Source organism: Pinus tabuliformis, chromosome 5_2 (assembly GCF_031772625.1).
Source record: "Pinus tabuliformis cultivar Carrire ecotype Pingquan chromosome 5_2, CPIR1, whole genome shotgun sequence".
Lineage (NCBI taxonomy): Eukaryota > Viridiplantae > Streptophyta > Pinopsida > Pinales > Pinaceae > Pinus > Pinus tabuliformis.
Window position 1 is genome coordinate 207,381,620 of NC_142306.1, and position 288,358 is coordinate 207,669,977.

General features: G+C 37.8%; 1 protein-coding gene across 6 annotated transcripts; it reads left to right on the forward strand.

The window, feature by feature from the left end:
- The first annotated feature begins 11,198 nt into the window (after positions 1–11,198).
- LOC149158287 (plant cysteine oxidase 4-like) lies at positions 11,199–171,614 on the forward strand. Of its 6 annotated transcripts, none has more exons than XM_089436175.1 (7): positions 11,199–11,340; positions 54,854–54,984; positions 55,243–55,360; positions 139,577–139,740; positions 140,075–140,222; positions 170,901–171,104; positions 171,216–171,614. In XM_089436175.1, the coding sequence occupies exons 2-7, from the start codon at positions 54,970–54,972 to the stop codon at positions 171,335–171,337; spliced, it is 771 nt and encodes a 256-aa protein (XP_089292301.1). In that variant the 5' UTR covers positions 11,199–11,340; positions 54,854–54,969; the 3' UTR covers positions 171,338–171,614. The 6 variants fall into 6 exon arrangements, with proteins under 6 accessions (XP_089292301.1, XP_089292305.1, XP_089292300.1 ...); XM_089436179.1 differs by having other exon boundaries at positions 11,318–11,340; positions 54,854–55,087; XM_089436174.1 differs by lacking the exon at positions 11,199–11,340 and adding an exon at positions 11,346–11,482.
- Positions 171,615–288,358: the final 116,744 nt, after the last annotated feature.

Consider the following 288,358-nt stretch of genomic DNA (forward strand, 5'->3'; position numbering starts at 1 on the left):
ACTTCTTTCGTTGATTTGGTTAATATTTTCTTGAACCATTTTCGGTTGCCTCTCCTCTATGAAGCCGGAACTGAACTTCTGGCCAGCTTTCAGCAAAACACGACAACTCACATTTCATATCACATCCAGGAACAGAGAAGGAGAAAAAGGCTTATCAAAGCCGAAATTCCACCAGAGTTTCTTCTTGAATGGTTTCTCAAATCATTACAACCTGAGATCTCAAAGGATGTTTCTCTTTCTGGTGTTTATTCAGAAGAGCATGTTATTTCCGAGCCCAGCAATTATAACTGATATATTCTCAGTTTGGGACTCTTCAGAAAATCCTACCTCATGCTCCTAGATCTAAGGTTGATTTAGCCAAACCGAAGCTAGGCCCTCACGTCGATGGTATAGTTGGATCAATTGACACAAATACGGTGAACCTTTTGAACCAATTGCAACAGTTGTCTCTACAAACTGCTTCTTCTAACCAAGTAGCACCGTCTACACCTTCACCTTCCCAACCTACCTCTATAAATGTCGTCCAGGCCTCTAACCCTAAAGGAAATCAATAATCCAATGGGAAGAGGAAGGGACAAGGTAAGAAGAAGAACCAGGAGGGGAAAGGCAATGCGAACAAACCCAACAATGGTGCCGGTGAGGGTAGAAAAGAGTCCAAGAAAAAGGTTAAGTTTCCATGCAAGTTATGCAATGGAGATCATTTGACTCACCTCTGCCCTAAGATACAAGATGCTCAACGCTTGTTAGTGCAGCAAGGGTCCTCTAGCTCCCAAGATGTTTTGACCAACCCTTTCCCCAAGGGCAACAATTACTTGTTGGCACAAACTCGAACGCTGGTACATCCGCAGGGGGCAACCAGGAAGGGGAAAATTCCTCAAATTTTTATATGATGAACTCTCATGTCGACATTGCTACACGAGCACGTGATTATGGTGAAATGAAAACATCTAAGGCTAAATCTGTTCCCAAAACCACAGACCCACTTCCTATTGAGCGACCCTCTGTTGAGTCTATACCTTGGATATCGAAAGGTTCCACAAAGTGCATGAATATTAACCCTAATGCTAGGGCAACCCAGAACTACTCGATTGTAGAAGATCTGGCTCAAAGTCCTTGTGCTATGTCGGCTTTGGAGGTACTCCAGTCGTGTCCTGCTCTGAGAAGTGCTTTTCTTACAACAATCAGTGCAATAGATCCAAATAATTCTTTAGTGCTCACTTTTGATATGCTGAATGTCAAAAAGAGACTTCCTCACCATATGGCTTTCTAGATGAAGTCCACTTATCGAAAAACCAATATTTTTCGGAGAGTTATAGATGAGGGAGCTTCCACATGCGTAATGTTTATGTCATGTTGGAAGGCCATTGGATCACCTTCAGTTGTTCCTTCACCAACTCTCTTGACAGCATTTGATGGACATTCTCATAGGCCACACAGAATTATCCCGACCTTTCCTATATGTGTTGGGGGAAAGGTCGTAAATATTGAGGTGGAAATAATTGATGCCAACCTGGATTATAACCTCCTCTTAGGAAGGAATTGGATTTACGAGATTGATGCGATGGTTTCATCTTTATTCCGCATCCTCTGTTTTCCTCGTGAGGGGAGAATTGTTAAAATTGATCAGTTAGATTATTCTCCAGGTGACTTCCACGCAACTTCGGATTCTACTATTCCATTGGTGGATAATCCCCATCAACCTATTGAGAATTTAGGAGTTGGGACGTACTCTTCGTTAATGGGTATATTTGATCTTCCTCCTCCTACAGTTAGAATCAATGCAATTTCATCCTCTACGGGGACTTCATGGAATGAGTTCTTCCGTCCTCATTATTTTTGAGACCCTTGGACCTTACCTTCATCCACCACCACATTAGATGGAGGGCAGGTTGGTGGAATGGCATTTCCCATGTTTGCAGCAGAGCTTAGCTATCAATCCATTGTCAACTCTACAGACAACCATTCCACTCCTTTTTCACAAGAGGAGTTAAATGGTGATGTGGCTCTAGCTTGGACCCTCGACTCTACTTCAGCTCTGGATTGCTTAGATACAGTTTTACCATCTCAAGAAGCAATTTTGGATGCAATGATGGGTGTGGATCGACCATGGGAAGATTTACATCATCGTTCATATTTTCTTCCTCCATTGCATGAAGTTGAATCTAGGTTCTCCAATATACTCACTAGCGATGTTTGTACAGTTTCAAAGCCTTTGGCACCAACACAATTATCTACCAAAGGTAATGTATCAGTGATCTCAAGAATTGTACCTATAAACATCTTTAGGAATCCTAACATTATAAAAAATGTCTTCATCGGAGCCGATTGTTCCCCTGATTTACACCGACCTCTTTAAAGAGTTTCGAGATGTGTTCGCTTGGTCTTATGAGGAAATGCCTGGAATTGATCCATCTATAGTCCAGCATGAGATCAAGATGTACAAAAACGCCAAACCTATTCGTCAGAAGCTTCGACCAGTCAATCCTTGAAAATCAACAACTATTAAAGCTGAAGTTGAAAAGCTGCTTAAGGCGGGTTTCATATACCCCGTTCCTCTAATGGAGTGGGTTTCCAATCTAGTCCCGGTAGATAAAAAGCAAGGAATGATCCGAGTATGTATCGACTTTAGGGATTTGAAGAAATCTTGTCCAATAGACAATTACCCGACACCTTTTATTGATAAAATTGTTGATAAATGTGCCGGTAATGAAATATTTTCGTTCATGGACAGATTCTCTTGTTACGATCAAATTACTATCTGTCCAAAGGACCAGCACAAGACAACCTTTATTTGTCCCTGGGGCACGTTTGCATACAAGAAGATGCCTTTTGGTCTTAAAAATGCTGGAGCTACTTTTCAGCGGGCCATATCTTATGCTTTCCATGACATCAAAAATGTTATCGAAGCATACTTGGATGACTTAGCTGCTCGTTCTCGAAAGAGAATCAATCATCCCAGCCACCTTCGGTTATTTTTTGAGAGATGTCAGTTTTATAAAATCTGGTTGAATCTGAATAAGTGTGTTTTTGCGGTCACATCTAGTCGGTTGTTAGGATTCATCGTATTGAATGAAGGGATTCGAGTTGATCCTTTCAAGGTTGAGGCAATAATTCAGTTGCCTCCCCCGTCTTCCATTCATCAACTTCAAAGTCTCCAAGGAAAGGCAAATTTCTTGAGAAGATTTATAGCAAATTACGCCGAGATTACCAAAGGATTTATGCATTTTCTTAAGAAAGGAGTTCCATTTTTTTGGGATGAATTTGCGCAACGATCTTTTGATGCCTTGAAACAGGCATTAATCTCTACTCCATTGTTGAGTCCACTAGATTATGGCAGAGATTTCCTTTTGTATCTTGCTGCGGCAGAATCAACCATAGGTATGGTTCTGGTTCAGGAGGATGATGCTCTCAGTGAGAATGTAATTTACTACTTGAGTCGAGGCTTAGTAGGACCTAAGCTACACTATTCTCCTATCGAGAAATTGGCCTTGGTAGCTTTCCACGCTGTCCAGCGGCTTCGTCATTATATTCTGCTATGCAAAACGTTCCTCTTAACGGCTATCAATACTTTTCAGTTTGTCCTCAATAGGCGAGTGATTGGGGCAAATATAATCGATGGATGGTTGTTTTGCAAGAATTTGATCTCGAGTTCTTGTCAGCCAAATCTAGGAAGTCATTAGTTTTTGTGGAATTAATTTCTGAGTTGCCTTGTGAGGAAGCCATTGTTTATGAGGAAAATTTCCCCGACGAACATTTATTCCTCATTTCTTCACAAGATCCATGGTACGGAGATATCATTATATATCTCTAGACTTCGAAGTTCCCACCTGCTTCCTCCAAAGATGAGCGTCAAAAGTTATGTCACCTTGCCAAAAACTATGTTATCATTGGTGATACATTATATCGCAAAGGGGTTGATTCAATCCTTAGGCGTTGCTTAACTTTGGAAGAAGCAGAGTCTGTACTTAATGATTGCCACAGTGGAGCTTGTGGCAGTCATCTATCAGGGCTTGCAACAACCCAGAAAATTTTGTGTGCTGGCTACTTTTGGCCTTCAATTTTCAAATATTGTATTGAAGCGATCAAACATTGCCACCCTTGTCAAATTTATACTCGAAAAATGCGCACGCATCCAGCTCCACTTTTTCCTGTTATCACTGTCGGTCCATTTATGAAGTGTGGCATTGAATTTATTACTTTTAATCCGTCTTCAGCGGCGAATCACAAGTGCATCATTGTGGTCGTAAACTACTTTACGAAGTGGGTTGAGGCCATGCTTACTTACAAAAACGATAGTGAAACAATAACCTTGTTTTCTTCAATCAAGTTATTTCATGATTTGGAATCCCAAGAGAGATTGTCACTGACCATGGCAGTCACTTCCATAATCAACTGATGACCGAATTGGCTCTCAAGTTGGGCTTTCGGCAGGAGAATTCGTCTCCATATTATCCTCAGGCCAATGGGAAAGTCGAAACCGTGAATAAGCCCCTTAAGACTATCCTGCAAACGACAATCGACAAAAATTGCTCCAATTGGCACATCATGTTGTACTCAACACTCTGGGCATACCGAACCTTGGTGAAGACTACCACCGGTTTTACTCCTTTTCAATTAGTTTACGGGCTAGAATCTATTTTTCCTTTCGAATGTGAAATTCCGTCCCTTAAGCTCACTGTAGAACTTCTTTCAGAGACATCTAGTCTCGAAGAACGCCTCGTTCATTTGGAACATCTCGATGAGCAACGTCGAGATGCTGCCATAATAAACGAGGCCCGTAAGAAGAGTGTTAAAACTTAGTATGATAAAGATGTCCGTCCTCGAGTTTTTTCTAAAGGCGACCTTGTCTTAGTCTATGACCAAGACAAAGATGCCCTGGGGCAAACAAATTCAAGTCTATGTGGTATGGTCCCTTTGTAGTCAAGTGAGTTTTGGGGAAAGGGGCCTACGAATTAATTAATTTTGAAAGGAACAAGTTGGTGGAGCCCCGAAATGGGCTCTACCTTAGAAAGTATTTTGCTTAAGTTCCGACCAAGCAATTGCTTGTTTGTATATATTGTATTTTTGTACATATTTGTTTGGCATTTTGTGATATCGACATTTTTTTATCTGCTTTGGTAGCTGTTGGTGGATGATTTGATATATTTTGGATTCGCCAATGGTGCTAGTCAGCACACTCGGAATCTTGCTTCCGTAGCTTGAGTGATTTATTATCCATTTGGCCAGTTGATGGTGTCGAGGGGAGTATGTATTGGTCTTGCTTCGAATACGATTGATGAATATACTGAAGTTATTAATTTACTATATGAAGCAATTTCTTATGGGATTGATTCATTGGTAGTTTATCTATACTCATAGCTCGTAGTGTCACAATTAAATAACATTCATCGAGTTCGTGATCCTTATTTATATCATCAATTTTTTAGAGTGAGAATGTTGCAACGATCATTTATTTATATTACATATATTCGCATTCCATGATCTGAGAATTCATTAACAGACTCTATTGCTAATCAAACATTAGATTGGCATATTAATCATTCATCAAATTAAACAAACATCAAAAAAATTGAATCTGTATACATATCATAAAATCGCTTGTGTATAGATAAAGTGTTCAAAAAATAATATACAAAATTGGGACAAAACACCCATAATCATGTCCAGTCTATTTATCGACCCGACTCACGATGAACGGCTAAAAAGTTAACTACTACATTGGCTACACGCCAAAGTATGCGAACCCAGTCCCATGGTACTCCTACCATGCGGCGCTACATCTCCTCAGGTAGATCTTCTATGGCTATCAAAGGTACCTGGTGAGTCAGTCTCACCAAGTTTCTCTGAACTGCATATAAGACTCTCTCTGTCTCTATTGCTGCCTCTTCGACACCTCTTTCGCAACGCCTGTGCGTCGGAAATCCATCTGGTTTCACTGGACCCACATCCGGAACATGGTCATTTTGTCAGTGTTTTGTCTCATCAAAAATATTTCTAAGTTCATTTCATATTTAAAAAAGAAAAATAAAATCTAAAATTTTTACAAAAACTTAAAAAATTGTTACCTATGTCTCCCCATGCTGTGTTTGGTGGCAACGCTAAGTCTGGATCTCCTCGGAAATCCATACCAGCATATGGGTAGTCGTCAACTGCGATGATTTGTTGGTCCCACTAAGTGAAAAACCCATCATCGAAAGTCGTCCTAGGCACTTTGGGACGTATCCCAGGTACCTTCTCGAAGAAGAATGAGCATAAGATAGTCCCATATCCAAAGTTCTTTGTCTGACCCTTCTGAATAGAGGTCAATTGGCTCTTCATGTTGGTCAAAAGAGGCGTGCACTAGTCAAAAACCGTGGTAAGGCATTCCACTGCCAGGCTCATGGACACTCGTGAAGCCTGATGCAGTGAAGCTGATCCATTTACCCTCGCAATGGTAAATAGCAGAATCCTCAAAGATAAACTTTCCACGTGTTTGATTGGAATTTGACTTCCAATCTTCTCCGGGTGTCCAGGACAGTATATATGTACATAGTCTTCTACTAAAAGACTACTTCTTGTCCTGTCAGTCGAATGCACGACCTCCCCTCTTCGGGAGAGACCTGTAATAAAGTAGATGTCTTCAACCTCAATCTATAAAGGCATCTGATCTATCATGAAGGCATCATCCTCTGCACTCCAGTAGTGGATCAGTAGTTCGAGCAAGCGTGTGTTGGCTTTCATGTTTGGCATTTGAAGAATTTCAATAAGACACACCCTCTCAATGCGTCTAGTGAATTTTGGTCATTCATTACCTCTTTATAAATTGTGTTATGCTCTCTTTCTCTCCATGTGATGGTCATCCTAAAAAAATTTGAATTTCAATCATTAGTTTTTGTGTTTAAACTTTAACTCGTGTACACGCAGGTTCCCTTTACACATAGTTGCGTGTAGGGCCGTCGTATATGCAGGTTGATCACATCCAACCCACGTGTACACAGAGTTGGATTTTTGGGCATAAATTCCCATGGTCAAAACTTTATGAAAACTTATAAAAACTACCAAAAAACATTGTAAGCATGATTTGAGGGTTACCTGATAACTTTGGTGCAATTTGAACGGTCTGATTGTTCAGAGGCAAGCTTATTCCTTTTTGATCCACAACTCTTTGCTCCAAACAGAAATAAAAAATACTGAGTCCAAAAGTCATTATATAACTTTGAAATTGCAAAATATTTTTTCAAAAATTGATTTTTGTCTCATGTATTTTTTGACCTGTGGGCTTCGATTGTCGAGAATGGGTTATTTTTCAAGATATTTTGAAGACTTCTTCGAGATGTTATTTCGGTCTCACGACCACTGACCTGTCATGGCAGGTATCGTTCACTCACTGGCATATAGGTTAGGGAAAACCATTTTTTCCATTGCATCTTGCATACTAGCCTCCGTTCAGCAATACATTAGCCATAGGGTCGACCCCATTGTGTCTTGGTTAGCAAACCATGTTCACTAGCCCATTTTTAAATCTTTATGCGATGGTAGAGCTATCCTTTACATGGGCATCTTAGTTAGAACCTCATTGACATTGGTTGCCCATGCTGCTATACCGAGTAGGCTCGAGAGTCCTCTTTAGTCCCGCCATGACTTATGCGTTGAAGACACATTCTCCTTTTTTCTGCGCTGATTTTTGGCCTTATACCCTAGAGGCTCCTTGTGTTGAGTTGTACTGCTGCATTGCATTTTGACTATTTGCACCTTTTGGTCTTGAGATGGCTTCACTTGGACTCGTGTTTAAGCCACTTATTTGACCATGTCTTCTGCAAAATCAACCATGCAATCACTTAGTTTTTGCAACTTGACGCACCCCTTTGACCCATGGAAAGAACATCCCTTTGAGTGTCCTTGACCAGTTTTGCCTCCCTGCATTGAGCATAAGAATGTTCCCATCCCAGGAACTAGATCATCTGTTTCTCTAACACTCGTTCTTTCTATTGTACTATAGCATTCTTTTATTCTTTTTCCATCTTAAATAAAAAGACAAAAAAATTATATATTCCAAAAAGAGCAGGAACGGGACAACATTTCCATATTTTGTTGGCAGCTAGAGTCAGTCGTGTCGCCCTTGAACAAAGCACTCAAAAGAAAGTCTCTCCTCCATTTTTGGAGGGATTTAGTTTGACTTAGGTACGCCTTAACCTTGTTATTGAGTCAATACTCCTCTGATTGGTTACCTCTTCCAATCATATGGAGAGTTTGCTTGTGCCTCTTGCATGACAAACTTATACAGAGTTATCATATGCTGCCATATAGTCATCACTGAGTTGTGCTTTTGTTCAAGGGAAGTAAGCCTGAGTCAACCTCTCAGCGATGTCTCTTGACCTATTTTTTAGTCGGCCATCCCTGGTTGTAAGTGTCATGTTTGTCATCACATCAGTTATATTAGTCCTTTGCTCATGCGGGTTTGAGAAGGTCTCCATTGACTTCTTGCTGGCGGGTCTTGTCCTTATCGGCGATGACATATTGCTTTGAGGGCAGGGCTAAAGCCCCACCCTGGCCCTATTTTCATTATTGATAGGTCACCTTGTGCTCAACATTGATCAGTATCATGGGTCTTTGATTGAGTGGTTTCTCTTGTGTTCAACATCAACTTTCATTATCACACATTTGGATTCGTGCAATGCCTTGGTTTCCATTTGAACCTCTTGGTGTATTCCTCACCTCTGTGTCAGCTTTCATTATTGGTTGGTTCAGAGAGTTTCTATCGTGCACTAGCTACATCTTGTGTACGCCGAAAAAATGCTTCGGTTGGGTTACTACATCTTTTTCGTCCGATTTCTTCAAGATTATTGGCCTACGGGTTACACTCGTGCTAGATTGATGAAGGATGCCTTAATACCTTCCTTCTAACGGATTTTTTCCTATCGACTACAACTCATTTGCTCTGGGACAAAGATGTAGAGTCCATTTGGCAGTACCTTGGGGTTTGCAGTCATTAGTGGTAGATTCCTTCACTATCGATAGTGGGAAACCATCATTGTCCCTTGATTGATAGATTCTTCCAAGTGTTCGACTTCAGCTCATTTATTCGCACTTGTTAGATTGTACTGGGTACCTTGACTCTCATTTTCATTATCAGTGAGTAGTCTCGCGTTTGTTAACGGTATACATCAATGACTGGTAATCAAACGATTTCTCACATGGTCGACCTCAGATCATTTATTCCCATTGTGTAGAAATGTACCACGGTGGTCGGTGAAGACCTCGGGTTGCTTCAACATGTCTTGGTTCACTTGTCAGTTGCTCCTGTTGCTGCTAGTTGACACCATCCACCGTATATGTTGCAGTTCTTCACAACGACATCTTATATGCTAGCATCCGAGTTGCGATGTAGTACCATTTTATTCCATCATGTTCATTTGGTACTTTTGGATCAGTTTTTGACATCAGTGATCGATTTCATCTTTCAGCTTCATTGATCGTCTTCTTATATGTGATATTCAAACATGTACTTTTTTGATCACCATCAGATGATCCATTATGTACTTTCAGTTCTTTGTACTTGTATACATATTGGATCCGCTTGTACTTGATATGCAGACATGCTTTACTTTCTCTGAGCATGGGTATGCTTGCCTCAGACAACATTTTCTTTCTGACCTCTTTTGATGGCTTGGCAGGCTAAATTCTGGTGAATTCCTTCTTAGTTTCGATAAGATTCTTTCCATACACTTAATACATTTTGACCATCATGTACCCCTTCTGACCTCATATATTAGGGGGCATCTGTTATAGCACCATTTATCACCCTTGGTATTTGTGATGCTTGGTTTATAGCCTAGGGCAACCCCTCCTTCCAGACTTGGTCCAAATATTTTAAAAACAATGTTTTATTCCTTGTACGCTACTTTGCCTTGAGATAAAAGCGTGTACACGCGGGTTAGTCAATACCCAACCCGCGTATATGTGTTAAAACACTTGGATTTTTTCCTTAAATATGGGCGGAGTTCACGGTTTTTACCTGTTGATTACCTCCTATTGCCCATGGCCCAACTGTTTCCCAACTAAAAAACTAATTGGGAGAAGTATAAATAGATTTCTATGGGAAGGCCTTAAGGAGGAGAAGAGATAGAGTTATTATACTGAGATTATCCCTGACTGAGTCTGATGTATCCTTGTGCCTCATGCACTTCCCCAAGCTTCAGGAAACACTTGTTTCCTTGATTATAGATATTCTCCCTCTTTCTTGAGATATCATGGTGTTGGTTATGGAAGAAGATTGTTGAAGGCTGGGATAGGACGAATCCGAAGGACGGTTCTGCTTGGAGCCGGAAGAAGAAGACTCAGGTGAATTCTCTCCATGTTATTTATAGCTTACTGCAATAAAAGAAATGTTGTCTTGTTTCTGAAAATAACTTTGTTTATGCATCAAATCGTGTTGTAATTCATGTATGAATGTTATTTTGATGTATAACTGATCATTAGCTTATATGATATAAAGTTAAATTTCGTGAATATGCTTTACCTCTATACTACTATGTATGTTCAAATTGAATGATTTTTAGGTCTGAAGAACATCAGGAGTTGCAGAGGGTTTGAACCTTGCGGGACCTACTCGAACGAAGGAAATCCAGGTATGGTCGCTCTTGCATAGTTTGTTTATATAAGCATTTTGCCTGAGTTGTATGAGTGTTTCTTGTTGTAGTCTTCTTCTGCTCTATTGGGGTTCTAACCCAAAGCCCTAGGGTACTTATTCCTGTAACAAAATGGTTTAATGTTTTTGAGCTACAAACATTAAAAAGACTCTGTGAACCATTATGCTCATCATTTTGTAATTCACGACTCTCTTGGAAAGAAACTGACTTTCTAGTTGCATCCATTATAAAGAAAAAAGATTTGTTTGTGTTACGAGGGAACCAAACGTTACTAATTTTGATACCAATTTGACGGAGTTGTTTCCTCAGATAGAGAATAAAACTTGCAATGAACCAACCGACTTTCTCTTTCAAACCTTCAAAAAGTCTCAATACCCATCTAAAAACCAAAATTACTCTAATAAATTTTAAAATTATGACAATAATCGCCATTCATAATCTTGGGTAAAACTTATTGTTAAAACCAAAATTAACTTTAACAATAATTTCCCTTCAAGGTGTTGAATTAAACATATTTTAATAAACGCAATATATTAAAAACGCAATATTTTAACCTTGGTTTTCATTTTTGGGGAAAAAATATTTAACTCCAACACACACCACACGATATATTTATTTTTTTCGTTGGTTTAAAATGACATCGCAGATATTAGTACATACCTGAAGCATGGAATGAATCGATACAAGTACGGGCAGAGATTCCGATCTCATGGTGCGTGCCTATATAACTGATTACGATAGATATATTTGTTGTTTGTATATGTAAGTCCTCCATTTGAAAATATGATGATTTCTTGTTCCGGAGCAGAGTAGGATTTCAGGGTTTAATTTTTGCAGGTGCCATTGTTATTGAGGTATGCAAGATGCAGGCTCTTTGTATTTGTATATATTTATTGAATTTTTGCCCTCTTAACGTGTATGTCAATCGAGTATTAGCTATCATGGTTTGAAATTTGAACTATATCGTTTTGTTTGAAAAACGGATCCTGGCAGTGGAAGACTTGTGCTAGGGTTTGTTTTAAAATGGATCGGGTGAAAGTCTTGAATCCAAAGAATCAAACCGAGTTAATTTTGGTAAATAGGGCATTCTGTGACAGAAATTAATTTTGAAACCCTTTTGTCTTGCGTGCTCCTATGGGAGCTGGCATCACTTAGCACATGAGTTTATTTATGGCTTAATAAGAATTGAATTCTTGATTGCTTGAAAAGCCTGTTCAAGCATGCTCCTCTATTGAGGGAAAGAATGCTGCAATAGATTTGTGTTCGAATTTTTTCCTCAACATAAGGCCTTTGGATGATTCTCTTTATAGATTTTTTAATTTAATGAGCTGAAGAAATAGAACTTGAATTGAGTTGTGTAGTATGAATGAGTACAGAGAACTGTCCTGGCTGTTAAAATAATGGAATGCGTAAGACTTGACGAACAGAAGGCTATTGACTGTAAGGCACTGCCATGGGTAGGTTATTGAAAATTATGATACTTAGGATAGTGGAAGTAGAACGGGCATAAACTATTTGAAGGTGAGGGCATCAAATGGAGTTTTCGGTAAATGCAATATATACTTTTCATTATAAAACTATATTCATCTACATCAAGGCCCCCCCTACTTGCGTAAGCAAGGGGGTAGAAAATTTGCTTTGGCTTCAACTTGTAGAGTAGCTATATCTTTTCTAATAATTGTCTTCCTGACTAAACTCTGAATAGGCAGATATGATCTAAATATAGAAATTATATTTACGTTGAATGTAGTGGCCTCATGTAAAGTTGTTCAATAACGCCATTTCTACAAGACGGAAATGTTGGTCACTGGGATAGGATCGTACATACTCCTGCCCATTTGATGAATCATCCAATTGTCCACAAACACAACTACTTTCCAATGGAGTGGAGACACAAAGAGAACACTGAACTCAATAACAGCCCAAGCTCAAAACTTCTTGAAAACCTTCCAATTCTACCTTACATGCTGAACCATTTTAGGTTTGTGAAGGAAAGCATCATTAATTTATAAACTCAGTGATATGAAATTGATCCTTTAAAGCTAAACCATTGTGAAGAACCAATCACCCAAGTATTGGTGTCTTAAAGGATGCGCAGTGCTTCCAAATGAGTTTGCGCCACAAGGAGAGCGAGCTGCCCCTCCCACACTTTTGGCATTGAGCCTAGTTTTGGTCGAGTATGGGTTGTGTTTGCTTTTGCGTGTGTGTGTGAGAGAATTTTAGCATGTACCAATTGCAAGGGTGAGGTTGTGTTCCCAGCACTACAATTAGGTGAAGCGATATTAGATCAACGCACGCCATCTTTGGACTCATTATTAGATCTTGAGATAAGGAAAAGCTGTTTTATGATTTCTTGATGGGTTTTTTTATGCTACAGTACTTGTCAGACCCTTTGCATGCTTGAATCATAATTACCATATATGAATATGGATACAGATACAAATATTATTCGATACAGCAAAAATCCATATCTGAAAAACCAAATATGGTCAAATATTGGAGTAAACATCTCACATATACAAAAAGCATGTAATTTTTCAAAATTGAAGAAAATTTTAAAATATAGATAGACAAGATTTGCATGGACTGATAAAGTTAAATATATAATGCATACATCAATAAATTAATAAATTCTGTACATTAATATAGGTAATCCATATCACATACATATATAAGTTAACACATTAGTAAATATATATTGCACACACATATACATTTACATTATTAAATGAGCAAATAAATATTTGACACCTATTCACAAATGTGAACTTCCAAAAGAAATATTTCTTGGTAGTTGTGTATAGAAAAATGATAGATTGCACATAGACTTCTAGTCCAAAATCCTATTGAGGAAATCAGGGGTAGGCTACAATGCGAAATCATGGGTGTATATACTTTGTAGCAAGTTTTCGTTTATCCTATTAATGTATTAAGTTTTAACTTGTATCAAAGTAAATCTAATATGAAATCACAATTGCACAAAGAAAAAGGTTAAAAACACAAATACCTCTGCCTTCCCATCTGACATCATGGTTTTTGTATTTTGCTATATCGTGATTATATGGTCATAATAGGATTTTTGAGGTGTGTGAAGGAAAATAAATGATAAATCCAAAGTAGAGTGTGTGAAGGTAGGAGGCATGAAATCAAGAGGCAGAAAGAATCCAAATTGGTAGGAAAAATTACGAAATTGGGAGGATATTTTTCATCATGGTTCTCTTGATCTACCATACTTCATGATCTTGAACATTCCACTTCTCATCAAGACAATGTACCATTGAACATGTTGGTCGAAGCTTATCATAAAGTTCCATGTTTTGGTAGTCCAAAAATGGTTTTCCGTAAGACCACTCTAATCCTTCCAAACTGGTCATTTGATGCATTTCAATAAAAGTGTGTTGATCAATGGCCTGAAGCTATTGAGATTGATTAGGAGCTTTCTAGGATAACCGCTTGCCTACATCCTAGTCCCACAAATCAAACCACTTACCTACACCTTGGTCGCACAAATCGCCCCACTTATGAAATCCTTTCTTCACCAATTGCTTTTTGAAATTAACACAAGTTGCCCTTTGTCCATCAAGAAAGTTCAAATGGATCATGTAGCTATTAGGTTTTTTGTCTAAGAAGAGATAATATCACACAAAGATAAGAAGGTTTAATAAAAATGCTTTCATTGAAATGTAGAATAAGTGGTCATTACATAACAAAAATAGGAATATTTTGTAAATCTCATATTCAATTTTATGTCCAAAAAATATCAAGACTCAAGAGTGTTGGTGTCATTTCTCAAGTTTAGAGTCCTTTTAGCTATTATATATGTAGTATTATTAGATTGGGTTTTAATACAAAAGAGTCTAGCTAAGTCTAGATATAGATAAAATTTGAATAGATATTGATCCAACCTTGTTGAATTTAGACTAATAAAATCTAGACACAAAATGTGACAATAAGCATAACCCATAGTAGATACCAAGATATTGCATATAGTATCTAGTGGTTCTTCATTCCATCTGAAGATGTCCACTAAGCTTTTCTTTGAGTGGACTGTTGCCATGCATTAGTGAGAGGTATCTCTTGGATTAATGTCAACATCATTCAAGATAATGACTTTAGAGAGGCAAGTCCCCATGGATTTCTTTGATGTTTGCTCCTTCAAGCCCTGATCAAAGAAGATACACTACAACTCGTCATTGAAAAGCTAGGTCTTTCTTGTTCTTCACTTTGGCATTCAACACCTGAATGTTATTGCTAGATGTTTTGGAATTTTCCTTTCCCATCAATCCCAGGAGGTTGAATTTAAGTCTATATTCTTCACAACTAACAAAAATTGAAGAAACTTATCTTTCACAACCTCCAAACCATCATTCATGGCTTTGTTGATTTCCACAATAGTTTGTCCAATTCTTCAAACTTGGGATCAATGCTTCTCCACATAATACAATTATCCTTTTGCAATTGTTCTAGTGTTATCCACTGTAGACTCTGCCTTTTCCCCTACTTATGAAACCAAGATCTCGACTCCGTAGCTCTTCAAAGAGATGGATTTTTATTTCTACAAGGTAATTTGAGAACAATAATCATCAAGGAGTAGTTTCAAGGTAATTTCATAAAGATAATCCCAATTTGAGCTTGTTGCATCTACAAAATTCCTTCACTTTTACCCTTTTTGTGCATGCATGACATTGAGCTTGACTACTACCACTTTGTTTCATTTGCATTTTTAGATCTCTTACCTACTTACAAACTTCTATTTATGAGCTCGGTGTGTTTGTAGAATCCCTTTGTGTTTCTTTGCCCTTACCAACATGTATGCATCTGGGATTTAGTCCGCCTTCCCCCCTAACCCTATCTACATTTTTGTTGTTAAGTGTAACTAGGTTCGGTCTTCATAATGACATGTGTAATTGTGTTTTTTATGTAATTGATGTAAAAAAAGAAAAGAAAAGAAAAATAAAATGATTGTATGCTTGCTTCATGGGTTTCATGAGCAAGAGATTTTATTTTTAGATGGCTCCCATTGAGAGCCTTTAGGATTTGTCATAAAAGTCAAATAGAGTCAATGTCATGTATGAACAACCCTTCTTGGGCATGCTACAAATGTATATGAGTCAATAGACAGGTCTAGGAACCCTCCAAGACAAGCTCAAAGTTCTCCTCTTCAAGTCGATCTCAAGATGAAGCAAAAGTCTCATGCGGCTCACCTATTTAGAGACACATCCCTTCGATGAGGTCATGTCGGCTTTATATTCATGGGCAGACCACTATATATATGTGTGAAGGGTCTTCACATTATCACAGTCAAGGAATTCAGATCCCTCTGAAATTTGGGTGACAAGGTACAGGAAACAAGTTTGGATCTCTTTGAATTCAGAGGTTTAGTGCAGAGACAGGTTCGGTGAGGAGACTACAACTCGGTGTTGAAAGGAGACTACAGTTTGGTGAGAAGACAAGGAGGTCGGTTTACATCTGTAATTCGGATCACAATTGTAGTGACAAGTAAAGAATCAAGTGTGAATATCAATTACAGTGACAAGTATTTCAGGAAAAGGAACTCGGATTACAATAACAAGTATTTTGGTATTGTAGTGACAAGTTTTCCGTATATACACAGTGATGAAGTCTCACCACAGTGCCACAATTTTGGTGGAATCTCAGCAAAGGTCTCGGTGGAATTTCAATAAGGGTCTCGGTGCTATATTTGGGCCACCACAAAAGTGTTGATTTCTGTAACATCGAATGTGCTCTAGCCTCAAGATTTTGCAGAGAGGCTAAGACACATGCATTCTCCAATACCCAGAAATCGTTTGGGAAAATTCCACCTAGAGATGATTTAATTAAAATAATTAACTTTTTTAAAATGTTCCCTAAGTCTAAACTTAGGAAATCTGGTTAATTGAAGGGTATTAATTAAATTTGGTGTGAATCTTTTAGAAGAAGACGCGGATCAACTCCCAATTAATCTTAGCCTTCGATTGTGATTTAATCTTGGTCTTTGGAGCTTTAACTTGAGATTATAAGAAGGAGCTTGATGGGCACTTGGAGAATACATCGAGTGAGAGAGATCAAGAGATTGAATTTCTCAAGAGTAGCAATGCTGAGTTGCCAGAGTGAGATCGAGTGATCTCCTTGCAGTGAGGGGCATGGATAGTAGTTTGGAGGAGAGTTTTCCTGATTGAAGAGTACAAGGTGGAGAAGGCATAAAGAGATTTAGAGAGGCAGTACAGAGCTTCAGAGGAAGTTCGAAATTCAACTGGGAGAGTCGGGATCTAGTGCCAGTAGCTGGGGTGTGAGATGAGAAGGCCATAGGGTCGAATTTCCAGACAACAGGAGATCAGAGGGGGAGGTGACGTAAAGCCTAGAGGCTGTGACACACATCTGTGTAGGTTAACGCAGAGGCCGCACAAAGGCAGTGTGGGGCTAGCCATCTAGAGCATGGATTAGATCCGGATCGCCAGTAATAGTGTGAGATTTTTCTCACTGACTCTTTGCCAGTTTATTCTTTGTATCAGATTGCCAATTTGGGCATCTAACGATTTGTACTCAGAAACTACTGCATAATAATAAAACCCTCAACTGCTACATCGGTTTTCCCAAATAGGATTTTTTTGGGGACATTGTCCAAAAACAATTCTGTTTGTGTGTGTGTTTATTTCTCTCCTGTGCAATATTTAGTTTCCATAGTACTTATTTTGTGTAGGTTGCAGTGTATGTATTTCGATATTTGTTGTAGAAAGCTGCAAGTAATTTAGGAATTTAACAAATAGGAGAAATATCATCAGTTTGCTGTAGTAGCAATCGAGTCACTGATTTTTCACAAAAAGTAAGGTCTTCGTAATATGATAGCGTGGAGGTCTCACAACAAAGGAAATCTCAGTGTCAAGATAGTGATAAGATCTCGATGGTAACAATGTCTCGATGCTAAGAAGGTCGAAGTGGAAGAGTTAGGAAGAAGGTTGACTGTCAAGAGAACTTGTGTCTTGGTCTTGGAGTGGCAAGTAGGTCAAGGGTCTTGTTCTTGGTATTCGTCAATTGGAATCTCTATAAGAAGAATTTGTGCGGGTTTTCCTCTCAAAGAGTGAGAGTTTTTGGCCTTGGCAGATAACCTACATCCTGTGTCTCTTGTCTATTCATGTTCATGCATTGGTAGCTGTTTGATGAAGAAGAATACTAATAACTTAAGCAAAAAGAAGATCCTAATCTAATGAAATAAAAGTCACTCACAAGTAGTTACTAATTAAGAGAAATCGCCTAATTCATGATGCCCTAAATTTCTCAACATGGTATCAGAGCTAAGGTGACAAAATCAAGGAAGGGCTTCTAATCAAGAGACACTCAAGGATCGAGTTTCAAGGAAGGCATCAAAGCAAAGATCATCGTGAAGTCAAGTTCTATAAAGAAAGCATCATAACCCTAGATCGAAGAAGAAGTCTCTACCAAGAAAGTCGAAACCCTAGAAGCATTTCTGATCTGCACTCATTCACCACTGAAGAAGTCGAAGTATCTTGAAGGTTAGTTATCCAAAGAAGGCTAAAGGCATTGTCATCATCTTAAAAGGGGTTCCAAGGCAGTCTCCCCCTCATTGAAGCAAGGACCTTCTTATCCTTAAAGAAGATCATCCAAGGAGCATCGAGACATCTTCATTGATCATCATCAACAAAGAGACCAAGTTGAAGATTTTATCTACTCTCGTAAGTACCTTTTTCTTCTATAATCTAATCTAGTAAAATGACTTCGGTCTGTAAGGAGATCTATAAGTTGGTTGGGTCATCAAACTTCTTGCATGGAAAATAAGGATAGAAGTAATCCTCGAAGAAAATGAAGTCATTGATCTTATCAATGGAAAAATCTCCAAACCATCCGAATGTCAAGCATTATCTGAATACATGGAAAAGGGATCAAAGGGCTCAAGGGATTCTTATGAAATCAGTGAGAGCCCCCCTCACTCCCTATATAGTAGGATTGGAGACTTCAAAAGAGATATATGATAAGCTGGTAGAACTCTTCTCCGAAGATGCGATAAGAAAGGTCATATCACTTAGATTTGATCTACACAGATTGAAGGTATCAAAGGATGAAGGGATATCTTCAAAAGATCTCAACTATAAGATCTGGGAGAGATGATTTCGATAAAGAAATGATCTCCTTTGTTCTAAATGCACTAACTGATGAGCAAGGTAACAAATGCCTATGAGGATAAGAAAGCTATTCCATTCAACAACTTGTGGTTTCTATGCAAGATAGAAGAAGACAGGTTGAGGGCAAAAAGTACTCAAACATTTGTCGAAAGGAAAGAAGAACATAGCAAAGATTCAATGCTATGAGCATTACAAGAAAGATTGTCCTAAGCTGAAGAAGGGCAATAACAAGGAAGATAGAAGTCCACTTCACTGAAGAAGTGGAGGAAGCTGAAAGAAGGAAATCCAAGGAAGAAGAAGGGCATTTGAAGTAAGAGCTCGTGACATCACCATAGGAAACATGAAAGATGTTTATGACAATAAACTATGAAGGATATAACTCTTGGGAACCTCATTGAAAGCTTTAGTGCCAGGACAAGTCTCATCATACATCAGGAAACATCTGTTGGGTAGGGATATGCAAGATCCTCAAGATTCTCCGATGGAATCCTCATCGAAAGGTTCACAGATCTAGAGAGGAAGCAAGTATTTCATTAAGAACTCCAACTTGTGGAATTCATGGGATGATGTTATGGTGACATAAGAGATGAAGCAGATCAAGGGGTTGAAACTCTTTTCGATCAAGGAAGCTGTTGAAAGAAGCCTAGATGACCTAAAGGTAAATGAGGTATGTATGCTTGTATTTAATACTATAAAGTCATTTCCTATGGTTGCAGGTAACATGGATCACTGCTCTATCTTGAGAAGCACGGTCAAAGGAAAATGATCTCCTCCTCTGAAAGGACGTCGGAAGGCATAGGTCACACTAGATGAAATCAACATAATATGTTGTCATATGGAATATGAGGTGGTTGAGTGTAATTGGATGAACTCTGATTGGGAGTTCTTGGGAATGTCTTGTGTGAAGAAAGAAAGGAAGTGATCGTAGACTATGCAACCATGGAAGAAGGTAATCAACATCCGAAAACTATAAGATTTGACTAGGAAATCTCCCGGAAAGATATGAAGACTCTAATGGAAGTCTGAAAAAGATGGAGACCCTTGACAATGGATATCTTTGGGAGATATGTCAACATGAATGTAGGATGCTGATGCAAACTGGAAGATGTCATGATGAAAGACCATCACAAAGGTAATTTTGATTTAAGTGTTCATTTCTTATTTTGAACAAATATCTGGATGGGCTTGTGCAGGATTGCCAAGGGAAGAACTGTGGATGTACTCCAAGACGACCATGTAGAACGATGTAAGATCCTTCTGAAGACAATAGCATGGAGAAGGCAGCATGACATCAATCAAGGCCATATGTAGACTGATGGACCGCTTTCTGATGAAAGGAATGATGACATGACTGACTCATGGATGAAAGTGAGGGATGGTCTATGCCCTATGAGGAAGTCCCAAAAGATGAAGTCTATGTGACAAAGAAATTCATGGCATCGAAGAAAGGAGCTCTTCAAGCGGTTGGTTGTCTTTTCATCTCCACTTGAGGAGCTACTATAGGTCCCTAATTAAGAGGGAGCTTGGAAACACGTTTCTTACTTGGAAGAAATTTGGAAATTCCTAAGCCAAGAGGGAGCTTAGGTACATTCCTTTCGTAGGAATGAGTACATTCCTTTATTGGAATAGATATCTCATCCCCAATTGAGAGGGGGAGATAGACATATCATTTTGGTCTTCACCTGGGAAGACAAAATGGAGGATTGGGTAAACATCTGACATTCGATGCTCTTTGAGGATGAGATAGGGCATCCAAGATAAGAGTAGTCGTAGAGGACCGATATTCTTTGAAGATTGAGAATCCAAGATAAGAATAGTCCTGGTGGAACACACCCTGAGAACCTGTGTGGGGTATGTTCCAGGAGAGACAATGATTAGGGTGTGTCTATAAATCATTGGTCTCGCCAGCATTGAGCTCAGATCTTGTGGAGAGATAGAGTTGTCAGTCAAGGCCTTGCTATGTGACCATGCTAGTGGATATGATGCTATACAGATGGGTTACCAATCCGATTCTTCTTATGAGAAATTCTTTAGATTGAGAATGACCAAGTACCATTATGAATACCTCCCTAGTTAAGAGGGAGTGTTGAAAAGTGTAACTAGGTTCAGTCTTCATAATGACATGTGTAATTGTGATTTTTATGTAATTGATGTAAAGAAGAAAAATAAAATGATTGTATGCTTGCTTCATGGGTTTCATGAGCAAGAGATTTTATTTTTAGATGGCTCCCATTGAGAGCCTTTAGGATTTGTCATAAAAGTCAAATAGAGTCAATGTCATGTATGAAGAACCCTTCTTGGGCATGTTACAAATGTATATGAGTCAATAGACTGGTCTAGTAGCCCTCCAAGACAAGCACAAAGTTCTCCTCTTCAAATCAGCCTCAAAGTAGAAGTCTCATATCGGCTCACCTATTTAGAGACACATCCCTTCGATGAGGTCATGTCAGCTTATATTCATGGGCATACCACTATATATATGTGTGAATGGTCTTCACATTATCACAGTCAAGGAATTTGGATCCCTTTGAAATTCGGGTGATGGGGTATAGGAAACAAGTTCGGATCTCTTTGAATTTGGATGCGCTAGTGCAGAGACAGGTTCGGTGAGGAGACTACAACTCGGTGTTGAAAGGAGACTACAGTTCAGTGAGAAGACAAAAAGTTCGGTTTACATTTGTAATTCGGATCACAATTGTAGTGACAAGTAAAGAATCAAGTGCGGATATCAGTTATAGTGATACGTCTTTCAGGAAAAAGGAACTCAAATTATAGTAACAAGTATTCTGGTATTGTAGTGACAAGTTTTCTGTATATACACAGTGATGAAGTCTCAGCACAATGCCACAATTTCGGTGGAATCTCAGTAAAGGTCTCGGTGGAATTTCAGTAAGGGTCTCGGGTTATATATGTGCCACCACAGAAGTAGGGTCTCGGTAATATGATAACGTGGAGGTCTTACAGTAAAGGAGATCTTGGTGTCAAGACAGTGATAAGATCTCGATGGTAACAATGTTTTGATGCTAAGAAGGTCGAAGTGGAAGAGGAGTTAAGAAGAAGGTTGACTGTCAAGAGAACGTATGTCTTGGTCTTGGAGTGGAAAATAGGTGAAGGGTCTTGGTCTTGGTATTCGTCAATTGGAATCTCTATAAGAAGAATTTGTGTGGGTTTTCCTCTCAAAGAGTGAGAGGTTTTGGCCCTGGTAGATAGCCTACATGCTGTGCCTCTTGTCTATTTATGTTCATGCATTGGTAGCTGTTTGATGTAGAAGAATACTAATAACTTAAGCAAAATGAAGATCCTAATCTAATGAAATAAAAGGCACTCACAAGCAGTTACTAATTAAGAGAAATCACCTAATTCATGATGCCTTAGATTTCTCAATAGTTTATAGGGCCTTCCCTTGCTTGCATGCATTTGGTTTTGAACCCTTTGTGTCTACAAAACTCTTGTACATTTACCTTACGCTTCCCTACTCATGCACATCTACCTTTCAACTTTTTTCCCTCTTGTTATCTCCTGAACTCACTTATATATTTAGAAGTCCCAAGCACAAAGTAAAGACCCAAGGGCAACTTAGAGTGGCTATCTACTATCACCACAATAGCTCCCATCCACACTTTAAAGTTTAAACATACAATCCTCTAATGTAAGGGAGGATTTCCCAAAATGGGATTACTCAAGCTATTTACAAGAAAGCTCAAGGTGATTAGGAAGAAAAGGCTTTATTGAAACAAAGTAAAATATGGTGATGGATGATCAGGACTAGTGCCTATCCATTGTTGGGCAAAGTGGAGTCAAGAGCATAATTCTAAGCGAGGTGTTTTATGAATGGTTAAGGTAAAGAGAGCTAATATACATACTGTTGCCCACCAAAAGTGGGTACCCCTTGGAGAGCTTTTCTCCTACTCATCTTCTTCCAGCCCCTGATAGCCACCTTGTAGCCAATGTGATGTGCCACTTTATCTCTGCTCCTTGCATTAGTTGTATGTTTCCTCGCCCATTTGTTGAGAGCATATGTTAGAAGGTGGGCAATCTGACCCAAAAGGTATGTTTTTCATTGTGCAATTGGGTGCTTATGCTTGTTTTTCATTTGGGCATCTTGGGCATGGATTATTAGGTGACTTGGAAGAAGGAAGGGTTTTGACCATGGTTTTGTTCCCTCACCTTAAATGGGGGGTTAATATTTAATCCTAGTCTCGTGGGATCTCCCCTATCGGCTTATGGCTTTAGGAAGGGCACTACTTGAGAAACCTCGACTTTGGTAGCGTGCTTTCGTTCCATATTTTTCACTCCCCTCCACACATTACAAGCCCTATTTCACCATTTTCCTTCTCTGGGTCCACATGACCACTGGGTCCACAAGGCACTGGTAGACCCCCTTCCCTTGTCCACATGTTTGGGTTGGGCATGGAAACCTTGCCTTAACATGACCACTGGGTCCACAAGGCACTGGTAGACCCCCTTCCCTTGTCCACATGTTTGGGTCGGGCATGGAAACCTTGCCTTAGAGGTTGATGTAGCTAAAAGAAAGTTAAAAGCATATCATGTCCGCAAGCAAGAAACAAAGGAAAAAGAAAATCACAAAATGCAAAAGATGCTCAGGACATTTAATTAGCACGTGCGCAAAAGGAAAACATGAGCTTTACCCCTTATCATTATGGCCATCGCTCTGGTTCCTAAGGCCCATCAGTGCCCCTCACATCATTAAAGGAACTTATGCATGCCCCAACCCCTAGTGGGAAATGAGCTGCCCCACCTTAAGGGGGTAATAACTGCTTTGCATCATTCATAGCATGCTCTCATTTCTTGGAGCTTTGAGTAGTAATACAAAGAAACAATCAAGAAAAAGTAAAAGTTAAATAAAGAGGGGTGGAAAAACAAAGGTTGGGGTAACTCATGCAACCACGATTGCTCCCTCCTCACATCTGTACACTCGATATCTGGTCTTCCTCATAAAGGTATCCTTGTACCCATGGCATTTGGCCTTGAGACCCCTGTGTCCCCATCCATTTCATCATCAATTGCATGCCACCTATTAATTGAAGGATGTACTAGACACATGTCTTTACCCTTAGGGGCTGGGAACACCTAATATGATTTCTTATTCACTCCTACCTAGGGAGGTAACACTACTTCGAGATCAAAACCCCAAATTTGGAAGAGAATCCCCATAGGAAGTCTCAATCTGCCCTTGACTAACAATCTTGGTCCACTTAGATGCACTAATGATTAATTGTACCTGATGGTGAAGATGCAACACTGGACATTATATTTGATTGGCAGGTGGTTTCCATCGTTGGTTGGGCAACTTAACTGGGGCCCAAGTCCACTAGAGGAATAGGGGCCCAAGTCCACTAAAGGAATATATGACACCCTACATGTGAAGCGTTGAGAGCCATGGGACTCTTATTACTTGCAGAGGCATCTCTCCATTCCATGGGCACCTTCAACACCACAACAGTCTATGCTTTGCCCCACATTATTCATGAGATGATGCATTTGGACCAGTTCATTCAAGTTGGCTCAACAATGATCACATGGTTTGACAGCTGATCTAAGACCTAGATGAGGTTTGTCTCACTTTTGAGAAATGGGAGGGCTAGAGCCATTCTCTGAGCCCTCAACGTTGGAGCAGAACCTACTTATTCTATCACTAGGAGACCCATGAGACTCATTTTGTGCCCCAAACACAAAACTGGGTCCATGTAATGATTTGCATGAGATTTAGGGGCCAATCCCTAGAGCATGATTTTTGGAACCCTCTTCACTCAACTAGGTACCAAGAGAGCTCAATGCACGCCTCTAGGAGGCTAACACATGGATGATGTCATCATTTCGACCCTCTTGTGGGTGTTTTCTTATGTTATAACATTGGACGTCTCGGCTCTTGTTGAGGCATAAGTTAATTGCTATTGTGTGCAGCTTGCAGGCTGTTGCACCTAGCCTAGGTTTATAGTGGCAGCCAATTGGATTTGATCTTGGGCCTATTCAGGATAACTCTCACTAGTTACCGATTATCCTAGATTAAAAAGAAAAGAAAAGAAAAGAACATTGGCTATGAGGTTGGCTTGTAAACCCATTTAGTTCTTTCCCATCATTTGACAACTAAGGGGCTTTAGGCTATATTTAGACTTGATAGAACATGTATAAATGTGAGAGGCCTTATTTGAGTCTCTCATCATCATCACACTTTGGAATTGGACTTCTTAAGAAGAACTCACACTTGGAATTGGACTTCTTAAGAAAAACTCACACTTGTTTCTTTTGGCTATCGGAGATTTGTTTGATGCATTTGATATTTGGAAGCTATTTTTGATTGTCTTTGGAGCTACCTCTTTGGATAATGGATGTATATATTACATGTTGTCTTGTAAGTGCTTATTATGAAAGATTTTCTACCTTGAAATTGCCATAATTGTTGAAAATTATTTTTTAAAGGCTATCTAGTTGAGTATTGCATATGTTATTCATTGTACAATATGTAATGAATGTTTCTAGTGGAGGAAATCTTTAATCTCTTCATTGAACTCCATTTTCTTTTGAAGTGGGTAAATGCTAAAGAGCATAGTTTTAAAACTCGGACTCGGATTCGGAAACCGCCGAGGGTCAACTCTGACTTGGTATCGACTTGGCCTAGTTGGTTTCAATGACTCTGTCTTCATAAAAAATACATTAAATATTTTATTATTATTATTATTATTTTTATTTTTATTTTATGAAAAAACATATTTTTAAAGATTTTCGTTCATGTTTCCAAACTGAAAGCATTAAAATATAGAGAGACGACAACATATGATCAAAGTATGCTCATGAATATATCTATTATATCAAAATGGCACCCAGTGCACTGTCCAGTACATGGAATATATAGGGATCATAACAAAAACACATAACCAAGGAGGCTCTAAATGGTCTCCACAACAAAACATCACTAGTCACTACTGCTAGAGAAGCCAACATCATCCGGCTCAAAGGAAACCCATGGCGGCTCCTCTTCATCAAGATCTCCAACTGCGACTGTAGAAGTAGTAGCACTCGTAGTAGTGAGAAAACCAACTCCAACTCTTTACAAACACCTCACAAATGCTCACACAAAAGCAATGAGATAACTGTGAGGGGGTTGGGTCACTTTTATAGGCTTGGGGAAGGGGTAAAGGCACTTAAAAAAACCAAGAGAAAACTCACTTTGAAGTCCACTTTGTTGCCCCTTTTCCCCAAGGTCCAGGCCGACTGGTTGAAGACAAGCTCGGCCAAGACGGCCGGTTCGTTGCCAGTCACCGACTCGGCTGATTCGGTAATGGACCGGGTCTAATGGACCGACCGCCTGACCGCTTTTTCTATTGAGCCTGCCCAGGCAGAGGTATGGCTTGGTCAACCAAGCCAAATCCGATGCAGACTGACCTGGTTTTAAAACTATGGCTAAAAGTTTATACATAGGGCATCAATTTTTAGCCTCCTTAGAAAGGATATAGGTTATCTATCTCTTCCTTGACTCGGTATGCTAAAGGACAAGGCAATATTCCAAGTCATTGATGACCAATCCTAAATTTTCTCCATAATTTTCTCTCCCAAAATTGGTCCTTTTAAGGCTAGGGCGAAAATATAGGGCTTGTAACAAAATTTTAAGGAGGAGGCTTTATGTTGATTTAAGAGCCTAAACATCAAGCTTAGGGTTTAGGCTACATATTCTCTAAGTTTGGTAGGCATCCGCTCAAATTTCATCCATAAGATCTCTTGCCCTAGGTGTTGCTCTAAGAGGGAAACCGTAGTTCTTTTCCCCTACACTTGAGGACTGCCTTGAAGGTTGTATGAGCTTACTACTTGAAGTATATCATAAGAAGCCTCTTCTCCCTGGCCTTGACCTTGTGAATACCTATCACCATTGAAAATCTCAAAACCTTAGGTCTTGAGCCTCCTTTTCTAGGGTTTTTCTTTGAGAGCGTTTTGCTTGTTTGAATTCTTGAACCATTATCAAGTCTCTCTCTTGAGTGAGTATTAGCTTGATCACTTTGTGCCTTATACCTGGCATATCTATTTTAAGTGATCTTTTTCCTATTGGTATTCCTCCCATTTGTGAAAATCCGTAAAGAGTAGAGGGTTTTCGCTGAGGTGACATTGGGTTTCGGCCCTATTGTTAGAACTTAGTCTAGGTCTTGTCTTGCAGGGTTTCCCTCTCTAAGGCCTATTAGATTTTGTGGTAACATTTTGGTGCCATTGCTGGGGACATGATACATGTGTCTTATTCCCATACGACAATATAGATTCTCATTTGGCGACTGCATTGGAAGAACAAAGCCCTTGTTCTTCATTGAACCTCAAAGTCAATGCTTATAGGGTGAAGCAAACAACTCTCAAGTCATTTTGAATTCACTTGGTGACTCCCCTTTTGGTTGTTTGGCTACTTGGGATCGACGTGATGTTGACATTTCTGAATTTCTACATATAGAAGAAGGAAAATTGGATAGTGGTCATTGTTTTGATGATGATCCAATATAGGGCACTGATGATGACATTATCCTTTTCTCATCTTCTTCATCATATCACTCCCCGAATGTTTCTAAGGACAATGATGAGAATGATATGCTCGAGGAGGCTCTTGAAAGGGAGTTCATGAGCTTGATTGTTGGATCCTCGATTCTTTGTTTACAAGAAAGAATTCGATGTGGCAAGTTGGATTTGTTCCCTTCATCCACGACCCACTTCCATGATGAATGGATTTCTTATTTTCCCACCTCTCACCCTTGTGATCTTGCATATGATTATTGTTATGCTTGCTCTTGAATTTATCTCATGATTGACCATAAAGGAAAGTGCTTTTATATTGATCTAATGATATGCTAGTTACATTGGTTGCTTGGTTATACCTAGCTCTTGCATAATATGTTAGCATGCATGGTATTGTAGATGCATTGCATATTATGTTTGCATAGCTAACATCATCATATCATGTTCCCATGTTAGAGTAATTGCACTTAGAGTAGACTTGCACTTAAAATAGGTTTACTTTTTTGTATGGATTTATTATTTAATGAAAAACATGGGCGATAAAGTACGCCCAATGCACATGCTTCCAATAGTTGTTTTGTGGCGTGTAGGATATAGGTCTACGTCCCAGGAGATTACTGGAGTTCTCATGACCTCCCCACTCAAGTACATGGATCATGCACTCCATGGTGAGCTCATATTCCAAAAGGAGCTAGATGTTGCCACCAAAAGTGGGTACCCCTAAGAGAGCTTTTCTCCTGTTCATCTTGTTCCAGCCGGCAACCAACAACCCCTGACAACCACCTTGTAGTCAATGTGAGGTGCTAGTGTATCTCCTCTCCTTGCATGAGTTGTATGTTTCCTCACCCATCTGTCGAGAGCATATGTTAGAAGGTGGGCAATCTGACCCAAACGTATGTTTTTCATTGTGCAATCGAGCACGTATGCTTATTTTTCATTTGGGCATCTTGCATATGTTAGAAGGTGGGCAATCTGACACAAAGGTATGTTTTTCATTGTGTAATCGAGCACATATGCTTATTTTTCATTTGGGAATCTTGGGCATGGATTATTGGGTGACTTGGAAGAAGGAAGGGTTTTGACTATGGTTTTGTTCCCTCACTTTAAATGGGGGGTTAATCTTCAATCTTAGTCCTGTGGGGTCTCCCTTATTGGTCTACGGCTTTAGGAAGGGTACTACTTGAGAAACCTCAATTTTGGTAGGGTGGTCTCGTTTTCTTATTCCACTTTTTTCACTCACCTCTGCACATTACTAGCCCTATTTCACCATTTTCCTTCTCTGGGTCCACAAGGCACTGACACAACCCCTCCCCTTGTCCACATATCTAGGTTAGGCCTAGAAACGTTGCCCTAGAGGTTGATGCAGTTAAAAGAAAGTTAAAAGCCTATCATGGCCACAAGCAAGAAACAAAAGAAAAAGAAAATCACAAAATGCAAAAGATGTATGGGACATTTAATATAGCACATGGGCGAAAGCCAAACATGAGCTCTACCCCTTATCATTTTGGCCATCACCTTGGTTCCTAATGTCCATGAGTGCCCCTCACATCATTAAAGGAACCCATGCATGTCCTAACCCCTGGTGGGCGATGAAGTGCCCCACCTTAAGGGCGTAATAAATGCTTTGCATCATTCACAACATGCTCTCATTTCCTGGAGCTTTGAGCAGTAATACCACTGTTTTAAAAAACGGCCTGGTCGAAATCAAAACGGTCAAGTGAGATTGAGCCAGGGCTTAGACGGGTCGGCTCGGTGGCCAAATCAGTTCGGCCAGCCGGGTTGTTACTGAGCCGGCCGAGTCAGTGACCGACTCGGCTGGCTCGGTAACAACCCGGTCGGCTCGATTGAGCCTGAGCTAACTCAGACGGCTTAGTGGGTACGACTGAAAAGCGTTGTTTTTTTTGTGGATTTGAGGACCCCAAAGCCTATTCTTTTCTGCCTTTGGATTTTTTGGGGTCCATTTCCCTCTTCGAAACCCTATAAAAGCTACCTAACCCCTCTCATTTCCTCACAACTATCTCATTGCATTTGAGTGAGAATTTGTGAGGAGTTTGTGAAGAGTTGTGGAGTTTGTTTTGAGAGCAGAAGTGAGGAGTCTTGGGCAAGCATTGGAGCAGGAGTGAGGAGCTTCTTGGGCAACCATTGGAGCAGCATTGAGGAGTTGGTTTGTTGGAGCAACTTTGAGGAGACAGTTTGTGCCTAGAGGTATTTTTTTCACTTCTAAAATTTGTTTTTGCTTATTTATCTTTTTGTGCAAATCTGGAAATTGAAAAGAGTTTTTTTTTGTAAAAGAAATGAACATTGAAGCAATGCTATTTTTTTGTTTTCATTTTCAGAATTTTTCCTTTCATTTCCAAGTCAAAAAATGGCTCCTAGAGTGAAAGATGCTGCTTGGGCATATGCTGAAATGGTTGATAATCAAATGCATTGCAAATTTTGCCATAGAAAAATTAAGGAGGGTCCTGGGGGCATTAATAGGCTAAAACAACACTTGGCAGGGATTAGAGGCCAAATTACTCCATGTGAATCACCACAAATTGGGGAGATTAGGAAGGAGTTGTTAAATAGCTTTGAGAAGTTTCAGGAAGAAAAAGTTAGGCAAAAAGAAATAGAGGCTGAAATTGGGAGGAAGAGGAGTATACAAAAAATGATGGCTACCAACCCCCATTTTGATTTTGAGGGTTCTTCTTCTACCTATTGTACTGATGCATTCAACCCCTTTTGCTATGTTCCTCCCTCTCTGAAGTCTATTCAAGAAAAGGGTAAGGGAAAAATGAAAAATAAGGGTGATATGAATATCAAAAGTTATTTCATTGTCACACCCTCGTCTCCATCAGATGCACATGGTCATGAAGGTAGTAGAACTTTGCAACCCACTTTAGATGACCATTGGAAGAAATAATTGAGGGACACTGCTTGTGATTACATATTTAGATGGTGGTATGATGCTAATATCCCCTTCAATGCTTCCCATTCACCATATTATGAGCCTATGTTTGATGCCATATTTGCTGCTGGAAAGGGCTTCAAAGGCCCTACTATGCGTGAGTTAAGGGGGTATCGTTTGCAGAAAGAAATTTCATCCATTAATGAGTATTTGAAAGATTTCAAAAACTCATGGGCAAAAATAGGATGCACCATCATGTCAGATGGATGGATTGATCAAAGGAATCGTATCATCATAAACTTTCTTATCTTTTGCCCCCAGGGAACCATGTTTCTAGAATCAGTTGATGCATCTGATAGGGTAAAAGATGGACAATTGTTGTTTTAGCTATTGGATGAGGTTGTTGAGGAGGTGGGGGTGGCTAATGTTGTTCAAGTCATCACAGATAATGCCTCTAACTATGTTCTTGCTGGTAAACTGTTAGAGGAAAAACACAAAACCATCTTTTGGACCCCATGTGCTGCACATTGCATAGACCTCATGCTTGAGGATATTGGCAAATTAGATTGGGTCAAGAACACTGTAGATCATGCCAAAAGCATAACAAAATTTATCTACAATCATTCATGGATTTTGAGCATGATGAGGAGACACACAGGGGGCAGAGATATTATTAGGCCTGCCATCACTAGATTTGCAACTCATTTTTTGACATTGCAATCTATGCTTTCACAACATAGAAACTTGCAAAAGATGTTTTCCAGTGATGATTGGAATCAAAGCCAGTGGTCTCTCAAACAGGAAGGCAAAGAATTGAAAAAGAAAGTTAATGAAGAAATATTTTGGAGAAAGGCAGCAGAGATTGTGAAGGTTGTTGAGCCACTGGTTAAGGTGTTGCAGTTGGTGGATGGGGAAAGACTGGCTATGGGCTTCATTATGAGGCTATGGATCAAGCAAAGGAGCAAATAAAGAGGGCGTACAAGGATAGAGTGGCTAAGTATGGGCCCATTTGGGCAATCATTGATGAAAGATGGAACAATCAACTCCATCGCCTTATACATGCAGCTGGGTATTGTTTGAACCAACGATATCATTATAAAGCTTTGGCGGCAGGAGCTTTGAGTGGGGAGGTTAAAGATGGATTGATTGACTTCATTGATTACATGATCCCTTTGGAGTGTAATCAACTGGAGATACACTGACAGGTCACAACCTTTAGCAAAGCCACAGGTACCTTTGGGAAGTACCTAACAAAGATTGCAAAGGAAGTAGATGAGCCAGGTAAATAAAAATTTCAATTTTCAAATTCTTAATACTTATTTTGTTAAATTGTTTATAATTTGAAAGTTGGATATAATTTGTTGAAACTTGAGCTAACTCATTACACTACTATGTGTTTTGCAGCACAATGGTGGGAGGCTTTTGGTATTCATTGTCCGCAATTGTAGAAGTTTGCAATTCATATTTTGAGTCAAACTTGCAGTGCTACTGGGTGTGAGTGCAATTGCTCTGTCTTTGAGAGCATTCACACGAAGAAGAGAAACCATTTGGATAAAAAACGATTAAATGATCAAGTCTATGTCCAATATAACCTCTGGCTTAGATGCAACCAGTTCACACCTGATCCGAAGGCGGTTGGGTAAACTGGAACGTGAACAGTCATCAAGAAGATGAACTGTTCCGTCCACTTTATGTATATATAAACAATTGTTCTCTTATGAAATAATATCTCAGTTTTCCTTTGTTCAATGTGGAGTTACCCTGGCCTGACATGGTATCAGAGCACAGGTCCCAGAAATAGTCGTAACTCCTGCTGTCCTGAGAGCTGCTCAGTCCTGAGCACTGCCTTTGTCATGCGTTTCATTCTCTGCCCTGAAATACCTGAGCGCTGCCTCTGTCATGCGTTTCATTCTCTACCCTGAAATACCTGAGCGTTTCTACCTCTGTCCTGCGTGTCAGTAGGTCTCTGCGCATCCGTTTTACTCTCTGTCGCTGGCGTTGTGAAAGAGCATAGAAGGTACCTTATGTTGTAGCTCGGTGCTTCGGTTGTGACCCTATCATCACGAAATTATTGTGCGTTTTCTCTGATTTCTTGCCTGCTTGACAACACTCAGCACCCCATATTCCAGTTTTCTGATATCCTCACCAATACTCTTACCACCGATACATGCATGAGCTTGAACGTTTGTTAAGACACGAGTTGTGCCAGCACGAAATTCAGCCATAATTGCATCACGTTTTTTGTGGAATATCTCCATGCATAGAGGACACAGTGAAATTGTTACTACGCATCTTCTCTGTCAACCTTTCTTTTGGTATTGCAAAATATGACAGCTTGAGTGATGCACCCGTCGAAGGTCCGGCGATTGTTTGCTATCCCGACGACGAATGTTTGCAATTCTGCCTTGTGTTCTCTGAGGCAAGTCCACTCTCGGCCTTTCCGCTTTCAGTTCGGTGGGTTTTTCCGGGGGTTTAACCCTTTTTTGTCCAGTTCAGAGGGGCTGTTACAAGTGGTTCGGCCCTTGTGTTTCTTGATAGGGTTTTGCTAAGAAACGCTGCTTCGTCTTCCTTTTATTGGCGTAACTAATCATCTACACCTATCGAAGCTCTGCGGTAAACTTCCTGTGGTTACCCTGGAAAAGATCTTTTTCTGTAGAGTTCGAGAGTTTTTAATATGGTCAATGATGGATACTTGCACTTTCTAGATGCAAGAATAGTGGAATAATCTTTTTATCTGCAATGACAATCAAAGACTCGCAAAACGCAAGAGCCTCAACAGTCGCCAACAACACTGGGTATTACGAAGACTGCTAGGACTTTAGTATTATGCAGTTGATTTTTTAACTTCGTATGGCATTTTTTGTATAGGGTGGAGATGCATTTTTTTGTATAGTGGTTGAGCAGTTTGATATACGCAGTTTATATGATTCAAAGCATTGTTGTGTTGCCAAAATGTTTTGTAGTATTGCTTGATATATATTGAAGTAATATATCCTTTATGCGTTTTGAAGTGAATACATTCAAAACATAGTAATATTGCAGTGATATAAGAAATGCTGATGCAAACGTTAGAAGAAAATAAAGTGCATAAGGCTGTGGCATAAGGATTTTTTTTTTTTTTCTTTCAGCAGAAGTCTTTTATCAACAAAAGTTTTTTTTTAGCAGAGATATTTTTTTACAGAATGCATTCAATCATTTCTATGGTAGGAATAGTTCTCACTGGCAAGGAGAACTATTCAGAATGGTCTCGGATGGTAAAACACACCCTCATCTACAATGAGCTGTGGAAAGGAGTGTGTGTTGGAGAAGAAGACAAAGACCCTGTGCAGCCTACATCAGATAAAGAACTTGTCATTTGGGAAAACAAGAACAGCAAAGCCTATGCATTGATCGCAGCATCTGTAAATGAAGAAGTAAGTCGTCATATTTCATCCTATTCCACTGCCTTTGAAGCTTTACAAAAGCTGAAAGAACTCTATGATACACATTCTGCACTTGAAGTTGTTCAGCTCATGATTAAACTCTTCACTCTTGAACTGAAAAATAATGATCCTCTTACTCTTGCATCTGAAATAAAGTCCATAATGCATGATATTAAATCCACTAAGGTTGAGCTGGATATCTCTCTTATTGCCTTTCTCAAAGCACTCTATCCTACCTACTCCAATTATCTTGAGTCATTACAAGCAAATGGAAATCTTAAAGATATAACCTTTGACTCTCTTGTGAAAAAGTTTGCTGAAAGAGAGAAAGCCTTTGGAAAGAAAACAGTCCCTGAATTTTCTGAAGAGACTGTTTGCCTTGCTCATAAAGAAAAGCATCCTGCTCAAGATTCTACAAGAGGAAGAGGTGGACGAAGAGGAAGAGGAAGATACTTCAGAGGCAGGGGGGGCAGACATTTTCAAGCAGAAAAGGCAGATCTGCATTGCATTCGCTGCAAACGAAATGGATCACATGATGCTTCTACATGCAAGCTACCATGGGACAAAATTGAGCAGATAAGAAATCAGCAGAAAGGTAAAACTGATGACACAGACAAAGGTAAAGCACCTGAATCCGCTCACTATATTGAGGCACAATGTAACATTGGAGTAAATGAAGATTTGTTTCATGCTTCACTTGCTTCTTCGAAAAATGACTGGTTGCTTGATTAAGGAGCAACCTGTCATATGACTCATAGGAAAGATTTTTTTGAAGATTTCACTGACAATGTTGATGGAGCAGTATACTTTGCAGATCAGTCAAAAATGAAGCCATCAGGGCTTGGCACAATCAGGCTTAAACTGCCTGGTCTTCCAGACTTTCTTCTGGATCATGTTCTATATCTCCCACAGCTCAAGAGAAACTTGCTGTCCCTGGTCCACATCCGACAGCAAGGTCACTCCATTCACATGTTTGATGGAAAGCTTGAGGTAAGAAAGGCATCTGACCACTCACTTGTCATGAGGGGTATAGAAGAAGAAAGACTTCTTAAACTGCAAGGAACTTCTGCTCATGCACAACATTTCTCATATATTTCTCATCATGAAGAAGGTACACTTCCATCAAGTTTATTATGGCATGCTAGATTTGGACATTTAAACTATGATAGTCTTCGCTTGTTGAAGAAAAATGGTGTTGCTGGTTTGCCTACCATTCCTAGAAAACATAAGCAATGTGATGCATGCATTCTAGGAAAGCATAGCAAACAGTCTTTTCATGATTCACATTCAAGAGCACATAGGAAGCTTGAACTCATTCATTCAGATTTATGTGGTCCAATGCCTGTTCCTTCTGCAAATGGAAATAAATATATCATGACATTTATTGATGATTACACCAGAATGTGTTGGGTTTATTTATTGAAGAACAAATCTGATGCTTTTCAAACATTCAAGAATTTTCATAAATGGATTGAAAATGATGCACAATCTCATATTGGGTCTATTCGCACTGATAATGGAAAAGAATATACATCAAATGAATTTGAACAGTATCTTCGCCAACATGGGATTAAACATCAAACAACTGTGCCTTATAATCCTCAACAGAATGGTGTAGCAGAAAGAATGAATAGAACAATCTTGAATATGGTACGATCCATGCTTTTCTTCAAAAAATGCTGTTCTATGTGCTGCATATATAAAGAATAGATGTCCATCTAGTGCTATAAGAAACAAGACTCCTTATGAATTGTGGTATGGACATGTTCCTTCGGTAAAACATCTCAGGATCTTTGGTTCCACCTGTTATGCTTTAATACCAAAGGTACATAGAAACAAACTTGATGCTAGAAGTCCTAAGTGTATCTTCCTGGGGTATTCAAACACATCTAAAGCATACCGCCTCTATGATGAAGTAAATAAAAAGTTTGTTTTATCTAGAGATGTCATTTTTCTTGAATCATCCAAATCTGACAGTGTTGTTGAGCGGCAACTTGATCGCTTGGATAGATTCACACAACCAAAATCATTTCAAGAGTTTGATAATCAGATTCCACATCTTGAAGGGGGGATTCCTATACTAGATCAACATGTGGAATCTTCTTCTGAAGAACAATCTCCCCTGCATGACACTCCAACAACGGATGATGCTTTAAGTGATGTAATTGATAGAATTGGGAGACTCAATCTTGATTCAGACCCAACTCAATCAACAGAGCAGCTTGGACCATCTCAGAAAGGTCCCCCAAAGTGGCTGACAAAGACACTTGAAAGTGTTCATCCTGATGAAATTGGAAAAACAGGAACCAGAAATACAAACCGACAAGATGGAGGTGATGTAGATAACTCTAATTCACCTGTTGATATGGATGTTACTTATGATTGTGAATTGAACCTGTCTACAGATTTTGAACCAACTTCCTTCAAAGAAGCTGCTTCTCATGATGAATGGAAAGAAGCGATGCAAAAGGAGTATGATGCCCTCATAAAGAATGGCACTTGGAAGCTGGTTGATCCTCCATTTGGAACCAAACCAATTGGCTGCAAGTGGGTCTACAAGAACAAGTACAAAGCTGATGGCTCACTTGACAAGCACAAAGCTAGGCTTGTGGCAAAAGGTTTTGCACAGAAGGAAGGGGTCGATTATGAGGAAACTTTTGCCCCCACAGCAAAATGGGCAACCATCTGGACACTCTTTGCACTAGCTGCTCAGAACGGTTGGAAAGTCCATCAAATGGATGTAAAAACTGCATTCTTGAATGGAGATCTAAAAGAGAATTTTTTTATGTCCCAGCCTGAAGGATTTGCTGTGAAAGGACATGAACACAAAGTATGCAAACTTGTGAAGTCCTTGTATGGCCTCAAACAAGCACCACGAGCCTGGTATGAAAAACTAACTGAGCATCTTCTGAAACTCAACTTCAAACATTTTGATCTTGATGATGCAACTTTATTTGTCAAGAAAGTTGGCAAAACAATTGTATATCTTGTGGTATATGTAGATGATCTTTTAATGACAGGGAACAATGAAAGCTATATTGCATCCATAAAGAAAGAATTAGGAAAAAGTTTTGAAATGACTGATTTGGGCTATGTTCATTACTATCTTGCCATTGAAGTAACCCAACATCCAAAATCCATATTTCTTTCTCAAAAGAAATACATTGGAGATTTGTTAAACAGATTTGGCATGACAGAGTGCAATCCTCTTTCTACTCCAATGGAACAAAACTTGAAGCTCACATCTATTGAAGGAAAGGAATTTGAGGATGCAACAAAGTATAGACAGCTTATAGGAAGTCTCATCTACCTCACTACTACCAGACCAGACATTTCATTTGCTGTTGGAATCCTCTCCAGGTTTATGCAAAAGCCTTGTGAGGGACATTGGTCTGCTGCAAAAAGAATTCTAAGGTACTTAAAGGGAACTCAAGACCTTGGAATCAAGTATACACAGGTGGACGACTTCAACTTGATTGGATACTCTGATTCAGACTTCGATGGAGACAAAGAAATTGGGGTATCTACTTCAGGATATGCTATGAGTCTTGGATCAGGAGCTGTCTCCTGGAGATCACGCAAACAATCAGTACCAGCAGATTCCACAACAGAAGCAGAATACGTGGCAGCAGCTGAAGCAACGAAAGAAATTGTGTGGCTCAGGAAAATTCTTGAAGATTTGCAGGTAAAACAAGTACAATCAACTCCACTCATGATTGATAACACCTCTGCAATAAAGTTGGCCAAGAACCCAAAGTTTCATGATCGTACTAAGCACATCAATACTAAATATCATCTGATTCGACATCATGTTGAGGCCAAAACAATCCATCTCCGTCATTGTTCCACAAATGAGCAAATTGCAAACATCTTCACCAAAGCGCTTGGAAGAGAAAAGCTTGAAAGATTCAGAACGATGCTTGGACTCACCAACATCCCTTCAGATTAAAGGGGGGAATGTTCACACCTAATCCGAAGGCGGTTGGGTAAACTGGAACGTGAACAGTCATCAAGAAGATGAACTGTTCCGTCCACTTTATGTATATAAACAATTGTTCTCTTATGAAATAATATCTCAGTTTTCCTTTGTTCAATGTGGAGTTACCCTGGCCTGACACAACCAATTGCTGAAGAAAAGACCTGATTCAGACCCCTTTGTGTTGGAAGATATTGATCCAACATCAGATCGGGTAGTGGGGAGTCATCCAACAGAGTTTGATTCTGATGAGGATCTTGATTTGGATTTACAGGTGGAGGCATCAGTCGAACATAATGTTCAGTTGAACGCAGATCCACTTGTACCAGGCTCAGCCCCAAGTCCTCCAGTTGCATGCGCTTCCTCTGCTCAGCCACGACGAAAGCACATATCTCATCTATCTCAACGTGTAGTTGTTGCATAGCCTGCTAGTGCTACCACTACTACAGTTGCAGTTGGAGATGATGTTGAGGAGGAGCCATGGGTTTCCCCGTTTGACTCTGATTTAGAGGTTGAGCCAGATGATGTTGGCTTTTCTAGCAGTAGCCAGTAGTACTGGTCAGTGGTGACTAGTGATGTTTCATAGTTTACTTTTGTTGTAGAGGCCATTTAAAGCCTACTTGGTTATGTGTTTTTGTTTTGATCTCTATATCATCATCATGTATGTATTGGATAGTGCACTGGTTGCCATTGGATATATTCATGAGCCTACTTTGATCATATGTTGTCTTTTCTCTATATTCTAAAGATTTGTGTTTGGAAACATGAATGAAAATCCTTAAAATTATGTTTTTTGTTTTTTGTTTTGTTTGTTTGTTTTTTTTTGGTTGTTTCTATAAAAAAAATATTTATTGTAATTTTTACAACAACTGAGTCATTGAAATCAAGCCAGCTGAGTCGATACCGAGTCGGAGCCGACCCTCCGCTATTTCCAAACCATAGTCGGAGTTTTAAAACATTGAGTAGTACAAAGAAAAAATCAAGAAAAAGCAAAAGTTAAATAAAGAGGGGTGGAAAAACAAAGGTTGGGGTAACTCATGTAACCACAATTGCCCCCTCTTCACATCTATACACCCAATATGTGGACTTCCTCATTATTGGTATCCTTGTATCCATGGCATTTGGCCTTAAGACCCCTGTGTCCCCATCTATTTCCTCTTCATTCACGTGCCACCTATTATTTGAAGGATGTATTAGGGACATGTATTTCCCCTTAGGGGTTGGGAACACCTAATAGGATTGCTTATCAACCTCTCCTACCTAGGGAGGTAACACTACTTCGAGATCAAAACCCCAAATTTGGAAGAGAAGCCCAATAAGAAGTCCCAATTTTCCCTTGACTAACAAGCGTGGTCCACTTAGATGCACTAATGATTAATTGTACTTGATGGTGAAGATGCAACACTGGACATTATGTTTGATTGGCAGGTGGTTTCCATCATGGGCTGGGAAACTTAGCTGGGTCCCAAGTCCACTAGAGGAACATATTACACCCTACAGGTGAAGTATTGAGAGCCATGGGACTCCTATTACTTGCAGAGAGCATCACTCCATTCCATGGGCATCTTCACCACCATAACAGTCTATGCTTTGTCCCACATTATTTATGAGATGATGCACTTGGACCAGTTTGCCCCAATTGACTTAGCAGTGATCGCATGGTTTGGCAGCTGATCTGAGGGCCCAAATGAGGTTTATCTCACCTTTGAGATATGGGAGGACTAGCAGCCTAACACTGTTCTCTAGGCCCTCAACGTTGGAGTAGAACCAACTTATTTTGTCACCAGGAGACCCATGAGACTCATTTTGTGCCCCAAACACAAAATTGAGTCCACATGATGATTTGCATGAGATCTAGCGACCAACCCCTAGAAGATGATTTTTGGAGCCCTCTTCACTCAACTTGGTACCAAGAGAGCTCAACGCATGCCTCCAAGAGGCTAACACATGGATGATGTCATCATTTCGACCCTCTTGTGGGTGTTTTCTTATGTTATAACATTGGCTATGAGGTTGGCTTGTAACCTCAATTAGTTCTTGCCCATCATTTGACAACTAAGAGGGGCTTTAGGCTAAAATTAGACTTGATAGAATGTGTATAAATATGAGAGACCTCATTTGAGTCTCTCATCCTCATCACACTTGGAATTGGACTTCTAGAGAACTCACACTTGTTTCTTTTAGCTATTGGAGATCTTTTAGATGCGTTTCGATAATTGGAAGCTATTTTTGATTGTCTTTGGAGCTACTTCTTTGGATAATAGATGGATATACTACATGTTGTCTTGTAAGTGCTTATCATTGAAGATTTTCTATCTTGAAATTGTTTAATCTATGGAATTGTTGCGTCTCGGTTATGCTATTTTGTGCCCTAGTTGAAAATTAATTTTAAAAGGCCATCTAGTTGAATATTGCATATGTTATTCATTGTACAACATGTAATGAATGTTCCTAGTGGAGGAAATCTTTAATCTCTCCATCAAACTCCATTTTCTTTTGAAGTGGGTAAATGCTAAAATTTGATACCTAGGGCATCAATTTTTAGCCTCCTTAGAAAGGATTTAGCTTATCTATCACATCCTTGACTCCATATGCCTAAAGGACAAGGCACTAGTCCAAGTCATTGGTGATCAATCTTAAATTTTCTCTCCTAAAAGGTCCTTTTAAGGCTAGGGCGAAAATCTAGGGCTTGCAACAAAATTTTAGGGAGGAGGCTTTTTGGTGATTTGAGAGCCTAAACATCAAGCTTAGGGTCTAGGCTACCTATTCTCCAAGTTTGGTGGGCATCCACTCAAATTTCATCCATAAAATCTCTTGCCCTAGGTGTTGCTCCAAGAGGGAAACCCTAGTTCTTTTCCCCTCAACTTGAGGACTTCCTTGAAGGTTGTATGAGCTTAGTACTTGTTGAAGTATATCATAAGAAGCCTTTTCTCCTGGGCCTTGACCTTGTGAATACCTATCACCATCGAAAAACTCAAAACCCTAGGTCTTGAGCCTTCTTTTCTAGGGCTTTTCTTTGAGAGCGTTTTGCTTCTTTGAAGCCTTGAACCATTATTGAGTCTCTCTCTTGAATGAGTTCTAGCTTGATCACTTTGTGCCTTATACCTAGCATATCTATTTTAAGTGATCTCCTTCCTACCGAGACTCCTCCCATCGGTGAAAGTCTGTAAAGAGCAGGGGGTTTTGGCTGAGGTGACATTGGGCCTCTACCCCATTGTTAGCACTTAGTCTAGCTCTTGTCTTGTAGGGTTTCCCTCTCCAAGGCTTGCTAGATTTTGTGGTAACACTGACCACAAATTTGCTTTAAATTGATGTAAAACAATGCAAAAATAAACTTGGAGTGGCCCCAAGGTGCCAGAGTCAAACTATGCTATAAGGGGGTGCTCTACAAGGAAGCATGATACCAGTAAAAGCAAGCTAATACATTTATAAGCAAACATCAAAGGGAAGAAGAGGGAAAATTTCTCACATAAATCCTTTCCAATGTGGTAAATGTGTCCTTCTTCTTGGCCTTTCAAGCATGTTCTTTACAAGTTACTTCTAACATACATCAACAACAATTAGAAACATAAAAATTAGCTTCACATATGAATAGAGAGAACCCTTAAAAGCTCCATTATGTCTTCCAAAAGATATAAAACAAGGCTCCAATAGGAGAACTCCTTACAACTCCAACCATAAATCACAAATGCAGAGAGCAACCCTTTAAATACAGTTGAGCTCCATGTCCTTACAATAAAATATTGATTGTTTTTTGTAACATACCCAACCCCATAAGTGACATTAAGGAGGTGAGAGAATTTGAAAATTGTTTTCATAGGCACAAATCTAAGGATACTTCTAAGCTCACCAAAGCATTATGCTCATCCAAAGCTTTCCAACGATTGTACTCTTTCTTAATTTTGAGCTTTGAGCACAAAGTTATAGCCCTTTGAAGGTTTATTAAGAGATACCTCTCCCTCCTGCCACATCATCATCCACATCAGTGATGTGGCATCTTACTGGCATGGCGCTCATATGGTGCCATGTCATACTTCACACACGTTTCCCTTGTGTTTCATGTTTACCGATGCAAAGGTCATCTTCTTTGGCTTATTGCATCATAGAAATGCTTCACAATGCATTGTGTCATGCTTCTATGAACTTCATATCGGACCTGGTATATTTAACCATGCAACATGTTGCATTAAAGAAAACTTTCTCCTTTGTGACAAAGGACTTAGTCCCTCTCTATGTCACATAGAAAAAATTATTTGTATGTGATATGTTTATTGCTCCTCGAAACATTAGGTCTCTTCCATGTGTTGCATGCCAACTTATTATTTGTGCGATACTAATTGTCCATTGCATTTATGCATTTTGCGTTTTGCATTTCTAACAAAGTTAATGTTGCAATATGCATTATCAGATCATCGAAGTTTTGTGTGTCATGCCCATGACTTTATACATATTCAACCTATTCTATTAATGCAATGTTCTAATACATATTGCATAAAAGTTATTTCATGTGATGCGTATGTTTTACTAAGTTTTTCCTTGAAACTCCTCCAAACACTTCCAAATTTTTCTAAGTGTTCTCCATTGTGGAAAAGCACTTCTTTAATGCTCTTCTTGACTCCTTACAAGGCACAAAGAGGAATCTAAATTCTTAATTTTGAATTGGATCAGATGTAAATGTAGGAAGCTCGATTCCTATGAATGGTTTCTCAAGAAGGGTGGTTATGCAACGAAGGATTTTGAGCCTCATTAAAATAAATGCATCCTTCCATGACTGCTCTAGGATGCCAGTGGTCCCAAGATTCTAAGAACTTCATCTCACACATTAAATTTCATTAGTAAGTTACTTTAAAGTTTATGCTCTCACACTGAAACATATCCTATTGTGGTAATTTTGGATGCTCCTGTAGCCTAACAAACCATCATCTCGAACTCAAAGGTCAATTCCCTTTGAAGCTAAAACAAGGCTTTCTAATTGCTCCCTCTATTACAAAAGCAATTCTTTCTGCCATAGCTGCTCCCTTTGACACATGAGTCCTTCGACTTCTGTCAAAGACAAATCAAATAGGATCAACCTTGATCCATCAATCCAAAAATTCCAAGCCCAACATGTTTGCTTGTGATCGTATAAAGTCGTCTTCAATCATGAGACTTCTCATGTATCTCAAAGCCTTGAGGTAGCTCTATGTACACTTCCTCCTCCTCAATTACTTCCTTGAGAAAAGTGATCTCTGCATCCACCTGATGCAATTTTCAAAGCAATGATAATTGTTATAATATAAGTGTACTTGCCAATTGGAGCAAACGTTTTGTCACGATCCTCTCCCTCTTTCTGGGAGAACCTTCTATTCTCAACTCTCACTTTGTACTTGTCTATGCTGCACACTATATCTTGTAGATCCATTTGGAAGTCACCATTGACTTCTCTTTGGCACAATCAAGGTATACTTGATGATTTGCTTGCTTCCTTTGGACTTGGATCTCATCTAGTACAATATCTCTCAATACACTTCATTGATTCTGGGAAAGTCCTCTTGTTACGGGCTTTGCTTCGTTCTTCCACTACTTCCATCTCCTGCCTGAGCCTTGATAGCCTTCACTGTGTACCTGCAATCCTCACTAGGAGGTCACAAAAGAACAATTATAACCAAGCAAAAGAAAAAAAGACAAGAGGCTAACTAACAATAAAATAGCAACAATAATAATAAAGAAAGAGCAATATAAGGTGCTTATCTTTTGAGGATTACATATAAATGTCAGCTCCCTCTTGATCTTAGCCTTCTTGCATCCATCTTGCAACTTTATCATCCTTGTTTTCCTCATTAGCATGATACCATTCATTTCATGAGTTAGGGTTTCTTCTTTTTAGCGGAAAATTTAGTCTATGTCCAGATCTAGGGTTTTATCTACAAACCCTTGGATTTTTCAGCAAACATCTTTAGTCTTCCAGGATAAACCCTAGTTTCATTTTACACCTCTTACAAGTCCAACAAACTTCGTAATGTGCTAGTTCTCCTGTCCATATCTCAAGAAACAATCAAGGATATATTAGTCATAGGCAGGATTTCCCTTTCTCAAGAGACCATACTTGGTCACTGCTTCAGCATTACTTGCAATGATACTCTTACAAATATGTATAGTCAGCTTAAACATTGATTTCGACCTTTGAAACGAAGAGCTTATCCTTCAGCAAGTTCTACACGTCACTAATCTTTCTTGAGAGGGCTTGTTCTTCATTGTAAGCATGTCATATTCAATGAACTCCCTTCATCAATTCAAAAACATATTAGTGACACTGATCTTTTACTTACTGCCTTGATGTGTATAGAGTACTGAGTATCCATATAAAATATTTACAACATAGGTCATACCTTAGCATCAGCAAATGCAATGCATCTTCCAGGATTTTAGTGCAAAGTCCATGACACAAATTTAAGAGCTCGTAGTTTCAACATTCTGCTTCTGATACAATGCAACCTCTTCAAGGAGGAACACAGGCTTGTTCAATGTTCAGTGCTGGACCTTACCTTGACCAGAATACGAGGTTGTAATTTGAAATATCAGAAATCTTTTCGTATTCTTGAAGATAATAAGTGTATCTCATATGGGTGAAGAGACTCCTTTAATCATCATAGCTATCCTTAAAGGTTTCTTCAAGAATTCCTTACAGTCCCATGACTAATTCACAAAGAGTTTTCAATCTTCAAGGTACACTGGGATTTATCCTTACTTTATTGAATTAGAGATCAATACTTCCAAAGAAAACTTTAATACAAGACTTTTCAACCAAGCATTTAAGTGGTCAATTCCTCTAGTCGAGGTCAATAAGAATGTTGCCAAAGATAACTTATGATCCGACATGAAATTGTAAGTAAATTGATAAAAGATACCTTATATTCCAAGCGTAAAACATACCTTATATTCCAAGCGTCAAACTTCAGAGTTTGGCAGCCTTTTGCTGGTCTCTTTATATGATTGTATTTCCAGATTTCGTACTCCTCTTAGAACAACTCATCGCTGTAATATGCTCTCCATGGAATCAATATGCTTTGCATGGAAACAAGGCATGGAACCAAAGTCCTTCAGATTAAATGATATGTATTGTATCCATAACAGATCTTCAAGAAGAATTAGGTCCATGAAACACTTTAAACGAAGACATCAGTCCAATCCCTTCTTTCATGTATAGTCTCTTCCACAACTCAAGGATCAAAAGTAGAGCTTCTGCACAAGAGATGACTTTGCTGGCTTCTCTTCAGACAGAGATATTTTCAGACTTCTTTTGGGTGGTTCCTCCAAAGTGACACCAGCTCGGCTCCTCAAGAAATTAAGTGGTTCAGCTTCTTCAATTCAGTCTTTCAACAATCACTGTACCAACAATTTGTCCTTTTTCAAGAGCTCGCACAACAGAAGTGTAGCCCTTTTGTTATCTGAGGCTTCTCGGTTACTGCGTATGCTATACTGAGGCCTTTCGGCCTTCCTGAGGTTCTTCTGCCTTAGCCACTGAGGCGTAGATCTTTGTCATGACACCTTAGCTTTTGAATTTATATCAAAGGAAGTATTGCTTTCAAGACAGTTTATTTTGCATAGATATCCATCATGATGACCTTGAGAATGTATGCCTACTATATCTTTATGCTTGCACCATATGTTGCTTTTGTGCTTGTAATAATTCTCGACTTTCTTGCTTGAGATGGTTCTTATCTTTACACAACCAAACCTTTGTCTGATGGTCCTTTCTAACATTAGTCTGATGAAACAAACAACTCATTTAGTGATCCATAATATCACGGTCCATTGCAATAGTCTATTCTACCTCTGAGATTCTTCGGTCTATTGCAACAGACTCTGAGGTTTTCTTGGCCCTCGATAACAGAGTATGAGGCTTGAACTGAGTTTCATTTCAGCCTCTTTAAGGCCTGAGGCCTTCGGTCCTCTAACATATGGACTCAAACTCAGAATTAGGGCTTTGGCCCTCTTCCTGTGAACATTAAAAACTTTGCCTCCACAACCAAAAATGACTTTGCTTAGGTCCTCTTCTTATAGACATCAGGTATCTCCTGTTGTGAGCAGCTCCTTCTAGATATTAGTCAAGCTGATAAATACTTCCACAAGACAAACTTTCCAAGGACTTTTCTCCTCTTTAATGGTTTGTTTCTTCAACCTTAGCTCAGATGCCAGGTTGATTTTTCGTAGGTCTTCTATCTGATAATTACTTCTAATGACATTCACTTTAGATTTTCTCATATTCATGTTAATCGTTAAGAAATTACATAGAAGATCTTCAACAATATACATTAAGGTCATAAAGAGACAACCAAAGCAAGAGCACAAGCATTTACTATGGGAAAACCCACATGGGGGAAAAGTTAGAAACCTTTTCTTAGAGAAATCATTAAGTTCAACAGAGATACATCAAGTCAAACACAACCCTGGTCACACCTGGTCAACTGCCCTTTAGATAACTCTCAGATCTCTCTGTTCTGCGTCAGATCTTTGCCTCAGATCCACCGTTTTGCCATGCTTCAGACCCGTCCATTATTCTGCGTCAGATCTTTGCCTCAGATCGACCGTTTTGCCATGCTTCGGACCTGTCCATTATTCTGCGTCAGGTCCATCCAATATACTGCCTTAGATGGTCAGAATTCTCTCTTTGTTGAAGATGATCGAGTTTCCTTTTGGAGGAGGTTGAATCCTTTACTTATACTTGTCTAGAAGGCCGAGTGGGTGTGACCATAGGGGCAAGCTGAACTGACTTCTTGGAGGGCCGACTTTATGTTTTGGAGCCAAAAATTTAATATTTGAAATTCAAAATTTTGAAGCCGACATGAAGAACATGTCTTACATTATATATTTTCAAGGGCTAAAATAAATGACATGAATAACATGTCTTACATTATATATTTTCAAGGGCTAAAATAAATGACATGAAGAACATGTCTTACATTATATATTTTCAAGGGCTAAAATAAAATGACATGAAGAACATGTCTTATATAATTCAAAGGCCAAAAATATTAATCATGAAGACTGACCATAGCAACAAAATTCAACATGTGAAATAGGCCATAATAAAGACAAATAATTCTAAGGTCTCGAATCTAGATTCTGAATTGAAAAGGACAAATAGTTATACTATCTACTAAGCCTTCTTAAACCTCCTACTAGAAATTTCTTATTGTCTCTCCCATGGTCTAGTGGAATAGGAATTATTTCGGGAGTGGGGAATTATTTTAGAATCATCTCGTCTTTGAAGTGAAGTTTGGGAATGGGAGCATTGGGGGAGGGGAGAGAGGGGAGGAGGGAGGGAAGGAGGGTTCCCCACTAGCAAAAGATAAGATAATAGTTTGCTTCTAGTTGGTTCTTTGCTGATCTAAAGACGAGACACTCTAAGGTCCAAATCACACTTGCCTAGCTTCCTGTTTTGGACACTAACAAAGGATCTCCTTTTTTGAATGCTTATGAATCCCGATTCCCAGCACCTTTGAAACATTTTTTGAGCTTTTGTATTTTCTTTGTAGAAAATATGAATGACACAAGAGATGTGGAATATAATAGTGTATTCAAATGGATGATAGATCGCTCTATATTTCATATGTTAGGTAGTTGTGCTACCTACTTGAGTTAAATTCCATCACTTAAGTATTAATGGCACCTTCTTAATCTATAGTTGGTCATTTAACATATTGTGACCTTTATTACATATTAAAGTTGCTTTATTATATTTTGACTTCTAGTATCAAATTGTTAATTCTCCAAAATTCCCCATAACATGAAACTACTATTTTTCAACTATCAACCCCACCTTAATCCAAACACTCAAAATTCCCTGCAAAAATGGCTACAAAATTCTAGAAAATTACATATTACATTTTTTCCTTTGATTTATCTCCATAACCTAAGACTTCATTGATGCTCCATTAGACCATTGTATCCTTCATTTTTGAAGGTAGAATTCCACTAAATACACCTAATCAATCAACTCAATAGATTGGGATCTCCTTTTTTTTGAAAGTGGGGTTTTACTAAATCTATCTAAGCAGTCAATTGATTTTCTGTGAAGACAACATTTTAGTTAGATTCACTTTGACAAGTGGAACATTTCCAACTAATGTACCTTTTTTTTCTCAGACATGACTGCACTGATGATTAAAAGGGAGTTTTTATTTTAAGTTTCAAAACAATCATCGTCTTCCTCATCCAATTCGTCTTTATTTGAATTCCAAGCAAAATTGCTACTCACTCTTCCTTGTACTTTATTTTGCTAGTTGTTGTATTAGTACCTTTAATTTATCAACATGACTCAGCGTAGTTTCTCCTTTGCTCATGTTAAGTAAAAAAATTTGCTTCTTTAAAATGAACTTTGCATTGTGAGCTTTCAATCCAAATCATTTATTTCAGTTCCCAGATTTCATTAGTTGTTACATAGATGTTAGAGGTGAATTGAGTAGTTGGCATTTGTAAACCAATAATGACTTTTGTTGTCTCATCTTTTAATGTTCATTGAACTAATTTAAAAAGTTTTGTAGGTTTGCTTCCTGTCCCGCTTACAACAAAAATACTTTTTTTCTGCTAGAGTGGACTTTGTTGCTGTTAGTGCAAACTCTATGTTTTTTAAGGTACACATTTGTTTGAAAAAATTACACTTAAAATTTGTTTTTGTGTATTTTCTTTTGGTCATGAATATGTCTAGCTCTTTTTGCTTGAACAGTGGCTTGTGTGTTTGATCTTTGTGCTTTGTTAATTTTGTGTGTTTGTTCTTTGTGCTTCATAGGTTGAATATGGAGATATTTGTGCGGAGTCTATGATCTATGCTTTGTATACCCTTTGGAATTGTTCATGTTTCATGAGTATGACATCCTTGGTTTGTTTGCACTCTCTATGGATTCTTTATTCACTATCTTATGTCTGTGTCCTCTATAATCAGGCTAGTTAGGAGTGGCTCTATAGCGGGGTTTGTGTATGAGAAATTCTTATTGCACGTCTATGGTCATGTGGTTGGGCATATGATTTCTGAAAGTCATGATTTCTTTTGCTTATCCTTTGGCATATGACTAACAAGAGTCCTAGTTTCTATTGCTTTCCCTTGATCTTGTTCTTTTTGTTTGAACCAATGTTCCACTATGTTTTCCAGATGGGGGGATGCAAGAATGGGGAGATGAAAAGGGGGACATGTGTGAGCACCCCCAAATTTTTGGGAAATTCGGGGGGGACGTGGGTACATTGGGGTATATATATATATTTTAAAATTCAATAATGAACTACATTGATACATGCATCATAAATTATTCAATGAAATAGAAATAGTAAAATATCAATGTAAATTCATCATTCATCATTTTAGAATACACATTGATTTAAATTCATGATTCATTATTCTAGAACTTGATTAGTACTAAGCAAAATAGTAGGCACTAAAGTTTGAAGACTGGAATAGTAAATTGAGATTACTCAAACTCAAAAATAGTAAAGAGGGACAAGTGAAAGACTCTATTTGAGGTCGTTTGTATCTAGAATCAATACTCAAAAGCCAAAACTGAAAATGTTCAATGGACAATGAAGCAATTTTATTAGAATCAAACCAGTCTACCCAAAAACTAGGTACTAGAAAAAAAACTGGACCAAAAAACTAGTTGACCAAAAAATGCATAAATATTCAAATTTTGAAATAAAATACATAAATATTCATGTGCATCCATATGAATCCAAACCATTACACACAAATATGCCAAACTTCTAATATAGCAAGGGTGCTTATAACCAAAATAACATTGAGTTCAATTTATCTTTGAACCAAAAATTCATCAACAAAGAGCTTCTATATGGTCGCTATAATCCAAAATAATCATGCTACAAGTACCTATATATCATTAATATCATTGTCTATATTGGGATCTCATCTCAATATCACCCTCTAAGCATTAAAATAAGAATGAAAAAACTTAACATGTCAAATCAAGTTTTGTTTGAGTGATGGGTGCATTTTTACTACAGTCATGACTGAGGAGTTCAACAATCAATGCCACCAACATTGAGGGACATAGAGGGCTTGGTGCTCTTGATTAAATGGCAGTTCCATACCCTCATACTGTTGAAAATAGTGTAACTAGGTTTGGTCTTCATCATGTCAAATATTGTAACGATGTATTTTTTGTATCAAGAATTTTTTTTATTGTTGCTTGAGACATGGGTTTCATGCTTAGGAAATGTTGGCTCCAATTGAGAGCCTTAGTTGAGTTATGTAAAATGAAGACAGTCATGTATTAATACTCGTGTAAATGTAATTGATGCAAGTCAAGAACCCTTCTAGATCATCAATGAATACTCCAACATGTACTCACGGATTTCATGCAAAACTTAAAAGAACCGCTTGAATAAATCTGGAAATCGCTTATTATCATGTTGGCTAAATGAAGGATCATGTCGGCTAAAAGGATCATGTCAAAGTATCATGACGGCCTAATGATAAGGAAGCAAGCCTATATATAGGCTGCATTGATACCTCTACAAGAGACAATATAATCCTCACTCATTACATGAAGGATAGCGAAGTGAAAGGGTCGAAGAAGAAGGGTAGCCGCAGTCAATGAGGATGTCTGTTCCCTCATCCGAGTTCATCACCAAACATGCTCTCAAGTGCGGCTGTCTAATCTGATCTGGGGCATCATGTCATATGGGTATATTGCTGGGTTATAGATCCAATCTAGCCACAGTTTGCATAAGGAAGCCAGCGCAAGAGAGATCGAAGTCATCAAAGGGCTAGAAGAGCCCTATCTCTCCCATCACGTGGATCTACATCCTGAAGCGGAAGATTTTGTCTTCGCAGCCCTATAACTGTCATTCCGTTGACATCACCAAATCTCAGATCAAGAGGCTGTTGTGTGTGTGATGGATCTACACGAAGAGCGAAGATAAAAAGAGGCTAGAAGAGCCTATCCGAGACCATCATTACTGTCTGTCATACTCTTGCTACAGATCTGATATACTGTTCAGAATTGCAGAAAGATACATAATGCTTGGGTACATGGTTGGAGGCAGTGTTGATAATATCGGTATCGGGAAAATATCGGCGAGGGTCCAGAAAATATCTTATCGGCAATATCGGCGAAAATATCGGCAAATATCGGCAAGCATAAAAAATGCATAATATATTCATTTTTTTCAGATTTTTAAACATATAAAGCAATAACAACATGAAATAAACACATTGGCACATAAATATGAAGAAAACACTAATATATCTGATGTCAAATAGAAATGATACATCAAAGGCGATACCAAATCCTGCTGATCCCTGATAATTGTCCATTCAAGGACTTAAATGTGGAGAACCAATACAAAATAACATCACATATATAAAAGTATCTCATCATCATGAGTTATATGTAGCACAACAAATAAAACTAGCAGCTATCTATCTGAAATCACTGCCCTCTCCCCCTTTTACGGGAAAACATGATGGGCTGTTTGCCAGGCCTGCCCCTAGTAGTAGGAGGCCCTGACCCTGCCTCTGCACTTAATGTCAAATAATGAGTGCTAGGTATGGGGCTATGCTCTCCTATATCTATAGCAGATGGTGTTGATGCTGATGCTCCCGCAGTGTCGTCCTCCTCCTCTTCCTGCTCCTCCTCTGAGCGTTGCTGCTCCTCTGACTCCGAGTCCTCCTCTTGTTGCCCCTTCTCTAATGGATCATCTGCCACTGGCTCTAACCATGAAGGTGACTCCTCCAAGAGGGGCTCTTCAAAAAGTTCAGAGTCCACCCTCCGCGGAGAATACATCAATATTGTCTAAGCTAAGTCACATGACACGAGGACACCAGACACGGAGGACACGTAAATACAAGTATTCAATATGAAACACAACGACTTGGAAACAAGACACGTGGGACACGTTTTATATATATATATATATATCTATATATATATATAGTTTTTTATCCATATTAAATTGCAGGTTGCAGCTTATCTAATCAAATTAAAATATAATTACTTCTCAAAGTTCATAGTTCACTTTAAAAAAATAAATAGAATCAAAATTTACTATTTAGAAATTAGAATGTAATATGCTTGGTCTTGATACTTAAATATTCAATGTTCATTGTTCATGTACAACTTACAAGCACATAAGAAAATAACTAAAGTCTAATCCTATTGATTTCCTCTGCCCCTCTTGCGAGAAAATGCCACAGCTTTCCCTTTCTCTCTAGATGTAGATGTTGGTGCTAGTGGAGTTGGCAGTGGAGTTTGCTATGCTCTAGAAGTTGAAGAACTAGAAGTAGGAGCTATAGGAGGTAGACCACGTCCTCTATTGGTGGCAGGGGTAGCCCGGGCAGGTGGTGTCACGTGGAAACATTACAATCTTCCAATCCTGAAATCCTAAAAAACTGATAAGTCTGCTGCATTTTGAATGAAATCTAAAATTCTACTTTCTCCATATGAAATCCAATGAGGCCAGAACCACTCTCAAACATCCTGAGTCATTTCATGGTAATGTTAAAAATTTAAGTAAAAGGATAAAAATGAAGATTAAGGAGAATATCACTTTTACTTTAAGAATTTAACATTACCATGAATAGCATATCAATACTAGGGCCTAGAACGCTCAAACCCTCCTTGGTAGCAACCACATAGCTCTCCCCTTCCTTCTCTAGCAATCAGAAATGAAAATGATATGAAAAAAAACCAAAATCGAATTTTTATAGGCCGTGCAGAAATTTTTTACAATCACCGGGCGATATTTTCGATTGTCGCGCGATATTTTCCGAAATATCGGCGATATTTCGGAAATCGCGCGATATTTTCAAAAGTCGAAAATATCGCGATATTTTGTGGGCGATATATCGGCTCGCCGAAAATATCGCGATATTTCCGAATATATCAACATTGGTTGGAGGTATTGTCATCTGATGTTGAAGGTATTATTGAGTCAATGTTTGGGTCATGTAATTTCTCAATAAAGATTCTATAGGAAAGAGTTCAAAGGGTTTTTCCTCTCACTGTTTGGAGAGGTTTTTGCTCTGGCGTGGTGTCAATATCGTGTGTTCCTGTGCATCTTGATCTTCTTGTTTTTGATAACTGGTTGATAATAATAATTCATGTAAACAATAAAGAGCAGAATCTAAAGAAATAATATCACAAGCAGTTATCACAGTTAAGAGAAATCGAATATTTAAAATTGCCCTTCATTTCTCAACACATACATGATAGAATCCAATGAATGTTGCAATCCCTCCAATCCTGAAATCAAAATTGTTAAGTTTGCTGAATTTTGAGTGGCATCTAAAATTCTACTTTCTCCATATGAAATCCAGTGAGGTTGGAACCACTCTCAGACATCTTGAAACAATTAATGATAATGTTAAAAATTTAAGTAAAATGATTAACATCACCATTAGGTACATAACATTAGTAGGGCCCTAAGGTTGAATATTAGGCTTCCCCACTCATAAATTATTGTTTTTAGGCGAAATTCATGGGGGGTGCCCACAAGCACTCCTTTTGGGGAAACACACCCCCCACATGGGGGAAACATTCCCCCTGCGTTTTCTTGAGTTTCCGCAAAGGGAGACATGGGGAAACATTTCCGTAGGCATCCTCTGGTCTCAAGAGCGTGGAATACATAGGGAGCCCCCCCTCCCCCCCGACCTTAGGGGATGCATCCTCGTGGAACTCTTGTTTGGAAAGTGATTTGTGTGTTTGTTCTCTGTGCTTTGTTGGTTGAATACTGAGTTATTCGTGTTGAGTCTATGATCTATGCTTTGTATGCCCTTTGGACTTATTCATGATTCATGAGTATTGCATCTTTGGTCCATTTGCACTCTATACGGACTCTTTGTTCACTGTCTTATGTATTTGTCTTCTACAATCAAGGTAGTCAAGGGTGGCTCTATAGTGGGTTTTGTGTACTCGGACTCCTATTGCATGTCTATGGTCATGTGTTTGGGCATAGGACTAACTAGAGTCCTCGTTTCTTTTGCTTGGCCCTGCTCCTCGTTTGGTCAAATTTCTTCTCATGTTTGTGGTATGCACATCTTTATTGTGCTTTGTTGGAGTGGGTCACGTTGTCTCCTCATTCATCTGGTATGCACTCTTTTTGTAGGCAGAATATCTCTTGCGTTTAATCATCTCTATTCATATTTTTCTATAGTATAAATCTTTAAAAAGTGAAAACACTCTTTTTAATAAATAGAATTGCTTCAATTTCTTGACTAGAGAACGAAATAAACTTGTAGGCCCAAATAAAAAAACTTTCAGGGCTAATGAAGTCGTGCTCGCTGCATGAGCTAACAACCAGTGGTACCTTATAATTTGTAGTTAGTCACTAAACATAATGTGACCTTGGAAGTTGGGAATCTGGCATTAAATTAGGGTATCCATCACCTGTTAAGAGGTGGATACCAGCATACAGTTTTGGGGCATGTGATCACTTGGCCAGAGTATGGTAGCTTATGCTAATCAATCACCCCCATGCGATGGTGTGCCAACTCAAAAGTGGCAAACATGTCTCTTGTTTGAAGATTCAAACTTTTGTGGGGGCAATTTCGGCATTCTGCTTTCACCAGCATGGCTTGCCTCTGGTGACAACATGCTACAACCTTTATTACACATTAAACTCATTTTAATTAAACTTTGATTCTTAGTATTGGAGTGTTAATACTTTTACTTTCTTGTGTAACCTATTGTGATTTTTGATGATTTAGTAGAAATCGTTCTTGACATTGTTGATGTTCATGCAATTCTTTTGATTATCTTCTTAAGTTGTTATAGCTAGCTGTTAACATTCGCAGTGATCACTTAAAGTACACAATATATGTGAATCTTTATCAATATATGCATGCTTATGGATATGGATTGAGTTGACACTTTTTTTGATTAATTTTACCTATGATTTTCCACAATAAAACCGTATAATAGATAGTGTTCTCACTATACTGAAGTTGTTTGTTGTCGAATATTTTTTTACCTTCTTCAAATTTGTATAAACAATTGCATACTTATTGTAATTCTGAAATGAATTCAGATGTCGGGACCATTTTTTTCTTAAATTTTGTTTAATTTTTATTCACACTTATTGCTCAAACACATGGACATTTTCATACTCTGTGTAAAGTGTAGACTCCTGAACAGTTGCATTTTGGGGCAGTGCAGTTTAACTGGTAACGTCAGTTTCATACATCGTAAGAATGCTTGATTTTATAACTGGGAATTCATAGAAAAATGGCTTGCATTATTGGTTTCTTTGTTTAGAACTACTGTTTACTTCAATGCAGACTGATGAAAAGTTATCTTTTTTTGCAGGTATTTTCTGCAGTAAACCTAGAGTCAATCAGCATTTTGGAAGCTTGAAATATGTTTTTACTTGGGATTATGAATATCCAATGTAAATCTCGAGGTGATGTTGCTATTGTTGTCCCATGATGACCCACAATGTAAGCATTTGATCTTGATAGAATTAGTGACCAAATCTGGCATGTACTCATGTTATGTCGGGAGAAGCCATAGTGAAGAATAAGAAATTTGAGGAAATTGCTGGTATACCTTCAGCACAGTTCAAATTACATTTCTGAAAGAAAATATAATTAAAAGAAACTGGTGTTTTCCTTATTACAAAGTATATAGCTTGAGCTTTTCAGAGAAGAGATTTGGTAGGTCTAGTGGTGTGGGGCATAACATTTCAACATTGCTAGGAACTGTGGTCCTGCACTATGACAGCAGTGCAGAGGCTTTATGATATCTGCAAGGCATCTTTTACATCCACTGGTCCAAGATCTCCAGAGGTCCTGCAGAATGTTCGTGACATTCTAGGTATGAAAATTATAACATTTCTCTTCCTTTCTGGTCATGCAATATATGGATTTTGTTGGCTGGGAAGTTATGCACTTTAATACAGTAATGGTGTGGTTGCTTATTGGTGCAAGAAATGTTATGATCCTTGACCTTTAAATTGAATCACCAACAACATAGAACCTTCAGAATTAAATGCTTAACTTCAGAAATACAAAAAATCATTCACACTGTAAACAACACAAGAGTGTAGCGAAGAACCTTTAAGGTAAGGTAACAACATCAAACCTTGCTTGCTACAATTTAAATAAATCAACATATTTCAATATAATGATACTCGTGTATTTATACTTTCTCATGAGTATTCCTAGGGGTCTATGCTAGATACTCATTACTACATTATTTCCTTTAACTACCTAGTGGGGCCTATTTATTACAATCAACTACCAAGTGCGCCTATGTTAAGTTTAGGTATATTCTATGCTTAGAGCAATTTATTTCAATTCTCATAGTTAGCTCAATATCTTTTCCAGGTTAGCGATCACATCAGCATTAAAGTAAACTACAGATAGAACATAAACATAAATCACAAAAGACAAGCCAAGACAAGAGGACACAAGGTGTGGCGCTAGCTAGGGACAAACCCCAATGTGGGGAAACCCTTGATCAATTCTTCTTTTATGTTCTTCAATAGTTCAGCAGAAAGACAAAGAGAGAGAGATAGTACATTTACAACAGAAGTCAACACTTTGACTTATCTAGATAAGAGCATAGATCATCTCTAAGATGATGATACATGAGATCAGTTGAAGACAAGCTGCTTCAACTGATTCTCCATCGTGCTGCATCTTGTCATCATGCTGCACCCATTCACTAAGCTGCTCTTGTCACGGAAATGCAACCAGTCATGGTTGTACCCATCACGGTGCACTATGCTGCACCACTCACAGTTGTACCTGTTGTCGCGCAGATTGACACGACAACGCTCAGACCAGGGGCTGTCACTCTGATCCCCGGTCTCTCCGTTTAAGCCTGTCTCCCGCGGCTAAGGGGGGTAGACCCTGTGAGATGATGAGGCCAACTGTCGACCAGTTGGTTGGGAGACACGAGACACGATTTAGGATAAGCACTAAAAAGATTTAATTAATTGAGCAGACCAGTGCCTTAAGAGATTGCGGATAAGACGATTACTTGTTAAATGATATATAAAAAAACATGGACCATGAACAGCGATCATCTATCATCAGCTAAATCACAATGCTCTTAGAATGATATCCAGCAACTGAAAAATTTGAAAAGATGAATGCTTTAAAACACCACGAATCATAAACCATTAACCAGATATCAGGTTCGCATCTCGGATAAAAAAATTAGATCTTCAGCATAAAAGATATAGCATGAAAACCACTGAAACTTGGCAAAATAAAATTTCCGCAAAATTTTTATTTTTCAAATTTTTTTATTTTTTTTTATTTTTTTTAAATGAATCTAAAAATAAAAAATCTAAAAAAAACTAAACTGGACTAAAAAAAATTTAAATTTAAATTAACAAATCTAACAAAAACATTTTTATTTTTTATTTTTTTATTTTTTTTTTTTTTAGATTTTTTATAACAAAATTAAAAAAAAAAAAAAAAAAAAAACTATTTTAAAATCTAAACAAAATAAATCCTAATAAAAATTAAAACATAAAATAATTACAAACTATAAAAAGAAATTTCTAAAATCTAACCATATCCTAGTCTAAACAACGATTTTGATTTTTTTCTTTTTTATTTTTTATTTAAAACTATATCAAAACCTTAATAAACTAAATAAATGAAATTTAAACTACATACAAAATAAAAAAAATCTAAATGAATCTAACTATAACTAAACCTATTCTAAAACAAGACCACGCATGCATATATGACAATCAAAATTAAACCATTCGAATCGAACTGCCTGGGCACATGACAAAACTAAATCGTGCAGCGTATGACATCAAACTTACAGCAAGTAAAAAAAAAAAAAATCGAAACGCTGATATTTAGATCTGATGGGTTTTGCAGGTATGCGGGACGGAGGATTCGATAGGCACAGGGCCGCAGGCCAAACTCCAAAAGGAAAGACGCAGAAGCAATGTCAACCAGCGGGAGTTAACGGATCTCAGAAGCGGCCAGTCTAGCCAAAATGCTGAAAGGTATTGCGGAAAAAAAAGCAATATCGTAACCCTGCTCTGCTGCAAAAGACTGAACACTTAAATGAAAAGCTCGAGCACAGGTGACGGCGGATAAGGAAGGGAGCAACGATTTTCAGTTTAAAAGACCGACGCATACAGCCATAACCTTTAAAAAAAAGACTGAAAACGATTCTTCATGCGTACGCAGAGAGATAGGGCTAAATGAAACTCGACATACGTTAAATCCACCAGCGCATCGATATATTTTTTTTTTATATTTCAAATGAAATCAGAACGAAAAATAGCTCAACGCATAGCAAATTCAAACAATGATTCGAAAATCTTTAAGAACGAAGAAAACTCACCAGCGCTTCAAAGAATTCTGAATCATATCAGAGCTGAGAACGTCTTACCTGAAGCCACCCGCAGAATGCCGCACAACCCACAGAAAATTTACTCACGTGAAGTGTCTGGCCTGCGTGTAATGCCTCTGGATGGCTGCAAATATAATTTTGAAATATAGGCTGGAAAATGACACTGGATGGGCAGAGAATCTCAACGTTGCCCTTGTCGTTACAGTTGCACAGTTTTGAATGAGAGTTTGGACTGCAGCTGTGTGAAAGGAATGAAGCTTGATTTGAGCACTGTAGTAACTATAATCCAATAACTTGAAAAGAAAATTTTTTGATCTTTCCAGCTCCAGAAACCCGTACAATTTCCTCAGAACCCTATACCTGCAATTTCAAGGAAAAAGGACCCTAATGAAAACTGCATAAAGTAAAAACTCGAAACCCTAAATCAGCTTGCTTAAGCAAAACTAAAAATGAAACCCTAGATCAGCTAACTAATTTACAGATTGTGGCCCCTTAACAGCCAGATTCAACAAATAAGAGCAGGAATACTTTCAGAATATCAGAAATTTTGAACTTCACTGTGAACAGAAAGAAAATCTCTCAATGTAAAACAGAAAAGAAACTTTAAATGATTAACCCAGGGAACAATCAGCTGGGCTCTGCACAGAAAGTGCTTGCGGGAGTTGGCTGGTTCAGCCGAGAACTTCCCCGAACGCCCACAAAATTTCCTTCAAAAAATGTTTTCCTGCACATCTCAAGCAACCATCAGCAAAGAGAGAGAGAAAGCTGCTAGATCTCAGGAAATAATGGAGATACCTGCCATTATTTCAGAAACCCTAGCAGCCCTCAAACCCTAGCAGGTGAACAAGATACCTGTGCTCACACTACTCTAAAAACAAGCTATGATTAATGGCTGAAAACTGAAATATGCAGAAAATTAAAGATCTCACAGCAATTCCGGAGAGTAACACCAGCGAGTTTTGAACCCCAAAGTCTTTTTATTAACCATAAAATCAGATTACAAGAGAGCTTTTCAGTACAGACTCACAGATCAGATGATCTGAAATGACCCCCTAAGACCCTATATAAAGGAAATGATCCCAACGGCTAGTTTTGGGTGATCCATGTAGAACTGATCTCGACCGTTGATGAGGATCAAGACATCTCTTGATCTCATCCGTCGATTTATTAACTTAAAATATTATTATTTTATTAGTTAGGGTTTTTGCTTTATTTTTTAATTTTTTATTATTTTATTATTTTTATTCATTTTTAATTTTTTAATTCATTTTAAGATGAATCATCAAACTAAGCCGTTGGAAACATCAACTAGGACCTAGGACCTAGGACTCATGAGGGGATTTACAACATTTCTCGACCCTCAGGATACATTACATCATGACTTTTACAAAATTACATCTTTAAGGGACAAACCCATTTAATATAGACCCTCACAAAATACCCAGCTCTGCGACACAACGATAATCTAGCAGATCAACACACTAGGATTCTCCTAAAGTTCTAATGACAAAATCAATCCCGGCTTTGGGGTCAGGTTTGAAGGAAAACTCTGCCGATCCGTGGATCGGTGAGACAAAAAACCTTCCGGGACGTAGATTATCATCAGAAAGTTAGGTCCACCTAGGCAAATTACATACATGACTTCATGTCTGCTAAGATTATTTACAGTTAATACATGCAGACTGGGTTTACAATCAGAAAGATCAAACTGCTGATGATGGCAGGATGGCACGGACATGCTGATCAGGTGCTGCTTCTTCTTGTCAAGAAAAGACGGGGTGCACTGCATGGGTAGTTGACCAGTAGGGGTCAACATCTGGCTCTACTTGGGGACACGTTGCTGCTTGCAGGAATGTGAGAATCCAGAATCTGCATCCATACAACACAAAAATAAGTAGCGTCCATCCCAAAAAATCAGCATATTCATTAAGCACAGGAAAGACAAAAGCTCTTCATTTATTAACTATCTAAGGCAAAAATAAAAATGCGGAAAAACAAGGAGTAGGGTTAGGAATACGATACAAAGGATGCCCTGGGGCATCAGATGTGTTCAATATAGTGCATACTGAGCATTTGCCTGCTTTCAGGCAAATCTGTCGGCTGCTTGTCGGATGTACCATGTCCCATTTTGCATATGGTAGGACTCCTTCCTATCCGAAAATCAAGCTGCTCACGGCCGTCTGATGCATCAAATCTTCGTCTAATCTTCTTCCTCTTGCGCTTCTTCTTTCTGGCAGGATGAATTACTGATGATCTGGAACTTTCTGTTTCAAAACTATCAGATGAAGTATGCATGATATGTCTTTCTTTAGCCCGCATCTGATCTTTATCATTCTTAAGTCTGTCCGGATCACCTTCAATTAACCATCTTTCAATCGAATCAACAACCTCCTCATAATAAGATGGATCTTGTTGCAGCACATGAGAAGGCTCCTGATCTATTGATGTCACCTGGTTTCTTTCATCTTCCAATTGCTGAAACCTTTGAACCTCTATTCTAAATGCATCTATCTGACTAGAGTGTTCAACCTTTACAACACTAATTTGTCTGGCATGGTGCTCTTGCATGTCTTTTATTACTTTATCATTCACTTCCTTTATGTCCATCAAGCAATGCTGCATAAAATCTATTTCTTCTTTATGATTTGCTTGTATGTCAGCCACTTGATTATTATGATTGAATGTCATGATAGTCATTTCCTCATCCATAGTGAATAACTTGTTTTGCATAGAGTCAATTTCCCTATCATGATCAGTTTTAATGGTCACCATATTTTCCTCTAAGACTGACATCTTGCTTTGCATGATTCTAATTTCTGTTTCATATTTAGTTTTCATGGCCTCAATTTCCTTAGCATGCTGATTTTGCGTGACTTCAATCTCCCTATTACGTTTTTCCAGGTGGGTGCATAAAGTTTTCACATCATTGACATAATTAGTTTGATTGATTTCCATATTTCTCACCAGCATCATTAAATCTTGTATTATTTGCTTTTGCTCCTCCTTTTCATTGTTATGAACTTGATCTGCAATATTTTCGGTGGATGACACATTCTGACATGAAGAATCGTCTTCAACAGCTGAACCTTTAATATGATTACTTTTATTCTGTTGCACAATTTTAGAGGCAGAAGGCAAGCTGCTTGGATAACCATATCTATTTTCAAAAGCATTTATAATGTCTTTTAAAGAAGTAAAAGAATCGTTAGGAAAACTGTTAAACCAATTCAAAGCATCATCTTCTAAAGAAAGGACAAATAGACGCATTTTGATATCACCATGACTAAACTGAGGGGGTCTGCAATATATGATCATGAAGCGAATAAACAAGTCTAGATGCCTTTTAGCAGCAATTGGATCACCATCTGAAAAAATAGGTAATTCAGGAATGGCCTCCTCCGGAAGATCATGGAGACGGTGAGTAAAACGACATGGTTTAAATGAATAATCCATTATGAACAATAAGGGATCAGATGGATGATAGAACTAGCTCTGCTCAAGAAAATCAAAGGATGCAAGAAGTGGAGTCGCCACTTGAACAATAAAACTGATTCTAAGATCCAAAAAGTAATCAACAAACAGATATGCGGGAGGGCTTCTCGTCTGGGAAAAAATGAGAAAGTGGAGTCGCCACCCAAACAAGAAACAAATGCCAGAATATTTGAATCTGCCAGCGCAACTGAGAGATGAGAGATGAGAAGATTAATGTCGATGAAACTCCAGGAACAGGAAAACTCTGTCCCCGGCAACGGCGCCAAAAATGTTGTCGCGCAGATTGACACGACAACGCTCAGACCGGGGGCTGTCACTCTGATCCCCGGTCTCTCCGTTTAAGCCTGTCTCCCGCGGCTAAGGGGGGTAGACCCTGTGAGATGATGAGGCCAACTGTCGACCAGTTGGTTGGGAGACACGAGACACGATTTAGGATAAGCACTAAAAAGATTTAATTAATTGCGCAGACCAGTGCCTTAAGAGATTGCGGATAAGACGATTACTTGTTAAATGATATATAAAAAAAAATGGACCATGAACAGCGATCATCTATCATCAGCTAGATCACAATCCTCTTAGAATGATATCCAGCAACTGAAAAATTTGAAAAGATGAATGTTTCAAAACACCACGAATCATAAACCATTAACCAGATATCAGGTTCGCATCTCGAAAAAAAATAAAAAAAATTAGATCTTCAGCATAAAAGATATAGCATGAAAACCACTGAAACTTGGCAAAATAAAATTTCCGCAAAATTTTTATTTTTCAAATTTTTTTTTTTTTTTTTTTTTTTTTTTTAAATGAATCTAAAAATAAAAAATCTAAAAAAAACTAAACTGGACTAAAAAAAATTTAAATTTAAATTAACAAATCTAACAAAAACATTTTTATTTTTTATTTTTTTTAGATTTTTTATAACAAAATTAAAAAAAAAAAAAAAAAAAAACTATTTTAAAATCTAAACAAAATAAATCCTAATAAAAATTAAAACATAAAATAATTACAAACTATAAAAAGAAATTTCTAAAATCTAACCATATCCTAGTCTAAACAACGATTTTGATTTTTTTCTTTTTTATTTTTTATTTAAAACTATATCAAAACCTTAATAAACTAAATAAATGAAATTTAAACTACATACAAAATAAAAAAAATCTAAATGAATCTAACTATAACTAAACCTATTCTAAAACAAGCCCACGCATGCATATCAAAATCAAACCATTCGAATCAAACTGCCTGAGCACATGACAAAACTAAATCGTGCAGCGTATGACATCGAACTTACAGCACGTAAAAAAAAAAAAAAAAAAAAAAAATCGAAACGTTGACATTTGGATCTGATGGGTTTTGCAGGTATGCAGGACGGAGGCTTCGATAGGCACATGGCCGCAGGCCAAACTCCAAAAGGAAATACGCAGCAGCATTGTCAACCAACGGGAGCTAACGGATCTCAGAAAGCGGCCAGTCTAGCCAAAACGCTGAAAGGTATTGCGGAAAAAAAAGCATTATCGTAACCCTGCTCTGCTGCAAAGACTGAACACTTAAATGAAAAGCTCGAGCACAAGTGACGGCGGATAAGGAAGGGAGCAGCGATTTTCAATTCAAGAGACCGACGCATACAGCCATAACCCTTTAAAAAAAGGACTGAAAACGATTCTTCATGAGTGCGCAGAGGGATAGGGTTAAATGAAACTCGACATACGTTAAAACTACCAGTGCATCGATATATTTCTTTTTATATTTCAAATGAAATCAGAACGAAAAATAGCTCAACGCATAGCAAGCTCAAACAATGATTCGAAAATCTTTGAGAACGAAGAGAACTCACCAGCACTTCGAAGAATTCTAAATCATATCAGAGCTGAAAACATCTTACCTGAAGCCATCCGCAGAATGCCGCACAACCCACAAAAAATTTACTCACGTGAAGTGTCTGGCCTGCGTGTAATGCCTCTGGATGGCTGAAAATATAATTTTGAAATATAGGCTGGAAAATGACACTGGATGGGCAGAGAATCTCAACATTGCCCTTGTCGTTACAGTTGCACAGTTTTGAATGAGAGTTTGGACTGCAGCTGTGTGAAAGGAATGAAGCTTGATTTGAGCACTGTAGTAACTATAATCCAATAACTTGAAAAGAAATTTTTTTGATCTTTCCAGCTCCAGAAACCCGTACAATTTCCTCAGAACCCTATACCTGCAATTTCAAGGAAAAAGGACCCTAATGAAAACTGCATAAAGTAAAAACTCGAAACCCTAAATCAGCTTGCTTAAGCAAAACTAAAAATGAAACCCTAGATCAGCTAACTAATTTACAGATTGTGGCCCCTTAACAGCCAGATTCAACAAATAAGAGCAGGAATACTTTCAGAATATAAGAAATTTTGAACTTCACTGTGAACAGAAAGAAAATCTCTCAATGTAAAACAGAAAAGAAACTTTAAATGATTAACCCAGGGAACAATCAGCTGGGCTCTGCACAGAAAGTGCTTGCGGGAGTTGGCTGGTTTAGCCGAGAACTTCCCCGAACGCCCACAAAATTTCCTTCAAAAAATGTTTTCCTGCACATCTCAAGCAACCATCAGCAAAGAGAGAGAGAAAGCTGCTAGATCTCAGGAAATAATGGAGATACCTGCCATTATTTCAGAAACCCTAGCAGCCCTCAAACCCTAGCAGGTGAACAAGATACCTGTGCTCACACTACTCTAAAAACAAGCTATGATTAATGGCTGAAAACTGAAATATGCAGAAAATTAAAGATCTCACAGCAATTCCGGAGAGTAACACCAGCCAGTTTTGAACCCCAAAGTCTTTTTATTAACCAGAAAATCAGATTACAAGAGAGCTTTTCAGTACAGACTCACAGATCAGATGATCTGAAATGACCCCCTAAGACCCTATATAAAGGAAATGATCCCAACGGCTAGTTTTGGGTGATCCATGTAGAACTGATCTCGACCGTTGATGAGGATCAAGACATCTCTTGATCTCATCCGTCGATTTATTAACTTAAAATATTATTATTTTATTAGTTAGGGTTTTTGCTTCATTTTTTAATTTTTTATTATTTTATTATTTTTATTCATTTTTAATTTTTTAATTCATTTTAAGATGAATCATCAAACTAAGCCGTTGGAAACATCAACTAGGACCTAGGACCTAGGACTCATGAGGGGATTTACAACATTTCTCGACCCTCAGGATACATTACATCATGACTTTTACAAAATTACATCTTTAAGGGACAAACCCATTTAATACAGACCCTCACAAAACACCCAGCTCTGCGACACAACGATAATCTAGCAGATCAACACACTAGGATTCTCCTAAAGTTCTAATGACAAAATCAATCCCGGCTTTGGGGTCAGGTTTGAAGGAAAACTCTGCCGATCCGTGGATCGGTGAGACAAAAAACCTTCCGGGACGTAGATTATCATCAGAAAGTTAGGTCCACCTAGGCAAATTACATACATGACTTCATGTCTGCTAAGATTATTTACAGTTAATACATGCAGACTGGGTTTACAATCAGAAAGATCAAACTGCTGATGATGGCAGGATGGCACGGACATGCTGATCAGGTGCTGCTTCTTCTTGTCAAGAAAAGACGGGGTGCACTGCATGGGTAGTTGACCAGTAGGGGTCAACATCTGGCTCTACTTGGGGACACGTTGCTGCTTGCAGGAATGTGAGAATCCAGAATCTGCATCCATACAACACAAAAATAAGTAGCGTCCATCCCAAAAAATCAGCATATTCATTAAGCACAGGAAAGACAAAAGCTCTTCATTTATTAACTATCTAAGGCAAAAATAAAAATGCGGAAAAACAAGGAGTAGGGTTAGGAATACGATACAAAGGATGCCCTGGGGCATCAGATGTGTTCAATATAGTGCATACTGAGCATTTGCCTGCTTTCAGGCAAATCTGTCGGCTGCTTGTCGGATGTACCATGTCCCATTTTGCATATGGTAGGACTCCTTCCTATCCGAAAATCAAGCTGCTCACGGCCGTCTGATGCATCAAATCTTCGTCTAATCTTCTTCCTCTTGCGCTTCTTCTTTCTGGCAGGATGGATTACTGATGATCTGGAACTTTCTGTTTCAAAACTATCAGATGAAGTATGCATGATATGTCTTTCTTTAGCCCGCATCTGATCTTTATCATTCTTAAGTCTATCCGGATCACCTTCAATTAACCATCTTTCAATCGAATCAACAACCTCCTCATAATAAGATGGATCTTGTTGCAGCACATGAGAAGGCTCCTGATCTATTGATGTCACCTGGTTTCTTTCATCTTCCAATTGCTGAAACCTTTGAACCTCTATTCTAAATGCATCTATCTGACTAGAGTGTTCAACCTTTACAACACTAATTTGTCTGGCATGGTGCTCTTGCATGTCTTTTATTACTTTATCATTCACTTCCTTTATGTCCATCAAGCAATGCTGCATAAAATCTATTTCTTCTTTATGATTTGCTTGCATGTCAGCCAACTGATTATTATGATTGAATGTCATGATAGTCATTTCCTCATCCATAGTGAATAACTTGTTTTGCATAGAGTCAATTTCCCTATCATGATCAGTTTTAATGGTCACCATATTTTCCTCTAAGACTGACATCTTGCTTTGCATGATTCTAATTTCTGTTTCATATTTAGTTTTCATGGCCTCAATTTCCTTAGCATGCTGATTTTGCGTGACTTCAATCTCCCTATTACGTTTTTCCAGGTGGGTGCATAAAGTTTTCACATCATTGACATAATTAGTTTGATTGATTTCCATATTTCTCACCAGCATCATTAAATCTTGTATTATTTGCTTTTGCTCCTCCTTTTCATTGTTATGAACTTGATCTGCAATATTTTCGGTGGATGACACATTCTGACATGAAGAATCGTCTTCAACAGCTGAACCTTTAATATGATTACTTTTATTCTGTTGCACAATTTTAGAGGCAGAAGGCAAGCTGCTTGGATAACCATATCTATTTTCAAAAGCATTTATAATGTCTTTTAAAGAAGTAAAAGAATCGTTAGGAAAACTGTTAAACCAATTCAAAGCATCATCTTCTAAAGAAAGGACAAATAGACGCATTTTGATATCACCATGACTAAACTGAGGGGGTCTGCAATATATGATCATGAAGCGAATAAACAAGTCTAGATGCCTTTTAGCAGCAATTGGATCACCATCTGAAAAAATAGGTAATTCAGGAATGGCCTCCTCCGGAAGATCATGGAGACGGTGAGTAAAACGACATGGTTTAAATGAATAATCCATTATGAACAATAAGGGATCAGATGGATGATAGAACTAGCTCTGCTCAAGAAAATCAAAGGATGCAAGAAGTGGAGTCGCCACTTGAACAATAAAACTGATTCTAAGATCCAAAAAGTAATCAACAGACAGATATGCGGGAGGGCTTCTCGTCTGGGAAAAAATGAGAAAGTGGAGTCGCCACCCAAACAAGAAACAAATGCCAGAATATTTGAATCTGCCAGCGCAACTGAGAGATGAGAGATGAGAAGATTAATGTCGATGAAACTCCAGGAACAGGAAAACTCTGTCCCCGGCAACGGCGCCAAAAATGTTGTCGCGCAGATTGACACGACAACGCTCAGACCAGGGGCTGTCACTCTGATCCCCGGTCTCTCCGTTTAAGCCTGTCTCCCGCGGCTAAGGGGGGTAGACCCTGTGAGATGATGAGGCCAACTGTCGACCAGTTGGTTGGGAGACACGAGACACGATTTAGGATAAGCACTAAAAAGATTTAATTAATTGAGCAGACCAGTGCCTTAAGAGATTGCGGATAAGACGATTACTTGTTAAATGATATATAAAAAAAAATGGACCATGAACAGCGATCATCTATCATCAGCTAGATCACAATCCTCTTAGAATGATATCCAGCAACTGAAAAATTTGAAAAGATGAATGTTTCAAAACACCACGAATCATAAACCATTAACCAGATATCAGGTTCGCATCTCGAAAAAAAATAAAAAAAATTAGATCTTCAGCATAAAAGATATAGCATGAAAACCACTGAAACTTGGCAAAATAAAATTTCCGCAAAATTTTTATTTTTCAAATTTTTTTTTTTTTTTTTTTTTTTTTTTAAATGAATCTAAAAATAAAAAATCTAAAAAAAACTAAACTGGACTAAAAAAAATTTAAATTTAAATTAACAAATCTAACAAAAACATTTTTATTTTTTATTTTTTTATTTTTTATTTTTTTTAGATTTTTTATAACAAAATTAAAAAAAAAAAAAAAAAAAAACTATTTTAAAATCTAAACAAAATAAATCCTAATAAAAATTAAAACATAAAATAATTACAAACTATAAAAAGAAATTTCTAAAATCTAACCATATCCTAGTCTAAACAACGATTTTGATTTTTTTCTTTTTTATTTTTTATTTAAAACTATATCAAAACCTTAATAAACTAAATAAATGAAATTTAAACTACATACAAAATAAAAAAAATCTAAATGAATCTAACTATAACTAAACCTATTCTAAAACAAGCCCACGCATGCATATCAAAATCAAACCATTCGAATCAAACTGCCTGAGCACATGACAAAACTAAATCGTGCAGCGTATGACATCGAACTTACAGCACGTAACAAAAAAAAAAAAAAATAAAAAAAAATCGAAACGTTGACATTTGGATCTGATGGGTTTTGCAGGTATGCAGGACGGAGGCTTCGATAGGCACATGGCCGCAGGCCAAACTCCAAAAGGAAATACGCAGCAGCATTGTCAACCAACGGGAGCTAACGGATCTCAGAAAGCGGCCAGTCTAGCCAAAACGCTGAAAGGTATTGCGGAAAAAAAAGCATTATCGTAACCCTGCTCTGCTGCAAAGACTGAACACTTAAATGAAAAGCTCGAGCACAAGTGACGGCGGATAAGGAAGGGAGCAGCGATTTTCAATTCAAGAGACCGACGCATACAGCCATAACCCTTTAAAAAAAGGACTGAAAACGATTCTTCATGAGTGCGCAGAGGGATAGGGTTAAATGAAACTCGACATACGTTAAAACTACCAGTGCATCGATATATTTCTTTTTATATTTCAAATGAAATCAGAACGAAAAATAGCTCAACGCATAGCAAGCTCAAACAATGATTCGAAAATCTTTGAGAACGAAGAGAACTCACCAGCACTTCGAAGAATTCTAAATCATATCAGAGCTGAAAACATCTTACCTGAAGCCATCCGCAGAATGCCGCACAACCCACAAAAAATTTACTCACGTGAAGTGTCTGGCCTGCGTGTAATGCCTCTGGATGGCTGAAAATATAATTTTGAAATATAGGCTGGAAAATGACACTGGATGGGCAGAGAATCTCAACGTTGCCCTTGTCGTTACAGTTGCACAGTTTTGAATGAGAGTTTGGACTGCAGCTGTGTGAAAGGAATGAAGCTTGATTTGAGCACTGTAGTAACTATAATCCAATAACTTGAAAAGAAATTTTTTTGATCTTTCCAGCTCCAGAAACCCGTACAATTTCCTCAGAACCCTATACCTGCAATTTCAAGGAAAAAGGACCCTAATGAAAACTGCATAAAGTAAAAACTCGAAACCCTAAATCAGCTTGCTTAAGCAAAACTAAAAATGAAACCCTAGATCAGCTAACTAATTTACAGATTGTGGCCCCTTAACAGCCAGATTCAACAAATAAGAGCAGGAATACTTTCAGAATATCAGAAATTTTGAACTTCACTGTGAACAGAAAGAAAATCTCTCAATGTAAAACAGAAAAGAAACTTTAAATGATTAACCCAGGGAACAATCAGCTGGGCTCTGCACAGAAAGTGCTTGCGGGAGTTGGCTGGTTTAGCCGAGAACTTCCCCGAACGCCCACAAAATTTCCTTCAAAAAATGTTTTCCTGCACATCTCAAGCAACCATCAGCAAAGAGAGAGAGAAAGCTGCTAGATCTCAGGAAATAATGGAGATACCTGCCATTATTTCAGAAACCCTAGCAGCCCTCAAACCCTAGCAGGTGAACAAGATACCTGTGCTCACACTACTCTAAAAACAAGCTATGATTAATGGCTGAAAACTGAAATATGCAGAAAATTAAAGATCTCACAGCAATTCCGGAGAGTAACACCAGCCAGTTTTGAACCCCAAAGTCTTTTTATTAACCAGAAAATCAGATTACAAGAGAGCTTTTCAGTACAGACTCACAGATCAGATGATCTGAAATGACCCCCTAAGACCCTATATAAAGGAAATGATCCCAACGGCTAGTTTTGGGTGATCCATGTAGAACTGATCTCGACCGTTGATGAGGATCAAGACATCTCTTGATCTCATCCGTCGATTTATTAACTTAAAATATTATTATTTTATTAGTTAGGGTTTTTGCTTCATTTTTTAATTTTTTATTATTTTATTATTTTTATTCATTTTTAATTTTTTAATTCATTTTAAGATGGATCATCAAACTAAGCCGTTGGAAACATCACCTAGGACCTAGGACCTAGGACTCATGAGGGGATTTACAACATTTCTCGACCCTCAGGATACATTACATCATGACTTTTACAAAATTACATCTTTAAGGGACAAACCCATTTAATATAGACCCTCACAAAATACCCAGCTCTGCGACACAACGATAATCTAGCAGATCAACACACTAGGATTCTCCTAAAGTTCTAATGACAAAATCAATCCCGGCTTTGGGGTCAGGTTTGAAGGAAAACTCTGCCGATCCGTGGATCGGTGAGACAAAAAACCTTCCGGGACGTAGATTATCATCAGAAAGTTAGGTCCACCTAGGCAAATTACATACATGACTTCATGTCTGCTAAGATTATTTACAGTTAATACATGCAGACTGGGTTTACAATCAGAAAGATCAAACTGCTGATGATGGCAGGATGGCACGGACATGCTGATCAGGTGCTGCTTCTTCTTGTCAAGAAAAGACGGGGTGCACTGCATGGGTAGTTGACCAGTAGGGGTCAACAGTACCCATACATGTTGCTGTACATACTTGTTAAAATTGGACAACTAGGTCCAAACTCCATGTTCTGATGCTCAGATTAAGAGGCTAATATTTTTGTTGGATTCCTCTTTCTGAGAGGTGTAAAATCCATATAAAAATAGTCTTAATCCGATGAGCAGAACTTATATTTTGAATTTATTATTCTTAATAAATTATATGTGCAAGGTCAGCCAGTTTTGTAATGTAGGCTCACATGCCCAACAGATGTGTCACACACCCTCATTGATGGATATATATACAGGAAAAGTTGGAGAGAATTTGAACATAACTCAACTCTCATCTTCCTCTCTCATCCTAAAAGTACGAGCTACCAGGAGGGTTGTTGGGACACATGCTGGGCTGGCTGACCAAAGGAGACTTTGCTGGTTGAAGCATCCTGTTGACCGCCGAAACGAACACATTCATTTTTCTTGTTTCTGATTTGTCTTCTGTAAGATCCGCTTATATGTTCTATCTGCATTTTGCTTATCTACTTGTATGATTGCTGTGAGAAAAGTGAAATTGCTCTTAGCATAGAACATCTACAAAACTTTACATGGTATCAGAGCTGAGGTGAAGACAAACTCTCTTCAAGTGATCTCCTCTCCACGTCTTGGGTTTTGGAGAAGGAGATACACTATGGATTAAGCTGGTCTAGTATGATGATGCCCTAATGGAGAACGCAGTCATGGATCCACAGGCAATGGAGATGTATTCATTTATGAATTAAGAAGCAGGTATATGAAGCCGCAGGGATAAAAGTAGCCACAGCAAAGTATATGGAACCACAGTCAATCAATACGCTGTTCATGAAGAAATATAATACGCTGTTCATGGAGACCTAGCCGCAGTCATAACCACAGTCTAGTATGGAAGAAACCGTGGTTATCTAAAGTCCTAGCCACAGTCTTAATGATACTCTAGACGCAGTCAATGGATGCCCTAATTTGCTGTCAAAGTGAGGCCTCAATATGCTGTCCAGGAAACCTTATATGCTGATGATTGATGCACAGGTCCTGGAGATACTTACATGCAGATAATGGAGACACATTTATATGGTGTTCATGGTTACGTTCATATTCTGGGTATACATGACATTTATACGGTCAACGTGATGCCCTAACACAGGGCAGAGTTCTACACGCAGTTAGACTATACATGAACGCAGCATAATCTATGTATTGGGTCAACATATGAAGCTGCAGTCAAACGCAACATTATCATATGTTCTGGGCTCTCGGCATACTTGAAGGGATGTAGCTGCAGTGGAAGAGACGTATTATACGCATTCATGGATGTACGCAGTCATGGAAAGGTCCCAGGATCTAGCTGCTGTCATAATAGTGTCTAGCCACAGTCGAAGAGTTCTGGCCGCAAAGGAAACCTGTAGCTGCCAAGAGGAATACCAATACGCTGTGTGAAGAACCGCAATCAAGGAGGAACAAAGCTCGCAATCAAGGAAGAAGATCTCGCATTTCCTCGCTCCAAAATCTCGCATGGAGAAGCAGGCCCGCATTAGGGTATGACTGCACCTCGACCGGGGTATTAGGTACAGTCATGACTAGAACTCGAAGGTATGATGAGGACGCAGAATTGATCCATGAACTGGGCTAAATATTCTCTCGGCATACCTATGAATTAAAGGCACAAAACTCGGATGGATAAGGAAATGAAGATCTCGGATAAGGACACTGCAATGAGGTCTGAGCTATATAACAGAGACCTAATCCTTATAATGAAAGTCTCTGCATTACATGAATAGATTGATATGACAATCTCAGCATAAAGATATCTCCGCTCTTTCAGAGGTAAGAACGCTCGTTTGGAGTCTCTCGGTTGGCTGCGCAGTTCTAATGCGCACTGCTTAGGCGTATTCGAAGATAAGGCGCAGATGTTGATTCCTGGTTCACGGTGGGATTAACGACGAGAAGAACAGTTGGTGACAGAGATTCGAAGAGCGACAGTTATCTCTCACACACTCACAAGAGCACGGGGTTATGCTGACTGAGTTTGAGAGATCGACTGGAGTTCGGTTTAACAGATTCGGGTGGTAGTTGGGTATGCATAAATACGCAGGTTATACGAGCGTCGGTGCTCTCAGATAAATGCGTAGAAGGGTATATGCATATGCAGCAGATAGTCGGGTCTTGGTAATACATCAGGTATATGGCCGCGCAGAGTTATGTGAGTGCTGAGACTCACAGATAAAGGCACAACAGTGTTAATACACGACCGGCTGAGGGTTCTCCAGGCTGTTACGTGGCAGCAGGAATACAGGGCAGCGGTTGAAAGGGTCGTAGTGCAGGGTTATGAAAGCGTGGAGCGCTTGAATAAACGGCACGAAGACTTACCCAGCAGATCACCGAAGGACTGTCACGTGGACGGAGATGCAGGGTTAGCTGCGGACTGTCACGTGGACGGATTTTACAACACAGTGCAGGTATATCTGAATACTGGCACGTGGATAGCAGCAGTATCATGATCATGCAGAACCGGATTGGAATCCAGAGAAGGCAGACACGTGGATGGTAGCACATGTGGTTGTGCAGGTTCCTACGAGTGCTGATGCGCTTGGTTGAAACAGTACATAAGTTGTATGTGCGGTTCTATTAAAAAGAATTGTGTGTTGGCCGCGGACTTGCCCGGCAACACACGTTGTATATATTTTGTATTATTTGACAAGGGTTAATAATATATCTTTTGAGGACTGACAATGGCACTGCATATGAGTCATATGAGTTCAAATACTTTTGCAGAGAAGCTGGCATTAAGAGGGAGACTACCACAGCATATACTCCTGAGCAGAATAGTGTTGCTGAACGCAAGAATAGGACTATTGTGGAAGCTGCCCGTGCCATGCTATGTGACCAGGGTCTTCCAAAGTTATTGTGGGGAGAAGCTGCAAATACTGCTGTGTACATTCAAAACCGATGCCCTCATTCCGCTTTGGACTCCATAACTCCCGAAGAGGTTTTCTCTGGTAAGAAACCTGATGTCTCACATTTTTAGAATTTTTGGATGTCCTGTCTATTTTCATGTGCCGAAAGAAAAGAGAAGTAAACTGGATGCTACTGGGAAGAAAGGAATGTTTGTGGGCTACAGTGAGACTTCTAAGGCATATAGAGTCTATGTACCTGGTCAAAGGGAAGTAGAGATAAGCCATGATGTCACTTTTGACAAAGATGCTTCCCTGAAGAAAGTAGTAGATCTTCCTAGATCTGAAGAAAACCATGAAGAAAGACCTGGAAATCTGGAAGAACCCCAGGATGAGACTATGCCTGATGTTGAAGTGCCAATGGACCCTATTGATCCTTCCCCTTCTCTAGGAAAGAGGCCATCATGGCTCTGGGACACCCTCGAAGATGCTGAGGGTCATGCTGCCCCAAGGGGAACATTCCGTGAAAGCAAGAAGCCGTGTAGATACCAAGGGTATCCAGCTGCCATGAGTACTATTATACAATCTGAACCTGGATCTTTTGAGGAAGCCATCAAGCATCAAGTCTGGAAGGATGCTATGCATGAAGAATATGAGGCTATTATGAAGAATGATGTCTGGGATGTGGTCCCGAGACCGAAGGACAAATCTGTTGTCACCGCTAAATGGCTCTACAAGATTAAACATGAATCTGATGGGAGCGCTGAAAAGTTTAAGGCAAGATTTGTTGCCCGTGGCTTCTCTCAAAAGGAAGGAATTGACTATGACGATATATTTGCACCTGTGGCTCGATATACCACCATCCGATCCATCATAGCCCTTGCTGCTACGCAAGGATGGAGTCTTCATCAGATGGATGTCAAGATCGCTTTTCTGCATGGTGCAATAAAGGAAGAGGTGTATGTAGAACAACCTCTGGGATTTGAAGTTCAAGATTGAGACACTTATGTCTGCAGGTTGAAGAAAGCCCTCTATGGGTTAAAGCAAGCACCCAGAGCTTGGTATGAGAGGATGGATAGTTACTTGATGAAGCTGGGCTTCACTCGAAGCAATGATGATCCAAACCTTTACCTTAAGGTTGAGGAAGGAAAGCCTCTCATTCTAGTGCTGTATGTGGACGACCTCTTCCTGACAGGTGATGACCCTCTCATTCATCAATGTAAGAGGGAGCTTGCTGCTGAGTTCGAGATGAAAGACCTAGGACTGATGCACTATTTCCTAGGCCTGGAGGTCTGGCAGAGACCTGGAGAGATTCTCCTTTCTCAAGGAAAGTATATTGTGAAGCTTCTGGAAAGATTTGGGATGGTGGACTGTAAGTCCGTGTCGACACCAATGGAACTGGCAGCGCTGCAGGGCCTATCTTGGCCAATCCTACTGAGTATCGTCAACTCATAGGAGCTTTGATGTTCTTAGTGAACACCCGTCCGGACATATGTTTTGCAGTGAATACTTTGAGTCAACAGATGGTTGAGCCTCATCATTTTCACTGGGTTGGTGCCAAGAATCTTTTGAGATATCTTCGGGGCACGATAAACCATGGGCTGAGATACACTGCCGGGAGTGTGATACTCCGGGGATATACTGATGCCGATTGGGCTGGCAGTGTGGTGGATCGTAAGAGCACATCTGGATGCTGTTTCAATCTTGGTTCTGCTTCGATCTCATGCATGAGCAGGAAGCAGAAGTCGGTGGCTTTGAGCACCGCGGAGGCCGAATACATTGCTGCTAGTATGGCCTGTTGTGAAGCAGTTTGGTTGAGGAAGCTCTTTAGTGAGCTGTTCCAACATGTGCTAGATACCACTGTAATACTCTGTGATAATCAGAGTTGGATTCGTATGACTGAGAATCCTGTGTTCCACGACCGATCCAAGCATATTGATATCAGGTACCACTTTATCCGGGATATGGTACAGCGAGGCGCCGTAAGGCTCGATCATATAGGAACTGATGAGCAGGTCGGGGATATTCTCACTAAGCCTTTGGGGAAGGTCAAGTTCCTAACCTTCCGTGAGAGTCTTGGTGTCGTGGAAAGACCCTATGATATGGGTCCTGTTGGACGATGAGCTCTGGGAGCTCTGGGGGGCTTTGGGGATAGCTTCTCGGAGCTATAAGCACTCATAATGCTTCTGCCCCACCCTTGTGATTATTGAGCTGGTTCGCCACTCATTTAATCTGTGCCTCGTATGCATCCTACCCATTGAGTTCAGGGCTCATGGGAAGTACCTCTCATTTGGCCAATGAGGTGTGGAAAAGCTCGAGACTATTAGCAAAGACTGATGGACGCATCAGAGATTGCCGTACTCTCTATCTAGGATGGCATGGTCCAACCACTTGATCTGGGATCAAGATTTATGAGGTTTGGGACCTCTGGACTGATTATGTCAGTCGGGGAATGATGTCTTTGTGACTGACCCACTTCTGTTCTGAAATAAAGAAGCCAGCAAAGCAAGTTTCGGCGGGATGACTCACGATGTTAATTACACTAATAGATGGAGTTCTCCCTAGTTGAGAGGGAGTGTTAAAATTGGACAACTAGGTCCAAACTCCATGTTCTGATGCTTAGATTAAGAGGCTAATATTTTTGTTGGATTCCTCTTTCTGAGAGGTGTAAAATCCATATAAAAATAGTCTTAATCCGATGAGCAGAACTTATATTTTGAATTTATTATTCTTAATAAATTATATGTGCAAGGTCAGCCAGTTTTGTAATGTAGGCTCACATGCCCAACAGATGTGTCACACACCCTCATTGATGGATATATATACAGGAAAAGTTGGAGAGAATTTGAACATAACTCAACTCTCATCTTCCTCTCTCATCCTAAAAGTACGAGCTACCAGGAGGGTTGTTGTGACACATGCTGGGCTGGCTGACCAAAGGAGACTTTGCTGGTTGAAGCATCCTGTTGACAGCCGAAACGAACACATTCATTTTTCTTGTTTCTGATTTGTCTTCTGTAAGATCCGCTTATATGTTCTATCTGCATTTTGCTTATCTACTTGTATGATTGCTGTGAGAAAAGTGAAATTGCTCTTAGCATAGAACATCTACAAAACTTTACAATACTGCCTCCACTATGCTGCAATCATTACAGTTGTACCTATACATGCTGTTGTACATATTGCCTCCACTATGCAACAGTTGTACCTATACATGCTGCTGTACATACTGCTTCCACTGCAACAGTTGTACCTATACATGCTGCTGTACATACTGCTTCTGTCCCATAATATGTCCAGCATATCATACCCAAACATGGCCCTGCTGTCACCTACAGCAACAGCAGCTAGGTGACCTTTCAGGACAGCAACCAACTGTAGTATTGATCCTAAACTAGGATCCAACACCCCTGCAAAACACTGTTGAACTGATATTTGTCTGCGTTTGTGACAGCCCTGGTTAGGGCACGTGCTGCAGCCCTAAACCCTTATGACAGTCCACAAACCAACCCTCAAAGGTTTGCAACATTCCTAGTGAAGCCTCCTCTTTGTCCACGCTGCCTTTTGAGGGGCTAGTCCACCTTAACAACCCTCTATGCAGCTCTTTCTGTGTGCTAAGGCCTGTGGCCTAGCACTGTCATGAGACAGTCCCTACGCATGCCCAAACACACCTTCTTCTTCAGCGTTTTGTCCCTCTAGCTCTTCGGCCTTCACTACCCAGCAACTCGGCCCTTGAACAACAACTTGGACTTGTCTTGATAGCCCTCAAACAGTCCTAGGACAGTCCGCAAATCAACCCAGCAAACTGTCCTCTTCTTGATCCTCTCTTGCTGCGGCTAGGGCATCTTCATACCACCCTTAGGTAGGGCAGCGTAGGGCTTCCTCTAGCTGCGGATTAGGGCCTTCCCTTTGCTGCGGATTAGGGCTCCCTTTAGCTGCGGATTAGGGCTCTTCTAGCTGTGGATTAGGGCCTCTTAGATCTGCGGCCAGATCTCCTACAAGTCTGCGGCTAGGGCTCTCCTAGATGACCCTTCTTTGGGCTGCATAGAAGGCATCTCTTCTAGACTTCCTCTTCCATCAAAAACCCAAAACAAGTGGAGAGTGAGATCACAAGAGATGAGTCTAAATGACTTGAAGTCCTTTATTTATACTAAAACATTGAGCACAAGTGGGTTTATTTGCTTGCTGGCCGACCTTGACGAATTGTCCCATAACAATAATAAATTCATATCTCCATGAATACTTATCGGAATTGGATGATCTTTAGATCAATCCTACACCTCTCGATGAGAGAGATCCAAGAAAAATACCAGCTGCCATAAATAAGATGACCCACATGGAATTTGGCCCTAGTTGCCAATTTTAACACTCCCTCTCAACTAGGGAGAACTCCATCTGCTGATCCATATGTCTGACTGTACTATCTTTCCCATCAATGCCCTGCACTGCTGAACCATGAAGAAGAATAATTGATTGAGAATGTCTCATACCATTCTCTATTGACCTGAAGTTAGTTTTATTGATCCTAGATCAATATCACAAGAGAGTGTCTCAAACCACTCATACTGATCCTAGATCAGTTTCGTTGATCCCAGATCAATGGAGGTCATCCTAGCATAGGGAATACGGTAGATACAACGATGCGTCCATCGATAGTACTACTATGGTCCCTAAACCCATTTCTCTGCTCATTGATCAGATGAGAGGTACTTCCCATGAGTCCCAGATTGCATGGGTAGGATGCCTCGATAGGAGAACTAATCATCTCGACCCATAGGAGAACTAATCATCCCGACCCACAGGAGAACTAATCATCATGTTCCATAGTTGCCATGGGAGAACTAATCATCCCAACCCACATGAGAACTAATCATCTTGTTCCATAGTTGCCACGGGAGAACTAATCATCCCGGCCCACAGGAGAACTAATCATCCTGTTCTATAGTTGCCACTAGGTATCACAGGGAAAGGTTGAACCTGTCACCTTATACATAGCGCACCACCAGGGGAGGGTGAGTCGCCCTGTGGTCGTATGCCGCTCTAGTAAGTACCCCAAGCCCCCCAGAGCTCCCAGTGCTTAGTGCATGGAACATGTAGGACCCTTATACGAACCTCTCTCAAGGACTCCAAGTCGTTTGGGAAAATCACAGATTTGACCTTTCCTCGGGGCTTTGACAAAGTGTCTGCGACCTGTACATCAGTGTCAATGCGATGGAGCCTCCTTGCTCATCGACTTACCATATATATAAGGTAGTATCTGATGTCTATCTACTGGACCAATCATCGAATACGAGATTCCTCAATAATCGATCCCCCCCGGTTGTCACAAAGAATCACAATGATATTCATCATGTGTACAAACAACTCATTGATGAGCTTCCACAACTAGTCAGCTTTACACGAGATCATACTTGTAGCTATGTATTCGGTCCCAGCAGTGCTTATGGCAACCGACTTCTGCTTCATGCTCATCCATGATATCAAAGCAGAATCCAGAGAGAACCAACACTGAGAAGTGCTCTAGCGATCTTCCACACTGCCTGCCCAGTCAACGTTCGAATAATCATGCAGCTTCATATTTCTGACAGTGTATCTCAATCCATGAGACATTGTGCCCTGAAGATATCTTAGAAGATTCTTGGCACCAATCTAGTGAGGCTCAACCAAATATGAGCTCACCATGCTAACTGCAAAGCATATATACGGATGAAAGTTCACCAAGAACATCAATGCATATGAGTTTATGAAACTCAGAGGCATTTCCCAAATCTGGTCCGGCATCACCACCATATAACTCCTGAAAGTTAAGATCCTCGAGGTAGTCACGCGCTTGCAGTTTACCATTCCATATCTGGAATCCAACTCCCTCTTACTTCTGCAAGTGTGAGAGGTCTATCATCCACAACCTTCAAATAATGGTTTGGATCGGCTTCACTTTTAGTGAATCTCAGCTTCATCAAACAACTATCAATTCTCTCATATTAGCCCCGGGGTGTTTTACATAGAGGGCTTTCTTCCACCTGTATACATGAGATTCCCAATCATGAATCTCAAACCCCTTGGGTTGTTCCAAACCTGTGGACCTACTACATGAGGGGAATGGTCCCCTTGTAAGATTTTCCTTCGGTACATCTCAGACATGTACCTTCATGCTCTTCTTGAATTCAGGTATCCGAGTCACCATCTGACTCACATCGATTAGGGCCTCATAAAGTAGATCTCAGGTGTTATAGATGAGATATGTCATGATCCCCAATGGACCATCCTGCAACTTGACACAAATTGCCAACCCTGAACCCATGAGTAAAAGCATCTTTGAAAATTTCATTTTCAAACACGTACCTTTCCATCGATGAATGCCACCCTGTAACCTTTGACTTCCATTGCCGAAATGGACACCAGGTTCTTCTTGTGATCAGGTACATAAAAGAGATTCTGTAAATGAATTGAGTTACCCTCATTCAATTGAGGGGTAACATTCCCTACACCCTTTCCGGGATAGGTGGCATCGGCTCCAAGTATAATCCCACGATTGTTTCCATCTCTACCAAATTAGAGAGAGCACCCTTCTATCTGATGAAGTGCCTTGAAGCACTATAATCGATAAGCCAGATTCCCAAAGAATCTGAAGGAGAGGGCCAATACAAGATAGCACTTCTTTATCTTATCAGAAACAACATTTGATTCTTCATACCTGGGGTTCCTTGCTTTCTCTGAAGAGTCGGCTGTTTCCTTGATGACCTGCATTACTTGTCATTCCTCTGACCATTGAAGATGTCCCTGGAATGATTGTTATCATCATCAAGTGATGTGTCCCTGCCATTCAGACACCCTTTCGCATAATGGCTGAACTAGTTATCTGCCTTTCATTCCAACCTGAGATCCAATCTTCCAATGAAGTGATCTTTAGGCAGGCCATATTCCGCTGTGTCGTTCTGATAATATTCTTTGCTTTGATTTAACCCTCGGTGAATTTGAAGAGGGATGAGGAACCCATTGATCCTTTTGTCCTTTCCTAACTATCTTCGGTGATTGCTCTTTCACTCTTGCTTGGGCATTGTCTTCACCTCAACTTTGATACCATGTTAAGTTTAGGTATGTTCTATGCTTAGAGCAATTTATTTCAATTTAGCAATCACATCAGCATTAAAGTAAACTGCAGACAGAACATAAACATAAATCGCAGAAGACAAGCCAAGACAAGAGGACACAAGGTGTGGCATTAGCCAGGGACAAACCCCAATGTGGGCAAACCCTTGATCAATTCTTCTTTTATGTTCTTCAATAGTTCAACAGAGAGACAGAGAGAGAGAGATAGTACATTTATAACAGAAGTCAACACTTTGACTTATCTAGATAAGAGCATAGATCATCTCTAGGAAGATGGTACATGAGATCAGTTGAAGACAAGCTGCTTCAACTGATTCTCCATCGTGTTGCATCTCGTCATCATGCTGCACCCATTCACTGAGCTGCTCTTGTCACATAAATGCAACCAGTCATGGTTGTACCCATCATGGTGCACTATGCTGCACCACTCACAGTTGTACCCATACATGCTGTTGTACATACTGCCTCCACCATGCTGCAATCATTACAGTGGTACCTATACATGCTGCTGAAATACTGCCTCCACTATGCAACAGTGGTACCTATACATGCTGCTGTACATACTACATACTGCTTCCACTGCAACAGTTGTACCTATACATGCTGTTGTACATACTGCTTCTGTCCCATAATATGTCCAGCATATCATACCCAAACATGGCTCTGCTGTCACCTACAGCAACAGCAGCTAGGTGACCTTTCAGGACAGCAACCAACTGTAGTATTGATCCTAAACTAGGATCCAACACCCCTGCAAAACACCGTTGAACTGATATTTGTCTGCATTTGTGACAGCCCTGGTTATGGCATGTGCTGCAGCCCTAAACCCTTATGACAGTCCACAAACCAACCCTCAAAGGTTTGCAGCATTCCTAGTGAAGCCTCCTCTTTGTCCACGCTGCCTTCTGAGGGGCTAGTCCACCTTAACAGCCCTCTACGCAGCTCTTTCTGTGTGCTAAGGCCTGCGGCCTAGCACTGTCATGAGACAGTCCCTACACATGCCCAAACACACCTTCTTCTTCAGCGTTTTGTCCCTCTAGCTCTTCGGCCTTCACTACCCAGCAACTCGGCCCTTGAACAGCAACTCGGACTTGTCTTGATAGCCCTCAAACAGTCCTAGGACAGTCCGCATATCAACCCAGCAAATTGTCCTCTTCTTGATCCTCTCTTGCTGCGGCTAGGGCATCTTCATACCACCCTTAGGTAGGGCAGCGTAGGGCCAGGTATAATTTATTATTCCCTTTGGGTACCTCCTTAAGTACATTACATTCCATCCCCTTTCTCATGTTTTGTTCCAAACATGAGTAGAAGCCATATGATATGATCTTCTAAGGGGTGTAGTCAACTAATGCCAAGCATGAGCATCCGTATATCTTAATGAAATGTAGATGTGGTGTCCAACTTTTGCCTTGCCACATTGACCTTTTATCTTGTTACTTCTTTGGTTTAATTTTTATTAAAGTTGGCAACTAGGGCCAAATTCCACTTTGGACAGCTCATTTGATGGAGACAACTATTGCATTGAATTTCTCTTTTCGAGAGGACCAAAATTGACTTAAATATCACTAAATTTGGACAAGGAAAAATATATTTTTAGGCAAGACCACACGTGTAATTTATCAAGGTCGGGTTGGGGTTATTTAGACAAGTTAAACCCCTGTCCATCACATATAAATAGAAGTGTCCTCCAACCTCATTTCACACATCCACAAGAGCATAATTCATAGCAAATGCATCTGAGGCAGCTGATTAGTAGTGAAGCTTAGACTTGATTGTTTTGGGTAAATCTAAGTGTCTTTTGCAGGTTGAGATCTTACAGGAAGGCTGCCGCAGGTTTGAGGGTTGTTTGGAAGATGTTTTGTGTGGGATTTCTCTTTTGCAAGTGGGCTGCAGCACTAGGAGGCTGTTTTAGGCTGGCTGCAGGCCTAAAGGAGCTTGGACAAGGGGTCGAAAGGATAAGAGACTGCTCAGGTAGGCCGCACGGCGCCGACTCTGTATTAGGACAACAGGTGGGTCTTGACTCTTGTGGCAAGCTTGAGGGCTGGAACTAGCCCTGATCAGCCTAAGAGTGTGGACAAAGATGCTAGAAGAGAAGCCATAGCCTTGAAAGGAGGTCTGGAGGTAAGTAGAGGAGCTGGAGCAATAAGTCAATAAGCCCTAACTGGGATTCAGTTTGCTGCTAAAGAAGACCGAACTCAAGAGGGACTGCTTTGCTGATGCTTTGACCACCGTTGACCACTGGATAGGGCAGAACTTGACTGCTGTTGACAGAGTGCAGGAATTGGAGTTTTGATTCTGCCATCTATTTGTCTAAGGGCAGTGGTATTGGATCTTCAAATTGGCAAGTCAAATTTTGACTTTGAATTACTGTACTGTCTCTCTCTCTCTTTGCTGAACATTTGATATTTATAATAAGAGGAGTTGATCAAGGGATTTCCCCATCTTGAGGTTTTTCCCTGGCTTGAACCAATTCCCGTGTTCTCTTGTCTTGGCTTGTCTTCTACATCTATTGTTTATGTTCTTTCTTCAGTTACTGTCAATGTGATAATAGTTTATGTGATTGCTAATAAAAGAAATGGAATTAAAATTTGGGCTAATATGGAACATTGAAGTAATTGTCCTAAGCAAAGAACATGTTAACTAAATTAACATGGTATCAGAGCTCAGGTGAGGACAAGCCCAAGCAAGAGCAAAAACAATCACTAAGAAGTTTGTTGACAAGTCTCCATAATTTCATCCCTCTGAAAGTCTGAAAGTAAGACAACATGAAATCGACTATGAGTGCACATTTGGCATGTTCAATAAGTGCAAAATCTTCCTCAAGAAAGACCTCGCTCATCTCAGATTGCCGAATTGATTAGGAGCAGAAGGATGAATTTCTATTTTTGTTTTGGGTATTGATTTTGGCACAGGTTTAGAGGAAAGGTTGCTAAGTTCTTGTGTAGTAATGAGGCCAAGATTTCTATCTATATGTGGATCTGAAGTCGAGACTTGTAAGTAACCTTGTGCAAGACCGAGTCACAACAAGGACTGTTTTAGGGCTCCTAGTCTTGGATATAAGGGTTAGCAGGCCGAGTTCAACAATGGAAGGAACGAGGTAAGGCATGAACGAAAAAAAGGGTTTGTTGGACATACTGAAGTAGCTACAGTAGAGGATTCAGCATTGTGGTTTTTCAGAGGTTCAGAGAGGGCTGGAAATAAGGTCACTTTCACAAGTAAAGATCCAAGTGCATCGTTACATAGCATTCTCATCAGAAGTAAGGCTGCAAGCATTGAAAGGCTAGCCAGAGCACTTTGAAGACATTTTAGCCGTATTGAAGGAAACCTTAAGGGTAATTCAATAGCCCTCTCATGACCGCACTAATTAGCTAGCAAATTGAGGCTTTTGGATCATCATTATCTAGCCTTAATCTCTGTATCAAAGGCCATAGACCTAGTTTAGATAAGTGAATGCATAAGGAGCATAGTTGTGAAGGATTAAAGGAATTATCTAGCAGCATAAGAGAGGCCGCACCTCTTGACTATGAAGCGGAGGTTAAAAAGGGAAACCACCTGACCTGCATCTTTCACCGAATTTCTGAGCAACTTCACAACTTTGGTATGTACATTATAATCATTACTGATCATTGAATTATCAAAGTTTTGTAAGGGATTGTTTTAGTGTTGTAGGGCATTCAAGGCCTTTCTATTGGCAACCATATCAACCTTGGAAGGGAGGCAAATCTTCTGTACATAGTTTGAAATTCTATGGCATTATTGATAGCCCGTAAAGGACAGTCTCCAAAAGAATCAAAATTCTGAGTCTTCACCTATGTAAATAATAGTCCAAAATATTTTGAGCATATATACCTGAACGTAAGGTCCAACCTACTCTTCAAATTTCTGAACATAAGAACTTAATTCAACCCTATGTCATAAAGGAAGAGGAGCTGAGACTCCTATGCATGAAGGAGGCCTAGGACAATGGATCATTAGGCTTATCATCTCATAAGTAAACTCTCATCACCTTGCTTTTAGTTTTGGACAGTAGCATAAAAAGATTAAAGCATTTGTACATCCTACTGTGATAAAAATATACGCTGACCTGTGGAGATGTATGAGTGTCTGTGATAGAAGATACGTGATTTGTACCTTCTACAGTGATGTGGTCAACACACACACACACACACACACACACACAGAGAGAGTTTGAACTACTTATATCAGTTGAGCCGACCTGTGTAGATTTTTGATTTACAGTGGCAATATTGTTATTGAATAGTATAAACATCAGCGAATATTTAGTCACATTGGAAAGAGGGAAAGCTACAAGCATCAAGCCGTGGAAGCATTTGATATCTTGTAACAGAGTTAATCCTCTTTAAGTTTTGAGAAGAAACATTCTCCATGAAATCTTCTGTACAGTAATTTATCTTGAAGCCCTGTAGTAGCATCATTGAAAGAAGCAGTCCTGAAGGTGTACAAATTTGTGGACATCTGAAGATTGTTTTATGATCAGACCTCCTTTTTCACTGAAATCACTTTTCTTGCTCACCATACATTATAAAGCAGATAACCTAAAGAAGTTAGTTTGGATCCTCAATTGACTTGAGAAATAAGTCAAAGTTGTATTACACCATGTGATGAACATGTGTTACTGATTCTAGGCTACAACAAGTGTTCACAAAAATCAATGGCAAGTATCAGAACCTTGAGGGCAGAAGTCAGTTTTTCATCAACAGTTTAGGGTGCACTGTCTAATTGCCACATTCTTCTGCATCAACACTGAATCTTTGAAGAAATCTAGTACATCAACAGTTATATATATTCCAAGCATATTGATGACCTCATGAAACAGGCCTATGATAACATGTCCTGAAGTTTAAATTTGTGGCTGAGAAGTAACTTGCAATAACTTGATTTGATCTATATGATATCCATCACTTGGGTTCTCTTTGGACTATCTAGGGTGTGGCAGAAGATGTAAAGAACAATCCTAATAGGGCTAGGACTCTGAATCAGTGTTGCATAAGATAGCTTGGCATAATCAGACTTAAAGAAAACAGTTCAAAAGGAACAAAACAGATCGTTGCAAGGCAAAATTCAGAGCAATTCTCTTGGTATCTTCATACAGTCAAAAGTACTTGTGATATCAGTAATATTGAGGTACTATTGAAGTAGTTGCAGGATGATAATGTCTCATCTTAAAGATGAGGAGCAGATTGATGAAGGTTAGATGACCAACTGGAAGTAAGACTTCAGAGGGAGCTATAGAATCCCTGGCAGAATACCTTGATGACTCTTGTTTCCTGACGATTATTACAAGAAGGAAGACCATGTAAAAGGACGTTGATGAAGGCAGGTCATGACTGCTGTTTATGATCTGATGACTCTGATGATGATTTAATATATTTCTGTTACCTGAGAAGCTGCATGGAAACTATATATTTGAATGAATGACTTTGGCACATGGACCAAAGGAATAATAACAGGAAAGGTAGGAGGTTGCAGACAACTCGATGGTTATGTTTTGGGCAAGGTCACTTTCCCGATATTTAGAGAGAGCCATGGTCAGAGATGCAACTATTGATGATATCTGTCCAACAGATGATGATCCTCTCATTTATCAATATAAGAGGGAGTTGACTTTTAAAGTCAAAATGAAAGATAAGTCTGATAAAATGGAGAAACTGCTGATTCAGATATAGAAAACTCATGGGGATCCTAGTGTTCTTGTTATGTTGTAAAATATAACTAGGTTTGGTCTTCATAATGACATGTAATTGTGACTATTGTAAATAATGTAATGAAATTATTATTGTAAGCCTTGCTTCATGGGTTTCATGAGCAAGTAATTTGATTTGTTAGTGGCTCCCATTGAGAGCCTTAGGATTTATTATTGAGTCAAAGAGTAAATGTCATGTATGAAGAGCTCTTCCTAAACCTATGTTTAATGTATACCAGTCTATAGAAACGTCTAGAATCCCTCGAAAGACAAGTACGATCCCTCTTGAAGAAGTCGGCCTCCAAACAATAACAAAGGAAGTTCATGTTGGCTTGCATGAATAGACACATCTCTTGACACTGTCATGTCGGCTTAATATGTGGGTCAAACTACTATAAAAACCCAACTAGGGTCTTCGCAAAAGTGTAGTGCAAAACTCGAATTCATCAGATGTTTCAGAGGGAGTCACAAGAAGGGTTTCGTAAGCTATAGTGAGGTAATTTCAGAAGTCTGTCCATGGTGAAATATGTGAATATCTCTGTATTTTTCAGATGGGTACGACTGTCTCGACATACATTCTAATTGCAGTTACCGTCTCGGTGATCACTGTCTTGGCATACCTTCTAGACGCAGTCATAGTCTTGGCATATTTGAGATGAAGAGGATCTCGGTGATCCTATAGTGACACACTTGGTCTCGGCATACATTCTAGTCGCAGTCATTATCTCGACATGGATGTAATTATGGTCTCAGAATAGATACAATCATGATCTTGATGGAGACATAGTTACTGGGTCATGATCTTGATAAAGATCTCTGTGCAGCTCTCATATATGTATATATACATATCATTGTATAGGGATCTCATTGTTATGGTGAAGATCTCGGTGAAGGTGCAACACTAGTGCAACAATAATGATCTCGGTGGTGCAGTAGTGATGGCCTCAGTGTTGCGACAGTGGTGACTTCAATAGCAGTGATGATGATCTCAACAATAACGAAGAAGAGGATTGGTGTCTTGATCTTGGAGTGGCTAAATAGGTCAAGGGTCATGGTCTTGGTATTCGTCAATCGAAATCTCTATAAGAAGAATTTGTGCGGGTTTTCCTTTCAAAGAGTGAGAGGTTTTGGCCCTGGCAGAAAGCCAACATCTTGTGTTCTTGTCTCTTTTTGTTTTGCTAACTATTTGATGAAGTAAGAAAAATACACTCTAATAAGAACAAGAGAAGATTGTGCTAATAAGAAAAGTAAAAAGTACCTCACAAATAGTTATCATCATGAGAAGAATCTTATTGACATAATTGTTGTAGATTCTTCAACATGTTAAACACCCAATCAGACATATACCTTGCTACAAAAACTCTGTGACAATTTATGGTTAAGCCTCATATATTGGATAACTGCTCATTGAGATATCCCTGTGATACAATTTACTATGGTCTGAAGTGCACTGTTGAGAATTTAAGATTCCATGGATAATCTGATGTTGGTTGGACTGGCAATGTGGTGAATTGAAAGAGCACATCTAGGTGCTATATCTCTTGAGATCCACTTTTATTTCGTGGATGAATCAAAGACTGAAGTCTATTGCTTTGGGAGCACTGTTGAGGCTGAATGTATAAAGCAACAAGCATAGCTTATTATGAAGCCATTTGATTGATGAAGCTCTTCAGTGAGCCATTTGAGCACGTGGAAACCACCGTTGTATATTGCAGAATGGGATTCGCCTTTTAGAGAATCCCGTGTTCCACGACCGCTCCAAGCATATTGGCATCAGGTACCACTTTATTTGGGATATGGTACAATAGGGAGAAATCAAGCTCCATCATTTCAAGATGGATGTGCAGGTTACCGACATCCTCACAAAGTCTCTTGGTAAGGTCATGTTTATCTTCCTTCAGAGAGAGGTTGAGAGTCATGGAAAGACCCTACTATGAGGGTCTCGGTTGAACATTGAGCTGTGGGAGCTCCTAGGGGCTTGGGGTATTTCTTAAAGCTATGTGTGACCATAGGGTGAGTGGTTCACCCTCCCCTATAAGTACGCTGTGTACAAGGTGAGTGGTTCACCTTCCCCTGTGATATCCCATGATGATGTATGACACAAGGTGAGTGGTTCACCTTTCCTTATGATGGCTGTCATGTATGTAGGGTGAGTGGTTCACCTTCCCCTCTGATGGCTGTTATGTATGTAGGGTGAGTGGTTTATTTTCCCCTACAATTAATGATATATGCATAGGATGAGTGGTTCACCTTCTCATATGGCATCTGGGCAGGATGAGTGGTTCACCTTCTCCTACGGATGCCCCAACATACATCCTACCCATATAGTCCGGGACTCTCGGGAAGTACCTCTCACTTGGCCAATGAGTTGGAAAAAGTGGATAGGGACCATAGCACTACAGATGTACGCATCTTGTACTGCCGTACTCCCTATTACTAGGATGAATGATGTTCAACAACTTGATCTCTTAGGATCAAGTCCAATTGGGGTTCTACCCCTGGTTATGTGGACTGCTTTCTGTTAGTGAAGAGTGGTAAGGTCTTGTGAGTCACTCTCGATCTATTCTTCTTATTTATATCAGTGTTCAACAGAGCTGAGACAAGATGCAAAAATTGTTCATGATGACAGGATGGCTTGATGATGGATGGATTGGCAGGTGGAATTCTCCCTAGTTGAGAAGGAGTGTTAAAGTTGGCAACTAGGGCCGAATTCCACTTTGGACAACTCAGTTGATGGAGACAACTATTGCATTGAATTCCTCTTTTCGAGAGGACCAAAATTGACCTAAAGATCACTAAATTTGGACAAGGAAAAATATATTTTTAGGCAAGCCCACATGTGTAATTTATCAAGGTCAGGTTGGGGTTATTTAGACAAGTTAAACCCCTCTCCATCACATATAAATAGAAGAGTCCTCCAACCTCATTTCACACATCCACAAGAGCATAATTCATAGCAAATGCATCTCTGAGGCAACCGAGTAGTAGAGAAGGCTAGATTTGATTGTTTTGGGTAAATCTAAGTATCTTTTGCAAGTCGAGATCCTATAGGAAGGCTGTTGCAGGTTTGAGGGTTGTTTGGAAGATGTTTTAAGGTAGTTTTGTGTGGGATGTCTCTTATGCAGCTGGGCCGCAGCACTAGGAGCTTGTTTCAAGCAGGCAACTTGCCTAAAGGAGCTTGGACAGGGGGTCGAAAGGATAAGAGACTGCCCAGGTAGGCCGCAGACTCTGTATTGGGACTATAGGTGGGTCTTGTGGCAAGCTTGAGGGCTGGAACTAGCCCTAATCAACCTAAGAGTGTGGACAAAGATGCTAGAAGAGAAGCCACAACCTTGAAAGGAGGTCTGGATATAAGTAGAGGAGCTGGAGCAGTAAGTCAATAAGCCTTAACCAGGATTTTGTTTGCTGCTAAAGAAGAACGAACTCAAGAGGGACTGCTTTGCTGATGCTTTGACCATTGTTGATCATTGGATAGGGCAGAACTTGACTGCTGTTGACAGAGTGCAGGAATTGCAGTTTTGATTGGGCCATCTATTTGTCTAAGGGCAGTGGTATTGGATCTTCAAATTGGCAAGTCAAATTTTGACTTCGAATTATTGTACTCTCTCTCTCTCTCCTTGCTGAACATTTGATATTTATAATAAGAATTGATCAAGGGTTTTCCCCATCTTGGGGTTTTTCTTTGGTTTAAGCCAATTCCTATGTTCTCTTGTCTTGGCTTGTCTTCTACATCTATTGTTTATGTTCTTTCTTCAGTTACTATTAATGTGATAATAGTTTATGTGATTTCTAATAAAAGAAATAGAATTGAAATTGGGCTAATATGGAACATTGAAATAATTGTCCTAAGCAAAGAACATGCTAACTAAATTAACAATATTGCTATGCTGCTTTGATGTCTCCATGCAGTGCTTTAATCCCTCCATGTACCATCATATTGGGTGCTTTTTTGGTTCCATGTTGGTCCATGGATAGTTTGCTGACATTCATGGTCTTGCCTTGATGGATGTTGTTTCATTGGGTGGTGTGTGTGTCAATATAAAACAACCTTTGCTATCAATTCTTCTTTCCTTGACTATTCAACATGTCATTCCTTTGAGTCATTTAGCTCCTTAGATTCTTCTTCTTTTGTATGCCCTTCTTGAAGCTTTTCTTCATGTGATTTTGTAGGCTTCTTTTCATTCAACCTCAGATTCTTATTCTGATGTGTTACTAGGCACTACAATTTGTTTCCTTGCCATGACTTGTTTATATGCCCCCTTGAGCACCTCTTGTTTAGTAAGAGACATATCCTATTGTGTGACATTCTTTTTCTTGTACCAAAGCTTCATAAACTTCTCTTGCACATTAATATTAACAATATCAAGTCCATCCAAGGATATCTCAAAAAAATATCGATATGTTCCATTTCTTTATGTTGAAATTCTATGGCATGTGCAGTAGAATATAATTTTATGATCTGATAATTACTTCCTAATGATTTTCAAACAATATTTCTTATGCCACTGATATCATTGAATAATTACACACAAAATCTCAACTATGAATGCAAGGGAAACAATAAAGATCATAGAAAGACAACCATGCACAGTAGATACAATATATTTACCTTGGGAGAAAACCCAACAATCTTTTCTTGAGGAGAAATTGTCTTTTCAACAAGTTTTATAGATAAAAATCTAGTCTAGAAATTTGTGCCAACATTACAAGGCAAAACACTAGTCAAACTTGGTCAAACAACAACTATTCAATGCTGGTCAAACCAGTCAAAATATCAACTCTGATCAACACTAGTCAAACTTGGCTTGTGGTCAACAGTGTGTGGTCAACTTGCCCGTGTAGTCCTACAATCAATGATTTGTGGTCAACTTGGTTAACCTATAGTCAAATTTGGTCAAACCTCTTGTGGTCAAACTCGGTCAACTGCGATCAAAGTCTGCAGTCAATTGCGGTCAAAGTTTGTGGTCAGCATTGGTCAAAACCCTCACACGGGCAACTGTATGGACTGGTCAATCTCGATCAACTCCTCAGACCTGCAACCTCCAAGAAAGTGTTAAAAAATCATAGATAACAAATTTCTCCTTAGCTAAATTTCTCCACCACTAGAAAAGATTGAAATGAGCTTGCTATGTTGATGAGTGTATCCTCACATGCTCGTATATTTATATAGAGCTTCAGTGTTGAGTGGAGACCCAATAAGAAGTCCCTCATCACAAGGAACCCTTCACTTATTGAGCCTACATTACAACTCAATATTAGACTAGATTTGTTTATTCCATTAATGGGTGAAAAACCCCATTAAATATACAAATCAAACCTGCTTTATAAAAAATAGATCACGCCATTCTCGAGTAGGCAATGCGAATATCGTGGGCCAATCTCCCTTCTCTGGTTCTAGATCTGATCCCTCTAATGTTCTGGACATGCATAGATTGATGTGCTATTTGGCACCTTCGAACTGGTCTCGAGGATGTTAGTCGGTCTCCTTTAGTGGGGCACCAGGGGGAGACCCGATGTCTCACAACTCTACTATCTAAAGTATTTTGGAACTCAACTCGTCACTTATTGCTTCGATTAGTCAAATCTACTTGAAACTATGATGTGATTGTCCAAGTCACCCCACACAATGCAGTGTATGTAGAGCCAAAGATCTGTGTCTGAATATCTCTTTGATGAAGAGGGCTAAGCACCTATGATCTGTGTATCAAAAGAAGGTAGAGAGGGAGCCTCCCTAATCCCTATAGATGCAATGGAAGCGTCCTCTAATCTCGTACTAAAGGGGGCACCTAAAAATAAAGTGCTGCTTTGTCTCTAGCTCCTATAGTTGACACATCTGCCAGATCCTATTGGATTGTGGTATCTGGTGGTCAATCTCCACTTAGAGTTGATGAGAACCAACTCAGAGCTGTCCTAAGGGGATCCTGAGTGAGTGCATCCAATGTCTACATGTATATGGGGGGTGGATGATGATACCATCCTACAACTCCAAGAAGTGCTCAAAGTAGGACATCCTTGGGCCTAGGATTGTCGGGGGTGAAGTTCAAGTGACCTAAATGTATAATCTGTAGATATCCTCTTTGATGGTTTGGTTCAGTATTGTCTAGGTGGTAGAAGATGGTTTGGAGCATCAAGGGAGAATTTGAAAGGGAGGCAGTCTAGAGAGATGGTCAGTGACTGGAGTAGCCGAGATACATCTGAGAACCAACCATGTGCTCAACTTAAAAGAGTTGAAGCGAGGACCTTTGAGGAACAAAGTGCAAGGTAGGGGTACCGATCTTTCTCGATAGATAAATTTTTGAAAGATCTGACTCTTTGAAGGAAGGAAAACAAGTGAAATATGACCTTGAGGCGGAAGGGGTGGACACCAATATCTCCCTAGTTGAGAGGGAGTGTTAGTTTGGTAGCTCATGGACAAATTCCCTCCTTTGGGCAATTTTCCTCATCCAAAGAAGACCCTCTTTGCCCTTGGAAGAATGTAATTTGGTCAAGGAAAATATAATTTTAATGTGAAAACCCACATGTGCACAAGAGTTTGGGCCAACCTAAAGGACAAATTGGGTGTCCAAGATCACCTATAAATACAAGTCAAGTCATCCTCATTTGGACGCACATCACTCACACATCTTCATTTCTCTTGGAGGTTCGTACAATCTGAAATTGCAAGTCTTCTTTTCACATGTGCGAGTAGAGAGAGGGAATTTTAGGAGCGTCGAAATCTTTTCTTGACCAATCTTTGACCAACGTTGACCTTTTTGGAGATTGGGCATAGTTTGAGTTGGTTTTACTTGGCATTTTGCACTGTTTTTGGAGGCCAAATTCTTTGGCACAAAGACTGAATTTTTCTGGGCACTTTGAGTGTAGTTGACCATAGCTTTTGAATGTAGATTTGACAATTGACTTTCTCTCTACGTTGATCATGTTTGATCGAGTTGTTTGGCACTGTTTTGACCTCATTTGACCAGCTTTTCAGGCTGCATTTTTGGGCAGTTGACCAAGCTCTTTTGGAGGAATTTGACTGCTGACATTTGGACTAGTTAGGGCATCTTTGACTACTATTGACTTAGATGAGGATTGTAGATTGGACAGTTTGACCAGAGTTGACTTTTGGGCTCATCTCTTGGATTTTGGATATAGGTTTGTTGGAAAGTCAAAGCTATTGAACTTTGACTTTTGTTTGGTGAATTGGATCATTGTACTCTCTCTCCTGAACATTATATGACAATCTAATAAGAAAAAAAATGTTTTTTTTCAGAACTTTGACCAAATTTGGTCTCTCTTGTTATTGCTCTTGATTGTCTTCTACTGTACATTTCATTTACTGTTCTATCTACAATTGCTATTGATCATTGGAAGATTAAATTGTTTTGAAAGATTCGTAATTGAAGAAAAGAATTGGGCTAAAGTGATTGTATCAACATAGAATAGTGGAAAATTAAGCACTGGAACATACCTCCTACACTCCCATTCAAAAACTCTGATTGTGTTTCATATGTTAGATTATGCAGGTTGCCCATCTGTTGTGGTCTTGTATACATGAGCATTCCACCCATTTGAAAGTTAAGAATATCCCTTGTGTCTCCAACATAGCATTTGTGGAGAGACTGAATAAAAACAAAGCTAGTGGTGGATTGTGTGATTGTAGAACGCAACAACTCCTTATTTCCTATGAACTATTTGATGAGCATAAGAACATATATATATATATATATATATATATATATATATTCAGTGACACTCCTAACTGATTTAGTGATTACGTTGATTCAAGAAAATTTTCCTCTGCCCTATTACATCAAATTAATGCAATGGATGGCACAAGGAGTCCAATACAAGGTCGGATACTTCTCCATAAATAGCTTGCCAATAGCAACATAATTAGCCACATTGTTGTAATGACTTGGACAACATGTTGTTGATCTATCTATTAGATGAATCCATCCAACAACTCATGTAATAACCATGCATCTTTGACATATGAAAATGCATCAATTGATCTGATAGATATCGTCCCTATGAGATAATTAAGTATCAAATTGAGATGGACATGCTCTCTGCATTTGTCCAACCATCTGACATAATGGTGTAACCAATGATGCCCTATGATTCCTTAAACCCAGTCAATCTTTAACTGCAATTATTTTTTTCCTTGGAAGGTGAAGCCTTCTCAACTCATTAAAGGAAGGGTCCTTGTACCTTGATCCAACGATAGCAACGACTTGGTAGAATGGCTTGTTCTTGTTGAGAAATCTAGGGGCAACTAAATTAGGTGATTGCTCTTACTTTGATAATTGCTTGTGATGTAATTTTACTTAACTTGATTAACTTTTGCTTCTTCTTAGTTATTATTGGTATTCTCTTCATCAAACAACCACCAAACCATAAATAAGACAAGAGGACACAAGATATAGGCCATTAGCCACGGCCAAAACCTTTCCAATTGAGAGGAATACCCACAAGAATTCTTCTCTTCTTATAGAACTTAAATTGACGAATTACAAGACCTATGACCCTTGACCAAGATTTCTCCAAGATCAAGACAAACCTTTCTTCCTTGTTGAGTGTTCCTTCCAACAACTTCGACCCCAACAACTTTTGCAATTTCCATCACATCAGATTTTTTTGCAACTTCGACCTCCCAGCAGATTCTTCTACAACTTCGACCTCCCAGTGGATTCTTCTGGAACTTCAAACCAACAATTTCTTCTGGAATTTCGACCCAATAGTTTCTTCTGGAACTTCCACCCAATAGTTTCTTCTGGAACTTCAACCCAACAGTTTCTTCTGGAACTCCGACCCAATAGTTTCTCAACACTTCGACTTGTCCAACAACTGTAGAAACCCTAACACAAGAGAGAGAGAGAGAGGCCGAAAACTTTGATCTTGCTCTTCTTCTTCCTTTTCATCCTTTTCTAGCTTCTTTCTTGAGTAGATAGAACTTGCTTGAGTATGTGTCCAAATGAGGTCAAATTCCTTCTTATATATAGGCTTTTGAGGGGTACAAAATTGTAGGCCAAGTTGTTGCTACTTGTTTGACAAGGTCTTGGAGGGTCTTTGACTCTATTTTTGACTCATAAATTTTCTTTACAATATGTAACATGCCCAAAAGGGTCTTTCATACATGACAATGACTTAATTGACTTGTAGACTCAATGACAAGCCCTAGAAGCACTCAATGGGTGCTTGACCTAAAAACAAATTTCCCTTGAGCATGAGACCTATGCCTCAAGAATAACAACAATAATTTATTTTTCTCTTTACATCAAATACATAAAATCATGATTACATATGTCATTATGAAGACCGAACCTAGTTACATATTTCAACACTCCCTCTTAACTAGGGAGGTATTCATAATCCATACAAGGTACTTGGACATTCTCAATATGAAGAATTCTCATAAGAAGTGTCAGATTGGTAAGCCATCTTAGATCATCATATTAACCAACTTTGTCACATAGCAAGGCCTTCGCTAACAACTCTATCTTTCCACAAGATCATAGCACAATCTTGGCGAGACCAATGACTGATAGACATCATCATCGTTGTCTCTCAAGGCACATACCCCACCCGGGTTTTCACAGGGTATTTCCTTCCAGGTCTATACTAATCTTGGATTCCCAACCCTCAAAGAATATTGGTTGCCTTCGACTACTCTTATCTTGGATGCCCTACCACATCCTCAAAGAGTATTAGATGCCATATGCTTACCCTAATCCTCCATTCTTTCTTCACAATATGAAGACAAGAATGATGTGTCTATCTTTCCCTCTCAACTAGGGAAGATATACCCATTCTTATAGAAGGAATGTACCCAAGCTCCCTTTGATCCAGGGACTTGTCCAAGCTCCCTCTTGACTAGGGACTTGCTTCCAACAACTTTCTGTTCTTTGGTGGGGATCATGGTACTATCAACTGCTTGTGGGGTTACTTTCAATGTCATGAAGTTCATCCTTTTCATTATGGAGCCTTCATCATTCGTAGGGCATCGACTATCCATCACTTTCCTTCATAGGCTGGATCTGTCATGTCATCCTTCTCTTCATCGGAAAGTGATCTTCTAGTCAACATCTGGTTTTTCTTTATACAACTACCTTCTCCAAGTCATGTTTCCTTTAGGATCTTCCATCCAACCACATGAGTGCTAGTTGTAGGTGACATCTACAACTCCCTTTTCGGTAGCCCTGTACCAACCCATCCAATGTTGTTCGAAAATAAAAAATGAACATCAAATCAAAGTTACCTTTTGTGATGGCCTTTCATCATGACATCTTGCTTGCTTGCAACATCAACATCCTGCACATTCATAAACACATCTCCAAGACTTCATATGTCAAGGGTATCCTTTCTTTACAGACCTTATCATGGTCTTCTTCTTTATGGAGATGTCATGATCAATTCTTCTATTCATAGGATGTTGACTTCCCTTTTCTTACGTGACTGTAGTTGCATCTTTCACGATCTCTTCTTTCTTTCTTTCTTCACATATTGCTTCCGAAGAACTTTCCATCCATAGTTCCTTGGTCTTTGTCAACTACCTCGTATTCCATATGAGGACATATTATGTTGATTTCATCTTGTCAATATGTGAACTATACCTTCATGCATCTTTTCAAAGAAAGAGATCCTTTTTCTTTGATCATGCTGTCAAGGTAGAGCATTTACTCATGCTGTCTGCAACTATATGATGACATGAATTAATCTATGAAATATATACATACCTCTTTTCTCCTTTTGGTCATCTAGATTTCCTTCGACAACTTCCTTTCCTTGATTGAGAGTACTTCAATCATCTTGACAAGTTGTACTCCTTTGTCACCATAACATCATTCTTCCAAACAATGTATCCCACACAGGTTGGAATGATCGGCGAGACACTTGCTTCTTCCAAGTAGAGGTGAATTTTCTAATGAAGATTCCAACGAAGGATCTAGATTATACTGATTCGGCAAATGCTTCTTTCTCATGATGATGATGTATGATGAATTCCTTCTGTCATGCTTGATGACTTTCTTTCAATCATATGTACTATATATGCTTTCATTGAGGTTACGAAGATCTACTTCCTTTATATGATGACTGCTACATCGATGTAGGCTTCTACTTCAGCTATTCTTTCAAGCTTCTACGATGATGTCCTGAGCTCTTGCTTTAATCATATGCCTCTAATATGATGCCATCTTCTACTATGATACATCCTATCATACTTACAAGGCTTCCTACCATGATAACTATTATTTACAACACCGAAAAGAACCAAGTGAAGGAGATTATCTCAGTCATAATAGAGATTTTTCACTTCCTCCTTTGATTTCTTCTTCTTGGGTTCTTCTATTTCTTTGGTGATATGGGCTTCATTACTTTTCTTGTTGCCCTTCTTGAGCTTCGAACAATCTCTCTTGTAATGCCCATATTCCTAACAACGATAGCATTGGATCTTCAACATATCCTTCGTCTTCTTCTGAGGACCAAATTTTCCAAAATTTCCTTTTCTCTTAGCCATGGCAAGAAATGCTTGAACTTATTCACTTGGTCCCACATCACCTTTTGCTTTCAGCCTGGTTTCTTCAATCTTACATAGTGACCAAAGTTCACTGAATAGGGTGGTTTCCTTCTTTCCATAAACGCTTGATATGAAGTTGCCCCATCCATCTGGTAGTGCATTGAGCACAACTATGGTCATCTCTTTACCGAACATTGTTTCCCCCAACTCTTGTAGTTGGTCTCGCATTTCTGATACCTTCATAAAGTATGAGGCTATTCCTTCTTCATTTGATATCTTCATCTTGTATAGCTCGGTTCTTAAAGGTATGACTTCTCTAGCGGTGCTTACGGAGAACAATTCTACTAACTTCTCGTAGATTTCTTTTGATGTCTTCAACTTTGCAACATATGGTATATAAGGGGATCCTTGATGGATTCTATAAGGATCCTTTGAGCCCTTATTTCCGCTTTCATATACTTGGCTAGAGCTTGAGCTTCTACCTTTGGAGGTTTAGTGATCGAACCCTTAACATTTCCAACGACTTCATTTTCTATGAGGATCAAACCTGTCCTCTTCTTCCATGCAAGGAGGTTTGATGACCCAACCAATTTGTTGCTCTCCTTGCATAATGAAGTCATTTACCAGATTCAGACATATATATATAAAGATACTTACTTGAGAAGATACTCCTTGATGACAATATCTTCAATTTGGTGCCTTCTTGATTTTGATGATGATGTTGATAAACGATGTCTTCCTTAAAAAGTGATCCTTAGCTCAAAGAGAGGGAGATCACCTTGATTCCTTGATGATGATGACAATGCCTCTTCTTGCTTCCTTGGATGAAGTGTAGAGTGTGGTGGCCTTCCCAGGATACTTCAACTATAGGGTCTTTCTTTGGGTTTTGGGTCCTTGAAATCTTCTTTTTTTGTGATGAAGATTGTAATCTTTCCAAGAGTGCTTCAATTGAATAACCCTTCTTTGATGATTGATGGTCTTGATGTTTCTCGGATGATCTTCTAGTCCTTCGCCCCTTGAGTATCCTTCTTTAAGCCGCCTTTCCTTAATGTAGTCACCTTAGCTTTGATGCCATGCTGAGAAATCTAGGGGCAACTAGATTAGGTGATTTCTCTTACTTTGATAACTGCTTGTGATGTAATTTTACTTAACTTGATTAGCTTCTTCTTCTTCTTAGTTATTGTTAATATTCTCTTCATCAAACAACTACCAAACCATAAAGAACAATAAGACAAGCGGACACAAGATATAGGCGATCAGCCAGGGCCAAAACCTATGTTACCAGATCCACAGGGGTCAAGAGAAGGAAACACAGATCCCCACATTCGAACTGGATCTGGATCTGGATCCGCCTGGATTCGTGTATGATCCGCCAGGGTGGCATTTCAATGTCAAGCAGAACATCACCTTGTGTTGAGGAGATGATTTAGCTGGCTTGGTGGTAGATTCAATGGTTTTGGAGACGGAATGGGCGTTGACAATGCACTGCAGGAGGTTACCTAGTCGAGCACCATGAGACGTCGTGTGGTTGGGGCAACAACACATGGCAGGAGGTAGTGTGGTCAGGTTGTTAGTAGCATGTCACACTGTCAGCAACAAAACGGTCGCTTGGTCGGGGCCGTGGGCAGCACAACGACGGTGATGTCGATTGGAGGGGGCGTAGGCATTGGTGGTAAGTTGTTTTATTACGTTTTTTAAATTTATATTAATTTTGTGCATACAATTTTAATTAATTTTTTATTATATTCAATATATAGTATTATTAATATTTCATTTACATTAATTTATAATGTTAATTATAAATCAAATATAATATTAAATATTAAATATTAGCATTATTATTTAATATAATATTAAATATTAATTTATTTCATCTATATTTATAATATTAATTTATATTTTTTTTCCACTGGAAAAATCAGTAACTTTCATTAATGTTTGAAAATTACATAAAGCAGATGCCTAGGCATTGCTGGATTGTTCATACAAAATTCACCTCATCAAGGTGTTGTTCTGTAGGTATAAGCAAAACTGTTCTGTGTACATTCATCTGACTGTGCATTCTATCCGCTGTCCGAAAGAGGACTCTGCTTATAAGCATAATATCCATGTTCTATATATTTCTATTAACAAAAAACAAAAGCGCCATTGACTATCAGCTGTTGGGACTATTGTCCCTTTGTTCTCTTTGATCTATGAATGGCCTGTGGTAAAATTGATACTCCTCTGCTCCATTCTGCTCCACTATTATCCCCTCGCCTCGGGGAAGTAACGAGGCCTCTTTGGATAATTTGTCAGCCTCGCTGTTATGCTCTCTGTAAATATGTAAACATGTGCAATGGTTAAATGCTGCTTTGAGTATGAGTGCATACACGTTTAATTTATTAATATTTAATTTATACACGTTTAATTTATTAATGTGTAATTTATAATTTTAAAAGCATATGTTTAATTTATATATAGTTTTAATTATAGTTTTATTAATATTTAATTTATAGTTTTATATATTAATTAATTAATGTTTAATTTTAGATTAAAAAATATATATTGCTACTTGTGTATGGTTTTATTTATATATAATTATAAAGACCCATCATGACATGAGCAAAGTGAAGGAACAAATATCAATAAAGACTCAAAATCTCCTGTGGTCCTTTGTGGTAATATGTGCAAATTCTTGGCAAAAATGTTGGGGGGTGGTTCATACAAATGGAGATGTAGTGAATGCAATAGCATTCCAAATGGCTCATACACTATGGTGAAGGCCCATCTCACTGCGAAAACTAAAATAGATGTGTTGGTATGCACCTACTTTATATTATCATATTAGTGTTGGTCAATAATTGTCATTGATAAATTTAAGCTCCATTGATGGAAATATAAGCACGATGGATGTTGCACTATTGGAGGATTATAATTGATAACACACCTTATGACATATATCATATCGATGTTTTTATTGTGTGTCACCACTCAAAACTCTGATCTTCGATTCCAATCTCTGACTCCGATCTCCGACTTCGATCTCGACTGCGATCTCCAACTCAGGTCTTGACTCCGATCTCCGACTTCGATCTCTGATCTCTGACACCGATCTCTGACTCTGACTTCGACTCCGACTCTGACACCGATCTCCGACTCCGACTCCGAATCTGACTCCGACTCCGACTCCGATCTCCGATATGCGATATGGACCTCCGATTTGTGATATGCGATATGGATCTTCGATATGCGATATGGATCTCCAATCTCCGATATGCGATAACCTCTGATTTGCTCTGACTTCCGATATGCGGACCCGACCTGATTTAATAATGATTTAATTATCAAATCACATCCGCCACATTATCAGAACTTTGGCATGTGCACAACCCAAAAATCCCCTATATCCATGTGGTCCCGATGTATGGAAGTAAAGTGATGATGTGGCATGTGGGTCCTTTTGGCATCCATTATAAAATGGTTTCGCATTGTTTAAATGTATTCGTTTGAGCAAAAGCTATGGCCCCTCCTATATTGCTATTATAATATGGTTTTTGTAACAATGAAACTATGTTATATTTGGTTGATTATTAACAAAGACCCTTTCGACAACTATTTAATATATTTTCAATGTGCGACCTCATGCACAAGTCGGCCTCTCCTCTAATGAACGTGTCTTTTCATTTTTTGGCGAAACTCGTATAAACACAAGTCAAATACTTCATTTCAAACATCGATCTCGGTCATCCATCACAGAGAGTAAGATATGGTTAACAACTCCTGAACTTTACAGCACCGAGGAAAAGAAGCTTAAGGTCGAGAAGAAGAAGCAAATTCTGATTGGGTTAAAAATTGATGAAACAAAATCTCTCGGACCCGTGGACAGGTATGTGGACAGTTATCTGTGGAAGCTTGAGCTTTGAAAGGCTCGGACCTGTAGCTTAAAGGCTGAAAGTTACGTTCACCTGTGGAGCTCGGACTACACATTGAATCTGTGATTACTTAAATAAGGACAATCACCTGTGGCTTACAGTTCAGATTTGTAGCTTGCATATCGTTTAGACTAGTGGTTTACGCAGTTTGGACATGTGGAACAGTGGCACACATAAGCTCGGAACTGTGGTGACTCGATTGGTGGAGGTTTGGACCAATTATAGCTCGGACCTGTAGCATATTTATGTGTGACACTTCAGATTTGAAACCTTTGCGCACTCTTCAGTAGTGAAGAACTCGTGGCCTTGAATAGTGAAGATTTTGGAGGCTTGAACAGTGATGAATTTGGACGATTGAACTGTGAAGAACCTGGAGCCTAGAACAATGATGAACTTGGAGGATTGAATAGTGAGAACTTGAAGCTTTGGATAGTGAAGAACACTCCTATTCAGATCTTGGATAGTGGACAAAATTAGGAGTCTGTGGCAGTCTTGTGGAGCGATTGTTTGACTATTGAAGGAAGTCCTGAATTTTTTGAAAGTAAGTCATTTATACATTAAGTTGAGAATTGGAGGGTTGGTGCCCTAGAGGTTGGACCCTCTAAAAACAGGGTTGGAGCCTCACAAAAGTCCAAGTTGGTGCTTGGCAATAGGTTGGAGCTTGGAAGATTGAAGGGTTGGTGTCCTCAAACATCATTGTACTCAAATTTTTGTAAAAGAGGATTGGTGTCCTCACTTGTTTATAATAAAATCCTTATTATCTATTTTTCTTATTATAATTGTGAAGAATTTTAACTGGTAAACATAACAATTGAAAAGAAATACTGATTCACCCCATCTTAGTATTTCCAACAATTAGTAGAGTGACTACTCATGAGGCACTCATTTTTGTATTACTACTATCATTTTTGTATGAGGCAACATGCACTGTTTCAATGTTTAGATTCATAAATTACCTAATGATTTAATTCTAATGTTGTGACTTCGTAATGGTTTTAATTTAGAATTATGTTTTTTAAAATATAAAAAATATTATTATATTTTTTTCGTACTTGCCTTATCCTCACCATATTCGGATCTTGGCTTTTCAAAAAACCAACGGATCCGTATCCGGATTCGAATTTGGATCTGGATTTGTATCCATATCTTGGTAACTTAGGCCAAAATGTCTCCAACTGAGAGTAAAACCCACAAGAATTCTTCTCTTCTTATAGAACTTAAATTGACGAATTCCAAGACCTATGACCCTTGACCAAGACCTCTCCAAGACCAAGTCAAACCTTTCTTCCTTGATGAGTGTTCCTTCCAGCAACTTCGACCCCAACAACTTCTGCAATTTCGATCCCATCAGATTCTTCTGCCACTTTGACCTGTCGAGAAATCTAGGGCATATAAATTAAGTAATTTCTCTTCTATTAGTCACTGCTTGTGAATGCTTTTTACTTCTTTAGATAACGATCTTTTTTTACTTAGGTTATTAGTGTTCTTCTTCATCAAACAACTATCAATGCATAAACCATAAAGAGACAAGAGACACAGAATATAGGCTATCAACCAGGGCCAAAACGTCTCCCACTTGAGAGGAAAACCTAAACAAAATCTTCTTCTTATAGAGATTCCAATTGACGAATGCCAAGACCAAGACGCTTGACCTATTTTCCACTCCAAGACCATGACACAAGTTCTCTTGATGAGATCCTTAGACAACATAGTCAACCTTCTGCTCCTTCCTCCTTCTCGGCTTCTTCTTCAACCTCGACTTCCTTTTGCTTCAGACCTTCAACCTTCTTGAATTAGATCTGCAATCCTTGACCTTAATTCAGAACCTTCTTCTAGAGAAATATCCTTGATACCCTTGCTTAGGATAGAGTATCCTCTTGGCTTGTCTCGACTTCTCTTTTGACTAGCCCTTCTTCCACTTTGACTCCCTAGGAGGACTACAATTCTCCTCGGCTTCCACTGCTGCAACAAACCTCTTTCTTCCTTGCACGTATGGAGGTTTACAACCCTTAAAACAAACCCAAAAATAACCCTAAGAACTTCGCTCTTCCTTCTTCTTACTTCGCTGGTTGGGAGGCTTCTTCTTTTACCTTTTTTGCACTTTTGTTTCAGATCTCTGCTCCATCGAAATTATGTTTTCTGAACTAAGGCCGAGCTGCCTATTTATAGTGGTTTCCCCCTCAAATTAGCCGACTTGAAGAGGGTGAGCCGACATGTCTATTGGAGGAGTTTATTAATTCCATCTTGAAGCTGACATGCTAGGAGATGCTTGTGCTTTTCTTGGAGGGTCTTTTGACTCTTTTAATGACTTATACAAATGTGTAACTTGCCCAAGAAGGGTCCTTCATACATGACATAGACTTTTATGACTAGATGACAAATCCTAAAGGCTCACAATGGGAGCCATCACTAAAAATAAAATTCCTTGCTCATGAAACCCATGAGACAAGCATTACAATAATAATTTTATTTTTCTTCTTTACATCAATTACATAGAATCACAATTACACACGTCATTATGAAGGCTGAACTTGTGAAAATTCTATCACTGCAACAACTGATTTATTTTTCCTACTTATTCCATAATAAATTATTTATGAAATTACTTCAATAAACATTAAAATAAATACTGCTGCAGGTATCACACCGTAATACAGAAACAAACATATGCACAAGCATTAACACATTGGCATAGATATTTTGGACAACAGTCCTCGGAAAAACCCAATGTGGGAAAATTGGTGCAGCAAGGGAGGATTTTATTATTCAGCAATTCTTCTGTACAACAAGGTGCCAAACTGACTTACCCACAGAGAGAAATAATTCTACAGCACTTCTCCCAATCCCAGCGTTAGCCCGACTAACCTCTGCGTGGCTCTCAAACCCTTTGCGTCAGCCCTGAGCTTCTTTGCATCACTCACGCAGGCCTAGCAAGTGACTGTGTAGTCTTCTGCTGCCTCTGCATCTGCCTGAAAAGCCCTGCGCCTGCCTCTCCTGCCTCAGCGTTGATCTCCAGTGGCTGATCCCGCCTCTCTGCTCCATACTTGCTGCCTCCTGATTGCTCACTAGACCAGTGGTTCAATTTCTCAGCTAACCCCTCTCCAGAAATTGAACTGATTGGGCCATTCTAATACCGTTTTATATTAATACACATTAATATTTTATTTTCCCTAAGTTTAGACTTAGGGACTCCATTAAAAATATTAATTATTTTAATATCTCCCAAACTGTTTAGAATCTGCTCAAACCCTTTCTAGGTATTGGAGATCGCATATGCCTTAGCCTCTCCACAAATTTTGTGGCTAGAGCACATCCGATGCTACCCCAAATCAACATTCCCTCTTAGCAAGGATTGTGCTCTAGTAATACTCCTCACTGAGTATCACCCTGATCATCCGACATCGGTCCCTGTGTTGATGCTAAGCCTCCCTGCCCAACATCCTCTACACTATTGCATCCTGTATTGTTGCCCATGGCTCTCCTACTGCCACTACTGCATATGTACGACAACTCCCTCTGCATCCGTGCTGCTGCTGGTCCTTTCTCCCAACACTGTGTCCACATTGCAACTCCATCTGCATTCTTGCAATTATCACTCCCATTTCTGCTACTAAAATGGGTTCTTTACCATCCCCATCTTTTCCCTGAAGTAGTCAAATTTTGTCCTTCCAAGGGCCTTGGTGAGGATGTCCACCACTTGTTCTCCTGTAGGAGTGTAGCTCAACTGTACAGCTCCTCGTTGGACACAGTCCCTGACAAAGTGACACTGGATATCAATATGTTTTGACCTATCATGAAACACTGGATTCTCAGAGAGCTTGACGCAACTCTGGTTATCACACATAATTCTAGTCGCCTCCATATTCCTTCTGAATAGGTTCACAAGCAGTTTTCTAAGTGATATGGCCTCACACAAAGCTGTGCTTGCCGCCATATATTCTGCCTCAGATGAGTTCAGAGCCACAGACTTCTGTTTCCTACTGCACCAGGAGGTCATTCCTGATCCAATGTTGAAACAATACCCAGAGGTACTTTTTCGATCCACTGAACTTCCTGCCCAATCTGCATCAGTAAATCCACTCAATCTGATATCCTTACTCCTGGTGTACAAGAGTCCATAATCGATTGTTCCCTGTAAATACCTGAGAACATGTTTAGCTGCTGCCCAGTGCGCCCTCTTCGGTTCCACCATGAACTGACTGAGGGTGTTGACAGAGTAGCAAATGTCTGGCCTGATATTGACCAAATACATCAGGGACCCTATGAGCTGCCTGTATAGGGTGGGATCGACATCCTTGTCTACTGATGCACCAATCTTCTTCTAGTTGGTGATCATTGGCATAGCCATAGGTCTACAGTCCTCCATCGCGAATCTTTTCAGGATTTCTGTAGCATACCTCCCTTGCCCAAGGAAGATTTCTCCCTTCTGCTACCAAACTTCCAACTCTAGGAAGTAGTGCATTCGTCCCAAATCCTTCATATCAAATTCTATGGCTAGATTTTTCTTGCAGTCGCCAATGAGTCTGGGTGATCCTGCCAGAAAGAGATCATCCACATACAATACTAAGATTAACGGCTCGTTCTCTACAACTAGATAGTAGAGATTCGGATCCGCGTCACTCTTGACAAACCCCATCTTTTGCAAGTAGCCATCTATTCAACCATACCATGCTGTCGGTGCCTGTTTTAGCCCATACAAGGCTTTCTTCAATCTGCATACATGAGACTTCTTCTCATGAGTTTCAAAGCCCTCTGGTTGTTCAGTGTATACCTCCTCTTTTATTACCCCGTTAAAAAATGTCGTTTTGACATCCATCTGATGGATCTCCCATCCCATCTGTGCTGCAAGAGATATCATGGTCCTAATAGATGTATACCTGGCTACCCAGGCGAAGGTCTCCTCATAGTCAATCCCTTCCTTTTGAGCATATCCCTTAGCCACAAACCTGGCCTTGTATTTCTCAACACTGCTGTCTGCAACGTATTTGATCTTGTAGATCCATCTTGAACCTACCACTGATCTGTCTTGAGGTCTTGGCACCACCTCCCAGACATCATTTACCATTATGGAGTTGTATTCCTCTACCATCGCATCTAGCCAAACCTGATGTTGAGCTGCCTCCTTGAAACTGGTAGGCTCTCCATCTTGAGCTACTAATGCCTGATATCTATCTGGCTGTTTTCGCTCCCTCTTATTGTTTCTTGGCGCATCGATGAAGTCCTCTGCATCTTGCAGAATTTGACGAAGTTCCCTGCTAGTTCTTCCTTTGCTAGCAGGTGCTTCTGTTCGCTCCTCCTCCTCATCCTGAGAATATTCCTGTCCTGAGGAAGAATTCTTTATTTCTGTTGGTTGAAGAGGCTTAACTAAGGGCTCCTCTTTCGACTGCTCCTCGGAAGGCATCTCGTGAGATCTTCTGAAAGCCCTGTCCTCCATGAACTTTACACCTCGTCGTACTACTACCTTTCTGCTTGCTGGAAGATGGATTCTATATGCCTTAGCGTTCTCGCTATATCCTACCAGATATCCCTTTTTCGCAATCTGATCCAGCTTCTTCCTGTTTTCTTCAGGTATGCGGCAATATGCTAGACTCCCAAATATCCAGAAATGACTAACTTCAGGTGTCTTCCTTGTGAAGACTTTCTTTGGAGTAATCTTGCCCACTGTCCGATGAGGAGTCCTGATCTGAACATACACTGATGTGTTGCATGCTTCTGCCCACAGGGATTTTATCATATCCTGATCATACATCATGGTCCTGTTCTTTTTTTCTGCTAACCCATTTTGCTTCAGATTATATGGAGTTGTCCACTCTCTTCGGATGCCCTTTTTAGCGCAAAATCAATGAAGTCCTTATCGACATATTCTCCACCATTATCTGAGTGCAAAACTTTTATTTTCTTCCCAATCAGATTCTCCACTAGAGCCTTGAACTCCTTGAATCGACAGAAAACCTCATCCTTGGTTTTTAGAAAATAAATCCAAGTTTTCCTTGAGTGGTCATCAATGAAGGTAAGGAAATACTCGGCACCACTGAGGGCTTTGACGGACATAGGTCGGCAGATATCAGAGTGCATCAATCCTAGTACACTCTTGGCCGTGTGTTTGCTCCAAGGAAATGCTGCCTTGGCATACTTTCCTAGAACACATCCCTTGCATACATCATCTCGTTTTGTACTCAGATCCGGAACTCCTGTTATAGTGCTCCTAAGAATTCTCAGAGCTCCATGGTGCAAGTGACCCATTCTTCTGTGCCATAGTTCGTTCAAGTCCTTGTCTCCATGACTCCCTATTAGTGCCATTGGTGATTCTAGTTGCAATCTCTACAACTGATTACTTTTGATCCCGATCTGCACTTTCTTTTTCCAGCTCGGGTGTTTGACGTATACCTTCTCCTTGATGAAGTAGACGTCATAGCCCTTGCCTTGTAGTTGCGACACGGAAAGTAAGTTCATCCCCAATCCTGGTACATGTAGTACATTTGTAGCACGGAACCATTCTCCCGATCTTGTTTGAAAAAACTATGGTACCCTTCCCTATTGGAGTACACTTTGCCTTGTTCCGCATGGTGATCTGAAAGTTCATCTTCTCTTCTCGATATTCTGAGAAACACTCCCCGATTCCCGTCATATGCCATGAAGCTCCACTGTCTATATACCATACTTCTGATGATGTAGCACTAGTCATACACGCCACTTCTTCTTCTAGCCTGGAAGCCAACATAGAGAAATCAAAATCTCTTTCTCTTGTGCAATCTTTTGAAATCTGTGTGAGTCCCCTGACGCGGATGCCTCTGCGTTGTGGTCTCGACCCATAACTGATTTTCCCTTTTTGTCTCTGATTACTTGCTCTGATACCATGTGAAAATTCTATCACTGCAGCAACTGATTTATTTTTCATACTTATTCCACAATAAATTATTTATGAAATTACTTCAATAAACATTAAAATAAATACTGCTGCAGTATCACACCGTAATACAGAAACAAACATATGCACAATCATTAACACATTGACATAGATATTTTGGACAACAGTCTCCGAAAAAACCCAACATGGGAAAACAGGTGCAGCAAGGGAGGATTTTATTATTCAGCAATTCTTCTGTACAACAGGGTGCCAAAATGGCTTACCCACAGAGAGAAATAATTCTCCAGCACTTCTCCCAATCCTAGCGTCAGCCTGGATGACCTCTGCGTGGCTCTCAAACCCTCTGCGTCAGCCCCTGCTTGATTGTGTCATCCCCGGGCCTCTCTGCGTCACTCACACAGGCCCAACAAGTGACTGCGCAGTCTTTTGCTGCCTCAGCGTCTGCCTCTCCTGCCTCAACGCTGATCTCCAGTGGTTGATCCTGCCTCTCTGCTCTGTACTTGCTACTTCCTGACTGCTCACCAGACAACTGGTTCAATTTCTCAGCTAACCCCGCTCCAGAAATTGAACTGATTGGTCTCCCTCAGTGTATTCTCCAAGGGACCCTCAAGCCTCCTCTTATACTTTTCATGTTGACAAATCAACGGTCGAGATTAAGTCCCTAATCAACGACTAAGATTAGATCTGGCTTGATCCATGACTTTTGGACCATTCTAACACAATTTTATATTAATACACATTAATATTTTATTTTCCCTAAGTTTAGACTTAGGGACTCCATTAAAAATATTAATTATTTTAATATCTCCCAAACTCTCCAGTGGTTGATCTCGCCTCTCTGCTTTGTATTTGCTACCTCCTGACTGCTCACCAGACCACTGGTTCAATTTCTCAGCTAACCCCGCTCCAGAAATTGAACTGACTGGTCTCCCTCAGTGTATTCTCCAAGTGACCCTCAAGCCTCCTCTTATACTTTTCATGTTGACAAATCAACGGCCGAGATTAAGTCCCTAATCAACGACTAAGATTAGATCTGGCTTGATCCATGACTTTTGGACCATTCTAACATAGTTTTATGTTAATACACATTAATATTTTATTTTCCCTAAGTTTAGACTTAGGGACTCCATTAAAAATATTAATTATTTTAATATCTCCCAAACTATTTAGAATCATCCCAAACCCTTTTTGGGTATTGGAGATCTCATGTGCCTTAGCCTCTCCACCAATTTTCGTGGCTAGAGCACATTCAATGCTACCCCAAATCAACAGAACCTAGTTATGCTCTTGATGTTACCTAGATGATATTCTAGTGCTTTGCCCCTCAAGTATCCTTCTTTAAGCTGCCTTTCCTTGATGTAGTCACCTTAGCTTTGATACCATGTTGAGAAATCTAGGGGCAACTATATTAGGTGATTTCTCTTTACTTTGATAACTGCTTGTGATGTAATTTTACGCAACTTGATTAGTTTCTTCTTCTTCTTAGTTATTATTAGTATTCTCTTTATCAAACAACTACCAAGCCATAAAGAACAATAAGACAAGAGGACACAAGATATAGGTGATCAGCTAGGGCCAAAACCTCTCCAACTGAGAGGAAAACCCACAAGAATTCTTCTCTTCTTATAGAACATCAATTGACGAATTCCAAGACCTATGACCCTTGACCAAAACCTCTCAAAGACCAAGTGAAACCTTTCTTCCTTGATGAGTGTTCCTTTCAGCAACTTCGACCCCAAAAACTTCTGCAATTTTGATCCTAGCAGATTCTTCTGCAACTTTGACCTCCCAGCAGATTCTTCTGCAACTTCGACCCAACAGTTTCTTCTAGAACTTTGATCAACAACTTCTTCTGGAACTTCGACCCAAGAGCTTCTCAGCACTTCGACTTGTCCAACAACTGTAGAAACCCTAACACAAGAGAGAGAGGGGCCCAAAACTTCTAACTTGCTCCTTTTTTTTTCGTCCTTTTCCAACTTCTTTCTTGAGGAGATCGAACTTGCTTGAGTGTGTGTCCAAATGAGGTTGAATTCCTTCTTATATACAGGCTTTTGAGGGGTAAAAATTGCTATCTCTAGGCCGACTTGTTGCTACTTGTTTGACAAGGTCTTGGAGGGTCTTTGACTCTATTTTTGATTCATAAATTTTCTTTACAATATGTAACATGCCCAAAAGGGTCTTTCATACATGACAATGACTCAATTGACTTGTAGATTCAATGACCAACCCTAAAAGCACTCAATGGTGCTTAACCTAAAAATAAATTTCCCTTGAGCATGAAACCCATGCCTCAAGAATAACAACAATAAATTTATTTTTCTCATTACATCAAATACATAAAATCATGATTACATGTTTCATAATGAAGACCGGACCTAGTTACATATTTCAACAATTCTTGGTAATGTGGAATCTAAAAAATACTTTATAACTTAGGATTTTGAATGTTAATACAAATCATATATTTAATCACCCTATAGAAATCAAGAATAATGTAAATACCTAATAATGCATGGATATGAGCTTAGATATTTCTTGAGCCCGAAAGTCCAAATAATATAGAGAAAGCTATGATTCCTTTTGTTATTTATTTAAAGATAAAGATGTAAAGGCTATGTATAATCTAGGCGAACCCATCATGAAGAATTAGCCATTATACTATTCACAAATACTATTTGATTATTCTAGATCTGTGATGCAATTTTAAAATTGATGTAGGAGTAATGCCTCTTTTAAACTAACATGATAGTGTTACCAAAATGAGTATCTATTTTACTTTCCTCATTATAGAAATCAATATAACCGTAGGGAGAAGTAGTTTATATAGAAAGAAATAAGATTTGAAATATAGGATATCATCAATTGTATTTTGTTTTTATGACTTCTTATTATCTATGCAAAAATTAGATCCAACATTTTCTACTTAATAGACAGACTGTGGTGGAACTTAACAAGATTAAGCTTATGGTCTTTAATAACTTTAAAAACATTATTGGATTTCCATTTCTTTTTCAAAAGGGGTGAGGTGGAGGTGACTAGAACATACACTTATTTGGGGTTCCAATTCGGTTGCCCTAGATTTAGCAAGTGATCCACTTTCCAACCCTAACTCTGTGAGGTTTATGTGTCTCTTTCCATGCAAGATCTCTCTCTCTCTCTCTCTCTATATATATATAAATATGTATATTCATTTCCTTGTATCTGCATCCCAATGTCTCAAAAAATCAATGTGTTGAAAAATGTAACTAGTGTCGGTCTTCATAATTGTATTTAAGTCATAATGTAATGTATTTGTCAAAAGAAAGAAAAATGATTTTTTATTATAAAATAAATTGACTTATTAAAGCATCGATTTCATGCTTGGCTCAATGGTTCTTAGGTCAAAGCCTCCATTGTAGGATTCTAGGGTTTATGTCAAGTGTCCTTGTTCATGTCAATATGTAAAAGACCCTTCTTGGGCTTCATCTATCAAAGAAGATTTTTTGTAAAATAGGTCATTTAGGCCTCCTCCACCAAGTCGGCCTCAACTCGGACAATTCAGCCTAATTGAGGTGCAGAATCTGTTGAGAAATCTATAGGGAAATAGATAGGATGATTTCACTTTCTATGATAACTGCTTGTCATATCTTTTTACTTATTCTTACTTATTAGCTTCTTTTCTTATTGTTATGTTCGTTTATCATCAAACAACCACCAAAAACAAGAAGAACAATAGTACACAAGTACACAAGATATAGGCTGCAAGCCTGGGCCAAAACCTCTCGCACTTTAGAGGAAAACCTATAAATCTATTCTCTTCTTATAGATTCTTCAATTTACGAATTCCAAGATCTTTAGAACAAGACCAATATCCTCTAAGACCAAGTCCAATCTTTCCAGATGATGTGCTTCATTTGTCCAAGTGAAACCCAATCATTTCTCTTCCAACAACACAACTTCGACCCCACAGCTTCAGAATTTAAGCCTCTACTGTAGGTCTGAAATTTTCGGCCCCCAACAATTGTTATTGCATCCACACGTTTGAGAGAAATTAGCCTTCCAAGGCCTTCCAACAACTTCGCTTGCCTTGCTTCCTTATCTAGAGCTAGTAGGTGACCTAATAGATCCTTCTTCCAACAACTTTGATGCTCTTCCAACAGATAGAGAATTTAGGCCTTGAAGCAACAAACCCTAGCCTTCCTTCTTCGCACGTGTGAGAGAGAATGAACCTAGATACAATCTTTCTTCATCCTCTTACTTCTTTGCTAGCCTTCTTGTCTTCCTCCTTTGCTTGAATGAATGAGTGATGAATGTATCCTAAGGAGGCCGAGTTCCCTTCTTTATATATGCTTTTAAGGTGGACGCAACTCCTCAAAATAGGCCGACTTGGTCTTGAATGGTATTTTGACACTTTTATTTACAAAAATAATTTTCTTTACAAGTTACAATGTGCCCGATGGGGTCTTCAACTTATGACAATGGCTCTTTTGACTTCTTGACTAGGATAAACTCTTGAAGCACTCAATGGGTTCATGGCCTCTAAAATAAAAGACCTTGAGCATGAAATCCGTGCTCCAATAATAATAATACTTTTTCTTTCATTTTACAAAATACAAGAATCAAAAGTACATTTCATATTTATGAAGGCTGAACCTAGTTACACATTTTTCAACACTTGCTCTTAACTAGGGAGGTATTCATAAATGGTACATGGACATTCTCAATTTGAAGAGATCTGATAAGAAGAGTTAGATTAATAACCCATCTGTTTAGCATCATAGCAACCAACATTGTTACATAGCAAGGCCTTGACTAACAACTCTATCTCTCCACAAGATCAAACCACAATGCTAGTGAGACCAATGATTTATAGACACCATCATCATTGTCTCTCAAGGCACATACCCCACTTGGGTGTTCACAGAGTATGCCCTTCTTGGACTATTCTTATCTTGGATAGCTAGTCCTCAAAGAATATCGGTCCTCGACTACTATTATCTTCGATGCCCTACCTCATCCTCAAAGAGTATCAGATTGTTGATGTTTACCCAATCCTCCATTCTGTCTTCCCAAGTGAAGACAAGAATGATGTGTCTATCTCTCCCTCTCAACTAGGGAGGATATATCAACCATACAAAGCTTGTCTCTCAAATATACACGCTTCTTATTAGAAAGAGATTTTGTCAATATGTCAACCACTGCTCGTCGGTGGATATATATTGTAGCCGCAACACACCATCTTGTACTAGCTTCCGAATGTAGTGATACTTGTTGTTTATATGCTTTGTCTTTCCATGAAATACTGGGTCTTCAGACAATCTTATACAACTAGTGTTGTCACAATGTATCACTATAAAAGGTCCATTGGTCCTTCAAATAAGTCGGACACCAACTTCCTTAACCAAACAACTTCTTTGCTTACTTCACAACTTGCAACATATTTAGCCTCAGCCCTACTCAAAGCAACCGAATCTTGCTTTCTGCTCATCCATGAGGATCATGGAGGATCCCAAGCTAAAACATCCTCCTGTAGTGCTTCTTCCATCCTGCTCACTACCTCCCTAGTTGAAATCTGTATATCCAATCAAGTGGACCTCATTCCGTTTGTCATACTTCATGCAGTAGTGGATTGTTCCTTGTAGATTTCTTAGTATGTGCTTCGCTGCTATCCAATGATCATGCTTCGACTCCATTTGGAATTGACTAAGAACATTCACTACAAAGCATATGTCTGGTCGAGTATTCACCAAGTACATTAGTGAGCCAATCAATTGTCTATACCTGGTAGGATCTTCTGGTATCGATTTAGAACTCCTTAGTCTTTTCAAGTTTTTGATCATCAGGATTGTCATTGGTTTGCAATCCATCATGTCAAACCTCTTCAACCTCTCGATCACATACTTTCCTTGACCTAGATAGATCTCATCAGGTCCCTTGTCAGACTTCTAGTCCCAAATAGTAATGCATTAGCCCAAGATCCTTCATATTGAATTCTGCTGCTAGCTGCTTCTTGCATTCTTGGATTCGACCTTCCACACCTGTCAAGAGAAGATCATCCACATACAGAAGAATAATCACAGGCTCACCTTTTACAACTTTGATGTAGAGATTCAGATTAGCAGAACTCTTTGTGAAGCCCAATCTTTGTAGGCATGCATCCATCCTAGCATACCATGCCCTTGGTGCTTGCTTGAGGACATATAATGCCTTTGTCAACTTGCAAACATAAGTCTCTCTATCTTTGACTTCAAATCCCAAGGGTTGCTCTATATAGACTTCTTCATCAATTATGCCATTCAGGAATGCAGTCTTGACATCCATTTGATGTATATTCCATCCAATTGATGCTGCGAAAGAGACCGGTGAGCGTATAGTTGTATACCTTGCTGTTGGAGCAAATGTCTCTTCATAATCGATGCCTTCTTGTTGAGAGAAACCCATAGACACAAATCTTGCCTTGTACTTGTCAATACTTGCATTTGCTATATGTTTAATCTTGTATAGCCACTTGGAAGTTGCCACTGACTTGCTTTTAGGCCTAGGTACGATCTCCCAAACACCATTTTCATTATTGATTGATATTCTTCATTCATGGCATCCTTCCATTCTCTATGTTTGATAGCTTCTTCAAAGGTGAATGGTTCTACATACCTTGAATATCTTTTGGGCTTCTTGCTTTCTCTAAATGTGCGTTTAGCCGCTCCATGACCTTCTGCATCTAGTAATGTAGAATCTAGATTTCAACCAGTTAGGTCAGTTTCTAGTCTTGGGGATTACCATAGGTTGTATAGGTTCATTGGGACCTCCATCTTCATGATTTGATTCTTCTTCCTCCCTAGTAACTTCCTCTTCAAATATCAGAAGTTCTTCATCATCAGAGTCCATAGGGAGGTCCTTTGATTTCTTGAATGTAATACTTTCATCAAATATCTCATCTCGACTGACTTCTATTCGATGTCCTTCCTTTATGTAGATCCTATAGGCCTTAGAAGAATTACTATAGCCAACAAATGTTCCCTTCATGCCTGATGGATCCAATTTCTTTCTCTTGTCCTTTGGTATATGAATATAGACAGGAACCAAAAATTCGTAGATGATCCACACTTGGTCTTGTCCCAGTGAATACTTCTTCAGGAGTTAGGTTATTTAGTGACCTATGGGGACTTCGATTTTGAATGTATACCACTGTCTTCTTGGCTTCACCCCATAGAGATTTCAGCAAATCTTGATAGCATAGCTTTTACACTTTCTCTAATGGACCGATTCTTTCGTCTGCAACTCCATTTTGCTCGAGATTGTATGGGACAATCAACTCCCTCTTAATCCTAGACTCCTTACAAAAGGCTATAATTTCCTTGGATGTGTATTCTCCTCCATTATCAGACCTTAATATCTTAATTCTCTTTTTTGTAAGGTTCTCTACTTCAACTTTGAATTCTTGAAATTTGATAAATACTTTATCCTTGGATTTCATTAAGTAAACCCAAGTATTCCTTGAATGATCATCTATAAATGTGACATAATATAGATGACCTCCAAGTGACTTTGGAGTCATAGGACGACAAACATTGGAACGAATAAGATCCAAGATTTCTTTTGACCTTGAAGAATTGCTTCCAAATAGTCTCTTGGTGTTCTTACCCAATGCACATCCCTTGCATACTCCTTCACGATCTTCATTCAGTTCAAGGATGCCATTCACTATTGAATTTAGGGTTGGTAGAAATTTGTAATGAAGATGACCAAATCTTCTATGCCAAAGTTCACAAGGACTAACTTCAATGTGAACCAAGGCTTGAGCAAAGGGAGTCAACAATTGGTAAAGTCTTCCCAATCATTCTTGCATCTTCTATGCTTGAGTTTTTACACCATACTACAACTTTTCCATCAATGAAAGCAACTCTATCACCCTTGCCTTCTAAACATGAAATGGAAAGTAAATTCTTGTGCAAACATGGAACAAATAAGATATTGTGGAGATGAATGTTTGCTCCATTCTCTAGCTCAAGTGAAGTTGATCCAATTCCTCTCACAGGGTAGCTCTTATTGTCACCAAGCTCTATGAAGTAAGAGGAATTTCCTTTTGATAATGCCTTCAATTGCTTGTGTGGACCAGTCATATGTCTTTATGGTCCATTTTCGATCACACAAATATTCTCATCTTGAAATGTGCAGTGAGTGTTGAGAATAGTCCTCCATCCTTTGAAGATGTCTTGGTCACTTCCTTCTTAGAAGAGAATATGTGATTCCATGCTTCTTTGATGCCCTTCTTGAGTTGACTTGCCACCTTCGTACACTTCTTTAGGAATGTCTTCAATGTAGTAGAGATCTTCATTATGCCTTTAGTCAACCTTAGCTATGGTACCATGTTGAGAAACCTATAGGGAAATAGATAGGGTGATTTCTCTTTCTATTGTAACCAATGTTCCACCAAGGTTCCGGGACGAGGGAGCGAGGGGGCGCGAGAGCGGCCTATGCAAAAGCTCCCTACCATTTTTTAGGAAATGTGGGGGAGCATCAGGGTCTTAAAAATTTATAAATATAAAATATAATTTATTAATTGAGTCCACTATGACAATTTGGTTTGAATTGAAAAGCTGCAAAGCATGATCATTGATATGAATATCATTTGACATTTTCCAAATTTATAATATCATATAAAATAATAAATTTAAAATTCCAAGCCAGCTTGGTCAAATTCTAACTTAGATTTTGGTTAGACAGAGGGAGAGCTTCAACTTGATAAGGTAGCCACTGAATTTTGTGAAAAGGTAAATGAACAGATCAGGAACACTGCATTGGCAGTAGAAGGGGCAACTACAATGGGTTGTCCAGCTGTATTGGATCCAACAACTAGAAAGTTTGTTATATTATATATAATATAGACAGTACACCATATGCTGAAAGAAGAGTTTTAGTTCCAGGAGAGATGAGAAGATCACATTAAAGAGTTTCTGACAGTTTACTATCAAATGACATTGACTGCAGGATGACCATCTGCGAACCAACTTGGGTGACCAACGATGGCATGGATAATTTGTCTACCTTATTAGAGCAATGCCATGCAGTTCAAACTTCAAACTAGCGGTGTATTTCAGGAGTGAAAATAATTTTCAGACCTGAGAATTCAAGCTGAGCCACTGTGCTCTGTGTAAATTTTGTAACTGTATAAATTCATATATAATGACAGTTCCTGAGATTTCTTGTTGCCCATAGTATTTTGTCATGCTTGCAGTAAATGCATGTTAGTCTATAGTCCACCCAATTATTTCCCACATGACATAGGTGCTGCTTCCATAGTTTGTATGTCAAATGTCATGCAAATTAAAAACACAAACTGAATGTCTCATATTCTTTGCTTGTCACTCCAGTTATCTCCCCACTGTAATCTAACCATCACTTGAGGAAAAAGGAGAAGTTTTAAAAGGGAAAATTCATGTACGTGCTATATGGTCCAGCAAATTTCCATGATACTGACCCCTAAAATAACGCTTGTTGAAACCAAAAGACAACACAAGACGTTATCCCCATACAGAACATGAGTAGCTTTGTACCACTTTAGGTCTATTAAATCATAAACTATAAGCAAGGCCATATTTTTGGGAGCGTGGGGAAACGTCCCCTTAGGGAAGGGAAACGTTTCCCTGGCACGTCCCCCCGAGTTTCCTCCATTTTGGGAGCGTGGGGAAACGTCCCCTACTCGTCCCCAAGTCCCTGGAGCGCGGGGGAGCGAGGAAACTAGACCCCTAGGGGGGGCAAGTCCCCGTGGAACACTGATTGTAACTGCTTGTGATTTTTTTATACTTATTCTTACTTATTGACTTCTTCTCTTATTATTCTGTCTATTTATCATCAAATAGTTACCAAAAACAAGAACAATAGTACACAAGTACATAGGATATAGGTTGTAAGCTAGGGCCAAAACTTCTCCCACTTGAGAGGAAAACCCATAAATCTCTTCTCTTTTTATAGATTCTTCAATTGATGAATTCCATGACCTCTAGAATAAGACCAATACCCTCTAAGACCAAGTCCAACCTTTCCTAATGATGTGCTTTCTTTGTCCAAGTCAAACCCAGTCAAATCGCTTCCAACAGCACAACTTCGACCCCCCAGCTTCAGAATTTCGGCCTCTAATACAAGTTTGAAATTTTGAGCCCCCAACAACAGTCACTGCATCCACATGTGTGAGCGAAATTAGCCTTCCAAGGCCTTCCAACAACTTTGCTTGCCTTGCGTCCTTGTCTAGAGCTTGTAGGTGAGCTAGTAGGTCCTCCTTCTAGAAAATTTGATCCTCTTCCAGCAGATAGAAAATTTTGACCTTGAAGAAGCAAACCCTAGCTTTCCTTATTCGCACATGTGAGAAAGAATGAGCCTAGATACAATCTTTCTTTGTCCTCTTCCTTCTTCGCACGTGTGAGAGAGAATGAGCCTAGGTCTACCAAAATATTGGAGTGCTTTTGCATAATGAATTAGCAGTTGGAAGGATACTCCAACCTTTGAACAAATGTGGAATGCATGCAGTCAAGAAGAGACCCGCATATCATTAGTAAACAACAAGGAGGATAAAGATGAAAACACCTCTAATGCCTATTCTACTCATAAGAAGAAGAAGGGAACATTCAAAAAGTTCAAAGGGCCAAAGAAAAAGGTTGATCTAACAAAGATTGAGTGCTACAATTGTCACAAAATGGGACATTACAAAAGTCAATGTCTTGAGAAACCAAGGAACAAAAATAGAGAGAGAACAAGCAAATGTTACCGATAAAGCTCCACCTAAGAAGAACATGATTGAAGAATTTGAAGTCAAAGACTTATACTATTAAGTATCCCTCAAAGGACTAGATTAAGAGGGGGCCTCCACTATTTCACCAAAAGGTAAGTATTTTTTTCCTTGTTTCTTCTTTCACGTTTGGTTTCCTCCTCAAATCGAGATTTGTTTGTATTGTATAATAATAACCTTCTCTTCATATTTTCCTTTGTAGGAAAACTTGCAGAATTTTCAGAGGTTGTGGAAGAAACTTCAAAGGAAAGACTTGAATCATGAAGGAAGTTCTGTCCCAAAGGAAGCCCTTCAAGAATTGATGTCCTACAAGGTTTGTTAAAGATCAACTCAAGGTATGTCTTAGACTACAAGTTTTGTTAGAAGGTCCTCTTCATAGAAAATATATGATTATTCTCTTTTGAAATTTTCTCTACATTACCTTACATATTTACGTAAGGTTTTGAATCATAGAGATTTTTGTTAAGGTGATTAATCATTAGATTGATTCTACCCTCATTATACTATCTCTTGTCATTTGACTATTATTGTGAAACCCTAACCCTTAGGGTTCATTGTAAAACTCTAGCCTCTTGATGCCAAGGGTATGTCAATGTTTTTTTTTTACAACATGGTGAATCGGTAACTGCCTGGCCTAATCTAAGGGAGACCCAGGATCAAACCTCAACGCTGCCACTATAACACCAAGAGCATAACCAACCACCTGCAAGTCGGGTATACTAAGTCTCTATGATTTTAGCAAGAGCAGACTCACGGGAAAGGGGAATCTGCCCCTCTAGCCGCCACCACAACAGGTCAATGTACTCAATGAGATTTGAACGTCGGTCAACCTGGGCATAGTCCATGTGACTTACCGTAATGAAACCCTAGTCTACTTAGGGGTTGTCGATAAAGTTTAGAACATATGATGAAACCCTATTCTTTTGAAGTTTAGGGTTTTGGTAATGTCATGGTAAAAACCCTAGCCCTTTAGCGTTTGTTGTTAATGTTCAAGTTATAAATTGAAAACCTAGATTTCTAGGGTTTGGAGAATTAGGGTTTATGAACAAAACCCTTGCAATAATTATAGTAAGATCCTAGGAAAGAAATCCTAGGTGTATATTCTTCCTCATGATTGAAACCCTAGCCTGGTCAAAATTTTTAGACATCTAACTTTGATATATTGATGTTTGTGTCTTGGGATTACCTAGTAGCTATTGATGTGAAATGCATATGTATATGCGAGTATGCTAACTTGATTGTTGATACTCATGTTTCGGTTTGTGAAATCTAAGGTTTGTAACAAAACCCTAGTAGAGATTGATATTCTGGGACATGATGATATTATTATTGATATGATGATAAAATCTAAGGTTTGCAACAAACCCTAGTAGAGTTTGACATGCAATTCTAAAAGTATATTGTTGAAACCTTAGATGTATGATTGAATTGATATCTTGATTAAGTTGCTGATATCTAAGGCTTTATGTCTCAAAGATGGAGTCTAGGGTTTATGACAAAACCCTAGCAAGAAGTTGAAGTCTAGTATGTAAAAAGATGTGACCCTTGCTAATTATGAACCTAACTAGGTTTAGGTATTTGATGTCTAAAGTTTAAATGTTTTGATGCTTCCATTGTAATGATATAATTTTGATATAGTTAACTTCATGCTTCTATATATTTGTATTTGGTTGTACTTGCTATTAAAGTTTTGCAGGTGCATAATCTTCAAGAAGTTGAAGATGTTCGTAACTGTAGATGATAATAATGATAAACATGATGAAGGAAGATAGAAGAATGATGATCAAGTTGACCTTGATGCCATGAGAAAGAATGAAGCCTTGAAAGTTTGTAGTTTCTCCTATGTTATAAAAGAAGTAAGCTATTGACCCCCCTAAGTTGAGAGGGAGCTTGGATAGAAGAAAGGGTTTATCTCCCCAGTTAAGATGGAGGGTATATTCTGACAACCATAGTGAATACCTTCAAAAAGAATGAAACCGCAAAATGAATGAAAGTACTACAGATGGATTTGCTTGAGAAGTATCGAGGTTTTTTTTGGTGTGATTGAAGAAATGAAACAAGAAAGCTTTTGACAAGTTGTGTTTAGATAACTCGATATTGATATAAGTAGCATCAGAATGATTGAAGACGTCGAAGGTTTGTGTTTTCCTGTATATATATATATATATTTGAAGGTTTATTATTGATTGGGGTTGTGATTATGCATGATATCTCCATAAAATGTTTGAATGTTTGAAGCATGCTGGTGGATAAATATCTATTTTAGTTGATAAGGAGAGATGAAGCATCTTGTGGCAACAAGATGCTTGGGAGGACATCTGGTCGGCCTATGTGTTGATGTCTAGATCCCGAAGTAGGGAGGGTGGCATTGGTCATAGAGCTCTGACCTTGGATACACACCTAGATCCCTGGGTTGGTGTTAGAGTGGAAGCTTGATGGTACCTATAGAGGCTGAAGCTTGGAACACACCTTAGTCCCACCCAATTAGAGTACCCTAGTCAAGTATCTAATCTGTAGCACTGCATGTGCTATGACTCTTCATAGAGTATATCACTTTGAGATCTTCCATGTACCTCTGTATATATGTAATTATGAATACCTCCCTAGTTAAGAGGGAGTGTTGAAAAATGTAACTAGTGTTGGTCTTCATAATTGTATTTAAGTCATGATGTAATGTATTTGTCAAAAGAAAGAAAATTGATTTTTTTATTATAAAAGAAATAGACTTATTAAAGCATGGGTTTCATGCTTGGGTCAATGGTTCTTAGGTCAAGCCCTCCATTGTAGGGCCTCCTGGGGTTGACACAGGGCTAGCATGAGACAATGAGGGGTTGACGCAGTCTAGATTGGGCAGACGTTGGGGTTGCAGAGCAATTTTGCGCTGAGGCGCTGGTGGAAGGATTTTTCTGGGGTTTCAGCCAGGAGATTTCTCTCAAACTGTGAGGTATAGTTGCTAGGGAAATTTTGTTAGGTCCCTATAATACTAGTGATTACCCCATTACTATTGTAGTTGTATCCCTTATTAATATTGTTGTGCCCCTATTGTCCCCATATCGTTATTACTTTGTCCCATAGAATCCCTCTATTGTTATTTTTGTGCTTTTATATTATTATTGTTAGGTTAGCTGGGTTATATTGTGACTCCTTAGACTCCTATATATAGAAATGAGGTTTTGTCATTTGAATCATCAAGGAATCATTCATTTTTGTAATGTAAAGGAGGTTGCCCCCTCGAAGAGGCTGAATTCTAAGGCGTTGATCTATCTTTTCTATATTTTTGTGAGCTGGTTTCATAACATTTGGTATCAGAGCTTTTGGATTCTAGGGTTTCGCTGCTCCAAATAGGTCTTCGTGGTATTTTCGCTATATTTTTTTTTTTGTTCTCTGCGATGTTTCAGAAGCGAAAAAAAAACCCATTTGAGACGAAATCGAACTGAACCTCGGGTCCGAATTTTAGAGCTTTTTGCGCTATATTTGCGGAGATATGATCTAAGGAAGTTGGTCTTTTTGCAGACTCCTGAATTACATTCCAAACAGGTGACTTGGGGAAAATCGTCATAAATTTCTCTCTGAGCATCAGATTGAAATTTCGTAAGAAGGTGCAGGGAGAGGACGGACTGTAGTTTCTTGTGTATATTTTTCAGAGCCAAAGGTTGAAACAGGGACACGTGGCACGTCGTACAAGTTCGCTTTATTGAGCTAGTCTATAATCAGGTCACTATGGGAGATTTGGCATAACTCTTTATTGGAGAATCCAATTTGGATCAGACTAGTGGCATTGGAAAGAGGACACAGAGGGCTACTGTAGGTTGCAATTTCAAATCTGGATGATCCGAAATTACAGAGATACATTAGAGGCAATATCGAGCTCCTACAAAGTGAAAAAAGGTGTGTAGATTTTTTTAAATTCTTGTTTAAGCTTGGTTTGAAAAATTATTTTGAAGGAATTCAATTGGCATAGTAGAGCATTATTATCGGTAACTGATGCCCCGAGGAAAGAAAATGCAAACACCTAGTAAGCAACCTGAAAGCTCTAGCATGACTCATGAAGAAGAGGGAGAAATGCTACATGATATATCAAAATTACAAGACCAAGTGCAACAAATGTCACTCTCATAAAAGCTAACAGAAGCTAAGATAAATGGCGTGGAAGCTAAGATGAATGGCATGGAAGCTAAGATGGACAATTTGAAGATAGATTTGAACATAAATTTGAAGACAAACATGGCAGATTTGAAGACAGATTTGACAAATTTTCTACAAGAAATACTTACTAATGGTGAAAGGGTAGTAAAGAAACCTCATAATGCAAACAAAAGAAATGTTAATCATGATTTCATAGACTCTAATGTTGGATTGAAGACCCACCATATTCCAAAAATCGATATGAGGAAGTTTGATGGCAAGGATCCCGCAACATGGCTATTATAGATGGAACAATTTTTCGATCTCAATAATGTGCAAAACACACAAAAGGTACATATTGCAACTTTATATTTGGAATCAAATCAGTTTATATGGTATCAATGGCTTTGCTCTTGTAAACAAATTATCACTTGGGCAATTTTTACGGAAGAATTGACACCACATTATGAGGATACAAAAAGCAACACTTTTTTTAGTCAATTGATAAGTCTCAAATAAAAGGATTCAATAATGGAGCACATTGAGGAGTTCCAAAAATTGAACATAAGGGTAAAAAATATTCCAGAGGGGCATAGGATTGATGTGTTCATAGGGTCTTTAAATAATAATATCCAACATGCTGTTCGCCTTTGGGAACCTGATTCATTAGAGAAGGCGTTCAGGTTAGCAAGAAAAATGGAAAGCAAAATTATGGCAACCAGGAAAGATACCACTCACAACTATAAAGATGGAAGTGTTGTTGCCCCTAGTCTTCCACAACCTATAAGGTTGACACCACAACAATTGGAAGAAAAAAGAGCAAAAGGGCTTTGTTACAATTGTGATAGCAAATACACTAAAGGTTATAAGTGTGCTGAGAAGAAATTATTCTACATAGATTGTGAAGAGGAAGAAGAAAAGGAGCAAGAAAGGTCAAAAGAAGAGGATATACTCCAGGAACAAAGCCTAGATAAAGAAGAAATGAATCCGACCATAACTTGTAATGCATTGGCTGGAATTACCACTCCTCAAACCATCAAGATAGAAGAACAAATCAAGAAGAAAAAGGTAATAGTGTTGATTAATTCAGGAAGTACACACAATTTTATTCATTGTAAGGTAGCAAAAGAATTGAATTGCTTCCTATATCCAGCACCAGAGTGTCAAGTGATGGTTGCAAATGGAGGAACAATAAATTGCTCTGGAAAGTGCCATAATATCAAGCTATCCATGGGAGAATATGTATTGACTAGCCCAATGCTTTCCATTCCAATGGCTACAACCTTTGGGTACAATAGCGTTTAATTTTCAAGGTCTTTTCATGAAATTTTATGTGGAAGGAAAGGAAGTTGAATTAAGGGGTATTGCAGGGAAACCGATAAAGATAATCAACTCTAACGGTATGACAAAGCTTCTAAAAAAGGAACAAAGATGTGTAATTGCACAATTATGTTCGATAGATGTTTCCACATCGAAATCATCTATTTCTCTAGATCTCCAAAAAGTCTTGGACAATCATTTCAAGGTATTTGAGACTCCCAAAGGTCTCCCACCTATTCGTGATCATGATCATGCTATTCATCTGATTCCAGGAAGTGTTCCTCCAAACATCAGGCCGTACAGATATCCCTATGCCCAAAAGAGTGAAATTTTTCGTATGGTTGCAGAAATGCTAGAGGCTGGTATAATTCAACCTAATCAAAGTTCTTTCTCTGCTCCAGTAGTATTGGTGCACAAGAAGGATGGATCATGGCGCATGTGTCCAGATTATAGGGAGCTCAACAAGCTCACTATTAAAGATAAGTTTCCCATTTCTGTCATTGATGAATTACTGGATGAATTGCATGGACCAATTTACTTCACCAAGTTGGATCTTCGTTCAGGATATCATCAAATCAGAATGAAGACTGAAGACATTCCGAAAACAACATTTAGAACTCATGAGGGTCATTATGAATTTTTGGTCATGCCTTTTGGCCTTACCAATGCACCTTCTACATTTCAAGGTTTGATGAATTCCATTTTCAAACCCTTTCTTAGAAAATTTGTGTTAGTATTTTTTGATGATATACTAATCTACAACAAGTCTTGGAAGGATCATGTTGAACATGTTGACAGGGTGCTACAACTATTGGAAGAGAAACAATTATATGCAAAAAGATCCAAATGTTTCTTTGGAGTACAAAAGGTGGAATATTTGGGTCATATTGTATCTCATGAAAGAGTTAAGGTAGACCCTAGCAAAGTTAAAGCCATTAAGGAATGGAGAATCCCCACATCCATAAAGCATCTGCGAGGATTTCTCGGGTTGACAAGGTATTATCGCAAGTTTGTTAAGAATTATGGGAGAATAGTAGCACCTCTAACAACATTATTGAAGAAAGATGCATTTTCATGGACTCCAGAAGCAACAAAGGCCTTCGAACATCCTAAAGAGGCAATGTGCCAAGCACCGGTCTTAGCTACACCGGACCTCACAAAAACCTTTATTGTGGAATGTGATGCTTCAGGAAATGGAATTGGTGCTGTTTTAATGCAAGATGAAAGACCCATTGCTTTTGAAAGTCGTCCAATCAAGGAAATGTTTTGACACAAAGCTATTTATGTGAAGGAAATGTTGGCAATACTACATGCAATTAAGAAATGGCGACACTACCTAATGGGAAGACACTTCAAGGTAAAAACGGATCATGATAGCCTTAAATACATTTTAGAACAAAGATTATCCTCTGAAGAGCAACGAAAGTGGGTCACAAAGATGTTGGGTTATGACTTTGAAATCATCTACCAAAAAGGGAAGCAAAATGTGGTGGCAGATGCATTCTCAAGAAAGGATGAGGATGTGGAAGCATTGTTGTGGGCCATTTCTATTATCCAACCAGATTGGATAAACGAAGCAAGGGAGGAATGGAAGAATGATGAAGAAGTGTGGGCACTTATTCGAAAGTTACAACAAGATTCTAGTACATCTGATACATTTAGCTGGGAAAATGATTCGTTATGGTACAAAGATCGCTTATACCTCTGTAAGAATTCCCAACTCAAGCAAAAGATTCTTATGGAATTGCACACTTTTCCCTTAGGAGGGCACTCAGGATTTTTAAAAACTTACCACAGGGTTAAGAAGGAATTTTTTTGGGATGGCCTTAAATCGGATATTCAAAAGTTTGTGGCGGAATGTTTGGTTTGCCAACAAAATAAAGTTGAAACAATTAAGTCCCCGGGTCTATTACAACTTTTATCCATTCCAAGCCAACGTTGGGAGGAGGTTTCAATGGATTTTATCACAGGTTTACCTAAGTCTGAGGGAAAGAGTGTCATCATGGTGGTAGTTGACAGACTCACCAAGTATGCACACTTTTGTGCATTATCACATCCATTTAAGGCCAGTACAGTTTCTATTGCATTTATGGAAACAATTCAAAAGCTACATGGAAACCCAAAGATTATTGTAAGTGACAGAGATCCCATTTTCACTGGAAATTTTTGGACATAATTATTTTCTTGTCTCGGTACTCAGTTAGCTCATAGCTCATCTTATCATCCTTAATTTGATGGGCAAACTGAGATAGTAAACAAATGTTTGGAAGGATATATTCGTTGCTTTGTATCTGATAAACAGACACAATGGGTCAAATGGTTGCCTCTGGCTGAATAGTGGTATAACACGTCCTTCCGTACAGCAACAAAAATGAACACATTTATGGCACTCTATGGATATCAACCACCATCCATCACATCATATTTAAAAGAAAATTCTGAGGTTCAAGAAGTGGAACATCACATTGAGCATCAACAACAAGTCCTCCAACTCTTAAAGGATAACCTCGTGTTGGCGCAGAATAGAATGAAACAACAGGCAGATCAACATTGTAGCGAAAGAAGTTTTCATGTAGGTGATTGGGTATTCTTACGGCTACAACCATATAAACAAATGTCCCTCAAGCAAGCTAAGAAGGATAATAAATTATCACCAAAGTATTATGGTTCGTACAAGGTGTTGCAAAAGATTGGTACTATGGCATACAAATTGGAGCTTCCTGCAGCTTCTCGAGTGCACCTAGTTTTCCATGTTTCATGTTTAAAGAAGGTTATAGGCGACAAGCTCCCAGTTCAAACAATATTGCCAGAACTTGACGATGAAGAATTATATTGGAACTGGAAGCAGTCACAGAAACAAGAACTCGACAGCTACGAAATCGATCAATTTTGGAGTATTTCATCAAGTGGAAGAACTTATCCGCTGAAGATTCCACATGGGAGGATGAGAATTTTATACAAAAGCATCCATAACTACTCAAGCGCTGAGGACAACACTTTTTTGAAGGAGAGGAGCATGTTAGGTCCCTATAATACTGGTGATTACCCCATTACTATTGTAGTTGTATCCCTTATTAATATTGTTGTGCCCCTATTGTTCCCATATTGTTATTACTGTGCCCCATAGAATCCCTCTATTGTTATTTTTGTGCCTTTATATTATTATTGTTAGGTCGGCTGGGTTATATTGTGACTCCTTAGACTCTTATATATAGAAAGGAGGTTTTGTTATTTGAATCATCAAGAAATCATTCATTTGTGTAATGTAAAGGAGGTTGCCCCCTCAAAGAGGCTGAATTCTAAGGCATTGATCTATCTTTTCTATCTTTTTGTGAGCTGGTTTCATAACAAATTCTCTGTTGGGTAGGCCAGTTTCGGCACACAAATTGTACTCTAATATTAATAAGAAAACCCTTAGATAGCTGCATCGGTTTTCTTGCATTGGGTTTTTCCAGGAACATTGGTCCAAAAATAATGGTGTCATGTGGTGTGTTTGTTCTTGTTTCTTTTAGTTGTTGATCTGTAATATGTTGAGCATGCACTTGTGTTTATTTTCAGTATTTACTTTGTAAATAACTTGTTAAATAAAAATAACAAGTAGGTAGGAATAAATTAGAAAAGGTGTATGAAGGGTTTCTAAACTAAGTAAACTTAGAAACTTCAACACATTTGATCTATTATAGCTTGAGGGGAGATTTGTTCTTGTAATATTCAGTGCATATTTGTGAATCTCCTCAAGACTTGTAGAGCCCTTCTTTATGTTTAAGGGGTCTCTACCTTTGTAATATTGATAATAGAATCCATCTTGTTATTGAAGGGAGCTTGGGATTTTCCCATGGTATTCGTCTCCCTTATTTAAAAGGGAGGATCTTTAGTGTTCTTAGCTTTCATTTCATTAATCTTTAGGCCTAGCTTCTAACTGATTTTCATACATCTCATTGGAGTAGCTTTAGTTTCATGTTTAGATCTAGGTGTCATTGATAAATATTTGATCTAATGGCTATTGCTAATCTTATTGGCTATTTGATTTAGTTGCATTTGAGCATTTCATGTCTTAAGCTCACTTGTATCTCAAAATTTGTGTAGTCTCTCTAATTTTTTTTTATTTTTGTTATCTATCTCATTTTCCATCATTCAATTGTGCTTCATTTGTCATAAAAAACTATAAATGAAGAAATATATTATGAGCACTTTCCATCAAAGACGTTTGAGTTATTTCTCTAATTGTCATTTCCTTTACCAACCTGTTTCATTGAGTAATCTTAACATGCTTCATTGAATCGATTTTGTAAGCTAATAATCTTGTTATCTAAGTGTTTATATTAACCTTGGTTATAAGCATATTGGTACTTTCTTGCTTTGAAGCATCTTGTCATAATTGTATTTCATTGAAGCATTTCATTTGCATTTCATATTAGATCTAGTTTTCCATCGTTAAAATTTATCTCCAAGCCTAAGCTTGGTTGATAGAAATTTTATGACAACCTTCTCCACCATTCAATTTAATAGGCTTGACCCTTAAACAACGGTTAAAACAAGTGACCTTGCAATTCTCTTGTGGCCTAGTCCCTTGTAGGAATGGAGGCACTTGGGTTGCTAGAAGTCTTGGGTAGGTATCGTTAAGGAGGCCATAGCCTCCTTCCCCACTATTTCTTCCAACAACCTTGTTATAAGACAAGTTTTGACAATTGAGGAGAAGGCATTCACCATAGTCTAGGCATATAAATTAAAATCAACCAAGATCCTTGCATTACACATAGTTTAGTCTTTTATTCATTCATCTAAGATTGTCATATTTTGCATTTCAATTGATTATTGTAATTAGAATTGTGGGCTAATTATTTACTTGCAAGCTTTGCCTTATATTCTTGTACTTGTCAATTTCATGCTTGTTGTCTTTTGAATGTTATATCATATGTAATCATCTTTATTTGAAGTACAAGCTTTTTTTCTTGCAAGTTTTATCTCAAGTCTCATTGCTCATATTTCTAATTGCTTATAATCTCTTGGTTTCTTGTACTAATGCTTTTCGTGCAGCATTGCCTATCTTGTAGCTTGAGCCATTACTTTCTTTTGCAAGTATAAACTTCATTTGGGCATTGTTATAAGGCACTGGTCTTTCATCTTTTATCTCATTAAGTGTCAAATTGATTTAATTGAATCTATCTTTAATATCTACATTACTCATTAATAATCATACTATAATCAAGTTACATTGAATGGTAATTGCCTTGCCCTTTGCATTGCCTATCTTGTAGCTTGAGCCATTACTTTCTTTTGCAAGTATAAACTTCATTTGGGCACTGTTATAAGGCACTGGTCTTTCATCTTTTATCTCATTAAGTGTCAAATTGATTTAATTGAATCTATCTTTAATATCTACATCACTCATTAATAATCATACTATAATCAAGTTACATTGAATGGTAATTGCCTTGCCCTTTGTCTCCTAGACTTGTTGTTTGCAACAAGTTTTCCCTTTAGTTTTATCCTTAGGAGCTAACCCCCTAGCTTGCCTAGGAGTGAGCTTAAATAGAGAAAGCTGGGAATAGGTGACAACCCCTTCTTTGAGCATTGTGCCTTAAAGACTATACGTTGTGGGGTTAGAAACTTTTTCCACATCTAGGTGTACATCTTAGGTGACAACAAGACCAATATTATTTGAGGATTGAAAATCCAAGATAAGAATAGTTCGAAAAGGACATACCTGGTGAACATCCGGATGGAGCATGTGCCTTAAGAGGCTATGGCGGTGTCCATTTGTATGCCTCCCAGCGTTGTGCTCTAATCTAGTGGAGATATAGAGCTTGTTAGTCAAAGCCTTGCTATATTGCTATGTTGACAATGCTAGTCATGATGTTAATGCTTAAGATGACTTATCAGTTCGACTCTTCTTATGAAAATATTTCAGTTTGAGAGTATCCTTGTACCTTCTTGTGTAATTGTGAATACCTCGCTAGTTAAGAGGGAGTGTTGAAAAATGTAACTAGGTTTGGTCTTCATAATTGTCATTGTACTTGTATCATTATGTATTTTATGTAAAAAGCAAAACGAAGAATTTTATTAGTATTATTATTATTATTTTATTAGATAAGCAGGATCTTCATGCTTCTAGGATTTGTTGAGTCTAAGAGTCAAAGTCCTATTTGGACCTATTGTAAAGAAAAAAAGGAAAATGTAATTTTCAAATTGTAGTTTGGGTTAAAATTGCCCCTAGATGCCAAGTCGGCCTTGCCCTAGAAGACATGTCTATTCAAACCCCTCTGGACAATATAAATAGATGAATATTTGAGCTGATTTGGACACACATAATTCGCATGATCTGTTCTGAAATTTCATAGAACGAAGGAGGGTCGAGGTCTGAAGTTGACAAGAAGAAGAAGGGATTGGATTTGTGGAAGTTCTGCCTTGACACATCTCTTATTGAAGGAGTATTTTTGACGCTGTACATGTTGCTGGTTTTTGATTGTTGATGGATTTGCTGTGTAGAGGGAGGGTTTGACTTGACATCTAGAAGGATTGGAGTCTTATGTGGTCATGGGTTTTGGATATCTCACTTTGATCCGATTCTATAAGAAGAGAAATTTTCTGGGTTTTCCCCTTGGAGGAGGTTTCCCTAGCATGGAGCCTATATCCTGTGTTCTTTATGTTTTTGTGATCTTCATGTTCTGTACATTTAATAATTGTTTGATGAAGAAGAACATAATTAAATTAGTAAAAAACCAACAAATTTCACAACGAAGAAAGTGAAATCTAACCTAATACATAAGCCCCCTGATTTCTCAACAACTAATGTCTTTGAAATCATCCAAGGGTGTTCATATTAATACTAGGGTCCTAATTAAAATATATAATTTTGAAGCGGGTTTCATACCTTAGTGATTATGACTTGTGCAAGGAGAATGCAAATTTTTGTCAGGATTATGAGTTATGTCTAGACTGTTGAAGGATATTATGGTATACGTGCTTACTATAGCTGCTTTCCTTGGACGATACTTCTGATCTTTTTATGTGATACACCATCTATTATGAACTTTCAACGACTGATGATGCTTACTTTTATGTTTAATGTTTATGATCAACTGGATCGAGCAAAGTTCTTTCTTCAGATTAATTATTCCAGAAGACTTGGAATATAAAGATATCCATGAACATACAAATATTATATATTAAATGTATGAAGAATAAGAATGATACAAATGAGAGTGAGAGGCTTGCTTATATACCAAGCAGGTGTCTCTTCGTGGAAAGTCATGTCCCATTTAGACATGACTCTTCAACCTAATTACTAATTAACTAATCATTATTAATTATTATCATTTACATTATTTCCTATATATTCATAACATTGCCTTCCTCCTTAAAAAGCTTTGTCCTCAAAGCTTGTCTATGAAAAAGGCTTGATCTCTTTTTCAGTTTGGAATGTCTTCTCGTCTCAGAACAGTCATCTTCGTCGATACAAGTTGATATGATCTTCTAAGTGACAAACAAAATTGTCGCACTGAGAAGGGATCAAACCATCCTAGATTATTCTTCCATGGAATATTCTGATCACTGGAATTCCGTAACGAATTGTCATCAAAGGATTGGATCGAGTTTACATCAATATTCTTTGGAACATCAGTTTGTTGTTTCTGTTCTGAATGGTCCCGATACATAGCTTGGTTGAGTTGTCTACTCTCATGATTCAGATGTCGATAGGGAACCATTTTGGTTTGACTTAATCTTATTAGGTGTGTGAAAATTTTTTGATTTCCTTCTAGTACTATGGTTTTTGAGTTAGGTACATAATCTTCGTTTGGAATTTTCATCATATGGATTGTAACATGTGAATGTGATTTTCCTTCCACTGATTGATCCTCTTCTTGAGTTCTGCTATTGACTAGTTCAATATTAATTCCTCTTTCTTCCACTTGGACTGAAGATTTCAACACTTATTTCGTGATAAATTTTTGTAATTTGTTTTTCAATGATTTCTTACCATCCTTAAGTTTCTTAATTTGAGTGAGTAGATTTTTATTATGGTTTTTGAGACAAAAAAATTCCTCACTTTCTGAGTCAATTTTATTTTGGTATTCAAACTTCTCATCTTTTAAACACTTGATTTGTTCTAATAACCTTTGGTTAAGGTTCTTTAAGCATAAACTTTCCTCTTCTTTTCCTGAGAAACTTCCGTTGAATTTCTTTTCAGAAATTTCCTTTTGTTGTTCTAATTGGTGTTTCTTAGCTTTATATTTTCGTACTTGTGTAAGTAACTTCTAATTTTGTTTCTTCAAACATTAATTTTCCTTATTTTTGTTGGATATGACTTCTTCAAGCTCTTTCTGCTTCTTTGATATTGTTTTTGGATTCTCTTGAAAAATTAGTTTCGAAATATCCTTAGGATCCTTTGCTTAAGGCATTATCAACTTTGATTTTGTTGTCATGTCTTGGAACGTGACAATCTTCTTGTTGTAAGGGAACATCAAGAATTTGTTTTCTGTGTTTAGAATAAATGTACCTAATTCCTTGAACCAGGGTCGACCAAAAATTATGTCAACCTCTTTGTCAAGCATAGTTTCAACACAAAATTGAGATATGTACTCATAATGATCAATCGTCACTTGTAAATCATTAATTTTGTATTCTTTCCCACCGAAAAGACCTTCTCGTTCGCCTATATTTGGTTCTAGAATTAATAGTTGATTTGCCAAATTAATATTAATGTAATTATCTTCAATGTTTGAATTAATGCCAATGTTAATCTCTTTCCTTTGGATACACCCTTTAATATAAATAATTTAAAATTTATGATTGGAATACCTTTATAGGAGAACCTTCCTTTTATTTTTGAATTAGGCTCCATTTTGTGCTTGTCCCAATGAACTTAGGACATTTTTAAAAAGTAATCCTTCTAATTGTTATAATAAACCCTTGAAACTTAATTAATAATTTTTTTTTTATTCTAATATATCTTTTTTTCTTCTTTTAAATATATATTCTCTTTTGTACTTCTCTTCTATAACTTTGTTTTTTGTTTTCTATTCTATAACTTCAACAACAATTGATTTTGACTTTAATTTTCTTCTTATATTATATTTTTATTTTTATGAAAAGTAATATTATCTTTACGAATTTCGAAAAAGCTTTTTTATTTTTTATTTTTTCAAGTATCCCTCTCTCTACTATTATAGACGAAATTATTGAATTGAACTCACTAGCTCCCCTTTTAAAAAGAGCTTCACCTTATATGTGATATTATTTTCCATATATATTGATCAACAAAACCATATATCATTTCACGACAACGTATGTATCGATTCGTGGTTTATATCCGAATCGGCCACGTATGGAACGACGCCGGAATCCACTTCGCATTTCTTGTACCGTCTGTTGACCCTTTGTATATGTGAATTGAGTCGCACAGTGTATCCAATGAAGCAGTACTTGTTGACCTTCAACCAGGGGTTACGTCGGTTGCTAGTGGAAAACTGCAATTTTGTTTACTGAATGTGCGTGGACGGATTGATTGGGCCGGATTAAAACAAGCTGACAACACAGGTAGCAGCAGGCCGAGGAGAGATGGGCATCGACCGTCTGGAGCAACATTTATCAAAGGTTGATGATAGCACGGTTGGATGGCAGCGACCAACGACCCTCTGAGCGATTGTATGGAGGGGGTTGTGGAATCGAGGCGACGATGGATGGTGGCATGGATTGCCACCACGAAACTGTAGTTGAGTAGGCTACAAGGTTTGTTGGTGAGCGAATAGCTATAGGGGTTGTTGTGATGGCAGGGCTGCATGCGGCGGCAAGGTAAGTCGAGTTTCCCGTCTTTGTGATTTTATTTTTTATTTTATTTTATATATATATATATATATAATTTTATATTTATGTATATGTATGATTTATTTATTTATGATTATTATTATTATTATTTATTTATTTATTTTTATTTTTCTTCCCTGTTTGAAATAAATGTTCCTCTTTTGTTTTTATTTTTTGATGGCCAAAGGTCTCATGGCGAATCCAATGGAATGGAGAATCTCCAAGACTTGGTAGAGAAACGCTTCAACTTGAAGGCAACAATGTTGACGAAACCTTGATGGCCAAGGGCCTGGATCGGAGAGCATGGCCCTGTGCAGCAGTGGAACGACCGAAGGGTCGAGTTGCTCTGATACCAAATGAAGCGAACAAAGTTCCTTCTTCAGATTAATTACTCCAGAAGACTTGGAATATAAAGATGTCCATGAGGATACAAATATTATATATTAAATGTATGAAGAATAAGAATGATACAAATGAGAGTGAGAGGCTTGCTTATATACCAAGTAGGTGTCTCTTCATGGAGAGTCATGTCCCATTTAGACATGACTCTTCAACCTAATTACTAATTAACTAATCATTATTAATTATTATCATTTACATTATTTCCTATATAAATTATTCATAACAATGGTCCATGATCTGAAATTCTATTTTCTCCATAAGAAATCTAATGAGGTTGGAACCACTCTCAAACATCCTGAAACAATTTATGGTAATGTAAAAAATTTAAGTAAAAGGATGAAAATGAAAGATAATGTTTCCCCACATCTCCCTTTTGGGGAAACACAGAGGAAAACGTTTCCCCAGTGTGGGTGTCCCCCCTCAAAAGGCGTTGAGTTCCCCCCTGTCCCGGGAGTGTGCAAAACATGGGAGCACACCTCCCACCCTGGGAGATGCGTCCCCGTGGAACACTGCAGAAATATTGAGGATCCATATCTGATTCCATGCAACTTAGAAGTTGAGCCAAGTTTGAGAATATTATTGATTGCTGTTTTTGAAAACATTACGCAACAGGTTGACATATGTATTGTAGTTTCACCATTACAATAATAGAGAGATTATGAATGAGGTGATCAATATTTCTCTTGTATATCTTCTGGTCAGAAAAGCAGGAAGTTCCATGAAATATTTTGTAATGTTGCAGACATATAGTGTAAACTTGTTAAGTTATGGTATGTTCTATGCTTATAACAATTTACTTCTTTTTTCACATGTACATAAAGTAAAGTGTAGATAGAACATTAAACGATCGACAGAAAACAAGCCAAGACAAGAGACACAAGATGTGGCGGCTAGCCAGGGACAAACCCCACAATGTGTGGGGAAACCCTTTGATCAAATCTTCTTTTATCTTCAATAATTCAGCAGAGAGAAATAGTACAATAAATCTGATTCATATCAGCAATAGCAAACCCTAGATCAGTAGCATCAGCATTAGCGGCTTCATTATCAAACTAGGGCAGACCATATCTCACAAACCGACAGTCGGATTGACTTCATTCCACCACCAAAAGTTTCGGCTTCCAGAGGAGGTTCAGATGAACCTACAACGCAGTTCAGATGAGGAGATCTTCTAGGCCACACAAGTCACTCTTTACTTCTGCAGTTGCAGCTTCAGTTTCAGCAGTTTCCGGCTGCAAACTAGGGCAGTTGATATCTTGCAAACCGTTTGTTGGATTGACTTCATTCCACCACCAAAAGTTGCGGCTTTCAAAGGAGGTTCAGATGAACCTATAGCGCAGTTCCAAAGAGGAGATCTTCTAGGCCACGCAAGTCAATCTTTACTTCTGCAGTTGCAGCTTTAAATTCAACAACATCCGGCTTCACATGTGTGAGAGAGAGAGACCCATTTCAGCGCAGTAGAGAAGAGACTCATATCTGCGCAGTAGAGAGAGAGAGATGTGATGAGATGAGTGAGTCCAAATGAGGAAAAGTCCTCTTATATTTATACACAATGTTGGAGGGTGAATAGATGCGACTGTTGGGCTTCTGAGCCTACATGAGTTGTAGGTCGGCTTGATAATAATTCCATAATCAAAATAAATTCATATCTCCATGAATACTTATCGGAATTGGATGATCTTTATATCAATCCTACACCTCTCGACGAGAGGAATCTAATAAAAATATTATTAGCCATGAATAAGATGACCCCCATGAAGTTTTGCCTTGGTTGCCAATTTTAACACTCCCTCTCAACCATGGAGAACTTCATCTGCAATCTGTCTATCGGTCATTACTATTCATCCATCAAATGCACTGCCTTGTACAACCTGACCCTTGCCCTGCTCTGCTCTATTTTCCCTGTTCTGCTTTGTCTTGTTCTGCCCTGCACTGATCTGTACTGTTTTGTTCTGTTTTGCTCTGCTCTTGCATTGTTCTGTTCTACTTTGCTTTTGTCCGAATTATGAAGAAGAAGAAATGATCGAGGATGTATCATACTGACTCAAAGTCAGTCTCAGAGTATGTACCACTGGTCCCAGACCAGTCTCAACCAACCCAAAGTCAGCGTCATAGTGAGTACAACTCCAATGGTCCCAGACCAATATCATCCTCCACTGACTCAAAGTCAGTCTCAGAGTATGTACCACTGATCCCAGACCAGTCTCAACCGACCTGAAGTCAGCGTCATAGTATGGTACAACTCCTACCACTGGTCCCAGACCAGTATCATTGATCCCAGATCAATGGAGGTCATCCTAGCGTAGGGAGTACGGTAGTTACAACGATGCGTCCATCGGTACTACTATGGTCCCTAACTTCATTTCCCTGCTCATTGATCAGATGAGAGGTACTTCCCATGAGTCCCAGACTGCATGGGTAGGATGCCTCGACAGGATAACTAATCAAACCTGTCCTCACAGGAGAACACATCAATCCTGCTACAATTTCCATGGAGAACACATCAATCCAGGCCTCACAGGAGAACACATCAATCCTGCTACAATTTCCATGGAGAACACATCAATCCAGGCCTCACAGGAGAACACATCAATCCTGCTACAATTGCCATGGAGAACACATCAATCCAGGCCGCCATGGAGAACACATCAATCCAGGCTTCACAGGAGAACACATCAATCCTGCTACAATCGCCATGGAGAACACATCAATCCAGGCCTCACAGGAGAACACATCAATCCTGCTACAATCGCCATGGAGAACACATCAATCCAGGCCTCAACTTATTTCTAAGAAACAAAAATTGATTTGCATCATTTTAAATAAACTCACCAGTCTGTCGTAGATTTCCTTGGAGGTGTCTAGATCAGAGATGTAGGCCACCAAGTGCTTGTCGATAGAGACCCGGATGATCTTCTTTGTTTTGACTTCTCCATTTTTCCATTTGTTCCAGGCAGCAGCAGATGCATTTGATGAAGGCTCAACAATATTGCCTCTTACATGGTCCAACACTCCTTGATCTTCAAGGGTTAGATCGATAGACATCTTCCATCCGTGATAGTCAGCTTTCTCACGAAGCTTGTCTTCGGCAGGAAAGAGTGTTGAGGACCCCATAGTTCTTTTAGGATAGCCTTGCCAATCTTCTCTTCAATGATTGCTCTTGCTCTTGCTCGGGCTTTGTCTTCACCTCAACTCCGATACCATGTTAAGTTATGGTATGTTCTATGCTTATAACAATTCACTTCTTTTTCTTATTATATTCCATCGATTAGCAATCACATGTACATAAAGTAAAGTGCAGATAGAACATTAAACGATCGACATAAAACAAGCCAAGACAAGAGACACAAGATGTGGCGGCTAGCCAGGGACAAACCCCACAATGTGTGGGGAAACCCTTTGATCAAATCTTCTTTTATCTTCAATAATTCAGCAGAGAGAAATAGTACAATAAATCTGATTCATATCTGCAGTAGCAAACCCTAGATCAGTAGCATCAGCATTAGCGGCTTCATTATCAAACTAGGGTAGACCATATCTCACAAACCGACAGTCGGATTGACTTCATTCCACCACCAAAAGTTTCGGCTTCCAGAGGAGGTTCAGATGAACCTACAGCGCAGTTCAGATGAGGAGATCTTCTAGGCCACGCAAGTCACTCTTTACTTCTGCAGTTGCAGCTTCAGTTTCAGCAGTTTCCGACTTCAAACTAGGGCAGTTGATATCTTGCAAACCGTTCGTCGGATTGACTTCATTCCACCACCAAAAGTTGCGGCTTTCAAAGGAGGTTCAGATGAACCTATAACGCAGTTCCAAAGAGGAGATCTTCTAGGCCACGCAAGTCAATCTTTACTTCTGCAGTTGCAGCTTTAAATTCAACAGCTTCCGGCTTCACATGTGTGAGAGAGAGAGACCCATTTCAGCGCAGTAGAGAAGAGACTCATATCTGCGCAGTAGAGAGAGAGAGATGTGATGAGATGAGTGAGTCCAAACGAGGAAAAGTCCTCTTATATTTATACACAACGTTGGAGGGTGAATAGATGCGACTGTTGGGGTTCTGAGCCTACATGAGTTGTAGGTCGGCTTGATAATAATTCCATAATCAAAATAAATTCATATCTCCATGAATACTTATCGGAATTGGATGATCTTTATATCAATCCTACACCTTTCGACGAGAGGAATCTAATAAAAATATTATTAGCCATGAATAAGATGACCCACATGAAGTTTTGCCTTGGTTGCCAATTTTAACAAAACTTTAAAGCATGATAGACTTGTGACACTGATTATTTATTGGTAGTTTAGCTGAATTTGCATTTGTAAGGGTTTATGATTATGTCATTGATAATATGTATTTCTGTAGGGTCTGTAGACATGTGAAAACTAGTTTAGTTGTATAATTCTATGTTTCTGTGACATTAATGTCTTTGAAATCATCCAAGGGTGTTTATATTAATACTAGGGTCCTAATTAAAACATGTAATTTTGAAGGGAGTTTCATACATCAGTGAATATGACTTCTGCAAGGAGAATGCAATTTTTTGTCAGGATTATGATTTATGTCTAGACTGTTATGTAATGATTCTTCTTCCTTGTTTAAGGATATTATGATATACTGGCTTACTATAGTTGCTTTCCGTAGCAGATTCTTCTGATCTTTCTATATGATACACCATCTATTATGAACTTTGCACAACTGATGATGCTTACTTTTAGATTTAATGTTTATAATCAGCTGGATTGTCTATTGGGACCAATCTTATTTGTAATTATGTATATTTGAAATGTTCAGATACCATCAAGCCTGCTGATGTGGGATTAGAAGAGCAGGCACTTGTTGTCCGTGGATGGAATGGTTCATCATTTGGAATTAATGGAAAGAAAGTCCGCAATGGAAGCCACCGATACACGCCTCCAATTACTTATCTGCATATACACGAGTGTGAAAGATTTTCGGTGAGAAATGAGAATTTGATTACCCTTACATGAGATAAATAACACCTTCTGAGTTCCTGTTTGAATCCATTGTTACTAGTGTGAAAAAATGAACTAGAAATTCAGGAGTTTGATCAAATCCTTTATATGTTGATGTTGCATCTAATTTAGCCAAAGTTTCCTCCTTGTCTGTCTTAGCAGAATCTTTTCATTTCAATTGTTTGCTTGCGCCTTTATTAATCTACCATTTTCATGCAAAATATTTGAAGAAATTGACTCAGAAAAGTACATTTTTAACTACTTTCATTGAATTAGGTTGAGTTGGAACATTTTTAATTCGATGTGTTATGTGCAGATTGGGATTTTTTGCATGCCAGCATCATCCATCATTCCCCTCCATAACCATCCTGGAATGACGGTATTGAGCAAGCTTCTTTATGGTTCAATGCATGCCAAGGCTTTTGACTGGATTAATCCATCCGAGGCAGCAGACTCATCTAAAGGTAAGTCTAACTTTGCTCTCTTAACAAATAAGATGGATCAGAATGTTGCGTGTAGTGGTTCATCTTTTTATTTCAAACTGCTTCACTTCTATCCATGATTATTGGAAGGGAGAGTTTTAATGATTTGTCAGGAACATGCAAATCAAATTATTGACTGGTTGTGTTTTGGCAAACAATGAAATTAATTTGGAAGCAATGCTGAATTAATGTGGAATGCTGATAGATACTACATATGATGTACTGTTAAGGTTCGGTAGTTGCTTTTAAGGTTTCGTCAATGATTCTTGAATCAATCTTCACACAAGTCTCAGCATAAGAGATCAATCAGTAATATATATTATGTACTTGTAGAAAGATGCACTAGACAAATGGTCATGTTCAGTAGTGAGTAGAAATGGTGCTTGCCAAAAAACTGTTTGCAGGAGCAGGATTTGCAGGCTAGTTGTGGATCCTGAATGCTTGAAAAATTGGTTCGATTCTGAGATCCTTTAAATCCAAGGTTATTAACAATGGTAATTTTTAAATAATGGTCATTTATTAGACTTTAGCATTTAGTTTACATAAGAAATAGTACATTATGTAGTTTAGAGCAATGTTGTCAGAACCAGACCAGAACTGGCAAAACTGGTTGGTCCAACTGGTTTCAGGGCCATTCTGGTCCAGTTAGTGGATTCAGATGGTTCTATATAGAACTGGCCCTAAAGCATTGAACCAGCTGGTTTTAAACAGTTTCATATGGTGCAGTTAGGGTCTACCAAAACTTAATTAAGAAAAATAATAATTTAAGTTATTTACAAGCACAATACCTAACCCTAGGGCTCTACTAATGCCATTCAAAGATAGACACCCCTCCCACTCCAGTTTATCTTTTTACATAAAGTTTGAGTGGTTTCAACTTCATTGGATTTCATATGGAGAAAGTAGAATTTCAGATCACATTCAAAATTCAGCAGATTTAAACAATTTTCAGGATTGGCGGGATTGCAACTTTTTTGTTAGATTCTATCATTCTATTGTGTATGAGGGAGGGTATGTAACTAGCATTTAGTCGAGAGCACCAACCACTGTATGTACCTTGACGTTGGTTACATTGATTGTTGAGCTCTTTGTCATGACCCTAGTAAAGTTGTACCCTTCACTCCAGCAAAATCACTGATATGGCATTTCAAGCTTTTCTCTCTTATTTTAATGCTTAGAGGATGATATTGGTGATGAGGATCCCAATATAGACAATGATTTTGATGATATGTAGTTATTTGTTGTAGCATGATTTTCTTTTGGATTCTAGAGTCCATTTAGAGCTTCTTTGTTGACGTGTTCTTGGGTCAGAGATGGATTGCACTTGGTGCTGTTTTGGTTATATGCACCCTTGCTATATTTATGATAAACTTTGTGTATAATGGTTTGGATTCAAACACACACACACACACACACACACACACACACACATATATATATTTTAAATATTTTTATTTTATTTTATTTTCAAAGCTGGAATATTTTATGTATTTTTTGATTGACTAGTATTTTGGTTCCTTTTTTTTCTCATTTTCATTGGTTCCAGTCTGGTTCACATTTTTCTCTTTTTCATTGGTAGAGAAGGAAGGCAGGTTGGGTTTGTTAGTAGCTGTCAGAGGAGAACAATCACTAACCTAGTAAATTTGCTAGCCTTCAAGTCCTTTTGTTACATTATCCATCAAAGGGAAAAGACCTTGTATATCTACTTGTGTATGGGTCATTGAAGAGAATAGAAGGAAAGATACCGCCAATGGTTGTTGAGAATAATAGGGCTGTTGGTAGGAAAAGACTTTGCTATGTCACACGTCTGTCATGGGGAACATGGGGTTTGACATTGAGCAGTTTCCATATTAATAATATAGCCACCGGATAAAGTCTACAGTCAACAAAGAAAAGCCGCTAGGATGTGTAGCTACATGAAGGTTTGGTACCGTCAAACATTATGAAAAGTCATTTGTTGTGTGGGGCCTGTTGACCACTTGAAGACTCCATGCCCAAGGATATTTTAGAGCATTCTTGCACCTACAGAGTTCTGGATTTCATCAGGGGCTTCTTAGCCCTTTTCTCTCTCTATTTCTTCATTGTACTCAGATTCCACAGCCCTACAGGGATATTGTAAATGTGATGCTAGCATGATGAAATAAAGCCATGTAACAGGGTCAGGTAGCTTAGGACTTTGCTATCAAGCATGTTCACTTTAGGGAGTTTTTTTCACTTCATTAATTATTTGTGCTTTTCAGCACTTAGTAATTAATTGAGTTTTTTCTCGAAGATATACCCCAAAGCTAGAGTGTGGCTTGATGGTAAGGCCTTAAGTGAGTTCTAGTGTCTAGAGTCAATGTATATTACCATGTTAGATTATTTGTAAAATTTCACGGAATTTGATTAGGTTTAGGTGTCATTTTTTAAATTATTAAAATTTCTCGCAGGACAATTTTAATATTTTTTTTTTTATATATTGTAATAAGTGATGTCTAGAGAAGTTGTAGGGGGTATGAGTAGTCAAAATTGGACCTCTACTCCTCAAATTTCTACTAAGACTCACTTTGAGGGGTGAAAAATCACTATAGACCCCCAAAACCCACTTTATGCTAAGTTTAGTGGGAAAATGAGAAATAAATAACCTATAAAATAAAAAAATGGAGAAAAATAAAAATTTTCGACATGCCAATTAAGGTCGAAATGACGTGGAAAATAATGCCAAGTCAAAAGTCAAGTGGAAGGGTGAGTTGGCATCACACATGGCACAAGCTTTTTGCACATGGGAACTTGTTTGGTGGGCCAAGCTTGAGGTATGACTTCCCCACATGGCAGTTTGAATTTCCCATGAGGAGATTAACGCATTACTAAGGAACTATAAGAGCTTTGGGAAATAATTTGCGGGACAAACTTTAGGGATATGTTTCCACGTACCATTACACTTGCACACACCATATTAATCTAGCTCCACGCATAAGCAATTACCGGGATTTAAGCAACATCTACAATAGTCAAAAGGCACAAAAATTGTGCGTAGGGTTGCAGGGGAGTGTCCCCCCCTCACGAACCTGCTCCCAATTTGTGCTTTGCTTGGGAGCTACTCGGGACCTAGTCAGGAGAAATGCTCCTTGGTTTTTAGGGAGCATTTAGGGGAGCGATTGGAAGCGGTCACTCCTTGACCGCTCCCCTATGCTCCAGGAGTGTCTTTTAAGAGGGGGAGCATTCGGGGAGTGATCGCTTCCGACCGCTCCTCATAAAAAATGCTTCCGTTTGGCACAATTTGCCAAGGTGATAGAACAGTTTCCCTTGCAAGTGATAGTTGTCCACCTGTGAACCATGGGTTAGTTTTGCATATATCTCCTTAAAGTCATCATTGTTAGCATATTGTTCAACATAACTTTCAAAAGATAACGAAGCATTATGCAAAATAAGAGAAGCAGAAATAGGAGGGCGAGATCGCATATCGACCACTTCGTTGCTAGTGCCCTTCTTATACTTTATTACCAGATGAAACTGTTGAAGAAAACCCATCCACTTGAAATGACGAGATTGCTGCAACTTGGTTTGTCACTGAAGATACTGCAAGCACTGATGATCCGTATGGATGATGGTCTCCTTGCAGATCAGGTAGTGTTTCCACCTTTTCACACTCTGGACCAAGGCATATAACTCCTTGTCATAGGTGGGATAGTTTATCATAGCTTGAGAGAATTTCTCTGAATGGTAACATATTGGCTTCTTTTGCTGCATCAGTACAACTCCCATGGCATATCCGCTTGCGTCTGTCTCGATCTCAAATGGTTGTTGGAGATTTGGTAAGGCCAAGACCGATGCAGTGTTGATCTTTTCTTTCAATGTTTCGAAGGACTTTTGTTGCTTTCCTCCCCATTGAAAGACTTGCTTTACACTTGTCAATGTGTGTAAAGGTGCTGCAATAATAGAGAAATTGGCAATAAATCTCCTCCAATACTGTACTACACCCAAAAAGCTGCAAACCTCGGTTACACCAGTAGGCTTAGGCCAATTGACAATTGCTTCAACTTTAGAAGGACCAATTTTTAGCTGAGCATGACCAACAATATGACCTAGGTAAACCAAAGAGGTTTTCCCAAACTCACACTTTGACAATTTTACATAGGGTTTTTCTTTTTTCAATACATCAAGCACTTTCTTCACATGGCATACATGTTCATTCCAACTTTTACTAAAGACAAAAATATCATCTAGATATACAAGAACAAATTCATCAATGAAAGGCCTAAATAGATCATTCACGACCCTCATGAAGGTGGTTGGAGCGTTGCAAAGTCTGAATGGCATCACCATCCACTCAAACAACACCTGTTTGGTCTTGAAGTCGGTTTTCCACACATCCTGCTCTGCAATTCGGAGCTAGTGATAACCACTACGCAAATCCAATTTGGTGAAATAGATAGCATTCTTTAACTGATCTAATAAGTCATCAGTGCAGAAAGAGGTTAACGATTTTTCATCGTGATTTTGTTTAGTGCTCGATAATCCACGCACATCCTCCATGTGCCATCTTTCTTTGGCACTAAGACAATCAATGAGCCGCATGGAGAAGTGCTCGGCCTGATGACCCCTTGGTTCATTGGTTCTTGCACTTGCTTTTTGATCTCCTCCATCTCAATGGTCGACATCCTGTACATGCCAATATTTGGTAAAGGAGCGTCATGCTGCAAATGGATCTCATGTTGGATTTCCCTCTTCGGAGGTAATCCCCTTGGTTCCTGAAACATCTCATCATAGTTAGAAATTAATTCACATAATGCCCTTTTATGCACATGATCACAACCCTGGAAAGCATCGGATAATTCTGCATCATTCCCCCTTACAACCATAAGCATGCAACCCTTATTGGAATTCACCAACCTCTTCATTTATCCTGCACTTACAAGGCTGGTATTTATTTTTGTTTGATGAGCCCTTACAATATATTCTACCCCATCGTTTGTGATTTGGTATTTGTTTTCATGACGGAAGAAGATTGCCTTTCTATCATATAGATATGGACTCCCTAACACCATGCCACAGATATCCAATGGTATCACATCAAGTTTTACCTCATCCACTAACTTAGAAGCGATCACAAATTTAACCTTACACTACTTAGTTACATTTAGTTTTGCTTTATCATGTATCCATCCAAGTGGGTAAGGTTTTAGATGTGGTTTGGTTTCCAAGCCTAGCTTCTTTACCAAGGACTCTGAAATTAAGTTTGCTTGGGATCTGGTATCAAATAGAGTTTCCACTTTTGTATGATTTATGATAACTCTAATATGAAATAGCTCAATTCTATTTCATTCATTAGGAAGAGACTCATCTATTGAACTAGTGCCTTCATGTTATTCAGAATAAACATGAGGTGTAAGAGTACCTTTTGTTCCTGCCTTTGTGATCAATGATTCATCTCCGGAATCGGATCCAAGGTCTTGCTACACAATTGCCACTGTCTTTTGCTTGCCTTTTCCTCCATACTTCTTTGGTCTCTTTTCCGGGTACAGTTTCCAACAATGATCGTCGTCATGACCTTCCTTTTTGCAGTGAGTGCAATAAGGTCTTTCTCCTTCATCTTTCTTGGTTGATGCCGTCCTCTTCTCCTTTCCTTTTTCTTTCACTTTGGGTTTTCCATTTGGAGGTTTGAAAGGTGGTTTATTGAAATGATCATCTCTTTCGTTTTTGCCCTTGTTCTCAAGATGGATGGCCTTTACACTGGCCGAGTCAATAGTAGTTGGTTCAAACAATAATAATGAATGTCTAAGGTAACTATGTAATGATCCAATATACTTAGTTACTACTTCAGTTGAGTCAAGTGCAATGCCCAAATAAAGTGCCTGTTTTCTAAATTCCTTTGTAAAGCTTTGAACATCCTGACCTCTGCCTTGCCTTAAGTATTGCCAATCCATTAAGGTTTTTTGCTTATTACCCAAAGGATGAAATTGTTCCTTTAATGCAAAAATGAAACTAGGCCACGAGGAAAGAAGATTACCCACACTCTTACTGCTTCGCAATTTGCTCTTCCACCAAACGAGAGCGGTGCTACTCCGCCGAAGAGAGGCCAGCTGAATCTTTGCCTCTTCCTCTTCGATCTGCTGAATCTTGCAGTAGATTTCAATCTGCCTAATCCAGTTATTAAGCTTTTCTGCATTACTTTCATCGTTAAACATGGGAAGATCAAATTTGAAATTTAAACTAAAGAAAGGTTTCTTAGATGCATCCCTTGAATTTCTATGATGATGGTGATGAGAGGAAGAAGAACTTTCACTCGTGGAAGGAGAAGGAGGGGGTTATTCTTCACCATTTCCATGCACTAAACCTTGTTCTTCTGCCTTTTTCCCTTCTGCTTTCTCTAGTCTTGAAAGCAACTGACCAACATTTTCTGCCATTTCATAGAAGGTTTAGCGGAAATTGAGCTCCTCTTCATAACGAGCCTCTTCATCTACCATGTTTGTCCTTCAATGTGCATGCTCTGCTTCGGGATCTAAAGACTTTAGTTTCCCTGCGCCTTTTCGGAGCCTGTTTCTTGTTAGCATACAAACATGCAATTCACATCTAAAAAGACCTGCTCTGATACCACTTGATCCAAGATCTTTTGATTATAGATGTATTAAAGAATTACATGCATAAATTGTATAGCTTAAACATAGAAATTTAATGTGCACATGAGAGAAGAGGAGAAACACATAAAGCATGAAAGAAGACAACAAAACATGATAACGGAGTTCGTTCGACTTGGACTACGTCTCCGGGCCCTGCTCGATCAATGGGGAGGCCTTCATTCATTAAGTGGCATGAGAAAGAAGAGTACAAGCATCAGTTACAAAAATGAGTTTTATACCTCCATACTGAAAAATGGCTGAAAAATGCAGAACTTTGATGGAGAAATGGCAGCGCCATTGCGTTCGTGGCATTGAGAAAAGCTGAAACCATATAAAATTTGTCAAAATCTGACAAAGAGAAAATCTGGCCCACCTGCAAAAATTTGCGTCGAACTATGTGCGCTCTCCTCCTTTGCTTGGGCGCACTGATGAGCAGCGTTTAAATAAAAAATTGGTGGTGGACGTCACAAGAACTTCGTTAGGTGAGTTGGTTGAAGATCTGGTTATTATGGAGGAGGTCGGGCGGTCAAACCCTGCCTCCTCCTTTATTTACACAACAACATGTTATTTTAAAAATTGGTTCGGGCTGGGCCCGCCTTGGGCGACCCGCCCACTCCACCTACCACTGGATCATATCTTTATTAAGGTTGAGGTTGGGTCCGCACCCCAAGGGCCAGCCCACCTTTCCCATGCATGTTTTTTAATGGGGTTGGGTCCGTGCCCCAAGGGTCGACCCACCCAAACCTTTGCGCTGCATACAGTATGGTGGCCTGTGGAATCGAGGGAGGGGTCGGGGGTCGCGGTCCGCCCCTCCATAAATAAATGTTGAAGTTTTGGGGTGGCGGGGTTTAGTGGCCCGACACCCTTTTTTTATTTTTTTTTTGTTAAATAAAACAACTTGGCCGTTTTTGAAAATTCGGATTTTGACCGAAGGAGTCGTTTTAAACAGGCGACAATGTCTCCCAGAATCTGGCCGGATTTCGTTCGCCGGAAAAGTCCAAATTGTGTCTTTATTAATCTTGCACAGTCAACAAAAGTCAACCCAACTTTGACTGCCTCTATATTCCTCATACGAACTCAAATTGGAGTGTCGTTTGCACCGTTGGAATTAGGGCGACAAGCACTTTGATCTGATGTCAAGTTAATCACCTTTCCGCCACTTTGAATTTTGAGCCTTTTCCATGCCAGTGGTGTCTGAAGATCCACCTGGATCAAGGAAAGTTGGCCACTAAGAAGCAGAGCCATTTGGCTTATGGAAGGGGATGATAATACTAAGTTCTACCACAAATTTATGAACGGGCGCAAAGCTATTAATACAATTTGGCAGCTAACAGATGAGCAGGGAGAGACAGCGAACACCTTCCCTAGATTAGTTGCCCTGGCTACATCTCATTTCAGGAACATTTACAAGGCCCCTTAAAATGCTACTCTAGCTGAAGTCATGAGAACAACTCAGTTGTTTCCCACGTTCGTCGACCAGGAGGATGCATTAGAACTGACAAAGGAAGTCACTTTGGGAGAGCTGGAAGCCACCATAAAATGGTTCAAACGAGACAAAAGCCCAAGACCGAATGGATGGAATGTGGAATTCTATTTGGATTTTTTTGAAATTCTTGGAGGGGATCTCTTAAAAGTTATAGAGGAGTGTAGATCCAATGGAAAGATGTATGAGGCCTACAACTCAACCTTCATCGCTCTCATCCCCAAATCTGACAATCCCACCTCCTTCAATGACTTTTGCCCATTTCCTTGTGCAACTGTATTTACAAAATCATATCCAAGATCATAGCCAACCACCTCCGACCAATCCTGTCCAACCACATCTCAGCTGAACAATTCGCTTTCTTGCAAAATAGACAAATCCATGAGGCTGTCGGAACTACACAAGAAATCCTGCACTCTATTCAGACACAGAAACTTAAAGGTATGGTCCTAAAAGTAGATCTCTCGAAAGCCTTTGACAAAGTAAATTGGCTATATATTAGAATGCTTTTAACTCACTTAGGATTTCCATACGAGTTCATAAGATGGATTATGTGTTGCATTACTAATGTATCATTCAGTGTCCTTGTAAATGGGGCAGCATCACCCTTCTTTCACTCCGAGAGAGGTCTCAGGTAGGGATGCCCACTGTCCCCGTTACTATTCTTACTCATCATGGAAGGTCTCAGCAAAATCTTAAAGGAGGAACATCGTCGGGGAAGACTAAGAGGTATCAAGATCACAGATGGATGCACATTGACGCACTTACTCTTTGTAGACGATGTTTTGCTCTTCCTAAATGGGAGTATTGGTGATTTGACCTCACTACAAAACACTTTCTCTATTTTCCTATCGACCACAGGCATGATGGTGAACAATGCAAAGTCCACTATAATGGCTATTGGGTGCTCCCCATACGAGATACACTATGCCCTGAGCAGATTCCCTTATACCCTACTGCAACTAGAAGAGGGTCTCAAATACTTGGGCTACAGATTAAAGCCTCATGGATATAAGATCGCAGACTGGATTTGGCTCATCACCAAGATGGAAAAACGACTTAACATTTGGTACCACAAATATTTATCGAGAGCAGGCAGGCTGATCCTCATCAAAGCAGTTTTGGAAGCAACACCAGTGTACTGGATGTCGCTAGCCTAGATACCAAGGGGAATCCTTTCTAGAATAAAAAACCTATGTTGCAAATTCTTGTGGAAAGGGAAGCAGCCGAGGAAAATATTTGCTTGGGCCAATTGGGAATCCCTAGCTCTCCCAAAGAAATGGGGGGGTTGGGGAATCAAAAGCCTAGGCACTTTCTCTACAGCCTTGGCGGCCAAATTAGGATGGCAGCTAATCACATCACACAGCTTATGGACAACGGTGGCCATCTCTAAATACATTGCTCCTCAAAGTCTCATGGAATGGCTACGACAACCACAGTGGAATTATGTTGGCATATCAATCATATGGAAAGCAGTTCTGCAATCAATGTCTCTTATTCAAGACGGTCTCACATGGAGAATACATTTGGGAGCATCGGTCAGACTAGGGATAGACCCCTGGATCGGGTGTGGAAACGCTCACAGGCTCCCTGAGGAGCTAAGAACCCATCTCTCTGCCAGGGGGATCACTCATCTCAGCCACATAGCAGACAGAGAACGCTCAACATTTGCACAACAAGCCTGGAAATTTGGGAGGGCACTGCAGATGCCTCATCTATGGCAGCAACATTGGAAGGAATACATGAAGGCCCTTACTGAATCACATATCAGAATACTGGAAGGAGAGGATGAGCTAATATGGGCAGTAGCAAAGCACGGGAAATACTCACGAAAAGAAGGTTATATAGTATTAATGGACTCTAAAAAACCACCACTATGTGAAACTTGGTGGAGCAGCATATGGAAGTTAAAAGCACCACCCAGAATGAGGCTCCTCATGTGGACCATTCTGAGGAACAAGATCCCCACAAGAGATAACTTAAGCAAAAGATCCTTCCATGGACCCTTCTGGTGCGGTCTATGTAAAGCTGATAACGAAACTGTGGATCACCTCTTCCTCATGTGCCCGGCTATAAAAGATCTATGGAGTTCTATACACTCTCATCTACCCTCTCTCCCTCAATGGCAGGGAATGTCCGTTTGTGAGGCTTGGGAAGCATGGTGGTCGCCGCCTCCTCAACAAAAGCCAAAAATATCCCTATTCTCACATGCTGGGCTATTTGGATTGCCCAAAATCGATACATATTTCAAAACTCTCCCCTTTCTGGTCGACTAACACAGCCCGCATCCTATCTGATTACCAAATCATTCAAAAGGATGAATCTAGCTCTACTCCTAGATATATTATCCCTGAAAGCATAAATCATTCACATCCTTGGGCTTATTTTGACAGCTCAACACAAGACATTGGCTATGGGGGTGGTGCCATACTACACCTTTCGGAATCTCATTCTTTCAAAATACAAATGGGACTGGGCAGAGGCACAAACAATTTTGCTGAGCTTATCACAGCCAAATATACCATACAATTTGCACTGGAAAAACATTGCAGAAACTTACAACTATATGGGGACTCAAAAATTGTATGCAATTGGATAAACAAAACTGCAAATTGCAATGCATATTCTCTTAGACATATCATGGAAGAAGTTCATAGACTCATCAATATTTTTGACACTTTTGTTTGTCATCATATATACAAGGAGTGAAACACAGTTGTCGATCTCCTATCCAAGGAAGCAGCGCACAAGCCTATAGGGACATGGATGATACTGGAGCAGAGGGATGGAACCTTCCATCAGCACTACCATAGACCTTATATGGACATATCATATTAACTAGCTCCGAAGGAGCCTGAAAATACTTTTTATTTATATAATTTTATATATGCATAATGATACTAGACTTATATATGACAATTTAATACTCTCTACGTAGAGTATTTTTATCTTATTTTGAACCTCAGTGACAGTACAGTGTCTCCCTGTGTGGAGTACACCTTTTTTTGACTACACAAACATGATGGGCTTTATGCCTCATGTACAACATATGCTTTTGCATCTACAAAATGTAATTTTCTTTGCTTAATGAAAATTACGACTTTTCCAAAGGGAAAAAAATCAAGAGAAGAAGAAGCTAATTATAAGTATGTCAAGTTTAAGTAAAAGAACATCAGAAGCAGTTATCAAGTATAGAGAAATCACCCTAATCACTCTGCCCTAGATTTCTCAACATGGTATTAGAGCTAAGGTGACACGAAGAAGAAGCTTGAAGATCACTCAATTGAAGAGGGATACATAAGGGCAAAGCATATTCAAAGCATCAAGGAGGACTAGTCAACACATCTTAAGACCTTATCATCTTGTAAGAAGATGAAGACCTCAAGGACCCTAGCTCTATATGAAAAAAACTCTACGCATTTGAAGTATTTTGGGAAGCCTCTCATAATCTACATCATCATTCAAAGGAAGCAAGAAGAAGCACATCATCATCAAAAATCAAAGTGGTCTCCCTCACTTTGAAGAAGGAACCACACCTCAAGCATCCTTGAAGACAGACATCTCCCCTTATCTTGAAGAAGAAGTATTGTCATTCTTGAAGAAGGAAGATCAGTGTTAAGAAAGGCATCTTGTGAAAGACATCATCGTCAAGGAAACATCTAGTCAAGAAGGCATCTTTCTTTGACAAGTGCTTTATATTTTATGTTTCAATCTACAAACCAAATGACTTCTTTTTGCAAGGAGAACAATAAACTTATTAGAAGATTGAACTACCTTGCATGGAAGACGAGAATAGATTTAATTCTCATGGAGAATGTTGTTATTGAATATGTCAAGGGCGCAATCTCTAAACCTACACAAGAGAAATCTCAAGCATTGTCTAAGTACATGAAAGGAGAATAGGGGCTCAAAGAATCCTCATTGAATCAATCAAGGATTCTCTCATCCCCTATGTAGCAAAGTTGAAGACATCAAAAGAGATCTATGACAAGTTGGTGGAGTTGTTTTCTGTAAGCATTGCAGGGGAAATCATATCGTTAAGAACTGAACTATACAAGATGAAAGTTTCAAAGGAAGAAGGGGTAGCCTCATACCTCATGAAGGTATCTCAAATAAGAGATCAACTACAAGAGCTAGGAGAAAAAAAGTCAGATCCAGAGATGAAAACACTTGTACTCGATGCATTACTAGATGAATGGGGCAATTTTGTATCAAGCATCTAGAAAGAAGGAAGTCACTCCATTCAGTGATCTGCGGTCATTATGTAAGATTAAAGAAACCAGATTGAAGGCAAAGAACGCTGTTGGATCAAATGAGCAAACACAAGCATATGCAACTATGACAAGGAGGAAAGGGAAGTTTGGAAAGTTTGAGCCTTGAAAGAAATTTCAAAAGAAAATTGATATGTCTAAAATTCAATGCTATGAATGTAATGAATATGGGCACTTCAAGAGGAATTGTCTTAAACTCAAGAAGGGAAACAAGAAAAGAAAAGAAAGAAGTGAAGCCCATGTGACCGAAGAAGTAGAAGAACCAAAAGAAAAGAAGTCAAAGAAGGAAGAAGTGAAAGAACTCTACTATTAAAAGGTCTTTCACATACATTTACTTTATTTTTCAGTATATAGAAGTTAATAAGTCATGGTAGGAAGCATTACAATCACGATAAGATGCGGTATAGTAGTATTGTGATGACATCACATTAAAAGCATGGAAGGATAGCTGTAGTAGTAGATTATATGGTTGAAACAAGTCATCTAGCAAGATAGGAAGACAAGGGTTTATCACACTTCATCATCATTAGGAAGAAGCATTTGCAGAATAAGGATCATCAAGATCCTCCATTAGAATCTTTGTTAAAAGGTTCAACTCTATTTAGAAGAAGTGTCACATAGATAGTCTACATTTCACCTAGTATGAAATCAACAATTTAGAAGGATGAAGGTATGATGATAGAAAAGTGTAGCATGTCAAGTTGGTTGAAGCATTTTCATCTTCAAGTAAAGAAAGGGAAGCTGCTGAAGGAAGCCTAGATGATCAATCAAGGCATACTTTGGAAGAGGTTTGCATATATTTGTTAACTTTGATAAATTAATGAAGTCATGTCATCACTTGATTAAAGATAGAATGGTTAGAACTTAGAATGCTCTATCTCATGAGCATGATTGAAGGAGGGGGGACTCTTCCTTATGGATGACAGATGAAGGCATAAATACAATATGCCTTGAACTCTTCTATATGATGACAAGATGGAATCAATGCTATATGAACTCGTGAAGACTATGAGGTGGTTGACAACAATTGTTCCTATGTAGAAAGGAGCCATGTATAGAAATCTCGAGGAAGCAACATATGATGAAGTTGAAGAGTTCATAAAGATGTACCTCGAGTCACTTGAGATAAGAAGATTAATCAACATTTGATAACAATTAGAAGGATTAGCTATGACATTTCTATAAAGAAGGTATGAAGAGCCTAACATGTATTGTGAAGAAGGAGAACCTTGATAGTGGATGCCTTGGAGATTGGTTCGAATAGTATGCAGGATGTTGATGGCTCAAAAGCTGATACTATGGCAAAAAGACATCATAAAGAGGTAATTTTGATTTGATATTCGTTGTTGATTTTTGAAAGAAAGCACCTGGTTGGGTTGGAATATGGCTACTGAAAGAGGGTGGTACTTCACGTACAACTAGAACACATAGATTTGGATGGAAAATCCTGGAAGGAACATGACTTGGAAGAGGTAGAACTATGAAGGATAGCCAGATGATGATGAAGGTCACTTCCCGATGAAGAGAAGGATGATATGACTATTGGTTCAACACTATGTTTCGTTGAAGGGAAGTAGTGTAGAATATGGCCGAAGCCCTATGAAAAAGTTTTGAAAGAAGTTGGCTCCATGATGAAGAAGTCGAAGTTCATACATGACATGATGATGCAGAAAGGAGGAACCCTACAAGATGTTGATAGTAGCATGATATCCATTGAAGAGCAGATCACTGTTGTTGGAAGCAATGGAGCTTGGGTATATTCATTTTATTGGAATGAATAGATCCTCCCTACTTGGGAGGGAGAGATAGACATTTCATTCTTGTCTTCAAATTATGAAGAAACAAAGGAGGATTGGGTAAGCATATGTTGGACACCTAATTTGCCAAGGGTTAAGGTGTGGGAGATGAACGGGCGAAGGAGTCTAAGAGACGTTGGAAGATGAATCCAACAGTCACAAGAATGTATTATAAATATACATCTATGTTAATAGTAAAAGTAATTCATTGTTATATCATTTATGGTTGTTTACATTCATGTGATCCTGACATGGTATTAGAGCACAGGTCCCTTTTTTAGACTTTTATTCTGCGAGTTTTTTGCTCCCATTTACAGTGTGTTGCTTGGAGATGTTGAATGCATGAGGGTGCCAGAGGTTTTCTACTTAGAGGAGTTGTGGTGCAGTGAGAGTCGAACGAAGGTGCATTAAAGCTTTCCTGTGTGAATGGTATGCCGATATTTAATGACTGTGTCTGTGTTATGAATATGCTGGAGTGTTAGTATATATAAACAATTCTTTATATATGGTGTTCCGACTCTGTTATTATGTTGAATGGTGGTGACTATTACGTGCCCTATCACCTCCTCCCATACGCTGTCCATATGCTAGTTAATACCACAGTTAATACCACCCTCACTATAAACATTCATTTGACTCCTTCCTTGAATGGTATCTTGTTGCCTTCTCTGCAAATTTGGAGCGATAATTCTCTGTGTGTTGTGTTAAATTCTGCAAACAATGTGTACACATGAAGCCGACATTTGATGCCCATTTAAGCGTTGGGTCTCTGTCCAAGCATTGAAGCTTTATATCTAAGTTATTGAACGCCATGAATTTGGTTGGTATGTCATATGCGTTGACAACATTGAAGATTCAAACCCTGTGTTGAAACACTCCTTCCCTCAGCGATATTAGTACCATTCTCAACTGTCACTTAACTATTTTTGATAGCTTGGTCTCTGACATTCCTTACCTAACTCTTGCTCAGGCTCTCACATAGTTGACGTGTTGTAAAAAAAGAAAAGAGAGATGCAACCAGTTTGCTGGCAATGCCATGGGAGGAGGATGCGGTGAGTATTCCACTCTAACGCTCCATTCAATGGACTCAATTTCTAACAACAGAAAATCCCTTGCGGTTATGGTTTGGCCTCTATTACCGATTTCTAAAGAGAATTGTTCATGAGTAGAGTTGTTCAATGAGCATATGAACTAGACGAGCGAGTGCTAATCGCCAATTTGAATGTGTTTTAGAGACTATGAATGATGTTGCGGTGAACGTCTGTCCATTCCATGGGTGTGTTGGTGTGAAAAAAAAAAGAAAATTAACTATGGCTTCTATGGTTTGGCTTTTATAATGTGCATTGAATACCATTGAATCTGGTGCGTAGAAGTTTTTGGCATATAGTGCTTATGGTATGTATCATGCTGTCGAAGGTCGAATGGTATATTATGGTGATGATATTGAAGAATAACATTGTGTTATATGCTTTATAATAGTATGTTGGACACTGATTTTGGAGATTCGTTGAGAAGTTGTCTAAAATGTGTTGAAGGTTATGCAGGGTTTGAATAGCTCAGACCAGTTCCAACATGGTGATGTAGACAGAGGTGTGAAAAGGTTTGTGAGGCAATCGATACAACATTCGCAGATTGGGACAATTTCACAGCGTTTAGCAGGAGGTGTTGCAGGTGTTGTCAACAAGACCTACACTGCTCCATTGACTCGACTTACCATTATGTTTTAGGTTTAAGGCATGTACTCTGATGGTGCAAGTTTGCATAAAGCAAGTATTTTCCGTGAAGCATCCTAGATTGTTTCTGAAGAAGGAATCAAAGCTTTTTTGTTTGGGAAATTTGGTCACAATTGCTCATTGACTTCCTTATTCATCCATTAGTTTTTACACGTATGAGAAATACAAATCAATTATGTCGTCATTGCCTGGCATCTGCTCTAACAAGTGAGAGAATTTTTCAAGCTCTTCCTGCACGTTGAGGGCCTGGTGCACTCAGGATTAACAGATATAAAAGACTAGTATTGCGGTATTCAATGCCATTTTTAATAGCTAAGTCTCAACGTTGAATAGTTTGAATGGATTTATGAGAACTATGCGTTGATTAAACTCGTGTATGCATATGGTGTGAATGCCACCTGCATAAAAGGTGTTCATGTGGATGATTCTCTACACTAGAAAAGGGCAAGGAACACTAGCTGTAAGTGCATTCATAGTTGATTTCAGTCTTGCATTAAATCGGGATAAATCAATGCTAAGAGAGAAGTATATTGAATTAGAAATTGAAAGCATTCTTTAGTTATTTGTATAGCTTGCCTTAAGAACTACTACATATTGATTGTTGATTTGATGCACTTGTTATGGCTCAAATTGACAAATTATTAAAGTTATTGAGAAATCTAATTGTGTCTACTACTGAAAGCACGATGATAGTTAGCAAGAACACTCTTTGTGATATTAAAACCTGTCTGCAGAATACACTGGATAAAATAGAATTTTTGGAGCTTGAATCTCAGCTTCAGTGAGATGAGTTACAACAGAAAAAGCATCATTTTGAACCTGTTTCTATTCAGAACATTGAAACAAACTCCCATAAGCAGCAAGTTGATTAAGATCCAGTGCCCAATGAAGTAGCAGAATTGCATGCAAAAGCAGAAATTCAGCCTGCACTTCCCAAACCAATCATCAGACCTTAGCAAGAGCTTGTCAACAACAAGCACAAAACATGTCTTGGATATGACAAGGAGGCATCCTTTCATATTCCAGACTATTCCAAGCCCATTCAATTTCAAAGTGTTGGGTTTCTTCAGGGCGGTTCACCTTCACCAGGTTCCAGATTCTGCTACTCCACATTCGCAACCAAAAGTTGTTAAATGCCAACACTGTGACCGAGTTGGCCATATGAATGATCACTGTTTTGATCTTCATCCATGTAATGTCATAAAACCAATCATTCTTCAAACAGATGCTTCAAAAACAAACCTCCTGCAAGAACAGAGATTCACCTTGGATGGATCACTTCCTGGCAATGGGCTTCAATAGCAAAGAAGATATTTTAGTCACATGCCAGAACTTGTTCTAGAGTATTAAACAATCTTGCAATTCAGTTGTCTCCATCATCTCACCTTGTATCTGACAGGGGTGAAATGATGGTCATCTACAAGCTTCAAAGCCACAACCTGCCATACCAGATTCAGAGTTGTAGCCAGAGACAAAGATGCCCCTGAGCATGCCTTTGGTTGGTGGTCAGCCTTAAACCATCTATGTGAGGTTGAGACCTCCCTTTTCAGGTTGAGCTTCTCCCTCTTCAAAGAATTAGGGACACTTCCTCTAGCAGAATACCTCAACCTTTTGCCAATTTTGGAAGAGTTCTAGGAATTGCGTTAAGCATTCCAGAGTTGGTGGTCATCCTTAAAGCACCATAGGTAGACTTCCCTTTTCCAGGTTGAAGGTCTCCCTCTCCAAAGCATTATGGACACTTCCTCTAGTAGAAGATTCCAGCTTCTTGCCATACTTGGAAGAGTTCTAGGAACTACATTAAGCATTCTAGTGTTGGTGATCATCCTTAAACCACCTCCTTATACCAACATTTCAGAGAGCTCATTCAGCTTAGTGCTGCCATGCATTTTTGCACATGTTGTATTACAACTCTCTTCTTGGACTCATACATATCCCTTCGGATTAACAGGGGGAATGTTGGACACCTAATCCGCCAATGGTTAAGGTGTGGGAGATGAACGGGGAAAGGAGTCCAAGAGACGTTGGAAGATGAATCCAACTGTCACAAGAATGTATTATAAATATACATCTATGTTAATAGTAAAAGTAATTCACTACTATATCATTTATCACTGTTTACATTCATGTGCTCCTGACAACATCTGAATTTCAATACTCTTTGAGGATGAGGTAGGACATCCAATAGGTAAGAGTAGTTGAAAAGGAAATTCCATGAGGATGTGTAAATCCAAGATGGGAATGGTCCTAAAAGGACATACCTTGTGAACATCCAGATGAGGTATGTGCCTTGAGAGACAATGATGACGGTGTCTATAAGTCATTGTCTTCCCAACATTGTGCTTTAATCTTGTGGAGAGATAGAGCTGTCTGCTTGATATGATGAAATGCACTGATATAAGCTAAATAGATAGCTTATGAGATGGCTTACCAATCCAACTCTTCTTATGAGAATTCTTCAAAATGAGAATGTCCATGTATGTATTATGAATACCTCCCTAGTTAAAAGGGAGTGTTGAAATATGTAACTAGGTTCAGTCTTCATAATGCCTTACGTATTATTGATTTTATGTATTTGATGTAAAGAGAAAAAGAAAATTTATTATTGTTATTTTGTAGCATGGGTTTCATGCTCTAGGTCAAATTGTTTTTAGGTCAAGCACCCACTGTGTGCTTCTAGGGCTTTGTCATAGAGTCAATGTAGTCAAAGAGTCATTGTCATATGTAAAACTCCCTATTGGGCATTTTGTATCATGTAAAAAGAATTTATTGTGAATCAAGAGAGTCAGAAGTTTCCCTCCAAGACTAAGTTGGCCTGCAAGAAGACAAGTTGGCCTATAGTGATGAAGTTAGCCTCTTTAGGGCTCCATAGTGTTGAGAAATCAAGGGCCAGCTAGATTAGGTGATTTCTCTTACTTTGATAACTACTTGTGATGTAATTTTACTTAACTTGATTGGCTTCTTCCTTCACTTGATTATAATCAATGTTCTTATCATCAAACAACTACCAAACAATAAGGAACAATGAGACAAGAGGACACAATATATAGGTTATAAACTAGGGCCAAAACCTCTCCTCTTGAGAGGAAAACCCACAAGAACTCTTCTCTTCTCATAGAACTTCAAATGATGAATTCCAAGACCTATGACCCTTGATAAAGACCCCTCCAAGACCAAGTCAGAGTTTTCCTTGAAGTACTTCCTTCTCGCAAAGTCAACCCAAGTCAAACTTGCCTTACGGCAACTTCCACTTCTCTTTTGACCAAGATTTCAAACTTGCAACCTTGACTATAATTTCGGCCTCCTGCAATTACTACTACTTTGCACGTGTGAGTGGTTTAGGGCAGAATTAAGAGGCTTCTCTCCTTCACTTTGCTTGGACTTTTCTTCTCATGAATTTGGCTTGCAAGAATGATCTTTTGATGCTAGATTTCAACTTCTTTTGAGGTCTGCAATTTTTCACTTTGGAAACCCTAGCTACAGTCCACACGCGTGAGAGATATTGGCCCTTAAACAATCTTCAACTTTGATTTTTCTCCTCAGATTCTCCTCTTCTTCGCTCCTTCTAGGTCTTTTTTTTCTAGATAGAACTTCTTGTGAGCTTGATGTATGTCCTCCAAATAAGGCTAAGGTATACCTTATATATAGGCTTCTTAGGGTGGTCGAACAACCCTTCCAATAGGTCAACTTGTCACTTTGAGAGCCAGCTTGATCTCCCTTGAAGGCCGACTTGTTGTAGCATATTTGACTTGTCTTGGAGTGTCTTTTATGACTCAAATAATTTTCTTTTACATAATACATGGTGCCCAAATAGGTCTTCAACATATTACAATGACTCTTATGACTTGTTGACTCAATGACAAACCCTAGAAGCACTCAATGGGTGCTTGACCTATAAATCAAATAACCTTGAGCATGAAATCCATGCCTCAAGAATGACAATAATAATTTTATTTTTCTCTTGACGTCAAATACATAGAATCATGATTACACATGTCATTATGAAGACCGAACCTAGTTACATATTTCAACACCTAGAAGCCTATATATAAGATGGAACTCAAACACATTTGAAGACACATCCAAGGCATTCAATCAAGACAAATAAGGAGCTCAATCCCAAGGGAAAAAAAGTCTAAAGAGCAAGTGAAGGTCAAGGAAGAGAAGCAAAATTTTGAAGATTGTTTTAGGGCCTCTATCTCTCACACGTGTGAAAACTAGGGCATCATCTTTATTGCAGCAGGACCGAAATGCAAGAGCCAAAGTTTAGTATCAAAGAAGATCAAGTTGGAAGGCAAGTTATGAAGGAGAAAGAACCACCCTAAGTGAAGGAGAGAGTAGGTAAATTTCAGCCTCAAAACTGCTCACACGTGCGAAATTACCGAGATTGTAGGAAGGCCGAAAAGTACATACCTAAAGCAATGACCGAAATTATGAAACAAGGCCGAAAATGTGAATTGTTGAAGCAGTTTGACTTGTGTTGACTTTTTGGAAGAGAAGCTTATCGAAGGAGAGGTTGACTTGGTCTTGGAGGGGTCTTTGTCTTAGGTCTTAGAATTCGTCATTTGAAGATTCTATAAGAGGAGAAGACTTCTTGCGGGTTTTCCTCTCTAAGAGAGGTTTTGGCCCTCACTAGCAGCCTATATCTTGTATCCTCTTGTTCTATTGATCTTCATAGTTTGGTAGTTGTTTGATGATAAGAATATTATAATAATCAAGAGAAGAAGTAGCTAATTATAATTACATCAAGTTTAAGTAAAAGAACATCAAAAGTAGTTAACAAGTATAGAAAAATTGTTGAGAAATCTAGGGGCAACTAGATTAGGTGATTTCTCTTTCTTGATAATTTCTTGTGAAGAATTTTTACTTAACTTAATTAGCTTCTTTTACTTGATTATAATTAGTGTTCATATCATCAAACAACTACCAAACAGTAATGAACAATGAAAAGAGAGGACACAAGATATAGGCTATCAACGAGGGCCAAAACCTCTCCTCTTGAGAGGAAAACCCACAAGAAATCTTCTCCTTATAGAATTTAATTCGACGAATTCCAAGACCTATGACCCTTGACCAAGACCTCTCCAAGACCAAGTCAAAACTCCTCCTTGAATAACTTACTTCTTACAAAGTCAATCCAAGTCAAACTTGCCTTATGACCACAACTAATCCTCCTTGACCAAGATTTCGGACCTGCAATTGACTGCATTTTTTGGCCCTTACTGCAGAAACCCTAGGTGACATGTGTGAGGGAATTATGGATACGTTAGCTTCTTTTCTTCTTCGCTAAGGAAACCTTCTATACTCTGGTTGCAAAATTGTCCTCTTGTCACACAGAATTCAAATTCTTTTGCAACAAAAGTGATGCCCTAGATTTCGCATGTGTGAGGATATTCAATCCAAAATAGATTAGAAATACTTCGATTTATTTCTTCCTTTAGATCTCCTTCTCTTCACTCTTCTTTAGGTATTCTTGCTCTTGATCAAACTTGTTTTGAGCTACTTGGATGATCTTCTTAAATGAGATCGACTCCTTTATATATAGGCTTCTCGTCACAGCTTGTAGGCCAACTTGTCACTTGATAAGGCCGACTTGTTGGTTGCACATTTGACAAGGTCTTGGAGGGTCTTTGACTCTTTTTTTTACTCAACTAAATTTTCCTTTACAATATGTAACATACCCAAGAGGACCTTCCATACATGACAACGACTCAATTGACTTGTAGACCCAATGACAAGCCCTAGAAGCACTCAATGGGTGCTTGACCTATAAAAATAAATTTCCTTGAGCATGAAACCCATGCCTCAAGAATGACACCAATAAATTTATTTCTCTTTACATCAAATACATAAAATCATGATTACATATGTCATTATGAAGACCGAACCTAGTTACATATTTCAACAGAAATCACCCTCACCTCGCTGCCCTAGATTTCTCAACAGTGGTCTCCATGGATCTCCAGTTGCCAAATAAGGTCTCCTTCTCTCCAGTGTTAGGGCTTGCTCTAGTGGAACCAGCACTACCTAGTCTCTCAATGGGAGACCATCCTCATTTGGGCTCTAAATCAACTCCTTAAGGCCAACCTAGGGGCATACTGGTTTGAATGGTATCATGGTGAAGAATCCTCAAAACCGGGTCAAAGTTGACAAACAGTTTGCGGGACGTGTTATTTGCTAGTGTTGTCAGGACGCCCTAGTCTCTCAATGTTGCCCCTGCTTAGGCCAATGTACTCTGAAAGACTTGGTTCCTGTAGAGTCAATGCCCAAGGCCTGGGTTGTTGGACCACCTGACAGAAGCAACATGGATTCTAGTGAAAATAACCATCCATCAAAGACTAATATCAACAATGCATCTATGTGAGCCAACCTTGGATGCTAAGGGCATATGGAACGAACAAAATTCGTTCTTCAGGTTAAATACTCCAGAAGACTTGGAATATGTAGATCTCCATTAAGATACAGGATTATATATTAAATGTATGAATAAGAATGATACAATTGAGAGTGAGGGGCCCGCTTATATACTAGGCAGTGCCTCTTCATGGAAGGTCATGTCCCATTTAGACATGCCTCTTCAGTATAAATTACTAATTAACTAATTGTTATTACAATTATCCTCAGTATTTATATTTATATCATTTATATATATTTATTTTTAACAATGCCTTCCTCCTCAAAAAGGCTTTTTCCTCAAAGCTTGTTAATGAAAGGGCTTGATCTCTTTTTCTGCTATGAAAATCTTCTCGTCTCAGGACAATCATCTTTGTTGATACAAGTTGATATGTTCCTTGGAGTGACATATGAATTTGTTGCACGGAGAAGGGATCAGACCATCCTATATCAATCTTTTGTGGAACCTTGTGGTGATCAGAAACTTGTGATGAATTGTTATCACTGGACTGAGTTGTGCGCACTTCTGTATTCTTCGGAACATAAGTTTGTTGTTTATGTTCTGAGTGACACGGGTTCATAGATTGATTGAGATGTCTGTTCTTGTGATTTGGATATAGATAAAGACTTTTTTTAGTTTCTCTTATCATGTGTTGCGAGATTCTGATTTACTTCAAGTTCCGATGTCGTCGAGCTGGTTACAGAACCTTCACTTGGGATGTTCATCGTCTGAACTGCAACATCTAAGTATTTATTTTATTCAACTTGCTTGTCTTCTTCTTGAGTTGTGACATTCACTGGATCGGTATCTATCGTTTTTTCGTCAACTTGAATTTCTACATTTAATGCTTCCTTCTTGATAAGTTGTTGTACCTTGTTTTCTAATGACTTCTTATTCTTCTTAAGCTTCTTAATTTGCATTTTTCCTTCTGGTCTTTGAGGCAAGTAACTTCTTCATTTTTGTCAGTGGTGATTTTGTCAATTTCCCTTTGCATATTTTGTATTACTTTTTTACATTCTTGAGAAATTATTTTTGTGATATCTTGCATATCTTTTGGTGTTACGGACTCTGGCTTCACTTTAACATCCTGTAATGTTATCTTTTTCTTTTTGTATGAAAATGTATAAAATGTCTTCCTCATATTTAAGATAAAAGATCCCAGTGATTCAATAGAGGGCGAAGCCAAAATTATATCACTATTGTCACAAAATAAGGCTTTAACGGTGAATTGCGATACAAAAGTATAGTCTCCAATACTTAGTTGTATATTGCTTATGTCGTATTGTTTGTCACTTGTGTCAATAAAACTCGTTTTGATTATATTTGATTCAGGAATCACTAATTGGTTAGCACATTTAGTACTAAGAGTAGGATCAATAGAGATGATAACATCATTTCTCTCTAGTGATCCTTTGAGTTTGAATAGCGAATTGACACATATACTAAAAGTTTTAGGAAATCTTCCCTCTTTCATTTTAGACTCCGCCTCAATTTCTTTCTCATTAGTAATTGTCTCCATTTTTGCTTTTGTCAAGATGAACTTATGGTTAATGGAAATATTCTTCAAATTCACCTTACTTTCACTTTGGCTTTATATATATATATATATATATATATTAATTACATAACTAATGTTATGTAATGTTATTTAGTGTTTTTAGTTTTGAATTCTTATTTCTTAGAAGTAATCATAATTAGCTAATTTTCTCTAGTTAAATCTATTTCTAACTCGATCTATAAAATTTGAAAGGATGAGGATCTATGCCCAAATATAATTTGGGTGCATCCAAATGCCTTTTTAAAGTTATGTTAATGTGACATATATAAAAATCATTTATTTAATTTTTTTTTTTTTCGTGAGTGTGGATGAAGTTAACGAGCAAGGTTATGTAACGTCAAGGCTTAGGAAGTTAACCACTGTTTATAATTTGCATTTAAACGAAACCCACGAAGAGTTGTGTTTGGCAACGAAGACCCACGAGCACATTTTGGCAAAGAAAACCGCGAAGAGTTGCGTCTTTTTATAGATAGTCACAATGTTTCCCAATATGTCAACAACCTGTCAATTTCTCTCCCACGAAAATTACGCTTGTAGGATTTCTGAGTTTATGCTAGACCATTTATGCATTGACCTCGCATTGTTGTATAATTTCTCTCAGATGTCCCCACACAACTGCTACAGGTAAGTCGATGGTTGTTTTAATGAGTAATAACTCCACGAAAAATAGCAAAATAGAGCTTAATGGTTCAAAGAGGTGAAAAAAACTGTGGTAAGTTTCTAACAACAATGAACAAGTAACACTAGTATATTTGCTATTTGTGGCATATTTTTTTCCTAGACAACAGTTGGATTATGGTACGACAGTTGACTTGATGAAAATGGAGCAGTTTAGACGACAACAACTAGTTGTTGTCAGGCTGATAGACGCAATGGCGATCATAATAGATGGATAGAATGGCGGTGATTTAGGTAGCGGTGGACTAGGGATTTGGCGTCGTGTTTTAGTAGTTCGGTAATCTGCCTGACAAGTTGCGTCAGTGGTTAAGTGCAACAGACTCGCGAATGGCGTTGTGCGAGAAGCGGATACCATGGTCAGGGTGTGGTGGCGACTACTATCGCCGTCTGGCTGTATTGTCGACGGTGCTGTTGTAAGACGGTAGTTAATCTTTCCTTTATGTTATTATTATTATTATTATTTTTGTTTTGTTGCACTTTTGTTTTTTTTTATTTTATTTTATAAAACTCTTTTTTTTATTGTTTTCTTTTTAAATCAATTTTTTTTAACACTTTTAATTTTTATATTTTATATTTATATTTTTTTGTTTTTCTATACCTTATATATCTATCTATATATATATATATATATATATATAGATATATTCGCGTGCCTGGACCGCCTCCACCCATTGACCCCACAATGCCTTGGGCTTTTTTTGATGGCGCTGCCAACACAAACAGCTGTGGTGGAGGATTTATCCTCCACATAAACGAACATCATCAGTTCAGAATCAAAGCCGGCCTAGGAGCTGGGACAAACAACTTCGCCGAGCTCATCACCCTTCGCCACCTTCTCCATTTCGCCCTGAGACACCATTGTGCTAATATCAACATATATGGGGATTCACAGCTCATCATTAGTTGGATAAATGGCAATGCATTTTGTCACATGCACTCACTCAGCACTATCTTACATGATGCACTTGATCTTAAATCAGCATTTAACCATATATCCATCTCTCACATTTACAGGGAGCATAATAGGAGTGCCGACAAGCTTTCCAAGGAGGCAGCGTTGATGGACAGAGGCACATGGGAAATCAAGGAAATCAACAATCTACAGGAGCAGATTTTTTACCACCGGCCTTATATAGATCCAGAGTACCCAACTCTGGATCAGCGTGCAGCATCTTAGCTGATATTTTATATTTAGTAGACAACAATACAGACATAGACTGCAATTTTTTGTAATTATTTTGAAATTTTTGATGACAAAAACTCACTGATAGTACACTGACAGCATACCCTGCGTGGTAGTGCAATTTAAGAAGGAACTGAACATCATGTCAAAACTGACTCTCATGTAAAACTGATTATCAATGAAATATACTGATTTTTCCAGGGGAAAAAAAAATATATATAGATATATATATCTTTAATTTACTCTCCTTCTTTTTTTCCTTAATGGCCAAGGGCCTAATGGTGAAAATGGAGAACCTCCAAAATCTTGTATTGAAATTCTTCAATGGCAACAAAGTTGACGAATTTTACGGCTAAAGACCTGGATCAGAGAACAAGGCTCTGTGTAGTGGTTACATAGCCAAAGGATCGCACTGCTCTGATACCAAATGGAACGAACAAAATTCGCTCTTCAGATTAAATACCCCAAAATCTTGGAATATGTAGACCTCCATTGAGATACAAGATTATATATTAAATGTATGAATAAGAATGATACAATTGAGAGTGAGGGGCCTGCTTATGTACTAGGCAATGCCTCTTCATGGAAGGTCATATCCCATTTAGACATGCCTCTTCAGTATTAATTACTAATTAACTAATTATTATTACAATTATCCTCATTATTTATATTTATATCATCTATATATATTTATTCATAACAACATATTAATACGTCAAACAAAGATCGCCATTCAAAATTAGGACCAAGTCTTCGTAAAGGTGTTTTCTTCCTTGGTAAGCATGGCTAAAGGTCAACCCTATTAGGTGCCTTAGTCCACCCTTCAATTAATAGGTGTTAGTGTATAATAATGTGGTTATGAAGGGGAGAAGACTTCATGGTCAAGTACCATGGTCAAAGGGACTAGTTGATGGGCGTGTCCACATCTTGAGTGTATAGATGTGATGAGGGAGAATTTGTTGATGCATGAGTTACTAGCTTGGCCTGATTTTTCCACCCCTCTTGTGTGCCTATTAATTCATCTTGATTATTCCTTGTAATATTGCTTATAGTTCAAGGGTTAGATCTTGCTTTGTATGTTGTAGCAGTTTTATTACCCCTTTAGGATGAGTTAGTTTATCGCTCATTGGGTTTGGGACATGCAAGAGTTCTTTTTTTATGTAATGGAGCATCATGTGCTTCAGAACCAGGTGATGGCCATATGAGGTAGGTAGAGCTCACACTAGGCTTTTGCATCATGTGCTCAGGAACTAGGTGATGGCCATCTGAGGTAGGTAGAGCTCACACTAGGCTTCTGCCCACGTGCTAATGTTTATGTTCTGACCATCTTTTGCATTTTGATTTTCTTTATTTTGTTTCATTGTGGCCATGATATGCTTTTTCTTTTCTTTTAGCTGCATCAACTTTCTATGGAAAAGTTTCCTGGCCCTACTCAAGGTATATGAACATATGAGTGCCAAATCCCCAAAAACCAATGATAAGTTGTACCCTAAGAATGGAGGTGAGACATAGGGCTTGTAATGTGGTATGAAAAGTGTTGAGTGTGCCATAGGGAAAATGGGACACACTATCTAAATAAATCTATGTTGCAGGAAACGTGGGGTAGGAGGGCGTTTCCGTACGGGAACGAGTACGAAACGCTGAAACGCGTTTGGTACGGCCCTGAAATGCGTTTCAGGCTGTACTGCCACATTTCACGAAACTGAAACATGGCCAGTACGGCGGCCTGAAACGCGTTTCAGGGCTGTACGACCCACGTTTCAGCATTTACTTGTGTTTTTTAAATTTTTTTTGTTTTTTGTTTTCTAATCTATTCTTACGTTAGTCTAGTGACTTATAGTTGCTTCTAGATGCCTGTCTAAAGTTATAAAATTGAACTTTTGCCCTAGTGTTGATATGCAGTTCATGGTAATGTTAAATTTTTCATTTTCATCCTTTTACTTAAATTTTTAACATTACCATGAAATGACTCAGGATGTTTGAGAGTAGTTTCGCCCTCATTGGATTTCATATGGAGAACGTAGAATTTTATATCTCACTCAAATCCAGCAGACTTATCTGTTTTTCAGTATTTCAGGATTGGGGGGATTGCAATGTTTCCATTGGATTTTATCATGTACTAGGGTATGGAACTTGTATTTAATCGAGAGAACAAAGCCCTCTATGCAGAGGAGACTCCCAATAATCAAGAGAATGTAGGGTACTAGGGTATGAAACTTGTATTTAATCAAGAGCACTAAGGTCATTCGACTATGTCGGAGGAGACTCCCAATCAAGCACGAGACAAAAAATAGAAATTTCTCGTGGCTGATTTTGGATATTTCTATTTTCATTATGTGATTATTCATGAGTAAATGTGATGTAAATTTAGATACTTATAGTTTATGCATTGACAATTGACAATTTTACTAAGTTGCACGAAACGAGGAAACGGGTACGAGTTTCCGAAACGGGAAGCGATACGAAACGCGACCTCCTCAAATTTTGGAAACGGGGAAACGCGAATATATATATATATATATATATATATATAAAATATTTATATATATATATATATATGTGTGTGTGTGCAATCATAAAGCATAAATGATACATTATAATTTATTACACTTAAACATTAAGATTTAATTTACATCACATTTACTCATGAATGATCACATAATGAAAATAAAAATATCGGAATATCCAAAAGCAACCTTTATTAGATATCCAAATCTCAAAATCAGCCTTTATTTATATTAATATATGAGGCTGCAAGTACAATAAATACTATAAGGCTGCAAGAGAGAGATCCAAATCAGGATTTTCTGCATCCACATCCCATTCTTTAGAAGGACCACTGTTGTATTGGGAGTCTCCTCCTACATAGTCGAACGACCTTAGTGCTCTTGATTAAGTACACGTTTCATACCCTAGTACCCTACATGATCTTGATTATTGGGAGTTTCCCCTGCATAGAGGGCTTGGTTTTCTTGATTAAATACAAGTTCCATACCCTAGTACATGATAAAATCCAATGGAAACATTGCAATCCCCCCAATCCTGAAATCCTGAAAAACAAATAAGTCTGCTGGATTTTGAGTGAGATCTAAAATTCTACTTTCTCCATATGAAATCCAATGAGGGCGAAACCACTCTCAAACATCCTGAGTCATTTCATGGTAATGTTAAAAATTTAAGTAAAAGGATGAAAATGAAAAATAAAGGAGAATATCACTTTTACTTTAAGAATTTAACATTACCATGAACTGCATATCAACACTAAGGCAAAAATTCACTTTTATAACTTTAGACACCCATCTAGAAAATTAAAAAACAAATTTGAAAAAAATAAAAATAAAAATAAAAACACAATTCAATTGGGAAATGCGAGCTGCACGGCTGGGAAACACGTTTCCGGCCGTACTGCCACGTTTCCGTTTCGGGAAACGTGGCAGTACGGCCGGAAACGCGTTTCCTGGCCGCACCAAACACGTTTCTGCGTTTCGTCCTAGTTTCCAGCCGGAAACGGCCCCCCCCCCCACGTTTCCTGCAACATAGCAATTTTATCATAATGTATCATATATGCTTTATGATTGCACATATTTCTTAAATGTCCTAATATATATATATATATATATTCGCGTTTCCCCGTTTCCAAAATTTGGGGAGGTCGCGTTTCGTATCGCTTCCCGTTTCGTAAACTCGTGTACCCGTTCCCCGTTTCGTGCAACCTTGAAATAAATCGTGGCTTTCTAGGTAGTACCCCTCCTATAACCCAAAGGGCCTGAAAGGCGGTACTATTGGACTAGGATTAAAGATTAACCCCCTTGGTAAGGTGAGAAAACAAAGATACGGTCAAGGTTTGTCAATCTGGGAGATCACTCCATCATCCATACTAAATGCCCAAAACAAACAAATATAAGCATCTGATTGCAAAATGATCAAGTACCTTTTGGACAGCAGCCCACCTTCATCCAAGTGTCAATGTTGGATGGTGATAGGCACATGGATGATGCAAATGGTGGAGGCACACTGCATATCATCGTCTAATGGTGGCTGGCGGGGGCTGCTGGCTGTCTGGTTGATCGGCTAGACGTCAAATGTAGTAGAAAACTGTCCTAGAGGGTTACCCATTTTGGTGGGTAACACATCCAAGTGGACTTGGTTAGCAATTATGTAATAAGCAACTTAATGGTTGATTTGTATGAGGAACTGTGTAAAGATATATAAGCTAGTAGGTGAGTCTGAGCACTATAGAACGATGCCTAATGTTCTGTTAGACTGATGGCTTTGAAGTAAATGGAGTAAAGTGATTGATCCAACATGGTGCAATTTTATGTTACAATATGCTATTTATTCTGCCATGCTTCTTTACTGCTATTCAATGAATCAGTTAGAGCAGTAAACATGAGTGTTATACTACCATAATGGAGAGCTGTATATCTGAAAAAAACATGTTGCATTGCCGAGCGCTATCATCTGGCAAGAGATGGTTCTCTTTTATCTTGCCTTAACTTCTAACTCATAACCAAGTTTGACTGGTCAGTTGTGTTATAAATTTCAATAACTTCAACCCGTGATTTCAGGAGTTCAATAACTATGACTTGTTTCAGATGATAAATATTGCCACAAAAGATCACAGGGTAGGACTCAGAGTGAGATGGTATTGATCAATATGATATTTAATTGTAGCCAAAATGATTTGCTACCATTATTATGTTTTACAATTATTTGAGAATAGTTTTGACACTAAATTGTTAAAAACTTGACTTATTCTTGTACCCAGCCTATCTTGAGACTGGGATGATGTTAATCAATCAATTTTACTCGTAGTTAGGAAGCACTAGCAACCTCAGCTAAATGATAAGAGAAAGCACTGTAATAGTTGAATTTAGCAACCATTGTGCTGATCAAATTAATGACTATTTTTATCTTATTCCGGCTATCTTGTTTCTTAATAGTTAATTATTGTGGTGGCACTTGCAGCAAAATTAGCAAAACTGGTGAAAGATTGTGAAATGTCTGCACCCTGCGATACTACTATTCTCTATCCTACAAGTGGTGGTAATATACATACATTCAAGGCCTTGACACCTTGTGCGCTTCTTGATGTTCTGGCACCGCCGTATTCTACCGATGATGGCAGGCATTGCTCATATTATCGCAAATCTCCTAAACGAATTCCTTCTGGTAAAGGCTTTTAGTGGAGCTTGGCAGCTTGTATTTTCTTCTCTCAAGTTTAGAGAACATTTTGATAAATTTTCCCTTTATACACTTTTATTTTGTTTAAATCTTCTGCAGGTCTACAACTTAATGGCATTGATGTAGCTAGTCATCAGTTGGCTTGGTTAGAGGACTATCAACCCCCCGATGATTTTGTGGTGCAGAGAGGACTGTACAGGGGTCCAAAGGTGGTGCTTTGATTTCCTTGGCTGTACCATATTTCTACTGCTGATTTTTTAGACACTAAAATAGGGAGGGATTCTTCTGTTGCGTGTTATATGTGGAATCTCTTAGAAATCACAACATAGATCTACAGTGTAACAGGCATTTTCATGTGAAAAAATCTTGCATGTGTTCGGCTGGGATTGGTTTGATCTTTTTCATGCAAGCTTCTTCTGTGGGTGCCATGTGATAGATAATGAAATGCAATTCTGTGAAGGCATTCATATAAAATTTCGGTTTTCCATTGGCTGTAAATATATGTGACTGATATAACCTGCTTAAAGGTACGCAAGAAAGCATTGATATGTTGGTCTATGCATAGGAGGGTAGTCTTTTTTTCCTTTCAAACACGTTTGTCGTTCTATTATCTTGTTTGTTGGAAGAGCAAAATCGAAAAACCCCCACAGCTTTTCGGGTTGGGTAGGAAATTTGTCAGCTTCATATTCAGTGATCCATTTATTGACTGTTTCCAAATTTATGTGCAAGCCCTGTGCTTGTAAACTAGTCTTATCCATGTTTTGATCCTTTTTGGTCATGTTCTGTTGGTGATGGTCTATTAGACAGCTTGTATTGACATGTGTCTATGAGTTCTGACCATAAGTTGAATAAACTGCAATTGATATGTTTGGTATCTGCGAATACTTCTGAAATGGATGTGTAAAGAACGACATAAAATGAATGATGGCTAAAAACAAATAAATAATACATGTGAAATCGACAGTAGTATTTCTACCTTGGTACTGTAATGCTTACACTTTATGATCGGCTATAAAGTAAAATTTGCAAGGTTCTCTATAGAATGTCGTGGGAACATATTATAAAGAAAGTTGCTTTTGTAATTAAGTTTTGCGGCAAAACTCGTTTCACATCCTCCTAGATCTTTATCTGTTGACTAAAGTTTGTTAATTATGAAGACATAGTAAATATAAACTCAAGGCAGCTTTTTGTTCCAATTTTTCACTTGTTATCACAACAATCTTATAATAGAACAGATATGATAACCAAGCACATCATGTAATATGAACTGATATGAATTGGTTCATAAGAATGGATAGCTACTGAATTGTCTTTTGTTACTTGGACTGCAGGGATTGTCGGTCTGAAAATATAATTGTTATGTCCATGATTATAGAGGAGGCAAATAGTACCCTTGTCACTTGAGAGAACCCTTTTATAATGAACTAACTGGCTCAAATCTCTTTCAAGTTCTTAAAGTGTCAATTCAAGCTCGTGGTTATAGGAAACACAACCAGTAGGAATAATGGGAGTGTAAGCTCTGTGTTTATTAATGTATCACTGAATATATTGCATTTGCCTCTATGATGGGGTTTAACAACTGCTATATTTCCTACAATGCATAGATCCGCTATCGAAGTTTCCTCTTTAACTTAGTAGTTAGTAATACTAAGATACCGACAAATTTGGCACACCTCCTCCAAGAGGACAATGCATTAGATATGTTCAGATTTGTTAGGGTGCTCATTGGACATAACGGGTAAATCTGTCCCTAATTTCTGTGTTCCAGATGTGGACGTAACTCTTTGGATGTGAGATGTCAGCACCTGTTCCGTATGTTTGGATTGGCCCAATTAAAAAGAAGCAATTAATATAAAATAGTATCTCCGAAACACCTTGGACATACTAAAATTCGGATCTTCCTCTTTGAACAACCCCCCGCATTGCCCCTCACCTGATTTGTTGTTTAGACGAGGTTGGCCTTGTTTTTGTTAATGTTAAGACAGCGCTTGCAAGTGAAAGAACCCTAACCTTATTAAATGGGAAGGACTGATTGATAATCTATGTACAAGGTTAGTTCGGATGGAATCTCCTGTGGGTGAGGGTGTTGGAAAGTTTTTGGATGTGAAGGAGCTTGTGGATTTTTCAGAGGCTTGCTAGGCAAGCTAGTGTGCAAAGACTAAGTCTGTCAATAGAAGAAAGAAGTGTGTCACAGTAAAGAATTGAGAAAATTCATATGATGATATGAGAGGATCTAATGGTGGAGCAAATGATTCCAATAAAGGAATTGGTCTTAGTAGGTAGATTCTTTGGGAGATACATGAATGAGAAAATGCTAAGGTAGTGCCTTGGTAAGGTAATAGGGCATTGTCTTACGTGCCCACCTTCCACACTTAGTTTTAGTGGTCATTGGCATTCATCTTTAGGAATGGTGTAGACATCAAAGGATTAGGAAGGGAAAATGGTTATAGTGACGTACATTAGTAACTTTGAAAGAATGAGGGCTCCTTTTTCTGTCCCAAGAATAGAGAAGGGAATTATTCATCCTATATTGGGTTGAATCTTTACTTTATCCCAATGTTGCACTAATTGTTATCGGGATAATATCAGCGCAAGGAAAAATATTGGAAAAAATCGTTTGGTACAAAAATATTCATTTTTTTTTTCCAAATTTTTAATATTTAAACCATCTACAACATCAAATAAACACATTGACACATAAATATGATAAAAGAACTAATATATAAAATGTTTAATATCATTTCTAGTGCTAATATCACACATAACAGTGAATCATGTCCTGAATAGTAAGTCCGGACTCTTGAGTCCCGACTCAACCTCAAAATATCAACAAAAAAATATAATAATGTATCTCATGAGTCATAATGTCATATACAATGAAATGAACAAAATAACTAATGTCTAATACTATTGATTTCCTCTGCCCCTCCTGCGAGAAAATGCCATAGCTTTCCCTTTCCCTCTAGATGTAGATGCTAGTGCTGGTGGAGTTGGCAATGGAGTCTGCTATGCTCTAGAAGTTGAAGAACTAGGAGTATGAGCTATAGGAGGTAGACTACGTTCTTTACTAGTGGTAGGGGTAGCCCGGGCAGGTGGTGTCACCTCCTCCTCTTGTTCCTCGACCTCCTCCTCCTCTTCCTCCTCCCCCTCCACTACATCCTACACTAACCAATCATCAGCAGACTCCATGAAAGGTCTCTCAGCCTCAACCCTCCATGCAGCAGTGGTGTCAATCCCATCCAATGAGATGGCCTCCATATCAGGTGTCCTCTCAAGTTGCCTCACCCACAATCGAAAATTGTAGTAGACATAGACCATGTCATTAAGTTGCTGGGACTCCAACCTGTACAAAGATCATGAAATAATAATTAATAATTATAAAAAAAATAAATTGTTTAATGAATTCAAAAATCTATTGGGAAATTTGCAATATTTTAAATTTTAAGTGTAAGCCTGTTGTGCTTCTTGTGTATTTTTTCAAATACACTCCAGTTGCGCCCACATCCTGAGGAGCTACATGTTTCGCTGATGATTCGAATGGCAAGCTTTTGCAAAAGGGGTACCCTGACACCATACATTTTCCACCATGCATCTACAACAAAATTACAAATAAAATTTTAAATAAACATAAGAAAAAAAATGGAATTTGAAGAGACAATAAAATTTGAAACAAAGTTACAAACTAAAAAATACCTGGCATTTTAATCGTCCTATCAATCATAACCATGTCAAAGCCAAATGTGCCACCTGCCATCCTATGTTTCAATTTCTTTAGAGATCTATATACGTTCTGCTGGAGATCACACCATCTTCTGGACATAGGATAAGAATCTGTCCATGATTTCACCATCAAATACAAACCCACATGCGTAAGAAAATGTGGGTTCAGGAAAATTCCAGCAGCATGAATGGGGCGATGGAGTGTGTTGTTCCATCGCTCATCAATCACTCCCCATAGGAGGAGTTGTCTTTGAAACCCCTCATCTCCCTTATCATCATAGTAGGCCCGAATGGTTTCTTTGGCCCTATCCATGGCCTCATACAAATAGTCCATTGTAGGCTTCTCACCATCAACTAACCGAAGAACCTTTACCAAAGGTTCAGTAATGGCACACACCTTCTGCACTCCCGCCCAAAAGTCTTCTTGATATGAAACTAGTCTACATACGGCCTCTCCCTCTGGTTTGCAGCTCATTGGCAAAGCATGCCATTCTGCTGAAAGAAACATTCTCTTCACATCCCACATAAAATTCAAGAGGGATTGAAGAGATATGAAACTAATGGCAAATCGTGTAATGGCGGGCGCACTAACTCTTTGTTGTTGGTGAATCTTCTCATCAAGCTAAGCACATATGTATGGTTATATATAAATTTTGTAATGCTTTTGGATGACTCAACAATATCTTTGACAAAGGGAATTTTCCCTATGTCCTCCAACATCCAATCAATACAATGTGCAGCGCAAGGGGTCCAAAATAAAGTAGGATGCCTGTCCATAAGCATCTTGCCAGCAACAACATAATTTGCAGCATTGTCCGTTATGACTTGGACAACATTTTTTGCACCCACCTCCAAAACAAACACATCTAGCAAATCACATAAAATTCTTGCATCTTTGATTTGTGCAGATGCATCAACAGATTTGATAAACATAGTCCCTTTGGGACAACTAACCAAGAAGTTTATAAGGGTTCTCCCCTCTTGGTCAGTCCAACCATCTGACATCACAGTGCATCCTATTTGTGTCCATGATGCCCTAAAATTCTCCAATCTTTTGATGCATTCAAGCTTTTCATTTTAAAGAATTCGGCCTCTCATGTCATGATAAGAAGGGATTTTCTACCCTGGGCCAACAGTTGCAATAGCATCAAGAGCAGGTTGGAAAAATGGATTATTCCTTACAATGCTGAAAGGAATATCATCCAAAGGAGAAATTTTGCCAGCAACTTGTCAACTTGTTCTTTCTCAATTTTTTTAGCATTGAATTGATAGATGGCTATGAACCAGGTGTGGTTCGAGCAACAAAAAATGATGAGACAACTATCGGATTGGTTGATGCTGTAGTAGAACTAGTGGCACTTGCTTGTTCAGCTGGCTTTTTTAGTTGCCTCTTCATTTCTTCTTTGGCCTCTCTATTGTGGTCTAAAGTTTCCAATGCTTTCATGGCTCTTTGGATGAGTTCAGGATTTGTATTTTTGCAAGGCCCTACATCAAATCCAGGTATTTTTGCAAGGTGATACTTCAATTTGTACAACCCCCGGACATATGGTGCCCACACAACTTGCAAGTCAAGTTTAGTCTATCATTCAGAGCATTAGGTTCACCAAATTCCCAGAAAGGGTCCAATTTCCTTGGCATGTTTGATTTTGAACTTTGAAGTTGAAAACTTGAATGGTGTTTCGGTGAACCTATGAGAAAATAAGGATTACAATTTACTATTTACAAGTTACAAACTTACAATTTAGTATTTTACTATTTACATTGTACAAAAACTAAAACACTTACATACAATTTAAGAAACCTCATTCCAAACCCAACCAAAAAAACTAAAAAAAAATACATTGGACAAATGTCAAAAACCCCATTCCAAACCCAACCAAAAAAACTAAAAAAATTTACATTGGACAAACATCAAAAACCCCATTCCAAACCTAACCAAAAACATTGAAAAAAAACAAAAACAAAGTTACAAAACAACGAAACAAAAAGCATTGGTGCCCACACCATTTTTATGGAGATAATCTGTTTCTTCCTTGGCTCACTCTTCGATTTTCTCCTCCAAGTAGTTGATTTAGCTCCAAAATGGCAAAATCTCCAAGCCTCCAACACTCCCAAACCCCACCGCGCCTTCTGCTATCTAAAAAAAAATAAAAAAAATAAAAAATAAAAAATAAAAAAGAAATTAAAATTAAAATTAAAATTAAAAAATCGTGTTTTTCCCTTTAAACATGCCTTGCCGGAGCCTCTTGCGATAATTACTGAAAAAATCTCGCAAAAAAAAAAAAAAAAAAATCTAATTACTACACGTGTTTTTATCTTTTCTTTGAAATTATCGCGATTATATGATAATATTGCGATTAGTGCAACACTGCTTTACCCCTAGAGTTTTTGTTAAAATTGGAAACTAGGGCCAAACTCCATGTGGGTCATATTATTTATGGCTGCTGATATTTTTATTGGATTCCTCTCATTGAGAGGTGTAGGATTGATCTAAAGATCATCTGATTCCAATAAGTATTTATGAAGTTATGGATTATTTTATGTTATGGACAAATTGTTAAGTCGGCCAGCAACTTATGTAGGCTCAGAAGCCCACTGTCTATTCAACCTCTACGTTTTAGTATAAATAGAAGAGGACTTCAAGTCATTTCTACACACTTGGATCTCTTTCTTTTTCTACTTGTCTTTGGGTTTTAGTAGGAGGAGAGATCCTAAGGAAAGGCCGGTAAAGCCGGAACTGCCGCAAAAGCCGGAACTGCCGCAAAAGCTAGAAACGCCGGAAAAGCCAGAAAAGCCGGAAAAGTTGGAAAAGCCGAAACTGCAGGAAAAGCCGGAAAAGCCGGAAACGTCGGAAATATCGGAAAAGTCGGAACTGCCAAAAAAGCCAGAAATACTGGAAAAGCTGAAAACGCCAGAAAAATCGGAAATGTCGGAACTGCCGGAAAAGTCTGAACTACCTGGAACTGTCGAAACAGCCAGAGCATTTGTCTCCGAAGGAAGACAGCATGATGTATGAGATCATGGGCAACATAATAAGCAACATGATGATATGAGCATGGGCAACATAATGATGAATGAGATCATGAGCATGGGCAGTGTCATGATGAATAAGACCATGGAAGATGCAGTGTGAAGATGAGAGCAACACAGTCATCAAGGTTCAACACATGTGACAATACAACAAGGTGTCACACGGTAATGTGCAGCAAATAGAATAGATGCAACACTATGATAAATGAACGAGTCACCTTAGAGAATCAGTTGAAGCAATATGTCTTCAACTAATCTCATGCCGATATCAAAAGTCAAAGTGATTGACTTCTATTGTAAATGTACTATCTTTCTCACTTTCTTTGCTGAACTTTGAAAAACATAAAAGAAGAATTGATCAAGGGTTTCCCCACATTGGGGTTTGTCCCTGGCTAGTGCCACATCTTGTGTCCTCTTGTCTTGCTTTGTCTTCTGTGATTTATATTTATGTTCTATCTGCAGTTTACTTTATGTTGATGTGATTGCTAATGTGGAAAAGAAATTGAAATAAATTTCTCTAGCATAGAACATACCTAAAATTAACATGGTATTAGAGCTGAGGTGAAGACAATGCCCAAGCAAAAGTGAAAGAGCAATCACCAAAGACAATAGGGACAAGACAAAAGGATCAATGGGTTCCACATCTCTCTTCTAAGTTCACAAAGGGTGAAGTCGAAGCAGAACATATTATCAAAATGGCGTAGCGGAAGTTTCTGATGGCCCATCTAAAGATCACTTCATTGAGAAGTTCGGATCTAAGGGTGGAAGGAAAGGTGGATGCCTTGGTTGCAACAAGTTCGGCCATTATCTGAAGGAGTGTCCAAAGGTAATGCAGGTCATCAAGAAAATGGTCGACTCTTCAAAGAAAGCAAGGAACCCCGAATCACTTTTATGTACCTGATCGCAAGAGGACCTGGTGTCCATCTCGGAAATGGAAGTCAAAGGTTTCAGGGTGGCACTCATCAATGGAAAGGTACGTGTTTGGAAATAGAAATTTCAAAGTTGTTTTTGAGTTCAGGGTTGTATCAAATTGCAGGAGTCCATTGGGGACCATGTCCATTGTCACGTAGCACCGAAGGTCTGTGAGTTAGATGGTGACAGGAATACCTGAATTCAAAAGGAGCATGAAAGTACATGTTTGAGATGTACCAAAGGAAAATCTTACAAGGGGACCATTCCCCTCATGTAGCAGGTCCACAGGTCTGGAACGACCCAAGGGGTCTGAGATTGATAATCAAGAATTTCGCATATGCAGGTGGAAGAAAGCCCTCTATGGCTTGAAGCAAAACACCCCAGGCATAGTATGAGAGGATCAATAGCTGTGTGATAAAGCTGAGATTCACTAGGAGTGAAACGGATCCAAACCATTCGAAGGTTGTGGATGATAAACCTCTCATACCAGCACCTTATGAGGATGACCTACTTCTAACAGGTGCAGGCCCTCTCATTTGCAGAAGTAAGAGGGAATTGGATCCCAGATGTGGAATGGTGAACTGCAAGCCTGTGACTACCTCGAGGATCTTAACTTTCAGAAGTTATATGGTAGTGATGTTGGACCAGATTTGGGAAATGCCTCTTAATCTTATAAACTCATTAACGTTGATGTTCTTGGTGAACTTCCGTCCAGACATATGTTTTGCAGTTAGCATGGTGAGCTCATATTTGGTTGAACCTCGCTGGATTGGTGCCAAGAATCTTCTGAGATGTCTTCGGGGCACAATCTCTCATGGATTGAGATACACTGCTGGAAATATGAAACTGCATGATTATTCGAATGTTGATTGGGCAGGCAGTGTGGAAGATCACTAGAGCACTTCTTAGTGATGTTTCTCTTTGGATTCTACTTTGATATCATGGATGAGCAGGAAGCAGAAGTCGATTGTTATAAGCACCGCTGAGACCGGATACATATCTACAAGTATGATCTCATATGAAATTGCCTGGTTGGGGAAGCTCTTCAAGTGAGCTGTTTGTACCACTGTGATTCTTTGTGACAACCGGAGGTGGGATTCGATTATTGAGGAATCTCGTATTCGACGATTGCTCTAGCAGATAGATACCAGATTCTACCTTATCTGGGATATGGTAAGTCTATGAGCAAGGAAGCTCCATCGCTATGAGATGATGTACAGGTCACTACACTTTGTCTAAGCCCCAGGGGAAAGATCAAATCCGTGATTTTCCCGAACGACTTGGAGTCGTCAAGAGACCCTTCTACAAGGGTCCTGCATGTTGTATACATTGAGCTCTGGGAGCTCTGGGGCCTTGTGGTTCTTACTGGAGCAACATACGACCACAGGGTGACTCACCCTCCCCTGGTGGTGCACAATGGGATAGGATGATTTGCTCTCTTGTGGGACAAGATGATTCGCTCTCTTGTGGGACAGGATGATTCACTCTCTTGTGTAGCAGGATGATTAATTCTCTTGCGAGATCTGGATGATGTGTTCTCCATGACGATTGTGTACCGGGATGATTTATTCTCCTGTGAGGTCTGGATGATGTGTTCTCCATGACAATTGCGTAGCAGGATGATTAATTCTCCTGTGAGGTTTGGATGATGTGTTCTCCATGAAGATTGGCGATTGTGTAGCAGGATGATTAGTTCTCCTATGAGGACATGATTGATTAAGTTCTCCTGTCGAGGCATCCTACCCATGCAGTCTAGGACTCATGGGAAGTACCTCTCATCTGATCAATGAACAGGGAAATGAGGATAGGGACCATAGTAGTACCAATGGACGCATTGTTGTATCTTCTGCACTCCCTATGCTAGGATGACCTTCATTGATTTGAGATCAATGATACTAGCTGGGACTAGTGGTAGGAGTTGTACCCACTATGACGTTGACTTCAAGTCAGTTTACTAGTTTGGGACCAGTGGTACATACTCTGAGACTAACTTCAAGTCAGTAGAGTGGTCTGGGACCAGTGGTAGGAGTTGTACCTACTATGACACTAACTTTGGGTCGGTTGAGGACTGGTCTGGGACCAGTGGTACACACTCTGAGACTCACTTCGGGTCAGTGGAGAATGGTATGACACATTCTCGATCAAATCTTCTTCTTCATGGTTCAGCAAAGCTAAGTTGAGCAGAGCAGAGCTGAGCTGAGCAGAGCTGAGCTGAGTATAGCAGAGCTGAGCAAAGCAGAGCAGAGCCATCATAGCAAAGCAGAGCCGAGCAGAGGCAACAAAGTCAACAGAGCAGAGCCAACAGAGCTAGCAGTGTTGAGCAGAGCTAGTAGAGCTGAACAGCGCTGAGCAGGGCAGTGCAGGGCACTGATAGCATAGATAGTACAGTTGGACATATGGATCAGCGGATGGAGTTCTCCCTAATTGAGAGGGAGTGCTAAAATTGGCAACTAGGGCCAAACTCCATGGGGGTCATATTATTTATGGTAGTTGATATTTTTATTGGATCCCTCTCATTGAGAGGTGTAGGATTGATCGAAATATCATCCGATTCCGATAAGTATTTATGAAGTTATGAATTTATTTATGTTGTGGACAAATTGTTAAGTCGGCCAGCAACTTATGTAGGCTCAGAAACCCAACAATCATGTCTATTCAACCTCTACGTTTTAGTATAAATAGAAGAGGACTTCAAGTCATTTCTATAGACACTTGGATCTCTTCCTCTCTCTACTTGTCTTTGGGTTTTAGTAGGAGGAGAGATCCTAAGGAAAAGCCAGAAAAGCCGGAAAATTCGGAACTGCTGGAAAAACTGGAAATACCAGAACAGTCGGAAAAGCCGGAAAAGCCAGAAATGCTGGAACTGTCGAAACTGCCAGAAAATCCGGAACTATCGAGAACTGCTGAAACAGCCGGAGCATCTGTCTCCGAAGGAAGGCATCATGACGTATGAGATCATGGGTAGGATAATAAGCAGCATGATGATATGAGCATGGGCAGCGTAATCATGCATGATGATATGATCATGGGCAGCATAATGATGAATGAGATCATGAGCATGGGCAGCTTGATGATGAATAAGACCATGGAAGATGTAGCATGAAGATGAGAGCATCTCAGTCATCAAGGTTCAACACATGTGATAGTACAACAAGGTGTCACACGGTAATGTGCAGTAAATAGACAAGATGCACCACTATAATAGGTGAACGAGTCACCTTAGAGAATCAGTTGAAGAAATATGTCTTCAACTGATCTCATGCCAATATCAAAAGTCAAAGTGATTGACTTCTATTGTAAATGTACTATCTCTCTCACTTTCTCTGCTGAACTTTGAAGAACATAAAAGAAGAATTGATCAAGGGTTTCCCCACATTGGAGTTTGTCCCTGGCTAGCGCCACAACTTGTGTCCTCTTGTCTTGGCTTGTCTTCTGTGATTTATATTTATGTTATATCTGCAGTTTACTTTATGTTGATGTGATTGCTAATGTGGAAAAGAAATTGAAATAAATTGCTCTAGCATAGAACATACCTAAAATCGGAGCACGAGTAATTAAAGGAAATAAAGAACACTATTGGGGTCTTTCTAATTAGTGGCTAAAACACTAGTTGAGATGGATTGAGGGCTAGGATTGCGCCATAATTTTGATAGTTAAGGTTGGTAATTGGGAATTCTCCTCAAATTTTGGATTGTGTGGGCATCCTATTGTGTTGTATTTTTTTCACAAGTATGGAAATTTCAAGATAGAGTGCCCTTTCAATAAACCCCATATGTAGCTATTGGAAAAAGAATGCTTCTCCATCGAGGATGAAGGATTGGGTTCATCTATATCTAAATGCTTTGACAATCATTATGGTGGTAAGGAAGTGGCTTCAACTCCTCTATGTATTGTTGATGCACAATCATTGTTTCGATCCTTTATCCCCTTTGAAAGAGCTCCAATCATTGTGATTGTATACCAATATCAAAGATGAAAATAAAATGAGGCCTGGTATGCTACCACATGACCTCTCCCTTACATCAAGGTAAGAGTTTTGTTTTTTCTCTCTAAATTTCCTATTCCTCTCATAAATGTAAGTCCTAGTTAGACATTATTGAAAGGTATATTGTGAAATTTCATAAATGGAGTTGAAGAACAAAATCTAATTCCCAAAAGAGATTGTCCCAAATATTTTAAGCAGTTTAGGTCCAACTCTTTTTGTAATTCCCTTTATAAAATCAATCTGTTAATCATTGTCACAAGATTAAGGGAACTCTTTTCCAACACTTTCAAAAGAGAAATTTAGGATTAAGGAAAACTCTCCATTCTATCAAAGACGAAGATGATGGAAGTTAAAATGATTAAGGTCATTTTTTCCAAAGCTTATAACATGGTAAGTTGACTATACACCAAGTTAATTCTCAATCACATAGGGTGTGATGTTCCTTTTGTCCCTAGGATAATGGCTTCTCTCAATTATTTTACTTTCTTAGTTATAATCAATGGATTTTCCTCTAGCCTTTTTAAACATTCTAAAGGTCTTTCACTATGCCTATTGTCTCTTTTAGCTCCTTATAGTTGTAGAAAGATGAATAGGTTGGTGAATTAATATAAAAAAAGTGGATTAATCAAAGGTATAAAAATATGGGGAGGATTTTGGACTTCTCTCATTTTATTTTGTTGTTTGGGAATGGTACATTTTAAGAAGCCTTTAAATTTAATGAAATATTTGAATTGTATTATAAAACTACTAGGATGAGATCAATGCATATAAATAGGTTATTTCATTTTATAAGGTTCAACATGGTCAAGAAGACATAATTAACCTGGTAGGAATTCTCCCTGTACTATCTAGTTTATTTCTTCCTACTTGTTTAATTACTTAACAAGTTATTTACCATGTAAACACTGAAAATAAACACAAGTAAAATATCAACATCTACAGATCATCAACTGAAAGAAAACAAGCACACAAGTGACACTATTATTTTTGGACCAATTTCCTCAGACGAACCTAATGCGGGAAAATCGGTGCAGCGATTCAGAGGGTTTTATTATTATGCAGTTTTCAGAATACAACTTGGGTGCCAGAAATGGCCCACCCAACAGAGAATGCCCTCGGCTGTAGTACCTCTCGGATACAAATATTCCAGCTGATCAATCACCGGATGAACAATCCCATAATAACAATTGCAGCTCCCACTGCTATGCGTTACTCTAATAGGGACTGTGTCACCCTTCCCAGCTCACCAACACTCAATCCGTCCCACAAAAATCCTCCCAGCGCTGCCTCTTGGCCCTGTGCCAGCCTCTGCGCAGCTACTGAAGCCTTTGTGTTAGCTCTTATACCCTTTTCGTCACCCACGCTGGTCTCTCTTGGCTTTGCGCAGCTCGCAACTGCCTTTGCGTAGCTGTCTCTCTGGTACCAACTCTCCCTCTCTGCTATGTATTCACTGCCCCTCACTGTTGATCATTAGTTCTATCTATTTTAGCAAATCCCACCGTAGAGAATAGAATGACTGATCAATCTGATGTGTTCTCCAGCTGACCCTCAAGCCTCTTCTTATACTTTTCTCGTTGGTCCATCAACGACTAAGATTAAATCTATAATCAATGGCTAAGATTAGATTTGGCTTGATCCATGAATTTTGGAACATTCTAACCCAATTTTATATTAATACCCATTAATATTTTATTTTTCCTAAGTTTCGACTTAGGAACTCCATTAAAAATATTAAATATTTTAATATCTTCCAAACTTGTTAGAATCTGCCCAAACCATCTTTAGGTCTTGGAGATCTCATGTGATTTAGTCTCTCCACCAATTTTCATGGCTAGAGCACATTCGATGCTACCCCAAATCAACACTCCCTCTTAGCGAGGATTGTGCTCTAGTAATACTCCACACTGAGTATCACCTTGATTATCTAGCACCAGTCTCTATGTTGATGTTAGGCCTCCCTGCCCAACATCCTCTACATTGCTTCATCCTGTACCACTGCCGATGGTCTGACCACTGCCACTGCTACATCTGTACGGCAGCTCCCTCTGCATCTGTGCTGCTGTTGGACCATACTCCCAACACTGCATCTGCACTGCATCCCCCTCTCATCATGTTGCATCGTGCTGCCCATAGCACTGCCACTACTAACTATTGCACTAAAACTCAATTACCGAGAAGTAAGTAACTAATCCACCCAACTCTGATATCCCTGTCAGGCTAGAGACACTCCCGATGCTGAAGCTCCCTCTGTCGCTAACAGGTGCTCCCTCCACTGACCTTTGTGTTGCTGCAACAACTCCGTGCATCTCGCACCATTGCACACCTCTCTGTGTCATCCTGCACTAGTGCAACATTCTTGTGCTTCTCGCATTATTGCAGCCTACTAGCCTCGCGTTGTCTTGTGACTCCTGCACTGTAGCACTCTACCACTCCATCCTCATCCTTCTCTGTTGCCATCCGCCAGTCCTACTACTCCTCTTTGGGGCTCCCGTAGCAAGGTATAATCCAAGAGGTTGGGTACCTCAAGGATCCTGCCCCTCATCGCCTGTAATCTGTATGACTACAGCTCAGTGTCTCCCCACTTCTTCTCAAGTGGCACATGAGCACTCATGGCACAATCGTCATCCTCCTCGAATTATTTTTCTGCCCTTGTTGGCGCTACCTTGGTCTCAGAAGGCTCTCCCTTACTCTTCTTCCTAGGACACTGGTTCGAAAAATGACTGAGTTCCCCACAATGGAAGCACTTGACCTTGGAGAGGTCCTTCTTTCTTTTCTCCTGCTTTCCCACAGATGCTAGAGTCACATCCTCTTCTTCCTCCTTCTTGATTCTGACCTCTTTGTCGCTATTCCCCGCCTTGGTCACTCGTCTGATCTCTTCTTGACGAAGAGCCACCCACAGTTCCTCCCAATCCGGAAGGCTCGTCTTGCCCAATATGCTCTGGACAAATACCTCCCAATCTTCTGAGACTGTGTTCAATGCAATCCTCACCATCAATCTCTGATTCGGTGTGGCCCCTATAGAAGTTAGCTAGTCACGGATCTCCTTCAATCGACCGAGGAAGACATCTATCTGATCTCCCTTCTGCATCTGCTATGACCGCAACTGATTTTCGAGTAACATCTTCCTTTGCACGGAAGTATGCCGGTACAATTTCTTCAGGGCCTCCCACATCTCATTTTCTGTGTCCTTTTCGGTAATATGCAGCACCACATGATCCTTGACCCCATCAAGGATGATGCACTTTGCCCTGGCCATTGCCTCCTCGTACTTCTCATTTTCATCTGGCTCAACTAGGATCGCTATTATTTTCAAGGCTAAGTCCTTGATGCAATATCTATCTAGAATGGACAAGATCCTGGCCTTCTAGACCACGAAGTTGGATGCACCGTCCAACCTATCCTAATCTTTCAGTCCATTCACAACCATCTCACTGCTCTTCTTTTAACTCCTCCAAGTCTCTCAACTACCCGTTTGGAAGTTCTTGGTTCGACTCCCTTTGAGTCTCGATTTCCCTTCTGGAAATCCTTCTGCCAACATCAAGTTGCCCCACTCCAATCGTTTGACACTGATCAAGATCCCTCGGCTAGAAATCCGCCCTAGCAACAACTCCCTCCACCTTGGTCTTGCCCTGTTAGGTAATTTTCTGACCACAGTATCCCACCAACTTCGCTATGCAAATTACCCGCAGCCTCCTATACCCCAGCAACTGAAGGATTGAGCCACTTTGCTCTGCCCAATCTTGGCACCGAAAAATCAGCGCCCCTAGTCAACTGTGTCAGCCCTCCTTGCCTTTGCATGAGCCTGATTCTGCCTCCCTTAACCTCTGAACTACCTTTCTCTGGCCCAGAATGATGACACAGTCTTTTTGCGCCACTCCTTCCTCTATCGCCTTCCGCACGGATCAGCTCTATCACTCGAGAGATTTGAATCTGTTGTTACTTCTTTGCTAGCTGATGCCTTCAGTTATACTGTGATTTGCAACCATGCTCTGATACCATGTTGGAATTTCTAAGTTTAACCCGTTAGAAATTATTCCTGTAATATCTGGTTTATTTCTTCCTACTTGTTTAATTACTTAACAAGTTATTTACCATGTAAATACTGAAAATAAACACAAGTATAATATCAACTTCTACATATCATCAACTGAAAGAAAACAAGCACACAAGTGACACCGTTATTTTTTGACCAATGTCCTCGGAAAAACCCAATGCGGGAAAACCAGTGCAGCTATTCAGAGGGTTTTATTATTATGTAGTTTTCAGAATACAACTTGGGTGCCAGAAATGGCCCATCGAATAGAGAATGCCCTCGGCAGTAGTACCTCTTCTCGGAGACAGATATTTCGGCTGATCAATCACCGGTCCGTCCCACGAAAATCCTCCCAGTGCTACCTCTTGGCCCTGCGTCAACTTTTCCAACCTCTCCGCATCTACTGAAGCCTATGTGTCAGCGCTTAGATCCTCTGCGTCACCCACACTGGCCTCTCCTGGCTCTGCGTAGCTCGTAGCTGCCTATGTGTAGCACCCAATTGCCTTTGCATCAACCTCTCTAGGCTTTGCGCTATCTCTCTGGTACCAAATCTGCCTCTCTACTATGTATTCATTGTCCATCGTTGTTGATCACTGATTCTATCTCTCTTAGCAAATCCTGCTCTAGAAAATAGAGTGACTGATCACTCTAGTGTGTTCTCCAACTGACCCTCAAGCCTCTTTTTATACTTTTCTCGTTGGTACATCAACGGTCGAGATTAAATCTCTAGTCAATGGCTAAGATTAGATTTGGCTTGATCCATGACTTTTCGAACATTCTAACCCAGTTTTATATTAATACCCATTAATATTTTATTTTTCTTAAGTTTAAACTTAGGAACTCCATTAAAAATATTAATTATTTTAATATCTCCCACACTGGTTAGAATCTGCCTAAACCATTTCTGGGTCTTGGAGATCTCATGTGCTTTAGCCTCTCCACCAATTTTCATGGCTAGGGCACATTCGATGCTACCCCAAATCAACAATAGTCGCCTTTTTTCTTTGCAAAGTTTAATATAGACTTCAAATGCATTAGGTTTATGTTTAAGCTAAATTATTACAAGTTTTGTGATTAGATCTAGTTATCTTAGAAGTTTGGAAAAAGGGCAACCAGAAGATGTAATTAATGGTTATCCATTGGTAGAAGGTTGACAATGGTTAAATCTATTGTTGAAGCTATCCCAGTTTATTGACATTCGAGGGTAGATATACTTGGGGAAATACTTTAAAAAATAAAGAATATATATATATTGTTCGTTTCTTATGTATAGGTAGAAACCAAAAAGAAGAAATGTCATTGGTTAAGTAGAAGAGAATAGCTAAGCTAGAGGCAACAAATGAATACTGAGTTAAAAAAAAAAAAAAAAAAAAAAAAAAAAAAAACAAACCACTTTGGAAAGACTATGGTTGCTAAAAGTCTTCATCGATGGTAAGGATCTTTGGCACAATGTTATCTCTCAAAATTCCTTAGACTCAATGTCTATTAAAAAAGGATTTGAGCACCAATTAAATCAAATTGCAAATGTCTTTGTAATAAGGAAATCTATATCCCAGTTCTTTCCTCTTGTAGGGAACCAACTTGCTTAGAGAGTTGATGATGGAGAAAAGGTGGGATTGAGACTCGACTCTTGGATGGGTTGTGTTGGGCACTACATCTTTCAGAGGGCTTGATTGTTAGGTTGAATGATCTTGGCACCATTGTTCTAGTTGATGTAGTAGATTCTTTGAACACTAATATGTAATGGTATGGATGGAAGGCATAAGCTCGAGGATTAGAGGGAATTTCGAGAGAATAGTGAATGGTTTTCACTTGTAGGTTGCGTGAGCCTATATCTGGGAAAAAAAGAATGGTATTGATTATTTGGAAGAGATTACTAAGCTAAAGGCAACAAGTGGAAGGGGTTTAAAAAAACATCACTTTAGGAAGGCCCTAGTTGCTAGAAGTCTTTATAGTCTTTTCAACAATGAAGATCTTTGTTACAGTATTATATTTCATGAATTCCTAGGTAAGTCTTTTGAAGAAGGTATTAGGATGTTGGTTCACTTAATTGCAATTTCCTCTATGATATGGAAATATTTAATCTAGTGTTTTCCTCTTATAAAGAATTGGGTTACACATTTGTATCCTATTATATATATTATAAGTCTAAGTGTGTAGTTTATATAATGAAAGTATTAATGCATATTATATATGTAAAAGCATCAGTGCGTATATCATCTTGTGCAGCGTATGTTTGTAATAATTATGATTAACAATAATAACAATCGTTATATTATCATTGAAGTGGTGATTTTTGTCATTTTTAGGAGCACATGTATTTTTATCATAGTTTCTCAAAATGGTGTGTAATATTCACTTGAATGCATTACCACGTAAATATGCAAATTTATTGTCAAGTTCAAATGAATGTAATGATATGTTCCAGCATTGGATACTTCTATGCTATGTGCATTCAAATGCAATTTTTTTTTAAAATAAAATGTCAATTAATTAATAGAGGATAAAATATTTATATAATAATATATATTTTTTATATTTTAATTATTGTTAGGGTATAATCATTGCATTAATGTGTTTATCATTAAATAAATATATCAATTGATTACACGTGTTTATTTAACGTTGTAAATCATTCATATATTTAATTAACTATGTTAACATTTTATAGTATTAGATAATGTAATAAAATAAGAAATTGATTTTATTTATGTGTATTTTACCTTTTGTTATACAAAATGGGATGATATAAATGTTCACAATGTTCAAAATGTCAAAAATAATTAGATAATGCAATAAAATAAGAATTTGATTTTATTTGTGTGTATTTGAGCTTTTGTTATACAAAATGAAAGATATAAAAGTTCACAATATTTAAAATGTGAAAAATAATTAGTTATTGTATTTGGTCGTTGTATTTTTTAGGTGGCTATGAGCCTAATATTGGTTACAAAGTTGTGGCATGGGAAGGCATAGAGTAGCCACCAATTTGGTGGTGGAAATCCATTTGGAAATTTAAATGTGGCTTCTTCTCAATAATATGGCTTATATTTGAGATAATTTTCAAAAACGGAATTTTGAAGATCCTCATAGATGTTGCCTATACAATGCTGATATAGAAATGAATTATCTTCTTTGCATCTCTTTGGAGGAAATTGATGGGTTAATTGGACTTGATAATCCCTGGCAAGGAATATTGATTTGGATTGGATCATTATATTACTTTGCATCTCTCTTGATGCTTTCATGGTGGAAAGTTTGCAGGAATTAGCATGCAGGAACATTTTTACGAATATTCTCAATTTGGAAAGTTTTGGGTCAAAAACTTTAACAACGCTTTTCATGCCTTAAATGAACACTTTTTGTGGTCTAAAACTTACTATGGACCTAGATACCATAAGCTACATGCCAATACCTTCCAATAACACAAGAATCACCTCAATCAGAGTTCGTATGAAAAAAATATGTTTCCCAGAAGTTGACATATCAAAATTGACTTTCATGAAGCAACAAACTTGTTCTTTGGACAAGTCTAAGTGTACTTTGGGATACCAAGGAGCATTGTTTCAAAGGGACATAAGATTTCTCAGTGCATTTTGGATTACATTGTGGGAGAAAATGGACACGAAATTGAAGAGGTATACAACATTTCATCCATAGATAGACGAACAAACAGAGGTAGTCAACAAGACTTTGTTGCAACTTTTGAGGGGTTACAACCAGAAACATCCACAAACTTGGGACGAAAATATGGTAGATATACAACACTCTTATAACAAAGCCATCTACACTTCTATTGATAAGTCCCTTATTGAAACTTGTGTTGGATATTTGTTACCTTCACCTTTGGATATTACATATGGGCAATCCTTAAGGGTAGAAAAAATTGTTGAGAAGATTAGACAAATCCATATATGAGTACAAGAAATACTGCATAAGTGACAAGAAAAATACAAGGACATGTGTGATCAAAAAAGAATAAAGAATTCATTTAAGGTGGGAGAGACAATATGGTTACCATTGAATAAGGAGGGGCTACAAGGTCCTAGTAAGAAACTCAAGGATCTACGATATGGTCCCTTTGAGATACCGAAAAAGGTTGGAGATTGTTATCACTAACTACAAAATTGTTCGAATGGTACCAAACGATGTCAAAAGAATGCAAAAGAGCAGAGAAGCTTGCAGTCATTTTCCAAGCAGTAGAATGACTCAAAGCCTACATCAGACCCTCTCCATTGGAAAGTGCTATGAACAAGCTTTTCAATGATATGTGGAAGTCCAAAAATGGACTCTTGGATCAAAAGACATGGTCTACTGAAGTTTCAAGGTTTGGAGCCTTAGGAAGGAAAAAAGATCGGAGATTGCATATTGGAGGTCCAGAGATATCGACGATCGCATATCGAAGCTCTAGAGATATCGACGATCGCATATTGAAGCTCCAGAGATATCGGAGGTCAGGACATCGATGATTGCATATCGGAGGTCTGAATGTCAGAGGTCCAACAGATTGACGATCACATATAAGAGGTTTGGATGTCAGAGGTCCAATAGATCGGTGGTCGCAACATCAAAGCTTGGAGGAAATCAGCACATTCGACGATTGGAGAATTGGAACTTCTGAACATGACAATCTTTAAAAAGTTGTGATATGGGTGAAGCATCGATAACGTTAAAAACTTTCAGGAACGCTGATAAAGGATTAACAAAAGATTTCGTCGTAAAACCAAAGGTGGGCGGGCACTTTTCTCTCTCCTCTAGCAGGACGTGGCAACATATGATTGGTTCTGATAAGCTACAATGGCATCTTACATCAGCATGACGTGGTGGTAAGAAAGGACACTTGGCAGTCAATTTTGGCTTTTTGAGGGGGATAAATTTGGGTGACACGTGTCACCAGTCATAAGGTGCCACATGGAATGATGACATCATATCGGAGGTCGCATATCGAAGGTTGAGGATGTCGGCACTTTACAACAATTGATACTTGAAATTTCCGATAAGGGGGCTTCGATATTTGGCTAGCGCATGGCCAAGAAGAACTTAAAGAACCAAGGGCGAAGAGTTGTTAACAAAGGGAGAATGGCCCATGGCAAGAGTCTGAACGCCCTAGCACCTTAGGGCTAAGCGACAGGTCACGATGCTCGGTCTTATGGGATACACTTTTCAAGGAACAATGGAAAGGGGCCAAGGCCATCAGAACTCATTTTCGTAATGTCTTTTAAGAAGAAAAATTTGATAAGTCAAAGCTTCGATATAACACTATGGAAACATTACAAAACATATTGGGCTCTGATAGTGTAATGCAGAAGTGTTAAAAGATGGATGAGTGGGCAACTATGTTACAACACACCATGAAGACCATCGCAGGTGATCGCTCCCATCTCCAGAAAATGGGGAATTCGAGTAGTTAAGACGGAAAGCAACAGGTGAACCGATCGAGTAGCTAAAAAAACATCATGGAAAAGACGTGGCTTGATCAGAGGTGATCACAAGAAGTGGCATGGAGATATTTTGCTATGATCATCATTCAGTTTTCCCATGTTTTTTTATTTTGTAATTTTTGTATTTTAAAGAAAGGAATCAAATATGTTGCAATGATTTGGGCGAAAAAGCCTTCGAACTCTGAGACAGCTGGAACTTGGCTAAGATACTTTTGTAATTGTTTTTCAATCCCTCCCTCTCCTTATAAAAGGAGGGAAGAAACACTTAAAGAAGCTTCAAAAATTTTGGAAAGAACTCTTTGAAAGGGCCTTTTCCTATTTTCATGAAGACAACGTTATGAATCTCGATGTATGTATGTTTCTCAGAAGATTAATACGAGATTTCTAGTGATTCCAACTTATTGGATTGCAGTATGTTCATCTCCCTTTGTGTTTTCATATACGTTAAATATTCTTCTCAAATTTCATGTCACATAGCTACTAGACATATTTCTCATTAGATGCAGATTCATTTCAATCAAGTTATTGATGGAAAATCCCTGTATAAGATTCATTTCGATCAAGTTATTAATGGATAATGCATGTATTGATGTGGAAATTAATTCTTTAAAAAGTGCTCCATGTATCTTAACATTCCATAAACACTCCTTTTCTCTCGTTTCTCTCTAAATCAAGATATATATAATTCTTAAAGTTTGAGCTTTGTTTGATGGATTTCTCCTCTACTGTCTTCTACCAATTACATTTGTCTTAACAACTGATTTTTTTGCAAGATCTCAATCTAATTTGGCCATCACTGATCTAGGATTATTTCCTGTGTATTCCTGCATGTACGTTGGTTCATACATTGCATCTCTATGAATGGCTCTGAATCAATCCTATTTGAATTACTTCTGAAAAACTATGGTGCTATAAGTCTTTAAGATAAAATTGACAGCACTAATTAAGATGTCCTAGGCACTGGTCTCCTGTCAACCCAGAGGTTGTCTCTAGGAGTGACAACAGAGATAATGCCTATAGACTTTCTACTCCCATATATGCACACTTACTGTGATATCCCTTGGCTTGATTAATTATGTAATTAAATGTGCATATTTGTATTTATGGATAAAGTATGTTGGTCTGAAAAAACATTAGAAACTCTAGCTATTAGTGATTTATTATTGATAATAAATGATTGTAAAGTTGTAATTATGATGTTTTATTTTTACAGATGAAGAAGATCTAGAAAATTGATTATTGAGTACATATGGCTGAAGGAGATAATGTTGCAAACTATTGTGGAGATTTTTTGTTTTTATTAGTGATGAGTACAATCCACTAGGTACAATGGGTAACTTCGTAGAAACCACTGCCATTATTCCACCTGGTAGAACCAATATTTCATAAATGCCACAAGGACCAACATGTCTCTAGAGACTTGAACCCACTCTACTTGGGACACAAATTGTGAACCATACCACTTGAGCTAAGTTCCTTGGACAATTGTAGAAAATTATTACCCATCAATAAGTCCCAGGAATCTAATCTGGATGATTACATGTTAATTAAAGAATTATGATAATTGACTAATTAATTGTTTCATTGAAGACAAGAGTTGTCTTCAAGAGTGGGAAACAAGAGTTCATTAATGAACTGATAACTACCTACCACTTGTTGGCGAGGTGGAGACAATTTGTAACCACCAAAAGAGTGGTAGATGCGATGAATAATATCTTCTGTTTTTACTTGCTTTTGTCCCATTTGAGAATAGAAGAAAATGAAGAAAAACAAGAAATTGAAATAGAAAGAAATCGCATGCTTGGTATGCTTGGGGGAACATCAGTGGTTTTGTAGTGTCAAGGTTTGGAGGAGCCAAGTACTTGACAATTAATGTCCAAAAAAAAATGAATAAATAAATAAAATAAAATGTTTGAAGTGAGTATCTCCAACTTTCATACTTATCTGCTTGTCAAGAGAATGGAACTGGTTTTGTAATATGCATAATTTTTTATAGTGGAAAAAAAAGGCAAAGAAAAGAAAAATAAAAATGAATTGTATTGTTGAATGTTATATTTTATTTATCTTTTCTATCGAATGGAAGTTAAGTTGTATACATGAATTGGTAGAAGAAAAAGAAAACAATTTGAGTTATACAATATTTTTTTTAGAACATAATTTTAAGTATTGTGTTAGCTAGGAGCATAATATACGAAAACCGATTATCTTTTCTTGACGTATATTTAGAATTGAAGTCATTATTATTGTTCCATTTAATTTGTAGAATTTATTGTTTTTTGGTTACAATAGTAATCCAAATGTACAAATAAAAGAGCTAGTATATATATATATATATATATATATATATATATATATATATATATATATATATATATATATCACATTATAAATCTTAAAAGAAAACTAAAAACTATAGATAAAATACTCAAATGCGTATTTGTATCTGGTGATAGGAAAAACCCTTTTTTGGGCTAATATTTTACATAATCAAAATAATTGGAGTATTAGAGAATTGTTCTTGTTATGCGCAAGAATAAGAATGTTAAAACCAAAGGGGTTGAAGATAAAAAAAATCATTTGCAAAGTTGCTAGTACTAAGCATAAACAAGGTGCATGCTATTTTTACACACTATACAATAGGAAAACCTTGAAGGTAAAATAAATGTGTATATATTTCTAAAGATAGCGTAGTCCGAATGGACATATGTATAACTTTAAAATAAATAAATAAATTATATAGAGTCTAGCATAACAAGCGAAGAAGTTGAATTATAAAGGACTCATTTAAAATTTAATAGTTTATGGAAATATATTCCAGAACTAAGTGCTTAGTTACAAATGGTCATAGCCAAATAGAGAGTCTTTCAAATAGGGAGAAGATCTTAATTAAAAAATAGAAAACAATTTTTGCCTTCATGCATTGCTTTCACGCCAGAGTGAGCAAGAGCCCTGCCCTGGTGAATAGGTCAAGAAAATAGCGAAATTGCATAGTTGAACTTGAAAAATCGAAAATGCTAGAGGAGAAAGACGTTTTCCCATATGAATGTTGAAGGAGTTACCTCGAAAATGAAATATATCACTTCTAAAAAGTAAGGGAATAACTATAGAGAAAGACTCGGTGAATGCATAATAGTTTCTTTACCTCTACATTCATATAGACCTGTGAATGCCACCATTGCTCCAACAAAAAATAATTATCACTAAATTAGACAAATATAAAGGAATTCATTGTAAACAAACAAAAAACTTTGTAAAAGCATATTCTCTTTATATTTAAGGTTTTGATAACAATTACTATCAAAATAACCTTATGAAGCATAATAATAAGTGAAATATATATTTCTAGATATACCCAGATAATGAAATTGAAAAACCCAAAAATATTATAAATGGCAATTATAGTGCAAGCCAAGAAAAATTAATGCAAACCCTGAACAAGGTTATTAACCTTGAAGGAGCTCAGAAGGAGTAATGGGAAGCAAAAGAACGAAAACCCTGTAGTGACATTTCAAAGTCATGGGTATGCATAACAAATGAAAACATATGACAAATTGAATACAACATCAATCTCAAATATATAACCAGGAAAATAAGTCACCCACATAGGGTTCCTATCCAATAATCCTAATAGAAGCGTTGGCACTATCTTGGACTAATAGTAAATACAAGCGTTTAAAAAAGCCAACAATTAGAATGAGTGTAAACTAATTAGAATGTCTGAATACGGAGCTTATTAGAAGGAAATAATGGGTAAAGATAATTCTCAGTACCTATATGAGGCGGCGATAACCAATTACTCATCCAACCACAACCGAAAAGGAAACCATGGTTGCAAAGGTAAATAGAGTCATGAAACATTGAAATTCATTGTCCTACCAAAAAAAACCCTGTAATAGAGGCATTGAGTTAAATCCATGAAATAATGCCAACATTTAACCTTAAGTAACTATACTGGAAGTAAAGGAGATGAAAACATGAAAGTTTTAAGAACTGAATTATTGGGAGTAACAGAGCACCTGGGCCATGATAAGGGAAATGTTGAAACTGCTAATAGAACTAACAAATAACAGTGAACAATCACATTTACGGTATAAGAAGTCAGGATGATGAAAGGGAACGCTGACAATTCGAGCAGGTTGCAAGGTTGCAAAGCTCAGTCGATGGTATAGTCCACTAACATGAAACTACACACAAAATGTAGAGGAGAGATAGTTATTATCTTGCCATCAAAACCCTAAGAGTCGCTAATCACTGTTGATGTAGAGAAAATCTCTCTCCACTGTGGATTGATTAGGTCAGACAGGTCCCCGTGGGGCAGGTTGCAAGGTTGCAAAGCTCAGTCGATGGTATAGTCCACTAACATGAAACTACACACAAAATGTAGAGGAGAGATAGTTATTATCTTGCCATCAAAACCCTAAGAGTCGCTAATCACTGTTGATGTAGAGAAAATCTCTCTCCACTGTGGATTGATTAGGTCAGAGGTCCCCGTGGGTGGATGATGTATGGACACATACACAATGAGTAAATGAAAAAAATTATCAGTAATAAATTACTGATAATAACTAATTGTAAAGTTGTAATTATGATGTTTAATTTTTGCAAATAAAGAAAATATGGAAAATTAGTTGTTGAGGATAAATGGTAGAAAGAGATAACAATGCAAATTATTGTGGAGAATTATTACCCATTAATAAGTCTTAGGAATCTAATTTGGATGATTAGATTTAATTAAGAATTATGATTTTAATTAAGAATTATGATAATTGACCAATTAATTGTTCCCTAGAAGATAGGGAGTTGTCCTCAAGAGTGGGAAAGAAGAGCTCGTTAATGAGTTGATAACTGCTTGCGACTTGTTGGCAAGATGGAGGCAGTGAGTAACCACCAAAAGAGTGATAGGTGAGATGAATAATATCTTTTGTTTTTACTTTCTTTTGTCTCATTCTGAGAACATCAGGCTAAAAATAAATAAATAAAAATTGTAGGTCTAGTAAGCTCAGGGGAATATTTGTCGTTTTGAAATATCATTTTCTAGAAAAAAAATAAAATAATAAATAAATAAAAATGGTAGGCCTAGTAAGCTCACGGGAATATTGGTTGTTTTGAAATATCAATTTTCCAAAAATAAATAAATTAAAAAATAAAAATAATAAATAATAAAATAAATAAATAAAATAATAAATAAATAAAATAAAATAAAAATAAAAAATAAAAAATGAAAAATAAAAAATAAATATAAATAATAATATAAATAATAATAAAATAATAATATAAATAAATAAATAAATAAGTAATAAAAATAAAAATAAAAAATAATGTTTTAAGTCGGTATCCCCAACCTGTGTACTTAACTGCTTGTCAATAGAATGAAATTGGTTTTGTGTTATGTATAATTTTATAGTCTGGAAGGAAAAAAAAATGTAAATGAATTGTATTGTTATATGTTATATTTTATTTATCTTTTCTATAGAATGTAAGTTAAATTGTATGCATGAACTGATAGAAGAAAAATAAAATAGTCTGAGTTATACAATATTTTTTAGAACATAATTTTAACTACTAAGCATAATATTTATTTAGTGAGAAAAGAAATAAGTAAAACGATTATCTTTTCTTCACATGTATATTTTGAATTAAAGTCATTATTATTGTTCCATTTAATTTATAAATTTTATTGTTTTCGGTTTACAATAGTAATCCGTTGTATGATTGTATATATATATATATATATATATATATATATGTCTATTTATATAATATATATAATATCATATTATAAATATTAAACAAAAAATTGAAAATGGTAGATTATTAGTATAAATAAAATACTCATATGCAGACTTGCACCGACTTCCACCTGATGATAAAATAATAACATTTTCTCCGTAAATAGTTTACATAATTAAAATGACTAAAGTATTAGAGAATTGTTTTTGTTATGCGTAGGAATAAGTTGAAGACAATAATTTATTTGCACACTTGACAGTATTGAGCATAAAAGAGGTGCATGCCATTTTTACACATTATACATTTAGAAAACCTTTAAGGTAAACTAAATATGTATATATTTCTATAGAATTTTAAAAATAAAGTGGTTGAAGACAATAATTTATTTGCAAACTTAACAGTGTTGAGCATAAACAAGGTGCATGTTATTTTTACACATTATACATTTAGGAAACCTTCAAGGTAAAATAAATTGTATGTATTTCTATTGATAGCGTTGTCTGAATGGACATTTGTATAAATTTAAAATAACTTAATTAATTTATAGAGTCTAGCATAACAAGCCGAGAAGTAGAGTTATAAAGAACTCATTTAAAATTTAATAATTCATGGAAAAATAATCCATAACTAAGTGCTCAGTTACAAATGGTCGTAGCCATGCAAAGAGTGGTCGTAGCCATGCAAAGAGTCTTCTAAATAGGAAGAAGATTTTAATTAAAAAAGAAAACAAATTTCACCTTCATTCATTGCTTTCACACTAGAGTGAGCAAGAGACCCGAACTAGTGAACGCAGTAGAAAAATTAGAAAAATTTCATGGTTGAAAATTTGAAAACACCAAAGGAGAAAGAAGCTTGCCCACAGGAATGTTGAAGGAGTTACTTGAAAAATGAAATATATCATTAGTAAAAAGTAAGGGAAGAACCATAGAGGAAGACAATATAAAGAATGACAAAATGTGGTGCATGTATAATAGCTTATTTACCTATAAATTCTTACAGACCCGTGAATGCCACCATTGCTTTGACAAAAAAATCATATCACTAAATTAGAAAAATATAAAGGAATCCATTGTAAACAAAAAAACTTTGTAAGAGTATATTTAAGGTTTTGATACCAATTACTATTAAAACAACCTTACGAAGTAGAAGAATAAGTAAAATATATTAAGAGATATACCAAGATAATGAAATGGAAAACCCCAAAAATATTCAAGTGGTAATTTTAGTGTAAGCCAGAGAAAAAATAATGCACGCCTTGAACAAGGTTATTAACCTTGAAGGAGCTCAAAAGGAGCAATGGGAAGCAAAAGAACAAAAACCATATAATACATTTCAAAGTCGAGCGCAAGGGTATGCATAACAAATGAAAACATATGACAAACCGAATACAACACTAATCTCAAATATATAAAAAAACAAAATAAGTCACCCACATAGGGTTCTTATCCAATAATCCTAACATAAGCGTAAGCACTTTCTGGGACTAACAATAAATGCAAGTTTTTAAAAAATCCACATTAGGGGAATTTTTAGGTCTAAAATGGGTCTCCTAAGGAAATTATAAAATAATAGTGGAAATAATAAAATAAGATTAATTACATCATCAAATTTTAGAACAAAAAAATAAAGAACTATTTTTTCAACTTATCTCCCTATGGGTTTACTCAAATTTCGAACATCAACACTCGTTGGATGCAGAATTTAGTTCCTCATCCAAGTACCCATATTGCATACTTTTGATGGACCCTGCTACACAAAAAGTGAGAAATACATGAAAAACATGATTGCAATCACATTTTTTCATGTATTTCTCATTTTTCGTGTAGTAGGACCCCGCTACAGAAAAAATGAGAAATACATGAAAAACGTGATTGCAATCACATTTTTTCATGTATTTCTCATTTTTTGTGTAGTAGGACCTGCTACAGAAAAATGAGAAATACATGAAAAACGTGATTGCAATCACATTTTTTCATGTATTTCTCATTTTTCATGTAGTAGGACCCTACGACAGAAAAAATGAGAAATACATGAAAAACGTGATTGCAATCACATTTTTTCATTTATTTCTCATTTTTTGTGTAGTAGAATTCATCTAAAGTATGCAACATGGGTACTCCTTGGATGAGGAATTAAATTTTTCATCCAACACGTACTCTCGCTCGAAATTTGAGTAAAACCTTAAGGAGATAAATTGAAAATACGAGTTGAAAAAGTTATTTTATTATTTATTTTTTTACTTTTTTACTCCAAAAATAGTGAATCATCCCCCATGGTTGACATAATCATCTTGAATCCTATTGGTTCTTATAAATTTTATTTTGGTTGTACATTTTTCTTAGGAGGCCCATTTTAGACCTCAAAATTCCCCTAATAACAACTAAAAATATTTAAAATGTGATTGTAAACTAGTTAGAATGTCTTAATACAGATCTTATTAGAAGGAAATAGTGGGTAAAGATAATTCTTTCAGTACCTATATGAGGCGGGGGTAACTCATTACTCATCCAACCACAGCTGAAAAGGAAACCATGGTCACAAAGGTAAATAGAGACATAAAACATTGAAAGTCATTGTATTGCAAAAAACCCCTATAATAGAAGCATTAGGTTAAATCCATGAAATAATGCTAACATTTCACTTAAGTAATTATACTCAAACTAAAAGATAAGAAAACATGAAAGTTTTAAGAAGTAAATAACTAGGAATAACTAAGTAGGTGTGCCATGATAAGGAAAAAGTTGAAACTACTAATAGAACTAACAGATAATAGTCAACAATCACATTCACGGTATAAGAAGTTATGTTGATGAAAAGGAACACCAACAATTTAAGTTGGTTGCAAGTTTGCAGAGCTCAGTCGATGGTATACTCTATGAAAATGAAACAACACACAAAATTCGGAGGAGTGATAGTCATTAGCTTGCCATCAAAACCCTAAGAGTCACTAATCACCATTGATGTAGAGAAAATCTCTCACCATTGCAAATTGGTTAGGTCGGATAGGTCCCTGTGGGTGGATGATGAATGGACACGTATACAACAGGCAGATAAAAAAATTTAAATGTGCTTAAATATGTCATAAAACCCATAAGTTCGAACATTAAACCCTATGAAGGACAAGCACCATTGATTTATCCAAAATTATGAAGGGTCATCAATATGGTAAATGCGTGCAAGAAATCCATGGAATCATTGTATGTTGACATGGAAGGAGTGGGAGATTCTGGAAAAATATAAATACAGACTTTTATGTTTAATGTGAACATAATGATCACCAACTTCAATAGTATACCGTATTGATAACAAATGACCATGCCAGCAAACTTTATAATGGAATGATAATACATGTAATAATACAAAAATGAAATTCGTAAATGTGTTGGATTGAAGTCATTAGATGTATGAGAAATATATGAATTAGTAATGTTTGAATCCAATGCCTACATTTGTGAATTAAATATATTAACATGTTGATGGTGTTGGATGCCGCCAACAATCAGAGGGTTTCCCTGATATGAAGTCCTAACTAGACTTCACACCATTTGGAGTAGGAGCCCCAACCGCGAAATAAGGTCGATTTCCATAATCTTGAAGATTTTCCTTGGCTACAATAAATGACACAATGTACTTTCGAGATAAACAAGTAAGTTAGCTTTGTGATGTATTCAATTGCAAAGTGTATAATGGTTTTTTCATAGAAAGGAAGGTAAAGTGAGTATTTAAGAGAAGAGTAATAGCACTATCTTGATAATGACACATGCATATATCTGAAAGAATCGTTGGTAATCTTATGAAATAGTTCATAAAGAAATAACGATCATGAAAGCAAAAGATACACAATTCAAAATATGCATACTAAAGCCAACAAAATAGTTAATTTTCATTAGTATGTGTTAACATAAACATACACCACAAACAATAAAATAATAGTCTTACAATCATTCATGACATATGCATGAAAAGTGTGCCAAATCCAAGAGCTTTGAATTATAAAGTGAAAGTCCCAAGATACACCATTACAATGATACAACACTAGTTCCAATAGTGGAATGTTAAGCAACTACTTTCTTCTCAAAAGACTAATCTTCTCTCCTATGCCTAACTTGAGAAGCCAAGGTGAAAAGTCCTTTTCTTGAGCTATGAGGGTGTATATATAACAAATGAGGTGACTCTCCACCTCCCTTGTGACTCTTGAGCTTCCCTCATGACTCTTGAGCTCCCATGTGACTTTTCGAATTCCTATGAGACCCTTGAGCTTCTACATGACTCTTCATATTCTATGTGTGGCCTCTGGGCTTCCACACATTTTACATTTGATCATTTTTTGGAAATTTCATAATTACATTCACAAATGATGTGGAAAAATACAATGACACATATGACTCTTATGGTGACATGGAACTTCATTGTAGAGTTGCAATGCCAAACTTTTCTTCTTGCCGCCATCTTTATATCTTCATGATAGATCATGCATGTACATCATATTCATCCTCTAAAAGGTTGGTTGATATAGAGTCTGCCATGTGATCTTGATCTTCCTTCTTTTGTCGTGATCTAGTGTCCCTTCATCTCTTTGCTTGATAATCTCTTTGTGTTTTCAACTTCACAAGTGCCTTCGTAAATTATCTCCTTCGAATCATCCTTGAGCATCATCCTGTCATGTCAAGATAATAGCACCTACAAATGAGATTCACTCATGACAATATGACATCAGTCTCAAAATATCCTAGCCTGTTTTATTTCTCACACAACACACTAATGGAGTTGGGACAAAGTGCAAGATTGAGGAGGAGGCCTTGGGATTGTGCAATGCACAAGAGTAGGAGGCAGAGGTGATGTTTTATGCTTTGTGACTACACAGTGCACAGTGGCTAAGGGACAAGGAGGTTAGATTGCACAACTGATGGAGTTAGGGATGCAGTGAGGTAGGCTTGCTCAATGTGATTGCATAGTGTGCAGTTCTGAGAGGAGAGGATCCATTGATTACACAATTGAGAAAGTCAAGAACTAATATAGGGCCAAACTACTAACTGAGAATGTGTAGTGCATAATGGATGTCAAAATGGGCAAAGATTGCGTTGTGAGCAAGAGCAAGGGGTGGGGACTATGCACTGAGATTGTGCAATGTGCAGTTGGTGGAGGCAATGACTGCGTAGTGCATAGTTCTAGGAGGAAAGAATAGATGAATGGTGCTTGTGACTATGCAATGTGCAGTTCAAGAAGGAAAGAGGATTGGTGGTTGGTCGGGAAAGTTGTAAAGATAAGAAAACTTCAGAAATTGACTAAGTATGGGATTACTAAGGTAGAAAGATGAAACCAGAACATGTAACAAGACTTGAACATGATTTCACACTCTTAAAACGAACAACCACATGACAATGAAACACTCAACACCCAAAATCAACATGCATCCATTGAAACAATAGCAAAACAACACTTGTCTCCAAGTGCGACACTTAATATACACCTTGCGACACTAGTGTCGACTGCAACAAGAAAGTGCGCACTATTTTGGGAATGAATCCAATGCATATCCCTATGATAGATAGAATGCATTAATATAAGGTAAATCATTGGAGCTACATATTAAAATTGTTCCATGGCTCCCTTTTGTGAAGAGTGACACTTCCCTTAACAAAAGACGACACTTGGAATTCCTTCACAAAGCGACTTAGAAACTTAGGAAGTAAGCATGATATGACTCTAATAACTAGATACAATAGTTCACATGGTCAAAGGGAGGCTCAAAAGTTTGAATATAGGCCAAAATTTGGGGGGTGTTGTAGTAATGAAAACAAAACCTTATGATAAGTGATGAATGGTACATCAAAAATTTAACACCACATTTAAAATAAATGAATGGGGCGAGCCATTTATATGGAAATGTATTATTAAATCAATACAACAAATGTGTTTGCGTAATATGTTACATGATATTGTAAAAATATTTGGCTATGATACAATTTCACAACTATAATCTCACTAATAGTTAATATCACATGAAATATTGATTATCATGTGGATTAAGAACCATATGTGTGTGTGTGTGTGTGTGTGTGTGTGTGTAGGTTTATTCTGATTGTTGTAGTGGGTTACAAATTATATAGTGAGTAATTCCAAACTTGTGTAAATAGTGGATAATACTTTCAAATCCCTTTGATAAATGATAGTAGTTGAATGTTATATTGAAGAGAAATCACCCATATGAAACATGAATAATATAAAATAGTACATGTTGTCTACAATATAGTAGAGGTAGAACAACAATAGATGAATACTCTGAAAGACTCAGTTTCACCGGTAACAAAGAAAGGGTGTAACTAAGAAAAGGAGAAAAATATTAGCAAATTAAAGATTATTGTTTAAAAAAAAATGAGTGTGTTTGTGAGGTGCATTACACAGACTTAGGGGTGAATTTAGAGAATTTGAAACTCTATTATCCTTCCATTCTTAATCAGGAAGAGGAATAGACCCTATCTTCTATAGAGGATTTGGCACCAGATGCTAAGGCATAGTTAACAGAGGATACCATTTTGCAGAAGAGGTATAGAACTCTACAAGACTAGGGAAGCATGACTATTGGTGCATATGGGGAAGATTCAGGTTTAACATGAATTAGCCACCAAATCCAATTTATGCATTGGCCCTTTGAACAATACCTACAACAAGTGAATTCTCACCCAAGGCATCTATTGGGGATTGTAGGAACTTGAACAATTATGCAGTGATGAAGGAGATGGAGACCTTACACAAGCATTACTATATTCAACATATAATTAATTGTTCCCATTGAAAAAAAAAACACGAAGTATATCCCTATTTTGTGTAGTAAAGTCATCCTTCATACATTTCAAATAACAGTAATATGGAATCTAAACAAGCCATCACATAATGCACCAAGACAAAAAATAAGCCAAAACTCAATTTTTTCATTATAATTGTGAAATCTTCATTACCATCATATTTGTTGCGGCTCGCAAGCCTAGTAAATTAGCATTACAATGCAAAACCATATGCCTTAGATATACTGAGATCTACTAAAATCATATCGCAAGTCTATCAAAAAATGTCCTTTATCCCTCATCCTTTATCTATTTATATTTTTACATGTGGACCCAAGTAGACAAAAAAACCCTTTTTAATATGGGCAGGTAAACATTACTATGGGACAATAGGAATTACTATGGGTTATTACGTACAAAATTAGCCCAACGATTTTCCTTATTCTTTACATCTCCACACACTATCCCTCGGTTGACCTTCCTGTGCAATATGCTCATGTGTGATGCTCCTCTGCACAATTCCCAAAACTTGTACCCCAACACACTGCTCCAACAGGCCTGAAACACTCACCTATGTCTCATCCTCGAGCCACTTAGTCTTTTTTCTATTCTACTGAGGGCACTATCTCCTTTGTTGTTGCAACAAATTTTTGGAATGTTTTCTTTTCATTTTCCACCTTTTCCTTGAATTCCTTTGCTTGCGCTAAAAGTTGTTTTGATACCTCCACTGTGGCAGGGATCTTCAACTTTTCTTCCCTTTCATGCACTCCTTGTTTAACTAGGTAACTCACTGCAAAATGATCAATACACATCTTGACGTGTGACCCAAGTAGGTTGTGTCTAAACTTCTACAACGCATACATCATTTCCAAGCCTTCTCATTTTGTAGTGGTATAGTTTTGTTCCACAGTTGATACTTTTATACTATAAAATTCAATGGGGCGATCCATGTCCTATTGAGAAATGGTACCAAGGAAGTGTTTCCTAGTGCTTTGTGCCTAGCCTAGGAAAAGAGGTAAAGTGAACATGTTGAAGAAGAAGTGAATTTATGAGTTTATTAAAGGCATGTGACTTTTATTGATTACTATATGAGATTATAAAAGTACATTGTACTTTTTATTATTAAAATGACTTTATGAGGAAAGTTACTTTATGTGTTGTAAAATACGTGGTACACTTTTATGTTATTAAAGTGACTAGGAGGGTCAATTAATGAAAAGGGTGATTTTAAGGGGTCAATGTGAGATTAGATCTCCACCATTGATCAAGAAAGACTAATACCTAATTTCAACCTTTGATCTTATGGATAGGTCTTTTACTTCATTATGAGAATGAAAAGGGGGAAAGAAACTTTGAGAGTATTCATTCTTCATGTGTAAGACTGGAGAAAATGTGTGAAGGAGGTTGAGTTGAGAAAGGAGAGTATTTTAGTACAACAACTAGGCTACATGCATAGATTCCTAGGCAGGGTTTGAGCAGATTGGCACAAATTTTGAGGAGGAATTTTTGTGCATTAAGTAATGCTACCTGGGCACAGATTTTGACGCATATTGGGCCGATTTTCAAGGAATGTTTGGGCCACAATTATTATTATCAATAGTTTCACAATTTTAAAGGAAGACTGGTATGAAAATTGAGGGATAAAAACCTAATTAATTGATATTTATCAGAATTGCAAGCCAACACAAATTTCAAGGGGCACACCACTTTTTTTCAAGAAGAAAACTTGGCAAGGAAATTCAGTCAAGTGGCACAAATTTTGAGCGGGTGGAGGCACACTTTTCTGAGTAGATTTGAGCATGAAAAACGAGGTATGTTCAGCATAGAAATCAATAGGATGCTAACAGAAATTTCTAAGGAGATGTCAACACATTTCCCAAGATGATATTGAGATAAATTGACTTTGCATTAAATTTAATTGATGTAATAGTTTCTTTGTTGAAATAAAAATCTCTCTCTCTCATTGGTTTCCCTTCGGGATTTTTCTAGGGTTGTTGGACCAAAAAATCACATGTGTCAAAGTTGTTTGATTGTTACTTTTATTTTCAAAAAAATTAAAAGAGTAGAGTAGGCTCAATTGTTTCTTCCTTTTGAAGATATTCATGTTTAAAAACAACAACATAAAACCATGATAGGTTGAGCATTAAATTGATGTGATTTCACAAAATTGAAATTGAGTTGGTCTTACAAAATTTCTACTTAGTATCAGAGAAGTGGTAAGCAACCTTTCCAAGAAACACATACCAAATAGTAGTTTAAATAGGGTTGTGTGAGACTAAACAACAGTTTAAACAAGGTTGTGTTGTTGAGAGGGAGTTGAGTCTACCCTTCAGACAAATTTTTGTTGGGTTGTTGAAGTCATGGCAATTGGATTGAGGGTGGAAGATAGGTTGAGTGGGGCTAAAAAAATTACCTCGTGGAAGGAGAGATTTGTATTGGTGCTTCAGGAGTTTAAGTTGTGGGACATTGTCGAGAGGTTAGTGACATACCCATTGATGTAGTGCAGCTAGATAATTTTAACAAGAGGAGTATTAAGGCCAAGAGGCTCATTTTTTATGCTATTAAATACCACCTTATTCCCCATGTTTTGGGGAAGACTTATGCCTTTGAAATGTGGTTAGTATTAATTAAACCTTTCCAAACGACTAGTGAGAATGGGAAGACGGTGTTAAGGAAAAAACTAAGGCAAAATAAGATGAATAAAATTGACATTGTATCCTCATACCTCACAAGGGTCACCCAAGTAAGAGATGAGTTCACATTCATGGGTGAAACCATGTTTTATGAGAAGCTAGTTAGATCGTCCATGAGTGGTTTTACACCAAATTAGGATGCCTTCATTGATGGAATAGTTTCATGTGAGAACCTTCCGTATTGGGGAAGAATGTGGGTTGATTTCCATCAAGATGGGATAAGGTGAAATGCCGAGAGTGGTGGAAAATGTAGTGGGAAAAATGAATGGATCTGGATCTGGAGTTAGTGCTTGGAGATGACTCCACGGTCAAAGCAATTGGTGTTGGGATCATGTCCTTTATTGAAAGTGACATAGGTCTTATATGTTCTAGGGTTGAAGAAGAACCATATATCAATGTCCATGATTGAGGACACGGGATATGAGGTGGTATTATGAGATGGAAAGGATCTTATGTATCCCAAGGGATCTAGTATCAATTCTACCAAAGTGATTGAGTCCACCATGGGAAACTCTACATGATCATGTTTTACCCTACTACTGCATTGGTCTCAACCACTAGTAGCAATGAATTTGTGGAAATATTGAGGGAGATTACTATGGGAATTTTAGAGTTCGGTATAGAGCACCATGATGTGTGCAGGAGGTGTTCCTTGGGAAAGTAAACCAAGATAAATTTCTCATGCAGTATAACAGGGTGGCAGGGATACTTGACTTGATTCACTCTAATCTATGTGGTCCAATGTCTTCCGTATCACTAAGTGAATACGAGTATTGTGTCACTTTTATTAATGAATATTATAGCAAGATCTGGATCTACATCATGAAGATCGAGGATGAGGTCTTTAAGACGTTCCAAGAGTTTAAATCTCTTGTGGAGAACTAGACAAAGAAGAAGATCAATGTATTTAGGTCTGACAATGGGGGGGAGTATACCTCCAATCAGATGAAGGATTTATGTGCTAGAGTGGGCATCAAGTGGCAATGGATAGTTCCTTACACCCACAAAAAAATGTGGTTGTAAAGGGGGAGAACAAGGCCATAACTAGAGAAATGAGATCCATGCTACATGATCAAAGGCTTCCATTCTTTTTATGGCATGACGCGTGTAAAAATAAATTCTATTTTCAAAACATGAGTCCACATAGAGTGTTGCAGAGAAAGACTCTGGAGGAGGATTTTTACAGGAATTATCATGAAATTGAGAACTTTCTTTTGGGTGCCTAACCTATTCACATGTCACCGAGGAGTAGAGGATAGAGCCATAAGCCACAATAGATAAGGGAATTTTTGTGGGGTATAACGACACCTACAAGGCATATCACATATGCGTTCCTACCAAAAGAAAGGTTTTTCTTAGGTGGGATGTGAAATTTGAGGAGGAGAGAGCCTTGAGGAGGTCACGAGACATGGATTAGGTAGAGAAGAAAACTCGTCAACAAGGGAATCCACCACAGGTTATGGGGCCATCAGGTATAGGTTCACAAGGGTCTAGATGATCATAGGCTTTAGGGGTGATAGGTCCACAGGGAAAAAGTTCCCAAAGTATAGGTTCACCATAGACCATATGGGCATCATCATCATGGGTACTGATTTCAGAAGATGATACACCCATCCTATTAGAGGAGGATAATTTAGGGAATAGGAAGGCTAAATGTCTTTGTGACACCTTACATGAAGCTCAGGAGACAATGGGAAATCCCGAACGATTAATTAGAGAGAGAAGACTATTGATTTTTCTAAGTGCAATATAGGCTAGCACAATATTTCTGAAATATTGATAATTACTTTTGATGTAGATCTTCTTTTAAATTATTCCAATATATCATTAAGCAATTATACTTCAAAAATTCAACCATACAAGAATAATAGAACAATAGAGATCACAATGCATAAAGAAGAGACAAGATTTCCCTAGGAAAACCCAACGACCTTTTCAATAGAGAAATTATTTTGTTCAACAAGAGTCACAACTAGACATATTGTTAAACCTTGTCAACCCCTCCAATTCAAGCCTCCAAATGTTATCCATAATTTCACTATGCCTGACCTAACCTAGAATTTCTTCCTTCCTAGATATTCGAGTTGCCCCATAATTTTGACCCCTGCAACTTCCCAGAATTTTGGCCCCCTGTAATAGAAACTGCCTAGAAAATGAAAATTGAGAGAGAGAGAGAGAGAGAGAGAGAGAGAGAGAGAGAGAAGATGGTTTCATCCTTCTTGTCCTTCACTTGCTTGCCCAGAAACTTGCTGGAGAGAGAGATGCCAATTTCCCTTGTGGAGGAGTCCGAGCTACCTTTATATAGTGATTAGTCTTGGCCAAAAGGGTGTGACTTTTGCTTGGGATGACTTGAATTAGAGGGAGGTCGACTTGACAACTTTTGGAACTAAAAAAAATCAAATTCAAAAATTCAATTTTTCTTATTTCAAAAGTTGCAATGAGACTTTGACACAAAATAAATTTTCTTTTGACTCTATCATTTAGAATATGATTTAAAATAATCAATACAAGTACATCAAGTGGCCAAATATACATTACTAATACCAACCATAGTTACAAATTCAACACTGCCTCTTAACTAGGGAGGTATTCATAATGACTGTCATATATGTTTTAAAGTTGAAAATTTTATCTATGAAAAGGTTATATCAAATCATCATCATGATTAACATCATCATCTACTATCAACATCCACTCATATCCATATTTGGGGTGGTACCATACCCATGGATCACCATCAACACACCAGGACTCACTCTTCTAGAGTGATTAGTCCTAAAAGTTGAAACTCAACCCTCCTTGGGAGTATTATTAGGAACTCACTCAACCCACCTAGTGAGTACTTTCTCAGCCTTCCTGATGAGTACTCACTCAACCCTCCTGGGGAGAACTTCGGAGTTGGACTTCCTCATCCCTCCTAGGGAGCACTTCCTCACCTCACTTAGGGAGCATGTTGGGCCTTAAGGATTGATCCAGTATTGATGCTAACAAACCTCACTCAACCCTATCCTAGGGAGTTATCAGGTCTCCTCACTGAGAGGCACTCACTCAACCCTACCCTAGGGAGCACTCTAGGGCTACTGGACCATTCTCCCTTTTGGGAGAATATCCATCCATGTTGGTATCATATTAGAACTACCTCTCAACAAGAGAAGTAATCTCCACAAGCTCCAGCTTGTCTCTGAAGTACACAAACTTCTCCCTGGGCAATGGCTTCGTCAAAATATCAGTTGTCTACTCATCAATGGATATGTACTCAAGCCTCACTGATCTCCTATACACCATTTCATAGATATAGTGGTACTTGATCTCAATATGGTTTGACCTACTCTTGGAACATACGATCCTTTGAAAGCTTCACACATATTTGATTATCATAGCATATCATTTTTGGTTCCAACTCTTGGTTGAACAATCCTCCAAACAACTTTCGAAGCCATACCTATTTTGTACATGCTTCATTGGCTACAATATATTTTCTTCTGCAGTGTTGAGTATGACAGATCTTTGCTTCCTTCTCTTCCAAGATATCATAGTGGAACCCAAGTTGAAGCATACCCCTATAGTGCTCTTCCTATCATCAACACTTCCTATCCAACCATCATTCTTATATCCCTAAAGTTGTATTTCCTTGTTTGTAGTGTATCTCATACCATAGTTCAAAATACCACGTAGATATCTCATAATGTGCTTTGCTGCAATACAGTGCTAATGACTCGGTTCAACCTAGAATTATATTAATGTGTCCACAAAAAAATCAAATTTCTAGCTTGGTGTTAACCAAATACATCAATGAGACAGTTAGTCACTAGTACATCAATGGATATACCAAACTGGACTTGGAGCCTCTCAACTTCTTCAAGTTAGTCACCATGGGAGTATCCATGGATTTACGATCCATCATACCAAATTTCTGAAGGATCTCAATAACATATTTTCCTTGACCAAGGAAGACTTTTCTAGGTTTCTGCCATACTTCTAGTCCCAAGTAATAACGCATCAACCCAAGATCCTTCATGTCAAATTCAAAAGCCAACTACTTATTACATTGAATAATAAGAGGTTCAACACCTTCATAAATAATTCATCAACATAAAGTAATAGGATCACAGATTCAATTTTTACAACCTTAAAATAAAGGTTTGGATCAACATCACTCTTGGTAAATCCCAACCTCGTCAAATAATTGTCAATATGAGAATACCAAGCTCTTGGAGCTTTCTTGAGTCCATAAAATGCCTTCTTTAACCTACAGACATGAGGTTTATTTCTATGCACCTCCAAACCTTGGGGTTGTTCTATGTACACCTCTTCCTTAATCACACCATTGACTAAAGTAGTACGTCCATCTAATGTAAGTTCCATCCCAACGAAGTAGTAAGAGAAATGATGGATCTAATGGAGGTGTAATTGGAAATAGAGAAAAGATCTCATCCTAATATTCTCCTTCTTGCTGGGAGAACCCTTTAGCCACGAACAACGCCTTTTACTTGTCAATACTTCCAACTGCAACATGCTTGATCTTGTATATCCACTTGGAAGTCATTATTGACTTCCCTTCAGGCCTTGGCACAATTTCCCAAACATCATTGTTCATGATAGCTTGATATTCTTCACTCATGACTTCCTTCCACACTTGTTGGCTAGTTGCTTGTTCATAAGTGGAAGGCTCTGCATCAATTAGGTTTTACATGAGAGCTTCATAACTAGAAAACCTCTTAGGATTCTTAATTTCTCTAGATGTACCATCAGGAGCCATGTGTCCTTCTAATTCTTCTAGTTTATATCTAAGGCATGTTGGTCTTTTTCTAATCTCTGGAACAACAATCGGTTCGGCTGGTTCATGAGGCACTTCTAGCTCTTTAGGACCTTCTGTAGAAATCAAATTCTCATCCTCTTGATTTATTTCATCAAGGGAATCCATGGAAACTTCCTTGGACTTACAATATGCCATTTTCTCATCAAAAGTGACATCAAGGCTGACCTCAATCCATCACTGCTCTAGAATGTACTATCTGAAGGATTTTGATGATTCACTATAACCAACAAATATGCATTTCTTTCTTGAAAGTTCAATTTTTTTCCTCTTATCCTTAGGAACATGGATGTAGATAGGACAACCAAACATTATCATATGTCCAACCTTTGGCTTCCTTCTATATAATGCTTCTTCAAGAGTCATATCTTCTAGAATTTGTTGAAGACTTCTATTTTGGATGTATACAATTTTCAATGATTCTTCTCCCCACAAGAACATTGGTAAATCTTGATCATGCATCATGTCCTTGACATATTATTCAATGGACCTATTCTTACATTCTAATACAACACTCTTATGGATTATAAGTGATAATCAACTCCCTCTTAATCCCAACTTTTTACAGAAATCCACAAGTTCCTTCGAGATGTATTTTCCTCCATTGTCAGATCTCAAGATTATAATCTTTTTATTTGTCAAGTTTTCTACTTCAACTTTGAATTAGTGCAACTTTGTGAAGACTTCATCCTTGGTCTTCATGAGCTAGATCCATGTCTTACAATATAATTCATCAATAAATGTCACATAGTGCAGTGAACCCCCAAGCGATCTCATGGGCATAGAACCACATATATCAGAGTGAATCAAATATAAGGCTTCCTTAGATCTATTGTTACCACTTGTAAATGGTTTCTTAATATTATTTCCAAGTGCACAACCTTTACAAACACCTTCATGGCCTATTTGTAATTCTAGGACACCTCAAGCTATTTTATTCAATTCAGGTAATGCTTTATAATGAATATGTCCGTACCTTCTATTTCATAGCTCACTTGGATTGATTTCATCATGTACTAGGGCTTGAGATGGATGACTCACGAGCCTATAAAATCTTCCTTCAAGAAGGCCAATAAACCTAACATCTTCTATACTAGAGCCTTTGGACCATACAAGTACTTTGCCATCCACAAAATCTACTCTATCTCCTTTATATTCTAAACATGAAATAGAGACAAGATTCTTTTTCAAACCTGGTACATATAGAACATTATTGAGATGCACATTATTAACAGATTTCAGCTCAATGGATTCCTTTCCAACTCCCTTGACTGCATAGTTGTGATTTTCTCCAGGATCTACCCTTTGAGACAACCTGTTTTCCATCATGCTAGTAAGATTTCCATGATCTCTAGTGATATGTCTTGATGCACCACTATCTACCAACCACATGTTATCATCATTTGCAATAGAACCTATTAGAGAAAAAAAATAGAAGAAGTCTTTGTCACCTTTGGGCTTCTTTGGATGTTCATCTTCAACATTAGCTGCAGAAGCATGTTATTTTCCTTTTCTCCTTTTGTTTATATCCAATTTGAGACAATCCCCCTTAAAATGTCCATATTATTAATAACCATAGTGTTGAATTCTTGACATGTCCTTATTCTTTCATGATCCTTTTCCTTGAGAGCCACCCTTCTTCTTTCCTCTATTTTTCCTTGAAATGAGATACAAATGCTTGCGTAGTTTCTCCCTTCATATCTCTTAATATGATGCTTGATTCTTCTTGAGCACAAGAGGCCCACAATTATTCAAATGTGGGATTTTCCTTCTTGTTGCTTATACTTGCTGCAAATTCATCCCAAGATCTAGGTAGACCATTGAGTGTTGTAGTCACAAGCTCACTCTCAGGAATAGTTTCTCCAATTATTGAGATTTGATCCTTTATTTGAGAGATACTTACAAAATATGAAGCTACAATATCATCACTTGTCATCATCACATCACGGATTTCATTCTCCGGGCTCATGACTTGACCCACATTCTTGATAGTGAATAGATTTGTTAGGGTATCCATACATATTTTTAGAAGTATGCAACTTTGAAATATAAGGGATTAGATTATCTCTAATGGAGTCCAAAATAATTCTCAAGGAATTTAGATCATCTTCCTTAAATTTCTCCTTTCCTGCAACATTTGTTGGCTCCACAACTTTCATTGTCACAATATCCAAGACCTCGTTCTTTGCAAGAATAATATAAATTATAAATCTCCAAGCTCTGAAGTTTGAGGGTCCTTCGAACTTATTTTCATATTTCATAGATCCATGGATGTGAATCAACAAATAGGGTTTCAACAATGATGATCTCAAATTAGGGTTTCTTCAAAGGTGATCTCAATGTTCCTTCCTTGACCAAAGCTCTGATACCATGTTGATTTTTCTAAGTGAAAAAGAGCCTATCACAATATTTATGAAATAATAATAATTACTTTTGATGTATATCTTATTTTAAATTATTCCAATATATCATTCAACAATTGTACTTTAGAAATTTAACCATACAAGAATAGTAGAACAATAGAGATCACAATGTACAAATAAGAGACAAGATTTACCTTGGGAAAACCCAACAACCTTTTCAATAGATAAATTATCTTGTTCAACAAGAGACGCACCTAGACCTATCTTCAAACATGGTCAACCCATCCAATTCAAGCCTCCCACTCTGATCTAGAATTTCTCTCTACCTAACCTAACCCATAAATTCGGCCTCCTACCCCAGTATTTTGGCCCTTTTAATTGCCCAAAATTTTTGCGCTATGCAACTGCCCAAAATTTCAGCCCCCTGCAACATAAACTTCCGAGAAAATGTGAACTGCAAAGAGAGAGAGAGAGAGAGAGAGACCTTCCACACGTGCAAGTTAGGAGAGAGGCCTTGCCCATAAACTTTCTTGAGAAAGATGTAAATTTCCCTTATGGAGGAGGTAGATATGCCTTTATATAGTGATTTTTCTTGGTCAAAAGAATGTGACATTTTCTGGGCCAACTTGACTTGGAGGGAGGTTGATTTGACAACTTTTGGAGCAAAAAAATTACAATTCAAAAATCCAATTTTTCTTCTTTTAAAAGTCACAATTGGACTTTGACTTAAAATAAATTTTATTTTGACTCTACAATTTAAAATATGCTTTACAATAATTAATACAAGTACATCAAGTGGCAAAATATACGTTATGAAGACTAACCATAGTTACAAATTCAACACAAACCACCAGATTGATTTGGTGGCTATTTGTCTATGGTGAGTATCATTGTGGATACCAAGCCATCTAGCTACGAGGAGGTTGTAGGCCAACAAGTTTAGAGGGATTCCATGGTGGAAGAGTATGCTTCCATCATGAAGAATGATGTGTGGGAGATAATGCCTAGACTTGAGGGGATCAAGTCAGTTATGGCTTCTAAGAGGCTCTTTAAGATCAAATATGTTGCAGATGGCATCATTGAGAAGCACAAAGATCATTTTGTGGCACAAGAGTTCTCATAGGTAGAGGGAGTCAACTATGACAAGACCTTCACACCATGGCTCAGTACACTTCAATTAGAGTAGTGATCCCCATTGCAACAAAGATGGGTTGGAAGATCCACTAAATGGATGTGAAGACTGTGTTTCTCAATGGGATCATACAAGAGGAGGTATATATCGAGAAACCATAGGGATTTGTGGTGCATCGGAGGGGGTCCCATCTATGTAGGTTGAAGAAGGCCTTGTATGGGCTGAAGCAGGCACTAAGAGCATGTTATTCACATATTGATTCCTACTTGTAGCAGATGGGTTTTGAGAAGAGTGATTTAGATCCATACATGTATTACATTGTGGTTAGCAAGGATCAACTCATTATCATACTATATGTAGTCGAGCTATTTATTACAGTAGAGGAGAGACTCATTGAGCATTGTAAGAGAGACCTTGCTTCAGATTTTGAGATGGCCGAAATAGAACTAATGCACTATTTTCTAAGGTTATAATTGGCAGGAGGATGGGCATATCTTCATGGGATAGGGAAAATACGCAGTGGAGATATTGAGGATATTTCATATGGAGGATTGGAGATACGAGGGTATTCATTCTTCATGTGTGATATTGGAGAAAAGGTGTAAAGGAGGTTGAGAGGAGAAAGGAGGGTACAACAGGATAAAGCAGAGAACAATGGTACAACAACTAGGCTACAACCACATATTCCAAGGTAGGGGTTGAGTGGATTGGAACAAATTTCGAGGAGGAAATTTTTGCATTAATTGTTGCTACATGAGCACAAATTTTGAGGCAAACTGGGCCAATTTTCAAGTATTGTCAAGGTCATAATTGTTGTTGTTAGTAGATGCACATTTTTCAAGGAGAACTGGCATGAAAATTGAGGGAGACATACCTAATTAATTGTTGTCTATCATAAATACAAACCAATAGATATTTTGAGGGGCCCAATGCATTTTTTGAGGAGAAAAATCAGCAAGGAATTCGTGCACAGCACAAATTTTGAAGGGGAGGAGGCACAATTTTCGTAGCATTTTTGGGCACAAAAAACAACGTTTTTTTAACACAAAAATCAAGGGGTTTCTAGTAGAAATTTCTGAGTTGTCAACACATTTCCCAAGGAGTTATGAGTAGGATATCAGTGAGATAATGACTTTGCGTTGAATTTAATTGTTGTAAAAAATTCTCTATCTGAAATAAAAATATATCTCTCTCACTTGTTTTCCCTTCGACGTTTTTCTAAGATCATTGGACCAAAAAATCATGTGTCAAATTTTTGCGTCTATTGCTTTTATTCTCAACAAAATTAAAAGAGTATAGTAGGATCAAGTGTGTCTTGCTTTTGAAAAGTTCATGTTTGAAAAAAAACCATGATGGGTTGGGCATTAATCTAATGTTATTTCACAAACTTGAAACCGAGTTGGGCCTACAAATTTTCTACATGCCCCCTTCTCTTGGATGAGCTAAAAATGCCCCCAAACCTATGGATGATGCATCTACATGAACATGAAACTCCCTTCCCAATCTGGAAGAACCTAAAACGACACAATAACCAACTTCTATTTTAGGGTGTCCAAAGCCTGTTGACACTCTTCATCCCATTGAAACTCAATCTCCTTCTTCAACAACCATTCTAAGGGGCTTGTAATTTGTACATATCCCCTTACAAATTTCTTGTATTATCATGTATGACCTAGAGTTGCGCACAATTGTTGCACTAAGGTAGGTGGAGTTAAATCCTCTATGAGAGAATTTTTTGCAGGATTAAACAAAAAGCTGCGTTCTTGCACACTAAATGGCCCAACATAATAGAAAGTAGAAGAAAAAAAATTACATTTCTTTAATTTTACTGAAATTTCCAATTATCTATATCTATCAAGCATCAAGTGCATTACCTCAATATGCTTCTTTAAAAGGATAAATATTGTCTAGTAATCCAAATATATCTCTATGAACTTGTGGATCAAGTATTTGAATGATGTGACCACCACCCCGGATAACATTATAGGTGCATTATGCAAACAAAAAGGCATGAAAATATACTAAAAATTTCCCCATTTAATCATAAATGTAGTTTTATGTATGTCTTCCAGTGCAATACTAATCTAATGATAACCTGAGAGTTCATCAAAAAATCAGTAAGCCTCATTGTTATAATTGGCAAGTAGGGAAAAACTTCATGTGCGTCATCTTATTCATGGCTGATAATATTTTTATTAGATTCCTCTCGTCAAGATGTGTAGGATTGATATAAAGATCATCCGATTCCGATAAGTATTCATGGAGATGTGAATTTATTTTGATTATGGAATTATTATCAAGCCAACCTACAACTCATGTAGGCTCAGAAGCCCAACATTCGCATCTATTCAAACACCAACATTGTGTATAAATACAAGAGGACTTTTCCTCATTTGGACTCACTTATTTCATCACATCTCTCTCTCTCTACTATGCATAAAAGAGTCTCTTCTCTACTCCGCAGAAAAGGGTCTCTCCCTCACACATGTGAAGCTGGAAGCTGCTAAAACTGAAGCTGCAACTGCAGAAGTAAAGATTGACCTCCGTGGACTAGAAGATCTCCTCATCTAAACTAAGTTGTAGGTTCATCTGAACCTCCTCTAAAAGCTACAACTTTTGGTGGTGGAATCAAGTCAATCCGACGGACGGTTATCGACTGCCCTAGTTTGAAGCCAGAAGCTGTCGAAACTGAAGCTGCAACTGCAGAAGTAAAGTTTGACCTGCGTGGACTAGAAGATATCCTCATCTGAAATACATTGTAGGTTCATCTGAACCTCCTCTAGAAGCCGCAACTTTTGGTGGTGGAATCAAGTCAATCCGACAGATGGTTTGCAAGATATCGACTGCCCTAGTTTGAAGTCGGAAGCTGCCGAAACTCAAGCTGCAACTGCAGAAGTAAAGTTTGACCTGCGTGGACTAAAATATCTCTTCATCTGAACTGCACTGTAGATTCATCTGAACCTCCTCTGGAAGCTGCAACTTTTGGTGGTGGAATCAAGTCAATCCGATGGACGATTTGCAAGATATTGACTACCCTAGTTTGAAGGAAGCTGCTGAAACTGAAGCTGCAACTGCAGAAGTGAAGTTTGACCTGCGTGAAATAGAAGATCTCCTCATCTGAACTATGTTGTAGGTTCATCTGAATCTCCTCTAGAATCCGCAACTTTTGGTGGTGGAATCAAGCCCATCCAATGGTCAGTTTGTGAGATATCGTCTGCCCTAGTTTGATGATGAAGCCGCTAATGCTGATGCTGCTGATCTAGGGTTTGCTACTGCTGATATGAATCATATTTATTGTACTATTTCTCTTTGTTGAATTATTGAAGATAAAAGAAGATTTGATCAAAGGGTTTCCCCATACATTGCAGGGTTTGTCCCTGGCTAGCCGCCACATCTTGTGTCTCTTGTCTTGGCTTGTTTTCTATCGATTTTTTAATTTTCTATCTGCACTTTATTTTATGTTGTACATGTGATTGCCAATCTGTGGAATATAATAAGGAAAAGAAGTAAATTGTTATAAGCATATAACATACCATAACTTAACATGGAATCAGAGTTGAGGTGAAGACAAAGCCCGAGCAAGAGCAAGAGCAATCACCAAAGAGAAGACTGGCAAGGCTATCCTAAAAGAACGATGGGGTACTCAGCACTCTTTCCTGCCAAAGACAAGCTCCATGAGAAAGCTGACTATCATGGATGGAAGATGTCTATCGATCTAACCCTTGAGGATCAAGGAGTGTTGGATGATGTGAGAGGCAATATTTTTGAGCCTCCATCAAATGCACCTCCTACTGCCAGGAACAAATGGAAGAATGAAGAAATTAAAGCAAAGAAGATCATTCGGGACTCTATCGACAAGCGCTTGGTGGCCTACATCTCTGAACTAGACACCTCCAAGGAAATCTATGATAGACTGGTGATTTTATTTAAAGTTAATCATGCAAAATCAAGTTTTAATTCTTAGAAATAAGCTGACGGAAATCAAGAAGGGTAAAGATGAGAGTATGCAAGCATACTTCTTAAGAATCACTGAGATCAAGAACGATCTCCTATCTATTGGGGAGACTATTACTGACAGAGAAATGGCACTCACAGCTCTTGGAGGATTACCATCCGAATGGTATGTGTTCAGGACTACTCTTCTGAACAATAATGTAATTCCTGGTTTCGAGGAATTAATGGCTAGATGCATTCAAGAAGAAACAAGGGTAGAAAAGCAAGAAATGCCCTTATCTAAAGGTCCTCTTGCTGCTTTTTCTTCTCATGCTAAGAAAAGAAATAATTCCTGGACTAAATCAAAAGGAAAGGCTGGACCTAAGGGTGGAAGAAAAGGACGATGTTACATTTGCAATAAAGCAGGTCACTGTGTAAGGGAGTGCCCTGATAGAAAGGACTCACACTGGGATGATGATCAAAATCCCTCTGATGGCAATCAAAGGAATGAAAAATTCAATAGAAAAGGCAAGAGGAGAGTTGGGAATCAAGGAAGAGGACAAGCATTCAAGAAGGCTAGAAATTCCAGGATGTATTAAATGCACCTGACCTCCGAAAGAACCTGGTGTCCATCTCGGCAATGGAAGACAAAGGTTACAAGGTAACCTTCAGCAATGGCAAGGTACGTATATGGAAAAATAATGTTAAGTATGCTTTCACTCTTGGGTTTCGAGTTGATTCTTTATATCAGGTCGGTGGAAGTCCGCTAGGTGTCATGTCTTGTGACACAACTCTTCAGTCCGAACTTTGGCATCAGAGGTTTGCCCACCTTCATTACAAAGGTCTACCCAATGTAAGACAGATGGTAACAGGGATGCCCGAATTCCAAGTAGAGAAATAAGGTGTATGTTCAGGATGTGCTGAGTAGTTGGTATCCCTTCCTCGGCCATCATGCCCGAAGGTCTGCCTGCCCGATAGCACTGCCTTATCTACCAGGTAAGACATAGTCTATTCCTTACCAAACGCTGTTTTGGGTACAGAGGGCCATAGGTTCAAATCCTGTCACCTTGATGCGAAACTTAGTCAACCCCATGTGGAGTCCCTATATCCTTGTGGTTAGTGGGGAACGGCCATCTCAACGCTATTCCTTTCACACCGCTGGCAAATTCGACCATTTCCCCAGCTTGAATCTCGTTCAATCCATAAACACGTGCAATACCATCTCCAACTGATACCACTCGACCGATAAGGAAAGCTCAAAAGGGGACCATTCCCCTCAAGCCTAAGCAAGACCTTCGATATATTACAATTGGTTCACTCAGGCATACCTGAGGTTGGCATTAAGAGGGAGACTACTACACCACATACTCTAGAGCAGAATGGTGTGGCACCATACGATTGTGGAAGCTATCTCTATGATGATGTAACAATGCCTGATGTGGAAGAACCGATGGATCCTATTTATCCACCTGAGCCTTCCTCTTCCAGGAAGAGGCCTTCATGACTTAAGGGGATACTTGATGATGCTGAAAGACATGCTACACCCTGAAGAACCTTCCATGAAAGTAAGAAACCCAACAGGTATCAGGGATACTTGACCATCATGAGCACGATCATACAAAATGAGCCTTCATCATTCTCAGATGCCGTCAAGCATCAAGTATGGAAGGATGCTATGACCGAAGAATATGAGTGTATCATGAAGAATGATGTCTGGGAAGTAGTTCCCAGGCCCCAAGACAAGACAGTTGTTACTTCCAAATGGCTTTACAAGATAAAGCATGCAACAGATGGAAGTACGGAAAAGTATAAGGCTCGTTTTGTTGCTCGTGGTTTCTCCTAGAAGGAAGGTATAGACTATGATGAGATATTTGCACCTGTTGCCAGATATACGACCATCCACTCGATCATAGCCCTTTCCGCTTCACAAGGATGAAACCTACATCAGATGGATGTCAAGACCGCGTTCTTGCACGGCTCGATCAAAGAAGAGGTCTACGTGGAGCAACCCGAAGGATTTGAGATTTATGATCGAAAATCTCATGTATGCAGGTTGAAGAAGGCTCTCTATCGACTGAAGCAAGCACCCCGAGCATGGTATGAGAGGATCGACAGCTACTTGATGAAGCTGGGATTCACTAGGAGTGAAGTCGATCCTAACCTTTACTTTAAGGTTGAAGATGATAAACCTCTCATACTAGTGTTGTATGTGGATGACCTCTTTCTAACAGGTGCGGACCCTCTCATTCTCAAATGTAAGAGGGAGTTGGCTTCTGAATTTGAAAGGAAGGACCTAGGATTGATGCACTATTTCATAGGACTTGAAGTGTGGCAAAAGCCAGGAGAAACTTTCCTATCTCAAGGAAAATATGTGGTGAAGATATTGGAAAGATTCGGCATGGTGGACTGCAAGCCTGTAACTACCCCGATGGAGCTTGACTTCAAGAAGTTAAGTGGTAGTGCTATTGGACCTGTTTTACGAAATGCTACCGAGTATCGACAACTCGTCGGAGCATTAATTTTCTTAGTGAACTCCCGTCTAGATATATGCTTCGCAGTCAACACGTTGAGTCAACATATGGTTGAACCCCACCACATACATTGGATTGGTGCCAGGAATCTGTTGAGATATCTTCGTGGCACTATCACTTATGGGTTAAGATACACTGTTGGAGATGTGAGACTAATTGGATACACAGATGTTGATTGGGCAGGCAATGTGGAGGACCTTAAGAGCACTTCCGGGTGTTGTTTCTCCTTGGGATCTGCTTCGATATCCTGGATGAGCAGGAAGCAGAATTTGGTGGCCTTGAGCACCGCCAAAGCAGAGTATATTGTTTCCAACATGGTCTCCTGTGAGGCAGTTTGGTTGCGAAAGCTCTTCAGTGAGCTGTTTGGATTTACATTGGATACCACCGTGATCCTTTGTGACAACCAGAGTGGGATTCGTTTGTCAGAGAATCCTGTATTTCATGATCGCTCCAAGCATATCGATATCAGATACCACTATATTCGAGATATGGTGTAGTGGGGAGCTATAAGGCTCCAACATATCTGTACAGATGAAAAGGTCGCCGACATTCTTACAAAACCTCTTGGGAAAGTAAAATTTCTGACTTTCCGAGAACAACTTGGAGTTGTTCAAAGACCCTCCAATGAGGGTCATGTATGATGCATTGAGCTCTAGGAGCTCCAGGGGGTGCAGGGTGCTTCTTGGAGCAGCATATGACCACAGGATGATTCACTATCCCCTAGTAGTATACATGTACACCCCGTGGCGACATTGTAGCAGGATTGATGTGTTCTCCTGTGAGGCCTGGATTGATGTGTTCTCCATGGCGATTGTAGCAGGATTGATGTGTTCTCCTGTGAGGCCTGGATTGATGTGTTCTCCATAGAGATTGTCGTAGGATTGATTTGTTCTCCTGTGAGGCCTGGATTGATGTGTTCTCCATGGCAGCCTAGATTTATGTGTTCTCCATGGCGATTGTAGCAGGATTGATGTGTTCCCCTATGAGGACAGGATTGATTAGTTCTCCTGTCGAGGCATCCTACCCATGCAGTCTGGGACTCATGGGAAGTAGCTCTCATCTGATCAATGAGCAGGGAAATGAAGTTAGGGACCATAGTAGTACCAATGGGCACATCGTTGTATCTACCATACTCCCTACGCTAGGATGACCTCCATTAATCTGGGATCAATGATACTGGTCTGGGACCAGTGGTAGGAGTTGTACCATACTATGACACTGACTTCGGGTCAGTCGAGACTAGTCTGGGACCAATGGTACATACTCTGACACTGACTTCGTGTCAGTGCAGTACTGGTCTGGGACTAGTGAGAGTGGTACATACTATGACGTTGACTTCGGGTCGGTTGAGACTGGTCTAGGACCAGTGGTGTTCTCTCTGAGACTGTGATATTGGTCTAGGACCAATGGTAGGAGTGGTACTTACTATGACGCTGACTTCGGGTCGGTTGAGACTGGTCTGGGACCAGTGGTACGCACTCTGAGACTGATTTTGAGTCTGTGGAGGATGATACTGGTTTGGGACCAGTGGAGTTGTACTCACTATGCCACTAACTTCGGGTTGGTTGAGACTGGTATGAGACCAGTGGTACATACTCTGAGACTAACTTTGAGTCATTATGATACATCCTCGATCATTTCTTCTTCTTCATAATTCGGACAAAAGCAAAGCAAAACATAACAATGCAAGAGCAGAGCAGAACAATATAGATCAGTACAAGGCAGAACAAGACAAAGCAGAACAAGCAGAATAGAGCAGAGTAGGGCAAGGGATAGGCTATACAGGGCAATGCATTTGATGGATGAATAGTAACGACCAATAGATAGATTGTAGATGAAGTTCTCCCTAGTTGAGAGGGAGTGTTAAAATTGGCAACTAGGGCAAAACTTCATGTGGGTCATCTTATTCATGGCTGATAATATTTTTATTAGATTCCTCTCATCAAGAGGTGTAGGATTGATATAAATATCATCTGATTCCGATAAGTATTCATGGAGATATGAATTTATTTTGATTATGGAATTATTATCAAGCCACCCTACAACTCATGTAGGCTCAAAAGCCCAACAGTCGCATCTATTCAAACACCAACATTGTGTATAAATACAGGAGGAATTTTCCTCATTTGGACTCACTCATCTCATCACATCTCTCTCTCTCTACTGCGCAGAAAAGAGTCTCTTCTCTACTGTGCAGAAAAGGGTCTCTCCCTCACACATGTGAAGCCGGAAGTTGCTGAAACTGAAGCTACAACTGCAGAAGTAAATATTGACCTGCATGGACTAGAATATCTCCTCATCTAAACCACGATGTAGGTTCATTTGAACCTCCTCTAAAAGCTACAACTTTTGGTGGTGGAATCAAGTCAATCCGACAAACGGTTTGCAAGATATCGACTGCAGAATTAAAGTTTGACCTATGTGGACTAGAATATCTCCCCATCTGAACTGCGTTGTAGGTTCATCTGAACCTCCTCTGGAAGCTGCAACTTTTGGTGGTGGAATCAAGTCAATCCGACGGACAGTTTGCAAGATATCGACTGCCCTAGTTTGAAGCCGAAAGCTGCCGAAACTAAAGCTGCAACTGCAGAAGTAAAGTTTGACCTGCATGGACTAGAATATCTCCTCATCTAAACTACATTGTAGGTTCATCTGAACCTCCTCTGAAAGCCACAACTTTTGGTGGTGGAATCAAGTCAATCCGACGGAAGGTTTACAAGATATTGACTACCCTAGTTTGAAGGAAGCTGCTGAAACTGAAGCTGCAACTGCAGAATTGAAGTTTGACCTGCGTGGACTAGAAGATCTCCTCATCTAAACTACGTTGTAGGTTCATCTGAATCTCCTCTGGAGGCCGCAACTTTTGGTGGTGGAACCAAGCCGATCTGACGGTTGGTTTGTGAGATATCGTCTGCCCTAGTTTGATGATGAAGCCGCTAATGCTGATGCTACTGATCTAGGGTTTGCTACTGCTGATATGAATCAGATTTATTGTACTATTTCTCTCTGCTGAATTATTGAAGATAAAAGAAGATTTGATCAAAGGGTTTCCCCACACATTGTGGGGTTTGTCCTTGGCTAGCCGCCACATCTTGTGTCTCTTGTCTTGGCTTGTTTTTTGTCGATCGTTTAATGTTCTATCTGTACTTTACTTTATGTTGTATATGTGATTGCTAATCTGTGGAATATAATAAGGAAAAGAAGTAAATTGTTATAAGAATAGAACATACCATAACTTAACACTCATGTCCTCCTACAGTTTCCAATACCTCGTCTATAAATGGGGTGAAGAATGAACCATGCACACAAGCATCATTTAGCTTCCTTGGATCCACACAGATCCTTATTTCACATGTCTTATTGTCTTGTACTACCATTGGAATTATCCACTTTGACTCTTCTACTAGTTGTATGATTCCAGCCTCTAACACTTTGTTTAGCTCATTTTTCACTTTATGCTTATATATTGGGTTCAGTCCATATCACCTTTGTTTGATTGGATTTGTACCTAATTTTAGTTTTCATCCCTCCCATCTCCCCGATAATCCCATTCATCTCTGTAATTATGGTTGGAAACAGGTCTTGGTATTCACGCAATAAATAAATAATCTTTCCTATTGTTTCCTCATCCCAATAGTCTCCAATAATTGTGTGTTTTAGATTTTGTTTAGTTCAAATGTTCACCTTGCACATTTTGATAGGCTTTGTGTAGTCTACAAATTCAAGCTTTGGACCTGCTACTACTCACTCTCCTTCTATTTTTGGTACTTGTAAGTTCCTTGGTTCATCCTCTTCTTCACATTCTTTTGTGACATTGTAGCCTTCCATGAATTATTTAACGATTTGCTTATTTTTATGTACAAAGTACAAGGGTACTAGCCTCTGCATAGTCTAACCTTTTGGCACAAAGATATTCTCTTTAATAATATGCAAAGCTATATAAAATAAGGGATCATTTGATTCAAAGTTGGATCTTACCTTAAAATTTTGAGTCATCTCTCCCCAATCCAACTTTCCTTCGAGCACCTCTAATTCAGTATACCAATTCATAGGGATAGTATCCAATGTATGAATAGACAGATGTAACCATTCCTCCTCTGGTATGTTCTTCTTACTCCATGTGGAATTGCAACCCTTGATATGAGTGGTGTGGAAACTTAGTCCAGTATACCTTGCTTAGTGTCTCATGTGTCTAACCGAAACCTAATTTGTAGTAGATGTTTGTAGGTCTTCCAGTTTTCCATCTTTCCTTGTGTGTGGCCCACCAACATGTAAGAGTTGCTTTGAAATCTACCTCTAAGGCTTACAGTCTTAGCTATTTAGGTACATGCAACTCAAACTCTTTCACAAAGGAATATTTATCTGATACTCCATCAAACTTTATGGGATTTCATACCTTTGTTCCAATCCATCATACTGCGTGGGTAATATGTGCACACCTATTGGATAATTCATGCAATATTTGTTGCCAATTCTCAAGTGCTTCTTCTAAATCTAAAGAATAAGAATTAATTCTTCACTATCTCAACACACCATCAACAGTTTGATCAACACAATCATCCCTTCGTGTAGTCACATTGTAGATATTGTCAAGGTCTTCTGAACTGAATTCCTCTTTACAAGCACCACGTATTGATCTCCTTCCATTGGATCTAACTATGCAGTAAACCTCAAATCCCCTCATTCAAAGATCATTTTCCTCTTCTTTAGGTTGATTACAACTTGATTATAAAAATCCCAATCAATTCATAGTAAAGTATGGTATGGGTTTGTATCGGTTACAATATCAATTACTTCAAAATCAGCGATGCTTCTGAGTCCATCAATGTTGAATTCTACACCTATTAGCCTACCAATATGGAAAATCCTATATTGGTTTTATAGTCTCAGCTTGATGGGTGACCAAGTCAACTTTGGTCTCCCCATCGTCTCCTATGTCTCTTTTGGAAGAATATTCACATCTGATCCTAAGTCTAGAATGATATTTCCCATGTCATAATCCCCTATCTATGTGTTAAATGTAAATTCTCAATCTTTCCTTTTGTGCATAACATAATTAACTATGCGTTGAGGGGTCCACACAATAGGTACTTCCCATTCTTGCATGCATTGATCTATCTTTCTATGTAGTCTTTTTAGGGCCAGTTCATCCTTCATTAATTCCAAACATCTTTTCAAGAAATTCTTAATGGGGCTCACCTCTTCAATAGCTTCTCCAGGTGCAGATTTATCATATACCATGGGCATATCATATATAGGTAGTCCTTGTTTTGTGATTGAGCTTGACTGGCCCCATTCTATTGAAATCAAATCCCTTCTAGATTCCTTATAGGTGTCCTTTGATCTTACTATATTAAATTTTGGAGTTGGTTTTGAAACTTTTAGTATCCACTAGTGAGGTTGGTTTCCTTGTCCAACTACATCCACTCCTATCTTTTTTCCTCTACGTGCAACTGCTCCTACTTGTGGACGATCCATACACACTTCAACAAATATTGTTTGTACACTTTGACCTCTATTCTCTTGCCCTTTTGAAATGATTTTATTACAATCCTCCGTAGCATGATCCAACTATTTGTAATATGTACAATTTGTACAAAGGTTGTGGCAATATTGTGCAATATTCTTTGGTTGTGCTATATCAATGGACCCCTACCTCTTCCAAATGCCCCTCATCCTCTACTTTGGATACCTTTTCCTCTTCCTTTCACTCCTTGGCCTCTACCTGAATGATTGTAAACTCTTGGTTGGTTGTCAGTCTACACTCCTCCTTTAGTCCCCCCGGTTTCATGTACCTTATATGCATTAGAAAGAGTGCTCTCTAAACAATTTCAGTGCATGACGTGTATGGATACTATGTCCCACTAAATTTTAAAAGGTCATAGAAGATTCATGACTAAGATTTGGTATTTCTGCATCATAGGATAAGATGTTGTTAAATGACCCCATACTCTACAAATTTCACACCACAAACCCCTTCCTTGCACCAAAGGGTTTGTAGCCCCTATAGACGCATACTTTGTATACTCATTCTTAATTCAAATTTTATGTTTCTCGCCAAAGATTTTGTATCGGTGCCATGTTGGCCTACCCTAAGGGACGTGTACCTTCATATACACAATCATCTATAAAAAAAAGGCATCTATCCTCCCATTTGGATCAGTTCAACTCGTGTTTCTATGGTTCATATACCTCTCTATGGTTTTCTTACCTATCTTTGTGGCTCAACATTTCTCATTGGAGACTCACATTAGTTTATGTGGCTCAAATTTATTTTCTTTATGGATCAACAGAAGCACACATTCTCCTGTGGATTACTATACTCATTGGAGGATCGCTTTCCATAGTAACTCATTGTGGCCCACATTACAGTGTTCCGTTTATTTATTTGTGGCTCGATCTTTCATACTATAGTGGCTCTTAGTGACTTGCATACATATTATAGTGGTTCATAATGGTTCGTATACATTTTTTAGACTCACATTATATAATAGAGGTTAAATTTATTTATATAGTGACTTGAGTCTACATCTATGTGGCTCGATCACATTACAGTGGTTCATTATATTACAGAGTGGAGGTTTGCATCCATTGATGTTCGTTATTATCTTTGTGGTGGATCATTTTTTTTTATGGCTCACTCTATATTCTCTAAGGATGGATCACATTATTTAAGTATGACAGATATCCTTCTTCTCATGGCTCATATATGCATTCTTTGGTTTGTATTCAACTCAAGAGGCTCACATCACATTTTGATGGCTCAAAACTATGACTTGCATATCTTATTTATGACTCATATGAGTTCCCATGGCCCATATGTTGGGTATGGCATCGCTATCCTATTCTCTATGGTATGTATTGATTTTTCAAAGGCATTTCTCTTTGTATCTTAGCATGGCATCACTTTTTGGTGCATATCTATAGTGGTATTGATCTCATATACTCTATGTAATTCAATGTAAGACAATGAATCATATTTCTAATTGTCCCCTGACCTTGATGCATGTGTGTGACACTATAATGTCAGTGATTTATGTCACTGTCATGATACACATGAAAGTGACATATGACAACCATAATTATGCTTGAAATAGCAATGATTATTGATATATGTTAGTGATGGATGTTTGGGTTGACATAAATTATGGTAGTGACCTTGATGACAGTGGGATGGTAAGCTTGCTAACAATAAGACTATGATATATGTGATAGTAAAATAGTGTGATAGTAATATTTGACATGCCAGTGAACTTATGAGACAGTGACCTAATGTGATAGTGATATAAAGACAATGATGTTTGACAATGATCTATATGGCATGGAAATGACTCTTGGTATGGAAGTGACCTAATGATAATGAAAATGACTTCAAGTCAATATGATAGTGGCAGTATAAGAACAGTGTTGTATGGCTTACCTCTATGATGACAATATGACAGTGATAACAAAATCTCTATGACAGTTACAACAAAGTATATGATGTATATTATGTCATATTACTGTGTGATATTCCCATTATTGGACTACCCTAGGTAGCTTATTGTGTTTGACTATGAAAGACTCATGTCTCATGATAAATTGTACTTTGTATCCCAGACGAACATTTGATGAATATATAATAGAAGAAGAATCCAGTTGGGCTTCCCCCTTGTGGGGTTTTTCCCTAGTCTTTGACCTAACTCCTAATATCTCTGTTGAATATGATTTTCTTCTATTTTTCTTTAACGTTATGCTACATTGTTGAGGTTATTTTTCTCTCTACATAATTTCTAATAATGATATAATGTTATGGGGTGAATAATGATGAAAAGTTTGAAAATGCAATTATCTACAACAAAGAACAATCTAGCCCTAAAAATTAACACGGTATCATAGTTGGGCTAAAGAAAATTTATTGACATCACCCCTGTGAAGACACCTATGATGAAGTTCATGATCAAAGGAGAGTGAAAGGGGTGAAGATGGTAGACACCTAAAAGAATGTTAGGGTTTGAAGGAAACCCTAGGGATATCTTTTTATGAATTAGAGCTAGGGTTTGGGAGTGGCCTTGATATGAAAAGGGGAATAATTTAGAGAAACCCTAGATGAACATGTCTCATATCCAATAGGAGATGATATGATATAAATCCAACAATCATCTTGTACATTGATTAGTTGGGTTTGGTTGTTGATGAAAGAGATCAAGAATACATGTGGTACTCAAGAATATGCAATTCTTATTAAGATGATATCAACATATGGTTGATGGTACGTGGTGCAAGATCAAGAGGGAGTCAATAGCTTCCTCCAATCTTCTTAAAAGATAAGTAATTTCAAGACTTATGGTATTTTCTGCTCTTGTTTAGATTTATTGTTTTAGTTTATTGTTTATTCTTCCTGCATGAATATTAGAACGCTTCTAACATCTTGGATGATGATGTGTTCAAGAAAAGAAAATCCTTCTCAAGAATCATCATGATGTAGAGCATTGCAAGAATAGTAAACTCCAAGTGGGATTTGATGCAGGAAAATGACGAAGCCACTCTAATATAGATAGTCTTGCCTTATTATCAGGTACACATTTAGCATATTTATTTACTTTTCTATTATTTCTCTTTCTCTTGTTGTCAGATCGACATGTACATGTAAGGACCTAGTCCTCAATACCAAGACTGAGGAGGATGCGAAAACATCCCTTAATTAAAGTGACACTTGAAAATAGACAAGAGCTCATACCTTGAAGGAAGGATCCATGTCTCCCAGGTTGATATCTATGATTAAAGAAGCTTCCTATTTAGAGGGAGTAGATTGTCATTTCAAATGAAATGATGAGAGATATAAGTACTTCATGCAACGACCATTCTAGATGACAAGATATAGTAGTGTCAAATTCTTCTACGATATTAAATTCATCAGTGATAAAGAAGATTCTCTCAAAGGGAGAGGACTGAGATGAGATCCTAACACTGTTGGATGCATTATTATCAGATATATGAAAAGCTGGTTTTCTCCATGATATTTAAGGAAGTAGCATGCTTGAGGGTGCCTCAAGGATTTGAGGCACATAAGAAGAGACTCATTATTACATATTGAATAAAGTACCATATGGACTCAATCAAGTCCCCTAGACTTTGCATGCTTGGATTTATGGACATCTAATGTGGACACCAACTTCTATTTTAGGCTGCAAGTATGTCTTTGATATTTGGTTTTATATGTTGACAATTTATTTTTGATAGAATCAGATCATCTTAGTGTTCAGTGATGGAGAGAGTTGACCTTTGAGTCTAGATAGTGTAACAGAAAGATGATGAGGACTTCCTTGTTAAGGGAAGTATGTTGTCATAGACTTGGCATTAGGATTTACACTAAAGCAATTGAGAGAGAATCCTCTTCAGATTCAAATTTGATGGATCCCACGATGAGATAGAAGTCAAATGAATTCTTGCTTTATAGTATGAGCTAGATAGAGCATAGATATGCATATTGGGATTTTATTATAGCTTGGGGTCTATCATGGTTTCCTGGATGAACCAAAAACATAAATATGTTGATTTGAGTATCATTGAGGTGGAGCAAATTGTGATTGAGAAATCTCTTTGAAAAGTTGTTTGAGCATGTCCTGGGCATGATTATGATATACTGTGATAATATGTTTGGGTTCTGACTTTTAAAGAATCCCATGTTTTATGAGTGGTCCAAGCATTTTGAGATTAGATATCACTATATACAAGATATGATGCAGAGGGATCACTGAGGCTCTAAGAATTATTTGTTGTGGAATTGAAGCAGTAAGGCTTCAACATATGAACTAGTTGTTGACATTTTCACCAAGCCTTTTCCAAAAAGGAATTTATTGCTCTTTAGATAACATCTTAAATTGGTAGATGTGACCCTCCTAAGAAAGGGTCACGGTTGATCGAGAACACTGAGTTATGCTCTTCCCCCATGTTTAAGATCCCAGGGAAAGTAATTGAGTCGAAGAGCTCTTGGGGTTGAGGGAACTCTAGACAATAGGATAGGGTGTGATCCTTATCCCTTATGATAATTGTATCTCGCATATTGTCATTGTAGGGTGTGTGTGATATCCTTGTCACTTGTGACAAGTGGGTATCTCCCCCTACCATCAAGTTTGGGACTTGACAGAGTATACCTCAGTATGCATCCTACCCATAAGTTGGGCTTGTTAGTATTTCCACCCATCTTGACAATGGGTGAGGATACTTGAGATAGGGTGTGATCCTTACCATTTATGGTAAGTAGTATCTCGCTTAAGTGATGGGATGCACGTGTTCTACAACTTGACTCTTGAGGTTCAAGGTGGGAATATCAACGGACAATAGGATAGAATATGATCCTTACCTTTTATGGTAAGTCATATATTTCTTATTGCCAAACAATAGGTTGGTATGTGATCCTTACCTCTCTTGGTAAGTGGTGTCCTGCCTATTGTCATTGGATATAGGGTGGCAAATTTTATCCCCCCTATGATGATTCTTCTTCTTTAAATCTAAACAACATTGTTCAACTGATGATCAGAGGGGAGAAGGGTTAAGACAAGATCTGATGAGATGGATGTATTGTTGATTTAGATGAAATGAAGGCCATGAAGCTTGTCTTGGTGACTAGTAAGGTTTGGAGGATAAAATTGATTTCCCCTATTGTCGGTTGTGGATTATTCTTCTTCTATGATACAAGATGGGATGAGACGAGACGAGATGAGACATGATGTAGCGATGATGATAAATATGAGATGAGACTTATGGTGTAGATGAAAATTCATCCCTAGATGAGAGGGAGTGTTGAAACTTGGGCAACTTTGAGACAAATTTCCTCAAAGAGAAACCTAGATTCCCCAACAAAAGCCGCAAAGAATAATTCAAATTAGATAAAGGAAAATTATATTTAATAAAAGATAAATATTATTATTAATTTGATTATTGGGAAAATATTTAATTTGAATTTTATGTTTCTTGCCAAATATTTCATGTTGGCCTGCCCTAAGGGACGTGTCCCTTCATATACACAATCAACTATAAAAAGGGCATATATCCTCCCATTTGGATCAGTTCAATTCAGGATTTTATGGTTCATATGCCTCTCTATGATTCACTTACATGTCTGTATGGCTTGATATTTCTCATTTGAGACTCGCATTAGTTTATGTGGCTCGGATTTATTTTATTTATGCCTCAACAAAAGCACACATTCTCCTGTAGCTCACTATACTCATTGGAGGCTCACATTCCATAGTAACTCGATATGGCTCGCATTATAGTGGCATATTTATTTTTTTGTGGCTCGATCTTTCATACTACAGTGGCTCTTAGTGACTCATATACATATTACAGTGGTTTGTAATGGCTCGCATAACTTTCTAATACTCACATTATATAACAGAGGTTTGATCTATTTATACATTGAATTGAATCTACATCTCTGTGTCTCAATCACATTACAATGGTTCGTTATATTACAGAGGGGAGGTTCACATCTGTTGAGGTTCATTATTATCTTTGTGATGGATCAGTTTTGGTTTATGGCTTGCTCTATATTCTCTGAGGATGGCTCGCATTATTTAAGTATGGAACATATCCTTCTTTTCATGGCTCATATATACATTTCATGGTTTTTACTCAACTCAATAATCTCACATCATATTTTAGTTTCTAAAAGTTATGGCTTGCATACCTTATTTATGACTCGTATAAATTCTTGTGGCTCATATGTTGGGTATGGTATCACTCTCCTATTCTTTGTGGTATGTATCAAATTTGCAAAGGAATCACTCTCTATATCTTAGAATGTCATCACTATATGGTGTGTATCTATAGTGGCATCACTCTCCTATAATCTATGCAATTCAATGTAGGTTTTAACCCTGTACGTAAATTTCATGTAAATGATTTATTAAAAAGCAAAAATATACAATGGTGAGAACATAAAAACAAATATACATAGAAATTTTCTCCAGGATCCCAAAACTAGGAATACCAAATTGATTTTTCATTATATTCCTTTTAATGTTACAATATATATATATATATATATATATATATATATATATATATATATATATATATATATATAGATATATACGCATACATGTTGAATCATTCATAAACCCCAATCCAATAACCCTGGATTAGAACATAACCATAGTTCCCTTGACCAGATCTACAAAATACCATGGGCATAAAACCATCATGCCCAAAACCATACGCAAAAACCTGGGTAGGTCCGCCAACCAACTTTGAGTCCACCCCCCATCCTTGGGTCTGACCAACTATTACTGGGTCCGCATAAAATAAATAAATAAATAAAAACCCAAGGCTCTACCTCAGACCCTGTGTAGGAGGACAACCGCCCAGTTGAAAACCCCCCGGTAGGGGGGACTATTGCCCCCCTGCGACCCGCTAGCACAACGTAATAGCACGTGGAGATAGTCATGGAAATAATATAACACACCCAATATTCAATGTAAAATGATGACTTATATTTATAACTAGTCCTTGACCTTGATGCATGATTATGATGCTATAATGTCAGTTATCTATGTCATTGTCATGATTTACATGAAAATAACATATGACAATCATAATGATGCTTGCAAGAGTAATAAATGGTAGCAATGATTATTGATATATGTCTGTGGTGGATGGCTAGGTTGAAAAACGTTATGACAATGACCTTGATGACATTGTGACAGTAACCTTGCTGACACTAAGATTATTATCTATGTGACAGTAAAACTGTGTGATAGTAATATTTGATATGGAAATGAAGTTATGAGACAATGACCTAATGTGATAGTGATCGCAATACAACGATGTTTGACAATGATATATATGACATGGAAATTACTCTTGGTATGGAAGTGACCTCAATTCAGTATGAGAGTGGAAGTACAAGAATAGTGTTATATGGCTTATCTCTATGATGGCAATATGACAATGATAGCAGAATCTCTATAACATTTACAACAAAGAATATGATGTATATTATGTCATATGACTGTGTGATATGCCTACTGATGGATTGACTTAGGTGGCCTATTGTGTTTGATGATGAAAGACTCATGTCTCATGGTAAATTGTATTTTCTATCTTAGATGAACATTTGGTGAATATATAATAGAAGAAAAATTTAGTGGGTTTTCCCCCTTGTGGGGTTTTTCCCTAGTCTCTGACCTAACTCCTAGTCTCTCTATTGAGTATACTTTTTTTCTATTATTCTTTATTGTGCCCCTACATGGTTGATGTTATTGTTATCTCTACATAATTGCTAATAATAATATAATGTTATGGGGTGAATAATGATGAAAAGTTTGAGAATTTAATTATCTATAAAAAAGAACAATCTATCCCTAAAAATTAACATTATTCAGGTGGGCAATGATCTTATGTATCTCCCTTGTGGTCCCTTAAAGAATTCCCTTTCAATTGCATTGTACAAATGAGTAACCTCTATAGCAAACTCAACAACATAGCATTCCAACACACTATTCAACAAAATAATAACCTGCATGGGAAACCTTGTACTTATAGAGTTCACCATCTAGATTAATTCTGGAGTCTGACTGCAAAATAAAAGGAGCCAAGTTTCATGCTCTTTTTCTAACCTTTGCAACCATTCGGCCAAAAAAAAGAGAAATTCAATAAAAAATATTTTTGTGAAAATTTGTAAAAACATATCTTTGGATCCATTTCATGGGGATGATCTGTTGATTTCTGGTCTACTCTACAACAAACTCGTGTTCTTTTCTCTCTACCCCTTTTTGTATCTCCTCTTTATCAGGCCTCCACATCCCCTTTAGTCGCAGATCCCATTCCTAGAAATAGAACCATTTGTTAGCGCACAAGGGGAAAAGTTGGGTTTAACATGAATTAGCCAACAAAACCCCTTCAAACATCATCCCTTTCGGAAATACCTGCAAGAAAGTGAAGTCTCACCTAAGGCATCTTTAGGGGACTGCAAGAACCTTAAACAAGTTATAAAATGAATCTATCAAAAGTACCCATATATATTACATTGGAATGAAAAATTTTAAAGATATGATTTCTAGGTGCAGTATTGTATTGTGATGCTACTCTAATTATTTTATCATCCATTTATGGATATGGAAATGCCTCTATATGGAAATTTGCTCGCAAATATTCCAAATATGGGAGGTTTTCCTAATGATATTAGGTGACGCTCGCCAATTTCTCCTACAACCTGAATCTCCTTATTCTTTTGCTTAGGATAAGGTAGAACAAATGGCTACTAGAAGAATGTGTGGTGGGTTTCTAGATATGTATTCAATTAATCAAGTGTTCCTTTCATCTTTAAAATCAATTTTGATTATTTGCTAACAAATTAATTGGAAGCTTAATACCATGTTTATTAGGAACATGTTGATCATGCATTCTCATCTTGGCTTGAGAGGTATAATCTCAAAGTTTATGATTTTTTTATAGCATTAACCCATCCAGTTTTTCGTTTAAATTTTAATATCTCTTTTTATCTCGAAAGTTAGTATAAATGCCAAAGAGATATTCCATGACGTTATTATCCACTAGGATCAAGTTTATTTATGGGAGCTCATGATAAAATTAATACATGGTTCCTTCTAAGCGGAAATTGCTTGTGATTTATTATCCCTAATGAGGTCTTCAACATTTGTTTTTGTTATAATTGCCTTAACTTTTGCATGTTATATGGTAGCAAGCAGATATTTTTAATTAGTAGTATATTTAAATCAAGTGTATTTCCCAATCTGTTATGGTCTGCTCCATCCAAGATTTTATGTTATTCTTGTGTCATGCATTCACCATTCTTGATGATAGTAATCTAATAAAAAACAATTAAGTGCAGGTTGAATCTCATAAGAAACAACTATAACAGCTCATATTTGAAAGTTTAAATATGAAGACATCCTATATAAGATAAGGTATAAAAAATTGTACCTTTGAAAATAATTAAGGCTTTCATCTATTGTGTATATTTCATTCTATGAATAAATGTTACTACTTAGAATTACAAATGGTAAACATAATTCAATAAACTAGGTCTAAGCTCATTTAATTTATGGTTCCTATTTTAAGTTTCAGATTGTTGATCTTAAAACTAAAAAAAAAAAAAATCATCTTACCATATTTATTGATTATGTAACTAGAATTAATACTACCCTTTCTATTCTATCAAAGTTTTGTAACAACCTCTTTTCCATAACACAACATGCACATAAATCTAGTTGTATAAATTATAATTGTATATATTTAGACACACACACACACATTGTTGGGGGAAATTATATGTGTTATAATTCCAACATTAAATTATCAATCTGGGACTCGTAAGCTTCAAGGCACAAGCGCAGGTAACGCAGGATCAAAGCATCTAATCTAAACTAACATCATGAAATTTGAAATATATTCCTAGATTAAGTACGGAATTTCTATTCCTAGTTTGAAACTAATCTATTGATAAGAAAAGGAATAACTTCAATCAAATAATGAATTAATTAAAACTTACTGAGAAATCAGGGAAAATAATGAATGATCTATTCAAATGAGTGTTACTTGATTCAAAACAACTCAACATGTAAAAGATAAAATTTATGCCTAAAGCTAATTGTTCACACAACGCAATTTATTAACAAACGGTCTTTAATTCCATAAATTGCAAAATAAACAAATGATTAACTATGATAATTACTCTATTGAAATCACACAACTCACGCTTCCAAACTAGATTTTTCTAATTAACTAAATCAGAGCAATTTTGAGTACAGAATGCAGCTAAGTATAGAACGCGTCCTAAGAACAGAACACGGCATGAGTACAGAATGTACCCTGAGTACAGAATGCAGCCTGAGTACAGAATGCGGCCAAGTGCAGAATGCCGCCAAGTACAGAATCTGATCAAGTGCCTACTCCACAACCTGCAAAGTGAAACCAATAGAAATGCACTCGCTGCCCTCTACTCAAATTATTGCCCTCTACTCAGATCTACAAAACATAAATGAATCTAGAATACAAATTGAAGTGCTGGAATTCTGAAAACTATTTAGCAAACAAATTGGAAATGAAATATAAATATATTGACTGAAACAAAACACACTTCCTAAAACTATTCCCAAGATCACACCATAAATCAGGAAGCAATTACATAATCTAAAATGCATAAATAAATTGCAAAAATAAATTGACAAAACAATTAAATCTAATTCAAACCATTTGCAAGGAATAAAAATATAAAAAGGAAATAAACACACTTACATAATCTATGTTAACCCTGCAAACACGATGGGTTCAGGCGACCTTTCCTGTCCATGTGTTGCAGGTCTAAACTCAATTCATAAAATGGACACCAAAGCTACAACAACTTCATCATCCTTTATTCATCCAAAAACAAAGTTATACAACAAATGTAATTGTGCTTCCTCTCCTATGTAACTCTCTATAACTCCTTGTGTAACTCCCTAGCTTTGAATGACTGAAATATATACTATGATTTTACAATTTGAGATCCCAAGCTCAAGGATTTGATCTTAGCCAAATGCTAACAAAATTACAAAAATACATTTCAAATGATGTTTTTGGAATTGGTTATGGCAAATTTGTCTTGGGAAATCTCATGATCCATGCATAGCATGATTGAGATATAGAATATCTGATTGCAGCTCCATATAGCTTGAAAAAGAAACAAAATAAATCTTCAACCCAAAATATATGGAACTATGGCTGATCCAAAATCGTCAAACCCAATGAATCTGTACTTAACTCAGAATTTCGGCACCGATTTTGTACTTAACTTTCACTGGAATATTCCCCTAAGCATAACTTCTTCTAAATGATGAATTTTGCCAAAACGGTTTCAAGGTTACCTGAATGAGGGTGTTCTTCACAAAACTCGTGTGTCGGAATTTCAAGATTCTTCTTCATTTGATCACAAATTGAGATTTTAATCTACAACCATTCTGTACTTAACCTGTAGAAACTAGTTTAATTGACTTATGAAGAATTTTGGCAATGAATCCCTGCAATAAATAAACTTGGAAAACTCATCATTAGTAAATCATGATATGGAAACCATGATATTTTTGGAATAAAATTGCCATTAGATTATTTAATCCAGGGAATTAACAATTGAAAATGGTTTAACTTTTCTTGATGTATTTAGGTTTTGAAAAAATCAAATTGATTCAATGTCTAGTGCATTTATTAAGTTAAGTGGCATGGAATAATTTCTTAGTGATAACCATGTTGGACTTTTGCAATTGCTCGATTTGATCCAACTATTACTCTATTTGACACAATTGCTTGAATTTCAGAAGTAATCAAGGAAATTGGCTTTAAAACAAATTATATTAATAAAGTAATATTGGGAGATAATAATAGTTTTATGGAGTTCCTTATTTTATTTAATTGCACTAAAGTATATATTGAAACCCCTATAAATAGGCAAGATTTAGCTTCGAAGTATTTGTACTTCATTCAAAATTTATTTTAGATCTTTAAAAATTGAATTTTAACAATAACGCTTTCTAATCTAGTAGGTGTCATAAGTAATTTTAGTCAAAAATCATGCTCAATTTATACTTAAGGTTATTGACAATTTTTGGGTTTTCCAATTTGATAAGCATATGTCATTCTCTGTTAAATGCACCTAATATGTCATAATAAATGAGGAATTATTTTATTTACATTTAAACATCTAATTCTCAAACAACAACATTTTTCTATCTAATTATTGTCTTTGCACTGAGAAGAGAGAGGTGGTGTTATTGTCTTTGGATTTAGAAGAGAGAGGTATTGTTTTAGCTTAGGATGAAAGAGATATGCCACCTACATCAAAGTTCACTTCCAAAGTCTAATGTACAAAAATGTAATAATAATAAAGAATAAATCGTAATTTTTTGTAATTTTAATTTATGGTAATTTCATGTTTATTATTGTTACTGAAAAATTTTTGAAACAATTTTGAATGGAAATTTAAAAATTCTACCTCAACCTGGAAGTTTTTTGTGTTTAATATTTTTGTAATCATCAATTTTAATAGTGATATGAAATACAAATTATAGTAGCAAATGCCTCAATTCTCTTTAGCCCAAATAAAAAAGTAGTGCAAAAATGTATGCTAACTCTTTCCTCAACCATCTCAAAATTGAATGAAAGGTAAAAAAAATCTTTCATAAGTGACAACTATAAACCTTAGTCACCCTTTAGTAAGCAATGTAAATCAAGATAGAATTCATAAAGATATGAATTTACAATATTGTAATTACACATTAGTGGTATTATTCATTCCATTCAATGAAAAAAATTAGAAAAAATAGCTATCAAAAGTATTATATATATATATATATATATATATATACATATATATATATATATAAATCCTCTCATATAGAATATTAAACAGAAAATTCCCCATAGATGCATTGTCAAAGCCCAAAATGGATGATTAAATAACTAGAATAGCATCACAATACAAGACTACACCTAGAAATCCTTTGTTAAAAAGGCTTCTTCCAAATGATATATATATATATATATATATACTATTTCCATTGGAAGAAGATTTTTTAACAAAGGATTTCTAGGTGTAATCTTGTATTGTGATTATACTCTAGTTATTTAATCATCCATTTTGGGCTTTGCATCTATGGGGAATTTTCTGTTTAATATACTATATGAGAGGATTTTAGCATAATGATATTAGGTAGCACTTACCAATATATGCCTACAATTTGAATCCCCAAATTCATTTTCTCACCATAAAGTAGAACAAATGGCTAGTACAAGAATATGTGGTGGGTTACTAGAAATGTATTCAATTAATAAGGAGTTACTTTTATTTTCATAATTTATATCTACTTTTTGCTCACAAATACTAAGGCTCAATGTTTAACGTTGTGTTTCTTAAACTCAAGCATTCTTAGTGTGGCCTAGGAAGTATGTTCTCAAAGCTTATGAAATTTTCATAATTTTCATGCAAACAATTATTCACTTAAAATTTTAATATGTTTTATTATCCTAGAAGTTAGTTTAGATTACAAAGAAATATTCCACAATAATATTATCCATTGGGGTCAAGTCTCTTCATCATATCTCACAGTAAAATTAGTACATACTTCCCTATAAACAAAAAATTCCTTGTGCTTTATGATCCCTAATGGGATGTTCAGTATTAGCTTATGTTCTAACTAACCTAACTTTTAGATGTTTTGTGGTAGCAAGGAGATGATGTGTTTTTTCCTCTCTTAATATATTTCATTAGTACTATACTTCAATAATGTGTATTGATCATTCTTTAGTGATGTGCTCCATTGAAGTTTTTATGTTATTCCTAGGTCATACATTCACCATTATTGAGGATAGTAATATGATTGAAAAATCAAGTAGAGCTTGAATTTCATAAGCAACAAGTATAACACGTCATATTATGAACTTTAAGGATGAAATCATCCCCATAAAAAATAACGTATAAAAGATTGTATCTCTAAAACATTGAAAGCCTTCATCCATTGTGTATACTTCAATCTATGAATAAATGTTGCTACCTAGAAATACAAATGGTAAATATATTTCTCTAAACTAGATCTCAAGTCATGGAAATTATGGTTCCTATTTAAGTTTTAGATTGGTTATCTTAAAACTAGAAGAAATAAACATCTTACAAAATATATTGATAATGTAAGTACTTGTAATGCTATAATTTATGCTCTGGAAAAGCTTAATATTTCATTGAAGATGGGTGGAATGAAAACTTTAGACATATTCATTATGCAACTCCTAGGCGCAATTTTTTTAAACTAGATATGCAAGGTAAAAGATTGACACATAATTGCTACCTAGTTATTTGGGCAAACACGATATTTTTGGAATAAAATGGCTATTAGGGAACTTAGTCTAGGTGGTAATGGAGTCACTACTCTCCTTCTCATGAAAATGGAATAAACAATTCAAAAGGGATTGCTTATTGTTGGGCTATTTGGGTTTTCATGAATTCAAATGAATTCATTGTCTAGTTTATTTATAAAGTTCCATGGCATGGTATAATATTCATATGATTACCATGGCGGAGTTTTAAAGTTGCTCGAGTTGATTGAAGAAATGATACATTTAAACTATATTTGATGTTGATTAAAGTAATGATACATTTAACCCATATTTGATATATAAGCCTTAGCTTCACATTATGGGTAATTCATTCAAAATTTAATATTGGATCCTTAAAAACTAGATTTTTTTCCCCATTGCAACCACCCATTCTCATTTCGTTGGAGCCATAGGTAAGCTTAGTTAAAAATGAAGTTCAATTTACATTTTAAAGAGTGGATTGTTATAGTGGTACTTTTTAGGTTTTCAAATTTGATGAGTTAAACTATTCCTTGTGGCGGGCATCTAATATGTGATAATAAATGAAGAATAAGTGTCTTGACATTTAAAAATTAAGGCCCAAACCATAACAATTTATCTATCCAATTGTTATCTTTTACCTTAGGGTGAAAACAATGTGTCATCTACATTAAAGTTGATGTACAAAGTCTAATGTCAAAAATTAAAACTAGAATAAAATCTATGAGATTTTGCAATTTTAATTCATAATAGATACTTATTTAATATTGTTGTGGAAATCCCCGGATGCGGGTGTTAGCGTTGAGAATTAAAATGATAGGACAATGGATGGGCGGGGCGGAATGCCACTTGCCCGACCTGCACAAGAAACGTGGAAGGGCAATAACACACGGTGCATGGCACACCTGCATGATCGTCATTCAAGGTACGTTATACCACCGGTTCGGCTGGAATGCCAGGCTCACTGCGAGGGAATTAAGTTTCACACGCACTAGCGTGCAGTGGAGGGCTCAAGCCATCAAGGGAGCAGTAATGGGAGGCGACTCCCAAGACAAGGCGGGTAACCTTAAAACCGGAGAAGGGACGAGGAAGATGGTAAATTCGGTGGCTCTGCCGCTCTGCCGGCAATCCTCTGCGCATGCAAAGAAACACAGAGAGAAAGCAAGGAATTGGACCCCGGTGCTGATAATCTTGGCCTTCTCTGCGAGGCTGGTCATTCCCCTCCCCGAGTATTGCTCAGGTATCGCAATTTGGCCCTCCCATTCTTATCTCTTGGCAACTGATATCTGTGTTTGGTTTTGGTTAGTGCACACGCGCAGGGACTCGGCAAACCCAGAGGATACGCTCAATCTAGGCAGAGGAGGCTCAATTAGGAGGCATCGCCGCATCCAGGCTATCGCCCCACAGCAAAATTTCTGGATCTGGGCCACTATCATCTGCAGGATGCCTCGATTGAGACCTAGAGTAGGCAGTCGCAGGGGGCAGCCGAGAAGAGCCCCAACGGATTCATCCTCCAGCGACTTGAATCATCCTCCAAGGAGAGGGCTTTCTTCTCGCAGTAGAAGAGGAAGGTCTCGAGCCTCTGACTCTCGACCCGGTCCGATTCCTGCCACAGGCTCCGCCATATTCACCTTTGACAGTGCTCTAAACAGGCCCAGGATCACAGCCTATTTTACAGTGGTTTTTCAGGAGGAAAGTTTAGCTGTTGACTTAAGGACTCAGGCAGAAAATTTGAGGGCAATCCAGGACCCCTCTTCATCTTTTCAGCTGGCTACGGAGAACACTCCTCAGCGGGAAACAAATGAACAAAGGAGCAGCGCGCGGGAGGCGATGATGGTAGATCTGGGTCCTGATGCTCAGAATGTGACACAGTTAGAGGAACCACCTGATATGGGCTGGTGTCGAATTACTGAAGAGCCCATTGATGAATAGAAAGGCCATCCATGCTTCTCTTTTTGTAGAATGCCCCTCTCCACAGGGCAAGGTTGTAAGGCGACTCGGTCATGGGTTTCTGGTATTGTCTCGTGTTTCAGTGATCATTCTCCTCTGGTATTTTTTTGAGTTTTTGATTTGTCTCATGTTTCAGAGATTATTCCCCTGCGTGGGAAACAAAAATAGACATTTTTCAAACATGCCTGTTTTGAATAGAACTGCCTCCCGCAGGAGCAGAGTGCTTGACTACGGTCATGATGTAAATTTACTACCTCCTTGTTAATATAATAGATTTAGCTTTACGTAGAAAAAAAATATATTGTTGTGGAAATTCTTAGATATTATTTTTAATGTAAATTCCACCTTTACCTTGATGTTTTATACGTTTATTTTTTTTTTATCATGAACCTTAAGGATGATATGAAATATTAAGTTATAGTAGCAAATGCGTCAATTCTCATTAGCCCAAATTGAAAACTAGCCCAATAATTTAGGTTAACTCTATTCTCAAGGATCTCAAAATTGTATGGAAGACAAAACTTTATGCCATAAGTGACATCTATAAACATTAGTCACCATGTACTAAAAAACATGAATCAAGCTAAAATACATGCAGATATGAATGTACAATATTGTGATTACACATTACTAATATTACCCATTTAGATATGAATGCCCAATATTTTGATTACACATCCGCAATATTAGCTATTCCATTCAATGAAACAAGTTATAAAAGGAATCTATCAAAAGTACCCATATATATTATGTTCGAATGAAACTTTTTCAAGAGATGATTTCTAGGTGTATTATTGTATTGCGATGGTACTCTAATTATTTTATCATCCATTTAGGGCTTTGACAATGCCTCTATTGGACATTTTCTCTCCAATATTCTAAATATGGGAGTTTTTCATAACAATATTAGGTGACGCTCGCTAGTTTTTCCTACAACCTGAAACTCTGTATTCTTTTGCTTAGGATAAGGTAGAACAAGCGGCTACTAGAATAATGTGTGGTGGGTTGCTAGAAATGTATTCCATTAATCAAGGGTTCCTTTCATCTTTAAAATAAATTTTGATTATTTGTTAACAAATTAGTGGAAGCTTAATACTATGTTTATTAGGAACATGTTGATCATGCATTCGCATCGTGGCTTGAGAGGTATGCTCTCAAAGTTTATGATTTTTTTATAGCATTAACCCGTCCAATTTTTCATTAAAATTCTAATATCGCTTTTTATCTTGAAAGTTAGTATAAATGCCAAAGAGATATTCCATGAGGTATTATCCACTAGGATCAAGTTTATTTATTGGAGCTCATGATAAAACTAATACATGGTTCCTTCCAAACGGAAATTGTTTGTGATTTGTTATCCCTAATGAGGTCTTCAACATTTGTTTTTGTTATAATTCCCTTAACTTTTGCTTGTTATGTGGTAGAAAGGAGATATTTTTAATTAGTAGTATAGTTAAATCAAGTGTATTTCCCAATCTTTTATGGTCTGCTCCATCCAAGATTTTATGTTATTCTTGTGTCATGCATTCGCCATGCTTGACGATAGTAATCTAATCAAAAACAATTAAGTGCAGGTTGAATCTCATAAGAAACAACTATAACAACTCATATTTGAAAGTTTAAATATGAAGACATCCTATATAAGATAAGGTATAAAAAATTGTACCTTTGAAAATAATTAAGACTTTCATCTATTGTGTATATTTCATTCTTTGAATAAATGTTACTACCTAGAAATATAAATGGTAAATATAATTCACAAAACTAGGTCTAAGCTCATTTAATTTATGGTTCTTTGTTTAAGTTTCATATTGTTGATCTTAAAACTAAAAAAAAAAAAATCATCTTACCGTATTTATTGATTATGTAACTAGAATTAATACTACCTTTTCTATTCTATCAAAGTTTTGTAACAACCTCTTTTCCATAACACAACATGCACATAAACCTAGTTGTATAAATTAAGATCCATATTAACTCTGGATCTATCAAGCGCCAAGAGGGATCAAAACTCTTGAGGTGCAAACCTCTTTTTTGAGTTCAAAACTTGAGGAAAAGTTTGCACCTCAAGAGATTTGATCCCTCTCGATGCTTGATAGATCTAGAGTTAAGATGGATCTAGGCTAGTTTCAGTGGTGTGCGGCCAAAGAAAATATATCGAACAGATGATTAATTTTATTAATAATATGTAAAATCATCTAATATTAAATATAATCATTTAAATATGCTAAATATGTCTCAGATTAATCTAGTCATTTTAATTTTAAATTTTCTTAGTTACCTCAGTTTGTTGAGATGATAAATATTGTGAATAACTTTAATGATGAAAAATGATGAAATAAAAATTTTGAATGTAAAGTGACAATGTAATAGTGTTGAATGATAGAAAATGTGAATAATAAGAATATAGTAAATTACAAATAGTCTTTCATTGTGATTAATCTCAAACTATTTTCTTCTACTATTCTTATTGTCACCCTTGTTACTTTTGTCGTCTTTTCATATTGATTATATGAAAAGGACAGGTTAAATTGTAAACCATTTAAATCTTTAGCTCGAGATATTGTAGTAAACATAATACCTTGTCTCTCTTTCTCTCCAATATTAATAGGTTGAATTACTATAACACAAAAATCAATATACATTGTCAATAATTTTTTATGCTTACATTGAAATCAATGCACAATATTAATCCAATCACTTTAAAATTAATGTACCATCATACATCCAATTACAACAATTCAGAAATCAACATCTACACTAAAATCAATGCATATAATGCAAGGAATCAAATAAGATTAGAAAACAACATTTACACTGAAATCAATGTATCTAATGCAAGCAATCAAATACAATTAGAAATCAACATTTACACTCAAATCAATGCATCTAGTGCAAGTAAGAAAATAGGTTTATAAACCAACATCTACACTGAAATCAATGCATATAGTGCAAGTAAGAAAATAGGATTATAAACCAACATCTAAACTGAAACCAATGCATCTAGTGCAAGCAATCAAATATGATTATAAATCACCATATACACTAAAATCAATGCATTTAGTGCATGCAATAAAATAGGATTAGGAATCATCTACATTTAAATCAATGCATATAGTTCAAGCAACCAAATATTATTAGAAATCAACATCTACAATGAAATCAATGCATCCAGTGCAAGCAATCAAATAGGATTAGAAATCACCATCTACACTGAAATCAATGCATTTAGTTAAAGCAATCAAATAGGATTAGAAATCATCTACATTGAAATCAATGCATCTAGTGAAAACAATCAAATATCAATAGAAATCAACATCTACAATAAAATCAATGCATCTAGTGCAATAAATATTCTTTCCTCTCTCCCCCCTCCATATATATATATATATATATATATATATATATATATATATATATATATATCCCTCCATCTCTCCATCTTTGTCTCTCTATCTCAAACCCCCAAACATACATTCTCTCTCACTCCATATCTATCAATATCTTTGTCCCTCCCTCTCTCTCTCCATCTCTCTCTTCTTCCCTCTCTTCACTTTCCATCTATATCTCTATCTTCCTTTGTCTCTTTATATCAATCCCAAAACATACACTCTCTTTCTCCAATCTATCTATCTATCCCTCCCTCCCTCCTCCTCTCCCTCCCTCTCTCTCTTCCCCTTCTCTCCCTCTCCCCCGCTTCGATCTCTCTTCCCTCTTTTTATCCTCTCTCCCTCTCTCTCCATCTTTCTTATCACTCCCTCTATCTCTATCCACCTTTCTCTCTCTATTTCTTTATTCTTACCTCCCTCTATCCCCCTCCAACTCCATCTCTCTCTCTCTCTCTCTCTCTCTCTCTCTCTCTCTCTCTCTCTCTCTCTTCCCCTCCAATTCTGTTACTATATCTTTCCCTCTCTACCCTCTCTTTCTCTCCCCCATTCTCTCCATATCTCCTTCTTTGTCTCTTTATCTCACCCCCAAACATACACACTCTCTCTCCATCTTCCCTTGTCACTCCCTCTCTCTCTCCACTTCTCACTCTCTATGTATTTCATCTTCCCTCCCTCTCTCCTCCTCTCTATCAAGTTCAATCTCTCATACTTCCTCTCTCCTCCTCTCTATCAAGTCCAATCTCTCATACTTCCTCTCTCCCCCTTTCTCTCTTACCTCCCTCTCTCTTCCCCCATCACTCTTTCTCTTTTCCCTCCAATCCTCTCTCTTCCCCCATCACTCTTTCTCTTTTCCCTCCAATCCTCTCTCTTCCCCCATCACTCTTTCTCTTTTCCCTCCAATCCTCTCTCTTCCGCCATCACTCTTTCTCTTTTCCCTCCAATCCTCTCTCTTCCCCCATCACTCTCCTCCTCTCTCTCAAGTCTTATCTCTCGTTCTTCCTCTCTCTCTCTCTCTCTCTTCCCCCATCACCTGCTCTCTCTCTCTCTCTCTTCCCCCATCACCTGCTCTCTCTCTCTCTCTCTCTCCAACTATGTTACTATATCCCTCCCTCTCTCCTTCTCTCCCCCACCTTCTCTCTATCTCTCTTTCTTTGTCTCTTTATCTCACCCCTAAACATACTCTCTCTCTCTCCATCTCTCCCTTGTCACTCCCTCTCTCTCCACTTCTCACTCTCTATGTCTTTCTTCTTCCCTCCCTCTCTCCTCCTCTCTTGCAATTCCTCTCTCTCATCCTTCCTCTCCTACCTTCCTCTCTCTTCCCCCATCTCTCTCTCTCTCTCTCTCTGCCCTCCAATCCTCTCACTATCTCCCTCCCTCCCTCTCTCTCTCCCCCTCCATCTTTGTGTCTCCCTCTCCTTCTCTTACCCTTCTCTACATCTCTCACTCATCTCCCTCTCTCTCTCTCTTCATTCCTCCTCTCCCCTATCCTTAAGTTTATCTCGATCTCTCCCTTGTGACTCCCCATATCTCTCCACCTCTATCACTCTATGTATTTGTTCTTCCCTCCCATATATATCTAGAGTTAATATATATCATGATATATTAATATACATTATATTATAACAAATTTAATATTGTATTAATCCAAAGTTATTAAATTTAATAATATTAATATTATAATATACTAATATGAATATTATATTTAATAATAATAATAATCTTTTAATATTAATATTAGGGTTAATAATTTTCTTTTGTATGGTGTTAATAATAATTTGGCCCATAGGAGTCACCTAAATAAAACCTATTTTTTGAGTGGTAGTAAGTATAAATGGAGTAAATATAAAAAGAGGTTTTATTTTTTTACCATAGCTGTGGTTTATTTATATTTTTATTTATTTATCATATCTCTTTTATTTACCATGGTATTTGGCCCATAGGCTTGGTATATAATTAGATGTTTATTTCTAATCCTATTTGATATATTTTTATTTATTTATCATACCTCTTTTATATTTATTTATTTACCATACCTCTTTTATAAATATGGTATTTGGCCCATGGTATTAATAATTATTTGTCCCATGGTATTTGGCTCATAGGCTTCACCTAAATAAAACATATTTTTTGAGTTTTTGTAAATATAAAGAGGTTTATGGAATAAATATAAAAGAAGGTTTTATTTATTTACCGTACCTCTAGTTTATTTATATTTTTATTTATTTACCATACCTCTAGAGTAAATATAAAAAAAGTTTCATTTATTTACCATACCTCTAGTTTATTTATATTTTTATTTATTTGCCATACATCTTTTTTTAGTGTTGGTAAACCTCTTTTAAATTTACATTTGTTTATACATACTAATAATTAGATTGATTTTTAAAAAGGGGCGACATTAGATTAAAAATGTTAAATGTTAAACATTACGTTTACATTTACATTTACGGTTACATTTACATGTTTAAGTTTTTATGTGAGATCTACCCCCATACTGGGCGTGTTTATGTGAGATCTACCCCCGATACTGGGTTGTAGAGTGCCTCGGTGCAATAATTGTATATATTTAGACACACACACATATATATCTAAGTGTGTAAAAAAGAATTAACAATTGGCCTAAAGAGAACCACATGTGGACCCAAAATTTGGAGAGGGAAATCTTGTCATGGGTTGTTGTGTGACCAATGACTTCTTGTTAAGAATGGGTATATTTACCTATGTCATACCATTACCAGGTACATACCAACATCGTTTACTTGTCAAAACTCTCTACCTAATGAGAGACTTGCCTACATTGACAAGCATTGAATTGGGAGTGGGAATCCTATGTGGAGGTTGGTATCATATTGTCCCTTCTCCTCATCAAATGTTCAGAGACAAGATACTTTTGTCTTCTAGAAATTGTGGAGAAGAAAATGGATGAAAGTTGAAAATAACACATACAAATAAATTTCCGCACAAGGATACTATATGAGGAGCACTTAGAGTGATAGGAACCATCGAGCAACAAACCTCTGGTTGGGGACACTGGAGAGGAAATCTATTTGAAGGTACTAGTGTGAAGTGAGGAGCACAAATGGGCAAGAATTGAACGTATGTTCTATGGGTTGCGAAAATGTCCTTGTAATCATGTTAAGTCCACTAACTAATATATCAAAGACTAATTTTTTTAATGGGGAGCTCGATATATAATTATGTAGCTTTGGTCCTTTCCTTGGGCTCGATAGAGAATTACATCATTTTGGTTTTTTCCTTGGGGTTGTGAAATAACTTATTGCTAGTTTAATCCAGTAGTATACATAAATAAGAGTCATTCTAGTGCATGTCTTGGGGTTGCAAAACCGCCTAGATAATGGACTACGGAACTTTGTAGTGTTTTCTATGAGAGACAATGGTTAAACCATGAAAACAATGATTCCACCTCATGGAATGTAGATATAACTCAATGGATCTTGTGTGAAGCCATGTGTTTTAACAAGAGATCAAGTGAGTCATTGTTGTGCTTGCGTTAGGGCTTTGAAACCACTATGATATTTGACTCCTTTGATTAGTGGTGTGAATGTCCCTAGATACGTATCCTCTCAAATGTTTATTCTATCCTGGGGGAGGTTAACTGAAAGAAATAATTGGTATGTGGATGGTTTGCAGTTGGGTGGAGAGTTAGAGTCCATCCTTAATTTTATAGACATCTTTAAACACGTAAATATGTGTACAATGTGCATGTGAATGTCTTGTGGACTATGATACATTTTATTGCATTGTTAATAATGTAATATATTGTGTGTTATGTATATGAATAGTTTCCTACGATATGAAGGTCACTAATATGAGCATGATGGTCATCCTATAAACTCATAGTTATGTGTTATGGCTATTTTGATTCACTTTGATTAAACATAAATGAATGCATAGTTGTATGTGATCCATTTTTCTTAATTTATTTAAATTTAGAGGCTGAAAACTCAGGCCTCTGGCCATAGCTCCTAGGGGTAAGCTTACATACAAAATTGTGAGATTTTAGGCATGGGAGACATGTTTATCCTCCTATTTACACACAATACCCTGAGATTTCCATAATATGTAATGAAATATGTGTTGTCACCCCCTATGAGCAATGAGGTTTTGTTTCAATTGAATGATGTTGTGTGCTAGTGGAATTTCATCTTAGTGGAACCATGCCATTGTACGTCAATGGTAGTGGTAAATTATAAGAACTAGCGAGGTGGGGTGGGTGATTTTATACACTCAACCTAACATTTTTTTATAGCGGGAAAGAGGATTAGGGGTGGGACAAGACACAAGCATGTTGGCGAAACATACATTATCACCAATTGTGGACAACTTGCTATTGAAGTCGTTGTGTGATGCAATGTTTAAGCATGCTGATGGATATTGTTTAACATGAAAAAAATTGCTTTTTAAACGATGGTATTTCCTTACTTCTCACTACCTACTACTACCATTCCTTGCTTAACAATTAATGTTGCAATAATGATGGCCACAACAGTGTGACATGGGCCTGATAGTAGGACCCACTGAATTGACTAGTGAGGATTTTCTAGAGGCCACATGAGAAACATGTAGTTAGAATGCTTAGAAATGGAGGTTTAACACCCCCATCACCCCATAGGTCATCTTAAGGGTAGAAGAAGGTATTATTATCATAGATCAAACCTCCATGGTCTTGTCATAGAAATGTGGTCTAAAAAAATTTCATTTATGAAACTCCTTGAAACCAAAATTTTATACGACCAAAACATCCAACTCTTTGAGAGAATTATACTGATACAAAAATTTATGAAAACTAACAATCATATCATAAGATAAGGTTGTTTGAATTTTTTCATTAAACTCCTGCTATGTCAACATTGTGGTGCCACGTGGCTTCAACATGCTTTCCACATGGAAACTCCACCATATCTAGTCATTCCATGTCATCACACCCTATGGCCATTATCCCACTGTGGCATGCCTCCATTGCATATGTCACCTAACCACATCATGGCCTATATCAATCCATCCCTTCAAGCTATAATTCCACCATTGTTCTATATAATGAAATCTCGCTCAGTGGCATAATCCTTTGTTACATCATGCAAACCACATGGAAAAATACATTAACTAAGATATACTTAAATAAGGTTAAAAAATTGAGGACTTCCCATCTCACCTCCTTTTTATATTAGTATGTTCTCTCACTGCCATAAAATGTGTTGCACCTCTAATCTCCAAAAAATCCGAAGTCTTAAGACAAAATAATTTATATCCATTACTGGACTTACTACCCATCTCTTGAGAATTAATATGGTCCCTTTTCAATAATTTCACACAACCAACCCCACTACAGTCCTAAGACAGAGAAAACATATGTTAATAGCCAAGGATATCTCTATCTCACCCTATGTCTAATTGGCCCTTTCTTATCGTGCTCTACAATAATCCTCCTGAGATCCTAAGAACTCGAGGGCTAACATGATGTATTCTCAAAATCATTTCCTCCATGTGGCCTCTTTGGGTAGCTCCATTTGTCGCTCATTCATGGGCCTCCCAACCCTTTGATATGGTCTATTATATCTGCCACTGGCACACCACTATGTTTCCATGTTAGCCTATATCCACGTCACCTTTCCACCTAGCCTTGGTGCCACTGGTCCCGGACCTTGGTGCAAAAATCAAAATTTTGCATCATGATTATTCGTTACCTTTTTACAATTTATGGACTTAATCCCTCCATACTTGCACTAATGTTGTTAATTTTGTTTAGGTAGCACAAGCCTAAGGCCTGAGAAGGGAATTCCTTATGAAACTTATCCTGTATTCTCCATCTCAACATTCTTCTCTCATTGGCGTACTTTTGCACACCTATGAGGGCTCCCTAAGGTTTTAGACCCCAAGTCCTAAGACAAGGATTTCATTATGTTAACTACCATGAAAGTTTCTCCATCTCGACTCCCCTCTTCTCTTGAAACTTAGTTGAATTCATGTGTGGCTTCCTCCTAATCTCGAGCCATATACATACATACTATAAATAAATGCATTCATACATATACACACCTAAATATGCGAGGATGCCTTCATAATTAGCCAACTTGGATATCCCTCCATAGCTTATATATATATGAACATATATGTGAGCCTTTGTCGAGGACTCTTGGCACTTGGAAACACAAATCTCTATTGATATTGGAAGATATACCCAAAGGTCTATCTCTACTGCAGTTTGTGGAAGTGTGTGTGTGTGTGTGTGTGTGTGTGTGTGTGTGTCTAATGTGGACTAGGATGACCTTAATGACCTTAATGACCTACCAAAGAGGCATACTATTACAACTCAGTCTAACACAAGTGTTCCACCAACAACTGAGATTTACACATCTCCCATGTTAGTAATTCAAAATGGATTCAAGATCATAAATAAAACATGAGAATTAATGATTCCTCAAAATCACATAGGAAATCAATTTTCCACATTTTCCATTAAGGAAATAAACATACCTCAAACATTACATAGGAAATCAACATTAACATTTATCAACATGTGCATATTAACGATACGGTGAGCATTTACATAACATTGGTAGATGTGGAGTTTAGATAAAACACTTACATTATAATGAGAGGACCGGAAAAAAAGGTTCAAACTTGAGTGTCCACCTAACCTTAGATTGACAGCATAATGATATTCCTTGCTAGATTTAGATATTAAGGAGGTAGTTCACTTAGGAATTTCCAACCACCACTCACATATAGTGAAAAAAACCATTTCTCAAGTGTTCTCAATAACTCACATTCATTACGCAACAAATGTCATTATCCAACAATGAAAATGTAGAGGCTCTCGTAGAGCATAGAGAGTCTTAGTTTAGTCTTGGATAGATATTTTCACAAAGAGAAGGGAGACTTATTATTTATGATATCATGGTAGAAGTAATATCACACCTCCCGAGTGAATTCTTAATGGTTCTTTACTCATTTTCTTAGCCCTATGCTGCACTAAGTGTTTATCATCCCATATATTCCTAGAATGCCTCAATATACCAGTCATTTGCAACCAACTAGTTTCCCAATCTATTTAGCGGCCTCGAAAGTAAGCCACTATTATTTAATTCTCAGTCCGTAGGGCCCCCTAATTTTTAGCAGCTCAACTACCATTAGAGAAATATCTTCCCTCTAAAATGTCTCTAGCATCACCCCTCCAAATCGACACACTCCATTCTACATATGATCCTCATATTTTTTTATTTCCTCACTTTCTTACATGTGTTCCTTTTTTTTCTTGTCACTTACCTACTAGAACAACTCTTTCTTTAATTTTTTTGTCATTTTATTTGTAGAATAAAACCAATAGGTTTATGGGCTCGCCCTCTTTGTAAGATAAGACCATACACTTCCTCTACTTCATACATCTCCAAATCAAGTTCATTTAAATCCTACTATTCATCCTTGTGACTATAATTAAATAAACAACTTCTTTAATTTCCCAATAAACATCCTCCCAAATGCTTTGAAATTTGTTTCCCATCTCTCAGTCATTTAATTTTGCATATATTTACATAATTTACTTACAACAATATTTACAAATATTCATGGGATGGGATTTTATGAAAAGGGTTGTCATAAACCCCACCCCATTGAAGGAGCATCTTCCTCATTGTTCTATACTTGAACACATTTACAAATATGCTTTAAACATAGAATAATGACTAATCTGAGCTTTATGTACTAAACTCTGTATAAAAATTTAGTATTTACATTTTCTTTACTAGTAAATAAAAATGGATATGTTTCCCTCATTTGATCAACCATCCCCTATGTGGCTTCCTCGGGTCAAAAGTACCTCCACTACACTTTTACTTGCTCAATGAATGGATTATAGAGTATGAGTTGCCTATGATGAATGATGCATAGAAATTCCATTTAATACTCTCTATCTAGTTCTACCTGCAACACTGACCAATCAATCACATGATTAGAATCATGCACATACTTTTTACGCAAATTGAAATGGAAAACATTATGAACTTTAAGTGTCAATGGCAAGGCCAATCTATATGCCACTGAAACTATCATTTCAAACCCTTGAATGGTTGAAAAAACCATGATGCTAGCTTAACACATGACTCAATATTTTAAGATATTTTCTTGGATCTAACTAAAAGATAGACATGCTCCTCTACTTTAAATTCCTTATGCACTCTATGTTTTGTCCGTTTCTCTTAGCATATGTGGCCCAATGAGAACCTTATTTACTAGAACATTCCAACTGATAGGGCTATTACACACCTCACATAGAGAGCCTCAGATGGATTTATTTTCAAGGAGTGGTGGTAACCATTTGTTAACATAATGTTTTTGGAGAAGTTTACTGAAAATATTTACTTAAGCTACTGGTGACAAATATCCCTAATAACAAACGATGATAGTTGTCGTTGTTCCTCAAATATACAAAATAAACGTCAGAAACCATGCAAAATATATTGCACAAAAAGAATAGAAAATAGCAGCATATGAAGTAAATGAGACCCAATGGAAAATGAATAATATTTTTATTATTATTGAACTAAAATGAAAACACCTTGTGAGGAGAATATGCAGACTTGGACCTACAAGTCCCATTCTGTGGGATGGGTCCTTGAATACTTTGTGCTTCAGCTTTAGCGTTGTCTCTCCTAATTGTTGCAGTGGGAAAATGGCATTAATTGTGGGTTGAACTCGAAAATGGGAACTCAAATCTCATAGGACGATAATGAGGATGATGAGAATGGTGATGTGTGGAATGAGGAGAAAACCCATCTAATTATAACAAAATATTAAGATAGATCTAGATCTAGAGTAATAATAAAAAAATGTTGATATAAATCAAGATCTAATCGTTAGGAATATTTAAGTATATTTCAGAGAGTGAAAGATTCTTTGAAATGATCAAATATCTTTACTTATAAAATGGTTAAAGTAATTAACAAATAAAAAAATATTTATTAATTGCTTTGCGGGGATACTTTCAACAATGAATTATAAATAATTATTAAATAATGGTTTAATAATTATCTCATGAGAGAAATAATGGATAATTATAGAATAATAAATAAATAATGATCTATTTAATTATTGCGGAGTAGTTAAGTAAAAAATGGTTAGAAGTAATCATTAATAATGATTTAATAATTATTTCGACAAAATAATATGTGAATAATTATTTATTTACTTATTCTCATGAGGTTTTTTGGATTTTAATGAGAAGAAATTTATGAAAATGGTTTAGTAAATTATTTCGTAAGGTGAAAATTGATTTTAATATGTAAAAACCCATCCTACATGGTGTGTCTCGATCAACCTGGTAGGAAATGGCTAGGTGATCATTTTTTGGGTGATAACATATTCCCCCCCAACATAGGAGTGTCAGGAGCGCATTATATGAACAAAATACGTTGTAGGTACACTTTCACAAGACACCAAAAGAGATTCATAGAAGAGAGAGAGAGAGAGAGTTGAAGCAATGAAGGAAATGATTGAAACTAGAGGGGGTGAGACCTACTTGTCAGATAGAAGTTTCCTTATATGGGGAGTACATGATCTCAATGAGGCATGGGGGACATACCCATACCCACCAAGATAACTTATTACAAATAATAATGGGGCACCCAATAATGTGGGGTTGATAAACATACTACATGATACATGATATGGTGGCATTAGTGAACTAGAAAGTAATACAATGATATAATGACTATCATATACATAACTTTCCTGGAAGACAAAGGTCAAGACTATTAAAGTGAAATTTGTTGAACAAAGTACATAGGACATAATTCCCCCAAGATAATATGAGAGATCACAACGAACGAAGCACTATTGAAAAGGAAATGGTCGTGAAGTTTTCAATGGACCATCTCAAATAGATGTGCATGTTGTGGGCTCTTCGACCGGCGGAAAATAAGGTGGTCAAATGAATGGAACTACATATGAAGTTGGATCATGATCTTATAAAATCTGAGCATGAGCGGAGATACCTAAAGGGTCACTTCCTAATGAGTCCTGGAACATCCCCCACACACCCGGAGAATTTTGGGACATTCTGCTATATCATTGGACCATCAAGTGTATGATTATCGATCATGTGATAATGAGTTGGAGTGTAGCATGCAATATACAACCAAGTCAAAGGGAAATGATGAGTCCCTTTGCTTGATCTGAGGCACCAAACAATGATAAAGTTTGGAACCAAGGTACACCACCCTCTAGACAACTCTCCTAGAATAGATTTGCAGACATCGACAGAAGAGGGCCCACTACAGTTGAGGCAATGAGGAGTCCTTAACAAAGGAATGAGGATCATAGTAATGTGACTAATAGATAATAACACCAGTGGGAATGATGGGGAAATAAGGGCACTCATGGGCGTAAGATTTCCCTTGTTATAACATAACATGCATGGTTGACTTGGCAGCAAATAACATGATTCTAGATGGGATTATCAATCACTAAGACAAAGGATTTTCACAAATAGATTTGGATAGCTAGAGGCTAAATGTGAGCAAGACATGATGAATATGACACATGGAGGGGATAATATATTGTAACTATACTCAATGGGATGTTGAATAGACTCCATGGATGTAGGGGTAACTCATCTTTGGTGCTCTGAACAAGAATGACTCTACGATGATGCCACATCGGGAAGGCGGAAAGGTTACCATAAAAACATGAGTAAGTAATGGTTACTCACGATGAAACTATACAAATAAGTGGATAGGTTCAAAGATGAAGTGGTTCTAGAGTATTGATGACTCATATGGTGAGATTCTACTTTAATAGGTGGCAAAGTGAAACGTCGTGGAAAAAATGGTTTCCTGAAAAAGTTCCAAATTATCGAAAATTAAGAGAGGTCGATTATAGAGCTCAGCGAGAGCTTTCATGTGCATGTATTTTTCTTCTTCAAAGGCGGAGGATGATTATCACCCTTACTACTCTGAGGTAAGAGTTAAACTTTTAGTAAGAATTCTATAACTCCCAATCTCAATTATTTTCATTATGAGAGAAAGATGTTACCACATCTCATTACTCTTAACTTGTTGCACGTAAGGAAAGGTTATCTTAGTATTCTGAGAAATTTGTTGGTTGGAAAGGATATAATTCCAGTTTCATAGTCTGAATCTTTGATCAACTACTTTTCTAAGTGGGCTTGCACACCAGTTTATTGTAATATACATCTTTCACCAAAATGAACCCTAGCCATTATGGTTTGGGCTCTCTTCGGGCCATATTGAAAGTAGCTTTAGTATTTGTGGTTAAAGGTCATGGTTTTCATTGCATATATTTCACACCTATATGTCGTTAAAGGTCATGGCCTGAGTGCACCATTCCATAAGAAACTGTCAAGCCTACATCATTTATAACTTCCCTGGTATTTTGTACTTGTATCTTCTATTATATAAATGAGAAAACGACAAAGTTTCAACACTGATATGTAATGTCATTTATCAAATCCGTGTGGTGGCTTATTAGAATTAGTTATTCTATGTTATTATCATTAACACTTTCCTTATATATAAGAGAAATAACTTTGTCAATATGAACCATATTTCAAATTCCCAGAATGATAAATATGGGTATTAATTTCTATTTTTTTCTATTTTCAAATTTAGGTGGTTTCCCATATTCGAATATAAACCCTCTTATAGTCTTACAATATTCTACTTTGTTTATTGTTTCACAGATGTATATATTAATATTTATTTACAACATTCAATTATTTCTAGGTATATTTATATATACATGGCATTTATGTGTTCTTGTAACTGGCCTTTTATTTATTTTTTATTCCTAAGTTTTTATCCACATTAGTTTCCAGACCTTCTTATAAAAACAAAAAACAAAAAAAACATCATACTAGTACATAAACTTTCTTCTCACATAGATTTGCAGAAAAGAAATCATTCCAACATATTTACTTATGTAGTTTATGAAACTAAGTCTGCCATGAAACCCACGATGGAGAAAAAATTCTCCTCCCAACCAATGAGAAATGATTATTCCACTAACCAAGTCTCCCCCGAGAAAATTTCACATATGAGACAACTACCCTCTAATTTTTTGGGCCTCCTCCAACAAGCTTCAAATCAACAAGGTTGCTTTAGGATTTTCCCTCTCACCTCTAAAATAACCTTATTATTTTTTCCTTCTTTGAGATAATCTATCTCCAAGGAGATGAAATCTTGGCAAGAAACTACCTCAACCCATAACCCTTCTTGGGCCTTTCTTAAATGTCATATAGCAATATGAGATGTGAAATCCTCTTTAGCATATTTTTCCATCATAAATTCAGAAGGCTAACTATATGCATTTTATTAATATTAATGTCAAAATGATGATCATTTATGTACCTAAATGTTCACATCTATCCCTATACAAGAAAACATCATAGCAAAGTATAACCATTCTTGGGCCTTTCTTAAGTGTCATATAACAATATGAGATGTGAAATCCTCTTTAGCATATTTTTCCATCATAAATTCACAAGGCTAACTATATCATTTTATTAATATTAATGTCAAAACGATGATCATTTATGCACCTAAATTTTCACATCCATCCCTATACAAGAAAATCTCATAGCAAAGTAAAAAGTAATATTTACAAGTTAATGAGCTATTACAATAACCATTTTGATTTTCTTTATAAAAAATGTTATTTCTTTTATTTTAATTTATTTTATTAGTCTCTATTGTTTTCTATTAGTTGTATCAATTTTTTTTTATTGGTATAAACAAAAGAGATTTGAACTTTGAATCTCATGCTTTACATATTACCTCATAAGAAGGCGATCACCAATTGAGCTACACCCCATTAGGAGTTCTATCATTTTTTCCATTATTCTTCTCTCAAGTAATTCTATATTTTATTAAATTGTATTACTACTATAATTTTATATCAATTATATATTGGATATCAATATAATTTTTTTTTTATCAATGCTATTTATTCATTTGTAATATGTTATTTATTTATTGTTAATATATTACTAGTATATGTTAATTATAAGTTTTATGGTTATTTATCTACTAATTTATTGATTAATTATTAATGTATTAATAAAGTTATTAAAAAAAATTAGATGATTTTGGATGAATTCCAAGTATACAAGGTAATAAAAACTATAATAGAAATGTGAGAGTTGTATTTATAGGAAACGCACTCTTTTTCAATAGGAAAGCACAGGTGATAGAGAACTATTTTTTTTACCAAGCCAAAAAATATAAATCATTGAGATCCGAAAAATGATGTAATACAAATTATACTATTTAAATGAAGAGTGTTTTAATATGAAAATGTTTAAACATGTCAATTGAACTAGTACAAAATGAAGATTGTTTTAATATGAAAATGCTTAAACATGTCAATTGAACTAGTACAAATGACATACTTATTCTTAATTCTTATTTCTAGTTGGATAGGAGAGATTCAAAATGTTTTGAATGATCTAGGCTTTGAATAATTAAGTTATGTGTGATTGATTCATAGGAATCCAAGGATTGAACAATGCACATTTTAAGCAATATGAAGGTCTAATGCAATCTAATAGAACATATATTCCATTTAAAGTTGTTAGAGATAACTTTTCATCACAAGCCCATAGGTAAACTAAAATGGCTACAAATGAGTAAAATGTTCACTTCTCTCTTTGGTTGGGTGGAGAGGGAGATCCATTACACACTTTCCAAGTGGACAAGAATCATTGTCCTAAAATGATAGGATTAAAGAATGTTCTCTTAGTTGTAAAAGGATACAATTTAATTTTAGTGATACATATTTTAATTTTAGTGATAATAGCCATCTGATGTGGTTGTCCTCATGTAATAAGAAAAGAAAAAAAGGAGAAAAATGCACATTTTTTTTCTATCAGCCTATTTTTTATTAATGACATCTAAAAAAAATTAATATAAACATAACTAAATTTACTTTGTTAGTCTACCATCATCCTAATAACATTCTAATAACAATTTCAACTTCTTTTAGTTGGACATAATAAACTTTCATTTTACATGGAAATGTTATTCTTCTATCTAACATCTATACATTTATATATATATGGCACATTAAGTTTTCCTATGCATAATACAATCATAATCTCAAGATTTGACTAAACTTAAGATCTTATTATCTAGCCAGATATATTTCTTCATGACACTTAATAATAGAAACAACCAAATAAGGAGGTGAATGATGTGGATACATAGATGAGAGTCATTTAGTCTTGATTGTTGCAACAAAGAGGAGAGCTGGGCTAAAGCACTTAAATTTGTATATCTGGAAAAAGAAATATGAAATGCTTTGGAAATTAAAGAAACTAAAATGAGGTAACTTTTCCACTCTTAATAAAACTTAAAAACAATTTGTGAATTCTATGGACTATTGTGGATTCTTACCATATTCGAGTCGATATGGACATCCATTGAATACTCAGTTTAATAATTGATGAATTCCCATTCACCTAATATTGAGCATGCACATTTCACACACAATTAATTTATTGGATTTGTTACCATTAACTCACTTTCTCAGGTTATGAGAGTTCAATTTTTTTTAAGCTTAATTGATTTTAAAAAGTGGGCATGAAATATCCAAAAAAAAAAATATTAAAGATGGGTATAATTCAACAATAATACTATTATAAGTTAATTTTAATGATTTATATGCTTATAAGTGGTTTTTAATTAAATCATAGTGTAATTCAACTAATCCAATTACTTACAAACACATTAAGAAATAATTTTTTAATATGATCTAAAATCAAATTAATCTTTGTTAAGTTTTAAGCATATTAAAATAAATAAATTAAAATCGTATTAACCACAAATATAACTAAAAAGGCTACAATATCAAAATAAATCATTCTGATAACTTAAATGCCTAGGAGGGATCAGTGCTTAAACCATAGGGTAGTGCTAATATAGCTACTTACAAGCAACACAACAGATAAATTCCTATAGTGACTTAAAGCAATGTTTTAGTGTTTTCATGCTAAAATAGCTACTTCAAGAAAAACAACAAATAGATTCCTAAAGTGACTTAAAGCAACGTTTTAGTGTTCTCATTTAGACTTTGGCAGCATGTTTCTTTTGTCAATTAGGAGTATGAGTGGGGAAAATAAAATTTGTAATTATATAGGATTGTGAATAGTGAAATGTTATAAAAGTGAATTTATGCAATTGATTTTGCTTTTGTATTATTCAAATATTTCAAAATTTGAGATTATCAAAATTATTATTATGAGAGATAAAAGGTTTTTACAAATTCTTTCCATTCTCAATTCAAAAAGATAGCCGCATTACCGTGGGCTCTAGCATTTCTGATCTATCTATAGATTTAGAGCTTTCATCTCATTTTGTTTTTTATTTTATTCTAGCAAAATTATTTAGGTAGAGCCCAATCCATTTTATACTATAAAGTTCTCATACTCTACACAATGATTTTAGATGATTATATTTTATAAGTTGCAAAGCATTAAAGTGCTCTTTATGTGAATGAAAATGTCAAGTAGAATTCTAACATTAAACATTTTATTGAACCATTAACATATATTTCTTTGAAGGCATTGTCTATACTCTAGAGATAGAGGTGTTGGTTTATGGGTGAGAAGTAATTTAGAATTGGTACTTGAATACTGATGAGAAGAACCTAGTGTAACATAAAAAAGGATTTCATTTTTGTATAAAGTTAAATTATTCTCATATATATATATATATATATAAAAATAATAATAATAATAATAATAATGATAATTTAAATTTTAAAAATAATAAATAATAAAATATACATAAATTAGTTTATTTCTTTAAAATTGCAATTCACAAAATCATTGAAAAAATAATATATACAAGATATATTTTTCCCTATATCACACCCACTAATAGTTAAACTTCTAGTCAAAATTATATAATTCCTAATTTCAATTCTTTTCATTGTGAGGGAAATATGTTACCATATTTCATTACTCTTACCTTGTTGCACGTAAGGCAATGCTATCTTAGTATTCTGAGAAATTTATTTGTTCACAAGGGTATCGTTCCAATTTCATAGTTTGAATCTTGGCTCCAGTGATTTTCTAGGTGGCCTTGCACACATATTTAGTGTAATGGACATATTTCGCCAAAACAAACCCTAGCCCTTAAGGTTTGGGTTCCTTTTAGGTGATAATGAAAATAACTTGAGTTTTCTTGGTAATGAAAAGAAATGGTTTTATTGTCATATATTGAACACTTAGTTGTGGTTAAAGTTCATGGCCTAAGTGCACCATTCATGATTTATAGATTCGATTATAGATTCCCTAGTGTTTTGTACATTGGATTTTCTATTATATAAATGAGAAAACAACAAAGTTTCAACATTGAGATGTAATGTAGTTTATCAAATCCTCGTGGTGGATTATATAAATGAGAAATCAACAAAGTTTCAACATTGAGATGTAATGTAATTTATCAAATCAGTGAGGTGACTAATTAGAATTACGTATTGTATGTCATTATCATAAACTTTTTCCTTATATATAAGAACAAGAACATTGTGTCAATATGAACCATATTCTAAATCTCAAGAATAATAAATATGGGTATTGATTTCTATTGTTCTCTATTTTTCAAATTCAGATGGTTGCCAATATTCGTATATAACACCTCTTATAGTCTTACATATTCTATTTTGTTCAGTACTTTGACAGATGTATGGATTAATGTTGATGATTATTTACATAATTTAGTTCTTTATATCTATATTTATATATGTGGCACTTTCTTTTTTGTAATTTTTTTGTTGTTGTTGTTTTTTCTTATATTTTTTTCCACATTTGTTTACACACTTTCTTAATAACAAAAAATAAAACAAAACAAAAAGGAAAATATGCTACTAGTACATAAGCTTTCATCTCACATAGATTTTCAAGAATAAAAAGCATTCCAAAATATTTACTTCTATCGTTTATGAAACTAAGTCTGCCATGAAACCCACAATGGAGAAAAGATGCTCCTCCCAACTAACCAAGTCTCCGCCAAACCAATTTCAAATTCGAGACAAATATCGTCTAATTTTTTAGGACACTTCTAGCAAACTTCAAATCATCAAGGTTTCTTTAGGCTTTTTCCCTCTCACCTTAGAAACAACCTTATTCTTTTTCCTTCTTTCACATAATCTATCTTCAGGGAGATGAAATCTCAATTACCTCTACCCAAATCTCTTCTTGAGCCTTTCTCAATTGTCCTATAACTATATGATATGTGAAATCCTCTTAAGCTTATTTTTCCATGATAACATCACATGGATAACTATATGAATTTTGTTTATATTAATGTTGCAACAATGATTATTTATGTCCCTCAATGTTCATATATATCCGTGTGCATTGGTGCCATAGTTTGTAAAACTGAATATGACATAGTCTGTAAAAGTGAATATGACACCAAAATATAAAGAAACATTTACAAGTTACTGAGGTATTACAATAGCCAAGTTTTCTTTCTTTATAAATAATTATATTTATTTTTTTAATTAATTTTATTATTCTTTATTGTTTTCTATTAGTTCTATCATTTTTTTTGTTGGTATAAACAATAAAGATTTGAACTCTGAATATCGTTACATATTACCTCATAACAAGGTGATCACCAATTGAGCTACACCCCATTGATAGTTCCATCAATTTTTTTTATTCTTCTCTAAATAAATTCTATATTTTTTTAACCTGTATTACTACTATTGGTTTTTATCAATTAAATCTTGGATATCATTTATATTTATTTTCCTATATCAACGATATTTATTAATTTGTAATATGTTATTTATTTATCGTTAATATATTACTAGTATATGTTAATTATAAGTTTTATGGCCATTTAATTGGTCATTTGTTTATTAATTATTAATGTATTAATAAACTTATTAAAAAAAATGTTAGATAATTTTCGCTCGATTTAAGGTATACATGATAATAAAAACTATAATAGAATTCTAAGAATTGTCTGTATCACGACCCCACGCTAGTGACGACTCAAATCCATTTGTGTGTGCAGTGTGACACCAACTAACTCTTTTGTTTCACCACTACTGAAACTTTCAAAGTACGCCTAACTTCCAACACTTAGTTTAGTTTTTTGCTCAAGTTTTCTCCAAATATGTAGCAGAATAACATTTACTCAAGTTCAATTTTCTTTATTAACATTTACTTCATAATTTTTGCGACAACAACTAGGTAGGTGGTGTGACACAACCTAACTCTTTCATTTCACCACTACTGAAGGTTTCAAACTACACCAAACTTCCAACACTTAGTTTATTTTTCTACTCAAGTGTTATCAAAATATTTAGTAGAATAAGATTTTCTCAAGTTTAATTATATTTAAAAAGATTTAATTCATAACATGTGCGATCCAATAAAGATCAATAAATAATGATACACAAGATTATGAAAGGAGGGGGATACTACTCGAACAAGTATGCTCGAAATTTCAAAATGTTATACAAGTGTAATTTTCAAGTTTACAATGATGTGGTAGTTGCCTGGTTGCACCAACAACTCGCCAACAAAATTATGCCCAAACTATGCAGCTTCTTCTTGCACTGCTAACCCTGTCATGTAGTCTTGCCCGAACTGCCAAGATGTTCCACTTATGCCCACACTTCCTACTGAACACATTCAGAACTTTCCCTTACTTCCCAAGGAACCCATGTTCGAAGTACATAAATACTCGTTCAGAAATCCAGAGTACTCGCCTTGGGTGGGAGCATGGCACGACCGCTGCCTATTGCACATGACCACCCTATGACTCCCTAGCATGCCTTGCAATGCCATACGAGACCTGACGATGTCCTAAACCCTTTTGCATGCCCTGAACTGGCCGCATTATTTCGTTAATCCTTTTCCTTCACACTGCACCCTGAACTTATGTGAGCCTGCTAGATGAATGGACGATTCAGTGATGCCTTGGTCGAAAAGTCTCCACTTTCATTATATGCGTTCATCCTTCACCATTTTTCCAACCGACACAATTGTTCATGCCTTAAGCCGACTTGAACATGTTTTCCCTAGGCTGACGCGAACACATTTTCCCTAGCATCCTCTGAAGTGCCCTACAATTTCATGTGATGCCTTAGGTCAAGTTGACAAAGGTTGGGTGGGCGACCCCTACCCATCAGTGCACCTTTCCCATCAGCACGCTCTACCCGAGTCAGGAAATTGCCCGTCATTATTGTCTGCCCATGCCTCACGTTCATTATGACCATTCTCTATCTCTAACTCACTCATTCCATTAAACATGACCGAATCTCCCAACACATATCAACACAGGAGCATGCCCCTTAACTTAATTTTGTTAAAAATGCCCGCTATGCCTGTTGGTTAAAGGCCTCTACTATACCCAAATAGTCTTTGGTTTTTCAACTCTCTCCGTTTTGGTGGGAGGTCATGGGGACTTTCCAACTCATAGCCTTGACATCCTCCCCCACTTTGAAAAGGTTTTCGGCCTCGATAACACCATCCTGGAAAAATCCATCGCTAAGACCAAATGTCACAAAGTGCCACCACCTCAAATGTCAATCGTCCTTGTTGCATGAACTTTGTGCCTCCATCGCACGAACCTCCATCAAGGCTCGTGAATCCATGTGTGTAACAATCCATAATCCATGGTTATGATCCACAACTCGTCACTATCCTCCATATTGCCTCATCGTGTAGAACGATGATCCCTCTATCTTGGCTCCATGTTGTGGTTATAACTCATATCATGCTAATCCATCGTGTATCATCATCATTATGTGAAGTTCTTCCATGCTAATCTAATAAACTCAAACACATATTAGCACATTGATGTCCCCATGACTTGAACTAGTTGTATGGCCAATCCAACCATCATCCAAATCCATGTGAATGCACCTCCTCATGCCATCATTAGTCATTTCTGCAGCATTTTTTCACATCTTCAACTCGATCAAGAACTCTTCCCATCAATCCAATTCTCAATGTTCCATATCCAGGTCCATGATAAAGTCTCCATCTCACATGTGATATGATTCCCATCAATGTTTTCAAAGGGGAAATTCTACACCTAGCTCATCATCCCCTCCATGTGTTTTCCATGGTCATAAACCAATCAACTTCCATGTCCATGTAAAATGGTGAAGTATCATCATCTCAACCCATGTTAAAGTGAGCCCACCATAGCACCTAAATCGTGGCAACTTAAAACAACTCCAAGGTATCGTGTCCTTATCTCATCCATCAAGTCACTCCTCACGAACATATCCCATATTATGTCCAAGGTATGCATCCCATACCGAATCAAAGTCAAGTGTCGAACTAACCTCAAATCCTCAATAAACTAGATACTCTAAGACCACAATAGTATGAATTATTCATTGGATGCAACACTCCCAAAGCATCGTAAGCTCCTATGAATCACCTTCATCCAACACTTTGGAAATCATACTTGTCTTGTTCACAAGTGTCATCTCAAGTTGCCTTTTCCCACTTCATTGTACGAATACTCTCATAGGCTGCCTATGCCTTCCTCCAAAAATAACATCACCTTGTTGTTCAAATGTGTCCAACATACCCATCGGTCCATTTGGAAAATGTCCTCATGTTGTATCAACAAGTCCATTCTGCTCACATCCTTTCCTTGGCACTTCTCTCTGATGTCAATATACAACATCTCTATAAGCGCTTTCGATTGATGGATCCACATGAAACATGTCATGTGTCCTTATTTGAACTTAATTCCCATGACTTCAGCTGCAACTTTAGTCATCACATCCTTGCTTTTGTTCATATTAGTTCCCTCAGTCGCCCTACCCTCATATTGCATCATAGGTTTGTTCCTTGATCGTTATCTCCCCAAAGGTTCGCCCGAGACTACTTCTTGGCCTCAATGAAACAGAAATGAAGAAGTTCACCTAAGAGTGTATTGAATCACCTTTACATCGGTTCAGTGTGCCCTTCCTTCATTCTATCCATGAGTCATGTCAGGCGCTTAGCCAATTCTTTGTTTGGCTAAGCATGACTCGACCATCGCAAAGTTGATTATGTTCTACCCTTGTCACGGGAATCCACACCTTCTACTCTAAGGATGCATATTGCCCCAACAAGTACTATAACAACCAATGTTCCTTGTTGCCCAAGTGCACATGGTCTCATCCTATCCATCGAAATTTTTTCCATTGCATCGGTAAACAATTACTTCCTTTTCTGATTTCTACATATGGCCCATCTTCCAAATACACCAAAGAAACACAAGTCACAACAATACTTACATTTTCATGAGGTCTCTCTATGTGAGTGAATCCTTCCTTCAATGAATGCAACTTTCATGAATCTGGTTCAACTTGAGAAAGTAATGTCGTACCAAGTTCCTCATCTTCCATTGGCACATCTAAAACAAATTCTTCTTCACATATCGCAGCTTCCTCTTCATCATAATCGGTATCTTCATCCTACTCCACTGCCCATCCAAGTTGAAGAAGTTCTTCTCTAACTTGATCTTCGAAAACATCAAGTTCAAGGCGAATCCTTGGTTTCTCTTCTTTCATGCGTCCCAAAATATATAAGGTCTATAAGAGTCTCCCATGGCACTCTAGGCAACTTGCCATCATTTTTTCATTCAGCTCAGCCCTGACTTGCTACCTTGCCCCTGCCAAACTTGTTTTCAATTTAGCTTGGTCTTATACCACGTCACGGCCCACACTAGTGGTGACTCAAATCCACTTGTGAGCGTGGTAGGCACCGACTACCTCTTTTTTTTAACCACTAGTAGAGATATCAGACTATGACTAACTTCCAACGCTTAGTTTATTTTTCTACTCAAGTGTTCTTCAAATATGTAGTAAAATAACATTTACACAAGTTAAAATATCTTTACTAACATTTACTTCATAACATGTGCGACATCAACTAACTCTTTTGTTTCACCACTACTGAAGCTTTCAAACTACGCCGAACATCCAACACATAATTTCTTTTTCTACTCAAGTGTTATTCAAATATGCACTAAAATAACATTTACTAAAGTTGAATTATCTATATTAACATTTACTTCAAAACATGTGCGATCCAATCAACATTAATAAACAACGATACCCAAGATTATGAAGGGAGGGGGAAGCTCCCCAAAGAAGTATGCCCCAACTGTCAAAATGTTATACAAGTGTAATTTTCAATATTAAATGATGTGGCATTTGCTTTGTTGCACCAACAACTGACCCACAAAATTCTATCCAAACTGTGCAGCTTTTGCCTGCACTTATAACCCTATCGTGCAGTCCTACCCGCACTACCAAGATTTTCCACTTCTGCCCACAATTCCTGTTGAACACGTTCAATACTTGTCTATAATACCCAACGAGCCCCACGTTCAAACTACAGAAATACTCGTTTAGAAATCCACACTGCCCGCACTCTACGAGACCTAGAAATGCCCTGAACCATTTTGCATGCCCTTAACTATCCAAACTATTGCGTTCGTCCTTTTCCTTCACGTTGCACCCTGAACTTATGCTAGCCTTCTAGATGAATGGATGATTCAATGATGCCTTGGTCAAATTGCCTCCACTTTTATTTATATGCATTCAACCTTCACCGCTTCTGCAACCGACAGGTCTGTTCATGCCTTAAGTCGACTTCAAGATGTTTTCCCTAGCATGCCCTGCAGTGCCCTACGACACCGTGTGATGCCCTAGGCCGACCTGACACGGGTTGGGTGGGTGCCCCCCACCCAGGGGTGCGACTTTTCCATTGGCACACTATCTGTCATTCACTCTTCTTTTGTACATCTTGTTGGTCATTAGCTTTTCCTTGTCTACACATCATGTTTTTGTATGCTTTCTCACCCATCGTTCGCCTTGCCTGACTGCTACATGTCGCAAGCTTTACCCGAGTCGGGCTAGTGCCCATCATAATGGTCTGCCCATGCCTCACGTTCATTACGGGCATTTTGTATCTCTGACTCACCTGTTCTGTTAAACACGCCCGACTTTCCTGTCACATATCAACACGAGTGTGCGCCCCTTAACTTGTTTCACTTAAATGTGTCTTCTATGCCCGTCGGTTAAAGGCCTCTGCTTTACCCAACTCATATTGATCTTTTCAACTCTCTCTATGTTAGTGAGAGGTCATAGGCACTTTCCAACTCGTGGTCATGACATCCTCCCTCACCTTAAAAAGTTTGTCGCCCTCGACAACACCATCCCTAAAAACTCCATCACCAAGACTTAATGTCAGAAATTTCTACCACCTCAAACTTCAATCATATACGCTACATGAACTTTGTGCCTCCATCACACGAACCTCCATCGAGGCTCATGACTCCATGTGGGTAATACTCCTTAATCCACAGTTAGGAGCCACAACTTGTCACTATCGTCCATACTACCTCATCATGTAGAAGGATGCTCCCTCTATCTTAGCTACATGTTACTGTTGTAACTCATATCATGCTAATACATCATGTATCATCATCATCATGTGAAGTGCTGCCATGATACTCTAACTAAACTCAAACACATCTCAACACATTGACGTCCCCCATGACTTCAACTAGTTGTATGGCTAGTCCAACCATCATCCAAATCCATGTGAATGCACCTCCTCATGATATCATGAGTCATTTCTACAGCATTCGGCTACTTCTTCAACTCGATCAAGAAATCTTCCCATGAATCCAATGCTCAATATTCCATATCCAGGTCCATCATAAAGTCTCCATCTCATCTGTGATATGCTTGCCATCAATGTTGTCAAAGGGGAACGTCTACACCTATCTCATCATCTCCTCCATGTGCTTTCCATGGTCATAAGCCAATTAGCTTCCATGTCCATGAAAAATGGTTAAGTCTCATCAACTCAACCCATGCATAAGTGCTCCCACCAAGGCACCTCCATCGATGCAACTTCATCCAACTACAAGGTGTCTTGTCCCTATCTCATCCATCAAGTCACTCGTCACGAACATATCCCATACTATGTCCAAGCTATGTGTCCCATACCACATCAAAGTCAAGTGTCGAACTGACCTCAACTCCTCAATAAACAAGATATTCCATTACTACAATAGTATGAAGTATTCATTAGATGTGACACTCCCAAGTCATCATAAGCTCCTATGAATCATCTTCATCCAACACTTTGGCAAGCATACTTGTCTCAATCACAAGTGTCATCTCAAGTTGCCTCTTCCCACTTCATTGTACGAATACTCTCATAGGTTGCCAATGTCTTCCTCTAAAAAAACCATGGCCTTGTGGTTCAAATGTGTCCAACATACCCATTGGTCCATCTACAAAATGTCCTCATGTCACATCAACAAGTCCATCCTGCTCACATTGTTGAGTTATGGTATGTTCTATGCTTATAACAGTTTACTTATTTTTCTTATTATATTCCACAAATTAGCAATCACATGTACATAAAGTAAAGTGCAGATAGAACATTAAACGATCGACAGAAAACAAGCCAAGGCAAGAGACACAAGATGTGGTGGCTAGCCAGGGACAAACCCCACAATGTGTGGGGAAACCCTTTGATCAAATCTTCTTTTATCTTCAATAATTCAGCAGAGAGAAATAGTAAAATAAATCTGATTCATATTAGCAGTGGCAAACCCTAGATCAGTAGCATCAGCGTTAGCGGCTTCATTATCAAACTAGGGCAGACGATATCTCACAAACCGACTGTCGGATTGACTTCATTCCACCACCAAAAGTTGCGGCTTCCAGAGGAGGTTCAGATGAACCTACAGTGCAGTTCAGATGAGAAGATCTTCTAGGCCACGCAGGTCAATCTTTACTTCTGCAGTTGCAGCTTTAGTTTCAGCAGTTTCCGGCTTCAAACTAGGGCAGTCGATATCTTGCAAACCGTTCGTCGGATTGACTTCATTCCACCACCAAAAGTTGTGGCTTTCAGAGGAGGTTCAGATGAACCTACAACACAGTTCCAAAGAGGAGATCTTCTAGGCTACGCAAGTCAATATTTACTTCTGCAGTTGCAGCTTCAGGTTCAACAGTTTTTGGCTTCAAACTAGGGCAATCGATATCTTGCAAACCGTTCGTCGAATTGACTTCATTCCACCACCAAAAGTTGTGGCTTTCAGAGGAGGTTCAAATGAACCTAAAACGTAGTTCCAAAGAGGAGATATTCTAGGCCATGCAAGTCAATCTTTACTTCTGCAGTTGCAGCTTCAGGTTCAACAACGTCCGGCTTCACATGTGTGAGAGAGAGACCCATTTTTGCGCAGTAGAGAAGAGACTCGTTTCTGTGCAGTAGAGAGAGAGATGTGATGAGATGAGTGAGTGCAAATGAGGAAAAGTCCTCTTATATTTATACACAACGTTGGTGTTTGAATAGATGCGACTATTGGGCTTCTGAGCTTACATGAGTTGTAGGTCGGCTTGATAATAATTCCATAATCAAAATAAATTCATATCTCCATGAATACTTATTGGAATCGGATGATCTTTATATCAATCCTACACCTCTCGACGAGAGGAATCTAATAAAAATATTATCAGCCATGAATAAGATGACCCACATGAAGTTTTTCCCTGGTTGCCAATTTTAACACTCCCTCTCAACTAGGGAGAACATCATCTGCAATCTGTCTATTGGTCGTTACTATTCATCCATCAAATGCACTGCCCTGTACAGCCTGACCCTTGCCCCGCTCTACTCTATTCTGCCTGTTCTGCTTTGTCTTGTTCTACCCTATACTGATCTATATTGTTTTGCTTTGTTCTGCTCTACTCTTGCATTGTTTTGTTCTGCTTTTCTTTTGTCTGAATTATGAAGAAGAAGAAATGATCGAGGATGTATCATACTGACTCAAAATTCAGTATCAGAGTATGTACCACTGGTCCCAGACCAGTCTCAACCAACCCAAAGTTAGCGTCATAGTGAGTACAACTCCATTGGTCCCATACGAGTATCGTCCTCCACTGACTCAAAGTTAGTCTCAGAGTGCATACTACTGGTCCCAGACCAGTCTCAACCGACCCGAAGTCAGCTTCATAGTAAGTACCACTCCTACCACTAGTCCCAGACCAGTATCGCAGTCTAAGAGAGTGTACCACTGGTCCTAGACCAGTCTCAACCGACCCGAAGTCAGCGTCATAGTATGTACCACTCTCACTAGTTCCAGACCAGTACTGCACTGACACGAAGTCAGTCTCGGAGTATGTACCACTGGTCCCAGACTAGTCTCAACCGACCCGAAGTCAGCGTCATAGTATGGTACAACTCCTACCACTGGTCCTAGACCAGTATCATTGATCCCAGATCAATGGAGGTCATCCTAGTGTAGGGAGTATGGTAGATACAACGATGCATCCATCGATACTACTATGGTACCTAACTTCATTTCCCTGCTCATTGATCAGATTGGAGGTACTTCCCATGAGTCCCAGACCGCATGGGTAGGATGCCTCGACAGGAGAACTAATCAATCCTGTCCTCACAAGAGAACACATCAATCCTGCTACAATCGCCATGGAGAACACATCAATCCAGGCCGCCATGGAGAACACATCAATCCAGGCCTCATAGGAGAACACATCAATCCTGCTACAATCGCCATGGAGAACACATCAATCTAAGCCTCACAGGAGAACACATCAATCCTGCTACATAGGAGAGCGAATCATCCTATTCCACAAGAGAGCAAATCATCTTGTCCCACAAGAGAGCGAATCATCTTGTTCTAGTGCGCACCATCAGGGGAGGGTGAGTCACCCTGTGGTCGTATGTTGTTCCAGTAAGAACCGCAAGCCCTCAGAGCTCCCAGAGCTCAATGTATGCAAGACCCTTTTACAAAGGTTTCTTGCCAACTCCAAGTCATTTGGGAAATTCACAGATTAGATCTTTTCTCGAGGCTATGACAAGGTGTATCGACCTGTACATCATCTTAATGCGATGGAGCCTCCTTGCTCATCGACTTACCATATCCTAGATGATGTCTATCCGCTGGAGCAATCGACAAATATGGGATTCCTCAATAATCGAATCCCACCTCTGGTTGTTACAGAGAATCACAATGGTATGTGTTCAAACAGCTCACTGAAGAGCTTCCCCAACCAGGCAGCTTCATACGAGTTCATACTCGTAGATATGTATCCGGTGTCGGCGGTGCTTATGGCAACCGACTTCTGCTTCCTGCTCATCCATTATATCGAAGCAGAATCCAAAGAGAAACAACATTAAAATTGCTCCAGTGTTTCTCCACACTACCTGCCTAATCAACATTCGAATAATCATGCAGTTTCATATTTTCGGCAGTGTATCTCAATCCATGAGAGATTGTGTCCTCATGACATCTTAGAAGATTCTTGGCACCAATCTAGCGAAGCTCAACCAAATATGGTCTCACAATGCTAACTGCAAAACAAATGTTCGGACGGAGGTTCACCAAGAACATCAACACGAATAAGTTTTTGAAACTCAGAGGCATTTCCCAAATCTGGTCCAACATCACTACCATATAACTTTTGAAAGTTAAGATCCTCGAGGTAGTCACAGGCTTACAGTCCATCATACCAAATCTTTCCAATATCTTTACCACATATATTCCTTGAGATAGGAAAATTTCCCTTGGCTTCTACCATACTTCAAGTCCTTGGTCCTTCATTTCAAATTCAGAAGCCAACTCCCTCTTACATTTGTGAATGAGAGGGTTTGCACCTGTTAGAAAGAGGTCATCCACATACAACACCAGTATGAGAGGCTTGTCATATTCAACCTTAAAGTAAAGGTTAGGATCGACTTCACTCCTAGTGAATCCCAGCTTCATCAAGTAGCTATCGATCCTCTCATACCATGCTTGGGGTGCTTGCTTCAGCCCATAGAGAGCCTTCTTCAACCTGCATACATGATATTTTCAATCAAATCCTTCGGGTTTCTCTACGTAGACCTCTTCTTTGATCGAGCCGTGTAAGAACGCAATCCTGACATCCATCTGATGTAGGTTCCATCCTTGTGAAGCGACAAGGGCTATGATCGAGCAGATGTTCGTATATCTGGCAATAGGTGGAAATATCACATCATAGTCTATACCTTCCTTCTGGGAGAAACCATGAGCAACAAAACAATCCTTATACTTTTCTGTACTTCCATCTACTGCATGCTTTATCTTGTAAAGCCATTTGGAAGTAAGAACTGTCTTGTACTGGGGTCTGGGAACTACTTCCCAGACATCATTCTTCATGATAGACTCATATTCTTTGGTCATAGCATCCTTCCATACTTAATGCTTGACGACATCTGAGAATGATGAAGGCTCATTTTGTATGATCGTGCTCATGATGGTCAGGTATCCCTGATACCTGTTAGGTTTCTTACTTTGACAGAAGGTTCCTCAGGGTGCAACATGTCCTTCAGCATCATCAAGTATCCCCCTAAGCCATGAAGGTCTCTTCCTAGAAGAGGAAGGCTCATGTGGATGAGGATCAATCGGATCCATGGGTTCTTCTACATCAGACATTGATTCATCATCTTTTTCTTTCGGTTCCCTGGTGTTGGCTTCTTGAGAGCTCCTCAAAGTCGAAAGATTGTTCACCTTGCTAAGAGCCATATCTTCGTCAAAGGTGACATCATGACTAATTACGACTTCCCTTTGACCGGCTACATAGATTCTATAGCCTTTAGTATTTTCACCATAGCCCACGACAATTCCCTTCTTTTCAAATGCACCCAATTTATTTCTTTTCTCTTTCGGCACATGAAAATATATAGGGCTTCCAAAAATTCTAAAATGAGAAACATCAAGTTTCTTACCAGTGAACTTTTCTTCAGGAGTCTTGGAACCCAATGCTTGATGAGGGCATCGAATTTTGTACATATACGACAGTGTTTGTAGTTTCAGCCCATAGAAACTTCGGAAGTATTTGATCATGTAGCATGGCCCGGACAGCTTCCACAATCGTGCGGTTCTTCCTTCCCACCACACCATTCTGCTCAGGAGTACGTGGTGTAGTAGTCTCCCTCTTAATGCCAGCATCAGATATGCGTGAGTGAACCAACTGTAATATATCGGAGGTCTTGCTTTGGCTTAAGGGGAATGGTCCCCTTTTGAGCTTTCCTTTGGCACATCCCGGACATACACCTTCTTTCTCTACTTGGAATTCGGGCATCCCTGTTACCATCTGTCTTACATCGGGTAGAGCTTTGTAATGAAGGTGGGCAAACCTCCGATGCCAAAGTTCGGACTGAAGAGTTGTGTCACAAGACATGACACCTAGCGGACTTCCATCGACCTGATATAATGAATCAACACTAAACCCAAGAGTAAAGGCATCTTTAACATTATTTTTCCATATACATACCTTGCCATTGCTGAAGGTTACCTTGTAGCCTTTGTCTTCCATTGCCGAGATGGACACTAGGTTCTTTTTGAGGTCAAGTGCATTTAATACATCCTGGACTTTCTAGCCTTCTTGAATGGTTGTCCTCTTCCTTGATTCCCAGCTCTCCTCTTACCTTTGCTATTGAATTTGTCATTCCTTTGATTGCCATCAGAAGGATTTTGATCATCGTCCCAGTGTGAGTCCTTTCTATTAGGGCACTCCCTTGCATAGTGACCTGCTTCATCGCAGATGAAACATCGTCCTTTTCTTCCACCCTTAGATCCAGCCTTTCCTTTTGATTTAGACCCAGAATTATTTCTTCTCTTAGCATGAGAAGAAAAAGCAGTAGGAGGACCTTTAGGCAAGGGCATTTCTTGCTCTTCTTCCCTTGTTTCTTCTTGAATGCATCTAGCCATTAATTCCTTGAAACCAGGAATTACATTATAGCGCAGAAGAGTAGTCCTGAACACGTACCATTCGGATGGTAATCCTACAAGAGTCGTGAGTGCCATTTCCCAATCTATCGTAGATTTCCTTGGAGGTGTCCAGTTCAGAGATGCAGGCCACCAAGTGCTTGTCGATAGAGTCCCGGATGATCTTCTATTTTGACTTCTTCGGTTTTCCATTTGTTCCATGCAGCAGCGGATGCATTTGATGGAGGCTCAACAATATTGCCTCTTACATAGTCCAGCACTCCTGGGTCTTCTAGGGTTAGATCGATAGACATCTTCCATGCATGATAGTCATCTTTCTCATGGAGCTTGTCTTCGGCAGGAAAGAGTGTTGAGGACCCCATAGTTCTTTTAGGATAGCCTTGCCAATCTTCTCTTCGGTGATTGCTCTTACTCTTGATCGGGCTTTGTCTTCACCTCAGCTCTAATTCCATGTTGAATTATGGTATGTTCTATGCTTATAACAGTTTACTTCTTTTTCTTATTATATTCCATAGATTAGCAATCACATGTACATAAAGTAAAGTGCAGATAGAACATTAAACGATCGACAGAAAACAAGCCAAGACAAGAGACACAAGATGTGGCGGCTAGCTAGGGACAAACCCCACAATGTGTGGGGAAACCCCTTGATCAAATCTTCTTTTATCTTCAATAATTTAGTAGAGAGAAATAGTACAATAAATCTGATTCATATCAGCAGTAGCAAACCCTAGATCAGTAGCATCAACATTAGCGGCTTCATTATCAAACTAGGGCAGACGATATCTCACAAACCGACTATCGGATTGACTTCATTCCACCACCAAAAGTTGTGGCTTCCAGAGGAGGTTCAGATGAACCTACAGCTCAGTTCAGATGAGGAGATCTTCTAGGCCATGTAGGTCAATCTTTACTTCTGCAGTTGCAGCTTCAGTTTCAGCAGTTTCCGGCTCCAAACTAGGGCAGTCGATATCTTGCAAACCGTTCGTCAGATTGACTTCATTCCACCACCAAAAGTTGCGTCCAGAGGAGGTTCAGATGAACCTACAATGCAATTCCAAAGAGGAGATCTTCTAGGCCTCGCAAGTCAATCTTTACTTCTGCAGTTGCAGCTTCAGGTTCAACAGTTTCCGGCTTCAAACTAGGGTAGTCGATATCTTGCAAACCGTTCGTCGGATTGACTTCATTCCACCACCAAAAGTTGCGGCTTTCAAAGGAGGTTCAGAGAACCTACAGCGTAGTTCCAAAGAGGAGATATTCTAGGCCATGCAAGTCAATCTTTACTTCTGCAACTTCAGGTTCAACAACTTCGGATTTCACATGTGTGAGAGAGAGACCCATTTCTGCGCAATAGAGAAGAGACTCATTTCTGCGCAGTAGAGAGAGAGATGTGATGAGATGAGTGAGTGCAAATGAGGAAAATTCCTCTTATATTTATACACAACGTTGGTGTTTGAATAGATGCGACTGTTGGGCTTCTGAGCCTACATGAGTTGTAGGTCGGCTTGATAATAATTCCATAATCAAAATAAATTCATATCTCCATGAATACTTATCGAAATCGGATGATCTTTATATCAATCCTACACCTCTCGACGAGAGGAATCTAATAAAAATATTATCAGCCATGAATAAGATGACCCACATGAAGTTTTGCCCTGGTTGCCAATTTTAACACACATCCTTACCTTGGCACTTCTCCTTGATGTCAATATACAACATCTCTATAAGTACTTTCGATTGATGGCTCTACATGAAGTCTGTCATCTGTCCTTATTTCGACTTGATGCCCATGAATTCAGCTGCAAATTTATTCATCACAACATTTCTTTTGTTCAGGTTAGTGCCCTCAGTCGTCCTACCCTCATATCGCATCATAAATCCCTTCCTTGATCATTATCTCCCAAACTAAAGGTTCGCTCGAGACTACTTCTTGGCCTCAATGAAACTGCGATGAAGAAGTCCACCCAATGTGTATCAAATTGCCTTTACTTTTGTTCGGTGTGCCCTTCCTTCGTTCTGTCCATGAGTCGTGTCGGGCGCTTAGACAATTCTCTATTTGGCTAAGCATGACTCAACTGTTGCAAAGTTCATTATGTTCCACCATTGTCATGGGAATCTGCACCTTCTGCTCTAAAGAAGCATACTACCCCAACAAGTAATATAACAACCAATGTTCCTTGTTGCCCAATTTCACATGGTCTCATCCCAATCATCCGTCGAAATTATGTCCATTGCATCGGCAAACAAATACTTCCTTCGACAATTTCTACATATGGCCCATCTTCCAAAGACACCAATGAAACACAAGTCACAAAAATACTTAAATTTTCATGATATCTATCCATTTGAGTGTTTCCTCCCTTCAGTGAATGCAACTTCCATGAATCTGGTTCATCTTTGGAAAGTAATGTCGCACCAAGTTCCTCCTCTTCTGTCGCCACATCTACAACACATTCTTCTTCACATATCGCAGCTTCCTCTTCACCGCAATCGATAGCTTCCTCTTCACCGCACTCTGGCCAACTTTCCATCCTTCTGTCATTCAACTTAGCCCTGACTTTCTACCTTGCCCCTACCAAACTTGTCTTGAAATCAGCTTGGTCCTCCCTAAACCAAGCTATGATACCACATGTCGTGGCCCCACGCTAGTGGTGTCTCAAATCCACTTGTGAGCGTGGTAGGCACTGACTAACTCTTTCGTTTAACCACTAGTAAATATTTCGGACTACAACTAATTTCCAACACTTAGTTTATTTTTCTACTCAAGTGTTCTTCAAATATGTAGCACAATAACATTTACTCAAGTTCAATTGTCTTTAAAAAAAAAAAATTCATAACATGTGTTATAAAATAAACATCAATAAACAACTATACACAATATTATGAAGGGAGGGGGAAACTCACCAAACAAATCTACCCCAACTGTAAAAATATTATACAAGTGTAATTTTCAAGTTTAAAATGATGTGGTAGTTCCCTGGTTGCACCAGTAAATCGTCCTCAAAATTCTACCCAAACCATGTAGCTTATGCCTATACTATCAACCCTACCATGTAGTCATGCCCACAGTGCCCAAATGTGCCACTTATGTTAATCAAGGTTGGCATTGATGTCAATATGGCATTTTTGAAAGATTAAACCTAATTAATGCCTTACTTTACAAGAAAACCTAACATTGAGAAAACCCTAATTGCTTCGAATCCCTAATCTAGCATCATTTGAATAATAAAACCATAATCCTTAACCTAAGAAACCTAACTCTTACCCTAATCCTAAAACCCTAACCCTAATACATAGAATACCCTAATAAAAAAAATCGTTTCAGTGGTGTCGTGGTCGAATTGCCTCCACTTTTATTTATAGGCATTCAACCTTCACCATTTTCCAACTGACATGTTCGTTCATGACTTGAGTCAACTTGAACATGTTTTCCCTCGGTTGATTTGAATAAGTTTTCCATAGCAGGGCCTGCGATGCCCTGGGCCGACCTGACACGGGCTAGGCGGGCGGCGTTCGCCCAAAGGTGCGCCCTGCCCATCCGCACAACATCTGTTAGTCGCACTTCCTCTGGACACCATGTTGGCTGGTCAACTTCCCTTGTCCACACATCGTGTCCACATCCGCTTTGCTCGCCCATTGCTCGCATTGCCCAGTCGCTACATATCGGAGGCTCTATGGAAGTCAGGCAGACGTCTGTCATTATTTGACTTCCTTGACATGTAAACATTGCTAAGGTCACCTTAACCCTGTTACGTTTTTCTTGTTCTTTTCTATTTCAATGATTTACTTGTCCTTAATCACTTGAATTCTTTGTGCCAATTGGGTTTTATGTGCTTTGCAAGAACCGAATTCTTCTTTTTCATTAGATGATGTGGAATTAGATATTTCATGGCAAGTTTTTGGACTTATCAAATCTGAAAATTAAGAGTATGGAAACACTGACTTGCTCTTGCGGCTCAACGGAGGACATAGAAAGCAGGATGCATAGTTGGGGTCACCAATTTGGATTCGTCTCTCTTAGGAGCTTCCATGTCTAACACCAAAGTAAGCCCAATGAAAAGATAGAGTTTGATGGTTATTAGTTAGGAGGATGACCATCAATAATTTTCACCATATTCTCATTCCTAGTGCTAGAAGTGAAAAGGTATCACCTTATTCCTTTTTGTCTTGTGAAGTAAATATTTCTATTGCCTGATAACATAGGGTTACATTTTAGTGTTGATATAGTCTTCCATTGGACAGGCCCAACCAGATACAAAATTTCAGTCTTTTCAAAAGAGTTTTAGTCCAAAAACTAGCCCTGTTGACTAGAAGGTAGGTTCTATCCCTCTCTTACAAGACTTAAAATAAACCAGGACTTCTCTTGTTCATTTATTCGAATGCTCTGGGATTGACAACATGGCCTTATCAATAACAATACCCCGTCTCCTCAGGTTTTGGATTTGTCATCCACTCCAATTAAAGGATTGCCAACCTTGAAGCAACTTCAATACCTTCAGTTTCTCAACTTGTCTAACTGCTCCAAGCTTGTTGATTTTCCTTACAGCCTCTGTAGTATCCTGTCACTTAAAGGTTTGGATTTGTCATACACTCCAATAAAATCATTGCCTGAGAACTTTTGTAATCTATCTAGTCTTCAAGTTTGAATCTTAATTCTTGAATGTTACATTCCTTAACTCGCCATTCTGGAACATACATCCAGTCTATTGCAGGTTGGTAATTAATAATAAAAAAATTCGAGTGTGAGAGTTAAGCAAGTTTTGTGTTGATTTGTATTTGTTTGCAATAAGAATACATTGGAATAGATGTTGTTCTTATTCACAGCATTTCTCCTACATACTGTCCTGCAGGAATGTGGTAATAAAACATGTGACCATATTGGCTCCCCTTGATGCCCCTAACACAGATGGGATTGATCCAGGTAGTTTTCGCTGCTAACAAAGTTTTATTAGTGGTTCTGTTTGCATGCTTTGATGAACTCACTCCTAGTTCTATCTCATTTTCTAGATACTTTCTTTTTGTCCAATTATCATGAATGTTGTTTAGAATGTTCCCTAGGGCTAAATTGCTGCCTAACAGAAATGATGTGAAAAGTACAAAGAATGTGGATTCAATCAAGGGATGAACTATAGGATTTCTGTTTATCAACTTAAGTTTTGGTGATTTCTCCCACCTAATTTCTAGTATGTTATGTATTGTTATGATCTTGCTCTATTTGGTGAATTTATGGGGTGCATCACTGTGAATATACTTGATAGCTAATGGAAAAATATGAATCCAAATAATAGATAGCCCATGACAGCATGTCGTGATATCAATTTTAAGTTGCTCAAGCTGGAACACAACTTACAGTTCAGATCTTTCTCTCTCTGCCAAAGAATGATTGGTTTTGAGGAAATTTATCTGAAGATTTCTTAAATTATGGGGAATGTCAAGCAAAATAGTAATGAAAACCAATCAAAGCTTCTCTTTGAAGACTGCAACTCTTTCCATAGATCGCTTTTTCAAAATGCTCTATGTTTTTTCTACTGAAATGGATGTCGTTGATACTACCTTGGTAACTATCTCTTTATATCGATTCCTCGTTGAAACTGCTTTGGGAACTGTGCTTTATTTGTTTTTTAGATCTCTGATTTTTCCCCTGTATATCTAAAAAAAAATGAAATTTACATTCTTGTTAAATGCATTGACAGAATCAGAGACCTTATGGCTGTGATGATAGTTCATATTAGCAGTTTCAGACAATATTTCGAGTAGCTAAAGACCCTCGTAATGACAGGCTACAATTTGATTTCAAATGAACTTTAGGGTACATAAGCGGCTGTGTCATGATTCTCTACAATTTGGTTTGAGTCTTCACTTCTGAAGACATTTTAGAAGGTAGGTTCTATCCCTCTCTTCCAGGACTTGAAATAAACCAGGACTTCTCTTGTTCATTTATTCGAATGCTCTAGGATTGACAACATGGCCTTAGCAATAACAATGGTAGATGAAGATCTGTTAATCGTTACGGGAGAACCTTACTAGATGGAGGATTTTGAATTTTCACATTTCTCTGAAGGCCACCGGAGCTTTCGTTCACGACTGAGATTAACAAATGCTATTTATCCTTAGGTTTCAGGGGTCATCCTTATCATGATTGTAGATTTGGGTCATCAGAGGGCTCAGACACAAATCCAAACTGAGCTTTCATTCACAACTGAGAATAACAAATGTTATTTATCCCTAGGTTTCAGGGGTCAGCCTTATCATGATTATAGATTCGGGTCATCGGTGCCCTGTGATGACCCCAAGCTACAATGGTGTTACAGTCAGGGAGTTTGAAGTAGGATAAGTAAAGGATTCTACTGTCATGTTTAAAGCTTAGTAAAGTCTGGTGTACACACAGTCGGACATTAATCGATTGACAATTCGATAGTAAGAACAGGCTGCAAATCTGACAAGTACCCTTTGTTTATTGAAAACCTGCCATAAGTCTGGTCAAAATAACCTCAGTTTGGATAGTTGCAAATATAAAGAAGCATATACTAGGACCATAAGAATGCCACGTTAGTATTGGACATACGTTAGTACTGGACATATGCTCTGACGCTTCTTTCCTCTAATATTCTCTAAACAATGGACCATCATGAGCATTGCTATAGTATGCATCAGGTTATCATGAGCTCGAAGTTCATTTTGCATTTTTCCTGTATATTATCCATAAATTTATGTGGCTATCTAACATCCTACATATTCTCAAATAGTAATTCTGCTTTTGGGGTATTAACTCTTGACCTCACTAACTTTAAGTAACCAACTGAAGTTTAACTTTTACCAGAAACTTTCAATTTTATCTTTAAGGCAAAATATCTGGGATACGTCAGACACTTCTTCCTTGTATCCATTCCACTAAAAGTTTCCTGAATGTAGTTGATATTTTCATCTCTCGTGAGAAGAAGCTTCTGTTGAATGATGTATCTTGCGTCAAGGTTTTTGCAAGTGATCTTTCTCCAATTCAATGATCTCACAGAACTATGTTTTTTTCAGTTGATATGATTGTCTCACTAATATTTCAATAAATATTTTCTTAATATCTTTTTTTGGTCAAAGAGTGTGTTCATAAATATAAGAAGGTTGAGTGATACTTAAATATTTCTTTCCCTTTTCATTTGATGCTTGAAATCAAACTTGTCTTGCCAACTATTTAACCACCTTATATAGATGGTGCACTTGAGAAATACAACTTGTATTCACTTTCTAAAGGTCTGCATAAAATCCTTAAGTCATTCTCTTCTAATTTCTCTAAATATCAACTACGTGTCATAGACTAATGGAAAAATTGCTTAATCCTTTCTATCATATAAAAAAAATTCAAACACACTTTAATCGTTCATCCAAGAAAAATATTTAGCGAGAAACTTTTTTCATAGAGTCCTCTGCTATTATTAAACAAGGGTAGCTACAAAGTAGCAAGTACCTATTTAAAGTTCTTAAAATTTTAAGTTGTGAGAATTCAAATTGCTAGAATTTAAGTTGCGAGAATTTAGTGTAATATTGGTTTTTTGTAAGAGAATTGTTCAAAGTTGCTAGAGTTTTAAGTTGTGAAAATTTTGTGTGGTTTTGGGTTTTCCATGTTATTAAATTTTGTCAAAAGGAATTAAATTTAAATTTGTGAGAATTATATGTGGTATTGGGTTTTTGTGTTTTTCAATTTTGTAAATATGAAAAGAAAGACTAGGTATATTAGTGAACAAGAAAGGTTGTAATATCACAGACATTGAGTCTAGCAACCATAAGGAACCTTCCGTATTGTCTTTCTTTATGTGAACCTTCCATATAGGCATATTATGTGCAACAAATTTCAGACCAATTTCACTCATGCATAGGGGTGAGACACTATATTTCCATAGTCGTTGTTACAGAGGTCATGGGGAGATGTTATTACTTTAATTTCTTTAAAAGCTATGTTGAGTAGCCTTCCAAGTTGCTAAGTAGATTCACAAGTGGTTTATGTTGTAAAACATTTGTGGAAGACCTTATTAATTTAATTTCTTTAAAAACTATGTTGAGTGGCCTTCCAAGTTGCTAAGCAAATTCACAAGTGGTTTATGATATAAAACCTAATTTCAAATGAAGAGCAACCCATCCCAAAGATACTTGTTCAAATCCTCAATGTAGCTTGTGTCAAACTCTTATACTTGTTTCCATCTTCCAAATGGCTATTTGATTATTTAATTCCAAACAAAAGTATCTTATGAACTGCAATGTCCATCTTCACAAAAGCACATACAGTAAATCATAGCTGTAGGTTATGATATCTTTACTGTGTGCATATGGATGCCTAAGTATTTTCAGTTGAAAAGCAAATCTACATACTAATTCTCCATGGCTTAACAAAGATGTTTCTTCAAATGTATCTATCTTAGGGAAACCTAGTATTTGAAAACTACTTAACTAAAATCTTTCCCTCGCCTCTGGTGAAACTATCATTGAAATTTGTTGTTCAATACTGGAAAACTAAGAGGCATTGCTTGGTTATTTAAACCACAAGGAGAACTGACACATATGGTGGAAATGCGGATCAAAGTGGAAGAATGATACACTGCCTTGCAAATGCTTTCAGCTTTAACTAATTGTGTGCTGATTAATTCTTTAAAGTTTCTTTAGTTTTTCAGCTGAGAGTTCATGTTTGCTCTGTTTTACCAATTTTTTTAGCTTTGGGCTTTTGAAAAGTTGCACCTCAGGATCTATGTTTGCTCATTACCAATCCATTAGCTTTGTTACTGATTTCTGTAAGGAGATGCTAACTTTTGTCACCTGTTACAACCAAGATCTACCTCTAAGCCACAGGCCAAAGTGGCCCATCATTTTCTTTTCTACGTTAATATAAGTTGGGGTTTTGATGATTGTAATAAATTTTGTTTCTCTTTTGTGGGACATTTTGTGCAGGAGTTCAAATGGTGTATATAAATAGAAAGATGTAGAAAGTGACAGTCACGGGATATGTGAAGCTGAACAAGGTACTGAAGAAAGTGAAACGCACTGGGAAGCGTGCAGAACTATAGCCATACGTGCCATACAGCTCGGTTACCCAACCTTTCTCTACTCAAAATTATGACAAGAAAGCCCCTGCTGGGTTTGTGAGGAAAAAGAGCTTCAACACCAGTTCTGTCTCCAACAGCCAAGATGATCAGTACGCTACTAACATGTTTAGTGAAGAATTTATGCTATTCTCTTGTAATCTACAGGCCCCCAAAGCTCCTCATAGATGAGAATATTTGCAGGATGTTAATATTGTTGTAAGTTTGAAGTAGATGTGGAATGACTAACTTTTGTGCTGCTTCTCATCTTCAACAACAAGAGTTTCTGTGGTGAATGAAGGGCTTACATCCTGTAAGTAGAATCCATGTCCTGCCTTGTGAAGCAGCGCTCCACTGTGATAGCGATATTTGTAATGTTTCTGGTAAATCCTTTAGAATGCTATTTCATTATGTAATATGATGGGATTCACTCTATAGAGTCCATGTCATGCCTTGTGAATCAGCTCTCCACTTATGTGTATTTTCTCTGTAATGACCCTAGTAAATCCTATAGAATGAGATTTCATTCTGTAATATGATGGGATTTCACTCTACAAGATTGGTTTCAGTTTTACTTGTATTGTGGTATATGAAATTTCTCAGTTTTACTTGTAATAGGATGGGATTTCATTCTGTAATATGATGGGATTTCCCTCTGCAATATTAGCTACTAAATTTTACTTGTATGGAAAGATTACTACTTTCTTTGTTCAATATTTTATTTTAATTTTATTCATTTCAGTCTATTATATTATATTTTATTATAATTTTGTTCATTTCAGTCTATGATATTTTATTCAATTCTATCACATTGTTTTTCGAAATTATAAAAGTAAAGGCAGCTTCCCTTTTCCGTCATTAAAGGTATATTTTGATGCAGAATAAATATACCATTTTTAAATATTTAAAATTCAAAAATATTATTTAAATGCTCGATTATCACCAAGCTTCTTGACTTTAAACTTTTATATGGCCACAAGTGTCATCCAGCTCATGGATCCACATTAATAAAGTGGATAAGAGGACTTAGGGACGACACTACATGCATCGTAGTGGATTTGATCCCACCTAAGAAATCCGCACCACCAACTCCAGTTAAGAAGGAAGGCAAATTTAAGAATTTTTTCAGAAGGAAATCCACTGATTCATTGTCTAAGTCAGTTGAAAAGCAACAAAATATAGACATTGTCCAGGAAATCTTTGAGGACGGGTCAGCAATGCTCACTGAAAGGTAGATAGCCATTTCCAGCTTAGCATCCTTGCAGTAGATTATGTTTTGTAAACACGGACTTATCATTTAAAATTGCAAAGGGAGTAGCCAGAGCCCTGGCTTATTTACATGAAAGGAAGTTTGTTCATGGAAATATTAAGCCAAGAAACATCCTTCTAGGCTTTGACATGGAGCCATACATAGCAGGTTTTGGGCTAGAAAAGCTACTGGACACTGCCAATGTCAAGTATAGTAGCTCTGCTATCCACCTAAGGAACCTTGAAGGTATATTTTCAGGGAGAAAACAATGAGAGGTTGTATCCTCCATGGTCACTCTAGAAATCCTTATAAACCCATGTAAATATGGTCTTTGATTAATATAAAACCTTAAGTTACAATATCTCTTTCTCTCTCTCTCCTCTACATATATATATATATATATATATATATATATATATATATATATATATATATATATATATATATATATATATATGTCTCATTGATAACCAAAAATGTATATATTATTTAGACGTATCTTTCTCTCAATTATAAAATCTCTTAGATTTTCAGCCAATCTTGCTTTAAATTATAAAAAATTGTGAAATATTGGCCAATCTTTTGTTAAAATATTAGACCTTATAAATAATAGGAAAATATTTTCTACTAAAATATAATTTGCTCATTTTCCACACTAGGGAAAATATGCCTACATGCCTACTTTTCATCATCTAATAGGTTTTTATGATGCACTCCTGCAAATCTATTTGTTTGTTTTGATCCCTTTTACAACAAAGGTCATGTATGTGTTAATCTAACCTCCACTTCCCTCAATCTTGGGAGATATTAATGTGTGCACTCTCACTTCATGAATATCAACTCTAGTAATTAAA

Coding starts and splice junctions, on each gene's coding strand:
- LOC149158287 (XM_089436175.1), top strand. Junction 140,223..170,900: donor GGCAGCAGACTCATCTAAAG/GTAAGTCTAACT, acceptor TGGCACTTGCAG/CAAAATTAGCAAAACTGGTG. Junction 171,105..171,215: donor TCCTAAACGAATTCCTTCTG/GTAAAGGCTTTT, acceptor AATCTTCTGCAG/GTCTACAACTTAATGGCATT.